At 38.4% G+C, this 278,923-nt stretch overlaps 20 protein-coding genes, 2 long non-coding RNA genes, 1 other non-coding gene and 3 pseudogenes across 36 annotated transcripts; 13 read left to right on the top strand and 13 right to left on the bottom strand.

Annotated features, from left to right (window-relative positions):
- Positions 1-4,067: 4,067 nt before the first annotated feature.
- LOC143878735 (G-type lectin S-receptor-like serine/threonine-protein kinase At2g19130) lies at positions 4,068-5,506 on the bottom strand (annotated as a pseudogene).
- Positions 5,507-10,541: 5,035 nt separating this feature from the next.
- LOC143878734 (uncharacterized) lies at positions 10,542-12,165 on the bottom strand. Its single transcript, XM_077380979.1, has 4 exons — positions 11,940-12,165; positions 11,703-11,832; positions 11,151-11,514; positions 10,542-11,081 (listed from the first exon to the last, which is right to left on the bottom strand). Exons 1-4 carry the CDS (start codon positions 12,163-12,165, stop codon positions 10,542-10,544), a joined length of 1,260 nt encoding a protein of 419 aa, XP_077237094.1.
- Positions 12,166-13,478: 1,313 nt separating this feature from the next.
- LOC143879704 (rust resistance kinase Lr10 pseudogene) lies at positions 13,479-15,362 on the bottom strand (annotated as a pseudogene). Its single transcript, XR_013251359.1, has 2 exons — positions 15,205-15,362; positions 13,479-14,806 (listed from the first exon to the last, which is right to left on the bottom strand). The product of XR_013251359.1 is annotated as a rust resistance kinase Lr10 pseudogene (transcript).
- A 5,069-nt stretch (positions 15,363-20,431) lies between these two features.
- On the top strand, positions 20,432-29,984 carry LOC143879703 (Zinc finger protein 622). Its single transcript, XM_077382218.1, has 5 exons — positions 20,432-20,670; positions 26,623-27,228; positions 27,318-27,487; positions 28,495-28,713; positions 29,616-29,984. Exons 1-5 carry the CDS (start codon positions 20,566-20,568, stop codon positions 29,773-29,775), a joined length of 1,260 nt encoding a protein of 419 aa, XP_077238333.1. The 5' UTR covers positions 20,432-20,565; the 3' UTR covers positions 29,776-29,984.
- A 4,606-nt stretch (positions 29,985-34,590) lies between these two features.
- Positions 34,591-41,130, top strand: LOC143879702 (replication protein A 32 kDa subunit B-like). 3 transcript variants are annotated; one of them, XM_077382216.1, is made up of 11 exons: positions 34,591-34,949; positions 35,034-35,141; positions 35,235-35,332; positions 35,443-35,484; positions 35,687-35,764; positions 39,363-39,441; positions 39,552-39,650; positions 39,755-39,834; positions 40,655-40,723; positions 40,809-40,917; positions 40,969-41,130. In XM_077382216.1, exons 1-10 carry the CDS (start codon positions 34,848-34,850, stop codon positions 40,891-40,893), a joined length of 840 nt encoding a protein of 279 aa, XP_077238331.1. In that variant the 5' UTR covers positions 34,591-34,847; the 3' UTR covers positions 40,894-40,917; positions 40,969-41,130. The 3 variants fall into 3 exon arrangements, with proteins under 3 accessions (XP_077238331.1, XP_077238329.1, XP_077238332.1); XM_077382214.1 differs by having other exon boundaries at positions 34,592-34,949; positions 40,809-41,130; XM_077382217.1 differs by having other exon boundaries at positions 34,594-34,949; positions 39,558-39,650; positions 40,809-41,130.
- A 2,266-nt stretch (positions 41,131-43,396) lies between these two features.
- LOC143878379 (ribulose bisphosphate carboxylase small subunit, chloroplastic-like) lies at positions 43,397-44,956 on the top strand. Its single transcript, XM_077380671.1, has 3 exons — positions 43,397-43,711; positions 43,926-44,057; positions 44,536-44,956. Exons 1-3 carry the CDS (start codon positions 43,565-43,567, stop codon positions 44,758-44,760), a joined length of 504 nt encoding a protein of 167 aa, XP_077236786.1. The 5' UTR covers positions 43,397-43,564; the 3' UTR covers positions 44,761-44,956.
- Positions 44,957-48,775: 3,819 nt separating this feature from the next.
- On the top strand, positions 48,776-53,894 carry LOC143879701 (uncharacterized). Of its 2 annotated transcripts, XR_013251357.1 has the most exons (6): positions 48,776-49,158; positions 50,460-50,528; positions 51,276-51,427; positions 51,730-51,838; positions 53,248-53,368; positions 53,528-53,894. It is a non-coding gene; the product is annotated as an uncharacterized LOC143879701 (long non-coding RNA). The 2 variants fall into 2 exon arrangements; XR_013251356.1 differs by lacking the exon at positions 53,248-53,368 and having other exon boundaries at positions 48,785-49,158.
- A 4,876-nt stretch (positions 53,895-58,770) lies between these two features.
- Positions 58,771-71,452, bottom strand: LOC143879699 (VIN3-like protein 2). Of its 4 annotated transcripts, none has more exons than XM_077382212.1 (5): positions 71,327-71,452; positions 70,970-71,047; positions 67,434-68,112; positions 60,414-60,730; positions 58,771-60,287 (listed from the first exon to the last, which is right to left on the bottom strand). In XM_077382212.1, the coding sequence occupies exons 2-5, from the start codon at positions 70,986-70,988 to the stop codon at positions 58,993-58,995; spliced, it is 2,310 nt and encodes a 769-aa protein (XP_077238327.1). In that variant the 5' UTR covers positions 70,989-71,047; positions 71,327-71,452; the 3' UTR covers positions 58,771-58,992. The 4 variants fall into 4 exon arrangements, with proteins under 4 accessions (XP_077238327.1, XP_077238325.1, XP_077238326.1 ...); XM_077382210.1 differs by lacking the exon at positions 71,327-71,452 and adding an exon at positions 71,155-71,269; XM_077382211.1 differs by lacking the exon at positions 71,327-71,452 and adding an exon at positions 71,161-71,236.
- Positions 71,453-100,482: 29,030 nt separating this feature from the next.
- LOC143878378 (AP2-like ethylene-responsive transcription factor AIL5) lies at positions 100,483-103,493 on the bottom strand. Its single transcript, XM_077380670.1, has 9 exons — positions 103,307-103,493; positions 102,919-103,207; positions 102,749-102,831; positions 102,414-102,422; positions 102,245-102,333; positions 102,068-102,141; positions 101,911-101,961; positions 101,725-101,801; positions 100,483-101,327 (listed from the first exon to the last, which is right to left on the bottom strand). The coding sequence occupies exons 1-9, from the start codon at positions 103,395-103,397 to the stop codon at positions 100,720-100,722; spliced, it is 1,371 nt and encodes a 456-aa protein (XP_077236785.1). The 5' UTR covers positions 103,398-103,493; the 3' UTR covers positions 100,483-100,719.
- An 11,512-nt stretch (positions 103,494-115,005) lies between these two features.
- On the bottom strand, positions 115,006-115,923 carry LOC143878377 (uncharacterized). The gene has a single exon (XM_077380669.1). It carries the CDS (start codon positions 115,761-115,763, stop codon positions 115,101-115,103), a length of 663 nt encoding a protein of 220 aa, XP_077236784.1. The 5' UTR covers positions 115,764-115,923; the 3' UTR covers positions 115,006-115,100.
- A 1,582-nt stretch (positions 115,924-117,505) lies between these two features.
- Positions 117,506-119,099, top strand: LOC143878376 (uncharacterized). Its single transcript, XM_077380668.1, has 2 exons — positions 117,506-118,196; positions 118,473-119,099. The coding sequence occupies exons 1-2, from the start codon at positions 117,609-117,611 to the stop codon at positions 119,088-119,090; spliced, it is 1,206 nt and encodes a 401-aa protein (XP_077236783.1). The 5' UTR covers positions 117,506-117,608; the 3' UTR covers positions 119,091-119,099.
- Positions 119,100-119,617: 518 nt separating this feature from the next.
- On the bottom strand, positions 119,618-135,977 carry LOC143879698 (uncharacterized). Of its 5 annotated transcripts, none has more exons than XR_013251354.1 (16): positions 135,847-135,974; positions 135,719-135,747; positions 135,524-135,635; positions 135,258-135,355; positions 134,605-134,701; positions 134,421-134,510; positions 134,203-134,265; positions 133,955-134,029; positions 133,801-133,866; positions 133,637-133,714; positions 129,685-129,795; positions 129,471-129,548; positions 129,099-129,235; positions 123,828-123,868; positions 123,686-123,743; positions 119,618-119,899 (listed from the first exon to the last, which is right to left on the bottom strand). XR_013251354.1 is itself a non-coding variant. In XM_077382207.1 (16 exons), exons 1-16 carry the CDS (start codon positions 135,877-135,879, stop codon positions 119,891-119,893), a joined length of 1,158 nt encoding a protein of 385 aa, XP_077238322.1. In that variant the 5' UTR covers positions 135,880-135,974; the 3' UTR covers positions 119,618-119,890. The 5 variants fall into 5 exon arrangements, 3 of the variants coding, with proteins under 3 accessions (XP_077238322.1, XP_077238324.1, XP_077238323.1); XM_077382207.1 differs by having other exon boundaries at positions 129,116-129,235; XM_077382209.1 differs by lacking the exon at positions 135,847-135,974 and having other exon boundaries at positions 129,116-129,235; positions 134,605-134,675; positions 135,719-135,745.
- A 4,081-nt stretch (positions 135,978-140,058) lies between these two features.
- On the top strand, positions 140,059-149,114 carry LOC143879697 (uncharacterized). The gene is made up of 8 exons (XM_077382206.1): positions 140,059-140,554; positions 140,642-140,817; positions 145,680-145,744; positions 145,837-145,938; positions 146,057-146,212; positions 148,246-148,359; positions 148,564-148,693; positions 148,784-149,114. The coding sequence occupies exons 1-8, from the start codon at positions 140,445-140,447 to the stop codon at positions 148,888-148,890; spliced, it is 960 nt and encodes a 319-aa protein (XP_077238321.1). The 5' UTR covers positions 140,059-140,444; the 3' UTR covers positions 148,891-149,114.
- Positions 149,115-154,103: 4,989 nt separating this feature from the next.
- LOC143878375 (uncharacterized) lies at positions 154,104-167,878 on the top strand. Its single transcript, XM_077380667.1, has 4 exons — positions 154,104-154,458; positions 158,520-158,616; positions 161,224-161,283; positions 167,412-167,878. The coding sequence occupies exons 1-4, from the start codon at positions 154,208-154,210 to the stop codon at positions 167,490-167,492; spliced, it is 489 nt and encodes a 162-aa protein (XP_077236782.1). The 5' UTR covers positions 154,104-154,207; the 3' UTR covers positions 167,493-167,878.
- A 1,781-nt stretch (positions 167,879-169,659) lies between these two features.
- On the top strand, positions 169,660-170,613 carry LOC143878374 (uncharacterized). Its single transcript, XR_013250944.1, has 2 exons — positions 169,660-169,872; positions 169,970-170,613. It is a non-coding gene; the product is annotated as an uncharacterized LOC143878374 (long non-coding RNA).
- Positions 170,614-176,699: 6,086 nt separating this feature from the next.
- LOC143878373 (uncharacterized) lies at positions 176,700-177,851 on the top strand. Its single transcript, XM_077380665.1, has 2 exons — positions 176,700-176,833; positions 176,932-177,851. The coding sequence occupies exons 1-2, from the start codon at positions 176,726-176,728 to the stop codon at positions 177,679-177,681; spliced, it is 858 nt and encodes a 285-aa protein (XP_077236780.1). The 5' UTR covers positions 176,700-176,725; the 3' UTR covers positions 177,682-177,851.
- Positions 177,852-180,359: 2,508 nt separating this feature from the next.
- Positions 180,360-181,656, top strand: LOC143878372 (fasciclin-like arabinogalactan protein 14). Its single transcript, XM_077380664.1, has one exon. It carries the CDS (start codon positions 180,474-180,476, stop codon positions 181,371-181,373), a length of 900 nt encoding a protein of 299 aa, XP_077236779.1. The 5' UTR covers positions 180,360-180,473; the 3' UTR covers positions 181,374-181,656.
- A 14,541-nt stretch (positions 181,657-196,197) lies between these two features.
- Positions 196,198-204,441, top strand: LOC143879696 (NADPH--cytochrome P450 reductase-like). The gene is made up of 18 exons (XM_077382205.1): positions 196,198-196,646; positions 197,005-197,064; positions 197,166-197,242; positions 197,327-197,384; positions 197,480-197,563; positions 197,661-197,697; positions 199,363-199,432; positions 199,586-199,780; positions 199,879-199,971; positions 201,438-201,666; positions 201,771-201,854; positions 201,933-202,084; positions 202,168-202,264; positions 203,057-203,206; positions 203,293-203,370; positions 203,487-203,609; positions 203,705-203,818; positions 204,036-204,441. Exons 1-18 carry the CDS (start codon positions 196,335-196,337, stop codon positions 204,114-204,116), a joined length of 2,094 nt encoding a protein of 697 aa, XP_077238320.1. The 5' UTR covers positions 196,198-196,334; the 3' UTR covers positions 204,117-204,441.
- Positions 204,442-209,350: 4,909 nt separating this feature from the next.
- LOC143878370 (flowering-promoting factor 1-like protein 1) lies at positions 209,351-210,124 on the top strand. Its single transcript, XM_077380663.1, has one exon. It carries the CDS (start codon positions 209,602-209,604, stop codon positions 209,938-209,940), a length of 339 nt encoding a protein of 112 aa, XP_077236778.1. The 5' UTR covers positions 209,351-209,601; the 3' UTR covers positions 209,941-210,124.
- A 3,655-nt stretch (positions 210,125-213,779) lies between these two features.
- Positions 213,780-223,225, bottom strand: LOC143879695 (putative small nuclear ribonucleoprotein F). Of its 2 annotated transcripts, XM_077382203.1 has the most exons (6): positions 223,067-223,225; positions 219,105-219,189; positions 218,920-218,957; positions 218,730-218,794; positions 214,001-214,094; positions 213,780-213,889 (listed from the first exon to the last, which is right to left on the bottom strand). In XM_077382203.1, exons 1-5 carry the CDS (start codon positions 223,070-223,072, stop codon positions 214,025-214,027), a joined length of 264 nt encoding a protein of 87 aa, XP_077238318.1. In that variant the 5' UTR covers positions 223,073-223,225; the 3' UTR covers positions 213,780-213,889; positions 214,001-214,024. The 2 variants fall into 2 exon arrangements, with proteins under 2 accessions (XP_077238318.1, XP_077238317.1); XM_077382202.1 differs by having other exon boundaries at positions 213,780-214,094.
- On the bottom strand, positions 217,214-217,315 carry LOC143880514 (U6 spliceosomal RNA). Its single transcript, XR_013251738.1, has one exon. It is a non-coding gene; the product is annotated as a U6 spliceosomal RNA (small nuclear RNA).
- On the bottom strand, positions 217,351-217,461 carry LOC143880508 (U6 spliceosomal RNA; annotated as a pseudogene).
- Positions 223,226-227,323: 4,098 nt separating the features above from the next.
- Positions 227,324-229,155, bottom strand: IAA33 (indole-3-acetic acid inducible 33). Its single transcript, XM_077380662.1, has 2 exons — positions 228,112-229,155; positions 227,324-227,988 (listed from the first exon to the last, which is right to left on the bottom strand). The coding sequence occupies exons 1-2, from the start codon at positions 228,507-228,509 to the stop codon at positions 227,910-227,912; spliced, it is 477 nt and encodes a 158-aa protein (XP_077236777.1). The 5' UTR covers positions 228,510-229,155; the 3' UTR covers positions 227,324-227,909.
- A 6,148-nt stretch (positions 229,156-235,303) lies between these two features.
- Positions 235,304-246,914, bottom strand: GS1 (Haloacid dehalogenase-like hydrolase (HAD) superfamily protein). The gene is made up of 6 exons (XM_077380661.1): positions 246,730-246,914; positions 245,959-246,183; positions 237,774-237,834; positions 237,482-237,629; positions 237,219-237,298; positions 235,304-235,614 (listed from the first exon to the last, which is right to left on the bottom strand). The coding sequence occupies exons 1-6, from the start codon at positions 246,806-246,808 to the stop codon at positions 235,482-235,484; spliced, it is 726 nt and encodes a 241-aa protein (XP_077236776.1). The 5' UTR covers positions 246,809-246,914; the 3' UTR covers positions 235,304-235,481.
- Positions 246,915-250,275: 3,361 nt separating this feature from the next.
- On the bottom strand, positions 250,276-266,482 carry TAFII59 (TATA BOX ASSOCIATED FACTOR II 59). 2 transcript variants are annotated; one of them, XM_077382201.1, is made up of 13 exons: positions 266,367-266,482; positions 262,638-262,817; positions 258,166-258,252; positions 255,010-255,111; positions 254,816-254,924; positions 254,005-254,111; positions 253,725-253,862; positions 253,547-253,642; positions 252,512-252,636; positions 251,929-252,061; positions 251,693-251,818; positions 251,463-251,574; positions 250,276-250,752 (listed from the first exon to the last, which is right to left on the bottom strand). In XM_077382201.1, exons 2-13 carry the CDS (start codon positions 262,761-262,763, stop codon positions 250,397-250,399), a joined length of 1,617 nt encoding a protein of 538 aa, XP_077238316.1. In that variant the 5' UTR covers positions 262,764-262,817; positions 266,367-266,482; the 3' UTR covers positions 250,276-250,396. The 2 variants fall into 2 exon arrangements, with proteins under 2 accessions (XP_077238316.1, XP_077238315.1); XM_077382200.1 differs by lacking the exon at positions 266,367-266,482 and adding an exon at positions 264,707-265,813.
- Positions 266,483-268,770: 2,288 nt separating this feature from the next.
- On the top strand, positions 268,771-269,282 carry LOC143878367 (histone H4). The gene has a single exon (XM_077380660.1). The coding sequence runs from the start codon at positions 268,833-268,835 to the stop codon at positions 269,142-269,144; it is 312 nt and encodes a 103-aa protein (XP_077236775.1). The 5' UTR covers positions 268,771-268,832; the 3' UTR covers positions 269,145-269,282.
- Positions 269,283-278,923: the final 9,641 nt, after the last annotated feature.

Below are 278,923 nucleotides of genomic sequence, written 5' to 3'. Positions count from 1 at the left end.
ACGTGATAAAGCGGAGATTTGTATTCATGCTATCTCACAGTGATCACGATATGTACATGCCTTTCCAAGAGCAAAATGATTTCTTTAAGCGGATATGGCCATAATTGAAGAAAATGTTGAAGAAATCATTTAAAAGAGTGGCAGTTTGTAGCATTTTACGGTGTGTTTGGATTGCCGGAATGAAGAATTGGAATCCTCATCCCACACCATTCGTTTTCCAATTCTGCTGTTAACGTCAAGGTGTCAAACGTGTCGTGCTGCCTCGCACAATTTGCTACAGTGATGGGCCGTGCCTGGGCTAGCCTGGCATGGCACGATGTAACGAGACATGCCGAGCTGGGGTTTTAGGCACTTCGCGCTGTGCCAGCCCGCAGCCCATGATGGGCTTGCATGGCGGCATGGCACGGCCAAAATTAGCCTTTTTTCCATTTTACCAAAAATACCCGCTTAACTGTCAAAATATGGCTAGTTTAGGGTTTTTTTTTTTTTTTTTTTGGTAAATTGAACATTTAAAAAAGACGGCTAGTTTTGGGAGTATTTTCACAATTTGAATATTTTTTAATCAAAATACTCCCAACAACCAAATAACGTCGAGTTTTGGGTGATATTTTGGTAAGTTTACACATTACCGAGTCTTACAAATACCCATTCATCTATTTCTCAATGCCAACACACAAAACTCTCTCTCTCTCTCTCTCTCTCTCCCTCTCTCTCCCTCTCTCTACATTCTATGACTACTAATCACCGATTGGCGATTGAGAATAACCCCTCTACAATCTCTACGTTCTACAACTACTAGTCATCGAATCTACGTTCTACAACTACTGATCATCGATTGACGATTAAGAAGAGGCGCTTCGTGATTGGTAAACAACTTACATAATGGTGTGGCTTCAAGCTTCATTAATTGAGATTACACAAGTTGAGGTACAATTATTATTATTTAGGTTAATCTTTCCCTCTAACTCTCTCTTAATTATTTAGGTTAATCTTTCCCTCTAACTCTCTCTTAATTATTTAGGTTCTAATTTTTTTTAAATATTTTATTTAAAATTAGTATTTTATTTACTTAATATTATTACTTAAAAATATTTTGTTTAAAAATAACATTATTCTAATTTAAAAAAAATAAAAAATATTATTTAATTTTTTATAATGGCCAGTTCAGACGAACATTTCACCTCAACATTGACCATGGTTTTAAATTTCGACCGAAACCGAAATTCACCGAAATTAATTTCGGATTTCGGTGGGGACCGAAACCGAAATTCACCGAAACTCCGAATTTCACCAATTACCAAATTTCGGAATTTAGGGAATTTCAGTCCGAAATTCCTTCCGGAATTTCAAACCCAAATTTCGATGCTTAATATTTCAATTTTCTGTGGGGTCCGAAACGATTACCGAAACCAAAATTTTAAACCATGACCATGACAAGTGTGATCGAGTGTTAATGGAAGCTTGTCCAGAATTTTGAAACAATGGGGATATATATACAACATGGCCCTATATAAGAGCCTACTAGTGGTCTCCTTCTACGTCTAAGCCCCATAGAGGTAGGACTTCAAGTGTATGGGCTTTATATACTCCTAAACAAATGAGAGATGATGAGGGAATTATGGGACAAAGGGCAATATGTAAATTTTGTAAAAAAAAAAAAGAAAAATTAGTTGCAGCGATTTAGGTCAAATTTGCTAGGTGAAAAGGCATGTCGACAAATGTAGGCAAAAGTATAGGTTAACAAACACCTATTTTAGCTCATCAATTAACCAAGTTGGCCACAGGAAAAAAAAAGCTCTGTAGGAAATCCCATTGCTCTGATTAACAAACATCTCATTTATTGGCAACAATCATAAGTGGAAAAAATAAGCAATTTTCTGAGATGTACCTATAGATTAAGCGCGAGTAGAAATAAACATTCGGATACAGCTTCCTCTTAAAAAAATATTCATCTGACTCTGCATCTTTCTCTAATGCAAGATCTACCTGCAACCAATATATGCCCACAAATAAAGGCCCAGCAAACATACTAAATTTCAGATCAGCCCCCACCCAAAAACAAGTTGAATCCCATTAAAACATAGTGATAGTGGGATTGAGCCTCTAGCTGAATGGTCAAGGTTCTGGTCTTTAACTAATAGAAAATCAAGAGGCTTAGTAATCCTGGATAACAATTGAATATAGTATGACCGTATTCTGAACTATCAAACTGGATCCTTCCCCATGAAAACTGACAAGTAGCTTGCAATTTAGTATGCGGAATTTGTATTTGAAGATTGCTCGTTGCAGTCACCCAACAGCCTCCCAAATGAAGAATATCACTGCAATTAGAAATATCAGAAATTACAGAATTGATAACATTTAAGAGAAAGAGAGAGGTAAGTAATCTTTGAAGAACCCAATCAAATACCTTGGAAGCAAGAGTTAGTACTGCAACTTGTCAAGATGATGCATATGCAGAACCCAATTCACACGAAGCAAAGAAATATGTCAACTTCAAAACTCAATTGACTATATAACAAATAAAGGTTCTGTTCGTTTCAGATTGTGGCTACCGATTGTGAGCCTCCCAACCGATTATTGGCTCAAAATTACATTTAATTTTGATCCAATAACAGGATGAGGGGCTCACAATCGGTTGTCACAATCTGAAATGAACAAGGCCAAAATAATAAGATGATGCACATACAGAATGCCCTCCCTGAGACAAGCAAAGCATTTTGCCCATGCATCCCAGTTGCTTTAATCATATTGCAACATCAGTAGGAGGATTTAGTGACAAAGCATGATGAAGAAAATGGATATTTGCAAAATTCTGTGTTGTGTAACTAGATAGTCCATTCTATAAAGACAATTCCATTCTTTAATACAAAATCAAGACCCACAATGTAGGACTCAATTAAATGTGAACTAGCAGCTAGAATTTTCATGGTTATCATGACGGCGAGAGAGTTAGGTGCAGGTTAACATCAGTCCTTTTCAAGGTGGAAATGCACTTTCTGCTTACGAGTTAAACTCACTAATGGCTCTGCTTATGAGACAGATGACCGGTGCAATGGCAGGATATAGTAATGGGGTGCTGCTTATGAGACGGAGCCAATGAAAGAGAGCTTCCCATCAAGGTACTTCATTTGTTACGCTTCTTATCATTCATGATTCTACGAGCATATACAGTGATCAACCAAAGATAGTGAATAAAACATCCAGTACGAGGTATCAATCCACATCTACCTGTAAGCAGTGCCAGATTGTCATGGACTGCATACTATCCAAGATTTCTATAGCTGTAAATTGTGCTAGTGCTTCTTCAAGAGTTCCAATGTTCCCATGTATCTCAAACAATAAGACTCATCATCTGTTCATGTCGCTCAGAGTTATGCAGACAGTGGGTGCACTAGCAGAAGAGACTACTCTCATGCAATAGGTTTTTTAGGGGCTACCTTCATTCTAAGATGAAGTCTTTAATTCCAATTGCCTCATCATTTCCTCCGGTCCTCTGTTTCACGACCTGTCCCAAACCCATCTTGGAAACAAATCTCAGCTCTCGGTCAGATAACATACATGGTCCTTCTCCCTATGATATCCATAACAGTACTCCAAAAGTGTAAGCATCACATATGTGGATGACTGGAAATTAAATGGATTACCCTAGAGTATAGAGTGCCCATGGATGTGATTGTTATGTCTGAATCTAGTGGAATTTACTGTAATAGTGCTTCTAGTAAGTTGATGTTTTACCGGGGAACATTAGTTACTATGAAACAACAAGGACATTGGAACAATAAGGAACCAATTTGGTTCCTTCTCATATATCCAATTCAAAATTGGCTTATGAGAGAATTGGTTTCAGGTTTATCTTGGCCATCTTGCCTATGAGGATTGTCAATTTCCCCAACCGGTTCAATCTTGGTTTGCCTATTAGAAGAAGAAGACGATTTGTTTTACAGCCATAGACAACATATAGAGTACACTCAATTTATTTCAAAAGGCAAAGAGATTACATCACAGTCACACTCAAGAATCTGGTTACCAACCACATGAATTTGATATTGATGAATCAAGTATTCCTAACTAGAAATTGCAGTTACCGAAGCAGTAGAAGTAGATAAACTAGATGAAGCAGCATTGCTATTAAATCTTTGAAGTATGTCTAAATCATTGGACAACATGTGCGGCAACGGGTTCGGGGGACGATTGTACTTCATCTCGCCTTCCAACATCTTGACGACATTGCTCATCGAAGGCCTCATTTCGGGTTGTTGCTGGACACACCACAAAGCAACCATAGCCATTCGTTCTGCCTCCTCCTTATCCTTGTCATCAATCCCAAAACCAAGCAGAGTTTCCCCTAGAGTTCCTTCTTCAAACTTCTTCCAAACCTCGGCAGCCATTCTTGATCCGGCAAGGCATTTGTTTCGTAATGTTTCGTCTTCCGTAGAATCTCAAACAGTAACACACCGAAGCTGTAAACATCGCACTTGGTGGTTAATGGATATGGCAACCACATCTCTGGTGCAGCATAGCCAGGGGTTCCCCTGAAACCCGTCTTGGTAATATGAGAGGCATCCCTGTTACAAAGCTTAGCCAATCCAAAATCAGCAACTTTGGGACATAATTTGGCATCAAGCAAGACATTTCCAGGCTTTATATCATAATGAATTATCTTATCTCGGCAATCTTCATGCAGATAGGCAATACCCTTTGCAGTCCCAACTGCAATACTCTGTTGCTCTTTCCATCCAATTCTATTCCTTTTCTTATCATCAAATAAAAATCCGTCGAGCGATCCATTCTCCATGAACTCAAAAACTAGAGCCTTTAGCCGTTCCTCAAAGCAAAACCCACAAAGCCTTACTAGATTAAAATGGTTTGTTCTCCCAATGGAGTTCACTTCGGCCTTGAATTGTGTCTCGAATAGGCTATCCGAGACGTTCCCATATAGGATCTTGACTGCGACAAGCATCCCGTCTTCAAGTTGTCCTTTATACACTTTTCCAAAACCACCTTCACCCAATTTTACTTTGAAGTTATCAGTTATGTTCTTGAGATATTGTGGCGAATACCTCTTGACGATTTCCTCAATGATATCATCAAAATTAGGGTGCAAGGTGTTAGAAGACTCAGTTCGGTTGGAGCGATGACCAAAAACTTCACGTGGCCTGGCAATGTTGGTCTCTTCATATTCTACAGGATTAGGAACTCCAGCAGGCACTAATTCTCTGCCCAGAGTTCGCGGACCATATAATATCATGGCGATATTTGATTCTCTACGGAGATCATGGATCTCACCTATCATCCGTACTGCTTGTTGACTTTTACGGCTGCAGGGTGATGAATAACAGGAAAAAAGCTTGCAACATGCTTTGTCCTCAATAATTTGATCCTCCAGTACCCTTAGTTCGTCTTCAATTAAATATGCTCTACTTATCCACTGTATCACTGAATTATTGATCACTTCTCCTCGGCTACTGGCTGCACCTACTATGCCTAGGACATCATCTCTCACCAACTTAAAATTTTCATATACTTCCTTAACATTCTCAACGTAATTACTAGAGCAATAAGCATAGCGGAATGTCCGAGTAAGATGTGTCATACCAAACCGAATAGCTAAAACAAAAGGGATGATGGCCGTATCCATATTGTTGGTTGTGTTGAGCAAGTAAAAACAGAAAAGGGATACGGCAACAAGAAGAAGGATGAGAATAATAGGGAAGAGAACCAATATTAATAGAAATAGGAAGGCATGGTGAGGAGAGAATAAAACTGAAATAGGGTTAGCTGCTTGGAGTTCAGATACAGGTGCTGGACTTGAATATGAAGAGATAACCAAAATTAAGAGACATGATAGCTAATACCAACAAGGAGAAAGAGTAAAACTTGATTACCTGAATCTCTCTCCCTCATATAAACCTCCCTCTGGAAAACATGTCCCTGTTTATATGGGACTGGGGACTACACGCTGTTGGATCAAATATCAAGGGCACTACTTCTTTCATACCACCTACGCCCGGACTCCGTGCTAGGGCACTTAAACTAATAACGAGGGGCCCAACAACTGAATACGAAGTTATAAACCTCTCTCTCACTAGTCACAACCTTCTCTCTCTCTCTCTCTGCAATAGGGCCCAACAACTGAATGGTTTGGAACGTAGACTCGCTGTATTTAAAAAGAATAACATCAAATAATGCATATTTAAAAAAAAAAAATCACTTGGGTCCACTTTATTCCAACATCCAAACCGTTCAATTGTAGGGCATTAATAGATATAGGCCTTGCCCCAAAAATATATCCATGAGATGGCCTTAACTCTTCCATATGTAGGCATTTCTATTCGGTGTAGTTTGTATATAAATCGAAGGGTTAGGATAATCCGTTAGAGATGATTTTGGGGCACAACCTATTTACATCAAGGCTAATGGTTGGGTCTACGAACAAGGTTGGTCATATTTAGGGGTGTCAATTTTGGCTCGGGCTCGGAAGCTCGCTCGAGCTCGGCTCGAAAAAAGCTCGGCTCGAATCCTTAACGAGTCGAGCCGAGCCTGAGTTAGGCCAGGCTCGGCTCGGCTCGTTAAGGCTCGTTAAGAATTTAATATATTTAAATATATATATTATATGTTAATATATACACTAAAACGGTTGTCCAGGGAGTGAAAGGGGGAGGCAAAATATGTCACTTTTTTTTGGAACCCCATTTGTTACTTGGACCACCCCCCGTAGTGTAAAAAAAGTAGTCAAATTACACTAGATAGGGCTGTCCAGGGAAGACGAGGGGTGTGAATTATAAGTAGATAAATTTATTTGAAAGAAACTAAAAATAGAGGGTAGAGCCATAAAACAACAGCTAGGCAGGAATGCTGTCACTCTTGCATCTATGCTGTTGACTAGGTTGAGTTTTTCATTATTATTATTATAATGAACGCCACTCATTCAAGACAGCTAGCTGATTTTGCAAGTTGACTAGATTGCCTCCCGGGGGACTGACAAGCTGATTGCAGTTTATTTTGAGCTTTCATCTTTACGTTTGTCAGTTTGTGTCATGCTTCTCATTTTTCTCACACATAAAAATATATTTCTAAACTCCCTCTTTTTGTTATATATATTTGAGTAAAGTACAAACATTCTGTCAACCTACTGTTTAATATACCCAAGCTCGATAAGGCTCGCGAGCGGCTCGCGAGCGGCTCGCGAGCCTGGCCGAGCCTGACCGAGCCGAGCCGAGCCCGAGCCAAGCTTTTGAGCTTAACGAGCCGAGCCGAGCCTAGCCAAGCTCGGCTCGGCTCGGCTCGTTTACACCCCTAGTCATATTGTATTTTTTTTTTAAGTGTGCGCACTTACAGAACTCCTCTTTTGTGACACCACTGTATATGGCATCTGAGCCTAGGTGAGCATATTTCGGATTCTCCTCCCTGGTACCACTTTCTGGCTAACAATCTCATGTGGGTACATTTTTTTTTTGCTAACCATCTCTCTCTCCCTCTCAAGACCGACCGGCCTCCCTCAAAGGAAGAGAAAACGCGGGATGAAACGAGGAATGGGAAATGAATTTCTTGACCCTGATGGGTGCGTTTGGATTGTCGGAATAAAGAATTGGTATCGATATCACATTCCAATTCCATCTGTAAACGGAATAGCAATTCTGATTATAATGTTTGGATAAGCATTGGAATTCCACAAGGGAATCAATTGTGATTCCGATTCCAGCGTTTGGTAGTGTCTAGACCAACATAGGAACGGAAACAAATTTTCAAGAAAATTTTCAAATAATCCTAATAAATAAATCTTATTTTTTGCTTTTTTGCTAACCATGATTGATTCGTTCGGATCCAACCCCGCAATTTGAAATTCACTAAACAAATCCAATGCCTGTTTGAATCAACCACCATGAACAAACCCATAAATCATAGAGCTCCAAAATACAACATTTCTGTGGGGAATTCTACCAAAGTATCTATGCATCATCAATAGCCCCACAAATTGAGTAGAAATGTATTTAAGAACTGTTCCTTCTTCCCACCCACCCTACCCTCTCTCACCACTTCGAGACTAATTTATCATGGAAAAAAATTTTGGTTGCTAAACACGTCGAGATCGAGATCGAGATCGAGATCGAGAGAGAGAGAGAGAGAGACCCTACCCACGCTCACCACTTACAGATACTAATACATGAGAAAAAATTTCGGATTGCCAGACATGGCATAAATCACAACATAGGGAGAGAGGGAGAGAGACCTTGTTCCGTTAGATGCACAAAGATGGAAGTTGCCAAAGTTTGCTAGCAAAGTGAGAGGGATTTTTAGGTCTAGGGCAAAATCAAAGTTCTCTTGAGATGTAGCCCAAAATAGCAGAAGATATATCAAGCTTTTTGTGATTATGGGAGAAAAAAATCGAAAATAGAGCAGGCGGGTCGAAAGTCTGTTTTCTTTTTTTGGAAATATGGTTGTAACGCGAGAAAGCGCGTCGTTTTTGTTGATTCTCGGAATCACAATACCACCAAATTTGTAGGGAAACAATACCCCTCTGTATTCCCGGGATATTTCCGAAAGCATTGTCAAACCAAACATCCGAATTGTCTAGCGAGAATCACACTCCGATTCTTTCTTTCTATTCCCGCAATCCAAACCCGCCGGATATGTTTCAAAGGGCAATGATATATTCACCCCTTTAGTGTAAATGGGTAGTCAAACAATATGGGCCCACTGTATTTAAGCCATCGGTGTAGCTAAGTTAGCTACATGTATGTGTAGCTACACTTTTCTCACACATATATATATATATATATATATATATATATATATATATATATATATATATATGAGAATAGAGTTCCTAAGGTGTCACCTCATATAGCTTATATGAGGTGGCGCTCACAAAACATAAGGGGCCCACATTTTTGGGGTGATCCAAACCACTCATTTGAAAGGTCCTTAGATGGATATGGTGCCTACAAAAAATCAGGTCCATAGGATCATCCTAACCCTTCCATTTATGGAGGTTAAAAATGGGCAGATTTATGGAGGTTTATACCCATCCATTTCAACCTTCACAAATGGAAGGGTTAGGATAATCCTGTGAAGTTAATTTTTTGGGCACACCCTATCTATGTGAGGGCCTATCAAATGAATGCTTTGGATCATCCAAACAAAGTGGGCCCCTTATGTTTTTAAGCGCCACCTCATATAAGCTATATGAGGTGACACCTTAGGAACTCTATTCTCTATATATATATATATATATATATATATATATATATATATATATATATATATATATATATATATATATATGCTAAGTTAGCTACATGTATGTGTAGCTACACTTTTCTCACATATATATATATAGAGGAAACTGTTGGTGCGCTTAAGGTCACCAAACTTTTGGTGCGCTTAAGCGCCCCAATCACATGGGGGCCCACTTTGTTAGGTGATCCAAAGCATTCATTTTAAAGTCCCTTACATGGATAGGGGGTGTACCAAAAATCAGCTCCATAGGATCATCCTAACCCCTCCATTTGTGGAGGACAAAAATGGACAGACACAAATCTGCCCATTTTTGTCCTCCACAAATGAAGGGGTTAGGATGATCCTATGGAGCTGATTTTTGGTACACTCCCTATCTATCATAAGGCCTTTAAAATGAATGCTTTGGATCACCTAACAAAGTGGGCCCCCATGTGATTGGGGAGCTTAAGCGCACCAAACCTATGGTGCGCTTAAGCTCACCAACAGTTTTCTCATATATATATATATATATATATATATATATATATATATATATATATATATATATATATATATATATATATATAGTTTGTGTGCAATTGCACAGATAGCTTATCTGTTCATGGCTGCCACAAACCATGGGGGGGCCACATTTTTGGAGGGATCTAAAGCATTCATTTGGAAGGCCCTTCCATGGATAGGGTGTGTACCAAAAATCAGCCATATAGGATCATCCTAACCCAATCAAAGTTGGAGGGGAAAATGGACATACACTATTTCTGCCCATTTTTTCCCTCCACAAATGGCAGGGTTAGGGTGATCTTATAGGGCTGATTTTTGGTACACACCCTATCCATGGAAGGGCCTTCAAAATGAATGCTTAAGATCCCTCCAAAAATGTGCCGCCCCCCCCCCCCCCCAAATGGTTTGTGGCAGCGCTTATCTGTGCAGCTGCACACAAACCATTTCCTCTCTCTCTCTCTCTCTCTCTCTCTCTCTCTCTCTATATATATATATATATATATATATATATATATATATATAGAGAGAGAGAGAGAGAGAGAGAGAGTTAAGGAGCAGGTTTAGGGTAAAAAGGGGGCAATTATATCACTTCCTGTTAGAAATACTAGCTGCTCTCAGAAAAACAGAGTTTGAGGGAAAGAAGACAAATTTTTTTAATTCCTTATCTCATTACAGAACTAACTCTCTTTTATACACTGTTTTCAGTTAGAACAGCTGGCAGTCTCTTTAACAGAACAAGATTCTTTTTTCTCTATTCCTAAAAGACAACTAATTATGTAAATTCCTCCTCAGCTAGTTCACATGTAATCCTTTAACCCAACAGACTTCTGTTTCACCCTCTGGGCTCTACTGTCCTCGCTCTGATCCTTCGGCATTGCGCGATCTCTATCCTCATTACTTACTTCCAGTTCATTAGCACTTTGTTGTAATTCTGGTTCACTCACTTCGTGGATGCTATCATTGCCCACCCCTTGAAAAGTTACCTTGTCCTCAAGGTTCAAATGAGGATAATCTGATTGAAGGATAGCTAAATTCTTCCAAGATGTATCTTCAGGTAAAAGGCCATGCCATTGCACAAGCACTTGTTGTACAGGTGTGTCATTTTGAAGAACAACTCTAGTCCCCAGAATTGCTAAGGGTGTAACGACAGGTTGGTTGTTAAAGCCCTTGGCAGGTAATGTGCAAATTGACTGGGGAGTTGGCCCATAGAATTGTTTAAGCTGAGAGACATGGAAGACAGGATGGATTCGACTCTCCTCAGGTAAGCGTAATTTATAAGCTACCTGACCCACTTTTGCCAAGATCTCATAAGGGCCATAGTAACGTTTGCTTAATTTCTGAGAAGTTCGATGATCAACAGAATGTTGTCTATACAGTTGGAGTTTAAGAAGAACCTAAGTACCCACATCAAAGTTTTTGTCCACTCGTTTCACATCCACCATATCTTTCATTCGGGCTTTGGCATGAATCAAATTAGCCTTGAGCCGACTCAGAACTTCATCCCGTTGGAGTAACTCAGCATCAACTGCTTCAATGGAATAGGTCCCCGGAATATACATTTGAATTGTAGGAGGAGTTCTGCCATAGACAGCTTCGAAAGGGGTCATCTGAATGGCATTATGAAAAGAAGTGTTGTAAGAGTACTCAGCCCATAACAAATACTTCTGCCAATTCCTGGGATTATCCTGTGAAAAAGCCCTCAAATATTGCTCCACACACCTATTTAATACTTCAGATTGGCCATCTGGCCATCTGATTGGGGATGGTATGCTGAGGAAAAATTCAGAGACGTGCCACTCAATTTAAAGAGCTCTGTCCAAAACTTACTTGTAAAGATGGGGTCTCTGTCAGATACGATTGATTTTGGTAATCCACGTAACTTAATCACCATTTCAGTGAAAAGTTTTGCAACCTTAACTGCATTAAAATGTGTAGGTAAGGTTCCCAAGTGCGCATACTTCGACAATCTATCAATAACAACCATTATAGTTGTAAAACCATATGAAAGCGGCAATTGAGTGATGAAGTCCATCGCAACATCTTCCCAAACCCTTAGTGGTACAGGTAATGGTTGTAATATTAAGTTTGCTGACAAACGATACAATCTTTCACAAATTGTTTAACATCAGTTCGTAACTTGCTCCAAAAAAAATTTGCAGAAACTTTCTTAGTAGTTCTTAAGAATCCCGGATGACCTGATTGAGGTGTGCTATGGAATTCATGAAGGATTTTGTATCTCAGTGGTGAGGTAGAGCCAATAAAGAATCGAGAATTATGAAAAATGAAACCATTTCTGACAGAGAATTCTGGTGAGGCAATCCCTTTAGTCACTTCATCGTGCTTTTTAAGCAATTCAGGGTCGGTGGTATTTTCTAATTGTAGCTGAGCTGATATATCAAATACTGGTGCCGATATAGCCATTGTAGCTGACAGAATTGAGGTGTTGAGAAAGAAGAAGAGAGATGTACCACCCTCGACAAAGCATCAGCAGCCTGATTTTCCTCGCCAGACTTGTAGATAATTGAATAGTCATGACCAAGCAGTTTAGAAAGGTATTGTTGTTGAGCTGGGGTTTGAATGACTTGGGCCAGAAAACCCTCTTACAATACCAAGATTCACCTTTCTTAGCTGGCTGAATCGGAGACCCTCTTACAATGCCGAGATTAACCTTTCTTAGCGAGCCGAATTGGAGACTCTCTTACAATGTATATGAAAAACGAAGATGAACACTCTTAGGCTCTTTAAAGCCTTGATTACAACTTGTAAAGCTCACAAAAACTAAAAATGAGAGGTTCAAGTAATTGAGGTTCCATAATTTGGCAAAAAAATGCAAAACAATAAAGAAACTAAAAATGGAAGCATTCGTTTACAATAGGTTCAGTGTTGGCAGAACAAGAAAAGGAAAAAGTAAAGAATTGGTGGATTTTGGTGAAATGCTGAAAGCAGAGGGAAAAATCAATGAGCAACATTTCAGGATCCATCATCTATATGGAACCATATCAATGTCGGACATGGTAACACCAAGATGATAGGCCAGTTGACACAACCAGAAGACATAGCAAAAATGCAGAAGGTATACTCACTTAAATGTAAGAAGCCCCAAAGTACTAAGAGTAAAACTGCCTAATGGATTAGAAAGAATAAATGAAAAAAAAAAGGGAGAGAAGGACACATGGGGAGTCGATTTATCACTGCCCCCCCCCCCCCCCCCCCAAAAAAAAAAAAAACTGAAAGTAAAATCTCGTTCATGCCCAGGTTAGCGTGCATCAACATGGCTAAAAACATGTGTTGGATCCATATAATAGATCAAAAACATGTGTTGGATCCAAAATCTCGTTCATGCACGAATGTTTTTTATCCATTCGTGCCCTCAAAAACGGTCTCTCACTACTTGAGAAACTAAATTTATCATGAAAAAAAATCATGATTGCTGAACATGGCCTAAGTATCAGACCAAGATGTGATTTGCTAGGGTATTTTGCGGAAAGGCATTTCACCGAAGATGTTTGCATGACAGAACAGCCACCTCAGATGAATTAAATGAATAAGAGAAAATCTCCTGAAAAGTAAGTCTGTGTTGCTGTTCTCTAGTGCAAAAGTCAGCCGGGAAATGCCTTTCCATGAAATTCCCTACCAAATCCCGACCAATATGGCTTTACTAGACTTCATATGTGATAAATCTGATGAGTCGATGTCTTACTGCCAAACACCAGTTAGGATGAAACAGTAAACCGTAAGGCAAATGATTTGTTTTAAAGCCACCACATCTACTTGCACTATTTATTTAAAAAAAAAAGCAAACAGAACACATCACACGGCCATACAAAACTTATGGCGCTCTTAGGAAAACAAATCTACACACCATATATGTTACTGTCCAGCTAACTTTTGTTACTCGCGAGCTCGCTATTATCTTCTGACCAACCATACGCCTTGAATTTTCCATGAAATTGCCATTGATGAATCAAGCCGTCCTGGTAGAAATTTCAGTAGTCAAGCAGTAGAAGTAGGACAACTTGATGAAGCATTGCTGTTAAATCCTCTGAGTATTTTTGAATCATGGGACAAAAACATGCGCGGAAATGGGTTCGGGGGGCGAGTGGGCTTCACATCACCTTCCAACATTTTGACAACACTGCGCATAGAAGGCCTCATTTCAGGATGTTCCTGGACACACCACAAAGCTACCATTGCCATTCGTTCCGCCGCCTCCTTATCCTTCTCATCAATCCCAAAACCAAGCAGAGTTTCCCCTAGAGTTCGTTCTTCAAACTTCTCCCAAACCCATTTCGGCAGCCATTCTTGGCCCTGCAAGGCATTCTTTTCATAATGTTTCCTCTTCGCTAGAATCTCAAACAGTAACACGCCGAAGCTGTAAACATCGCACTTGACAGTTAATGGACCTGGCTGCCACATCTCTGGTGAAGCATAGCCCGGGGTTCCCTTGAAGCCTGTCTTGGTAAATTGAGTGACATCCCTGCTACAAAGCTTACACAGCCCAAAATCAGCAATTTTGGGACATAATTTGGCATCAAGCAAGACATTTGCAGCCTTTATATCATAATGAATTATCTTATCATGGCAATCATGATGCAGATATACAATACCATTTGCAATCCCAATTGCAATACTCTGCTGTTGTTCCCATCCAATTGAATCCCTTTCCTTATCATCAAATAAGAAATTGTCGAGCGATCCATTCTCCATAAACTCATAAACCAGAGCCTTTAGCCCCTCCTCAAAGCAAAACCCACGAAGCCTTACTAGATTAAAATGGTTTGTTTTCCCGATGGAGTTCACTTCGGACTTGAATTGTTGTCTGATTAGGTTATCCGAGATATTCCCATGTAGGATCTTGACTGCAACAAGCATCCCGTCTTTGAGCCTTCCTTTGTACACATTTCCAAAACCACCTTCACCCAATTTTTCTTTGAAGTTATCAGTCATGTTCTTGAGATCTTGAGGCGAAAACATCTTGGCCTTTTCTTCAATGATCTCATTAAAAATAGGGTCCGAGTGGATAGAAGGCTCAATTCTTTCGGAGAGTGTCGTGATTATGAAGCTATTTAAAGGTCCAGCAGGCACCGATTTTATTTCTAGGCCCAATTCAGAAGGCTCCGTCTTACTTATAATGTTTGGTTTTTTACTCGGTGCATAGGGTGATGAGCTAAAACATGGAAAATAATCGCGAAATAAACTACTCCAATCTCTCACTTCTCGACCATTTACCGTGGCGTCAGTCTCATGAATCACGGCGTCTATCACGGATCTCATTCTTACAACGTCCTCAAATAAATCCCCAGTATTCAGAAAACCAAACCAATTAGATGAACCAGGAGAGTCCATTTCCAGGATCAGGTGTTTTTAGCAAATAAAAACAGCAAAGGGATGCGACAAGGATAGGCAAAATCAAGAGATGATAGCTAATAGTAGCAAGGAGAAATTGTGAAGCGTGAATACCTGAATCTTTGAACGATCTCCTCCGTGGGAACCAGTTTTTTCGCGACCAATCTCCCGTCGGTACCTTTTTCCGGATATAATCTCTCTCTCTCTCGTAAAAAAACAGGAATATCTTTTCTACTGTAAAAAGGTCACTGTTTCATTAATCTATGTTTTTTTAAGGGAGATGAATTTTTCGCCCCCTCTACCCAATGACTAATGAAACATTTACCTTTTTTTTGTTCTAGAAGGTTGCTAGCAAAACGGGATCCCGTGCTGGAAAAAAACACGGGATCCTCCCCGGGCCTAATAAAGACAAAAAAAAAAAAGGGGGGGATGCATAACGTTCCACACTCCAAATCTTCAACCAAAATCATCGGAAATGAACCATCGCGGTGATTCAAGCTCCCTCTTTTGGGGCTGTAGGGCCTACAAATGAAGGACCCAGATTATAAACGATATTATATTTGTCTGCATGGATCAGGCATCTCATGCAGAGTCTTACTATAAGCTCTTCTCATCGCATCATTCCCGCGGACTTACTGCCGGTGACATGGGAGGATCTCATTATCAAAGAATGCGCAAAAGAACTTCTCTATCTATGATGATTAGTTTTCGGCTAGTGCTACGGGTGCAACTTGGGTCGGGTTTGTTAATTAAAGTATAAAAGATTAACTCAGCATCAACTGCTTCAATGGAAGAGGTCCCCGGAATATACATTTGAATTGTAGGAGTTGTTCTGCCGTAGACAGCTTCGAAAGGGGTCATCAGAATGGCATTATGAAAAGAAGTACTCAGCCCATAACAAATACTTCTGCCAATTCCTGAGATTATCCTGTGAAAAAGCCCTCAAATATTGCTCCACACACCTATTTAATACTTCAGATTGGCCATCTGGCCATCTGATTGGGGATGGTACGCTGAGGAAAAATTCAGAGACGTGCCACTCAATTTAAAGAGCTCTGTCCAAAACTTACTTGTAAAGATGGGGTCTCTGTCAGATACGATTGATTTTGGTAATCCATGTAACTTAATCACCATTTCAGTGAAAAGTTTTGCAACCTTAACTGCATTAAAATGTGTAGGTAGGGCTCCCAAGTGCGCATACTTCGACAGTCTATCAATAACAACCATTATAGTCGTAAAACCATCTGAAAGCGGCAATTGAGTGATGAAGCCCATGGCAACATCTTCCCAAACCCTTAGTGGTACAGGTAATGGTTGTAATATGTAGTTTGCTGACAAACGATACAATCTTTCACAAATTGTTTAACATCAGTTTGTAACTTGCTCCAAAAAAAAATTGCAGAAACTTTCTTAGTAGTTCTTAAGAATCCCGGATGACCTGATTGAGGTGTGCTATGGAATTCATGAAGGATTTTGTATCTCAGTGGTGAGGTAGAGCCAATAAAGAATCGAGAATTATGAAAAATGAAACCATTTCTGACAGAGAATTCTGGTGAGGCAATCCCTTTAGTCACTTCATCGTGCTTTTTAAGCAATTCAGGGTCGGTGGTATTTTCTAATTGTAGCTGAGCTGATATATCAAATATTGGTGCCGATATAGCCATTGTAGCTGACAGAATTGAGGTGTTGAGAAAGAAGAAGAGAGATGTACCACCCTTGACAAAACATCAGCAGCCTGATTTTCCTTGCCAGACTTGTAGATAATTGAATAGTCATAACCAAGCAATTTAGAAAGGTATTGTTGTTGAGCTGGGGTTTGAATGACTTGGGCCAGAAAACCCTCTTACAATACCAAGATTCACCTTTCTTAGCTGGCCGAATGTCGGACATGGTAACACGAAGATGATAGGCCAGTTGACACACCCATAAGACACAGCAAAAATGCAGAAGGTATACTCACTTAAATGTAAGAAGCCCCAAAGTACTAAGAGTAAAACTGCCTAATGGATTAGAAAGAATAAATGAGAAAAACAGGGCAGATATTTGGGAGTCGAGTTATCACACGGGGAGTCGATTTATCACTCCCCTCAAAAAAAACTGAAAGCAAAATCTCGTTCATGCCCAGGTTAGCGTGCATCAACATGGCTAAAAAACATGTGTTGGATCCATATAATAGATCATCAGCTTTACATCATAAGTGTGAATTTCAAGCTGACACAGGGTAAATTAGAGATGTCCTTCAATCTGGTATTGCATAGGTGAAGCCCAAAGGCAACTTGTAGGATAAAATAATGCCATAGCAGGAAACATATCCTGGTACAAAACTAAATCCACCAATTCTTTTTAGTCTCAAAAGAGGTGGGTTTACAACGAAAAACAGATTGGTAAACTCGGAAATGTGACAGGAAGAGAGTATCAAAATAAATCCATCGTTTCTAAACCATTACATCTATCATTCCTCGTATATATTTTACTTGAGCTGTCATATGCTAAGCCGACCTTGTTCGAAGATCCAAACCATTCATTTGTTGGGCTCAACATAAATAGGCCAAGCCCCAAAAATTATCTCCACACGATGATCCTAACCCTCCAATCGTAGGGGATGCCACATTATCATACTGGTAGGTGATACCACTATCAGATCAGTGGGTTACGATCATCCCATGAGATAATTTTCGGGGCAAGGCCCATTTATGTGGGGGCCTAACAAATGAATGGTTTAGATCTCAAGAAAAGGTGGGTTCTAATTAAGGGTGTCAATTTTGGCTCGGGCTCGGAAGCTCGCTCGAGCTCGGCTCGAATCCTTAACGAGCCGAGCCGAGCCGGCTGGCCAGGCTCGTTTACACCCCTAGTTCTAATTAAGGTATTCTCCACAAAATTTGGCCGGAGTTATGATTTGCCGTTTAGGTTATGGAATTTGATAACGCTAACATAGTAGAAGTGGGTACCAATATGTTTAGGGGAGAAAAACTGTGTCCGTTCGTTTCTTGTCAATTTCAAACGTTTGTGGATGATGGCCAAATGTAGGTGCAACGATTTTTTTTTTCCTGGGGCCCACATGGTTCAATGATCCAAACCATTCATTTGTTGGGCCCTGACTTAGATAGATTGTTCTATAAGATGATCCTAACCCTCCAATCTGTTGAGGACAACACATCATAGAAACCTCAGCAGAGTAGAGGATTAAGATTATCCTATGGAAATTATTTTCAGGCCACTACCTATCTAAGTGGGGGCCCAAAAAATGAACTGTTTGGGCCCTGACTTAGATAGATTGTACACACCCTATCTATGATGGGGTCTTGTAAATGAATGGTTTGGATCACCACAAAAAATGTGGGACCCATGTGTTTGGGCCCTCAAGCTCATATAACTTATATGAGCTTGAGGCCCAAACACATGTGGCCCCACATTGTTAGGATGATCAAAAGCATTCATTTGAAAGGCCCTTACATAGATAGGATGTGTACAAAAAATCAACTCCATAGGATCATCCTAACCCATCCAAAAGTGGAGGGCAAAATGGACAGACACCGTTTGCCACAAATCTGCCCATTTTTGCCCTCCGCTTTTGGAGGGGTTAGGATGATCCAATGGAACTGATTTTTTGTACACACCCTATCTATGATGGGGTCTTGTAAATGAATGGTTTGGATCACCACAAAAAATGTGGGACCCATGTATTTGGGCCCTCAAGCTCATATAACTTATATGAGCTTCAAGCTCATATAACTTATATGAGCTTGAGGCCCAAACACATGTGGCCCCACATTGTTAGGATGATCCAAAGCATTCATTTGAAAGGCCCTTACATAGATAGGATGTGTACAAAAAATCAACTCCATAGGATCATCCTAACCCATCCAAAAGTGGAGGGCAAAATGGACAGACACCGTTTGCCACAAATCTGCCCATTTTTTCCCTCCGCTTTTGGAGGGGTTAGGATGATCCAATGGAACTGATTTTTTGTACACACCCTATCTATGATGGGGTCTTGTAAATGAATGGTTTGGATCACCACAAAAAATGTGGGACCCATGTGTTTGGGCCCTCAAGCTCATATAACTTATATGAGCTTGAGGCCCAAACACATGTGGCCCCACATTGTTAGGATGATCCAAAGCATTCATTTGAAAGGCCCTTACATAGATAGGATGTGTACAAAAAATCAACTCCATAGGATCATCCTAACCCATCCAAAAGTGGAGGGCAAAATGGACAGACACCGTTTGCCACAAATCTGCCCATTTTTGCCCTCCGCTTTTGGAGGGGTTAGGATGATCCAATGGAACTGATTTTTTGTACACACCCTATCTATGATGGGGTCTTGTAAATGAATGGTTTGGATCACCACAAAAAATGTGGGACCCCTGTGTTTGGGCCCTCAAGCTCATATAACTTATATGAGCTTGAGGCCCAAACACATGTGGCCCCACATTGTTAGGATGATCCAAAGCATTCATTTGAAAGGCCCTTACATAGATAGGATGTGTACAAAAAATCAACTCCATAGGATCATCCTAACCCATCCAAAAGTGGAGGGCAAAATGGACAGACACCGTTTGCCACAAATCTGCCCATTTTTGCCCTCCGCTTTTGGAGGGGTTAGGATGATCCAATGGAACTGATTTTTTGTACACACCCTATCTATGATGGGGTCTTGTAAATGAATGGTTTGGATCACCACAAAAAATGTGGGACCCATGTGTTTGGGCCCTCAAGCTCATATAACTTATATGAGCTTGAAGCTCATATAACTTATATGAGCTTGAGGCCCAAACACATGTGGCCCCACATTGTTAGGATGATCCAAAGCATTCATTTGAAAGGCCCTTACATAGATAGGATGTGTACAAAAAATCAACTCCATAGGATCATCCTAACCCATCCAAAAGTGGAGGGCAAAATGGACAGACACCGTTTGCCACAAATCTGCCCATTTTTTCCCTCCGCTTTTGGAGGGGTTAGGATGATCCAATGGAACTGATTTTTTGTACACACCCTATCTATGATGGGGTCTTGTAAATGAATGGTTTGGATCACCACAAAAAATGTGGGACCCATGTGTTTGGGCCCTCAAGCTCATATAAGTTATATGAGCTTCAAGCTCACAATCATATTCCTCTTTTTTAAATGCTTGCACCTATATTCTATTACCATATAAAAACCCCAAATTTGTAGAGTGTAGACATTAGGGCCCACTTAAGGGACAGTTCAGATCACACTAGAAAGATACGAGCTGGAATATCGTTTGAGGCCCAAAGATTTTTATGGGCTTCTGCCCGTAAGAACTATCCAGACTCAAAAGAAGCCCAAATTGGACCCGTAATAAGATTGCCCTAGATCATGCCATATAATAAAATTCCAAATGAGAAAAAGGGCTCCCTCCTCTTCTGAGAAAAGCTTTTATTAGATAGTCGGTCTCTTTTTCTTCGTTTCATTTTGTGGCTGCAGAGAAGAAATAAGAAAGCTAAGATGCCGGTGTTCACCTGCAACGCATGCAATTCGGAGTTCGAGGATGAAGCTCAGCAGAAGATCCATTACAAATCCGAATGGCATCGTTACAATCTCAAGAGAAAGGTCTTATTTTTTCCCCCAAAACAGACTACTCCCTCTCGCTCGATTGCGTGAGCTAGGGTTAGGGTTTTCTTTTGTTTTCATGCGTGGATTTTAGGATATCTATAGGTAGATCTGGATTCTATTCGTTTCTTAGAAGGCTAGGGTTTATATGTCTTTCTGATTTAGAGTTTCTTCTCGTTCCTCTTATTTTCATCAATTTCTTTTTATTTTTCTTTGAATTCGGTGATTCAGGAACCAGATGGTGTTTAGGTACGAGTTTTTTAATTTTATTTTTTTTCAGCAATTTGTATCTAACTGAAAACAATGAAAAAAGTTTAAAAGTTTGACAACTTGAATTTGAATCTCAAGAGAGAATGAATTTGAATATAGTAGGTTATCAAGTTGAAGGTATGAGATATTTTAAGATTGAAATCAGTGGGCTTGAGATTTTTTTTGTTATTTTCATATCCCTGTTCATACATTATAAATTATCTGCATATCTATTGTAAAATTTAAAATTCTGAATCTTGGATGATATTTTATTGTCTAGACTCTAGACTCTAGAGTAGGATCATATTCATTCGTTTTATGGGAACTCACCGTAAATAAAAGTTCTAAAATTTAGGTTATTAAAATTAATTAATTCAACTATCAATATGGTCCAAACCATTAGCTATTTCAAAGTTTGATTTTGATGATCACACCCTCTCTAAGTAACTTCAACTATCAATGTAGTCCGACCCATTAGCTATGGAAAAGTTTGAAGGATCACACCCTCTTTAAGAAACTTGTATTCATCATTTTGCACATCCTGTTGTCCCAGTTGAACCTTGAAATCTGCTCCCCGACTGTACTCTAGTTTCAAATTCAAACTGTCTCAAGTCCACTGATTTCAATCTGAAAATATCTCATACCTTCAACTTGATAATCTACTATATTCAAACTCATTTCTCTTATCCTCAACTGGCACTCTAGATTCAAATTCAATCGTTTAAACCATTTTCCTTGTTTTCACTAAGTTTCTGAAATTTCAAAATCCTTCTTTTTGAAGAGATAGTTTATGGCTTATCGGTCATGGCCTCACAGGATTTGTCTTTTATTGACCGACTATTTGGTTTAGATTGAATATTAGAAGTTTTGAAATTTCTGTTGTTGTTCCAATGAATCGTAAAATAAGGCTTTTGGTTGGTATATTTGCTTTGTTGATGGTGAGTTCTACTCTCTGATAGGAAGTATTCCGTTTTAGATAAAATCAATGAAATAGACATCGAATAAGCCCATGGTTTTCATTTCCAGATTATTGTGTTGTTGATGGCTAATCCCTACGTTATGATTATTTGAAGCGACACTACATCAGAAGGATTTATGTTATTGTTTTCTCTCTCTCTCTTTTGTTCCCCTTTTGAATCGTAATCACTTAGGGTAATTCAATAGAGTACGGAAGTATAGCAAACACAATGTTCGATGGCATAATAAGTTCGGTTGAGTTTCCAAGATACGATAGTCAGAACAGTTTACATGGCATGGTATCATCACAAGTTTAAGAAACGACAAAGATCTAGTTCGAACCAAAGGAAACCAAGTAATTATGTGTTATTGTTTTCTTGTTTTGATGTTAATTTGAAACTTCATGTATCAAGAAAAGAAGAATAAAATGGATCATTTGGGAGATAATTTAATGATTAGATCCCTCGGCTAATGCCATTCAAAAATTAAAAAAAATATAAATCCCTCGGTTAAATTTGGAGTCAGATTGATTGGGAAATGTCGCTTGTTTCTTAGAGACAGTGTTGAGATTTTATATCGATAGATGTATTATACGTTGTAATTCCCTACGTGTTGATGTTAATTCCTTTGTTATGTAGTTGCAAAAAGTGGGAAGTGTAAGGTTTTTATCTTAGGACTGAGGTCTTGGATATGCATATTTCGCTCATTTTGTAGTATTTGGATAACAAAGAGGAGGAAGAATCAGTAGATCACTTGCTGTTTCACTGCAAAGCATCAAGGAATAGGCGTTTGATTGTTTTGGTCCTTATTGGATGCAACAAAGAACAGTTAGTGGAAACATTTGGCCAGCTTGGGGTGTATCATATGGAATATGACCCCCTTGCCTGTACTGCAGGGAATTTGGAACAAGAGGAATGATTGAAAACTTTAAAGACAAGTGAAGTTCATTAAAATCAGTTGCATTTAGGATTAAAATATTGCTTGACAATTAGCTTTATGTCAATGATTTAGTCAACGCTTTTGAATTTACTGCAGACACACATGTCGACACACACCGACACTTGTATACATATTGCTAGTAGTGTCAGGCTTAAATGTGAGTGTGTCGACATATTTTTGTATTGTGTCAAGTGTAAGCTACTGTTTTATTATCGAATGTCGTGTTTACCTCATTTATTAGTAACTCTTATCTAACTAATATTTGTTGTTATTCCTTCCCCTCCCCTAAATGTAAAACCATAAGGGTCATTTTGGTTATACTTAGTTACCTCGTAGAGTAATGGGGAATTAAAACGTAAGTAGTCAACCAGGAGGAGACAAACCAAGTAGTCTTCTCATAGTTACCTCGTAGAGAAGTGGTAAGTAGTGTTTGGTTGTCAACTAAAGTATCCTGGTGCGGAGTGTCATTGCCAAAATAAGGGCGCAGTATGGGATGCCATTACCAATTGAGAGAGAGAGAGAGAGAGAAGCATAAATCCCAAGACTACTAGCGAAAAAAAAAAAAACACACAACCTTTTTGGTGGCTTTTTGCTAGTTAGTATGCCATGTGGGCAAACAAGGAGGAGACAAGCCAAGTAGTCTCTCCTACTAGTTTGAAGCTCTACATGCCACCAAAACACTAGTAGTAGATGATGTGGCACCCCCAAAACCGGTCAAAGCACCTAGTAAACCTGGGATACTGTTCAACCCAATAGACCCCTAAACAAACTCTTCTTCCAGTATTATATTCATTATATCCTAATGGTCTCTTATTCTCATTGCATATTGAAGTATCTCATTATCTCATATTTGTTTTAGACTTGTATTTGCTTAATCCAAGATTTGTTAGTTTGTCAAATGAATATCACATTTATCGGTTGCAAATTATGATTAGTAATCAATAATTTTATATGCAAGTGTACAAGCATGTCTCCGTTTCTGGATTTTTAGTGGTTGTCGTGTCAAACACCTTTGTATCCTTGTTGACACTCAGCACGCGAGTGTGTGTCCACAGATCATAGCATTATGTAGGAAAGACTCTATAGGATACACCCAAGAGACAATGCTAAGGAATTGAAAGGAAGAGATATTACTTGGAAATGGTCCAAAAAAGAATATCAAAGCGTGTTGGAAACCCCCCTACCAAACCTTATTAAGCGTAACTTCGATGGTTGCTCCCTTGGCAACCCCGGGCCCGGACTAGTGGATATAGAGGGAGTCTTTAGAGATGCTGATAGTGGAATACCTCTATCATACTTGGGACCAATCAGATAAGCAGATTCGATGGACGCAGAAGTTAGAGGACTTCTAACAGGTATACAGTTTTTTGGACTGAATTAAGGGGAAGACTTTTGATGGAAAGTGACTCATCTAATGTCATCAGTTGGATGGGAGGAAATGGTGTGGGACCATGGACGCTTGGACAAGATGTAAATGAGATAATTGAAAAAAAAATGAGAGGCATGGTGGAGGAGTGCTGTCACGTTCCTTGAAGTGCAAATTAGATTGCTGTTAAGTTGGCAAAATCTGGAGTGGGAAGTTCGGTGTTGTATTATGGGCAGATGCTGCTCTAAGATATAAATTTGTAATTTTCTGTTTATTTAGTAGAGTTATCCTTTAAAAAAAAGTTATATACATCCATATGGAATTGCTATTATAATTTAGATGTACGATGGATGGTATTATCTTTTTTATTTATTATCACTACTGGAGTTGGTCATTTTGACAAGCTGTTGAAAGTGTATCCAAGGGCATGCTGGTCATTCATTCCCTAAGAGTTGTGGCTGTTTTGGTTTTAGTGGATGGGAATGTGGTTTCATTATCCGTAATTCAAGTAGCTATCTCCTAGACTGACTGTACTCCATACTTCAACCAGAATTCAATCAAGCTGTGTGTACTCGTGAAAGCTAAAGGCACTAAGCCAAAGTGGTCGTTTGGGATGATGCCACAAAAATTAGGATAGTAGTCTGAAATGGAGCTTTTTTTTCCAGTCAAAGATCCTTGAATAGCATTTGGTTTACATAGCATGTTATTTTTCTAAGGGAAGGAAATCCCTTGTCAAGCGCCAGTCAGCCCATGTTGCAGACCCTTTCATCCCTTTTATATTCACCTTATTACGAGTGAAAAAGGGTGGAAACTTCTCAAGTTGCTTTTGGGTTTGCTGTTTCTTCTCGGTTTGCAGCTCCCGCTCATCCAAGTTTTATGGTTTGTCGTTCCTTCAAGACTGCCACTCCTCTAATCTCAAACTGAGATTATCTCGTTTAAGAAAAGGGCGAAATCCTTCAAAGCTCATCCAACCTCATCAATGGAGAGGACCTCTACACCTGGAATCCCACTTCTCTCTCCAGAAATCTTCTAAATCTTCTGAAAACTAAACCAGCGACAGAAATCCTCTCTCCTGAAAATGGCAGCAATAGGAAGATGGGTTTGAGGCTGGAGAGAGAGAGAGAGACAGAGACAGAGAGAGACAGAGAGAGAGAGAGAGGGAGAGGGAGGGAGAGAGAGAGAGAGAGATTATGCCGCTCTAGATGCTATGATTGACAGCTGAAAAACACGGATTGAAGATGACAAAATAGGTACAATGGCAATGCTCCTGAAGATGAAGAATATCGTTGGGGAGATATCGGAAAATTTTCCTCCCTTTCCCTGTCCGGCAAACAGCCCCTAGAATCGGAAAATTTACCTATTCCATGTAACCACAATCGTCGGCCACGCCTTTTTTCCTTTTCCCATTTCTCTCCCAGCATCCAAACGAACCCTAAGGGTATAAATTTTGAAGCACCTCATTAAGATTTTATGATTAAAGTTTTGTCTTGCTTTGAATGGTTCCCATGCATAAATATGAATGACCAAGGCATGTTGAAAAATTAGAACCAAGAAACTTACTGCACATTTGATACCTGTTTTGTTTAACAACAGTAAGCTAACATTAGCCAAGAAACTTGTTGGTGTAGTGCAAACTCAAGTTGAGCTACGTCTAGACATCCTGACCTTCCACTGTACATAATTTGTGCTTACGTTTTCATAAGTATGAATGACAAAGGTATGATGGACAATGCGAACCACGGGATTTGAAATATGATTTACTTATATCTTTTTTTTTTTGAAAGGTCTCCTTTTTTATACCTATAATTATTATTATGACATAATTTTCAGGATTCCTTCACTTAAGACCTCAAAAAGTAGATCTAAAATTAATGATGAGATTAGTAACAGAAAATTGGAAAAATTAAAGTTTTGATTATTTTAGTTTTCAAAATACTGTCTTTAGGGAAGATCAGCTGGTTATTCTGTTTGTAGCAAGGGCTTGGGATTAAATGATAATGAAGGATTGAGATTAATAATGGTTTTTAGGATTGTTTAGAGAGCTATGTGTATGTTTTGAGGTGCCATTCAAAAAATTTAAAGAAAAATGTGTATGTTTTGAGGGATTTTAGCCATTGATTGTTATAGACTTTTAGTTGAAGAATTGAAAGATTTTGCTCCTTTTTTTAGCTGCTGTCTTTCTTGTTTTCTTATGATTTCTTTGCTTGGTCTTGAATATATCCTCCAAAGTTTGAATTTCTTGGTCAGCAACCCAATGACAAACAAGGTTGCCTATATATGTCATTTCCTGAGAATAACCGTCACTCCTCAGGGAGTTGTTCCAATATAAGATCCATGTTATGCACTGTTTCATTTTGCTCAATTGCTGATTCAAGTATTTAACTATATGCTTAATGTTGTGTATATAAATGTTGAATTTCTGAGATATGCCCTTTTCACAGGTTGCAGGAGTTCCAGGGGTTACCGAGGCACTATTTGAAGCCAGACAATCTGCACTTGCTGAAGAACAGAGCAAGTTGAGTGAGTCTCGCATGTTATATGAGTGTGCTCTTTGTGGAAAGGCATATAGAAGTGCTAAGGCTCATGCTCAACATCTTAAGTCACGAACTCATACTATGCGAGTTTCTCAAGAGCAGGGGCTGGGTCCTCAAAGCATAGGGATTACAGTCATTAAGCCACTTGCAAGCCGTGTTGCGAGTACACCAACTTCTACCGGGAAGACTCCGGTCCCAAGAGAAGTGGAGAGCGAAGAAAGTGAAGATGGTGAGGATGAATGGGTGGAAGTTGATGCGGATGATTTGGTTGGTACGGCTACTGAATCTTTAATGGATTTGAAGGTGAATGAAATTCCCTCTGATTCTGTTATGGAACCCAGCGATGATAATGATGATGAAGAGTTGGATACTTCATGTTGCTTTCTTTGTGATTTGAAGCATACATCCATAGAAAGCTGCATGGTTCACATGCACAAGCAGCATGGATTTTTCATCCCTGATGTGGAGTATTTGAAAGATCCAAAGGGCCTCCTTACATATGTGGGTCTTAAGGTAATCGCTGATATTGATTTTGTAGTGCTTCCTCACACATTTTTTTGTGGAATGATGTTGATACTAATCTTTATTTTTTTATTTTTCAGGTCAAAAGAGATTTCACGTGTTTGTACTGCAATGATAGGTGTCATTCTTTTCAGAGCTTGGAAGCAGTGAGAAAGCATATGATAGCAAAAGGTCATTGCAAATTACGTTATGGAGATGGAGGTGATGATGAGGAAGTCGAGTTGGAAGAATTTTATGATTATAGCAGCAGGTTTTTATCTTTCCTAGATTCCTTGGTTCCTTCTAAATCGCATTCATCATTATAGTTCTGTCTCTCTTGTTTCAGTCATAAGTCAGTTGTTTGTTTGACATTTGCTGGTTCTATCAATTCTTAAAATTTGTCTGATTAGAGTTCATGGCTTATCTTGCCTTTGGGGAATTTCACTTGAGATAGACCTAGAAGCCCAGCATGCATCACCTTGCCTTGATATTTATTAAATTAAGCTATACCGAGAAACAATGGTTATCTCAAACCTTTTTCTCCCTTCTCTCAGACCTTGGTATTTTATGTGGCATATCTCTTATGATCATAAGAGCAGAGACGCCTTTCCTCATAAACTTCTAAACGAAGGTTAAGCAGAAATTTTCTCGTAGAGTCGTAGTAACAGTTCACTTTTTCACTTAATATCGTTTGAACTACATTGAGTTGGGATAGGGTCAAAATATCATGTTATTAAGTTTTTCATGAGTTTTTTATTTTTATTTTATTTTTGAATGGAGAGTTTTTTTATGACTTCGGTGCAAACACTGAAGGTTTCTCTTGTGGATTATTATTAGGTTATGGTGTTCTCGTTTGTTATATTTATCATTAAGGGTTCTCATTCATATACTATTTCCACATTGATTCTTCAGAAAAGAAATCTGTTTCTCACAATAAGTCAGCTTGTAGGTTATTTGTATTTACAGACTGAAAGAGAAAAGTAGTATTTGCATTTACATACTGAAAGAGAAAAATACTGTGTCTGCACTGGCAACTTTTTTATGAATTTTTTTTCCCCCTAATTTTCTCAAATACCTTGTTTTTGTGATTGAGTCTCTCTGACCATAACATAGCAGGTGATTTTCACTTGATTAATACATACAGTTTTCTTCTGTTGAAACTTGCTTGACAACTAGTTTTGTGATTTCAACTGGTGCCTTGTAATTATATGGGCATCCATTTTAATTAGATAATCTTTTCTGATTGCTATAGAAGTGAATTTGATTTTTTTTTGGCAGTTATGTTGATGTGGATGGGAAACAGTTGGTGGCTGCAGACGATATGACTAACATGATTGAACTTGGAAGTGGTGGGTCCGAGCTCGTAATAACAAGAAAAACTGATAATGGAGTTTCTATCAGAAGTCTTGGTTCTCGGGAATTTATGCGTTATTATCGTCAGAAACCACGTCCGTCTCGTGACATAGATATTGCCCTAGCAGTCGCATTAGCCTCAAGGTATATACTGCATTTTTTTTGAATGACGTATATGCTGCATTCTTATTCACTTTTATGTTTGTCTGAAAGAAGAAGTGAAATACCATTTAAAGAAATTTACCAAAATTCTCACACAAATTTTTGCAATTGATAAAAACAGTGCATTGACAAAAACTTTGATGAAGCCATTTACACTTTGGAGTATTCATCTGATTAACAACATATAAAACAACTATTTTCATCTTTTTCATGTTTTGCCCCTACTGGGCGGTCGGTATCTCTCCTTTTGTTCTTACGCAACCCGGATTTTAGTTTTCCTCTTTTTCCCTAACCACAGTCAGCAGTCTAACATCTTTTCAATGGTGAACAGAAAGATCTATTTTTTGTTTCTCTATTTCATTCCAATTCCTGAAAGCACATTGTTGCAGCAATGTTTCTTTCCAAAGCAATTTTCCAGCAGTTTCTCTTCAAGTCTGAAACCCATCATGGTTTTAAAGAGAAAGGTCATACTACCTTACTCGTCATTCTAAATCCAAACGTCCCTCTTCAATCCAATAGAACTCATCACGCCACTAATAATAGCCATTTATTTCATGTCATTAGGACCCATAACAATTTTGGAGGAAAAGGATTTATCTATCCAATAATCTTTCCGCAGTTTCATCAAACCCCAACAACAAGCCTATAGTTTTTATGACTATTCAGTTACTCCTGGATTTGAGAAACCCCTTACTATCCCAGTTGCAAGTTTTGTTAGCTTTTCTATTGCTACTTCTCTCTATTTTATGGAATTTAAATCAATTTAGGGAGACAGGTTATGAGTTATTATGGTCCACAGCGAGGGTTCTTAAGGGGTTTCTGATAGTTGTCTCATGAAGGACTTGGAAAATGGAAAGAAACTGACAATGGTTGGAAATTTGTAGGTACCGGAGCCTAGGTCTGGCTACGGTTCAGTCAAAAGAACAGATGGTGAGAATGAAAGTTTTGAAGGAGATGAATAGGTCAGGAGTGCAGGCAATGCGCTCAAAGATGGGAATGAAGAGTAATGTGATTAGAAACCTCCCCAAGAACGTCCCCTATTGATCTGTTGCAGACTATTTTATGTGGCTATTCCTCAGTCATGGAGAAAATATAATATAACCTTCGGTTATGGCTCACATGTAGATGGAATGAGATCAAAGGTAAAACAAATATGTGATTTTAAATTTGTAATGGTATTTGTTTTTTGATATAGACATTGCACTTCATGTTTTATTTTCGACTTCTTTTTATATTAATGCTTAATTTCTAAATCATGTTCCAACTACTCATCAAGAATCATGCTATAGTAAAAAAAAATCTAACATTGTATTTGTGAGAAAAGTTAGACCTTCTTTGCTAGGATGACCAACCATTGGGTCCTACATGGGGACATGTATGTGTAATCGAGACCGTTGATCTTGTTAGACTGTCATCATTGGTCCCTGATCTCATGTAAATGGACATCCCATTCATTAATCCTCTGATGATCAATCGTGTTTCAGGGTTTTGTTAAGAAAAATGAACCTTTGATTTTTGTAGGGATGTCCGTTTGGGAAGGGAGTGGGCTGCCTTGTCCAGAGTCTTGATTTTAGACACATGCCCCTTATGCCCTGTGTGCCCAGAAAACGTCTTTTGCCCTTGATCGTGGAAGGGAGTTTTCGAAGGGACTTTCTGAAAAATGCTGGACTAACGAGCTTACACCATATAAAATCTCTTTTTTGAATGGGAGCAAAAGCTTAAAGTATTATTTTTATTTCTTTATCTTATGCATGCGATGTCTGTTCAGCATGCAAGACATCCCGAGCCCCTTCACAACTTTCTACAAGATCAATGTTCATACGTATGTTTTTCTGTGACTCTGGAACTGACCATCACCATCGATCCCATGTTTCTTTTAATGGTCCACTTCATTGTCCTCTTTTAGGGCATATAAAAGAGCATATTTGGCAACCATGAAGAATTATTTCATTTAATATTCATAGGCCCAATTATAAAATAGGAGCTCAGAGACTTGAGAGGACATTGGGCGGAGAGAGGATGGAGAAAGCATGTTAAAATTCCTAAAAAAACAGTAAAACAAATACTGTACATGAAATCAGGTTTTTTCCTTATTTTCAGGGGCTTTTTTTCATCCTCTCCTCCCTCCTAGCCCAATTCTCACCCTCTCCTCCCATCTGTCACAAGACTCCCAACTGGCCCTACTATTATTTGATGGAATATTTGTTTTCATGGTCGACAAACATGCCTTTAGGCCCTGTTTTGATTGCGAGAAAAAACATTTCTAATGGGAAATTTTTCTTTGAATTTTTTCCGTCAACATTTTAGAGGAAAATAATATATTATGGTTAATTTAGAGGGCTATTATCATGAATTGAAGGTCCTACTAAGTAAAAATTGAATTGGATTGGTAAGTAAAAATTGAATAGCATGTCACAGCAACCATCCATTTTTCAAAATAAATAAATAAAAATAGAGAAATTATATAATGCCCGACCGTGAGATTATAAAGGACGGGTAGAGACGAAACTTGCTGCCTTGGTTTTTGAACCAAGGAAAAGTCAACAAAAGGGCTTTCTCTTGGATTAAAATCCAAGGGAGAGATGGTTTTCTCTCTCTGCCCTTTATAATCTCACGGTTGACCACCATATATGTTCTCATAAAAATAAACCTTCAAAGATGTCAAGGTCCTTTGTTTTAGGCGCCATATTTTGATGCTAAAAGTCGGTCGTCATATTTTGATACTAAACACTCAGTCGTCGTTTTTATTTTTATTTTTATGAAAAAAAATTTAGTTGAAGTTTTTTCCTTGGAAATTATTGAATTTTTTGCTGAAGAAAATATATTTTCTGGCATTTTGCAACCACATTCCATGGAATTTGTTTTTAAAATCAAAATTTTTCTCTATTTCCAAGGAAAATTGTAAACGTAGTAGACCGTAGATTTTTTTTTCTTGACGGAGTATTATATTTTATGGAATTTTTTTTACGCCTCATATTTTGGAGTGAGGCCCACCATTTTACACCCATGCATATGCAGGGGTAGAGCTCATCATTTCGCATCATATTACGCCTCATGTTTATGCATGTGTGGAGCCCATCATTTCGCACCATTTTTTTTTTTTTTTGAAATTGTAGTATATTAAAAGGAATCAAGAAGATCCACAAAAATACAAGGAGGAGAGAAAAAAATACAAAGAGAATAAAAACACCGGAGAAACTAGGGAGGCATAAAATCAAACCACTCCACACTAGATCTAATAGCTCCCGATTTGGCCAGACCGTCTGCTTCACCATTGGCAGATCTTCTTACATGACTAAAAGAGGCGAGCGAACCCGTAAATCTATCTGAGATCTCTTCAATCAAGGAGAGGAATCTCCAAGGAGGTGGAGCAGACCCCGAAATCCATTTCACAAACATTTGATGAATCTCCTTCTATAATCACTTTGTCCAAAATTTCTTCTTGCAGATGCAAGATGCCGGAATAAGCCGCTGCAACTTCCACCTCATTAGAATCACAAAGACCACACGGACCTGAATAAACCCAAATTACTAAACCTTTATCATCTTTAAGAAGACCACCTCGGTCCCCCATTCCAGGGTTCCCAAAACATGCTCCATCAAAATTAAGTTTTAAGAAACCGGGGGGAGGATTAGACCATCGTTGAACGATCTTTGGCTTGGAAGAACCTTCTGAGCAAACGATAAGCCACCCCTCCCACAAATCATAAGCAGAGGTACCAAATAATAGAGAAGAGTTTTTAGCCCACTGAATCGAAATTGCTACAATCCTTTGGAAGGTCCCAAAAGCTGACTTTGCCTTACCGACGAAGACTCAATCATTTCTTTCTTTCCATATCGCCCACCACATAGCCAACAGACAAATCCTCCACAAAGCTTTCCCCTTTTTCTTCCAATGTACATAATCCCAACATTGAAGAATCTGCAGAATAGTATTTGGGATAACCCAAAGAAAACCAAATCTAGACAACAACAGACCCCAAATCACCCTTGCGAACTTACAATGAATGAAAAGATGATCAGTCGATTCCCCATCCTGAAGACATAGGGGGCAATGATTCACCAACATCATTCCTTTCCTTCGCAAAAAATCCATAGTTTGAATTCTCCCGCGGCTAACAGCCCAACCAAAAAAAGCCACCCTTGGAGGGCAGGAAACAGTCCACACCTTTGCAACTAATTCGTCCGGAGCTCCGGCCATCCTACTTGAATAGCAAGATTTTACAGAAAACACTCCAGATTTACTGTGAATCCAGATTCTCTTATCTGATCCTACTCTTTTGATATAAGGTCCTTCAATCAAAGAGAAAAAATTTGAAAGGGAAGATAACTCCCTGTCGAAAAAGTTCCTTCTGAATTTTGGACACCAAATGACCTTGTTTTCCAACCTTTCAAAACAATCCGCAACGAAAACCTCTTTAGAAGCAGCCACCATAAATAAGTCAGGAAAAATGTCTTTTAGGGGCTCTTCGGAACACCATGCGTCCAGCAAGAATCTAATTCTATCCCTCTTATAAACCTTAAAGTGACACCCCTTGCGGAACATATGAGATAATTTAAGAATATTTCTCCAAACTGTTAAACCTTTTGCCGAATAACAATCCGAAGATTCCCACCTGCCCCACTGATGTGCCGTACTTACTACTAACAACTCTAGCCCAAAGGGAGTGCTCTTCTTCTCCGAATCTCCACAACCATTTACTCATCAAAGTAATATTGAAATCTTTTATCCTTTTTATTCCCAAACCTCCGTTTCTTAAAAGTGTACACACCTTTTCCCATTTTACCAAAGGAACTCCAGACTTAGAATTTGTACCCCCCAAAGGAATCTTCGTTGAATTTTCTCCATCCTTGCACTACGTGAGCAAGACAGTGGAAAAGGGATAAGAAGTACACCGGCATATTGGCTAATACAGATTTAATTAGAGTTAATTTACTCCCTTTAGAAACCAAGTTTCGTTTCCACGAGTCTAATCTCTTCTCAAAACGATTAACAACAGGATCCCACATAGCTTTAATAGGTCTACCCACTCCCAAAGGAAGGCCCAGATAAGAAGAGGGAAGGGCATCAAGATTACACCCCAGAATATCCACTAACTTTCGAGCCTCTTCCTCCAAGGTATTAAGGGCAAAAAAGCTCGATTTAAAAAAGTTTGAGCGCTGACCAGAGATTAGCTCATAACACCTTAAGATTGCCTTCATATTCAACAGTTTAGACTCGTCCGGAGCACTGAAAAGCAATGTGTCATATTTTCCCATCATATTTTGATGGGGTGGATCCCACCATCTCCACCCAAACCTTTCATTTGTTGGGCCATGATGTAAATGACCATATCTTGAATAACATCTACAAATTTAAAGGGACGGTACAATATAAATCTCCAATTTTGAAGGGAACCTCTAAGATTGGAGGGTTAGGATCACTCAAGATATTTGGGTGTAATGAGGTACAAACTTAGTTGGATCAAATATCAAGGGCAGCACCCCATTATGTGCCATGCAAAAACATTCGGGGCACAACCTATTTACGCTCGGCCCAATAAATTTAGGCTACTGATATTCATACTACCGTGTTTTGATAGTTGCACTTACTCGTCTTTTCTTTTACTATTTAAACCGCTATAGAGGTCATTACATCTACATTCCCCTGAGCCAATTAAATAAGAAAAGACAAGCTGAGTTGTGCAACTATTAAAACACGGTAGTGCCAATATCAGTTGCCTAAATTTATTAGCCTTGTATTAGACTTTTTGAAATTGACCATTTTAGGCCATGTTTTGATAATCTTGTCTTTTATCATTTAAACACCCGTCAAAGGTTATTACAGTTCCCAAAAAGCTCTTCCAAGGCAATTAAAAGAAAAGACAGGCTGAGATTGTGCATTGCACTTGCTCACCTTCTCTTTCCTTTCTGTTTTCATTATAAAAAAGATTCTTAAAAAAAATAAAAACGGGTAAATGGAAAAGATGAAAAACGAGATGGCGGGAAACCCTCTCACTTTTCTATAAAACCAATCAGTTGGCGCCAGATTTAGCATTTCATTTCTCCTCTTCCATTTCCCCCTTTTTTTTTTGGCGATCTAGGGTTTTTTTATACACCTCGAAGCTTTCTCAGATATGTTTGCGAGCCAGTTCGATGGCGCCTCTCTCTTCTCAGGAGGTGGATTCATGCCTTCTCAGGCAACTCAAAACGGCGATGTTGGTTTTTCTTCAGCCAAAGTAAGAGACCTTTCTCATTTCAGAATCCTTCTTAAATTCTCTTCTTCTTTTTTAGTTTCAAATCTTATCTTCTTTGGATTACAGAGTCGCAGTAATCAGAGCTTGCTTCCTCTCACGGTGAAGCAAATCAGCGAAGCATATCAATCGGGCGAGGAAAAATCATTTGTAATTGATGGGATTGAGGTCAACAATGTACGGTTTCTCAAAACCCTAATCCGATTCTTTGTATTTTTGCTTTATTTTTCACTTTGAAAGTTGTGATTTGGGGATTTTCTTTGTTTTTAGGTTTCGCTACTTGGAATGGTGATGAATAAAATGGAAAAGGTTACGGATGTCTCATTTAATCTCGATGATGGGACCGGATGGATTGAAGTTCATAGATGGTGGGTTTTCCATTTTATTTGGATTTTCTTTTTTTATTGCAATTTATTTTCTTCTCGTATTATTTTGGCCCCAAAATTGAAACTGAATGATGATTTGGATGGATTTTCAGGATGAATGATTCTGCGGAGTCAAATGAAGTGGCTGTTATTCAGTAAGTTTGTGATCTCTATCCCTTTTTCTATTGGTTTGGGTATTTGCGTGTGATTTTCCCTTTGTTATTCGTCAAATTTATGAGTGTTGATCCTTGAAGTACATTTTCGTATTGTGATTATCTACATGATTTGATCAAAATAACATTCCCTTGTACAACATAGGAAGGCTTATGCATTTATTGTTGCCTTGCCTGCTGCCAGGAATGGGATGTATGTTCGAGTCAATGGTCACTTGAAATCTTTTCAAGGCAAAAAGCATGTTGCTGCCTTTTCTGTTCGGTATGTGTTTAAATGTACCTTTTTTTAATGGCATGTATAAATCAGTTTTGTTTCTGTGGGTCACTGATTCCATAAAGTATGTTAAGGTTTTAAGTCTGCATTGTTCTAGTTACATGTTTCTTTTTTTCCTTGTCTGCTTTGAGGTTTTCTATTGCTCCATTTTTTTTTTTCTATATTAGTAATTTTAATGCTTCAATTAAGTTGTGATTATTATTTTATAGCAGTTTTGTCGTTCATAAAATGGAGCATCTTAAGATAAAGACTTGGTATCTTTTATCTTCACTTGATCTGCTTTTGCGGAATGGGTAGAATCTTCTTTACTGTTTGGGTCTCTTATAGATTGTTGAATCTTGTTAACAGCTTGCACTTTCGATAGGCTACCTGGAGAGGGGGTCGTCAGGGAGTCTTCAGATTTATGATTTTCATATAGTTCTGTCTCTCTTTCTTATAGCTTTGTTTCTCTTTGTTATTTGTACTTTCCTTGTAGTGACCATCTCTGTCTTGGGGTCTCCACTGTTTTCTCTTTTATATTGAATTTTTTCACCATAAAAAACAGCTTGCTCTTTTGACTGGTAGGAGGTAATTATTTTTCAGATGAGATTTGGTATAGTTATGTTTTCAAGTGTCATTCAAATAAGACTCGGTTATGTATTTGATGTCTAAAGTTTGCTCTTGAGTTGTGGTGGGGGTTTGATTTTTCATTAGAAATTTCAAATGATACCATGTTCTTGAATATATATCATTGGTACTGAGTGCAGAAAGCACTTTATTCTTATAATTTATCATTGGGTTTTCATTGAAACTATGAATATGGCTGTATCATTTGAATTGCATTTTATTTGGTTGCAAGAATAACTCATTTAACTATAATTTTTTTGAATGGTATTTATCTATAAAATTGTAATGCCGTGAATAATCCAAAAAAGTTTATGTACTGTTTGGTTGGATTATAACATGTAATGTCTTCTCATTGCATCTTCAAAAGTATGTCACCAGAGCACTTTTGATGGGCACTCTTGTCTCCGGGGGTTGGTTGGCCCAATCCTTTAGGAAGTTGCCCCCGTGACATGCTAAGTCCCCTTAGGCCCAGCAGGCTGTGTTGGAACCTTGGTGGCTTGCTGAAGGGCTGCATGAGGACTCGCTTGTGCGTGTGAGGCACAATGGGTAATCAACTTGAGGTTCGTAGGGTGCTCTAAGGAGCTTTGGGTGCACACCGTGAGTTTTCCAAAGGGATACTCCAGTTTCTTTGCGCCAAATATAATCCCTGCTAACTCCTTGTTGAAATGAATCTTCTTTGAATTGAAAGAACCATAGGTGACTAATCTAAAACAGTTCTACATAGATCCAATGTATTCCTGAGCAGTCATTGAGAGAGAAAAAATTGACCAACAGCATTACACGAACAGTCATAAAGCACCAATCTGTAACTTCTTTCTGCATTAAACTCGGTCAAATGAATGAATCTGCTTCTTCTTTAATTATAGCAAGAAAATCATCAGCTTAAGAGTGACTTTGATAAGAATCGGCAGAAACGTGAAGTGATCTGAACTATATGTTGATAAAACACAAATTCGGACTATTGCCAAAGCATTTAACAACCAATGGATATTTAGAAACTCATGGTTGAATCAGTTTCTTGCAACCCTGAACTGACATGGATGAAATTCCATCCATTCACGAACTGCCATTGGAGTAGAGATCAAAGTCTTCTAGCAATCAACACTGATAGCAGATTTCTGCTACTGAGTGATTCTTGAATATGTGTTCTGTCTGATCTTCAGTGAAGAGAATCAGTCACAAAAGAGAAGAGATAACTATGGAAGGCCAAATCTGTCAAAATTTACTATGATTTGCAGATCTGGGCTTCCATGCACGGAGAATTCAAAAGCTGGCAGTTCAACATCTGCTTGGCAATTTTTTTTTCGAACCTAATTTCATTAGCAATCTTCATAGCTTGGAAGAGTAAAAGTGGAAAGAAAGGGGCATAAAGGAAGTGGTTAATAATTCCAACCAAGGGGGAGGTTTATGCACCCAACTGGGGGAGGGGGGAGGTAAAAACAAAAAGGAAAGAGAGAAAAGGAAGAGAGAAAAGAAATGTAACTATAAAGAAAGAGAGAACAAAGTGGGGAATGTGAGAAAATAATGTAGGAAGGGAGGAAGATGGTGAGGTGGGTGGAGATAGGTGAGGAGGAAGGGAAGAAGGGAGAAAGAGGGAAAGATATAGTGATGGGAGGAGAGACGAGAAAGAAGGGGGGAATAGATTAGAGAGAGATGGGAGGAAATGAAGGTTGTTTTTCTTTCACATTTTTTCCAAGATTGAGGTTTTGGTGATGGTTCATGGATATTTATATGAAGGGCTTAGTTGTTTAAGTTGTGGGCCTCTCATGCCTGATCAATAGGTTAAAAGAAAGGGCATTAAAAGAGCTTAAAGTGGATTTTAGGTGTTTTGCCAATAGAAAATAATAAATAATGGGGTCTGGGCTAAAAGGCTATAACAGATGGGTTTAAAAGGATAAGTAGGCCATGGGAAACGTGGTTAGGCGGGACATAGGCTGATGTGGACATCCTCTACATTTAGGTTAAAAAAGTGCTAATAAATCAAATAAAAATAGCACATGTCCGATAATCCCATAAATAAAATAAATGTAATGGCTAAAATGATGGCCTGTTTATGTTTTAAAAAAAAAAATGATGGCTGGATCACATCATTCCTATGGGTTTAAATTGGGTCGATTTGTTTGAACTCCTCTTCTTCCTTCTCGATTGGATTTCCTCTTCTTACGCAGGAGGAAAAGGAGGTATTTCTAATAAAAGCCCTGTTTTTTTATGCAAGACTTAATTAGTATCAATCACATGAATCTTATTATTTACAATCGAATGTGAAATTTAATGAAAAATAATAAGATTGTCTGGGCTAAAAGGCTATAAAAGATGGGTTTAAAAGGATAAGTAGGCCATGGGAAACGCGGTTAGACGGGACATAGGCTGATGTGGACATCCTCTACATTTAGGTTAAAAAAAAGTGCTAATAAATCAAAAAAATTATCTAAAATAGAAACAACACATGTCTGATAATCCCATAAATAAAATAAATCTAATGGCTAAAATGATGGCCGGTTTATGTTCAAAATAAAAATAAAAATAAAAATGATGGCTGGATCACATCATTCCTATGGGTTTAAATTGGGTCGATTTGTTTGAACTCCTCTTCTTCCTTCTCGATTGGATTGCCTCTTCTTACACAGGAGGAAACAGAGGTATTTCTAATAAAAGTCTTATTTTTTTTATGCAAAACTTAATTAGTATCAATTTCATGAATCTTATTATTTACAATCGAATGTGAAATTTAATGAAAAATAATAAGATTCATATAAATTTAACTCTAATAATCCGACTCAAATCAAAATCCACAAGATTTGATTTGAATCGTAAATCATAAGATTTTAAAAACAATAGCTATATCTACCTGTCTTCCTTAAAGATTGCTTTGAACTGCTATTTGCTGTATATTAGGTGTCCGTTCTTTGTGATGCTAGTTTTTATCACAGTTCATAGACGTCAATCCCTCAAAAGCCTATACTAACATCTGATTTTTCAGGCCTGTGACAGATTTCGATGAAATTGCGTACCACTTCATTGAATGCATACATGTACATCTGTACAACAAAAAATTACAGGTATTGTTGCCATTAGTGGTCTCATCTCTGTACTATGCAAATATACATATGCATGTGTGTGCTGTGCATGTTCCTTTTTGGGATGAATTGTGCACTCAAAATGATAAAAGGCGCAGGGTGGAAGCACAGCTCAGCCCCAGATAAATTCTGCAATGACCAGCCCTTATCAGAATGGTTCAACGGGCTTTCAATCTGCTGTTTCCAATCAAGTAAGAGTCAAATTTTGAAATTTATTTTTTCCCAGATGCTTTAATGTTCAATAACATACAAGCAGTTGAATGATGTCTCTTCCTGTTTCTGTTTCTTTTCCTAGTTTGCTACAAATGTGAGCGTGGAGAAGTCAAGTGACTTTGACCAACTGATCTTGGAAACCTTCCTTCAACCTAAAGCCCTGTGAGTTATCCATAACTATTCTGTACCCGATCAATTATGAAGACTGCATCGGTAACCGCTGTTGTTTTCCAATGGGTACGTTGGCTGTTCCCAATGATGCAAGTGATGGGATGTCCCTATGTCAAAATATGGGAAATCCATTATCATTTCCCTGGGTCCCTACTTCTATCAATGGGAGCCCACTTGTTTCAACAGCACTTCACTACTGACCTCCAATCATTTAGATGCTTTTTCTTTGATAAATTGAAAAGAAGCAATGGAATATAAATGCTTAAATTTTCAGCTTTCTTTGAAATAATTAGCTCATGTGAATTGGTATTGGTTAGAGTGACTGACATTGATAGGTCTTATTTGCTTAACTCTATATACTTTTGTTAAATGAATAGAAAACTATACGAACAGAGAGGTTGCATTCAGTCGTCTAATTACATCTTTAAACATAACAAGTGTGGATCATAGCCATTCAAAAAAAAAAAAAAAAAACAAGTATGGAGCATGCCACATTGAGCCACCGGTCATAATGCATCCCTAGAAGTTTTCCACAGTGCACCAGATCAGGGGGAAAAGTTTATTTGTATTTTTTATTTCTCATCTCAACTATTTCTCAGTGGGCACACTTTAGATGCAAAGATGTGAATCAACTTGTGTGCACATGTATAGACTTCTATGTACATATTTGTATAATATATGCATATGTTTTAGATACACCCTCATGCAATAATAATATCAGGATTGTTGTTGTGGCATTCTGAAGAGTTCGTTTAATTGTGTTGGGTTTTGCGACTTGTGAATCTTGTGTTGTGTGTGCTCTCTGTTTCAGTGCTGATGAATGTGGATTACATGTGAATGACGTTGCTCAGCAACTGGGCGTCCCAATAAACAAAGTCATGTAACTCTCTCTCTCTCTCTCTCAAACGACCTATTTTCATTTATGCATTTACTCATGCATAATAATCTGTGGATGAATGTTCCAGGGAGTCAATTAATTACCACATTGACATGGGCAATATCTATTCAACAATTGATGACAATCATTTCAAGTCGGCGCGCAATGGCTGATACGAACTGGTCTTTCTCTTCTTTCTATAGAGATTAGAGATGAACGATATAGAGTACACTGAATTAGTCCCCTTTTTCTGCTTGCCTAGTTAAACATCAGTATCTATGCTTTTTGTAATTTGAAGAATGGGCCCCTTATGCATTCTTATATGTTATATTGAAGACTCAACTTGTTCATGTTTCTTTTAATTCAATCTGAACACGTTTCTTAAGGGGAATAATTGGGTGTTAAGTTCCTATATCGATGTTTTTTTTATGTTTAGAATCCATGGCCCATGGCGGTGGAAGTATGCCCCCCTACCGCACCATTGATCTCACCATCTTAGAAGAGCCAAAGCAATTGGAGCCCATCTTCCATCATTCCATTTTATACTATGGCGGCGTTCACCAAACAGTTGATCATTTCTCATTTCTTAATCTAGTTTTGTGGCTACTTCATTATTTTCATGCAGTTCCACACTCTTGAAAAACAACGGGTTGGATTTTATTTTTATATTTTTTCCATATTCCCAGTAGCTTTCTGCCTCTGATCTTTGTTCTTGATATTATATTAAATGCAACTCCATCCAAGTACCTAATCATAGGCCTCCGATGGAATCTACCTAGAGACTTCTCTCTCCTTTGTAAGGTTTCCATTCTTCTTGTTAGCACAGCCAAAATGCCACTAGAGTTCGATCATCCTATTTATTGATTAAGAAATTCATTTTGGGTAAAGGAATACAATGTGTTGTAGCTACCAAAGTTAAGTTGTTTCAATCAAACGGCTCACACCAAAAGGGAAAGATCATAAGGGCGTCAATACTAAGGCCACTGCACTCTTTTTTTTTTCTTGAGTTTTATGTTCTGTGCTGTCTCTAACACAATTACGAAGTCAATTAAGCTACTCTAACCCCGTTAGTGCATACATATTATTGGCTCTTATGGATAGTATTTAGCTTAAGCTACTGATATTGACACTACCATGTTTTAATAATTACACAAGCTCAGCTTGTCTTTTCTGTTTTAGCTCCTGAGCTTTTTGGGAACTATAATAACCTTTGGCAGCTGTTCTAGTATTAAAACATACCCATCAAAAAAGTATTGAAACATGGTAGTGCCAATTTCATTAGCCTTTGCTTATTATGTGTGTTTGCAGTTGTACTTATGGTCTTAATCTAATGAGCTCGACATCCCCCTACCATCAATTAGAAGGGCATCAAATAATACAAAAGGCGATATTCAGGGTTTACATGTAAAAACCCGTTATTTATTTTTATTTATTTCTACTAGCTTTCTTGGCCCATGCTATGTATGGGTGTAAAATAATGGCTCCACCCCATCAAAACATGAGGTAAAATGGTGGGCCCCCACTAATGCATGGGTTTTGAGTGTAAATGGTCCCCACTCATGTTATGGTGTAAAATGATGGGCCTCACCTGGGCAATGCATGAGGTGTGACAAAAATCCATTGATCCAGTCAAATTTTGCCATGGAAAAAGTTTTTCACTAAAAATTTTCCATGGAAAGAAAACGAATAGCAATGGAAAGAAACACCTTTAGACATCTAAAACAAGTTTTGAACCAAGTAATTTGCCTCCTAAAGCCTAATAGTTCCAGCCCGTGGTCCATTTGCATGGTGCAAAGTGCCAACCTATAACCCATTGGTATTGCTTTGGGTGCCCAATGGCAACCCTGAGTTGTAGGATCCAATTCTAACACAATTAAGAAGATCAATCTAATGTATAAAATATACAGCAAACATTGGTCCATGAACCATCCCTAGCATCCAATGCAATAGTCGTATCCACCTCTTGGATAGCCCAAAAATTTGCACGGATGATGAGGCCTCAAGTACAATCCGATCAATGGTCTTTTTGTTGGATTGTTACCCATAACTTTTGATAAAGCAATTTGAATCTGATTGCTACTATTCTCAATCTTTGGCCAAATGATGAAATGATTCAATGTGCTTGTAAGTTGTAACCACTACTCTCCTATGTTCCAGACATTTTAACCTCAGTGAGATCAGTAACAAAGAACGTAAATCAACGGTTAATATTCAATCATTTATCCTTGCTTGTGCAGTTGTGCTTGTATAGATTCCCATTTTCTATTAAAAAAAAGGGAAATTTTATCAGCACTACTGTATTTTGATGACGGCACTCCTTATTTTATTAAAAGTATGGTATGGCCCGCACCATAGATGATCCAAACTGTCCATTAGATGGGCCATAGCCTAAATAGGCTGGACCCCAAAAATCATTTCCATAGGTTGATCCTAGCCCTCCGATCTGAAAGTTAGAGGGTTGATCCCTCTACAGATCGGAAGGTTAGGATCAACTTATGGAAACGATTTTTGGGGCCCATCTTATTTAGGTCATGGCCCATCTAAAGGACGGTTTGGATCATCCTATGGTGCGGGCCATACCATACTTTTGATAAAGTGAGGAGTGCTCTCATCAAAATACAGTAGTGCTGATAACATTTCCCTTAAAAAAAAAAGGTGGCGATAAAATCAAAGCAAAAACCACCTCGTACCCACCGTCTCTCATCACCCTCAAAACTGAAACCCCCCTTAAAGCCCAACATCACTGCTACCGTCAGCCTTTGTCCCTTTCTCTAACCATTTCTCTCTGTCCTTCAAAACCCATCTCTCTCTCTCTCTCTCCAAAACAAACCCACTAGTAGAATCATGTCTGCCGGAATCCTCCCCACTTCCGTCACCGGATCCGGCTACCTCGGCCTGAAACCCACCTCCTCAAATCTGTTTCCGGCCAAGGAGTCTATTGGGTGGACCCGGAAAACCGTCTCGAATGGCTCCAAAACGCACTGCATGAAGGTATGCATCATTCAAAACCATCATCCAAACCATAGTATAGTGATCCAAACCGTCCATCTAATGGGCCATGATGTAAATAAGTTGTTCCCTAAAAATCATTTCTGTAGGATGATCCCAACCCTACGATCTATGTGTTTCCATAATATGCAGTTTCTCTATATAAAAACTCATAATAACACCCTAACCATTTTTTCTTTCTGTTTGTGCATCATAGACGTGGAATCCCATCAACAATAAGAAGTTTGAGACGCTCTCTTACTTGCCACCTCTCTCTGATGATTCAGTAGCAAAGGCGATCGATTACATGATTTTAAAGGGCTGGATCCCCTGTCTGGAATTCGATGCGGTATGTTTTTGCTCAGTAGAAAATTACCAGAAAATCCATCTCATAAATTACCAGAAAAATCAAGTAATTTTCAATTTGTTTTACGTTTTCCCATATAGAAAATAACGATTGTGGTCTAAGATCCATATCATGAATTACCAGAAAATCAAGTAATTTTCAATTTGATTTTCGTTTTCCCATATAGAGAATAACGATTGCGGTCACACCCAAGAACACCCATGTCATAATTTTCGACAAAATATGAAATTCCCATGGCTACTAATATTAGCACTACCCTGTTTTAATAATTGCACACACTTCTTTTCTTTTTTAATGGCCTGTTAGAGAGTTTTTTGGGAACTCTAATAACATTTGACAGCAATTTAAAATTTTAAATCATAAAAAGACAATATGAGTTTGTGCAATTATCAAAACCTGGTTGAGCCAATATCATTAGTCAATTCCCATTTTTCATCAATTGATTTTTCTTATTTTGAAGATTGGACACGTTTATCGAACCAATAGCCAAATGCCTGGTTACTATGATGGGAGGTATTGGACGCTTTGGAAGCTGCCCATGTTCGGATGCGTAGATTCGAGCCAAGTTCTGAATGAGATGAACGAATGCAAAAAGACTTACCCAAATGCTTACATTCGTTGTTTGGCTTTTGACAACAAACAACAGGTTCAGTGTATGGCTTTCCTCATTCAAAAACCCATCTAGACTCTCTCTCTCTCTCTCTCTCTCGCTTTCTTTACTGCACTTGCTATTTGGTTTTTTGTTTTTTTCTCTTTCAATGGGGCTTTGTAGTGATCAACTCTGGAATAATAACAGTCAATTAGTCATGAGTTCTCTTGGACTATGAGAGACCTTTGAGACTGAGCGTTAACAATAATTCACTTCTGTTACCTTTTTTTTATTCGTTGTGTATGTCTTGTCTGTGGGTGATTCAGTGGATGGTTAGCTTTTACATACACATATATTAATGTTTAAATATGATTATTTGACTTATCAATACATGAGCAGCACATTGTTTTGTAAGCGGGTTATGATAGGAAAATAGATAAAGGGGAATGATCCGGTGCAACTCTATGATGGTGCACTTTTGTTCTATTTGAAACGTGGATGCTACCTATCTTCGCGTTTTGAAATCATGCAGCTCCTAGGTGACTCGGTGTGTCAATCAATTTTATTACAAAAAAACTAAAAACAATAGAAATTTCTGTAATAAGAAGAAAAAACTTGCTTTTCTCAAACTGTCTATGTCAAGCCCCGACTCCACTGTGTAAATATTGTCTGGGTCTCAACTCACCTTATAGAGATGCTAAAAATACGTCTGCATAGGGAGAATGAGGGTTCACATATATAGCCTAAGAACTCTCTTTCTTTCTGATGTGGGATCTCACAATCCACCCCTCTTAGGGCCAGTATCGTCGCCGGCACACTATCTACGGGCATGGTTTAAAATTTTGGTTTCGGTAAGACCCCACCGAAAACCGAAATTTGGTAATTTGGTTTGAAATTTCGGCCGAAATGTAACACTTTTTAAAAAATAATAATAATGGCATTTAATCAAAATTTTGGACTGAAATTACACCGAAATCCAAAATTACCGAAATTTTGGTCTGAAATTCGGTAAATGGAGAAAAATGAAATTTCAGTTTCGATCCCCACCAAAATTTCGGATTTCGGTCGAAATTTAAAACATGACTGCTGGAGGTAAGGCTCTGGTACCATTCTTTCGTGCCTCAACCCCATTGTGGTTTTCCCACCGTCCCTGGTTTTGTTTTCCAGCAGCACTAACTATGCTTGACCCGCCCCGAGGGATGCTGAAGACGCGTCTAACCGGGAATTGCTCGACTCAGCAAAATTCCACTTAATGAAATTGGACGAGTTATGGGTTTGCTAATCCTGGGTTTAACTGCTAGTAAAACATGGTACTGCCACCAACTTACTTTGGGAGAAATTATATGATGAATGCGGGTGTAAGTCGGTATATTCACGGTATGACAGAAGTACTGCCCTTGCAGCAGCATCTTAAAATGTGCTCAGCTGTTGGATCAAATATCAAGGGCCGTACTGCCAATACCGACTTCAGGAGCATCCACCACATAAAATCTCCTTATTTTGGTATGGGATTTTAGTAGGGTATTGTAGGAAAAAAACTAGTAGGAATTTTTCATGCATTCCATTTGTTTGGTTACATGTGAAAAAGACTTGAACCACCACAGTTCAAATTTAAATTACAAGGGCCTTTAATTTATAAGAATGTCTACTGAAAAAGACATATTGCCACCAATTTGTAGGAGAGAATAGTGTCTACTAAAAAAACTTGTAGGAACAGAATGTTTCTCCTAACTTTCAATAGGCCCTACGGGAGTTTGATTTTTATTTTTATTTATTTTTTGATGGGCAACGAGAGTTTGATTTTCATCAAACTTCTATGATCTTTTTCATACGTTAGCAAATATCACTAATAGAATTGATCCCTGCCATCGATTTTGCCAAGGCTGAGATTAATCTTACTAAAAAAACATGCTTTCTAATCTCAGCACTTCACAGAAAAAACTAGAGGTAGATTTTCTGGGCGAAGTTTAAGTTGGAATGAATTTACGGAGCAATGAAAATATTTAACACGGGCCAATCAAAGAAATTCCAATTAAAAGAGGTGATGGGAATAAAAAACACAAGAGGGTAGCAATACCGGCTCCCATTATTATTGAGGACGGCTAGCAGGACACCAGTAGGGAATGGCAACCCAGAATCTCATCCCTTTTTCTTTTTCTTTTTGGACCAATTACCAATGGGGGACAAACATTAGGCAAAATTATCAACAGACCCATGCTTTTCAAAAATTATCAATGGGGGACAAAAGAGGTCTTGTCAGTGAAAGCTGGACGAAAATACCCTCTGGCATTTACAACACGTTTTGACCTTGTTTTCTCCTTCTTCCCTCTTCTTTTACTTTTCCATTATAACCTTTTTGATTTTTTACCCTACTAGTCATCTTCCTCCTTGTTCAGCCACCATTGTTGCTGGAAATCTTGAAAACTTGAATGTTGAGTTCTTACCATCTATCTCTTTGTATTTAGGTTTTGTTTTTGTTTTTCTTTTTTAGGGTTTTGCACTATTTTTCATTCATCTGTTTCTGATTTATCTTGTTTAGGGTTTAAGCGATTTGGTTTTTAGGGTGAGTTCTGGAGATAATGCATGGATGGCTTCACTCACTTTTTTGGAAGACAAGTGGTTGTATAAGAAAAAGTTGATGTAATACATGAATGGATGGCTACACATTTTTTGATTTACTTAAATTTTTTTTTTGTAATACAGAAATTGGGATGTAATACATGAAGCACATTTAATGAAAACAACATCCATTTCTTTTGTTATTTCTATCATGAGCAGAATTATAATGCCATTAGAAGAGTTGCTATAGGCAGAGGGTTTTGTAGCAGAAGGGGTTTATCAGCTCTCTGGAAGGGGGTTAGTAACTCTCAAAAGTAGGGTTACCAATTTTCGAATGGGCTTATCAAGTTCTTGAAAATTGGCCGAGGGTACTGGAGTTTTGGAAGAGGGTTTTCAAGTCTTTAGGATTGGGGTTATCTAGTATAAAAAATGGGGTCACCAATTTCCGAATGGGGTGATCAAGTCCCTAAAAATTGGCCAAGGGTACTAGAGTTTTGGAAGGGGGTTTTCAAGTCTCTGGGATTGGGGTTATCTAGTATAAAAAATGGGGTTACTAATTTCTGAATGGGCTTATCAAGCCTTTGACAATTGGCTGAGGGTACTGGAGTTTTGGAAGGGGGTTTTCAAGTCTCTAGGATTGGGGTTATCAAGTATCAAAATGGGGTTACCAATTTCCGAATGGGCTTATCAAGTCCCTGAAAATTGGCCGAGGGTACTAGAGTTTTGGAAGGGGGTTTTCAACTATTTGGGATTGGGGTTATCTAGTATCAAAATGGGGTTACCAATTTACGAATGGGCTTATCAAGTCCCTTAAAATTGCCCAAGGGTACTGGAGTTTTGGAAGGGGGTTTTCAAGTCTCTGGGGTTGGGGTTATCCAGTATCAAAATGGGGTTACCAAATTCCGAATGGGTTTATCAAGTCCCTTATGAATACGTTTTTATTTCCTGTTTTTTTTCACTCATTCATTTTCACGTTTTTTTTTTATTTCTACCGTACGATTCGTTTTCCTCATCCTCCATTGAAAGAGAGAAGGAGAAATGCAAGACCCTAAAACCAAATGAAAAACAAAACCTAGATATTGAGAGATAGATGGGAATGAACTCATGTTTCAAATTTTCGAGTTTTCCCGCCTCCGATGGTGGCTAAATGATGAAGAAGATGACTGGTAAGGTAAAAAAAAAAAAAGTTGAAAATAAAAAAGTAAAAAAAAAGAGGGAAAGAAGAGAGGAGGGAAAAGTGGAAAAGCAAAACGTGTTGCTTAAGAAAATGGCATTTTCGTCCAGCTTTTAATGACAAGATCTCTTTTGTCCCTCATTGATAATTTCTGAAAAGCATGGGTCCTCTTGATAATTCCACCTAATTTTTGTCCCCCATTGGAAATTGATCCTTTCTTTTTTGAAAATTGAGATATACATTCATAATCCTTTACTACTAAAAGGGAAAATCCCACAAAGTTAGTCTGCTTCTTTTGTGAAAATACCATTCGAATCCCAGTTTGCTTGTCATTAGGTTCCCTCTTGTGTCCTTATTCATTTTGGGATTTCTGTCATTTCCAGTTCTGCCTTACCCCTGAGAATACGCCCAAAAAAAAAAAACCTTCGCAACTTTTCTCTTCATCGGGGACACGTATCATAGCGCAATGCCCGCGTGTGCTTTCTTCTCTCAAACGAAGAGACAAGTTTCGTCTCCACCAAAGCCACATATCCTCTCGATAAGTCTTCGATCTCCTTTCCGATGCTTCGGCTCGCTCTAATCTCCTGCTCTTTCTTTCATTTAGCTTCTTAGGGTTTCTTCCTGGATCCTTTCAGCACCCAAAAATATTAATTGATGAAGACATCTATATCCTGAACAGGGATTTCAACCAAACTTGTGCTATGCGAAATATTAAGCTATCATTCAAGTGTGGAAGAACATCAATTTAAAGAAAAGAAAGGGTATGTTCTTTCTCTGTGAACTTGTTGTATTGTAACTAGATTTCCTTTGTGGTAGATTATGCAATTAGGTAAGAGGAGGTAACCTAGATGGATTAGGAAAGTGGGTTGGATTAGAATTGTTTTCTTTCATAATTATCAAGATTTCATTCTATGTTTATTCCCTAAGTGCTCTATATAAGCAACACACTTTTGGGATTGATTGTGATCAACAAAGATTAGTTGAAATCCCTAATTTTACAGTCCCAACTCGAGGCGAGTTTTTGGGATATTTTGATACCCACGTCATGTTTGCTTAACGGAAAAATATACTCCCTCGAAAAGCCTTTTTAGTGAAAAATTTCCTGAAAAAATAAACAGCTACAACGGGTTGGGTTTTCGAGGTTTTTTTATGAAGAATTTTTAACTGGAAAAACTTTTACCTAAATAAATGGGTTACAAAACCTTGCAGCATTTGATTTTCATGGGAAGAAATTTCTGGAAGGACTTCCAGTGTAGCCAAACATGCCTTGAGTTTTTTATATGGAAACTAAAGTGGAAGATGATAATATGAGAAGATAGAAATAGTTCTTTCTGAATTTTTTGCGTATAAATTTTTTCATGCAACACATTATGACTTATTAAGTCCATGCTTGCATTCAACAGATAATGCCACTTCACGTCTTTGGTCTTATTTCATGTTCCATAGTTTTCTTCCTTCTTGTAGTAATTACAGGTCCAAAGGGGTTCTTTGCTTTTGCCATATGTTGGAAGTTCTCTTCCTACTCTTGTTCAATTCATAAAGTACAGGAATCACCCTCACCTTAAATTCATAAAGTATAGAAAGTACTATCAAATTCAGTGCAGACGTATTTCTATTGCAAACCAGCAACCCATCATGTCCAAAAGTATGGAAATTGGTTTTGAATAACAATTGGGGCAATCCTTTTGCCTTTAATGTTTCTCAAGGGGCTCTGTGGAACCTTAATAATTGTTGGAGTCGATCAAAGGCTGTGCTAGGTTTTCCTGCAAGATAGTATCTCTGTGTTTTTTGAATTTCTTTTTGCGATGCGTCCTTTTCAAAGTATTTTTTATTTAAAATTTGGCCCAAAAAATGACTGAGAGGGGTTGTAGGTGTATGTGGCAGAGGCTTCTCATGTGGGCCTTTATTCTTGTTAGCCTTTAAGTGTTCTTGGTTGGTAGTGCAAGCTCTTGAATGTGCTTATGATAACCAAAATAAAGTGCTATTTTTTTAGTCTCTTTCATGCTCTCATATTTTCAGCAAAATAAGAGCAAGATTTTCTTATATGTGAAGTCTATTTCAGGACGACAGGTACGTAGATCCTGCCCATGCTGCTAAAGTGAAGGTGCTCTATAAAGATCACGATCTCCAGGTTTGAGCTCTGTTCTTTTCACTCCTATTTACGTCAGATAGTGGCATCCTGAAAGTTTAGTTTTATATCACATGTTGACTAAGGAAATCCAAATATTTGGGTTTCAGTAGAGATGGCCTTGATTTCTATTTAATTTGCATCCTTATACAACATGCTTGATCCCAAGAGAATGTAGTTTACAATAAATCTGAATGTTGATTTTACCTCATTATTTTATAATCGTAGTCACAAATATCTCTGACTTCTTCAAAATATTCTGACATTTTGAAAAATGACATAACCCTATTACAATATTTTCATTTTTTATCATTTATAATGACGATGTTTTTTTATTTTTTTACTATTTTTAAATTATATTTTCTTAAATATTTTCTAAGAAGTGGTTTTCTATATTCCCAAGAATGTGCTTACCAGAGTTATGGATATTACAATGATGAACCACCAACCTATTTCTCTTTAGTTATTTTCTTTTTTTATTTAATTTATTCATCAAAGAGGAAGTTTTCTGTTATCACATAAATACACGCTATTGGAAGCAACAAACATATTAGTTGTTGAATGAGCAACTTCTATTATAGCAAGTGGGGATTGGTGGAATTCTGTTGGCTCTTCACCTTTATGTTCTAGGTGATAAACGCATATACCCACTAACTGCTTTTATTCTATCAGTATCAAAATACAGAAAAAGTTAAGTTTGAAAAATGTCAAAGATTGATTGTATTTGGGAATCCATCTCATGTATTGCAGATCATCGGCTCTTTGTAAACAACAATCCATCTTGTCCAAAAGTATGGCAAGTTTTCTTCCTTCTTGAAGAAATTACAGATCCAAGGGGGTTTCCTGTTGCCATCTCTTGGAAGTTCTCTTCCTGCTCTTGTTCAATCCAAAAAGTACAAGAGGTACAATCAAATTCAATGTAGAAGTATTTCTATTGCAAACCAACAACCTATCATGTCCAAAAGTATGGCAATCAGGAATACATTTATTTAGTCTCGCAATAAGACAATTGGCTTTAAGGCCAGGTAGCAATTGATCGTTTTCAAGGTCAATGCAACTTCAAATTTCCAACCTAACCTTCAATTACTCCTTTAATTGGGGTATCATTTCAGCCCTCTCTGTTTTGTTCATTAGAATCAGGATCTCTATTCCTTCCTTATGTAAACTGAATTTCCTTCATTGTTGATATTTCTAATTATCACAGAACTTTGTCATAGACGTTGGACTTCTCTGCTTTTAGTATGAGACCAAGATTCCTCTCTCTAGAAAGGTTTATAATCAGTGCTGGACTTCTACAAATAGGCCCTCCACAGGTTAAAATTACTATAGCTTCCTGTTTTATACTGTGACATAACTGTAAATCATTTCATGATGTATTAGGCCTATAATCGTTACTCTCTTTAAAGGATATATGTTCTGATGGGTCTTTTTCATTATCAACATAGATTCTCTCATTGTTGTCCCTTGGATCATGAAGGTGATGGAGCCCATGTGGTGTATTTTTAATATTTTTATCTTCTGATTTTCTGGAAGACTTTATGGTCCCCTAAGGCCTTGTTTGGATTGCAAGAAAAAAAATCTGATGGAAAATTTTTCTAGGGAAATTTTTTTCTTCCCTTCACTAGAGGGAGTTGATATGATTATGGTTTCTTTAGAGGGATATCATTATAAATTGAATGCGGCACTAAATAAAAATTCAATAGGGTTGCTTCAAGTTATCTTTCGTGTCTAATAAAATTAGGAATTCTTTCTTATAAGCTGACAATATAATAAATAAAAAGTAAATAGCTTTTTTTATGATATTCTAAACATGAAAAATGAGTGCTCAGCTAGAGTAAACCCATGGCATGGCATTTTTACCATGAGGATGAAGTCACATAAGTGTCTCTTATATCATTATTAATCCAATACTTGGAAGTTAATTCAAGGGGGTATGATCTTGTGAATGCATTAGAGTAGACCGGATCTTGGCCATAGATTTTATGGAAAACTTGACCTTTGGATTGGTATGTGGTAAATTAGGCAATTTAGGTAGATTAACAACTAAGCTAGATTTAGTGATTAGAATTTCTATTATTATCACTTTCCATGATTATGCATATCTCTTGCTATGTTTATCTCTTTGAGTGTTCTATATAAACATAGCAAGAAGAAACTTGACCACAATTTGGGTAGGTTAGCCATTAAGCTAGATTTAGTAATTAGGATCTGTTCAACTCATAATGCATTGAATCATAAGTTGAGAAAATTTAATTAATTCATTATTCTTTCCTAAAAAGACAAAAATAAGCCTCAAGTTGTTTAGTTTACCAAAATATGTTCTTTGGATATAGGACTATTGCTCCATTTTCCCTCCATCATGAGAGATACAGAAATTGTCTGGCTGAGAAACACATAAAAGAGAACCTCAAATTCATTGAAAAAATCATGGCTTTGATTTAGTAAAACAATGGAAAGCTGTGAACATAAATTATCTAGCTGAGAAGAGAAGCTAAGAGCACCTCAAATTCATCATGATTTAATTTAGTAAAAGGTAGGAAAACTGTGAACAGAAATTGTCTAGCTGAGAATAGAAAAAACCATGGCTTTGATTTGGTAAAGCCCCTTTATAAGCAATTTTCTTTGTTTTCTTATGTGGGGACTATTGTTGTTCTCATTCCTTTTTTTGGTTCTTGTTCTTGTTGTTTATTTATTTACTGTTGTTATTGTTGTTGTTTTACAGGGATAAAGAGTCTATGTAACTTATATAGTTTAATTGTTCTGTTTATTGTACATGTAATTGTACATTTACATGTACAATCGTACATTGGTAACAGGATTTCATGAAGCCATCTCTTCCATGAGTGAGTTCATGTGTCATATTCTGAACAAATGAAAATAAGATCTTCAGACTCAATTTTTGCTGATAATATGAGCGTTACCCATTACAGAGCTGACTGAGCAACTTCAATTTTTCCTTATTTCTGACCTTCTTCCAACTCTTTTGTTTTCTATTTATGTAGGATTGGCAATAACATTTTCAAGCCTTGCCAATAACAAAGTGTTATAGACCTTTCAGAAGAGCTTTGTTCAAAGTCCAAAACATCTTAGATGATCAATGAGATTAACCAGAACCACGACTCAAATGTCAAATATCCTTGACAATCTATGCCAAAATGTAGGGTTGATTAGTGAACTCACATAAGGAGGGCTCTAGCTCCTTTACAAAGTCGAAGGCAGCTTCTTCCGAGGGGATTCTGCCTGGGCATTGAAAACGCCACTCTCTTTGCTTTATGGAAAAATAACCAGCAATCGGATATAATAATATGTTATAATGTTGTTTCTATGCACAACTTTCTCATCTCATTGAAATAAAGCTTCTTTGTACGATCTTTCTCTTTGATGGTGCTTGAATTAAAGATTAGTTCTACAGGTTTTATTTGCTGTGATTCAATTCTACTTTCTATTGTTAGTCGGTGTTGGGCATTCTCATGATTGAGTACTGGGATTTCTTTTCTTTCCCCTTCTATAGGTTTTGTTTGTTGTAATTCAGTTCTATTGTTATTCAGTGTTGGACATTGAATATTGGGAATCGTCCCCCCCCCCACCCGCCCCGGAAACGTAACTTAATTTTTCGATCAGTAATAAATTTATGGTCTCCCCCATGAAACTAATACTTTTCTCTTCGCCAAAGGATTCTCTCCCTCTTTCTTCTTATTAAGATATACTTTGGTGACTTCAGTTAAGTACTTAAGTCACATGAATTAGTTTATATAGTATGATTTTCAGAAGAAAAAAAAAAGCCTTTCGTATGTATACTAAAACACGTAAAATACCTTAGTTGCACGTGCATTTCTTACTAGTAGCATATATACAAAGATTGGGGGCCAGTAGCCCGACCCCATTACAAAGAACGAAACCCAAACACAAAAACGAAAAAATTCCGCCCCAAAAAATCCCATGATATGCTGCCCCAACCTTACAATCTAAAGTTGGAAACAAGCGGAGAAGATGACCCGATACTCGAAAGACCAATGCCTCTCAAGCACACGCGAAAGACCACCCCATTACAAAGAATCTCATCCTTTTTGGACGTTTTCAAATCATTTTCCATTATTATTTCCTCTACTAAATGGCAAATGCTAACATAAAGGGCCTAAATTCGAGATCTTATGTGATGTCGTATTTCTCAAGAAGTACAGCGGTGGACCAACTTGTCCGTAGATCAAAACCATTCATTTGGATCGCCCAAACATAAATGGTCAGGCCGCAAAAGCTATCTCCAAATGATGATACTAACCCTCCGATCTGTAGAATTTATATGATGTGCCATCATGATACTGATCAGAGGGTTAGGATATTCCTCTGGAGATGAGTTTTGGGGGCCGGGCTGTGTACGTTGGGCCTATCCAAATGAATGGTTTGGAACTTTCTTTACAGCACTTGCCATTTGGTTTCTTTCAATGGGGCTTTGTAGTGATAAACTTTGGACTAATACAGTCAATTAGTGATGAGTTCTCTTGGACTATGCGAGACCTTTGAGACTGGGCATTAATAATAATTCACTTCTGTTAACTTGTTTTTTGAAAGTTGTGTATGTCTGTCTGTGGGCGATTCAGTGGATGGTCGCTTTTAAATACACATATGTTAATGTTTAAAATATGATTATTTGACTTATCAATAGGTGAGCAGCACATGGTTTTGTAAGTGGGTTATGATAGGAAAATAGATAAGGGCAATGATCTGGTGCAACTCGTTTGCACCGTATGATGGTGCACTTTCGTTGTACTTGAAAAACGTGGATGCTACAGATCTTCACGTTTTGAAATCATGCAGCTCCTAGGTGACTCGGTGTGTCAATCAATTTTATTACAAAAAACTAAAAATAATAGAAATTTCTGCAATAAGAAGAAAAAACTTGCTTTTCTCAAACAGTCTGTCACGCCCGACTCCATTGTCTAAATATCGTGTCCGGGCCTCAACCCACCTTGTAGGGATGCTAAAAATGTGGAGAATGAGGGTTCACATATATAGCCCAGGAACTCTCTTCCTTTCCGATGTGGGATCTTACAATCCACCCTCTTAGGGCCCAACGTTGTCGTTGGCACACCATACTGCTTGAGGTAAGGCTCTGATACCATCATGTCACGCCGCGACCCATTGTGATTTTCCAACTCTCTCTGGTTTTGTTTTCCAGCAGCACTAACTGTGCCCGACCCACCCCCAGGGATGCTGAAGGCACGTCTACACAGGGAGAGGGAGAATCCACAGATAGCCTAACAACTTTTCCTCCTTTTTCGATGAGGGATCTCAGAGGTTCGTCGACCCAGAATTGCTCGACTCGGCAAAATTCTACTTAATGAAATTGGGCGAGTTATGAGTTGACCAGCTGGGTTTAATAATCCTGGGCTTAACTACTAGTAAAACATGGTATTGCCATGCACCAACTTATTTTGGGAGAAATTATATTATGAATGCCATGCAAGTCGGTATATTCACGGCCGCGTCCAGCAGCAGCATCTTAAAAAGTGCGCTGCTGTTGGATCAAATATCAAGGTCTGTACTGCCGCTGATACCGACTTACATGCACATCCACCATATAAAATCTCCTTATTTTGGTATGGGATTTTAGTAGGGTATTGTAGGAAAAAGACTAGTAGGAATTATCCATGCATTTTCATTTGATTAGTTACATATGAAAAAGACATGAACCACCACAGTTCAAGTTTTAATTACAAGGGCCTTTAATTTATAAGAATGTCTACTGAAAAAAGACATTGCCACCAACTCGTAGGAGATAATAGTGTCCACTAAAAAAACTTGTAGGAACAGAATATGTCTCCCAACTTTCAATAGGCCCTACGGGAGTTTGATTTTCATCAAACTTCTATTATCTTTTTCATATGTTAGTAAATATCACTAATAGAATTGATCCCTGCAGTCGATTTTTCCAAGGCTGAGATTAATCTTACTAAAAAAACATGCTTTCTAATCTCAGCACTTCACAGAAAAAACTAGAGGTAGATTTTCGGGGCGAAGTTTAAGTTCGAATGAATTTACGGAGAAATGAAAATATTTAACACGGGCCAATCAAAGAAATTCCAATTAAAAGAGGTGATGGGAATAAAAAACACAAGAGCGTAGCAATACCGGCTCCCATTATTACTGAGGACGGGCAGCATATTCATAATAGCATATATACAAAGATTGGGGACCAGTAGTCCCACCCCATTACAAGGAACGAAACCCAAACACAAAAACCAAAAAATTTCGCCCCAAAAAATCCCATGATATGCTGCCCCAACCTTACAATCTAAAGTTGGAAACAAGCGGAGAAGATGACCCGATACTCGAAAGACCAATGTCTCTCACGCACACGAGAAAGACCACCCCATTACGAAGAATCTCATCCTTTTTGGACGTTTTCAAATCATTTTCCATTATTATTTCCTCTACTAAATGGCAAATGCTAACATAAAGGGCCTAAATTCGAGATTTTATATGATGTCGTATTTCTCAAGAAGTACAGCGGTGGACCAACTTGTCCGTAGATCAAAACCATTCATTTGGATCGCCCAAACATAAATGGTCAGGCAGCTAAAGCTATCTCCAAATGATGATCCTAACCCTCCGATCTGTAGAATTTATATGATGTGCCATCATGATACTGATCAGAGGGTTAGGATATTCCTCTGGAGATGAGTTTTGGGGGCCGGGCTGTGTACGCTGGGCCTATCCAAATGAATGGTTTGGAACTTGGAATAAGGTAGGCTCCACTGTACTTGAAAAATACATGTAAGTAGGCACAGACATCATGTCAAAGCTCTCCTAAGGACCATCAGCAAACCAAACTAGTGACTAGATGTAAATATAAGAAGCTTATATCTAATGAACCAGGTTCATATGAAAGTTAAGCTGCGAGCCACAAACCCGGACCTGAACCAAGAAAAGGATTGCTCCAGATTAAAAAGTTAAATAAAATGGTTGATTTAGAAACTAAACTACGATTTGTAAAACAACAATCACTTTCTCGTAAGACTCGTTACTTGCAGTAGACAGAGGCACGGGCGATGCACACAAAGGATGCGTGCATTAGATATATACTGAATAATATACAATGCCGAACAGTCAACATATGCAAGGATGCATGGTTTCTACCACCTTCATATATTCAAAAAGACCCTCTCTAGTGGCTAAGTGGATTAATGGGTATGAAATTTTTTAGAAAGTTCTATATCATCCTAAATAACAATATCCGAGATAACCTAGATTACAATGGAAGCTGGGAAACTCGAGACTTCCTCCAAAGAGAGAGATGGTTATGAGATGCTCTAGAGACTACCTCCTAAGGGATAGCAATAAGACTGGGGCCCTTCCCCCTCACTAAAAAAGGTGATTAAATTCCCTACTAGTTCACTCAAGAGGTGGAAAATCCTTCTAAAGACAGATTTTTCTATAGACACATTTGTTGCATGACACATGCAATTAGCATACCCACACATTACTTGGGTTAATGTCTATATAAAGGAGAGCAGCCCTCATTTGTAACCATCAAGCAAATTGTATAGCTTTGAGAGCAATACAAAGTGCCTTCTTTTAAGCGTTCTCTAGTGTACTTCTGTTTTTTTCTTTTATCTAGCTTGCTTGTCTTGAGAGTGTTGCTATCTAAGAAGGCCGACTTAGTCACTCAAAGGGGCGACACGTGCCTAAGTGCAGCACAGGTGTGCTTGGAAAAATCAAGCCCATGACAACTATGGGTATGCCCTCTGGTAAAAATAAGAGAATTATACAATGTCAACCATTCACAGTATCAAAGAACATCACCATCTATATATGCTCTTCTGTGGCAGTCTATAGCCCACCTTACACATGGTACTTAATGGCGATCTGGTCCATTGCCGTGGGAGACCAATATTCTGGTTTACTGTATGGTATTTCCCCTTCCCTTGAGCCGTATCTGCAAAAAGATGTAGAGGATCTTGTATACACCAAGTTTCTCAAATTTATATAATCTTCCTCGAAAAAAAAGGAAGAGATAAAAAAGAAGTAAACAAAGAAAGTAAGAAATGAGTAGTGATTCAGTGAGAATAAACAAAACCAACTTACTGCAGGAACCACACTTGATCATCATCCAATCAGGATCAAACAGTGCCTGCTGATCGAAGTTGAACTCACTTCAGCATGGTTGGTTGGTTCATTATGTGCAAATTAAAACTCTGCACACCTCAGCAGTATCCAATGGAAGTTTTGTTTTGTACATAATGAAGGCCACAAACATTTTCTAAAGAGAAAATGAAGATATTATATAAATAAAAATACTGTTCTACAAATGGATAGTTTGAATGACAGAGCTACTTGCTCTAACCAAATCAAATTGATTTGGGATGTTAAATGAAGAATGTTCAAATTGCATCCAAAGAATCTAGAGAATCAAATGGGTGGTTCAGAAGAATCTATAAGCCGAAAAATGCGATGTCAATTGGTACCCTTAGTGCCAAAGCTTCATGCAGAACCCGGTATGTACGGGTGGCGCTCTTTTGCTCAATACACAGTCCGAGAAAGTGTCAGTCAGCTGCCCTGCAAGGCTAGCCAGATCATCCTTCAGGGTATCAACAAATACACTCACTATCCTTCTCTCCTGCGAAGTTGCATGCAGGCTATACCAAGTCAGGAACTTCACTCTGAAATTCTTTTCCACATGCCCTTCACGCTCCAACTTTCTAATCATCTTTACACAATTCTCGTAGTCCTCCTCCAGAGACCCACCTCCGTTACACATCTCTTCACACCTTCCTCGGCTTCTTTTCTTTGACGAACTGCCAACCTGTGGTTCCTTCTCCAGCTTTGTTGGACAGTTCTCAAGGTCCCCACTACCCAATTTAGTTCTACCATTGCATCCTAAACCATCTTTGCCCAGTTCCGGCTTGCTGGGAGTAACAGGTAGGGCAGATTCAGGGCGCTCAACTGGCACAACCGCCATTTCATTTCTTACAGGTGCATTCAAGGCAATATCAATGCTCATCTCCTCGGGCAATTGAACCTTGAATTGGTCTTTATTCTCAGTCTTGGGGACATCAGAAGCCTGGTTGTCATCGGACGAATCTGTGGAATCTTTCTGAGACCCTGTCTTAATTGACCCTGTCACAGGTTCCTTGTCCAAGACAGCGACAGAATCTCCCGGAATTTCTTCCAGCTCTGTAGTTTGAGTAGCCTCCGTTCTGTGAAATATGGTGCCAATGTTTGGTCTTTGGGTATGGCTTATTTCTTTCCGGGCACAATCAGATGACTTACCCAAGTCTGGAATCTCGGTTTTCTTGTATCTGGAATAACTGCCCGCCAAATTATTCTGATCCCCATACGCAGTGTTGTTCGATTCATCTCCCTCTGAAGATGGATTTGAAACATCACTGGAGTTTGTTTTCGGACTTCCACAAGGAACTTCCACAGAACCTGCTTTTGCCGAGTTCTTTGTAACATCTACTTTGACGCTGACGGTCATAATCCCAACTTCCCACTTTCCCAATGCTCCTCCGTTACCAAAAGAAACAACTTTGAACATATACTTCGTATCTGGAGTAAGCTCCGATACCAAAAAGCTTCGGTTTGGTCTGATCAAAGTACAGGCTGGTTCTGCAGGATAGTCTGTGGTCTCAGCCTTTCGATACCATAAGGTGTAACCTGCAACACCTTTTGATAATGCATCTTCAAAACTCAAGACCACGGTAAGAGAAATAGGAGACACATCTTCAAATCTGATAATGCTGGGAGATATGAAACTGGCATCTGCAAATGTTAAGCACTCAAAATGATTTTTTAATATAATGCCCATGTTTTGCTTTTTGAGCGAGAAAAAAAATAATACCATGTCTTCAAAGACAATATCTATAGGTATTTCAAAACAATCCATACCTTGCAACTTACAAACTGGGAGTACTTGGAAAACACTAGAAAGCATAGAGTCTAGCATCTCCACTGCGGAAGTGCACAGCTTCTGAACCTCTGCACCAGATGAGAGCCTGTTGACAATGCCACGAGCCATTTTTACGGGTAAACCATCAAGAGAGCCAACTTCTGCCTCAAGTTTCTTTGCGGCTGCATCCACAATCTCATGCAGGTTTTGGTATTTCTTGGTTCCAGTGAGAAGTACACGGCTTAGAGTGATCCGATAACACAGTACGTCCACCCGTCTAGCATCCTTCGCTGTCATCAGCTGTTTCCTCCAGCATCTGCATCAAAACTCAAAAGAGAAAGGAATTTGACTTGAAATCAGAGTCCTGGCTAGCCATTCAACCAGTGTTTGCAAACTCCTACTCAGGCACGAATTTGTCCTAGATAAACCAAAGAAATTTTTTAGAAAGAATCACCATAGATGTTGATTCTCCTCCCCAAACTTCCAAAGTCACTTCCCAAGTAGTGCCTTATTCACCCCTTTCAATCTCATGATACCTAGGCCACTGGCCTTAATGGCCTTACATCCTCTTCCCAACTAACTAGATGCACTTTCTGCTTCTCATCAGAACCCCATAGGAATCTCATGAACTTTTCAATCCAATTGATCACGCTCATAGGGCATTTGAAAACTGATAACTGGAAAATAGGAATGTTTGCTAACAGATGAAAAATATGTAACATATCTAAATAATACAACTATGACCTCCCAAGAAGCAAATAACATGCATCCATAAGAATTACATCACACTATACAAAATGTGTGCCTACAAATTGAGAAAAGAGACCTATGATACCCAAACACGGATACGGGAACATTGGTGAGACTCGACATTTTTTGTAAAACCAAGGACAAGGATACGACTAATAAAATGGTCATAAAAATATATTTTTTAGAGGTAAAGATAGATTACAAAAATTAAAAGCTTCAATATTTACCATTTTTTTGGTTTTTTAATGATAATTGAATTGTAGATAAAAGATAGTGGCACACATTTATCTAATTGATGAAGTGAGTACTTACAGTAACGAGTACAATAGTTCACAATCTAAGTAATGGTGCTCTGTTTGAATGACCAAACTTGTGTGTGTGAGATGATGCATTAAAACTGTGGTTGGCTTCCAGAATCAAGGTATTAACTAAAGCAGAGGAGGGCGGTCTTAACAATCAGGATGAGGTCAAGGAGTTGGGGAGATTGAAAGAAGAACACAAAAGAGCATTGCCTCAAGAGGAAATATCATGGTGTAAAAAATCTAGGGTGAGATGGTTGAAAGAAGGTGATAAAAACACAGCTTATTTTCATGGGATTGCAAGCATTCGAAGGCGGGGTAATCGTATAGAAACATTGAAGGTGAATGGGACTACGAAGGATGATAAGGAGTTGATAACGAAAGAAATTGTGGAATTCTATCAATTATTATATTCGTCGGAAGGAAAGGAGTGGCCAATTCCAGAGGAAAAGGAATTTAATTCCTTGAGGGAGGAAGACCGCCTAAAGTTAGAGAAGCCATTTTGTGAGGAGGAAATTGAACTTGGGGTGTTTTCTTTGGGCAGGGATAGAGCTCCTGGTCCGGATGGCTTTTGCCTGGCTTTCTTTCAGTCTTGTTGGGCGCACGTTAAGGATGATATATTGAGGTTTTTCAAAGAATTCTACAAAGGAATGGAGTTAGATTGTGGTGCGGGTGCGACTTTCATTGCCTTGATCCCAAAGGTGAAGGGTGCATCATCTGTTGCGGATTTCCGTCCAATTAGCCTGGCAGGTTGCTTATACAAAGTCCTTGCAAAGGTGCTAGCCGAACTACTAAAAAGAATCCTCCCTGGAATCATCTCTGGAAGTCAAAGTGCTTTTGTCAATGGAAGACAAATATTGGACTGTTCCCTGATAGCAAATGAGATTGTGGACTACTACATGAGATTGTGGACTACTACTCTAAAGTCGGGATTGGGGGTTTGCTTTGCAAACTTGATACGGAAAAGGCCTATGGCAGGATAGAGTGAAAATGCTTGGATTACTTGCAAAAAAGAATAGGGTTTGGCACAAAGTGGAAGGAGTGCATTAAGAAATGTATATGTTTTGCGTGGTTTTCAGTGGGATGATTGCTGCTGATTGCAAGTGAATGGGGTGACTGCTGCGGATTTGCAAAAAATAAAAGATGGGGTGTGTCATTACCAAGGTTAAATTTCAGTTTCGGAATGCGTTTCGGTCCTCACCGAAACCGAAATTTCGGACGAAATCTATCGAAATCAAATTAACTAATATTTTACCCATTACCAAATTTCGACAAAATCCCCGAAATTTCGGGATAATATTAAATAATAAGTAAAATCCAGATTTTCAAGTGATATTCCTTAAATTTCGACCGAAATTTCAGGGAAAACGAAAATTTGATTTCGATCGAAATTTCGGTCGAAATTTTGTAACGTTTCGACTTTAGGCAATTTCGGTTTCGGTCTCGACCGAAACCCGAAATTTCGGTTTTCGGTCGAAATTTAAAACCTTGGTCATTACAAACCATGGGGTGTAAAATTTGCTACCTTTTTCTCTTTTAACATCACATGGTGTAAGTCTCTGCCAGTAGACAGGTTGCAAGCGATTACACCAACTGAGAAACCCCTTTTTTTATTTGACCTTTCGCTTGGACAGCACAGTTCCCAACTTGAAGCCAACCAAAATTTCAATCCCAAAACGGAATGTGTTATGGTGACAAGGAGATGCAAAGGATCCGTCCGTGATGGATGGTGACGGCGGGATAATGCGAGAGGTTGGCAGCAAGGATTGATGGTGGCCGATTGGACTGTGACACGAAATCTAAGCTTTGGAGAGGAGATCTACCAGAGGGTCAAGAGAAACAAGCGAAAGAGGTGATGAAGGAAGTCGAGTCGCAGAAAGGGGCCGGAATCCATGCGGCAGTGAGGATGGAGATCGTGACGAGCATCGACAGGTTCCAGCGGACTTCTAGATTCGCCGTTCTCCGGAGGACGAGATCGAAGATATTATGCTCAGGGCAAGGTCGGATCGACCCGCTCTGATACCATGTAAAACAATGGAGATTTTATTAATCTTGGTTACAATACAAGGAACTCTAACGAGTGATTATATAGAACACTCAAAGGGCTAAACATAGAAAGAGATAAACAACCAAGGCAAGAGATAAACATAGATATCCTACCTCCTAAGATTAGCCTAATTGCTAATTTAATCTAGCTTCCTAATCGAGCTAGGTTACCCCATTCGACCCACTTTCCTAATCTACTACTAAGATGATCCAACGGTGAGATCTACACCAAATTCAACGGTTGTATCTTACATGTTCTAATTCTATACATGCCTATTCTTGGAAAATGTACATGTGTATATCATGTTATATTTCGTGGCAGTTCCTGGGTGTCCCAATTTGAACCAATAAAAATGATTGTTTTTCCTACACCGGCTCATGTCCGTGGTCTCACCCCAAGTTTATGAGCTGAAAGCAATTTGCCAGTGAGATAGAAGGTTATGATGAAATTTTTTTTGACTAGAATAAATAACACTTGAGTAATAAATAGAAAATATGCATATCTTGAATAAATAATAGAAATGAGGATTTTCAACATTAGCTTTTATTGATCGTATAGCCATAGTTGTTAAAGCTTTCCCTTCCAACCACCAGGAACTAAGAACTAACAAATGGAAGACTTTCATTGATATATGCATGAAAAAAGCAAATAAATATCCAACATAGAACTAGTAGTTGCTACCCAAGAAATGCAAACAAGCATAGTACTTTAATCAGGATAATAAGCCAATCTTCACTCAAGAATACAAGCCGAAACACAGTAATGCGATGACAATAAAATAACATGATGCACAAAGGAATCAATAGGATAAGGGCAGAGTTCTCGAAAATGCATACTTAGGGTGGGAAACATGTTTCCTATGAAATGCATTTCTAAAACGGAAACGAAATACCATTCAAAAAATGGGAAAACTTAAGTGAAACCAGTGTTTAAAAAAAAAAAAAAAAAACAGAGATAAGAAAAGAGCAGACTCAACTCAACTCAACTCAACAAAACCTTTGTCCCAAACTAGTTGGGGTCGACTAAACGAATCCTATAGAAAAAAATCAAGAAGAAGGTAAAAGGAATCTACCCGGCTCTAATCCTAGTTCTAGTTGGGTAGAAGAAAAGAACAAAAATATAAAAAAAACAAAAAAGCAAAAAAACAAGAAAATGCTCGCATACATTCTTCTTCATTTCTATAGGTTGAATTAAAATATAAAAAAATGCGTAACGTTTTTTTATATTATTCCTCTTCTTCTTCTGTAGGTAAAAGCAGAAAAACCAAAAAAAAAAGGAAGAGAAAAAAGGGGGGAAAGGGAGGCATTGTCAGTTTTCGATTTCAATAACTGAGAGGACTGATTTTATGTTCTAGACACCATGTGACGCCAAATTTAGTAAGAGTGACGCTAAATTCATGTTCTCATGCTCATAGTTGTCAACCCGTGACTCGACTCGTGACCCAATTTCTTAATTTTATGACTCATGACTCGACTCGTGACTCGTAAGAGTTTTTGACAAGAACAAAAATGTAATTGGATGAAGCATGTAAAAATATAATCCAATAGCACAAAGATAAAGCACTAAGCCAAATAAATTAATAATTATATGCTTGTAACTTGCAACTGAGTAGGACTAAGACAGAATATATGGAATGCAACTTTAGTAATGTAAGGATGCGGGATGAGGACGTAGTAAATATTACTGGACGGGAGCCTAAGAGGGATATCTTTCGCTATCTTGGTTCAATTCTACATAAGGAATGAGAGATTGAAGAGGATGATAACCATAGAATAAGAACAGGTTGGTTGAAGTGGAAGCTTGCCTCGGGAGTTCAAAGAAGCAGCATGTGCATAAGATGAGTGTAGCGGAGATGCGAATGCTTAGATAGATGTACGGCCACACAAGGTTAGATAGAATTAAAAATGAAGACATTCGTAAAAAGGTGGGGGTGGCACCAATTGAGGAGAAGATGAGAGAGCATCGCTTAAGATGATTTGGACATATCCAATGTAGGCCTTTGGATGCTCCGGTGAGAAGAGGCGACTCGTGCCAAATTGATGGAGTAAAAAGAGGTAGGGGCAGACCGAAAACAACTTGGGTAGAAGCAGTGAGGAAAGACTTGATAGCTAGGAACATAACAGAGAACATGACCTTCGATAGGATAGAATGGAAGAAAATGATCCACGTAGAAGAACCAACTAGAGCCAGGATTAGAGCCGGATAGATTCCTTCTACCTTCTTCATGAAATTTTTCTAAAGGATTCATTTAGCCGACCCCAACTAGTTTGGGACAAAAGCTTTGTTGAGTTGATTTGAGTTGATGGTTGTAACTTGCATGCACAAAAATAATTAAGCTCTAAGTTCCAACTTCCTAGTTTTCAACCATCAAAACAAAAAAGCCCAGGCCCAACGATTCGAATCGACTCGTAAGGATCTTATTTTTTCGAGTCGACTCATTCGAGTCACCAGACGACTCGGACGAGTCTTCAACAGAGGCGAGTCACCCATACGACTCGCCTCGAAAGCCCAGCGACTCGTCTTGAATCGGGAGTTAACTCGTACGACTCGTAAGAGTTTGACAACTATGATCATGTTCATGCCGAATTGTCACGAAGGCGACATCTTCGAGATTTTCTCAGTCAAATCCAATAGATACGCAAGTTATTTATGAGCGGGTGAATTCAGGAAGACTTGGGCCAAACTCATGTTCATGACCATGCCAGATTGTCAAGGAGGCGATATCTCCGAGGTTTTGCCCAGCATCTCGACACTTTTTTTTGGTAGATCAGACAGAGAGAAAGATAAAATCTTCTTAATCGAACTTACTTTTCTAATCACTCTAGGTTACCTCTTCTAATCTACTCTAGGTTACCTCTTCTAGTCTATAGACACCATGTGGCAAGCAATGATCTGATTGGTCCCCATTTCATCACCCCGTAGGTTCGCGTAGCAGGACTCGTTTGCAAAAGCAAATTCCCATCTATGTTGCCCAAGTATTGTGTCGAGCATGACAAAGGGATAAGTTCTTAGGAGCTTCAACCTCTAAAATAAAGGGTACATGGGGCATATTCTATTTGTTAGAACTATTTCTTCGGAAATGTGCTAGATGAGCTTTTTGTAAGGAAATATAACTGGAATTAAGAAGAAACGTACTAAATATGCTTGAAACTTCAAATATGAAATTTTTTATTTTTTGAAAGATTTTGTTTGGTTAAGTACACACATTTTTAGTTATGAACTAAATAAATCCGTGTCAGAAGCATAAAAGTTATAGATTATAAGATACAAATTATTATTTCAAATTGCATATAAAACAACTAAGATTTAATGTACATTCAACTTTGGAGTGACAACAAAATGGATATATTGGACATATGTCCTAGAAGTACCAGCATTCAATTCGAGTAAAGCATGAGTATGGATCCCATTTATAAGTGTCCAAGTAACACAGTTTTCAACTAGAAATGTTCCTTTATAGCGTCAATACTTAAAGACCAATAAATTTGGTATAACTATGAAATACCCAAGAATTATGGAACTAAAAACAGATGCCACAGAGATTAAACACAGGCATCGAGGATTACATGCAAAAACAAATATTATACATTGGAGCAGTCACATTTTACATGTATTACAAACTACAAAGCATAAGAAAAAAACCATCTTGTATCTAGGTAGTTATGAAGAAAAAATCTGCAGAAGTGCAAAAAACCACATCATCAAAATCCACAACTTTAATCTCATATAATATATATGAGATGCCAAGATTCATGTTTTGATGGGGCGCCAAGGATAAATAGTATATGAGATGCCAAGATTCATACATCAAAAAATTACCAGGAAGACGACATGATCTTCAGATGGAAGAAAATCTAAAACAATAACAACAAAGTAAAACTTAATGAAGTAATTAAAAGTAAGAAGAGTGTTGGAAAATTTACCCAAGCAAGTCATTCACTTTCTTGCAGGATACGCAGTAAAAGCCCCCATCCAATCTTATATATTGTCCATTTTCCGAAATTCCAGCTCTTTCGTGCTTAAGAGCACATTCAAGATGACAAGACATGCCACATGAATCACCCTCGTTAGGAGGATCTGAGTTGCAAACCAGCCAAAGACTCGGATCCTTGTTGTCATCGAATTTGTGACAGATACAACACGAACATCTCTTGCAAAATTTATCTTCATGGCGTATAGTCGCCCTACAAGCTAGGTTTTTGCAGTGTATGACATTACCAAGACTTTGATTGCCATTTTCAATTGGAACATTGTTTGTTCCAATGGGCACTCGTGATGGGTGATCGTTCTTCCTCTGTCTTTTGGAAGAACTTTGCGTGTTTCCTGGTAAAGGCTGTGGCCCAGAGTCTGTGACATCATTGTTTTTTCCAGATTTGTTCTCAGATACAATTCTTAGCAGATGCTCTATCATTTTAGACTTTGTTAGGCCAGTATATTTCCTCTCTTTTCCCATCTCTGCACACAGGATCTGCAAAAGCTCCCGGCGGCTCCACGACTGTAGCATTTCAGGGCCACCCTGTGACCATTTTGATACTTCATACACAAGGTCTCTCTTTTCCTCCATACTCAGCTTACTGCATTTGGATGGATCGAGCACTAATCCTGGAGATACATAATCCATCATTAATTGATAAGCAAGGAATAGATTGCAAGATAAAGACTCGACTCAAGATTATTAGCCTTGCATAAAAAGTTATAAAAGGACAGCTTCTACAAGAAGAACGATAGAATCAGAGCAATCACCAATCCTAAGCAAATTCTTAAATGAAAATTAATGTAATGAATGGAAGAGAAAATGAGCGTCTAAGCAATTAAGATAGGGATTACAGTCTCACATGCTTAGACTCGTGATAGAAGCAAATCAAGTGCAGCTTAATATTGCCTTCCTATAAAGGTTATGTTCTCTGATATAGTTTAATGAACTAGTAAATATATTCATTTTATGATGTCTGGCCATCCTCAAATGAAAACTGGATGCTTTGCCCAAGGCTCTGAAACTAGCATTGGTCTCAGCTGTGCAAGAGATGGCAGTCAAACTGAACTGTAAAATGTAAAAGTTTTGACATTTCTAAAAAATAAATTTAAGAAAAAACACTAAAAGTCATTAAAAAACACTAAAAGATGGAAAAAAAAGAAAAGAAAAGATATGTAAACCTACTAGCATTCTGAGCCAATTTTAAGTCAATTCATAGCTTCAGAATCAGGTACCAGAGAACGCAAAACATCTAGAACAATCAAACATGTACAAGATGTAAGTCTATGTTGCATGCAATCATAGCTGCCAGTGCGGGAAGCGAAGGCTCTCGGGTAGGCGGGAAGCGGGAAGCGGGAAGCGGGAAGCAACGGGGAAGCATGAAGGAAGCGACGGGAAAGCATGAAATAATTGAAAAAAATGACAAAATTTAAAAATAATCAAATTCCAGTTTCCAACCAACAAAAGCAATTTGAATCCAACCATCATAAATTACATGCAACATGTGCTTAAAGGAAAATCACTGTCAGCTGAAATGCCTATGTTGACCAGTTCCTGACTAGATGAAAAAAAAAAATTATAGACCAAATTATGAGATTTTTTACTGGACTTTTGGGATTTAATAATGTTTGGACATGATAAAATTTATGAATTTTTAAAATTAGAAAAATGCCTCATCATTTGGGTCTTGAAACTATTTTTAATAAATCCAAATGGGAGGTATTTAGGGGTGCAACTCAGGTCGGGTTGGGTTGGATTGAAGCCAACCCAAAACTCTAAACCGTCAACCCGACCCGACCCGATTCGATTTCCCAATTCGGGCCAGGTTGAGTCGGGTTGGGTTGGGTTGACCTGGTTATGGTGATATCTTTCCCGTTTAGGTTTTTATATTCTAAAAAAAAAGTGTAAAAAAACTTGTTTTAAAAAAATGTCAGGTTTTGATGCGGGTCGGGTCAGCCCGGCACCTCAACCCGAACCCAAGCCCGACCTGGGTTCAACTTCACCAACCCGAACCCAAACCCGACTCGAACAACCCGACCTGTGATTTTTTCAGGTTGAACCTGAACCGAGTTGCAGCCCCAGAGGTATTTCCCTATTTACATATAAATCTTAAGTAAATGGACATTTACTTAAATGACTTTGTATGTAAATACTTCGTTCCTTGTATTCCCCAGTAATTCTGTTTCCCTGAAATTCTATAAATGATATAGAGCAAAGATTGGGAAAACACGTGGGGAAGCGTGCTTCCGAGATTGGGGAAACACACTTCCCCAATTTTTTGGGAAGCGTGGCGTTTCCCTCTTCAAACGGGCTTCCCACCTTCCAGAGGCGTTTCCGTTTCCGGCAACTTTGCGTGTGATTTGCTGCCTACGATTTATTCCAACCTTTAACTCACAAGAACAAGCAAAATTTATAAAACCACTAATTAAACCATGAAATGCAATGTCATTCCACTTTTTAGTGGCATATGATTCTTGTACAATTTTTGTCAAATAGTATTCAAAGAAAATCATGGACTGTTGTCAATATACAATGCATTCTTGGAAAAAGGGTCCAACTTCTTGCTACGACAGCTAAGGAAAACCCTTAAAAAACCCAAGATGGTTCAACATTTCAATCTTCACAAATAATCATCTTTTTCACTTTAAGAATATAAAGAGAAACACCCAATATGTTTGAGGAGAGCAAATACCAAAAATTAAAAAGAATACCTACATTCTCCTTTTTCTATTCCTAGGATAAGATTTACCAATCCACAAATAAATAATTCAACCAAGAATGTAAAAAATCAAAGAAACAAAGAGTTGACTTCATTTTAAAACCAAGCCCAACCACAGCAATAATTCAAGCCCATTTATCAGCAACCAAAAGAAAGAAGCATGACAGCTCAGATAAAACAAAAGAAAGAAATTTATGAACAAAGAAGAGACAGAGAAATTCATGAATCAATACTTAATTTTTTTTACATAATTTTATGAGATGAAATGCACTCAACAAATTCAGCATGTCAAAGGTATAACAGACCAATAGACCCAACTCCAAACCATAAAATAAAAAAAAAGGGAGAGAGTCTGAAAGGAAATCTGTTGAAACCCTTCAATACCAACATAAATCTACAGAAGAAAATCAATCAAGCAAAACAAAAACATTGAAACCCTAAAACAAAAAGGGCCAACCCATATTTTAATTTTATCTCGAAAATGAAGAAATTAAAACCCCCAGAATCTCATTCCCAAACAACCCACAAAGCCCATGATTTCTAAAACAAATAAACCTTCAAAAATGCATCACAAACAACAATACCCAACAAATCAAGAGCCCAAATATTTACCCTGTTAAAAGAAAACAAATCAATATACATTAATCGCCAAATCCCAAATAAAAGAAAAGGAAAAAAAAAATAGAGAGAGAGAGAGAGAGAGAGAGACAGACGTGAAAAGGAAAAAGGAAAAAGGAAAAAGGAAAATACAAGCAAAAGAAACTCACCAGCAAAATTAGAACTCATGGTTGAAAATCCCAGAGGCTGCCCACCACATTACCAGAACGAACAGACCTTTTTTTTTCCTGCAACGTTAAAAGACCAAGAGTAAAAAAAACCGAAAATAAGAAACGCGTGACACACATATATATATACAAAAAATAGAACAGAGAAAAGAAAATAAGAATAGTACAAAGACCAAAAAACGAGGCTCTAATTTCTGCTCCAAAGAACGAATCCATGACTGACTGGGTCCAGGACCCAAGTCGTGAAATGAGATTTGGACCCTTTCAGAGTCCTTAAAAGGAGAGAGAGAGAGAGAGAGAGAGAGAGAGTAAAAGGGAAAAAAATAAAGGGGAACTTACACTAACAAATCAGGGTAAGGGGCAAAAGCGGCTGCATGTCATCTTCTTTCTTTTTTTTCTTCCTTTGCGACGTCGTTATCGATTAGAAAGAGGGGAGAAACGGAAAAGGAGAAGGGGGTTTTTGCATGATTTCTGTGTGGTTGGTGACTATTTCATATATATAGATAGTTTTTATACTGTTCCCCGTGCGTAGCTTTATCGTATATGGGTGTAATTATGTAATACTTATACGGTGGAAATATATAATTAAAATTAAAAAAAATTATTATTAAGAATTTGCTAGGCAAATTTTGCGTAAAGGAATTTCACAGCTCACTTTTGCAAGAGGGAACAGCCACCTCAGATTAAAAAAAAAAGAATAAGATAATATTCGCTAAAAGTGAGCAGGTGTTATTATTATATTTGCTGTATTTGTTTGTTTGTTGTTGTTATTATTATTATTATGAGAAATTATATGATGAAGGCCATATAAAAACACACCCATCATCCCATCATTGATATTTGATCCAACAACAGCTCACTTTTTGATGAGCCGGTGTTCGATCAAATATCAAGGGTGGTACTTATAACGTACTACCTTTACGTGTTTATAAGGCCTTTCATCATATAATTTCTCTTATTATTAATATTATTATGTTGAATCATTTTTGTTATAGGTTATATACGTTGTCATTGTGTATAGATGTATAGACGGGAGCACTGTACATACACAAATCGTATATTATAGACCGGAGTACACTACATGCACGTCGACAAGTTCTCGATTTTCTATTTTTAGCTACGATGTTAATTATTTAGAGCGTTACCGAATCTCGCTCAATAAAACTTTACAGATACGCAAGATTTTTGTGCAGATGAATTCAGGAAGACCTCGGCCAAGTGCATGGACGTCAAGGAGGCGATATCTCCGAGGTCTTCTCAGTCAAATTTACAGATACGCAAATTATTTTTGTGCAGATGAATTTAGTAAGAGTGACGTCAAATTCATGTCCGCGTGTTCATGCCAGTTTATCACTGAGGCGATATCTCCGAGGTTTTGCCCTGCATCTCAAGGTTACCTTTTCTAATCTACTTGCCTAATCTACCACTAAGATGATCCAATGGTGAAATCTCAACCCAATCGTATGGTGAGATCTCACATATTCTAACAGTTGGGATTGAACCTCTGACCTCTTGGTTGAGGAACGAGGCCTTTTACCAATGCATGGTTTTAAATTTCGATTTCGGTACAAATTTCCGAAACTGAAATTTGGTAAAAGAATAAAAAATATATATTTTAATGAAATTTCGGTTTTGATGTAAACCGAAATCCGAAGGTTAAAACCATGTACCAATGTGCTAGATGCTCAACCTCGGCGTGCTGCACTTTGAAATTGCACGATGAGTAGGCACGCTGAACAACCCACACCACTTGTTTTGAAGGTGTGGTTGCTCCTCTTAATCTTATCCTATGACTTTGTACTATGCCCATCTTTAGAATATGACAAGATTGCCTTTCATGAGATGGGATCTTGATTGAAACCAATGATGGGTGTTTAGGTAATTAAGAGGCTTGCATTAACGTTTGAATTTCACAAGGGATTTGCTAAAAAAATAGCAACAACAGTGACTACTGATACAGGCACGACCATGTTTTGATAATGGGACAAACTCACCTTGTTTTACATGTTTTAACCGGTTGTCAAAGCAACTCCCAAAAAGCTCTCAGCAGCCAATCAGAGAACGTAAAACAAAGTTGAGGTTATCCCATTAATTGTGTGGATATCAATAGCCTAATAATATTAAACAATGATAACAACAACGATTAATGAACAGAACTCGGCTCCAGACCAGTCTAGAGGAAGTTCCTCCAGCCCCTCTAATAGCAGGGAGTGTGGAAATATCAAATCCAGTCGAACTTTTTATTTTCAGAACGAATTGATATTTCCACACGCCATGTTTTTACACTATTATCAAAGGGTCTGGAGGGAACTTCCTCCAGACCGGTCTGGAGCCAAGTTTTATTCAACAATAATAATAGTAACAATAACAGGTGTAGAGTCATTTCATCTTTAGCATTATGACTTTTGGATTTAGGAGAGATGGTCATTTTCATTTTCCTTTCCTTCTATCCACTTATTCAAAGTGTTTTCCTTTGACAAATGATATCTACTATCTTTTTGCCTTGGTAAAGATACACCAACTCTTCTATTTAACTCTTCTATACACTATTCCAGCCTTTTGTCGATCTTGCGCCCTTATGGCTATTACACTTTCCAAGGAGTTGCATTGCAACAACTAGTGACTGCCTTCAAAGCAGAGGGTGTAAATATCAGCTCCCCTGTTTCTCTCTGTCATATAATATAATCCTCAAGAGCAATATAATAGTATGAAATGTACATATAAGAAGAGCCACTATCTAGACCCACACGTATAGTCAGTGTGATGATCTAGACCGTTCATTTTGTGGGCCCATCATAGACATGGAAACACCAATGAAGCCTAGACTAGGTAATAATTTCCTTGGAAGGCTTTATGATCAGAGTTTTATCTTTCGGTTAGAAATTTGGAAGCCTCTCTCGTAAAAGACCAAGATCTCTCTCACTTTCACGTGATAGCAATGAAAAGTGCTTACCATGGTAGAAAAAATAATAATATAAAAATTCGACGACAACAACGAATGCCAACCAGCACATAAAAGCTAGCTTGGATAAGAAAGAAAAGTCATCGGCGCCGACATTATATTTATTCAAAAGCATATGATGAATAATGACGATAAAGAAAAATTATCATTTTGCTCGATGATATTTACACCCCCTTTACCAGCATTTCCATTTTCCACCCCTTCTTTTTTGTCTTTTCCTAAACCTCGCCTCATTTCTTCCTCCGCTTCTTTGTCCTTTACTTCATTTGGAGTAAAAGATCCATTATCCAGTTAGTTGATTATGTAACTCATATAGTGAGAATTTATATGGTGGTCGACCGCCAAACAACAGGGGCGGAGAGAGAGAAAACTCTCCGCTTCCCCTTCTTTTACTTTTCCCTTGATAAAAAAAAATAAAGGGGGTTGATATTTTCTCTCTCCGTCCTTTATATGTAAAGGGCCGCCACCATATAATTTCTCATAGTGATAGGTATTGAGCATTAGTTGATTATGTAACTCATATATAGGTATTGAGCATTTTGATTTCCTAGGTTTAGAGGTCCTCTTTCCGGAGTTATGGATCTCCCTTCCTCATGTATTTTGAGTTAGGGATGGCATATCTTTTCTCTCTTTAACAAATAAACCGGTATGGGTCCCTGCCAAACCCCAGCTTACCCATTTTAAAAAAAAAGGAAAATTCTAATAAAAAAATTTAATTGAAAATCTCAAAAAATGGTTGAGTTGGCTAAATTCTCAAAAAAAAAAGGGTGAAACGCATCCCAATGCATGTTTAAAGACAAGAATGCCATTGAGTTGCTTTTCCCTCCACCTTTTTGAGAAACGGATCCCAATGCATTTTACAAACCCTATTCACCTTTTTTAGATTCTTCTTCCCCATGACAAATGTTGAAAGTCTTGCCTTTGGTAAAACTCCATTGTACAGCTCCTTCCAGGATGAATTCAACCCATATTTTTCAAAATAGACTATACAGCCCATACCATAGGATGATCCAAACCGCCCAATTGATGGGCCACAACGTAAATAGGTTGTGCCCCAATAATCATTTCCATAGGATGATTCTAACCATCCGATCTAAAGAGGGACTTAGATTATGGAAACTTCTATAGATTGGACGGTTGTGATCATCTATGGAAATAATTTTTGGGACAGAGCCTATTTATGTTGTGGCCCATGAATTGGGCGGTTTGGATCATCCTATGGTGTGGGCTGTATAGTCCATTTTGAAAAATATGAGGTGAATTTTTCACTGCCCTTCTACAAATTGTGTTCAATTACATAAATACTTTTGGCTTTTGACTTAGTGGTAGGGAAGACCTATATTGTTTCTTCATGAGAAAGAGTTTTTATATGGTGTAAACCCATATACTCCAGCATTTTTCAAAAAAGTATTGTACGGGTCACACCATAGGATGATCCAAACCGCTCATTAGATAAGCCACAATGCAAATAGGTTGTGCCTAAAAAATCATTTCCCCAAGGTGATCTAATGAAATACAATGCAAATAGTATTGTACGGATCGCACCTGAAGGTCGACCTTTTTACGTTCTTCGCAAACAGGTGCGAATTTGCAATAATAGGTCGACCTTTATAGCATATGTACAAACATGTGGGAATTTGCGTTGATAGGTCGACCATTTCAGCATTTGACCAAACAGGTAGGAAGACCAATTACAAGTCGACCTGCAGGTCGACCTTTCGACCATTCCGTTAGACGGGTGTAAAACATGTGAAAAGGTCGACCTTTCCACCATTCCGTCATACAGGTGTTCATAAATTCATTGCAACATTGACACCCAATGAAGTGCTATTAGATTGTGTGAAGCAATATTTCTACTCTGGAACCACTATTTATACCTTGGAACCACTACATAATGGTAAATAGTGGTTCCTAAGTATCATTAGTGGTTCATAAGTATAATTAGTGGTTCCTCGATATAATGAGTGCTTCTGAGTGTTTAAAACCCTATAAATACAGTCATCCTCACAAGTAGTAGGCAATCTAAATTATGAACCACCATAACATCCGAGTCTTTAGAAAACTATTTAACCCATTGTTCATAAGTTCATTGCAACATTGACACTCAATGAAGTACTATCAAATTGTGTGAAGAAATATTTCTACTCTGGAACCACTATTTATACCATGGAACCACTATTTATAGCTTGGAACCACTACATAATGATAAATAGTGGTTCATAGGTATAATTAGTGGTTCTTAGGTATAATGAGTATTTATGAGTGTTTAAAACCATATAAATACAGTCATTCTCACAAGTATTAGGCAATCTAAACTATGAACCACAATAACATCCGAGTGTTTAGAAAACTATATAACCCATTGTTCATAAATTCATTGCAACATTAACACCCAATGAAGCACTATTAGATTGTGTGAAGCAATATATCTACTCTGGAACTACTATTTATACCTTGGAACCACTATTTATACCTTGGAACCACTATATACCATTATGTAGTGGTTCTTAAGTAGAATTAGTGGTTCCTAGGTATAATGAGTGTTTTTTAGTGTTTAAAACCCTATAAATATAGTCATTCTCACAAGTATTAATAGGCAATCTAAACTATGAACCACCATAACATCCGAGTGTTTAGAAAACTATTTAACCCATTGTTCATAAATTCATTGCAACATTGACAGCCAATAAAGTACTATTAGATTGTGTGAAGCAATATTTCTACTTTGGAACCACTATTTATACCTTGGAACCACTACATAATAGTAAATAGTGGCTCATAGGTATAATTAGTGGTTCCTAAGTATAATTAGTGGTTCCTATGTATAATTAGTGCTTCTGAGTGTTTAAAACACTATAAATACAGTCATTCTCACAAGTATTAGGCCATCTAAACTATGAACCACCATAACATCCGAGTGACAATACATCATACATCCAAGTATTAGGCCATCTAAATAATACACCATAGCATTGTAAAGATGATGATGACAATAACAAATGCCTAACAAAGCCTTAACAAATTCCTAACAAATAAACAAGATGATGACAATACACTATAGCATTGTAAGGAACACGTTAAACCCATGCAAATGTATCACAATGGACCTACTTAAGAAGCTTAGGTTTGATAGCCAAAGAAAAATAAAAGATCCAATAAAATCTACATTTTAGGAGAGGGGAGTTTCACCTCTCTGCAATGGAATTTCGTTTGAGTTTTTTACAAAGACAATGGAGTTTGATTTTGGCATGGGGAAGAAGAAAGTAAAAAGGTCAAAATGTTAGGTGAAATGCATTACTTTTTTGGAGGGAAAACCAACACAAGAGCATTTTTGTCCAAAAACACTCCTTGGGATGCGTTTTACCCATTTTTGAGAAATTAGCCAACTTAACCCTTTTTTGAGAATTTAAGATAAAAATCATATTTTTTGATAATTTTTCCAAAAAAAAATACCAATGGTGGTGGATAGGCTCGAAAATGAGGTGAACACATCATTGATAGTGGACACACTTGTTAGGATGATCCAAACCGTTCATTTGATGGGGCCACAATGTAAATACTAGGTAAACCATCTCCATAGGATGATCCTCACCCTGTAATCTTAAAAGGTACTGCACATCATGGAGAACTCTTCAGATCGGAGGATTAGAATCACCCAGTAGAGATGATTTACGGGGTATGGCCTATTTATGTATTGGCCCATCAAATTAACGGCTTGGATCATCCTAACAAGTGGGTCCACTGTAATTTCTGAAAAATACTGGATTTCAGGCGCTAACGGCTCACACCATATAAAACCTCCATTTTTTATATGGCAGAGGAGCAGCCTCCAGAATATGGTTTAACCGAATGAGAGAAGAATTATTTCCACTACGAAAAGCCAAAGTTTTTCATCTTTGTTATGGAAAGATGCCGAAGTTTTCTTGTTTTCTTTTCAAGGCACATTGGATGAATCCTTTTGGAGTTAGGCCATCTTCTTACCTACCTAATGGAGGTGGTGTATGGTCATGGAGAAAGGTTTGAAATGAGGGTAAAGTCATAAATAATCGTAAAGTCATCGAGATTTGTTAAGGGATTTAATTGAATAATCCATGAATGAGAAGGTTCCTAGGTGAATGAACAAATCGTATGGGTATAACACAAGGAGGAAATACACTAAAGCTATTTATGGTGTTGTGATTTTAAAGCAAAAAATCACCCGCACACAATGGTCAATTAAATGAAAAACATTAAGAACATATGGAATGCAAAAATAACAAGAATATCGAAAATTCGGGCTGGGCCTGTAGCTCAATGGTCTTTGTTTCTCAACCTTGAGGTCTCAGGCTCGAACCTAGCCTATCAACCAAAACAATATATATATCAAAAATTCATGTGCGTCAACAACAAAGCTTCTTGGTGAGAAATTGTGATGGCGGCTAGAGATGAAGAATGACATACTTCAAGTTGTGTTACAATTTTCATTTTTCTTAAGTCAATATCCATGTCCACCAATCATCGAAATGGTGTGCACCGGATCTCCACGAATTTGCCTCTAAGATACAATGAAGTCAAGTCATTATGTTGATATCCGTTCACATTTTGCACAAGATTGGCAGGAACACCCTTAGATTTTTCAAGCCTGATGGAAGACTACATTTGTTTTTGTAGAAAATTGAGGAAAACATCACAAAAAGAATAAGTCAAAAAGGCCTCTGGAAGCTCTAGAAATCATAATTGTAATGTTTTGAGTTTGTTGTCTCTTTGCAACGGTGGGTTATCAGTCTTTTCATAGATTTATTGGTGGCTTTTCACTCATGTTCATGTCTGATCAAGGGCGATGGCACTTGAAAGGGAAGGGAGACAATTGCCCTCCTTATTTTTTTGGGGAAAAAAATATACCTTTATTTTTTAATATTTTTTTATACTTACCCTCTTTTTTTTAAAATATGCCCCCTTTCTGATCATCCCTAAGATAGAAAAAAATTACTATAATTTTTGTCTCCCTTGTGCAAAATTTCTGGCATCGACCCTGTGTCTGATAGTGGTGGTTAAAATCTGACTGTTAGATCGTGCCCGATTGTGACTCGACGATCCAAAACGACTCTAAATTGTGACCTTTAGCTAGTGTAAAACTCCGGTCGCCCGAACTGGTCTTTGTTTGACCTTTTTTTTTCTTTGAACAAGGTCTTTATTTGACCGCAAAGATCACTAACCTATGCTTCTAATTACTTTCGATTTCGTTTGAGTCCAGGCTATTGACATATATCTTAGTGTGATCGTATGGTCCAGAACATAACCATTTATAATTGATCTCATCTTATCACCAAACGATCACGTATGATTAGACCTGGCAAACGGGCGGGCCGGGCCGGATTTGACCCGGCCCGTACGGGTCCGGGTCAAACGGGCCGGGTCAAAGTGACCCGGAAAATTCTACGGGTCATTGACATTGGACCCGCACCCGGTACGGGCCGGGTCGACCCGCGGGTCACCCGGATTTTTGACGTATTTTTTAAGAGTTTTTTTTTATTTAGGGATTTGCTAGCCACCTTCTCCTGGGCTATTTTTCGGCTTGTAGCCCCTCCTTTGCTGCAAAGATTGGGTGAAGTACGGTCTGGGGCAAAGGTTGCTAGCAACAAAGAGAATTAAGAGAAGTAATCATTACGGATTTTTGAAATATTCTCAGAATTTCTAAGTTTGAAATGAAAAATTACCGTAAAAAGGTCAAAAGTAAAAAAATTACATATAAAATATGACAATTACCGAGAAAACTACGGAAAAAAGTAAAAAAACAGTCTTTTGCACTTTTTTACGGGCACCCGCGGGTCCACCCGACCCGGCCCACTTTTGACGGGCCGGGTGGACCCGCGGGTCAATTTCTAACGGGTCACCAACAGGTGACCCGGACCCGTAAATTTACGTGCGGGCCGGGTGGACCCGCGGGTCCGGGTCACTTTTTGCCAGGTCTACGTATGATCACACTAACCGATGAGGATCAACTCTAATGATGCTTGTGAGGTGCAAATGACACCAAAAAAGACCAATAAGAGCCTCTAGCGCCCCACAGCCCACAAACCCTTGTTCCACGCGCATGTGGACACCTCAACCCACCGTGAAAAAAGCACGTTCTTTAAATGCCAATGTCTTGTGTGGAGGGATACTTATTAATCTATCTCCACTCTTCTCACTTTTTTGCGAGAGGCTAAAGTTTTGGACTCCTCACAATCCTTCTGCAACATTTCTTTTAAATCCTTTTTATCATAATACCTTTCTATTTTAAAAACTATTCTTCAAATTTCTTTTATTTTAATATTTTATTTCCAACATAGAGTATGTGTTCACAGGGTGTAATTCGATCTTTCAGCACAAAAACAAAAGAGTAAGAAGAAAAAAATTAAGATTACAAGAGATTGCAAATTCCTAACCTTGTAACCCCTTTACATCTATCAGTCGCAATAAAAGGAATTGATCCTACCCTCCTCTCTCTTCCTGCCTAACCTGATCCATAAGACCAATTAAGCCTCTGGGTCAGTTGGCCAAGGCTCTGTTTTTCAACCTTGAGATTGGAGGTTCATTCCCATCTTACGTACCAAAAAAAAATTAATAATAAAAAACAAAAATCCCTGTGAGACTTCTTTTCTTGTATGATGTTTCTTTCATCTAGTAATTATCGAAAAAGGAACTAACATCCAAATTGCATTCCTAGTTTAACGAGGCTTCATCTACCAAATCAAACATAGATGGTTTCTCCTTCACCTAGTCAAACTAGGAGATCGTGTGGGATTAAGCTATGGACGGCGAAACAAGACAAATCCCAACATTTGGTTAACCGTATAAGGTCGCTCCCTTGCAAGGCTACCCATATAACTCTATTCTTATTAGGTTTCTCCTCGGGTTTTCAAACTAATATAACGTCTCTCATTGGGTTTCCAAACCAAAACCAGCTATCATAGATATACCCATCTTCATTGGATTTCACCCACAACAGCTATGGGAGATATCCTTTCTCCTTGTTTTTATGGGATTTTATTCGCCACTTTGGCAACTGTGATTTTTTTTTCCATGGAAAATTAGTTTGTCAAGTGGTGTGAGAGAGGGTGGGAAGGTTTGGAGAAGGCGAGACTTGAGACTGCATGAATGAGGAGAGGATGAGAAGCGATTAAAAATCAGGTGAAAAATAAATCATATTTTGAGTGCAGTTTTTTTTTTTTTTTTTTTGGCATATTTTTCAGCCTTTTCTTAACCCTCTCCTGATTCCGTCCCTCTTTCATAGAAAAATAATTAATGGTTGTCAATGATGGTTTAATTTAGGGAATTGATAAATGCGCCCCTTTTCATTACTTCGGACACCCAGGTGTGTACGTGGCAATCAGGCCCCTTGAATCCTTTCCATGTGAAGTACATCAGCCCCTCTGCAGTCATAGATACACTGCAGCTGGGTGTCCCAAGTAATGAAAAGGGGCTTATTTAACACTTCCCTTAATGTATCACATAACTTCTAACTTGTACAAATAAGGAAAACGCCGTTAAGATACATGGTGGTTTTCCTGTCACTTTATAGGTACAAGACTGAAACAACCAATTACTCCAGAAGCTTAAGCCGTTGGAGATGGGGTTATTTATTGTTTTATACTTTAACACTCCCCCCTCACATGTGGCCCTTCTCTTTTAGGGTTGGCCTACACGTGGCACATGTGGTCCCTCTTTTGGGGTTGGCCATTACATGTGGATTTTTAATATCAAGGAGTTTTGAACTCGGTACCTCTGCTCTGGTACCATGTGAAACAACCAATTACTTCAAAAGCTTAAGCCGTCGGAGATGGCGTTATTTAATCTTTTATACTTGCACAGGCTAGTCAACAACATTTGCAAATTCTTTCATTTTTGCAATTGTGTTCCTAAAATTTGAATTCCATCCAGTTAGTTCTTTTTGTTTTACACCAAATAAAATCAATTGTATTGATGCATGGTGATCGAGAAGTCGTATATATAATGTTCATATTTTTCTACATTGATCATTTCTCGGATTTAGGGAGGGGCCGGGACAGCCAATATCCTATTGGTACCATGCATGGGTCTTGCTCCATTTTTAGCAAGGTTATAGACAATATCATTAACTTCACAGGAAGTAGTGAAGCTATATATCCAATGATCAAATCGCACCAAGGCCCTGTTCGTTTTGTATTTTGAGAACTGATTTTGGGTCAAAAACTGATCATTAGACTCAAAATTAAACACAATTTTGAGTACAATAATTAGTTTTGGACCCAAAATGGATTCTCGAAATCCAGAACGAACAGGGCCAAGTGTATGGCAGTCTTCTCTCATGTTTTCCGTTTATCACCTTGTGTGAGAGCTCTTTACTATGCCCACAAAAAAATTGGAGAAATCTACATTAATTGATTCATAATGTTGGGGCATGGGTAGCACTCACCCTTAAAAGGTAGCCTCTCAGGGGGAGGGTGCCCAAGTACCTATAAAGCCTTTCCACATCTATTCACTTTTCCAATGTGAGATCTTTGCATTCCCGTGGAACTCCAACACATAGATTGATCATCTGCATGGACTGAACCATTTGTAACCCGTAAAGAAGAGTAAAATGTGTAGCTATGTGGTAAATAATCCTTGTGAGGAAAATATTGTACGACGCAAGAATCTCCCGTCATGAGTTCAAAAATACAGCCAATTGTGGCACTCCACTCTTGTTTCGTACCTTTTGAATTGGTCCTATAAAGCTGTTGTTGCAAAAGATGCTCTCAACAACCGAAAAAATGTTGGTTGATAAAGTGTGGAGTGGCATTATCAAAATAAAGGACTATGAACACATCGACTTTCTTTTTGAGTATTTTGGGTGCATGAATTTCAATTCACCACATGGTAACACAGCGTAGAAAATGTTTCCAGCTTACCCACCAAAAAGACTTGTGATGAAAAAGATATAGTCAATGTAACCACAAATGTGCTACACCAATAAGCAGCTTTGAAGTGTATTATCAAGTGACAGTGAAATTTCTATTGAATAGTATATGGTGGGCCGATTTCCATTGGTACTAGGATAGGGTTACCATTTGGCCTGATAAAGCCAAAGTTGAGGCCATGTGGTGTGGGGCCACTTCAACTAACATTACCAAACTTACTAAAAGAAGAAAGCAAGAGTAGAGATACACGTTATATAAACTCTCTTCTTCATATCTACTCTTAAAATTGTATTATCCTTCTAATTGCACTTAATGTGGTTAACTTATGTAAACCACCAGTTGAAATTAGCCACGAAATGCGTCGGCTAGCCAATTCTTTCAGCTTACCACTTCTCGGTAACATGTCGACTCGAGCTGACGTAGACCAAACACAGTAAATGTAATGAGGCTACCTTGTTCTTTGGGATAATCGTTACCAATTAGGATCGCACACGTGGAAACCATGAAAAAAGTTGGTCAGTATGGCCTGCCTTTTATTAATAATCTATAATATATAATTAGGAAAGGGAGCAACCCCAAAATATATAATACCATATTGAAATCAAATAAATAGGGAAACCTTGGTTGTCATGCATGTGTGCACTTCTCTATCTATACTATATACTGTGTGGGAAAATTTTGGGTCCACTGCAAAGTTATTTAAAATCTTCTTTTAGCTATATTAAGTATCTTATAATAAGTATAAATTTAGTTAAAGCTATTAAGTATCTTACAAATGAAATTTCCATATTGCCAATAAATATATTATGCATTCCTCTCTCTCTCTCTCTCTCTCTCTCTCTCTCTCTCTCTCTCTCTCTCTCTCTATATATATATATATATATATATATAGAGGAAAGTGTTTCTACTCGGTCCCCTAGATAAGCTTATCTACTCCTCCCTTTAAAAAAATACAGTGGGCCCACGCTGTTTGGATGATCCAAAGCATTCATTTGATAGGTCTTAACATAGATAGGGTGTGCCCAAAAAATCAGCACCAAAGGGTCATCCTAGCCCTTCGTTTTGTTGGGCATACCGTGTCCATTCTGGGCACCACAAGGCACTACAAAACGAAGGGCTAGGATGACCCTTTTGTGCTGATTTTTTGGGCACACCCTATCTATGTTAAGACCTATCAAATGAATGTTTTGGATCATCCAAACAGCGTGGGCCCACTGTATTTTTTTAAAGGGAGAGAGAGAGAGCTGTTGGTGCGCTTAAGCTCACCATTTTTTTGGTGCGCTTAAGTTGTTATAACGCCTCCAATTCGTTTAAATGTTTGGGTCCTGCTGGGTCCCGCTTAAGTGCACCAATGGGAGGTGTTATAACAACTTAAGCGCAACAAAAAAATGGTGCGTCTTTCGCTCACCAACAGCTTTCTCATATATATATATATATATATATATATATGAGAAAACAGTTCCTACACATATGTGTAGATAAGTTATCTACACACTAGCTTAAAATACAGTGGGGGCCACATTATTTGGGTGATCCAAACCATTCATTTTTAAGGCCCTCATATAGATAAGGTGTCCACAAAAAATCAGATCCATAGGATCATCCTAACCATTCGAACTGTGGAGGCAAAATATGGACTAATTTGTGAAGGTTTAAAGACATCCATTTTACCTCCACAAATCGTAGGGTTGGGATGATCCTATGGATCTGATTTTTTGTAGACACCCTATCTATGTGAGGGCCTTTAAAATGGATGGCTTGGATCACCCAAACAATGTGGGTCCCCACTGTATTTTAAGCTAGTGTGTAGAGAACTCTCTACACATATGTGTAGGAACCATTTTCTCTCTCTCTCTCTCTCTCTCTCTCTCTCTCTATATATATATATATATATATATATATATATATATATATATATATATATATATATATATACACACACTAGGAAAAAAACCCCATGCGATGCACGGGAAGAATTGTACATACCACATCATAGGTTGATCTAAACTGTCCATGTGATGGAACACAACATAAATAGGTTGTGCCCGTAAAATAATTTCCATCGGCTGATCCTAGACCTCAAATCTATAGAGGTTTTCATAATTGTTGTTCCTCTTAAGCTGCCCAGAATTCGTCAATATTTTTACAGGTGTCCTGCATTCGTAATATCAAACTTTCCGTAATTTGACCTGCACATAGTAAATAAGGAAAAGTAGTTTTTTCATCATCATTAGGGGTGCAACTTGGGTCTCAACCTGACCCAACCCGAGGAACCCATATTTTCCAACCCGACTGGGTTCAACCCGACACAACCCGATTTGCAATTTCCTCAACCCAACCCAACCCGATTTCCAATTTGGGTCGGGTTGACCCGATTTGATATGGTACCAATTGTTGACCACCTTAACTCATGCCAGTTGTTTTAGATTTTGAGAACCAATAGTGAGTCACCAATAATCAGTTTTTAACTCACAATCGGTTCTCAAAATCCAAACCAAACACGGACTAACAATTAACAAAGGGAAATGTCATCCGCACTACTATATTTTGATGATCACATTCCTCACTTTATTAAAGTACGGTATGGCCTGCACCATAGGATTATCCAAATCGTCCATTGTGGACTGTGAAGACTATTTCAATGTTGAAAAAGAAAAACACATATACAGAACTTCTTCAGATGGAACCCAAATTCGGGTTTCGGGTTGGGTTGGGTTGGGCTGTCTGGTCGGGTTGCCCGACAGCCCAACCCGACCCGATTTCCAATTCGGGTTGATTTTTCCCATCCCAACCCAACCCGATTTGCGAAAAAGCTTAACCTGACCTGCGTGGGAACATCAAACTAACAACAATGGTTTCAAATTATATATAGTGCTAATGTCCTCACTCCCATATTTTGTAATGGCACTACTCACCGTATTTTGATGATCGCACTCCTCACTTTATTAAAATGTACGGTATGGCCCATACCATAGGATGATCCAAACCATCCATTAGATGGGCCACTGCCTACATATGTTAAGCCCGAAAAATAATTTTCATAGGTTTATCCGAACCCTCCGATCTATAGAGTGTTATAGGTTGATCCAAGCCATCCATGTGATGGAACACAACATCAATCGGTTATGCCCGTAAAATCATTTTCATAGGTTGATCCTAGCCCTCCAACCGATAAAGGTTTCTATAATTGTTGTTCTTCAGGTGCCCGGAATCCGTCAATATTTTGCAAGTGTCCTGCATGAGGAATCTTTACCTCTTCTTGGTAGTTTTTTTCCTTAATTGTCATAGACATGTACCTGTGTCGATACTTTTCGTACGTAGATTACGATTTTACCCTTAAATAATTTGTCATAGAGATAGATGTTAAATATCAGCAAATGGGTTAATGGTAAAAGAGTAATGCTGACGTGTAAATCCCAGATAAAAAGAAAAGAAATTTCTTTTTCCTCCCGCTATATTGTAGTACTAGTAAAAAAACCCGTGCGATGCACGGGCCGACAAAGAACTGTACGGACCACATCATAGGTTTGATCCAAACCGTCCATGTGATGGAACACAACATCAATAGATTGTGCCCGTAAAATCATTTCCATAGGCTGATCCTAGCCCTCCAATCTATAGAGGTTTCCATAATCTGTTGTTCCTCTGAAGGTGCCCGGAATTTGTAAATATTTTTAAAGGTGTGCGGAATTCATAATATCCTAAAAAAATTAAGAAGGCAAAGTAGTTTTTTCGTAATTGTCATATTTTGATACCTTTTCTTTGTAGTTTTTTCCGCAATTGTCATATCCAGGTACCCGCTGTCCGTAATTTCGCTCCCAAACTTTACTACGTAATGATTATTATTGTTAGCTTCTTTCTTTACGTATTATTCCTAGCAACCTTTCAAGAAATAGTATTTCGGTGCAGTTTTTCATCACATCTAATAAGATAAATATCTGAATACATACAATTGCAAAGGATGGGTGAGACGTAGCGTTTGGAGAAGGTGGCTAGCAAATCAAGATTCAAAATTACCAGGGACTGTTAATGCCACATCATAGGTTTGATCCAAACCGTCCATGTGATGGAGCACAACATCAATAGGTTGTGCCCGTAAAATCATTTTCATAGGCTGATCCTAGCCCTCCAATCTATAGAGCTTTCCATAATCTGTTGTTTGTATGAAGATGCTCGGAATTTGTAAATATTTTTACAGGTGTGTGGAATTCGTAATATCCTCAAAAAATTAATAAGGAAAAGTAGTTTTTCGTAATTGTCAGATTTTGATACCTCTTCTTTGTAGTTTTTTCCGCAATTGTCATGTCCAGGTACCAGTGGTCCGTAATTTCCCTCCCAAACTTTACTACGTAATGATTATCATTGCTAGCTTCTTTCTTTACGTATTATTAGTAGCAACATTTCAAGAAATAGTATTTCCGTGCAGTTTTTCATCACATCTAATAAGACAAATCTCTGAATACATACAATTGCAAAGGATGGGCGAGACATAGCGTCTGGAGAAGGTGGCTAGCGAACATTCGTACCTTTTTTACCCTCACATAGATAGTATGTATAGATATGTGGGGAGGGCAAAAAACGGACAAAATTCTCTCCTTTTCTCTTCTGCTATATATATATATATATATATATATATATATATATATATATATATATATATATATATAGGTAGGTATATGTGTGTGCATATATATTAGAAAACCTGCATGTACTTTTAGTTACTAAGTAGCATGTAAATTTAAATTTCTGTATGGTTATTACGTCTTACAAATGTAAATTTCTTTATAGCTGTCAAATATCTTATAATATATATAATTTTTTAAGGGTAATAATATTTTCACGCCTGCATTACTTGCACACTCCCCTTATAATGTGATTTGACATAAAGTTGCCCACTTTTCACGTCAAATCAGGTTATACGTGGGGTGTGCACGTAATGCAGGGGGAGTGAAAATATCATTTCCCTTTTTTTAATCTTTACATTATTATGCGTATGCTACATTATAATGAAAAGTCAACCTGAGTGGTTGTTCTCACATGCAGAAGCCAGCTGCGAAATGACTTTGACCGAAATTGGCTAGCAAATCCGAAAGCAAAGAAAACTTAGCTATATATATAAAAAGAATACTGCATATTTTAACTGAGAAAAGCATTCCTGCGCTGCAGCGCAGGGAGCTTATCTGCGCCTTAGTGGTTTATAAAGCATCCCATTGGTTCTTTTCTTGTGAACCGCTATACGTTTCAATGGGGGACCCGCTATACGAACCAATGGGATACTTTATAAACCACTAAAGCACAGATAAGCTCCTTGCGCTGCAGCAGCGCAGGAACGCTTTCTCATTTTAACCACCCCATAGTCTCAATCCATGTGGATTTTTCGCAATACTAAAACTTTTTGCTTGGTCAAAGTAACTCGGGTCAATTTTTGTGAATTTTTTTGAGCTTTGGGTTCGGTTAGATTCCACTTCAATTTTTAGCAAAAGCTCAACTCAACCCCACCCAAGTTGATGTGATGCAAGAGATAACACCACATAGATGGTGTCAAATAGTCGAATGCTGGGACCCCGTGTTTAATGGAACGAGGTTTAAAATTGTTTTGACTCCTATTTTGTACACACATACACACTTAAAAAAGGAAAAACAAAAGAGAGAAAACAAAAGAGAGAAAAAAGAAAGAAAGAAAGAAAGAACGATTGCTTTAAGCCTATGCATCTGATCACGGTCTATTGAACTTGTTGGCAACAACAGCTCTAGCCCATTACAACAGGCCCACTATAATTGGATGATAGTAGAACCCTGACCTAATAAGGCATCTTTGGAGCCTGTAGAAAGAAACTAAACTATTATTTTTTGAAATCACGATAACCTTACAGATGGGACGTGCATGTGGCATGTGACTAGGATCATGTAGGCATTCTCATGGACCCGCCAAATCTATAGTCTTGATCATTCATGTATGCAATGTGGGACACAATGTTGATCATTATTATCACATATTATACTCATGATGGCTGCTCTGCTAATGAGATAAATTTAAGCTTTCAACTACCACCATCTCTTTTTTAACCTTATAAAGACTTAAACATAAATCACGTTTTATACACAAATCAACCTCGTGCATACAACATGCTATTTTCTTATTTAGTTAATTAGTCATTGACTATGATTAGCCGGCGAGAAGACTTTTCTAATCTTATGTTTATCCAAATTTTATAACTAAGCATGTTCTAATCAACTGAAGATATAGCACGTTCCTTTAGTAGAAGTTGAGACTTGTCAATTTTCTTAGGAGGCTAGGTGTAAAACAAGATCTCTTATGGTATAAGACATAAAAGGCAAGTCTTGCTTGATGATTAGTTTGGTTTGGGCCAGATGATAGGAAATTACTAAGAAGATCAATACTGTGCCCTGTTTGTTTGGATTTAGAGAACTGATTATGACTACAAAACTGATTATCTGACTTAAGGTTAAGGCCCTGTTCGATTAAGGTTATCTCAACCGATTGTGAGCCCAAAAATTTAATTTTGAGTCCAATAAGTTATTTTGGGCTCACAATCGGTTGTCATAGTGTTAAACGAACATGGCTTTAATTTTGAGTCAAATAATCAGTTTTGGAGTCACAACTGGTTCTCAGAATAAAAAACAAACAGGACCCAAATTAGCTCTACAATGAGGTGGTAAGGGGCTGTTTGGCTGCACTGAAATCGAATTCGGGGAGATATCAAATTAAGGAAAAATCAAGTTCAATGGGCATCAATTTTACTCTGTTTGGATGGGTGAAAGTAATCCCAAGAGAGAGACCATTGAGCATACGGTGGAAAATCTAGCAATGAATCCCGAACACAGACCAACTGGAGTGGAAACCAACTGAAATATACCTCAAACGAATTTACACAAGGGTATTTGTGTCGATTACGTTCTAAGAGCACCCTATACTTGTTAGTTGGAACAGGTGATGATATGGTTGATTAGCCTTGCGTGCCCGTGTGGGTGAGGCATGGACATAAGTCGCTGTCACGAACCCTGGCTTCAGGACGTGACCCCAACTGAAGAGGAAAGTAAGGGGTCTTGGTGACCCAATAGAGATTGTGTAAGAAATGAAAGTTGATTTTCTCAAAAATAAATGTCAGCCATTTCCATCTGATTTATATTTCCGTGTGTTTTCGTGAAACACTTATAAGGTGAAATACATTTGCCCAAAATCAAATGATCCTCACAACACAAGATCTGATTTCCGCGGAAATCTACTCCCTCCAAAATAATTTTACCGGCATACAATCACCTGCCAAGGTCCTATTTGTTTTGGAATTTTGACATGTTAGTGGAAGCCATGGGACCATGAGGCCCATCACCAACACAACAGCAGACAATGCATGAACGGGTTTATAATGTCATCAAGAGATAGAAAACAAGATCAGTTCAGCTCTTCCGCGGTAAGCGAATACCCATTTTTATCACATTGTGTCACGCTTAAGAAATGACAAGAACTAGGCACTTCCACGCATAGAGAATACAGAAGTTAAGCCACTTCCAAGAGTATTTAGAGTGTGCAAAAGGGAGAAACAATCTTTTCTTTTTTGAATGGTTGGGAGAAACAAATTATTGGGTTTCACTGATGCAGATTGCTTATCTAACCAATTGACTCGAACATCAACCATCCATTAGTTTATACTTATATATGTAGCTGGGGAGTAGGGTTGTTTTCTTCAATCTTATTTGATTCAAATCTTATTTGATTCATGATTTTTCGCAATAAATTACACATGCATTAGATAAAACACCTTTGAGTCATCTTAGATAATTGTGCTTCGAAATTTGTGAGCTCCAGATCATGCTTAATTTAACGTAATGGGCCTGACTCGGCAATTTTTATTTTATTTTTTAAATTTCAGATCGGGTAGCACTACCCCAATCCTGGAGCCTAGGGTTGAGGAGGATTAACTCTAACCCAACTCACCTCTAAATCTCTCAATCCAAACCCAACATGTCTAGCCCAATTTTCCAAAATAGAGCCAGGTTAAGTTTGGCTTGGCCCAAGGAAAAACAGAAAAAAACATGCAAAAAAAAAATATTGGGTTTGGGGTTGGGTCGGGTCACAATTAAATTACAATAGAATTAAGAAGAAGGGGGTTGGGTTGGATTGCCCAAGGCCTCAACCCTAAGTCCCTAACCCAACCCAAAATTAAATTGGGCTGGACTTTTCGAACCTTAACACATCTCAAGCCAAAATTGGGCTAAACATGTTGGGTTCGGTTGAGGCCACCCAGGTTGCATCACCCCTACGTACGACGAAGACAATGTTGCAAACAAGAGCTGGGAAGACAACCCTGTGTCAAGGAGCTTCCTAACTGCCCTCCCTATCATGGTTTTAAATTTCGACCGAAATCAGAAGGAAAGAAACCAATGTCACCGAAACCAAATTTCGTCAAAACTTATAATAAAATAATACTTTTTTATTGCGTTTAAAGAATTCGAAACCAAAATTTCGGTAATTTCGATCGCAATTTTGTGCTAAAAAACAGGATTTGGTTTCGGATATGTCCGAAAATTCAGCCGAAACCGAAATTCAAAACCATGCCTATGATGCCTCTTATCTCCAATATCTTAATGGCAATTATTAAATGAAAACAATGGCCCTATATCCGTGATATATTTAGGGGTGGTTATTCAGTTACAACCGAACCGAAATAACCGAAATTTGATAACCGAAATAATTTCAGTTATCAAATTTTGGTAACCGAAACCGAACCGAAATTTTGAAAAACCGAACCGATTAAAAATTCGGTTATTCGGTTATAACCGAATAGTGGGAGAAAGAGAGGGAAAAAAACAAAATCTTGGTTTCGATCGGAGGGCTAGGATCATCCAATCGAAATGATTTTTTGAGCACAACCTAATTAAGTTGTGATCAATCAAATGGACGGTTTTGATCATCCTACAGAGTGCCCATATAGCACTTTTTTTTGAAAAAATAATGGTTTTTATCATAATTTCGGTTAACAGATTTTTTTGTTTTTTGAGATAACTGAAACTGAAACCGAATAACATAATTTCCAAAAGGAAAAAACCGAAACCGAACCGAAAAGGAAAAAAACTGAACCGAACCAACCGAACCAATTCGGTTCGGTTCGATTATTCGGTTTTAACCGAATAATGAACACCCCAAGATATATTGATGAGACAGCCCTGACATAGTGGCATAAATGTCTTCAAATTGTTTTTCACGTTGACAACACTTGTAGAAATAACACTAGCGTTCTTGATGGGCCCCACTCCCTTCAAAACATGAGGGGGGAAATGGTGGGCCCCACCTTATGCATGGCTTGGTGGAGGCCGTGAGACCTAGACCTAGCAAAAAGTGACCCGGACCCACGGGTCGACCCGGCCCGCCTGTAATTTAACGGGTCCGGGTCAATAGTTGGTGACCCGTTTGATATTTGACCCGGCCCGTACGGGTCACGTCAAAACTGGGCCGGGCTGGGTGGACCTGAGGGTGGCCATAAAAAACCAGATGATTTAGATTTTATATAGTGTAAGCCCTTATAATCCCGTATTTTTAAGATTGTATTGTATGGACCACATCTTAGGATGATCTAAACCGTTCATGTGAAGGAACACAACTTAAATAGGTTGTGTCTCAAAAATCATTTCCTCAGGATGATCCTAGCCCTCCGATCTATAGAGGTTTCCATACATAATAATATTCGATTCCTACATAGATCAGAGGACTAGGATCATCCTATGGAAATGACTTTGGGCTCAACCTATTTACGTTATTGACCATCACATGGACGGTTTGGATCATCCTATTATAGTGTGGGAAAAAACAACAAAGAAAAAAGAAAAAAAAAAGGGTGACCCGCGGGTCGACCCGCCCGTACGGGTGGTGTCCGGGTCCAAGTGACCCGTAAATTTTACGGGTCATTTTTTACCCGGACCGTTTGACCCGGACCCGTGGGTCGGGTCAAACCCGGCCCAGCCCACCAGTTTGCCAGGTCTAGGAACAAAACATGAGGTAAAATGGTGGGGTCCAACTTGTCAAAACACGGTGTAAAATGGTGGGCCTCATCCTATGGATTTGGGTGGAGAATGTGTGCCCACTCATAGAGAAATGGTGGGCCCCACAATATGCATGGGTTTGGGTAGAGATGGTGGACAACCGATGCTATTTATGAGTGTAAAATGATGGGCTCCACCATATGCATGAGTTTAAAATAGTGAGCCCGACCTCATCAAAACATGAGGTGAAAAATGGTGGGCCCACCTTATGCATGGGCTTGGGTGGAGAACCGTGGGACGCACCTCATCAAAACATAATGAAAAGTAGTAGGCCCCGCCTGATGCATTGGTTTAGAGTGGAGTTGTTGGGACCCACCCTATAAAAATATAGTGTGAAAAGATTTGCCCCACCCTACGAATGGATTTGGGTGGAGATGGTTGGTCCCACCATATGCATGTTTTGGTGGGCCTCACCTAATGCTATGCATGGGTGCTAAATGATGGACTTGATCTTATCAAAACAAAGAGATGGGCCCCACCTATATTATGCATGAGATGTAAAAACATCCATGACGAAAAAAATTTTACTAAAAAGTTCTAATAAAAATCCATCATGGATTGAATCGGATTCGCTAATGGCGGTTAAAATTGTGAAAGGAGACTATGAATGTCCATTGCATGCTAAACCAACTCCAGCAAAGATCACAAACATCCTATCATCGTTCAAAAACTGGAGGATGTCTCACTTATGGACAGAAGCAAATGTAGCTGCGGATTACCTGTCTAAGGCTAACTGCCCCTGTAGAGGCCAAGACATCAATCCATTGTTGGTCCCCACTCAGCTTGATGAGATTGTATTGAAGGACTCCAATGGAAACTCATATATTTACGATTTTCATTTAAAGTCTGGTAGTGGTCTTTGCCTAACCCAAGCTAGCCCATCAAAAAAAAGAGAGAGCGGCCCAGTGCACGAGGCTCCCGCCATTACAGGGTTTGGGAAAGGCTAGATAAATGTACACAGCTTTATCCCTGCTTTGCAGAGAAGCTATTTCTGTTACTCGAACCCGTGAGCACCAGGTCACAATGGAGCAACCTTACCGTTGCGCCAAGGCTCGCCTTCCAGCCCATCAAAGGAAGAAAAAAATTCCATCATAAATGGATTGCTGTCCAAAGTCTAAACTCGCCTTAAGATAAGACAAATTGGACAGCTGTGATAGTGGATGCAAATAGTAATTTGAGCTACCTATTGATTCGCAGTAGTTAAAACTCAGTTGAAGTAGAAATTAAGATACAAAAAGGACAGCCTGTAAGCGACTCTTTTGTTTTCCAATAGCTAAAGTTGAATTGCAGTAGAAAGATACAAAAAACACCAGTGTTGAGCTACCCTATTTTTTTACAATAGCTAAAGCTCAATTGCAGTAGAAAAATACAAAAAGAACCACCGCTTCATGTTTTCGAGGCATCTTGCATATGGGCTACTTGTGAGAAGAAATATATATTTGGGAGCTAGAGGTCGAAGCTAGCGTGAATTTCAAGAGTCCGAGCTGTAATTCTTGTTTGGACACAGGAATGTTCAAGATGCTCACTATCAGTCAATCAACTTTTGGGGGAATCCTTGCTGTTGACAGTGGGCTATTGCTGATCCGACAATTACCAAAGTTTGATTATTGTGATGTTAGGCTTATGATCCAAACTAAGAGGTAGGCCAGATTGATTGAAGATTGTGCCTAATTGGGTGCTAAAGAATGCTGATGCTTTTAGTTTTAGGGAGGGGAAGTGATATTTACACCCCCTTTGATCACCAGGGACACCCAGCGCTAGTCCGCTAGTGATCCCATTTATCCCCCCCCCCCTCCCCCCGCGCGCGGCAACGTGAATTGTGGGCAGACTTTAAAGGCTTTTTGACGTCAAATCACATTAACATGGGGGGCACATAATCCTACAGGGCCCAAAAAAAATCATCACCCTAGTTTAATTGTAGTGTTGGTAATTTCTGTAGAGTTGTAGGGCCTCTTTGGATGCCACCAAAATTGGTCTCGATATTTGGAAGCAAGATTATTTTGATTTAACATTATATATTGGGAAATGGGAAGTCATTATCAAAATCATTTCTATAACTATTATAATCATTGCTCGCAAATAGTCATATTTAAATTCAAGAGGATTTTCTTGTAGCAAAATGATACAGGGACGCCCTCATAAGGACGACGAAGTAGGATAGGACAGTTAATAAAAAGCCGGAATTGAGCTGGGTCCACTTAAGTGAAGGCCAGGAGTCATGGTGTCAACAAATCTACTTCCAATCATAACCACCTATGTCTTGGTCTCAATCCGCTCGGATCCATTTTCGACCTGACCCTTTTAGAGTGCTTTTTGGATCCTACTTTGTGAATCTAGGTTGTGATCCATTTCGAATCGGACCGTCTATCGGAGTGCCCTAGCTTTTACTTACATTGTGCATATATAGTCACGGCTTACACTCGGAGAGAGAAGAGGGAAGAAACTAGTGAGAGACAGGAGAAATGTCATCGGAATGAAAAACATGATAATGCAAAAATACCCATCATAAATAGACATAAATGAACTAAATATAAGAGCTTTTATATGGTGCCCGACCGTCACATATAGTCAAAACGGTACCACCCTTGATATTTCATCCAACAGTAGAGCACTTTTTAAGATGCTGCTGTTGGATCAAATATCAAGCGTGGTACGTTTGACGTACCACCTTGACAGGACTTCACGGTCGGCCACCATATAATTTCTCCTAAATATAAAATAGTAATTTTGTACGTTTTCACTCTCCATTCGGATCCAGGACCATCAAATTTCTTGGCTACATATGGGTCACGACCCTAAATACTTTAGAACCTTGGCAAACTATGGCGATGACCGAGGGAGACATAGCCCTGAAGTACCTGCCCATGGATGAGACGCACAAATTGAGAAATGGTCTAAATTTTTAGGGATTGAGACTCTAGCTCAATCGTCAAGCCTTTTTTCTTTGACCTAGAGTTTAGGGTTCAATCCCAGCTTACCCACACAAAAAAAGATGATAGATGTGGTGCAAGGTCAGCCTTCACTCGCTCAGGTCCTGGCTAGTAGGAATGAAAATGGGCGTGGGTGGGCGATAGGGAGAGATAATTAAACATGAGATGTGGCTAATCATGAAGTCCAGAGTTATGTGGATAATCTGGCCAGATAGGGGGGACCTACAACCTGGAAGTGTCAGTGGACATGTCCAACAAAAAATAAAGCATGGAAGGTTAAAAAAAAGCTACAATAAATCAAATGTCTGTTGAACATTGAAACCGCTCGTGTTGTCATCGATATGGTCTAGGCCTGAATGGCTGATAGACGTGCTCTAATACCATGAAAGAATTTAAAGAATGATGATAAAATGAGATTACTCAATACCTGTTTGATTACAATGAACACTTTAAGACTTAAGGGGTAAAAATTAAAAAGTGATAAAAGATAATTAAACAAGAAAAGTGATAACTATAGAAAATTTTGATGACCCCCAGGAGGGATGCAGCCCCCTTTTAACATGATTTGACATCAAAGTTACCCACAATTCAGTAATTCACGTTAAAGGCGGGGCATCCCTCCTGGGGGGTGAGAAAACTATCTCCCTAGAAATGTTAATCTAGGCTAGTTGCCTTATCCAACCTAGTTACCTCATCTAGCACCAAATCAATCTAATATCATTTATACCGTGTGATCCCATATGTTATGTTATGTTTTGTCGTGTTTATGAAGAAGTACGATGGCTTTGAAACCATATTGGGTGGAAATGAGAAATGAAGTTCGGATTTTAGATTAAAATAAAAACTCAGGATGGAAATAAGGGAAACAATACTAATGTATTTTCTCTCTTGAGAAAATCTTTCAGTTAATATCTTGTGGTTTCCTTTTGTAGTGTAAAGGGGTTTTTCTTTCTATAAGGAAATTAAGGGGTTTGAGAGAGAAGAATGTCTCCATGGAAGAGCAACATGGGCTTATGGGATTGTGTTAATTCCGCTTTTGTAATCTTGTAATCTTTTCTCTAATAGTAGAAGAAGTGATCTCACCTGTGGATGTAGGCTATTGTGTAGAACCACGTAAATTTGTGTGTTCTATGTGTGTTGCTCTCTTTTGATTATTGTGGCTGCTTTTCATTTTGCCTTTTATTGTGTTACTTGATCGGATTTCATTAGCTGACTGGATTTTTCTGCAAGGTATATACTCTTAACAAAATCCACCCTGAAACTATTAAGTAAATATACAACAGAAATGATACCGCCAACCCATTTTCCAGGATAAAGAAAAAAAATTGGAATTGAAATACAAACACATTAATATGAGGATGGTCCGAGGAAGAAGGTGAGGAAGCGATTGGAGAGTACTATTGTTGCCAAATTACCAATACAAGAAAAACGGTTTACACGTATCCGCATGATAATTATTCATGTGAAAATACGTACTTTTAGGAACATTTTTTGAGTTTATTACTGCAATATATTTAGGGAAATGATATCAACGCTCACATGTTTTAATAAGAGGCGCTCAAGTCTCCTGTCATTTAGTATTTTAAGAGCTGTCAGAAGTATATTACAGTTTTCAAAAAGCCCTTTCAAGCCCTTTAAATACTAAACGACAAGAGACTTGAGAGCCTCTTTATTAAAACATGTGAGTGTTGATATCATTTCCCTATATTTAATAGATATAGAAAGATTGCATTTATTCGTCATTTAATAGATATAAAGAAACATAAAAGTATAAGATATTTAATAGCTATAATGATTAAAGGAAACTTTATATTCATAAGGTTTAAGATAACCTCAAAGACCCCCGAGTTTTCCAACATTTGTATGCTGTATAGATATAGTTCAACGTTATCAGCACTCTCTTTAAAATTTAGTTATTTGACCCGTGTAGACGTAGTAATATGAACAATTTTAAGCCCGTACATGGTGCACGGAAGGTGCTAGATAAATACTTAATCGAAAACTTTATATTTATAAGGTTTTAAATAAATTATGGGCCACCCAAGATTTTATATGCTAGTGTAGATAGATATAGTTTATGCATAGTTGGCTATTCATCTAATCCAAATCAGCTCCATAGGGCAAACTAGACAGAATGTACTGTTTCGGAGGTGGTTTTCTGGCATCAAAGCGTCGAGGAAGATGGTTTAGACTGTCAATCTGGACCCCTTCTGCAAAATTTATCATAACAAAATCCATCCGGCTAGACATCGGATGGCTAAAATGGGCGGTTAAAACAAGAAAGGGCCTTTCATCGCACATCTGTGGGACAATTTTCAGATGACATCCATGGTGTGGGTCCCATTTAATAGATGGCCAAGATGAATCATTCAACTGTTCATGTGTCTATATTGCCATCATTCAAAGCCCATCAAAAGAAAGGGGTATGACATCCAGACTTCCTTGGTCTGGTAATGGCAAGATTATCCTCAACACTAATGATCCTTTTGTGATAACCAAAGTGTTGTCTTTATGACTACTAATCTGATTTTCCACACAATCTTCTCCAACAACCTAGCCAACCCAGCCAAAACTAATGAGGTCTTGTATTTTAAATTTGAGTTGTTTTTCTGTTATTCCATTGTAACAACTCATCCCTAATCACACAACTAGCTGCATTTGGATTACCTGAATCAGTAATCGGAATAGGTTTCTCCCATAATAGTAAGGAAAAAATTAAAATTAAAAATTCCAATTCAATAAAAATTTCTTCCTGACGGGCAGAAAACAAATTCCAGCATTTTTTTTCTCTTTAAATCCTTCCCGGCTTCATTTCAACCTCCCTCATTCCAGCCATTTTCTTAAACCAACACTGGATTTGGGCTGAATCGCAATAGGATGCCGATTCCGATGTCTGATTCCAGCAATAAAAAATGCCCACTGTGAAGGAATGAAATACCCTCGCGGACGTGTCATCTAAGACTTGAATGACCATCAGTCACCAGTGTGTAAGCTCTGTTAATGCCTCACCAAACATGCCGGGTACAATTATCACAATCGAGTCTATCAATTGGATGGTCCAGATCAACTGCGCACTGGATGGATCATAGATATAGTTGTATACGGTGTTTCAATGTGTAATCTACACTTCAACACACATAATCCGGCTTTTAAAAGGTTCCTTCGATTCTTTGTTGTTATTGTAATATCAACTAGTTTCTGAATGTTGATTGACCTGCACTCAAAGGTGTCACAGAGAAACCCTATTGGAATAGCACGTTGGGAAGAAAACCTCCCAAGATAAAAAGATAGTCAAGAACACCCCTCAAATCTCCTTGATTCATGATTTCTTGTTCACTTAGTAGAGGACAAACCCTAATCTTTACTTAAATAAACAAAATAAACAAGGGATTGATGGTCAAATATTAGTATCTAATAACCGTCTTGGAGAAGATAATGTCAGTCAATCTCTGTTAACAACATATCAAGATAAATACATATAATGGAGGGCAGGTGGTGTGGCCGACATAAACTTGTACATCAAGAACAAAAGCGAAACATCTAAAGACCCTCACCTCAAACCAAGGGAAGGGTAAAAGGTCCCCACAATTACAACAAAAGGATTAAAAAGAGAAAAAAGGTGAAGCATTCTACAGGTCTCTCATTTGACTACTATTTTCTTATGGCATTGAAACATTGCCTTTGCAGGAAATAGCATGTGATTTACAGTCATTTATGTGATGGGTATGTTAAAAGAAGCTTTAATTTAGTAGGCCATGTTTTGGATTGCAAGAAAAACATTTCTGTCAAAAATAAATTTGTTCTTGGGATTATTTTTTTCTTTCCATGATTTAGAGGGAAATGATATGGCTATGGTTAATTTAGAGAGATATTATTCTATCATATATTGAAGGTCCCTCTTAAGTAAAAATTGATTATGGTTAGTGGGTAATAAAGGTAATAAATTTTAGAAATATTTTCCTTCCCAAACTGGGCCTGGGAAGATATAACTTAATTCCAGTCAAACTTGGGTCAAAACTTGAGAAGGGTGGTGGGGATGTTGTATTCTTGTGAGCGCCGAAAGGTACGAGACAGCCATCATTCAAAGCCGAATCCAGCTTGAGACAAGAGAGGGCCGGATTTGAATTGAATCTCAGAAAAAGACACCCAAAAAGTTCAGAAATACAGCAAGATGGCGTTTGCTTCATTGCTTGTGTTGTATGATTTAATAATTGTGCCTCTGCAACATAGAAACAAAAGTATGTGACATTGGCTTTTGTTTTACTCAGCTTCTAAGCGTACGTGCATCACCCATGTTTTTACCTTGTTTTCGTGAAGTAAATTTCGGAAGTATAACAGAGAAGAAAAACAAACACACAGCCCAAAAAAACCCAACTTATTGAATCTGAACATCAAGTAAAGAAGGGATTGAAAACCCGCTGTTAAAGCTGACAGTTGAAGTAAAGTAAAACAAGAGTAACATGGGTTTCTCAATATTATTATCGCATTACCCATTGCAACAGTGCAACCCACCTTAATGGCTAATTTGGGCTTTTCTCTTTATTATCCTAATTTACCAATGATCTAGATAAAAACGAAGTCAAACATGTAAACAAAATGATGCTACAATGAACATAAACCCGCATGGACTTGGAATCTGATATGGAGACTCTTAATATATATTGATAGCAGAAAAGATACATAAGGATTTCTTTTCCATTATACTGATATATATCATGTCAGTAGAAGAAAAAAGAACATGTCCCCAACTTAGTTTTCTGTTAGTTTGTCAGTCCTGCTCCTGAGGGAAGTCAGTTCATATCATCTGTTCATGTAAGTTACCAAAGTTCAGTGTTATCAAACATGTCCTCCTTGCTCATCCCCAGATACTCTCCCTTCAGATCATTCCACGCCAAAAATGGGTGTCTGAAAAACACCTAGATTGGGTTTTGCTGCTTCAAAAGCATGGATTGGAGGTGCAACCCAGCTTCCATAGTTGGAATTACCATAACTACTTGCCACAGATATGGGAGTAGCAAAAGGAATGATTGGGTTCTGTTGTTGAATGATCCCACCACCCAAAACTCCATTGCTTTGACTTATTGGAGTAGCTGAAGAAAAATCCATATCCTGGGTTGTGAGACTATGAAAAGGGTAACAGTTTGGTGAGGGCTGGAAAAGTGTGGAGGTGTTCTTTGCATTGTTGTGAGACTGGTTTTGGAGAGCTAGAAGAGACCAGTAGTCATGGTGGTCTGGTTTGATGGGCAATGCGAAGCTGAGCGCCGACGAGTGAGACGCATATGAATCATCTATTTGACTTGTTTCTATGTTCACATTTTCTGATGAAGATTCAGAAGCTTTGGTTTTGCTTGTTATTCCTCCGACGGGAAGATTGCTGTTTGCAATGCTTTTCACGTCGTATCTGCTCATGTCAAAGTTGGTCACTGCATTCAAACCACGGAATTTAATGGCGGCGATATCATATGCTTCTGCCGCTTCTTCTTGAGTGCCTTTATAAATCAACAACCAAAAAGAAATACAACATTAATAACATAGGCAGAGAAAAAAAAATAAAGAAATAAGTAGGCTAAGTAGGAAGAAGTCTTGTTGCGCTATGATACTTAAAGTGCCATCCATTTGGCGAAGAATCAAATACATAATGGCAGGACAAAACACATACACGTGAGATATCAGAAGATAAGATCAACCTACAGATAATACATGCACATGACAATGTGGCCTATAGGTTGACAAAGTTACATACGACCAACCAGCGAGTATAGTGAGTATTTGATTACTCATTATTACATAAGGATGTACCATTATGCACTATCTTGATATGATTCAGTAAGATATAAGATGGATAATCCTAGTACAACAAAGAAGATGGTTCTTTTAAGAACTTACTAAAGGTTCCCAAGTAAAGATCTTTGTTGCCAGCTACTCTTCCGATTCTAGCCTGCCATCTACCATGTTGATGGTGTCTGTAGGAAAAAAAATAATTTCATAACCCACATTTGAGAACTAAATATTTACTAACATAGAATATTATATCAACATCCAAACCCTAGATTTCCATGTCTTGTAGCCAACCTGGTCACTCCTCTATATATCGAGGCCCCTCGAGAGAAGCCGCTACTTTTCCTATAAAATAAATTCGGGAAAAATCAGCAAAACCCATTTGAAAAATAGATATGAAAAATGCATCTAAGGATCTAAGGAAAAAATAATAATTAATCGCTTCCCTTACCTTCTAAGAGATGCGACAAATTCCTGCCTAGTCATGTTCTTCATCTCCTCCAGCTCCTTCTCGTAGTTGGAAACCTTCACAAAACTTGCACCATGAATCTTACATTTACTGTTTTATTTGTTTCTTTCAAATTAAAGTAGTAAGATTCAAAAATTAAAGCTGTAAGATTAAAATTACAGAAAAGTTGGTCGTGGTGGAAGGACCCCAGTACTTGAGAGCGGCAAGATCATAAGCTCTTGCTGCTTTTTCTTCCTTATCATACCCACCTAAAAATAAATAAATAAGATTCTAAACCTTGCAAATGAGTCTCCAATGATGAAAAAATCAAATAAAAACAAAATCTCACCTAAATATACTGGAAAATTTTCAATCCGAAGCAGACATCACACGTCAAGTACATGCCATAAATAACAGTAAAAAAAAAATGTCAGTAAGAGCATATCTCAAAGATGTGCACGTTAGTCAAATACGTAAACGAAAACTATAATACGCTCTAGCAGATAGAGCGTGAGTGTAGCCTGTCTGTCTAATTATAAACCCCTGAAAGGTCAGAACGCTCGTCTTTCTCGGGAACCGAAACGCATCCCGAATGTCATTTAAAGAGAAAGATAACAAAAAAAAGGGTTCCGTTTAAGTCCCCACGCTCCACATGCGTACGTTAGCAAAAATCAGTAAACTTACCTTGTCTTCCTTTCCGACTCTGCCCTTCTCTTCTACAACTATTATCCCACAAATGAGCTTCATATCTCCCAGTCCACCTATGCCTGAAAATTACAAAAAAAAAAAAAAACCCTTCATTTTATCAAACCCTTACAACAACAAAAAAACCATTCTTGTTTTTCGTTATTTACCTGGTAACTCCCCTGTAGATTGAAGTTCTCTGACCAAAGGTCTCAACCCCCTTCTTCGAAACGGAGCCGGTCAAAACAACGGCCTTTTCCAAATCAGTTTGCTCAGTTGTAAACCCTCGGAGAAAACCCGCGGCAATCGTCTTCAGATCGGAATCGTAGATTCCGATATCGGAATCCGTTCCCGGACTCTCGCCGGAGAACCCACTAAGTGTAGGGCCTCCGATGCCGAGAAAGTCCTCGAGCTTTGGACCCACATCGGTGAACTTGTCTTCAACTGACTCGATGGTACCTGAGATTTTTTTTTTTTTTAAAAAAACCCTAAAATGAAGAGAAGAATACGAAATGGAGAGATTAGAAGTGATTAGTTTAAGGGTTTTGATTAACAAACCGTGATTAGTAGGGTTGAAGGCTTCGAGGAGGGAATGAGAGGGTTGGTTTGAGAGAGAGAAGGTAAGCCAGTTTTGGGAATGGGAATCCATGTTGTTTGTTTGAGAGAAGAGATAGGTATTTGCCTATTTGGGAGTGCGAGGAATGAGGGGGGAGGAGGACACAGATATAGAGGTGCGGGGAGGGGTGGGAGAAGGTAAAAGTGGGGTGTGTGTGCACGAGAATCGAGGTTAATATAAATGGGATTTGGGAGAGAGATGCAAGTGGAAGCTTTTCATGGGGCGAGAATGCGGTCTTGACCGTGAGAGAAAACAGGGGGTGTATTTATTAAATAAAGGGGGGGTGGAAGTGTTTGAGGTGGGGAAACAGGAAGGGGATGAAGGAGGCACGTGGACCCAGTTTTCAAATCGTTTCTAGGCCGCTCCTACGTACGAGAAGGTGACCGACACGTGGCATTTGTTTGTCGACGACTGGGGTGCACATGAAGGGCCCAGATGGAGCCCAGGCTGTAGCTATGTGCCACGTATCTCGTCGCTGTTTACGTGGCATGATGATACTGGTACTACGCGCCAGGGTCCGAAATTTTTGTTGGCAACATCTACACCGTTTATTTGGCCATGTATGATGATCAAAGTCGTTGATGTGCTACTCCGCGCAAACAATACAAATAGTGCAAAGTGACTCTATGCACTTGATGAATCGTTGCAACTTGCAAAAATTATGAATAGTGGGACTACGGGAGTACTTATGTTTTTCAAAGTTACTAAAGCTAAAGTCAATGGTCAAATGTACTTCTAAAAACACAAATATTCGGTGGGGCCCAGCAGGGTATCCCAATCACTTCTCCAATTAGAGAGACAAGGTGAGGGCCACTAGGGTATCCCAATCACTTCTCAAATTAGAGAGACCAGGCCTTGCAACGTATCATTGCTAAAGAAAAGCTTTTGCTAAGGTCAATCGCTCCAATATCAATTATTTGGCTCGCGAGCGATATTTACTGGTGCCCTGCATGTAGTGGAGATTAGGGTTATGGATCTTGTGGCTACCTGCAAGAACATGATGATGGTCCCACGTTGATTTAAATGCTAGGATCATCTATATATCCTCTAGGATTGACAAGTGTTATGCCATGTAATGGTATTCTACCACATGACTGCACTCTTTATGGCACTCCTAGTATAAACTTGAGTCCCTCGGAGCTCCGGACTCGGACAACTGATCCATAAGATCATCGACACTCCTACGAACATGTACAAAAGTAAAGAACTTGTCGTTAATCATTCCATTTATCTAATCAAAGTTTTTTGCAAATCTCCATGCACCATTTTTTGCGAATCTCCATGCACCAATGCTCGTGTCCTTAACCCATAAAATAACATTAGAGGAATCACCTTCAACATCCAGCTTACCTTCCATTTGATCCAAAAAAATCATGTCAGAGTTAGTCCATCCAGTCCCAATCAAAGCAAGAGGATAGTGAAGAAGAGAATCCATAATTAGAGGAACCAAATGAATCATGGAAGGAAGTTCACAAGAAAAATTGGCCAAGACACTCACAAAGAGCTCAACATAACGCTACAAAATTAGCTGATTATATAACTCACAAGTATTGAGCATTTAGATTTCTTCGGCTTAGTGTTTATCGCTCAAATGTGTTGCACCTTGGCCCTTCCCCTCTCACATGTTCTGAGTTAGGGTTGCTTTTAAACCTTTATTGTATCATCTTTCTCTTTATCAAATAATCCGGTAAGGGTCCCAGCCAAACCCTAGCTTACCCATTAAAAAAAGGCCATGCCAAAGTGAAGAGGGAGGTCCTCCACTTCAGCAGAATTTATTGTAGCAGGAAGATTGGATAATACATGGATAATAGTGTCTGTTAACAAAACAAATGGCTCCAAATTAAAGCTTAAGTTGTTAGAGTTGGTGTTTTGTAATCATTCATACTTCAACACTCCCTGGATGACTCCTCTTTTGGGCTGGCTATACACATGAATTTTTAATATCAAATATTTGTTGGGTTTTGAAACCAGAACCTTCCCTTAAGCTTCAAGGATTACATAATATTCTCATATAAGCAAGCAAAGAAAGATAAAGATAAAAATAAAAAGTGATTATCCTAATCTAGCTCAGTTTCCTTAGTCTAGCCTTCGTACCCAATATACCACACAATCAAATCAATAAGATCTGATGAGATCTCACATGGACAGTGTCATACTGTCATTGTTATCTCTAAACACACATCTCATTCCTTCTTTGTCGTTTAACCAACCACGTTGAGCTTGAAAACATTAGGTGAGGGAGATCTCGAACCCCCCAAATCTTTTTCTTTTTAAGGCATAAACACCACGTGGCAATTTAATATTTGATGATTTACCAAAAACTCTATAGCATCACGTGCTGGGCTCTGTCCTAAATGGGGGGCAACAAGCGGGTAACCCACAAAACCCGGACAACGTAAAAGCTTTAACATTGAGGAAGAGTAAAAACAGATGCCTTTGTATTAGTTTATTAGTTTATTTGCTTTAGGTGTAAACCAAGGTGGGGAAAGAGATAGGAGAAATCGGCGGTGAGTATTACAGTCTTTGGATGCGTTTCTTAATTCAAGCGCTCTTGTCTGTGGTCAAAGGCAAAAAATAAAAATATATGTCCCCCATCAAGCACACGGCCACTCACGAATTATTCCTCACGTTCCTCTAACCTTATTATATTCTCATCAAACCTTATATTATATTGTTAATATTATTGTGTGATCCATCTTCCCGTCTTAGATATTGTATACACATGAGATACTGTGTACATCTTCTCCTCTTCTAAGGAATTACATGGTGTTCAGTCATTTTTTTTATTCAAAAACACATGGGGACACAGTGATTTGATGATCTAAACTATTCAGGGGCAAAAAATTAATGATTCATTGACTGAGTCTTATGTAATTCTAACTCTATAATCTGTTAGACTCGTGCCAAGGTCCATGCCAAAATCTCTCTTAATGCTGCCACTTGTAAATGTTTGTCTTTCTAAAAAAGGAATAGGTTTTTTTGTAGTCTTCAAAAGTCAGTTATTAATGTATCATAAACAAGGGTTGCATTAAGGTGCGTAGTTAGGAATATCGCTGATGCGGCCGCCGTTTGGCCTAGCCCGTTTTTAAGTGATTTCAGCCTGATAAGTATATGTTTTGGCCCGACTCACATAAAGGGACCTTAGGGCTTATTTCCGTGTCTTGTCTTTGAAGAGGGTTGAGAGCTCAAAAGAAAAAGGGGGAAAGGGTGTCCTAGGGTTTCATGGGGTTTGGTGAGAGATATTGGTCTTCTCTGATAATCTCTTGATCTTATAGTGGATTTTCTCATTACCACTGCCGTGGACGTAGGCTTTGACGAACCACGTAAATATTTATGTGTTCGTGTGATTGCTTGTGTTTGTTCTTTTGTTTCGCTTTGCCATTGAAATCGCAGATTGTTGTTAAAGGGGTTTTCATAACAAACGAGATCCCCTTGAGAAAATAAAGACCACAATGAAATTGACTGATGATTTCGTCAATTTTAAAGTAATTTTTGGCTTTTGTCGGGATACATGCCTCCTTCTTTGTCTTATTCCATACGTGTCAGGAGATAGCCTCTCCGCTTTTTTTCCATACAGATTCCCTACGAAAATGGACTCAGTTCTTATCAGAGACATTGGTTCTTCGTCAGAGTGGAGTACCCGGAGTATGCTGACTTTTTAAAGTATGCATTTGTCACGCCCCGAACCGTATTCTTAGGCTGGTGCCCGTAACAGCCACCAACAATATCCGTAGAGTTACCCCCACGAACACGCAAGGCTCAACTTCTAACATTGCACTAATTTACTCTTAGTAGAACCACTTTAAAAAGGTACACCTTTCAGAGCATTTACAAACTATTTCGGAAGCTAAATTTACTTCATTAAAATAATAAAAGATCTCAAATACAAAAGTCATAATAAGTCTTCTAAATACATCAACATCAAATCACCTCACCACGCTAAATACTGAAGTATAAAGTAAAAGACTGAAGTAAAATCTATGAATCAACGGCGTGGCAAATCTCCACTGCTTAGCGGACCTACCAGCGATCCTCAAGATCTGAAAAATGGTAAGCAACAATAATGAGCACAACAGCCCAGCGGATAAACCATAACCGACCAGCTAATACACAGTCACACACACACACACACACACACACACACACACACACACACACATATATATGAAACGATGCAATGTCTGAATCTTGACTTATGCAAATATTATGAATGACATGCTTTTCATGTTTCAAGTCAACAATATTTCAAAGAAAGTTATTTGGAAAGTTACTTGTGAAAGAAAGTACATTATGAAGTTTTTAAATCTATAACTTGTTTGAAATCATTATCTATGGGTTTGCCAGTCTTCTCTGAGGCCAATGTCACACCTCATTGGCAAACAAGTACCCAAACGAATGAGGCCACACCACATTGACGAACATTTACGGGACCGCAATCCCAAGTGCGTGCAAATATATAATCAATCGTCCTCACCCCGAAATCCATCAGTGGTGGCCTGCGAAATCAATTGCCTATGGCAAACACAAGTTACCAAGCGAAATCCATCGTCTTATGGTAAAGGACACTAAAGTACCCCGTGAAATCCATCACCAGGGCCTGAGCAACGTTACGAGCTCCATCTCAACCATGATCTACGTGATCACATCCAGCGAACAGACCCGATGGCATGTAGTTGGTACCAAATTAGCGAAACACAACTCATATTGACAATTCCATACCAAGACTGAGGTAAGTCTCAATTTGAAGATTATAATTAATTTTAGAAAAAATTTAGGTCTCAAAGTACTTAGGGTATCTTTCAACCCATTTTTCCCAATATGTCAAGGGTATCTTCCAAAGTATATGTTAAGGGTAACTTTCAACCCGAATAGTTATAATGACAAGGGTATCTTCCAACGTATATGTTAAGGGTATCTTTCAATCCGATCATGTGATTTACCAAAGTTATACTCAACCCAATCAAATTTAACTTTTCTATCCGTTTCAAATTTGGATATTGTAATCAAGCTAAAGAAGAACATGTATTTTTGTTTCCAATGTGAAATATTCTTTTCAAGATTTCCTATGCAATTTGTGCATATCATACAACATAGTCACTTTTATTCCTTTACAAATCTTTGTTTCAATGCATGTGCAAAACTATGTTTTTTCTCAATTTGAAAATACAATCAATTTCCAACAGTACATGCACTATCATATATGAATCATGTAATTAAATAACATAATATTTACAAAACATGCATAGAGTACATAAATGATCTATTCCGTGTAGTGTTACTAAATTCCTTTTCTTTTCAAAAATTCAAATGCATTCAATGTATTTTATCAAAGGTCTATATCAATTACAACAAGATTTAATGCCTCATTACAAGATTCTACATAATCGTATAGTTTGCATATATCATAACTTAGTGTCATAATGCAACTATAGGAAAAGACATAATACACCGGTAGGGGACGGTCTACCTACCTCAATTTGCACTCCCTCCAAGATGATTCCGACGGCTCTTGGACAATTTCCAAAGTTTTGACTCATTCCCTTCTTCTCCCTTGAATGAACAAGATCCTCCCCCAAAGAACCTTTTATCTCTCTCTCTCTCTCTCTCTCTCTCTCTCTCTCTCTCTCTCTCTCTCTCTCTCTCTCTCTCTCTCTCTCTCTCTCTCTCTCTGTGTGTGTGTGTTCACAACCTCTTCATCTCTTTCTCAACAAAGCAAAGGTAGAGAACATGGGGTAGTCGACTTCTTTAAATAGGGATGGAGAACTAGTTGTGTGACCCTCCATCTCCCCTTAATGCAAGACATAAGTGCTTTGCACAATTGAAGACCCATTCATTTCCCCTTTTTAATGCAAAACAATGTCCTCCTCATAAATCACACGTTTTCTCTACTTAAACATGTACCCTAAGGTCTTCTTCAATATAGGTGAATTTGTCTCATGAAGTAATTCTCAATAAATTAAGAGGTCGGGAGCCACACACACCTATGGTTTTCACAAGACTCTCATAGCAATGAAGAAGGTAAGCATCTATGGTGGTTTTCTATAATTAATGGCTATTTCCGGAAGACCATTCATTTTCCAATATGAAATTTAATTTTCCCTCAAACCTTGCCAAAGTGGCACCAAAGTTTGGACGTTTCTATGCTTTGAGACTCTATTAAAGATGAAAGCCCTCCCTTTAATGGCTAATTAACTTTAGTCTTTCTAAATTCCCCCATCTCTTTCTAGTAGTAATTGGTAGGCCTCTCTTCCTATTTGCTTCAACTCAAGGATTAGATGCCCAACATAGGCTAGAAATCTTGAAATTTTTTATCCAAAATTCAATTTACATATAAGTTTATTTTTTATAACGACACCCGCATACAATAATCTAAAAACGTATGCCCATCTTTTGACACTCCTAAAACTTCCTAACTTGGGGCCAGGTATTACAGCATTGGTAAGGCCTTCTATGCTGGCATGAATGATTGGATCTAGGGTGCAACCTGTGCCGAGCTCAACCCGAACCCGACAAGTTCAACCCAATTTTGACTCGGGTTGGATTGGCATTTCCTCGTGTTGGGTTGAGTTACAGTTGAGGTCTTCGGCAGCCGTCTGTTGGGTTTAAATTGAGCACAAACCAAACAATGACATGTGGCCCTAGACCAGCAAAATACTATCAAGCAAATAAAGCCGTGTGGAGAGACACGTCCCCCCAAGCTATGATATGATCTCCTTTGCCAACACGATTACTCCTCCCAGCACGAAACTCCCATGCCTCATGCGCCGTCTCACTAGCCAATCAAGAGCCATCGGAAAACTCCGGGGACAAAGCGACACCAGCGTCAATCACGACACCCCTTTGCAAAGTCTCATCATCAGTGATAGTCCTGCAAAAGCCAGATAGATCGGGAACACTAGCAAAGGCACCAATGCCAACCCTCACCGTGGCTGCACAAGCAAGCCCCTCCTACAAGGAAGCTCAATCTATGAAAAGGGAAACCCACACTCATTGGAGGAGGGGCCAAGGTACGCAAGGGAAACCCTTGATTTTGTGCTTAGTTCCATCTGTTATCTCAAGAGTTGACTTGCGTGTCAAAGGGTTCCTCTTGAGTTCCCAACTCCGGATGTCCTTAATCCTTTGTTGTTTGCGCAGGTCGACTCCAAATCCCCTGTCAATCATAGTGCAGAAAGGAGGGATCCACTCGCGCTTTCAAATTGGATTTGAATGGCAACACCATCCCATCCCGTACCTGGCCCTATCCTCTAATTTTATCATAATGTTCATAATTTTAGGGTTATATTTTCTTTTTTGTATTTTTTTTCTATTTTTCACCGAGCCTACCCGAAATCAACCTGGCTCAATTTGGAATTAAAAGATGGATTAGACGGGCTGGGTTAGGCTTGAGAGATTAAGAGGAGAGTTCTTTTAGAGTTCCTACTCGACCCAAGGCTTGGGTGGGGTCAGGTTAGGGTTGAGAGAATGCTAGATTGGGTTGGGCTAGCCTTAGCCCCCAAGCTCTCTCTCTCACACACACACACTCAGACACACAGCTGTCTCGGTGTGAATGAAATGCACCTTTGCACCCTTTGGAAAAGGAGGAGAGAAGGCCGCAATGCATGGAAGCACGTGACAGCCGCCCCCTTATTTATGTAAGGGCTTTGTATATATATTTTGACTCTTACACACGTGCCGGTTGAAGTTATTATCTAAAGAGGGGTTGGGTGGTGCCTGGTCAAAAGGCATCCAACGCATGTGGGCTTAAAGGACAGCTGAGAATTTTCAGTTGGTGTCTCGAGAGATATCTGCAAAGGAACTTCAATTTTAAAAACAGGGAACTGAAATGATTTGCACACGGTTTTGTACAAGGGACTGATGGAAAGAGAAAACCTTAGTACCTACCAAAAATAATAAAGAGAGAGAGATAACATTAGTAGGGCCCATTATGGATAGGCCACACATAAAAATCGATGGGCAAGCGATTAATTACAACTAGACGTGGCAAAATGTGACCCGGACCCACGGGTCTACCCGGCCCGCTTGTAATTTACGGGTCTGGATCACTAAATTAGTGACCGGTTGAAATTTGACCCGGCCCGTACTGGTCGCATTAAACCTGGGCCAACTGGGTTTACCTGCGGGTGCCCATGGGTACCCGTAAAAACCCAAATGATCGAGATTTTATATGGAGTAAGCCCTTATAGTCCCGTATTTTTCAGAAAGTACTTTACAGACCACATCATAGGAAGATCTAAACCATCCATGTGATGGAACACAACGTAAATAGGTTGTGCCCCCAAATATTATTTCCATAGGATGATCCTAGCACTCCAATCTATAGAGTTTTTCATAAATAATAATATTCATAGATAAGTGGGCAAGGATCATCCTATGGAAATTATTTTTTGTGCACAACCTATTTACATTATGGCCCATCACATGGACGGTTTAGATCACCCTATAGTGTGGGAGTAAAACGAGCAAAAAAAAAAAAAATGGGAGACCCATGGGTCCACCCGGCCCATATGGGTGGGGTCTAGGTTCACAAACTAGTGACCCGTAAGATTCCGGGTCATTTGTGACCCGGCCCGTCCCAAGCGAACCCGTACGGGTGGGTTGAAACTCGGCCCAGCCCACCCGGTTGCCAGGTCTAATTACAGCCAGGAAAACTGACCTTCCTTAAATGGACAGTCTGTTGTGCCAAGTGCAGTTTTCACGCCTCCAATTGTTCTAGTTCTTGTACCATTGTTTAAGAACACTTAGAGACAGTCATTGACTCACCCTAGTCAACTCGGTGGGGCGCTACTGAGCCATTAAAAAACTCCTATAAGAGTGATATGGGATGATCTTATCTAGAAATAATCAAAATCAACTTGAATCTAGGGGAGCAACTTGGGTCGGGTTGGGGCCAACCCGAACCCGACCCGAGTTACAACCTGATGAGGTTCGACCTGAAATGACATGAGGAGCCCTTTTTCCAACCCGACCCGAATTCAGCCAAACCTAACCTGACTCAACCCGAGTGTTTAAGCTTACTAAAAAATGTCGGTTTTCACTCAAGTCGGGTTGCCCAAGCCCTTAACCTGAACCTGATCTGAACTCAATCCGGGTTGGGAAAACTCAACCCAAACCTCACCTCACCCCGGCCGAAGGATACCCTACTTTTTTTCAGGCTGAACCTGACGGGTTCGAGTTTAACCCGACCTGAGTTGCACACTTGCACCCCTACTTGAATCACACCCAAACCTGTTATACCACTGAAACTTGTCGTAACATAGACTTTGAAGCACGAATGAGGTTCGTCGATGAGTCTGGCTAGGTGGATAGTCATTGTCGAGTCAATCATAATGATCAATGTCCGGGTCCCACAAGCGGACATTTATGCGTAATCAAGAGCTTTGATCTTATGGACCAACATGACGATTCCAAATGAAAATACCATAAACAAGATATAAAGGGCTACAAAATTAATAATTTAGCTTTCTTGGTAGAACCCTAAGCTCGATTAAATGGGGGCATCCGATTTGTTGTCACTAATTGGCTGTTAGCTAGGATCTTTCCTAATAGCCAATTTTTGTGCACCCCCCCCCACCCCCCCACCCCCCTCCACGCCGCACGCATGGGACCTTAAAATGGCTGTTAGTAAATAACCTAACAACGATTCATATTTTACCAGTTTTGTTAAGAATAGTATATAATCATTTACATAAAAGAAAATCATACCCATATCATAAAACTTATAAACAGTGAAATAATGCCCTGAAACCGTATCCATGCTACACGATCACTACATAAATAAAATTTGCCTTTTTCCCTTGGTTTTTAGTAGGGCGCTGTTTGGATTGCAAGAAAATTATTTTTGATGGAAATTTTGTTCTTGAGAAATTTCTTTTCTTTTCTTCCATGAAATAAGAGGGAAATGATATGATTATGCTTAATTAAGAGGAATATTATCATAATTTGAAGATCCCTCAAAGTAAAAATTGAATAGGATTGGTTCAAGTTATAAATTTTTAATATCTAAAAAAGTTGGAACATTTAAAAATATTTTTCCTTTACAAACTTTTCTAAAAAATTCTACAATCCAAACACGATCAGATGAAGAAGGGAGCTATTTACTAAATTATATAATAAAATGGATTGCGACTCTTGCTAAGATAATCTATTGATACAGAGATGATAATGCCCTCCTATCAATACTATATATATAGATGATGGGAAAACTAGGGAAGAAATCAAGGTTATTTAAAATCTTAGCAATGTAAAGTTCCATTAACTATTATTTATGCCTGTCATATATGCCTCGTGTAATCAAATCGCAGCCCTTCTAGGTGTGCCCTTGCGCCTGTTCCTACGTCTCATAACATGCTTGGTCCTTACCTCCACACCTTCCTCCACATTAACTCCACTTTCATAAGAAGTGAAATCCTCAACCTTGGTTTTCTCTGCAACACTCCCTCCTTTTCTTGTTTCGCTATCTTTATCTTCCTTATCCATCTTTCTTGGCCTCCCTCTCTTCTTCTGCTGTTGCACCACGATCGGGTTATCTTCAACCCTCGGTTCCTCCCAAACCGAACATATCTTCATCTCTTCTGCTTCTTCCTCCATCTTCTCTATCAATGACTCGTCCTCGTAAGCCCTCTTGGAGTCATTATAGCCACAAAATGGACGTCCTTAATTTTTCTCTCTAAATTAGCATCAACGGTTGTATGTGGTGGACTGCACGTAGTAGACATTTAATGTCGCCTTGACTCGTTTGCTAATTTTTGATGATGGTGGGTGGAAGTTTTAAGGAATGCTAAGAAATAAGCCGACTTATGAGGCATGCCTTAGTGCTTAGGTAGGGTGTGTGAGTGCCTACTTAAAGTAGAAAAATGGGGTGGAGAGCATTGTAGTGAGCAATTAATTACAAAGAGGACTTCAATCGACATCAGAGACAGCAGTACTTTGGTATAAATGGAGATGGGAAAGAAAGGTGTTTCAAAGCATTTTCTCGAGTAGCTTGGCTGGGATTTATAGTTCATGTCGACTTAAAACTACGCCGATTTGTTTCTTCAAGTTGAAGAGGACTCGGCTGATTTTGTAGTACTTGGTTGAGTTTTCTAATTACTGTTTGAATATCTAGTGTACTTGATAGTGTTTTTTCATACACACGATTGGGTTTTCCTAGTAATTAATCGGGTTCGTGTAGTGTAAAACACCGAGTTACCCCTTTGAATCAGCATGAGTCGTGATGACTACATCTCGTCCAATGCAGTCATTAGTCGTGGTTGGGTATGGTCCTCCATTAAAGACAATTAAAATCATTCTGATCAAAGTCCCCATTGGTTCCCCTTTGACCTTTTGACACGTTGTGAAGCCCACAATGGGACCCACTATTGATAGTTAGGATCAAGGCTAATGGTGATGGTCCATGTAGTCATACGTCAAATTGAGGGAAATGCTCCATGTGAATTGCCATGGAAAAGCTCTCTAGTAATGGATCATTGTATCTTTAACATTGGATGGTGATACTTAACGGGGGCTATTTACCTTTTAGGAAGTGTTAGATCAAGTGGGCCCTCTTTAATTCTAACATCATTAGCTGATAGTAGACCACAACCTTGTTGAAAATGAAATTTACATTGCCACAAATTTTATATAAATACATGTGGACAGTGGATTCAGTATTTTCATTGTTCATCTAGAAATAATAAAGATATTAAACAAAATAATACCCTGTATTTATCTACACAAAATATAAAAAAAACATGCCCTTCAAACCTCCCTAGCCATGCACACCATGGCTCTAGAAAAGTTCAAACGGGTGCACCTCCAAGCCCAATCCAGCCCTTCAATTCTCCGACTCCTGCCAGAAACCTTTGCCGGCATCGCACACTTCTGAGACTTCGGCACCGGAAGCTTTGATGATGGCGAAGAGCTATCAAAAGAAGACAATGACGAAGATGAACTCGAATTTCGAGGGGACGACATCGAATCTGACATGCTATCTCCACCACTCCAGAATCCGAAACTATCAACCGGATCAATAGAAGGGCCATCTTCGGATCCCATCTGACTTTGACTTTGTTGACTTTTCTTCAACTTCTTCCAGAACCACAGGCTCAGACGGTTCGAGACACCCTTGGACCGAGGGCTGCACCGGTGAGCCAGGCGTGAGCTCAGCACCGCCGGCGGAGGGCTAAGTTGCGGAAGTGGCTTGCTTTCCGGTGGATTCTTTGGTTCTCCGGGCCGTGTTTCCCAGTCAAATGGAATTTTTCCGGCAACTTGGTAATATATACGAGAAGATAAGCCCTTGGACATGTCCCTAGAGAGAAGCTTATTGAAGAACAACTCCTCACCTTGAAATAGGGACATGGTGCTACTTTTGTCTGATGGATTTTCTGTATTCATGGAAATGAGATCTTTGATTTCTTTCATTCTCAAATCTGAGGTTGTTTGATGGGTGTTTGAGTGAAAGTGTAAGTTGGTTAGAAGAGAGGGAGACGTGCATATATATAGAGGTTTGGTGCATAGCGGGTTTGGAGGTTGATGGCAGGGGTATTAGGGTGCATGATCCGGTTGAAGAGGAGTTTTGGGTTTTGTTTTATATTTTTTTTGGTGCATTTCAGTTTCTTGGCCACTTTCCTTCGATGAGAATCTTACGTAACCCATTTGGGTGTGTTGGGAGGCTGTTGCATATGCAATTACTAAACTCACAAGACTCTCTTAGCTTTTTGTTCTCTTGCTTTATTATTATTTATCATGCTTCACCCGTCTCTCGTATGAGGAATGGTTCAGTACAGAGCGTATGCAGCAATTGATATGGTGTATATTTGGTGGATTGGATGCTCAACATTGCATCTGAGTCGTTTACTGATCAACGGGTGGTGATGAGCCATGCGGTCTTGATCAGACTATGTTGACGAGTGTCAATATCGTAGTTTTAAATTTAAGCAAACATAAATAAGGGTACCTCCAATGCTCAACCTTCACGTGTCACCGTCCAAAGATTTGAATCGATGTTTGGGTTACACATATCTGGCATATGTGTATTAAGAAGCTAATTGATTAATTACCAAGAGTAATGTCCATCTAGTGGTATTAAAAAAATTTGTGAAATCTTTCTTGATTTTAAACTGAGGATTAAGGATAATCTTGCAATGGGTCTCCCATGCATGGGAGTCTCCAATTATCTTCAAGAAGTGGCATCTGCAGTGCTTCTCAGCGCTAGGATTCAAGGTTAAATAATCAGTCATTAACAAGCTTCTTATCTGAAGTCATTAAAGGTGAGGCCTACTGGGGTGTACCTTTCTGTATCGCACATACTCTAAGCTTTCTCCCTTTTTCTATACTGAGGAAGGTATATGTGTATTAATAGAGTTGAAAACGAAGAAGAAAAAGTGAGTCACCCAGCATTTGGGTCGTCCCTTGCCCAAGTGTTGGTTCAAAGTCTTACCTGCAGATGGTTTTGATGTTTAATACGATTATTCACAAATGATAAATACACTAATTTTATAAATATAATAATTAATGGAGGGGAATTGCTAGCGTCCATCGCAAAAGGCATTTCGCAGCTGGTCTGTCGCACGTCATACCAGCCACCTCGTGCATGGAGACAAAAGCCGTTGTCTTCATTTACAAGGTGGCTGGTCTGACATGCAACAGACCAGCTGCATGTCAGACCTTAGATATAGGACGTGCCCAAGAAATGAGTCATCCTAACCCATCGATTTGTGCAGTTTGCCTGAAACCGTTCCATCCAAAATTGAGGGGCACAAGTCGAATGGTTAGGACTAAGGATCTTCTTTTGGCCCCCATTTTTGGGCAAGGCATGTAGGTTTCAAAAAATGAATGGTTTAGATCATCCATTTGTGTGGGCCCACTATATACATTGGTTACACGTATACAGTAACTGGGGCCAATGATCGAATTGTTAGCCTATAGAAAAAAATCAATCAACCAACCAAAATTGTGTGGGCCTACATTGGCTTCATGTTCGCATCACATTGATTTAATTAATCAACCAACCAAAGTAGACAGCAAACAGAACAAATTTTTCCTTTTTCTATGGGAAATTCAAATTCAAATCCCTTCTATCAAGGGCCGTTAGGAACCTTGGCCTACTTAGAAAACTCAAACTCAAAGTACCGAAAATTCAAACTCAAATTAAGCATCCTATCTTAAACAAACAACCATGAAACTGCTCAAAAGCCCTAAAAATTCATAAGCCACTATTTCAATTAGAAGAAGGAACCCGTTTTCCCTTTCTTCCCTGACATAACAATGTCAAACAGGAAGAAGAAGCAACTCTCTTCACCTTCAATAGTCTCTATCGACTGTGTAAAATTCAAGTCTTTCCTGTCATTTGGTCGTCATATCTCCCATCCCAAAACCTCTCCCTCACCAACCAAACCCAAATCAGGGAAAAACCACTCCTTTTCTGAGAGACCAACTTCTCAACCTCCCTTCATTCCTCTTAATTCTCAAACTAACCTCAGAGATGGAAGAGTAGCTGCCCAGGAGTACTGGAAAAGAACCCAACAACTAGAACTTGAGCTTATGAAGCTCGATGAATGGTTAAACAAGGAGATGAAACTTAGAGATTGTCTCAACAAGAAAAACAACAACAGCAATAGCAAAAACCCATCATTTCTGGGAGATATCGATGAAGGTTGTGGTAAAAAGAAAGGCCCAGGTAGTGTGAATGGCCTTTGTATCCACAGAAATATTGTCCAGACAGAGCTAATACGACTGAGAGATGGAGGCTACCTTCATGGCATGAACAAATTGGGAGGGTTCTGGGGAAGACTAGTCATGCATGTCTCTTCACCAGCCATAGCTCCTGCAGAGACTGGTTCCACAGTTTCACAGGTTCCAGTAAATAATTTTATAAAGATTAATAATACCAGTGTATTTATTATTTAAGGTTTATTTATGTCCAGAAAGCTTTCCAAATGGGTCTTTTTGGATATGCTTTTGAATTGTAGTTGTCAAGGATGAGGCTCCATTGAACTTTTTTTTTGAGTTTCCTTGTGTATGGATGAAACAATCAGTGCATATTTATGCGCTATACAGTAGAATTTAAATCTCAGATGTTTTTGTCAATGAATAGTCTATTTTGATGCTCTTATCACTTCTTTTTTTCAGGTTCTACATAGCATGGCATCGCTGGGAATGAATGGTTTGAAAAATTGCTTGATCAAATCAATGCCAATGGGAAAGCTTACTGGTAATATGATGGAGATTACGGGGAGACACGTCAAGCTTGGTTCTGAGGAAGGCTTCATGGAGGCAATTGTCTTGGATGCAATGGAGCAAATGGAAGAATTGGTTTGGCAAGGTCTGAAAATTCAAATGGGCAACAAAGAAAAGGTCAGGAAGGTTTGGGAGCAGAAAGAAAAGAAAATAAATGAAGAATGTATTGTTCTTGTGATGCTGATTCAGTTAAGAGACCAGAAGGAAGAGTGTCAGGCCGTTGGAGAGACTATGATTGGATTGGTGGAGGCATGTGATGCACAGGTTGAGAGGGGGTTTACAATCAAGGGTATTCATGTTGCAGGGATGAAATGCGTCACGGGTGGTTTTAACTGGTTTTGTGAAAAGCAACATGGTTTGGATGAGGGGCAATCCTTCAGGAGGGAAAAGAAAAGCAGGGTGACAGGTCAAGGAGATTTCCTTTGGAGCGTCTCTGTCAGGGGATATGAAGGGAGAGGGAATTGCTGTTGTCTGCAACATGTGAGAAACCCAGACATTGTATTTGCTTGAGATATTTAACAGCAAGGAAATGATAGTTTTAAACATTTCGTAGTAATGATGTTTCTTGATTACATTTCATAGTAAAGATTTTTTCTTGATTACATTACATAGTACAGAATAGGACCCAACAACGTAAAATCATCATTCAGTAAGGAGCCATTTGGATATCGATGTATTAAAATCTTGAATTTCCTCAAAATCCTGGATAGGAGATGAGAGAAGGGGACAGTCCCTTGTTTTCTGATTTCTATCCCCTCTTTTCGTCGAGCAAAAGAATAGGAGATCGTCCCGTGTTTCCAGGTTTTAGAAATCTCAGGTTGGAGGAGAGATTTCTAAAACCTGGATTTCTTACTTAAAATCCAGGATAATATATATAAAATCCAGAATTTTACACCACTTTCAAATAAAAACCCGGATTCTAAAATCCACGTATGTTTTATTTCATTTTCATTCAGAGTTATCAAGTTACCACGGTGGAGAAAAAGAGTAATGTAAAAGACAGGATGGAATATGCACATGTTAGATATAAATAGCTATTTTCAATTAAAGAAGTTTGACATTGACTTTCAATTAAGGCAGTTTAGCATTGATTGTAGAATAATATGTAAGTCTACATTCTCAGATTGTTGGGCCTTCCAAACCACCCTAACAAATCAATCACCCCGCGGCCACTATATTATACTTACAAAAGTTGCATCCCGCCTCCTGCTGCTCTTGTTGAGCTCAGCAAAGCCGACTTTGGTTTAAGATGTGTTGAGCTAAACACAGTTAGAAGTGCTACTGTGGAAATTGGAACTGTATCTGAGGTTTTATACTGCCTAAATACACCACATAACAGATGGGGTCAGTACAAAACCATTGATAAGAAGAATTGTTAGTACTGGCATAAAACATTAGAGAAGTATTTCATCAGGATATCACTCCATAAACAGCCGCATGCTCTGCCAGAGCAAATAAATAGTATAAGAAATAGAAATTCTAAACATGTAACCAATCAAAAGAAAACTATAAAAATAAAGGGTTAGTAACTAGCCATCCAAGAGACTGGGTAACTGAGGAATAACTGTAAAACCTAAGTGAATACAAGCTAAAGGTCAGATATTTACAAAGAGCATGCTTTTATTTCTGCTTGTGATGTTTTAAACTAATCTATGTTTTGGGAGTTTGGTTGATAGTTTGATTTATTTTGAGATCAGAACATCATTTTTGTAAGATAGTAGAATATATAATAATAGAGAGAAACAAAGACTATTTTAAGGTGAATTTGATATTCGAAATTGGCAACCGAAATTGATGATACAACCTTGATCCATTTTGAATACAGTAGTTAAATCATACGTCAGCAAGCGCCTAAAAGTTTCAAGTACCAACAGTCAAATTACGGAGGTCACACATGCACAAACAATACAACCAAATCAGTAAGCACAAGAAAACACTTCCATATGATTTATTTCTCTACTAGTTTACCTTTTCTCATCCACTTTCATATGATCCATTTCTCTACTAGTTTACCTTTTCTCATCTTTCCCTTTCTGTTTGGATGCACCAAAAAGTGGTCAAATCAAAGTGGGACACATTTTCCATTTTCTAGCTTTGTTTGGCTGCCATTTACTATTCATGTGGCAGTCCTTGTCAGCTATAAATTTTCCAAATGCAAGTTGCTTTGACTTTCCTTTTCCTCCCGAATCAGGAGAAAAGAGAAACTAAATATATGTGAATCTATATTGCTTCCCTTCTATATTATGTGCATCCAAACAGAACCTAATATACTCCTTACTAGAACCTAATCAGGGGAAAAGAGAACCAAACAGAACCTAAATCAGGAGAAAAGAGAAACCTATGGAGCATTTGGTCCTAATATACTCCTTACTAGAACCTAAAAGTTCCATGGAATTGTTTGGAACTAGGAAAAAAGTTAGTTAGAAAATAGTTTCGGGGTCTATTAGGTTACCAATTTTCCTTGAAAAAAGGAAAAAATTATGTTCGAAAAAAAAATCCATGGAAAATAAGTTTACCAAATGCTGGAAAATTAATTTGCAGTGGAAATATTTCTCGGAAAAAAAGTTCCATAATGTTATCTTTTATTCAGTACCTCTTCATTTCTCATCCTCTCACGAACATGGCCTTGGGACTCTAATGTATCCAATTTCTTATACTCATTTTTTTCTAGTAAGGAGTATAAATGAACAGATCTAAGCAGGGTATTAAGAGAGAACTAGACAAATAATAGGGTGAGTGCACCTAAATGATAATGAGTCATGCCTTTTAATTTGTGTCAACGATGATCTTCATCGTTGGTGTCTCTCTACCAGTATATCTGTTCACTTTGCCATATAAAAGACCAGAGTTAGTATCCAACAGGTAATTGCTCTGGTGAATTACTACTACTACTACTACTACTACTACTAGCAATAGTTCACAAAAAGAATCTGATCAAGAAGAGGCACACCAATAAAGAAAATTGAGCTTCCATTTGCTTAGGTAATTAGAACCCAAAGGCATACCTATGTTATAATGTTACGCCACCATAGTCCGGTTCACTATGTACATGAATCTTATGCTCCTAAATTTTTACATGAATCTAATGCTCCTAAAGACATAGATGATTGCATTAGATGCCTGCCTGCACGCATATGTTGTAGACTTTTCTTTGATTTTTCTGAAGGAAAAGTCATTGAGAATTCAAAATTACTCTTATATCTTACATTTTGTCCTCTTGTGGTGTACAACCACAAAACCTTGAAAATTTGAATTTCCCTCCAATGTATTTCTTTTGTAGGGTGATCACTTGTCCCGCATTGGAAAATGAGAGGGGAAGGGGTTTATAGATAGGAGTTGGATCTCTAATGGTTGGGGATTTCTATAGAAAACTATGGAATTTGTGGGAAAAATCTTTACCACACACGCGCCTAGCCGAGTCCAGCCGTGTTGTGTCGGGTCGAATCGGGATGTGGACGCGGCGTGTATTTAAAGTTTTCCTTTGATTTATTATTATTATGATTTATGTCTTTATTCGTTATCTACCATCCATAAGCTTAAGTTTTTCGTGGTTAATAGTTTATTGTTCTTAGACTCGTGCTTTCCACGGTTTTCCATTTCAAAAAAAAGATCTTATGTTTACCGTGGTAAAGTGTGTTTTTAATTTACCGCTCTAAACCTTATGTCTTCCGCGATAATGTGAGTTTTTTTATTTACCGCTCTAATCCTTGTGTTGCCCGCGGTAAATCGTTTCCGATTTCCGTTTTGACTTTTGGCTTTGTTCACTTGCGTTCCCAGGAAAGCAAATCCCTGGAAAACAGCTTATTTTTTCCCTGACAAGACCTTGATAAGACAGAATTCTGGTGTTCACTTGCTTTCCAGGGAAAATAGAATTACACATGTGGAATATTTGCAAAAAAACAAAAAATGACATGGAAAAACCCATTTTCCCACCCTTTAGGGATTTCATTTCCGAATAAAAACACACGGATTTCGTTTTCCTGGAAAACTAGTGCAAAAAGAAGGGCAAGCAGTTTCCCTGGAAACCTTTTCCAACGCAAGTGAACAGTCTAGGGAAACTTTTTCCAGCGCAGTCCCTGGATTTCTTTTCCTAATGCCACGTCAGATTCCCGGGAAACATTTTCTTTTCCTTTCCCGGGAAAACAAGTGAACAGAGCCTTTGACACGTTCCACCGCAGTTTTAATAATCGTGCAACTGCAGATTTCTATTTGTTATTGTTGGGAAACATTCTAAAATGTTTCGTTATTGTGCCCCTTCTTTAATGAGTCTCTTAAGCTTTCTTAAACAGACGACATGGAATACGGAATGGGCATTCGAACGGAGATTGAGTTTTCCTCCATTGTTTTTGTTCTTCCCTGAGCTTCAACCACATTCGGTTCATTCTCTCTTTAATCAAGGCCGCACAAGTCGTGTTTGCAAGGCATCCGGGCTGCGTGATTGCACACCCCTGGAGCAGAGACTGGAGACATATGCCAGAGTTACCATTTGTCCCACAAGTCGTGGGGGCAATACTTTTCTTAAGGACAGCGAATTCAGATTCATGACTCGACTCAATCAATAAGTCACTCTTTATCATTTGATTTTTAGTTTTATTTCCCAAAGATCTATTCCTGCAATTTCATCAATTTTATTACTATAATCCGAAATCACACTATTTCCTGCAACATATACACATAGATTCACAAATGTATGCATGTTTATACACCCATACATGCAGGATCCTGTATGTATGAATGGGTATATGTAAAAATTAGATGCACGCAAGTAGGCATACTTATACAAAGCCATACCAAAGGGAGAAGTTATACAATATTAAAACATGAATATAGAAAAAAAAAATCCAATCCACGTCTCTTAAGCACATTTCACCAAACAGTAGGGTGAGTTATATTATAAATGCAAAATGTCAAACTCAGTAACTTAACCATGATGGACTTCAACTATGGTCAATATTTAGGTGAATCAAGAAATGTATTATGTGAGTCTTAAGGCTATCCTCATTTATGAGTCAAGTCATGTCAAGAGGTCCAAATTACAACAAGACTTTCTTTCAAGATCAATTTCAAGTAGCAAAACAGATTTCAATGAACTGAGCAAGAAATACCTCAGCTGACCCTGAAAGGACCGAGTCCCTGTCAGCATCCAGATGGCCATTCAGTCTCCTACAAAGATATGATTCTTAAGATGAGGATTCTTTATCAATGTAAACAACTGAAAATCCAAACAAAACAAGGACAAGAGTGTACCTTGGCTTCTCAGACTTGAGATGTTTGGACATTATAGAGGCCTGTGTTTAAATTCGCTGTCAGTGTTCCTCTATGAAGTTCACAATAATTACACTAATAAATAGAAATCATAGACCAAGGTGACCTAACAAGAGTATGTACATTCATCATTGATATCACAGAAAGGACACTAATAAATAGATGAAGACACAAGGATGCATACACCCACAGAACAAACCCACATGGAAATTCACATACGTGTGCTTACACATAAACATGTATGCAAATTTTAACATGGAACTATTAATAACTGAACTAGCATTCAGGGTACTCACCTAAGAGAAAATAACAAGAAACCTTTCATATGATCAATTGATCTTGACAACCATGCATAAAAATGAGAAAAAATAATCACTCGGCAAAAACAGACTATAATAACCACAGAAAAAATTGTCACAATCAATTGTGCTAAGCGTAAGCTGCATTGTCTAGAAATTTTAGGAAACCCAAAGGCCACTTAGCTCACATAAAGACAAGACTTTGGCTAATTCATGTACTCTGATTTGATAGGATAATAGTTCATTAATTTCCATCCTTCTACAAAAGACAAACTGTTTAAAGGTTCACTTGGGAGAGAGGGAGAGAGCTGGAAACATGGGCCTTTTTTACACCAACACCAAAAACGGATAAAGCTACAAAACAGGTAAGATGTTCATCAATGTCTAAAATTTGGACTTTTGACTTATTTCCTACTTGGGCATGTCAACCGAGATGAATCAAATGAATTTTTTGTGCTAGGCTTTTAGAGTTCTGAGTCACTTAGTAGGGCCAAGAGGGCCAAGACTATGTTGAGTCGCCTAACTCAATGGTTAACAAGCCAAGCTTTTAAATGGCATTGTTAATGTTTTTTTTTTGAGACTGTAAAATGAGAATATATTAAAAGACGGACTGAGATGGTTCAAGCAAAGTACAGAAAGAGAGAAAAAGAAAATACAAAATCAAGGTGGGAGATGTTCAAACCACTCCAAACTAGACCTAAAAACACCACCCCTTGCTAGGGAGTCTGCATCTGAATTAGCAGATCTCCTCACATGCTTAAACATTATAGACGAGTCAAGAACTGTATCATCAATTTCCTCGAAGAAAGACAGAAAACGCCACGGAGGAGAAGCCGCACCCAGAAGCCAGCGGACAATATTAGAGGAGTCCCCTTCCACTATCACCTTATCTAACAAAGAATTATCCAAAAACTTGATCCCACAATGGACTGCTCTCACTTCCGCTTCATTAGAATCTGCCACTCCAATGGGGCCCAAGAAAGCCCAGAGAAGATCCCCCTTGGAATCTCTGCATAAACCCCCAATCCCTGCATCACCAGGATTGCCAAGAGACAATCCATCGAAATTCAGTTTTAACATCCCATCTGAAGGAGGGAGCCAGGATTGGTTAATTTTGACTTTGCTAACCCCCTCTTTACAAATAATCTGTCAACCTTCCCATAGATCATACGCTGAGACGAAATGAAACAGAGGAAGGCTTCTAGCCCAAGAAATGACCGTTGCAATGATCTTGATAAATATCCAATAAGACAATTTTGCCATCAAATACTCGGGAATTTCTTTCCTTCCAAATGAACCACCATGAAGCCAACAGACACATCTTCCACAGCATCTTACCCTTTCTTTTCCAGGGGCACCAATCCCAACTTCTAATAAAATCTGATAAGGTGATAAGGAGAACCCATAATACCCCAAAGCGAGATAGAATAAGGCCCCATAAATCTCTACAAACTTACAGTGAATGAACAGATGATCAATGGATTCGCCATCCAAAAAACATTAAGGGCAATGGTTTACCAAAATCATCCCTCTCTTCCTCAAAAATTCAATTGTATGGATACAACCACAACATACTGCCCATGCAAAAAAAGAGACCCTCGGTGGGCAAGAAATCTTCCAGATCGAAGCAGATAGAGGCTCTACTTCGCTACACACCAAATGTTGATAAAAAGATTTAACAGAGAAAAACCCGGATGTGCACCAAAACCACACACGGGAATCAACCCCTCTCCTCTTAATATAACACCCTTCAATCAAAGACATCAACTCTAGAACTAAATTCAACTCTCTATCAAAAAAGTTTCTTCTGAACTTCGGCTTCCAAACCACTTTCGAGTTAACCCTCTCAAAGCAATCCGTCACCCAAGCCACCTTCTAAGAAGACACCAGAAACAGATCAGGGAATAATACCCTAAGAGGAACTACCGAGCACCACGGATCTGACCAGAAACAGATTCTATCCCCAACATAAACCTTAAAGCGAATACCTTTGCTAAATAAAACCTCAACCTTCAAAATATCCCGCCAAACAGTTAGACCTTTGAACTTAAAATTATCCGCAGTACACCAATTCCCCTCCCTCAACCCATATTTGCTCCCTATCACTTTAATCCATAAGGCAGAGGGTTCCGAGTTCCGACCCAAACCTCCAAAGCCACTTTCCCAACAGAGCCGTGTTAAAACCTTTTATTCTCCTTATTCCCAAACCTCCATTTTTCAATGGAAGACACACATAACTCCATTTAACCAAGGGAATTCCTCCAGAAGAATGAGAATCTCCCCACAAAAACCTCCTTTGAATTTGTTCAATTCTAAGCACTACACTCACAGGGCATTTGAACAAAGAAAGAAAATAAATCGGAATGTTTGATAAAACTGCTTTAATGAGAACCAACCAACCTCCTTTAGAGACCAAATTGCGTTTCCAGGAATCTAACCTCCTCTCAACTCTGTGGATGATTGAATTCCAAAAGTGTTTATTCGGTCTTCCCACCCCCAAAGGAAGACCAAGGTAAGAAGCAGGCAGAGAATTCAATGTACACCCCAAAATCCTTGCAAAAACAGAAGCTTCAGAAGAAGGAACATTTATAACATGTAACCCTGACTTCAAAAAATTAGATCTTTGACCGAAAACCATCTCGTAACAACATGTTTAAGATTCAACATCTGGGAAACCACAGGGGCACAGAATAGCAAAGTATAATCTGCGAATTGAAGGAGCGAGACCTCCACTTTATTACTCCCAATTAAGAACCCTTCAAAAAGACCCAACTCACTTCATTTTCTCATAAGCTGGGTAAGAGACTCCGCAACAATCACAAAGAGAAAGGGGGACAGAGGATCCCCTTGCCTCAACCCCCTAGAAGATTTGAAAAAACCTTTAGAAGAGCCATTAATGAAGCTGAAGATACACAATTCCTAATCTATCCTCTCCACCGAGAACCAAAACCCATTTTTCCAAGACTATAGTCCAGAGAATCCCACTCCACCCGATCGTAAGCCTTTTCCATATCAAGTTTACACAAAACCCCTCCTTCGCCGCTTCTCCTATAGGCATCAATAGCTTCATTTGCGATGAGAGAGCAATCCAGAATTTGTCTTTTATTAACAAAGGCGCTTTGACTATCTGATATTATTGAAGGAAGAACTAATTTGAGACGATCCGCCAAAACTTTTGCCAATACTTTATATAGGCAACCAACTAAACTTATCGGACGAAATTCTGACACCTTTGAAGCCCCCTCTACCTTTGGGATTAGGGTGATGAAGGTTGCACCAGTACCTTTATCAAGAGCCAACCCATCAAAAAATTATTGGAAGAATCTCATCAGCTCAAATTTAACAACTTTCCAACATCCTTGGAAAAAAGCCAGACAAAAGCCATCCGGACCAGGTGCTTTATCTTTAGCCAAAGAGAATAGACCTTCCATGATTTCCTCCTCAGTAAAAGGGACTTCCAAGTTTGCAGCCTCCCCCAAACTTAAGCTATCAAACAGAACCTCTTGCGGGATAGGGCGAAGAATATCATCAGAAGAATACAATGCCTTGAAAAAACTAAGAATTTCCGATGTAATCACCTCCTTGTTCGTAACTCTTTCCCCTTCCATTACCAGATATTCAATTATGTTCCTTCTCCTATGAGCACTGGCCATAGCATGAAAGTAGGCTGTGTTTTTATCGCCCTCTACAAGCCACTTGACTCTAGATTTTGTACGCCAAGTTATTTCTTCATTAAGCAGCAGACCCTTATGTTCTTGGCTTACCCTTCCCAACTCCTCCCAATCCTCTTTCGAGGACGAACCACACTCCCCCAAAGCATTGAATTCTAACATACGATTCTCCAACCAACGCTTTCTACCATGGTCAAGCATCTTTTTCTCCTTTACCCAAGCTTTCAGGTTTGCCTTAACATATCTCAGTTTATTACCAATGACTATGTCAGCTGGGCCTTCCAGTTGACAAGAAGACCACCAACCCCCTAATCTCTCCTCCATCTAGGGAGACTCCAACCAAGCAATCTCAAATCTAAAAGGAGAAGGACCCCACGATTCCATTCTAGGATCTAATAAAATGGGACAGTGATCAGACATCGAATGGCGTTGTTAATGTTGGTAACATCTTCAGCTTTATCGTCACGAGATGGAGGTTCTTTAATAATAAGACACTAGTCAGCCACAATGAATTTGAAGGACCATGGTATAAAGTACAAACTTTGTGCATAAAATAAGTGAGGGATCAAAAGAAGGATTAGGTATTTTTCACTCATACATGTTTGAGGATGGTATTGCTAAAACAAAAGGCATTGATGTTAACTAGACCTTCAGTTGTACATCGAAGTGACTGACATCAGCCATCCTGACACAATTTTATATCTTTTCATCTTTTTTAAAGCAAGAATTGATGATCCAGAAAAAGAAAGAAACAAAGGGCATCCACCAAAAGGTAATCAATCTGTGTAATGTGGAACAATTTCAAATGTTCTAATGCTTTAATTCAAAGATGGACTTGCCCAAATTATTCCCAAGCTGACTCAACCAAGTCAATGATTAACTAGGCTGAGTCCAATGAGCCATTAAAGCCTTCAAGTGCAAGGGGTATGGAGTTGTGTTCTAGACAGTACAAAACACGGTTAATCTTCAAGTGTTTGCAGAATTCAAGCCAAGACGGAGATTGTTTTGCATGTATTGTATTTTGCCAGTAATTCATCACCCTAGCCGACTCAAGTGAAGCATGCAGACGTCATCATATCAATAAAATTTAAGGTGTGGGCCTGGGTTCCAAGATAAATTCCGGGTTAAAAAAAGGTTTCACCACCTACTATAGAGGAGATTTGCCCTCTGAACGTATTTTTTTCATCATGAGTTTTTTCATGCATGCAGACCCATAAAATAGTTTCACTTGATCTAAAGAAAATAAAGTGAAGCGTGATTTCAAAAACTAACACCATAATTACATAAGGGGATATGAAACCTGCTCCTGAATGATGCTCCTGGCTTCAACGAGTTGTGCTTCAAGTTCAAGCTCCCTCTCACTTGCTTCAGAAGTGACCTCTGCTCCTTTTTGTGCATCTTGAAGTTGAACCATCCGCTCCTTTGGGAGGAAAAATGATTAAACATTATGGAAACAAAAGCTCGTCAAAAGGATTGACAATTGATTGTAGTTATAAAGAAAAGTCCAATTTAAGCATTTTGCCTCCTAAAACTTTTGAGTTTTGCCTAATGTGCACCTCTATTAATAAAATATACCTTCATTTGATAAAAAAACGAAAATGATAAATGGGAAACCTACCCAGCATGCGCACCACGCAATTGAAAAATGAACTCACTTTTATAGAGGTCATCTTTGTCCGCAGACTCTCCTCTATCTGATCCCTAGCCATGTGGAAAGGTAGATCAAAGACATCCTACAAGTAAGCACATTAATAATTCAACATAAGGATCATTTGGATAATTAACATAACATCAAAGCCATATGACAACAATCCATTACAGAGCTACTAATTTTTCAATCTCAAGGACATGAACAAAATATGGCCGTACCGTCCTGCCACCTAATGGTGACTGAGGGGGCTCCACATCATGCCTTTCATTTGCGCCCAGAGTTTGCTTGGATAGCCCATTTGGAGCATTTAGGAAATCACGCATATCCATCTGAAACAAAAATATCCTCAATGCCGATTCTCATCAGGTGTTTGAATTAGATAAACCTCTTGTAAGCATGATTAAAAGTGAGATTCAATATATAATGATAAATGAAATGTGTAGAAAGGATGCAGTAATGAATGGCGAATGGAGATATGTGGGAAAGCAGTGATAACTGCATTTGGGCCAAGATACAGCTAAACACACAGGCCCAATTCCAATATACAAATTGAGGTTAAATATAATAAATTAATAATATAGATTTTAAAATATTGAATCTGTATGTCACAGATATTAGTAACCACCTAGCAATAATAAATATTTTAAAGAACTAATGATAAAATGAAATATGCATTTTCAACAAGAAAAATCTGTGACAATATTCCAAAGAAAAGGGGCATTTCTTTTAATGGCCGATTTCATTTAAGCAAAAGACCAAGGTGGTCACCAAATACATACCGAATACATAGCAGAAAGCAAAAGAAGCAAAACAATAGCCCTATCGTGGGAAAGTGCAGAGAAAGCACATGGAAAAAGAAAGAACTATGGGGGAGAAAATCAAATAACTCCAAGTGCTGCCTATTGACTCCCATCTGAGCCAATCTGTTGCCTTCACTATTGGAGAACCTCTAAAAATGGCAGAAGCGCACCCTTTGGCCCTCGATGCAGTCCTGAATTTCTTCGATGGCTTCAACGGATCTCCATGGATAAGTGGTTTTGCAGTTCTTCCGTTTGATGACATTGAGAGAGCCTACTTCAAGGGAGGACCTGGCAAGGGTGTTCTTTATGCTAGGAGAGGTCATATGCTAGTGGAATGTTATGCAGAAGCAGATTGGGCAGGCTCATATACGAATCACAGATCTACTAGTGGATATTGCACATTTGTTGAGGGTAACTTGGCCATCTAGAAGAACAAGAAACAGTCAAAGTTTTAAATTTTGGTCTCGGTTTTGGTTTCGATTTCGGTCGCTACGAAAACAGAAACGTTTCGGCTTCAGTTGGAAATTTCAGTTAAAATCCTATAAAATCACGGACACATATGGAAACAATAAACACAAATACAAATGATAGAATAAATACAAATACACACTTAGAAACCATCAAATAAGCAAGAAAATCATTCATAATGGTTTAATAACATCGAAAACCTAGTGACATAAGCTACCGCGCATGTCTGGAAATTTAGTGCATACCACATTTAACAAGTAATTCATATAAATATGTATATGCATAGTACATACACCATATTTCACATGTAATTCATGTATTTATAATTGAGAAGCATTGTTGGACTAGATGATATGATTAGAATTTGATTTAGAAGCATTGTTGGTTCAACATAACCCCATTAGTTTGTCTGAAACATAGTTCATTTCAGAGCAAAAGTTGAGCACACCATGAAGAGACCATGATGGGGACCATCTTAGGGCCTATGATATTTAAGTATCCTTTAAGTGTCTTTTAAGTCTCTTAGGTTATAGGTGGAGTACCACGGTCTTTTCCCACAAATATCACTTGGTTTCTTTATGTTGTAGGTGTTTAAAATGGGACCCACAAGTGTATTACGAAAATCATAGGTGACAGGAGCATTTAATCCATTTGTAATTAATCACTTAAGTTAGTAAGTGACCTCAATGGTGAACCTTGCAACTTAAAAGAAGTCCGAGTAGACAACTTGTTGTAGGAAAGGTCCATATAATGAGTCTTTAAGTCATTAGGAGTTTGAGTTGGATTATGAGTCTTTTCATTTCAATTTTAGTATGGCTTGTTGGCCCTGAAAAGTGAAAACAGTTGAATATGGATAAAAATTGTTGTTTTCTTATGCTGATAAGATGTGATGCTTCATTTGAAGTCAGTTTTCTATCCCCTAAACTCCTTTTTCATTTTCTCTCTTTTCTCTTCTCTTCTCTCTTTATTTTAGTCCATTTTTCCTTTTCTCTTCTCTTTCCCATTTCCTTCTTCACCCTTCCTTGTTGGATTCATAACTACCGCCCTTTCCAACTTCTATCTCTCCTCTACTTGATCTTGATCTGCTCCGATATTTCTCCCTCTCGATCTCGATTTCTTTCTTGGTCTTAATCTTTCTTGTTCGTGTTCTTGAATGTCTATTCTTTATCTTTCTCTTGGCTGTCATGGATTAACATCAGACCATCTTTAACACAGCTGATTCTCGAAGGGAGATTCATGTTGAAGACATAATAGTGGATCTTCTAGTAACCAATGTTTTAAATTTCGGATGTGGTTTCGGTTTCGGTTTCAGCTTCCACAGAAACATATATATTTCGGTTTTGGGTGGAAATTTCAATAGAAATCCTATAAAATAATCGAAACGTATGAAAACATATGCAAATGATAGAATTTTAAGATAAAACTTCATGAGATGCTACAATAATCACACAAATACACAATTACAAACTATCACATAAGCAAGTCAACCGTCTATAATGGTTTAATAACAACAAACACCCAGTGGCATGCATCGTCACGCATGTCTGATAATTCACTAATACCATGTTTCACATGTAATACTTATAAATATTTACACATAATACATACACCACCTTTCACATGCAAATTATATAAATACAATTACATAACACATACTGATATAGTATACTACTAATAGATTAACGATTTTGGCCTCAACATGCATTCTGATTTCTATATCGTTTGGTGGGGATGAAAATGGAAACATTTCAGTTGTTCTTTGTCAGTTTTGGTGGAAATTTAAAACCGGTCTAGTAACAGTAAGGGTTGGGAGAGGGGTGAGGTCATTGAGGGCACGAATATCTAATAATCATATTCACGTCCCAATCCTTTCAAGAACTTAATTTGAAGCAAACACAGGGTTTTGAACCACAAAAACTTGATCATCTAGGAGCATCTATAGATCAATATACTTGGCAATGGTGAATGTACCTTTGCAAAGACATGAGAGTCAAACAAAAGTGGAATAGCTATCACTAAATTGAAGCATTAAAGAGAGCTCTTCCAGACTGGGCCTACAGTAGGAAGGCCAATTATATGAGGCTAAATGCACAACGAAACAGTGTCAGTTAATAGAGTTTAACCGCACTGAAAGCTAGGAAATAAAAGATGATAACTCAAAGAAAGATTATGGATCACAACAAACAAAAGAATTCTATTCATACCGGTTTGAGAAAGAATAAAGAGGAAGCCAGAAAAAAGATAGAATTTAACAGTCAAAGCTTAGAGGCAAACAGAGCAATACTATGAATGGGAAAAGTAGGAATATGTTAGGCATTTGGCTGGCAATAAGATAAAGGAAAAGGGAAAGCGTTAGGAGAAAATGGTTTCCGTAACCAAAAGGGTACAAAGATTAGACTCATGGGAATGTTGAGGGAGTAGAACAATAGGTTAGAGGTCTTGAGGAGACAAGAGCAATAATTATGAATTTGGTTTACAGGTTTACTTTTCCTTTAAATGAAATGATATATGGAGGGAAGATGTTGGGTTATGAGGTTTTGGGACAAAGAAAGAAAAATAAGGGAGAAGGTTTTGTAAAGAACTAAAGATATTAAAAATAGGAAGCTCAGGGATTCTTCATCTTGTGAAGTGGCAAAACTGCACAAGGAACTTGAAAAACTTGAAATCTATAAGTCCCAAGAAATTAGCCCTACTCCAATACCTTTTAAAGCCTGAAGAATAGAAAGAAGAACAATGGATAACCTCACAGTAAGTTTCATAGGTCACAAAATTCATTCAGCAAATATATAAAGGTCTAACAATTGTAGAGATTTGCACTAATTGACTTTGGTACACTAAAAGATGGTAATGTTATTGAAGTGTAGAGATAACTTTTATTTGTATGTATAGATGTGTTAATTACCTGCATCGAACGCAATGATGACCGTAAATCAGCATTCTCAGCCATCAGCTCTTGCTTCTTCAACTCATAGGCATCCACCTGATAGTCACATAGACATTCTAAAACCAAGTACACATAGTATAAATTTATCAAAACACACAAAAAATAATAATAATCCTTCTTACAGTCATTTTATAAAAATCGCTGTCAGCCTTCTTTCCATTCCATGTCCCACGTTGTCTTCCTTCTTTCTGTTTATAAGTACAATAATGACGTTCTATGGATGCAGATAAGATATATCCCTACTAAAATAGCCATATTCAACTGACCAATAAGTACCTGAAGTAAATTCATTATCTCCATGCCTGACCTAGATTCCTTCTTTTTTTCCATCAAAACTTGGTTTAACCTCTCCTGAAGAAGAAAAAATTGGCGGTATCTATTATTAAACTTTGGTATGTCATGCTTCCCATTGTGAGTGTCAACATATCTATATGACTGTTATCAAATTGCCTTATCCTTATATCAGAGCATTAAACAATTCACAAAATTCCAAAGGTTGACAATAGAAGCAGATATGATCCTACCTGCAATTTTATATATTCCTTCTCTTTTTTCTTCATTTCATGTATTTGTTGAGTGCGTACTTGCTTTCAAAATAAAACAATGAATTAAAATTAATGGTTGTCAGGATGTCATAAATTTTAAAGCTACAACATGCATAAAAAACATAACAACAAAAGGCTTCAGCAAATTTTATTAAAACTCCTTAGCGAAAAAAAATGTACAAAAAGCAAACCCACACCTGATTACCAATAACCATTCTCTGAAATTCATCTCGTTCCTGCTGTAGCTTTTCAATCTGGGCCTTGAAGGCAGCTGTAGCTTTAGCTTCCTGATCATCTGAAACTTTAGAACAGTATGTATAATAGTTTACCTGACTATCACAACTAAAAAATAAGCCCATAAAGATTAAATTTTCATCGAACCATGCGACTTAGTGTGGCCAACTCCCGATCTTTGGCAGCTAAATGAGCCTCAAGCCTCTCAACCTTGGCTTCTAATCTCGATACATCAGATAAAAACCTAAGATGAGGACCATAAGGTAAACAATAATGTAAGCAGCGAAAATGAATGAAAATTCGCTTGCGATGGCATATCCAAGGCGATAAACTTAGACCAAATCAAAATAATTTAAACAGCAGTTCCTTCAGCAAAGATGCTTCTCAAGAACTCTGAGAACTGGGATCCATTAGATGACTTTGAAACGAAATCGACAGAAGATTACAGAGTTCCAATCTTTTATTTGTGGCAGCCGAAAGTTCTTTAAATAAAGTCCGTAAAATCAACATTACTATTCAGATTTAATCTTCCTAATTAGCAGAATAATTGTTCATAGATTTTTCAGCCATATACATATATGATTTCACAGAAACCAGACGTCTATAGGGGAAAAACCTGTTACATTAGAAGATAAAACACCTATAGAAAACAATCAATGAATTTAAGAGGGAGTAACTTTTCAAACATTAAGCAAACTTGAGTGATTGTGTCAAAGAAAATTTACAGATTTCCAAGACTTAAATACATTGACCAACATCATTAATTTGAAAGGATTAGGGAACAGTAAAATTGGGTTCACCTCTGTCTCTGCTCGTTCGAGGTTTCCCTGAATTCAATATCGCGTTGCCTCTGTTGGAGGAGAGAATATATGCAATTGCACGTCCGCGCAATCGAAACCTGCAAAATGAAAAAAAAAATAAAAAAATTATATATATATATATATATATATATATATATATATATATATATATAAATGGAAAAAAAAAAAAAAACACACAATGTAGAATGTTTCTAGCCAGCAAAAAAGAAGTACAAATCCCAAAACGAAACGGATCAAGGGCGCACCGGGTCATTTGCGAAGAGATCAAGAGACGCAGGGAATCCAAAGGTGACCAATGACTGGTTCAGATATTTGGTGCAGTGATCTAGATTTTCAGCATTGGCAAATGCATACTCCCTGCAAAAAGAAATCAAATAAACTAGAAACCTAGATAGGCTTTCATCTTAAAAACCGAAACGAAATTAAATAGATTTTCTCACCCAATTCCAAATCCTGATTGAGTAGATGCCTGAAACATATTCGAGCTGATTATTAAAACAGAAAAAGGAGAACCAAAGACAAATAGAAAGGATTCATAAACACATGGTTAGGGATTTGGGAAGAATACCCTTAGATCGAAATCGAGATCGGGTGGAGACATTTTGTGAGCTTTTTTGGGTAGAAATGGCGGAATAACGAGAAAGGGTTTCCTGATCTAACAACTGGTCGGAAAATTTGAAATCTGTGTGAAATATAAATAGGGGTATCTGTTAACATGCGCCCGGGTTGGGACAATAGATACGGTCATACGGGTGTCTGTTAACATGCATTCGGTGCACGTTAGCCCAAGGCGTGAAAGCTATGTTGAAAAAGTACGAAATCTCAGGTTGTGGAATGCTAGGCTCACTTTTGCGAGTGATTAAATTTCATGTAGAGGAATGCTATGCTCACTCCCGCGAGTTCTTTCGGAATTTTCCTCTTCTTTGGGTTGCTCCTAATGCTGTGTTCTTTTGATAGCAAAAACACCGGTTTTCCGCGGAAACACTGGTTTTTTTCTGTGGAAACCTTTCTTGTGTGTTCTATTTGTTTCAGTACTATCCACTTGTTTTTAGATGGACGATAGGAGACTTATAACTGAGGATGGCCGCCCCACAAAGAGGGCAAAGTTAATTGTGAGTGCTGTTGCGACAATAGTGAGTGCAGCAGCCACTGCACTCGTATTCTTCCAACAGTATTACGACGAATACCTACGAAGAGCTCCATACGAAAGCAACTACTTCACAAATCGGGAATTTATTAGGCGTGCCGTGAAGTCAGACGAACACTGCAAGCACTTACTTAGGATGAACACCAGGTGCTCCGAACGATTTGTTCGACTGCTTAGAAGCACTGGCGAACTTCAAGATACAATACATTGCAACATTGACGAGCAGGTTGCAATGTTCTTATATATTGTATCTCACAATCAATGGAACCGGTCAATTAGAGCCTTCACACAACGATCAGGTTCCACGGTTTCTCATTATTTCAACAAGGTCTTGAAAACTATTCTTAGGTTGAAATCCAAATTTATAAGACCTCCGACGAGTGAGATACCAGAAGTCATTCGCACTAATCCAAGATTCCGGCCTTATTTCAAGGTAACCTCAAATACCTATATATGTCATGCGAAACAACTATGTTGAAGCCCTTGAATGATATATTTTAACCCTTCTATGTCATAGGATTGCATTGGTGCAATTGATAGAACTCATATTCCTGCTAAAGTGAGAGCCAAATATAAATCTCGGTTTATTAATCGAAAAGGTTATCCTTCTCAAAATGTGTTGGCAGTTTGTGACTTCAATTTAAAGTTCAATTACATTTTGGCTGGGTGGGAAGGATAGGCATCCGACTCAAGGATATTAGGATATGCAACATCACGACCTAATGGACTTCCTTGCCTTCCAGGTATCCTTTACCTTTCCTTCTACTTATTATGTCAGTTATGAATAGACAATGGCGATACTGAGACAACACTTTATTCGTTGTAGGGAAGTTTTATCTCGGCGATGGTGGCTATCCTTTACTTCGTAGTTTTATAACACTGCACCGAGGCATAGCGTATCATTTAAATGAAATCGGGGGTCGAAGACCACGAATGCCAGAGTAACTCTTTAATCACAGACATTCATCGCTCCGGAATGTAGTGGAACGTGCATTCGGTGTCCTAAAAAAGCGCTTTAGAATTTTAAATGAGGAACCGATGTACCCATACGAAAAACATATTGATATTGTTCTAGCTTGTTGTTATGTCCACAATTTCATTTGGAGGGAGATGGCAGATGATGATCTTCTTGATGACGTAGATCTAGAGTTACGAGTAGTGGTCCCGCCTAAGGAAGAAGAACTTGTCCCATATGTTCCACTTAGTAGGGCCGATGATGCACGAGAGGGGACTAGGATTAGAAATGAATTGACCCCGAATATGTGGAATGACTTTCAACGTTGATTTACGTTTAAGGTGTTTGGTTTCGTTGGTTGTTTATGGCTTGATCTCATATGTATTGCCTTTTTTTAATGTTTATGGCTTGTTTGTAGCTTGTTTTTAAAAGACAATAAACTCGTATTGTATGGTCTCATATTATGTATGGTCTCATGAGTTTATCGTTATTGTATGGTCTCATATTTTTAAATAATTGTATCTCATGTGTTTCAATTCATATAGGATGGCTGCAAGTCGCATGTCTAGGAACCATTACTGGAATAGTGAGATGGATAAGGTGTTGGTGGATGCGTTATTGGAACAAGTATCGGAAGGGCACAAGAAACCTTATGGCTTTAAAGATGTCGCATACACGGCAGCAAGCAAAGCAATGAATAGTTGATATGGGAAGGATATGACGAAAGAGCATATAAAAAATCGAGTCAAGACCGTAAAAAAGAAATTCGTGGCCGTCAACACTATAATAAACACAAGCGGATTTGGCTGGGATGACGTCAATAAGAAGATCAAAGTGACGAAAGATGTCTACAATGCTTGGGTCGCTATGAGTACAAAGTGACATCTTTGTTTCATTTGTTAATTACTCTGGCTCGTAATATTTATAACTATTTTTTTCGAATTTGTTATAGGTTCACCCTGAACATAAGAAATATTTTGCAGAGAAACATGTGTTGATAGATGATTTTCGTCACATTTTTGGCGAAGACTATGCCACGGGTGGGTGGAGTAGGGATGACGTTGCCCCTAATCAGGAGGTGCAGAGTTCAGCTCCGCATATAGATGACTTGGGGATTGATGATACCTCTGAGACTGAAACAATCCCGGAGTCTCCTATGGTGGGTGAAAGCAGTAGGGGACCTGGGCCTAGAACGTCATCTCCGGTTAGAGATTTTACAAGAAACGATGAAGGTCAGAGGGGGACGAAGCGTAGTGCAGCAAAATACATGAATTTGATGGAAGGGTTTACTTCAATTTTGGAGAAGGTTGCAGATGTAATTAAGGATCTATCGAAGGAACCTTTTGACAATGACGAGCTTCATGACATCGTGTTTGGGTTACAAGGATTCGAGGAGGAAATCTTGGAGAGGGCTTATGAGTACCTCAACCGTAACCCTACGGAGGTTCGTGCTTTTGTGAAGTACACCGTAGAAAGGAGGGAACGCTACATGTGGAGGAAGATGGAAAACCTTGAATTATGAGTGATTGTGGATGTGGATGTGGACGTACATAAACATGTGGTTGTTGGATGGTTCTGGACTTATAGATGTAAGGACTTGGCTTGGTCTTTTTGTTATGAGATATTATGGTCTGTTTCTTCTTGGCAACTCTATATTTGTGACAATTTTTTGTCAAGTCTACGTTGGTTGCCTGATTTATATCTTGACACCTCTATATTTGTGACAATTTGATTGGCATTGTTATTGTTCAACTTCTGTTTGTCATGGTTTTCTTATTTTGATTGACTTCAGAGGGCTGGACCCACTTATTTTAGACTAGATTCTATATTGGCATCATTCTGCATATTAGTTTGTCACAGTTTCTATTTAACAGGTTTCTATTGAGTTTTCCTGCAACGAAACGCATATTTTTGTAGTTTCTGTTAGTTTCTGTGCAACGAAAAGCTCATCTGACAGGTTTCTGTCAGGTTTCTTTTCCTTCACTTTCCTTTCTGCCACATCAGTTTCCTTCCCTTCACTTCCCTTTCCTTTCCTTTCCCGACGAGAGAACAGAGCATAAAGGATCAAGATGTCAACTGGAATACGTACGTATAATGTACCTGAGATTTTATATGCCCCCGGTATATTTCAAAAAGTACACTGGCCCACTTCATAGGATGATCCAAACCGTTCTTTTGTTGGGCCAGAATGTAAATACGTTAAACCCGGAAAATAATTTCCTAACTATTATCCTAAACTCCTAACTATCCTATCCATAGAGGGGCTGCACGTGATGGTTACGATCTGTCTCATGGAATACCTCTTTTGCATATCCTTTGTAATCCTCTCTGTTTTTTTTATATTACCCCCTATGAATTCACCTCGTATTTTTCAAAATGAAATGAACGGCCCACACCATAGGATGATCCAATCCAACCCGCCCATTTGATGGGCCACAATGTAAATAGGTTGTGCCCAAAACTCATTTCCATTGGATGTTCCTAGTCCTCCGATCTATAGAGGTTTAATTCTCTATAGATCAGAGGGCTAGAATCATCCTATAGAAATGATCTTTTAGGGCACAACCTATTAACATTGTGGCCCATCAAATAGACGGTTGGATCATCCTATGGTGTGGGCTGTACAGGCCATTTTGAAAATTGGGGGTGAATTCTAGAATGGGGTGAATTTGTGTCATAGTTGACTGCTCTACCCGGCAAAAGTGAGCAGCGATATGGCTATCCGCGAAATGGCCCCTTTCCTTTCCTTTGCCTTGGTTTTGCCATCATATCATATGTTTGCTAAGATCGGGGTTAGGGCATCAAACCGGTCCTATGTCCATTAAATTAGACAATTCAACAGAAAATTCAGGTGTAATTTTGCTCGAAGAACATTGTTCGTTGAACTTCCAGCGAGAGGCGTTTTTGTCAAGACCCGTGCCCTAACCTTAGACCTCCATCTCCCCTAACCCCGCTCCATATTCTATCCCTTGTCCTGTCAATCCCTTGTGAAATTGGGGGAATCCTCATTCTTGCATGTTGCCAGGAAAATGTTGTGAAACACATTCCAAGCTCGAAAACCCACATGCTTTCATCTCTCCGTATAAGAAATTTCTCGATGCAGACGGATTTATTTGCAAGGAGTTTGTTCGGTTCCTCATCTCCTTTGGTTACTGTACCACTTCCATCTCCAAGGTTAAAGTCTCACAAATATATATGTGTGTGTAATTACTGTTTTACTTTTTATTTTTAAAATTGATCTGTAACTTATTTGATTGGCAGGGAGACCCATTTTTGGTATATGATACCTGATGAGGTGCAGAGTGGATCATTGCTAGATCAATATGTAGAGATTATATCACCATATGAAAGAGATAATGTTTTCCGCATGAAATGTGATGCACTTAGAAAAAGAGCCCTCCTAGCTCGTGTTTTGGTGCGCACTACCCTTGCAAGATGTATGTTTCTGATGTCTGTCTGTTTTAATGTTGTCCTGTCTAGCTTTGGTTGATAATGCACATATGCTTTTCATAGCCTCATCACTGGTAGTTAGCTTATCATATGTTTTCAAGCTGTAGAATAGTAAGATAGCATCATTTTGGTGTGTATATGAATGTATAGCCAAATTTTATGTTGGGTATATGGTCAATGCACTCTTAATAGGTGGTGACCTATCAAGCTGAGAAAAACTAGCAATGCCCGAGCAATTACATTGTGGAGCTATCTCAGATCCATTTGCGTGCTGCAATTTTTCTTGAACTTCGTTTTATCTAACTCAAGGGTTGCAGTTTGGGGGAAGTAGGTTGGTGCGTTTAATGGTCTTATATATCTGTTGCAAAGTATGTTGCTATATTACCTGAAAGATATATTTTATCTTGTCCGGTACTGAAAATTAAAGATTTATGTATAGAGTTTGACCGATTTATGGCTGCAAAAGGATTGATAACCTTTCAGAGAGGGAATACGAGGACAAGCTCTTTAGTCTTTAGGTTTGAACATTCATGGTTCTACTTGGATCCTCTGAATCAATTGAAATTACGGCCCGTTTGGATACGTCATGCATTTGTATTTTGATTTGGATTTGAGTTTTGGATACAAAACACATCAATCATCTTCATGATCATGTTTTAAAGAGAGAAAGTGAGAGAGAGGGAGGGATGTCTCGCTGTTGCCGGAGCAACGTCGAGGGGCAGCGATGGTGACGGAAGTTGACACAAATATTGATTTCCAAATAATGTCTCGTAGAAAAGATTTGAAAATCGGAATTTTTTGCACTGTTGTAGCTGATTTGGAAATCTAAGGATCTGATCCAGTTAAAAATATCAACTAAATCTAAATCTTGCTGGTATCCAAACGTGGCCTTAGCTAATTTTATCCTGATGAGTTTAGGGTTTATCATGCTGGTAAACTTTCAGAAAAACAGAAACAAAAGTCCACGGTATCTACAAAACTAAAATCTGAATTCAGAGCCAATAGCAAGTATCATAGTATATGTTAATACATCTAGGATCACTTTTCTTAGCCATTACATTAATGAACAAAAATGCTACACAATTTAGTAATCAATTACTTTGGTCTTTAGCTAATCAACAAGAAGTCAAGAACCTAAAAGCCATTTGAATGTATGTCTTACTTCTCAAATTTAAAGTCTGTACTTTTGTTTATCTATCCGGTTTTTTATCTACTGGCATGGGTTTATAATTTTAGTTCATTGATCAAGTAAATGAAATGTTTGACGATTCTGACTCTAGATGGCATACGATTGATGAGGGATGTGGACTTTGAATTACATCTCCCCAGTACTTCTTGGGCACATGCATACTCAATATGAGGGCACGTGAAAACCAAATACACACATCAACATTAGTGATTGTACCGATCATAGGCGTAGTAGTATATGACTTTGTGCAATTACTATGCTTTATAATATACTTTTCTCAGTTTTTCATTGCAAAAAGAATCTCTCTCGTAGGGATGGAGCCCACATCACTCTATGGCCTGTTTTTTTCCCGAGGTAAAGTGATAGAAAACCTCCAAACACTTGAGGATTGCTTCTTTCTACTCGTCTACCATTTGGTATGGGAAGAAATATTTTTTTACAGATTTTCATCACCATATATTATGGTGAGAAGTTCAATTGGGAATTAAGTCAGTTTATGCGCCATGACCAGCAGTGGCATCATCTTGTATGAAGCTTCTTTGTCAGTGTTTGGGAGTTTACTGGTGTCGAAAGCATAAATTCAGTGATGTCCTCCTGCAGTAAGCTTTACTCTTTGGATTTGGGCAAGGGATTTTCCTCAAGTTATTTAGAGGATTTGGGTAGCCCCCCAGGACTTTCTCATATTTGAGTATTGATCGGCAGTTGCTTTACAGTGAAATGAGGTCACCACCCTATTCTGGAAGATGGTAAGTGCTTGGAAAAATGAAAGTCTATCCACTTCTTTTAGCATGATGGATTAAACAGAATTTTGAATGATGTAGTACAGGAACCACGGCTGGCCAGCCTCAGAGGAGTGTTTAGAGAGGCCAATGGACCGTTAGTATAATATCATGCAATACTTTTTGTGGATAACCTTCTCTCTCTTTTTTCTAGAAGGATCCACTTCATTGAGTATAGCGGGTTCACAAACTCTATCTAGATCATCTTGGACTGTAGGTGATGTGATAAGCGTAACAATGTTGAAAACTAAGTTAAATCTCCCTTAGATGCAAGTAGACCTGGCAAAAAGTGACCCGGACCCGCGGGTCCACCCGGCCCGCACGTAAATTTACGGGTCCGGGTCACCTGTTGGTGACCCGTTAGAAATTGATCCGCGGGTCCACCCGGCCCGTCAAAAGTGGGCCGGGTCGGGTGGGCCCACGGGTGCCCGTAAAAAAGTGCAAAAGACGGTTTTTTTACTTTTTTCCGTAGTTTTCTCGGTAATTGTCATATTTTATATGTAATTTTTTTACTTTTGACCTTTTTACGGTAATTTTCATTTCAAACTTAGAAATTCTGAGAATATTTCAAAAATCCGTAATGATTACTTCTCTTTATTCTCTTTGTTGCTAGCAACCTTTGCCAACCTTTGCCCTAGACCGTACTTCACCCAATCTTTGCAGCAAAGGAGGGGCTACAAGCCGAAAAATAGCCCAGGAGAAGGTGGCTAGCAAATCCCTAAATAAAAAAAAAAACTCTTAAAAAATACGTCAAAAATCCGGGTGACCCACGGGTCGACCCGGCCCGTACGGGCCGGGTGCGGGTCCAATGTCAATGACCCGTAGAATTTTCCGGGTCACTTTGACCCGGCCCGTTTGACCCGGACCCGTACGGGCTGGGTCAAATCCGGCCCGGCCCGCCCGTTTGCCAGGTCTAGATGCAAGCTCAATGATTTAAGCGAGCTGGCTCTTTGCGTAGCGGGCCATGGTTTGTCAACAGCGACCTGCCAGAAGAGATTTACTATGTCCCAAGAGTTGAAGTTTCCATCAAGACTGGATGATCCGCTTGAGGAGATATATCATATTTGCAATCTATTGGAGATTTATTTTTCAGCACACTGAGAGAAGCCAAAGACATGGTAGCCTCACTAGCCACGGAGGGGGTTTGGCATGATCTTGGTACGGGACAACATATCCACTCTAGCTCAATGTTACTTGGAACGCGGTTCGTTCCGGTACGTGGTACGGGAACGGGTACGGGGTATGATGGTAGCCTGGTATGCGGTACGATGAAGGCATATATATATATATATATAAGAATGTCATTCCATAGTACACACTACATACATTTAATACACAAAATATAATAACCTCATGTATGTCATACATATTTTTTCAAAAAGAAGTTCCCGTTGGAATATACGAATATCCTTCCATAGTCCATACTACATCCATTTAATAAAAAAAATAAAAAAACCTCATCTATGCCCTACATATTTTTTTCAAAAATAAAGCTCCAGTTCCAATTCAACCCAAAAAAATATAAAATTTGTAGCCCTCTCTCCATCTCTCTCGTAGTCTATATGCATCTCTCTCTTTCTCTCCCGAAGGTCGCCGCGGTTCATCATTTTTGGCGATCCGGGTTCTTAGCGAACCACGTTTGGGATCGTGAGACCCCAAATCGCGGATCGGAGGGTGGATGGCATATCCGGTAACTATGCTCTAGCTATCTTTGTATTTCTATCTTTACCACTTTACCGGCCTTTGTTGATTTGGTTTCAGTGTCATGACCCTGTTGTCTATTTCCTTGGATTTTTTTTTGGCTTTAATAAATTTCTCATTACGTTCAGGAAAAAATAAATAAAAGAAAACATATCCTTCTTATTAATGGACCGTTTCCCTTTATAATCCCGGTTCCTTTAGATTCTAATACTGCTTGTTAAATTATAAAAGATTAAAAAAAACCTTCTCCAACGGCTTAAGCTTTTGGAGTAAGTAATTGGTTGTTTCACATGTTATCAGAGCAAAGGTCCTGGATTCAAACCTCCTCGATTTTAAAAATCCACATCGAATGGCCAACCCAAAACGAGGGGCCACATGTGCCACGTTTAGGCCAGCCCTAAAAAGAGGGGCCATACCTGAGGGAGAGTGTTACAGTATAAAAGATTTAAAAAAACCCTCTCCAATGGCTAAGCTTTTGGAGTATTTGGTTGTTTTACAATACTATTCTTCTGTTAATAAAACACCATCATAACAGAAACTGATCAAATATTATCAAATTACTAGTGGAATACTTGAGGTTTTTTTCTTGTAGCAAGGTTTCATGTTAGATGAGACTTTCAGCATTTTGTTTCACTGACATGGTGCTTTTACAAACAATCGATGAGGTCTTATCCTTTTCGTTATCAGTTCAACCATTAATATGTGCAGCATTATGGATTTGGTTTTGCCTGGAAGTTGGAGCTAAATTTGAAAAGGAGAAGCATATTTTCATCTCAAAACCAAGACCTCGAGCCTCCTCAAGTTCAATATTTTCTTCTTCCTTCCATTGTTGTGAAATGTTGACATGATTTGGGTTTTCACGTTAATTTTGTAGGATTCATGAACCTCGTGGTATCCGAGAAGACTAATTCAAATACGTGGTTGTAGCTGTATGCTGGTTCAATTATCTATTGACTCCCAAAAATAGTCATTTTTAATATTGCATCTTTCATTCTATAGTGAACCAAACTTGTATATTTTCTTTTATATATTGGGAACAGTGTACATTGGAAATGATCATGCATCATAAATATATTCGATGTGTTTAAAGAAACTGAAGTAATGAAGGCTATTTAAATTAGTTATACATTTGTTCTGATTTTTTATAACTGATAAATAGTCTTGTTTGGTATTAGTTCAGATTCAAATTTTCATGCCGGTCCAAGATCGTTAAAGTTCAGGAAGAACGTCTTTGGGAAGCCAGAGGTAGTTTATCAGCCTTAATTTATGGGACTGATGGAGAACTTTCCATTCAGTAGGGATTTACCTTTAACTTTATATGTTCCATATGTGAATAGGTAGTGTGGCAACATGATGACAATTGGGACCCCCCACCCTTGCATTTCAACATCTCACATACATCTTCCTTGATCGCCTGCGGCGTGACAGTGGACATGCCAGTAGTATTCTGATCGCTCTCGTTAGCTGCCCAACCCTATGGTTTATTTCATAGTTGCACTTGTTGAAACTTTGTGGTTTGTAAAATTCTCTGAGAGGATTTGCATTTTCTAATCACAGATTGGTATTGATGTGGAAGAAAAGCAACGGAAAATAAGGAACAGCATCTCATCATTTGCTCGGCGTTACTTCTCTCCCCGTGAAGTGGAATTCTTGGATGCTTTCTCAGATCCTGAGATTCAGAGGCAAGAATTCATTAAGTTATGGACCCTCAAGGTGAGTGAACTTTCTGGAGGTCTATGTTATTAGGTTATTGCTTTTATTTTTGGATCCCTGTATTGTCTTTATTCAGTCCTTCAAAAAGGTTTCTTCATTTTTGTTGTTTGTATATGCTTTCTTTGAAGTGGCTTATGTTTGTGACGAAATGTGCATCTCTTGCCATTTTCTACTAAGAATTGTCTGTTAAAGTTGTTCCATTATAATGGGGTTGTTTGGATTACATGGACTTCTCCAGACCAGCTGTCCAACCCATTCAAATTTCAGGCTAGTTAAAGATTTGTTCGTCTATTTCTTTAGATGACTGTCACTGGGACTAGCTGTTCAGAAATAGAAGCCCTGCAGAAAATATTGTCAATGTTACTTGGATATTACAAGAGGTTACAAGGTTAGATAGAATTAAAAATGAAGACATTCGTAAAAAGGTGGGGGTGGCATCAATTGAAGAGAAGATGAGAGAGCACCGCTTAAGATGGTTTGGATGTATCTAACGTAGGCCTTTGGATGCTCTAGTGAGAAGAGGCGACTCGTGCCAAGTTGATGGTCTAAAAAGACGTAGAGGCAGACCGAAAACAACTTGGGTAGAAACAGTGAGGAAAGACTTGATGGTTAGGAACATAACAGAGAACATGACCTTGGATAGGAGAGAATGGAAGAAAATGGTCCATGTAGATGAACCCAACTAGTGTCGGGATTAGACTTAGTTAATTTGAGCCGGGGAGATTCCTTCACCTTCATCATGAAAATTTTCTAAAGAATTCATTAGCCGACCCCAACTGGTTTGGGACAAAGGCTTAGTTGAGTTGAGTTACTTGGATATTACACGGGGCTCGTGTGTTCGATTACTGAAAAATATGAATGTTTTTATTTTCCCTAAACTTCTATGTTATTTTCAGAGTACTCATATGGCACCTTGCTATCTTTCATTGTCTCAGTCGGTTTTTATATTACTGCACCAGCCATTAAACTGTTTAGGTAGTTGCTTCAGATGTGCACAGCCAGTTCCAATTGAACTGGACAATTGTCTGAAGTGAGAAAACCTTGTGCAAAATCTAGGAAATTGAAGAGAAAACTAGTAAAGGATTGAAAACCATAAAACCGGGTAAAATGTCCTTTTCTGGATTAAGTAATTACTGATGGTTGGATCAATTTATTACAACAACCAATAACTTAATCAGGTGGAGTTTATGCTTTTCAGAGACAAGTGTTGCATATGAAAATGCTAGTTATTGTATTAACATGGTGGCCTATCTGTTACTATATATAATTTGAAAACTTGGGGGTAGTCCCTGAAGTTATTTAAAACCTTATAAATGTAAAGTTTCATTTGACTATTAATTAACTTATAAATTTTAATTTCTTCATCGCTATTAAAAGTCTTATATGTGTAAATTTCTCTACAGCTATTAAATACCTTCTAGTTCAAATTTCTTTATAGCTTTTAATACTTACTTTTTTAAGCTCTGGCTTCGTTTTTATCTCGTACAAATTTATTCATAGAAGCACACATTTTTCGCACGAATAACATTCAAGCATAGTGCATGCCATTTTCTTTTAATTATATTAGTTGTTCAAGTAATTAAGATTTAACACATGGAAGTATTTCTGTGATTGACCTTTCTCTTGTCCTCTATAAATATTATTAGTTCAATGACAATCAATGAGAATCATTTTTACTTTTTTGATGATTTAGATGATTTAGTAAGCTTTATGTGCAACTCCAGCCTATAAAGTACAAGCCGAAGCATAGTCTCGATATTATTCCTGACAGAATAATTTGTTCACAAACAGCGAGACCACTATTTGCTAGGGTCCATTGCAAAAGTCATTTCGCGGCTGGTCTGTCGCATGTCAGACCAACCACCTCGTGAATGAAGACATCAGCTTTTGTCTCCATTCACGAGGTCGCTGGTCTGACATGCAACAGACCAGCCGCGAAATGCCTTTTGCGATGGATGCTAGCAATCCCTTGTTTTAAAGATCAACCAATAACTCAACCCGCACTCAGATTATAAATTTCTTTCAACTTCCAGGAGGCATATGTCAAAGCGCTTGGAAGGGGATTCTCAGCTGCACCTTTCAGGACTTTTACAATCCAACTGATGGCCGGTAAACACATGCAAAATCGTGGGGAATTCAATTCTGATGTATGTCACAAGCCCTTTCTCAAAGCAGATGTTTGCATATTTCAAGTTTCATGTTTTTGAGTTCTCCATTATCTTTGGATACTCTTAGCTTTGATATCTTTTGGCCTCTTCTATACCAATTATTTTTTTGATTTGTTGAAAGACTAATGCAAATAGTTATCTCTACTTGTAATTTTTCTCTTCCTCTCTGTTTCATCATTTCAGGCAATTGAAATTGTAGTAGAAGCCATTGGTAATCCTGAAAACCTCACTACGAATTGGCAATTTGCACTGTTTGAACTTGCTAATTCTCATTATGCTTCCATTTGCATGGAAAAAGATGGCAATATTAATGGTAAGATATATGTCTTCAGTTAATCAAATAGCTCAAACAAGTTTAGAATCTCAAATTACTTCTGTTTGCTTTAATCTTGTACGCTTGCAGGCAAAGGAAGTAGCTCACTGAGATTGAAAGTGTGGAAGACCCTTCCATTTGTAGAAGATGAGTGTGTATCTGGAACAGATGCTGTTGCAACTATCAGCGGGGTTTAATGAGTTTTTGAATCCCCAGATTTGGCTGTTACAGGAACAATGTTCGCAACAAATTTCACATTCATGAAAAAGATAAATTTAACCATGGTGGCTGCATCATGATGATCTACCAATGCATCGGTCTTGATCACACTTACCTGTCTGTTAATAGATGCTTACTCTGTGTATTTGTGATCAGACCTATTGATCCAATTGGATACCATAAACTATTTAGATTTCCTTCATCAGATTACCATAAACTATTTAAATTTTATAGAAAATTTTCATTTTTCAATTAATTAAAATAAGGTGATCGAGATAGAGGGGTGCCAATATCCAATAAGGTGATTTTAATACAAGCTTTCTATAATTTTTTGGAGTCACTACTATTATGCCAAAAAAACAAAATTAAAATCCTGCTGCTCTCTACCAATATAAAACAAGATTAGCAGACCATATATTGGTACCATAGATCCCAATATTCATGAAACTTCTGATTATATGGGAAATGATATGTTGCATTCTTATATTTTGATAATGACACTCCTTAGCTCTTATTATTAATTAAACTATTTTTTTAAGCCGGAATTTATCTCGGAACCTTTAATTTTATTCATAAGAAAAAATAGTCAGAAGAGGACATAAAACCTTGGCTCTAGTCCAACAAGATACATGAAGAGGGGAAAAGAAAACTTCTTTATCCCTTTGCACATTATTTATGAAACTTGAATAATGAAAGGAAAATGATAAACTGCAGTGCACTCCCATACTATGACGATTACTATACTTTATTTGTACACTTCTCTAATTGAAGTAAGCCTAACAGCTATTAAACTCACCAATCAGATAAGGTTTGATACCATGCAGTCCAAACAGGGCCTTGTGTCATTCATACTTTATTTGTACACTTCTCTAATTGAAGTAAGCCTAACAGCTATTAAACTCACCAATCAGATAAGGTTTGATACCATGCAGTCCAAACAGGGCCTTGTGTCATTCATACTTTAGTTGTACACTTCTCTAATTGAAGTAAGCCTAACAGCTATTAAACTCACCAATCAGATAAGGTTTGATACCATGCAGTCCAAACAGGGCCTTGTGTCATTCGTATTGATTTTCCAATGAAGTTTTAGTACATAGAAAAAATTTCTTTACAAAATACCTTAGTTTTGATAGTTATACAATACTTTTTTCTTTTTTTTTTTTTGATAGGGAGTGTAAGAAATATTTTTTGGTTTGCTAGCTTTGTCACAACATTCTTGTTGGAATATATATGGTGTAAGCCCATGTAGTGAAGTATTTTTCAATAAGCCGGTAGGGGTCCCCGCAAAACCCCAGCTTACCTATCAAAAAAGAAAAGAAAAATTTGTAGCGAATATTTTACGGCCTACACCATAGGATGATCCAAACCGTCCATTTGATCATTCCTATATGATGATTGCATCCATACAATCTATAGAGGAATGGCATATTTTGGAAACCCACTGTGTTGGGATCATGGTTTAAAATTTCGGTTTCGGTAACCGTTTCGGACCACACCGAAAACCAAAATTTTGGATTTGGCGAAATCCGAAATTTGGTAATTTGGTTCAAAATTCAGGACCGAATTTCCGAAATTTCAGTTTCAGTCCCCATCGAAATCCGAAATTTCGGTCGAAATTTAAAACCATGGTTGGGATCATCCTATGGAAATGATTTTTTGCATACAACCTATGGTGTAAGTCCGTACAGTGAAGTATTTTTTAAAAGTATTGTATGCCCTGTACCATAGGATGATCCAAACCGTCCATTTAATGAGCCACAATATAAATTTGTTGTTCCAAAAAAATCATTTTCATATGATGATCCTAGCCCTACAATCTATAGATGAAGGGCATATTTTGGAAACCTCTATAGATCGAAGGGTTGGGATCATCCTGTGGAAATGATGTTTGGGACACAACCTATTTACATTGTGGCCCATCAAATGGACGGTTTGGATCATCCTATGAGGTAAGTCGTAAAGTACATACGTATTTTATATTGATATTAATATTTTATAAAGATAAAGTAGCCTTGCATAGATTTTTTGGGGAGGGAGAATCTTTTCTGACGTGTTTTTAGTAAAGGAAATCAGTGATTTTTGGACGCTTATTATTGAACACAAGTGGCGGTAATAGAAACTAGAGAGGAACACTAGAACGATACCATTCGGGAAAAAATAGGAAGACAAGAAGAAAGAAAAAACTTCAGAGCCATTTCAAAAAAAAAAAAAAAAATAAGAAGAAAAAACTTCAGTTAGCATGGCATGTGATAAGGAACAAGCATCGTTCTTAATTTATTTTTCCTGAACATTGTCTTTACCAATTGAGCTAGAGGCTCAACCCCCGCAAAATTCTTAATGGTTAATAAAGGAATAAATATCTAAAGAGTTCAGAAAGGCTTTGTATAATCCCTAAATTTTTTTTGGTTGCACGCTCGATTTTTGTTCAATTTTATGTTTAATTGAATGCTTAAGATTCCCTTTTCAAATTGAAATATGATATAGGAACCAATTTAATGACTACAATTAGGCTATAGCATATGTACAAGGTAGGAAGTGGGAACCTGCTTACTTTCTGTTCTTTTTAATCAGATGACCACAAGGCCTCTTTGGATACATATATTTTAAAAATTATGTGCCTATGATCTTATATGTAAATATCTCTCTCTCTTATTTTTTTATTTTTTATTTTTTTAAGAGGTCGAGCCTTGCGCAACGGTAAGGTTGCTCCATTGTGACATGGTGGCAGGGTTTTAAATTTCGGTTTCGGAACGCGTTTCGGTCCTCACCGAAACCGAAATTTCTGAAATTTTGGCGAAATCGATCGAAATTAAATAAGTAATATTTTATCCCGTACACGAAATCCCCGAATTTCAGTAATTTCGGCTTAAATTTCGGGATAATATTAAATAATGAATAAAAAGCTGAATTTTTTGAGATATTCCTTAAATTTCGGTCGAAATTTTGTAACTTTTCGACTTTACCCAATTTTGGTTTCGGTCGAAATTTAAAACCTTGGTTGGTGGTTACGGGTTCGAGTAACTGAAACAGCCTCTTTGCAAAGCAGGGGTAAGGCTGCGTACATCTAGCCCTCCTCAGACCCCACGATGGTGGGAGCCTCTTGCACTAGACCGCCCTTTTTTTTTTAATGTTAATCTTATATGCAAATGCTTTTGAAGTTAAAAATCATTATTCATCCTTTGAAGAAGCCTTAATGTCCCATTTGTAAATAGAATTAGAGTAAAATAATCCTATCTGCAAACAAGGATGATTTTTTGTGGAATCCAAAGACGCCCTTTGGTGACCGACAATTCTGTCATTGTTTTTTGCCCTTTTCTTTTTGTGAGGAGAATGAAGGAAAAAAAAATGAAAAATCGGGAAGAATGGATTTGGCAAGCCTGAGCTATGGAGAACCCAAAGAGCCTAGCTCGGCCACCAGAGAAAAGAAATTCTCTTTCAGCTCTCCAAATCTTGCCTTCAGAGCTATTACACATGTTATATCGGGGTGTTTCTCTTTTTTCCCTGCTCCTGCCCACTTCTTAAAAAGAGCCAGAGTGAGAATACCGAACACTTGGGCCATGTCTGGCTACCTTATAAAAAATATTTCAAGGAATGTACTTGAGAAGGTGGGAATGAGCGAGCATGAAAAGCAAAAGACCAATGTAATTCTCCTCTATCATTTCGTAGCTTTTTAATTTTTCTCACACAGTGGACCTGTGAATATTATATGAAATAATTTTTCATGCTGCCAAACATGTTAGTCTTTTCAAAGAGGAAGATTTCGATTGAGGGGGTGTCCTTGGGACTGCGACTCCTTGTTTGCCCTAGATGTGGGTCAGACAAATTGTATGGTCTACATGCAGGGCACGTAGGGCCCTGGATGTGGTTGGGACACTTCCCTCCATCGTGGTGTGGCACGCATGGCATATATGTTTGGTGATCTAGAGCGTTCATCTGATGGATCATCACAGGGCGATGCAGCAAGTTCAGTTCCGGTAGAGACAACAAATAATTAAAACCTAAAAACTGTTACCATGTAGTTTTGAGAGCTGTAATAACCTTTGACAGCTGTTTAAAAATAAAAGACAAGATGAGTTAGCGCATGGTTGTGCCAACATCAAGAGTTAAAATTGTAAATAAACTGAATAGTGCAATTATAAAAAGAGGAATGATAGATACAAGGGAGCCCCTGCATAAAGAGCCAAAAAAGGGCTCTTGATTGGATCCACGTCATCAAATGTAACTGATTTTACTTTTTCAACCGAATTTAAAATGTAACTGAAAATGATGTGGATCCAATGAAGAGCCCTTTTGCAGCTCTTTATGCAAGGGCTCCCTTGTATCTATCATTGCTCTTTTCCTTCATAATAAATTTTGAGAAATGATTTCAGCACTACCATGGTTTGATAAAGTTGGGTGAAGCATCTTGTCTTTTAGTACTAGAGCTTTTTAAAAACCGTAATATTCTCCGAAACAACCCTTTTAATACTAAACGACAGGATTACTTCACGCATCTTTATCAAACCATGGTAGCGCTGAAATCATTTCCGTAAATTTATGTCAATAATTTTTCAACGTGATGAGACTTCATTTGGATCTAGTGTGACCAAATATTCAGGTCAATCATCCAAGCCTAAAATTCCATAATATAAACTTTTGTTGTGGAACATGGAAACGTCAATAACTATATATATTAGGCAAAAGGTTTTGGACCCCTCAAAATGGGAAATGATATATTCTCCCCTTTTTATACTTGGGACATCCCCCTCTTGTCTAAACTGTAATTATTCGTAAATACACTAGAGGGGGTTGTGCAAGTAAAACAGGGGGGCGAATATATCATTTCTCCCCAAATGACATATCCCTAGATGTTAGGATAGGACTTAGGATTGCCTGATTAGTCTGAGTTTTGGGCAATAGGAGATCCAAAGCGTGGTGTTATCAAATGGACGGGTAGGAGCAATCAAAAGTGGGCCCCGCAAAAGTGAGCGCGCCACATTGTATTACAATGAGGACGCGTTCTACTGTAAGGCAAGGTACGAAGTACGAGTACGACCACTTTTACTAGAGATAGGCAGAAATTTCATCCGTCCATCAAGTTTTGACGGCTGAGATTGAATATTCCTTACAGAGTAAAAGCGCGGGAATCTAAAACGGAATTAAGGAGGGGTTTGTATATTAATCGAGAGAAAATCCCATTCTCCGCCTCGCATTTATTAAATCAAGCTCTCGTTAATACTCCCTCTCATCATCTCAACAAGAACCAAGAAAAAGGCGAAGAAGAAGAGTCGGGGCAAAAGAGGAAGCTCCTCCGTCATGGCGCCAAAGAAACGAAAGACAACCGAGACTGCAAATCCTGACGCAGCGCGTCCTTCTCAGAGGGTAACTCGGAGCTCCACTAGGAATACCGGCAACTCCACCGGCGGAGAGGCAGCACCACCGGTTCAGCCGGTAAAACCTCCGACAAAGAAAGCCAAGGCTTCAAAGGAAAAAGAAGAGAGAAAGCCAAGCCAAACCTCTGAGACTGAGCCCCTGGCCGAAGTCAAAACCATTATCGTTGAAGCTTGGTACTCTCTCACTCATCCGATTTCCTTTTTTGCCCCTGCAATTTCACCTGAATTACGAGTAGAAGATGGATGTATCGATTTCTTTTTAAATTTTTTTGCTTTGAATCATTTTATAGCCCTAGAATCATCTTTCTGCCTGTTTAGTTTGTGAAAATCTCCAGGGTTTTGGGAACTCTAACTCGTTCTTAGTTTCTTTGTTTTTGTCTTCGTTCTTTTTAGGGTTTTATCGCCTTCTTTAGCCCTTGTGTTCTTGGTTTCTTGATGTAGGTACTCATTTTTCCCTTTAAGCTCTGAAAATATTCGCGTTCTTGGTTTCTTGATGTTGGTACTTCTTTAACCCATCTTTTTAGGGTTTTGTGGGAGACCACACGCTTTCTGGCCTTGAAACCCTGAAAAGATTATTTCTTCTTTCTATTTCTGATGTCTTGTATAGTTCTTTCTTGAACACAAAGACATTTTTTTTTGTTTTCTGTGGAAAAGTGGAATAAATGCAATGAAAAGAAGACATACATGGTGATGCAGAACGTGTAGCAATTTTTTTGAGCATTTTGGCATCTTTAAAAAGGTTTTTCAATTACCTATCTAACGAGCCCAAGATTACGTGATTTGGATGTGATCTGAGGAAGTTATGACCAATTTACGGTTAAATACGGGATTTCTATTTTAGGGATATTTAGTAATGTTTCTAAGTTTTATTGTGTTGCTTAAGGTAGAATTAATTGGTTAGGTCTTAAGTTAGTATTTAGGGTTGCTATTTTGGGGTTTTGGCTATCTATGTAATGTAACGGCATGAGGAAAGAAAGAAATAGATTGAATAAAGTTTATTTTTGGGATATCACTTGTGAAGAGAGCATTGGCTCTTTCACGTGGGTGAAGGAGCATGGCTTCTTTCACGTGTTATATCGGACTTTTTCTCCGGCATGGGTTTTCAAACTCCCACGAGTTATTTTAGTTGCTTCTTGTGTTGTTCGTTATCTTTGTGTTGCCGCTCGATTGCTCCCTGCATCACATGGTCAATGATTAAAAAAAAAAAAAAAGGAACCTGTTTTTAATTTCTTTTGGAGAAATATCTGCAAATCCTTAATTCGTCCTAGTTGATTTAAGAAATTTCTGCTGAGCTTGATATGTTATTGGTTCTCTGGTTTCATTCTTTAAAGCCACTAAACTTTGGTTTTGGGAGAAATATCCTGATGTTTGCTACTTTATGAAAGTCAAGGTCAATTATTATAGAAGTGATCTGTATTGTGATGTGTACTGAAATGTTCCAACTGCATAGTATGTGTTAAAACAGGCCTATAATACGGTCTGCCTTTAAGCCATGTCTAAGTTTGTTATCGATGTGCAATGCTTTTGTTGGAATTTGATGAATCATTTCAAGTTGTTTGGGTTTTAACCGTTCAATTTTCCAGTACAAAAAAAAGTTGTTTGGGTTTTTTGGTAGGTTGCAAGAATCTATTGCAAATTTCACTCAGGAAACAGGAAATGTGTGCCATAGTGCACCGACGTTTTGAACTTTCAATCTCTGTAATGTTTCTGTGTATATATTTTAGTTATACTTTGCTGTTTTTGAATTTTCTTAGTTTAACTTTTCCTAGACTATTTTCTTTTCCTTAAAGTGCTAGCAAGTCGAGGAATTTCTTGTGCATTACAGGTTACATGGTAAGCCCAGTTTCAAATCTATCCATTATTAGAAACTCAAAAAAACGAAAGAAAAGAGCCACACATACGTATATAAGTTACCAAGTGTAGTTTTCTTTGTCCAAATAAATAGTACCATTTTTTAGTTGTTCAAGTGATCATTTAGCGACTACAGCAGCCAACATCAAATAAAATATCAAGCTTGCTCCTTTTGTTATTGCACTTTCAGTCAGTAATATTTTTGTTGCAGTGTTAAGCTGATTTAACTAGAAAATTAGCAATGAAATGTTATTCCTTTCCACTTCTTTTTTTCATCTCAAAGTCTTTCCCAGGTAGAAGTCTCTATCTTTTTTCTGCTCCTTCCGTTTTATTCATCTTTTTTCCTTTTTGAGGTTTTCACGTGAATCCCATAAACTCTCATTCTGATCATCAGCCAAATTTAAAGAAGCTTTGAGCATGTGGCCCACACTTTTTTGAAAGGGTTTTCTAGGATTGCTTTTACCTTCAATTTTCCAATTATAGGAAGCCTTACAACAACATTGGTTGGACACTTGCTAGGTGCCCATGCTGGCCTTTTTCCTTTGTTCTTCTTCTTGTAGAGTTATGAGCCCTTTTGAGTATATTCCTAAGCCAAAATTCTAGTTGTGTAAATGATTCACACCAGTAAAAAATTGATATGAATTACTGTCCATGAAAAGGTCAAAAAATTATATGAGTTTCTATTTTTCTTGCACAGTTGCACGGCTTAAGAGGGTGAATGAAGAAATCCTTTCTACGTGTAGGGGCATACATCCTTTCTACGTGTAGGGGCATACATGAACTCCTATTTTTTTTGTGGGATATGCAATCCAAGAGGGAACCTTACTTGGGGATAATATATGACTTGCCATGGGTACAATGCGTATACTACATGGATATTGATCCTGTATGCCAAGCTAAAGGGAGCTTGGCTGCTAGATCCACTTGTTCGGCAAGCATGGAAGTTGGCCTTCGTATTTGATCTGATCCGCCCAATTGGAAATGTTGTTACTCAAGGGATAGTGTGCCTGTCCTTATTTATTCTCTTTGTTAATTAATCAAATCCATATTTGTGCTTGTGCCGTTTGTTATAAGTTGTAACACATTGCGATCATTCAGTGAGAACGATAACCATCTTTCAGCTAACCTGTCCTCCTCCATCCATTGGGATCAACAAGGGGCAGTACAAGAATATTTATTTGTTGTCCATCAAATATGCCTTTTGGCCCGATCTTAGGCTTTGACAAACTCTCCATGTGGAAGAACCTGTATGTTTTCGAGGCATTGCATTCTCACCAATGTTTGAATTACTCAAGCATGTTACCATCATGCCATTAGTTGATGGAATGACTTATTGAAGTAGTGATGGTAATTTCATGAAATACATGTGTACACTCTTGTCAACACAATCTGGGAAGCGGGAAAAGTTGCCCTTGGTATCTCACCTGATCTAGCCAAGTGGAAAGGCTGTTACTCAAGGGATAACATGTCTGTCCATTTTTCTGCTCTTCATTAACAAACTAAAGTCATGTCGGTGCTTTTGTCGTTTGTTGAAACACATTGCCATCATGCCATGAGTTGATGGTATAAATGCGTAAGAGCATTTTCTCAGTTTTTATGGGTTATTGAAGTAGTGTTGGTAATTTCACAAACACATATACACTCCTACTACTACCTGAAATCTAGGTAGCATGAAAACAAACTTGTTTTTTCGTATAGCTGCATAGGATCCTCACCTAAATATTGATTCCCATTGTTAGCATCAATATCTAGGTGAGACGTTGTTTGAGATCACCTTGTTTTATTCTGAAGATAAGATTTTTTAGTGTTTTTGGCCGAATATTCAAGGATAACATATTCACTGTGGCACATTTCAGTGTGTTCATTATTTATATTTTTAGTACTGCAGTGACATTGCCTTTACTTCCTGATATCCATCCTGGGTATTGCTCTCACAACAATGACGGTTTTAATATCTTTATCTGATTTTTTGTCTTGGAAAAAAAAAACCTTTATCTGATTTCTTTGTTCTTCCGTCACATTTTATGTTATTAATTTATTATTTTTTTAGTAGGTAAGTTGGGATTGGACCTATGACTTCAAGGTAGAGTTACAAATCCTCAACCAGTTGTGGTACAGGCCCGATCACTTTTTAAGGTTATGCATCTCAAAGTTACTGTTTGCTTCCGTGAATAGTGAGATCTGCTGTTGATTGTTGGCCTGATTTCCATACGCTTGACATTTTTTATTTTTCATTTATGGTATGAAAAACTCTCAAGTTTTTGTGGCATTCCGTTATTTTAAATATTTCTGGTTGAGCATCTGGGTTACTCTTGTTTCATTATATAATGTCTTATGCTGCTTATTTCTGCTACTTATTTTCTGTATTTTTTGTTTTGCCTTAGTAAACAGTGTCACTCGTTCAAAGTGAGGGCCTTGAAAGTGAAAGATGATTTGGAAAAAGCTGTCCCTGGGATCGTTGTGGAAGTTAACCCAGAAAGGGTATGCTTTTTAAGTGATTATAATTTTTATTCTCAAGGATTTTTTTTTTTTTTCAAAATGAGTTTTAGTTTGTTTGCTTTTTGTGGTATTCTTGCAACTGTCCATACTAGCTCATTTTTCTCATGCATGACGGATGGCTCATGCTGAATGGTAAATATCATTTTTGGCTCATTGCTTTTCAGTTTAATAAGTGCAAGCTTTGAATTGGTGCCATTTTATCATATGTTATCTCTTTATTGTAGTAGTTCTCACACTTTGCTGAGTATAAAGCATAAGACTTTCAATAATTTAGCCTATCATCAATTGGAGTGGAATTTTATGATATTGTGCAAGTGTCTAATGTACTAGATTTACTTGTTATTCCTTATTTATCAATTCTGTTATGTTTAGTCTGGACTCTGGAGCGGACAAAATGTACTGCCACATTTAGGAAAACAATACAAAATGTAAGGGTGGAACATTCTGGTCAGTATTCCGGTCTGTTCTGTCCTTTCTCCAGCCAGAACCAATCAAGTTTGTTCTGTCCTTTTCCAGGCAGAACCAATCCAGAATTCCAGAAAAATTCTAGAAATGTCCCTATAATGGCTCATTTTTGTATTTTTACAACTTTATCTTTGTTTTTGTCTGTTTATAGGTATTTGGATCTGGATGGCATTTTGTCTTTTTACCCTACGCCTTCCCAAACAAATGAGAGCTATAAAAACACATCAAATGGTTTATTTTCATTACTTCATAACTCTTTTTGTTAAAAAAATTCAAAAATCTTTTCGTTTAATTTCTTCTAAACTTTCATCTGCCTCAAATCTGTCCAAAAGCTTCTAGAGAACGTCTGTTTTTTTTGGGTTAAAATTTGAATGCTTCTGCTTCCAAAGCATTGTACATTAAGGGAATGAGTTTTTTGACTTTTTTCTGTCATCAAAGTGTTGTATTCGAAAGAGGTACCCCATATGCCACATCTTAGGTTTTATGTGCCATGTTTAGGGTTTTTTTTGTTGTATTTTTATTTTCCTTTCTATCAAGATGAGTTTGAGACCTTCTAGAGGAGCATCATTTGTTGCTTTTGCTCCCGCTGGATCCAATGACCCAGTGTAAGCATTATCCATTTGTAGTTAACGTTTGGTATGATGAATCGTTAGTTTAATTGATGTTTTACACTAAATTTCATATTAATTAGGTCCATGAAGAGCCAATTTCATGTCTCTGACATGTTTTAATAGTAAAATATGTTTTTTAATTTGTTAAATTTAGTTGATATATACCCCATATGGGTGTGGCTCTTTGGCTTAAAATAATGGGTTTGCTCCCCATTGACACGAGTTCGAATCCCCCCGGGCTTAATCAATGCTTGTGGTTGACGGGTGATTGCGCGCATCAGTAGGGAATAGTTCCACCCTAAAAATTGGGGTGGGGATATCCTATGCCATAAAAAAAACCAGTTGATATAAAGACTTCTTATGGTTTTTTGAAATCTGAATATTTCCTTTTTTTTTAACTGTTATAAAAACCCCGCTTAATACCAAGGACAAGCTTCTCTTAAAACCCCAACTATCCCTCTCTAGAATCCAAGAAAGTTTATGAGAATTAGAGAAAAAAATGGCAAGCTCCTCAGGTTTTAATGCAATTCTGACAAGGTGTGGAGCAACTTGCTGATATTTGCATTTGTCATGCTGACATTATCAACTCTTCTCTTAACTCAAAACTTTGGCCTCTTTCTTCCTTAATGCATAGGTCTTGATCATCATCTTTGATGAATTTATGGTTTTTTTTTTTTAATTGCGAATTTATGGGGTTTATTTTTGAATGGCAAACAAATTTTATTGAAAGAGAAACAGAGACCGAGGGGTCCCTGACATTACAATGCAAAGCAAATAAAGGAAAACATCGGCTAGAAAATAACAAGCAACTAACTAGGGAGGGAGGAAATCAAAGACCTCTAGACCGTCTTTTGACACCCCTTCTCTAGCTAATCTATCCGCCTCACCATTTGCTGATCAACTAGGGAGGGAGGCATTTATGGCTTTGTTATTGCCATCGAATGCCTATTCTGCTTAAAAAGGCCAATTTAGTGAGTTTCAGCAAGATGCTACCATTTCTAGTGTTATATGTACATTGATCCATGGAGTGCATGGCAAGGTTGAGAAAGCGGGAAGTGGGAAGTGAAGGCTCCCGGGATGGTGGGAAGTGGTAAGGGAAGTGACGGGGAAGTGTGTTTCCTTTATTTGTGATTCCCATAAAATTATAACGATGGGAAGCAACGGGGAAGCTCGATTCCCATTGTTGGGAAAGCGTGTTTTCCCATTTTTGGGAAACGTGTTTCCCTCTACTCATAAACACTATTCCCACTTTTTGGGGGAAGCGTCACGATTTACGTTTCGGAATCACATTTTGGGGAAGAGGAATTCCCCCTTTTGCTATGCGATTCATGCTTCCTTGGTGCATAGTGCTGTCTTTTTGTTTCCTATTTATAAGTTAGTGTCATGAAATGGCATGTTCACGTGAGTATGTGACAATGGAATCTGTGAATTGCATGATTTTATCTAACTTTGTTGTCTTTCGTTATATTATCTCATTCCCTTTCTAACATTGATATTTGCATTCAACTTTCAGCCAAGAAAAGGATGCTTTGAGATACGCGATGGAAGTGGCAAAATTTTTATCTCTCTTCTGGTAAGCTTCTGCCAATGTCTGGTTGTTATTCTTTTGTTACATAGATATTACTACCATTTTGATTGGAAATAATTGTTTTTTCTTGGAGTTGTTCTTTCCATTGTTTTGAAAATCTTATGATTTACGATTCAAATCAAATCATTTGGATTTCGTTTTGAATCCCATGATTGAATATGAATCTTGCTATTTTCGATTGAATCTTACAATTAGCTTATAAATTTTATGATTAATAAGATTCATGCAATTCATCCTAATTAAGTTATTAATAAAATAAAATAAATTTTTTTTTCTCGAAATGCTTCTTTTCTCTTCTGCATTAGAATAAGCCTTTAAAAAACCCCTTGAGATAAGGAAGAAGATAGAGAAGGAAAAGTTCGAAACGAATCAGACAAGTTCTCTTCTGCATAACACATGTACTTAAGGGCATTAATTACATCGAGTAGGGAGAAGACTATACTGTGGACAAGATTGACGAATTAACAATTTTTTATAATTGATATTTGTCGTTACATGTTTGAGACTTTGAATTGATATGATCTTGTGTCTTTTATTATTTTTAAGATTATTGTCCAATATGCATGCGGTTGGATGAGAAATTGATGATTAGTGAGTGACAAGTTCATTAGCAAACAATTTGTATTATGATGTTGTATAACTAAGCATGATAGTGGGTGCACTGGGTTTTGCGTCGGAGGCGGAGGAAGTGGTGTTGTATAGCTAAGCATGGTGATTTGTGCCTTTGCTGGTCTTATAGGAGAAGTGGATGTGTCGGAGGCAGAGATACGCCCATGCCATCAAGTATTAAAATTATTGTCAATGGATCGAGTGGTCAATGTGATAGTGGAAGGGGACTAGTTCAATGTAATTAGGTGGCTTCAAGGGGCGCATTCCCATCCTTGGAGATTTGATAGATTTTTTGACGAGATGTTCGATTGGGCGGGCTCTTTTTAATGGGTATACAATCATATGAGGTGCAGGGCTAATGAGGTGACGGATCGTGTAGCTAGAATTGGGTTGTCCAAAGAAGCGTTATCTATGTTTGACTTTCTTCCTCCTTGAGCTATTATGTTTGGTTGCTTTCTAGATGTATTTCTTAGCTTTTGTTTCTTATGTACTTTTGACCATCTCGGTCCCCCTTTTTTTGAAATAAAATTGGCGATCTTTCAAAAAAAAAAAAACTAATCATGGTAGTTTCTATTTAAATTAATAGATTTGGATATTAATAAATAATTGGTATTTTATTATTCTTTAATTTGTTTATGATATATATATATATATATATATATATATATATATATATATATATATATATATATATATATAGAGAGAGAGAGAGAGAGAGAGAGAGAGAGAGAGAGAGAGAGAGGGTTTTGCTAACGAGTGCCCTAAGGGCACTTGTTATGCATCATTTAATTGCCTTTGGGATCTTGAATTTACACATACTTTGAGGAAAAAAATCTCAAAACATGTTTAAAAGTCTCTAAGTATGTGTAAATTCAACTCCCCAAGGGCAATTAAATGATGCTTAACAAGTGCCCTTAGGGCACTCGTTAGGAAAACCCATAGAGGAAGTGTTCCTACACGATCGTGTAGATAAGTTATCTACTCCGTCGGCTTAAAACACAGTGGGCCCACATTGTTTGGATGATTCAAACTATTCATTTGATGGGTCCTCACATAGATAGGGTGTGCCCAAAAAATCAGCTCCATAGGATCATCCCAACCCTTCGAACTATGGAGGGCAAAAATGGACAGATTTGTGAAGGTTTATACCCTTCCATTTTAACCTCCACAGATCGAAGGGTTGGGATGATCCTATGGAGCTGATTTTTTGGTCACACCATATCTATGTGAGGGCCCATCAAATGAGTGGTTTGCATCACCCAAACAATGTGGGCCCCATTGTAATTTAAGCCGACGGAGTAGATAACTTATCCACTCGATCGTGTAGGAACACAACACTTCACACACACACACACACGTTATTGAGTTGGTTTTAGTGTTAAGAAAATTGTTAGGATTGGTAGTTTAGCTAATTGGGTGGTTTGTTTCTCTATAAAACCATATAAGCGATTCACGTTACACATTTCCATAAACATTCTATTGTCTTCATTGGATTTTATTTTATTTTATATAGCAGCAGGTGAGATTTGTTTCTTGTTTCTCTTCTCGTGAGATTTCTTCCCAGCGGATAGATTTTCGCACAGCCGCGGTCGGCCAGGGTTAGGTCGGTCGACCACCTTTAAGACACCGGAACTTTTTATTTTTGTGGTCCAATGAATTGCGGTCGACCGACCCTTCGCGGTCGGCTGGAATCACCCTTCTAGAAACTGAATAAATTTCTAGTAACTAATCCGCGGTCGACCGGGCCTGATTGTTTTTTATTTCCTTTTTTCTTTAAAAAATTACTTTGATAATTTCCTTTTCAATTATTGTATTTTACCCAAAAATATGTTGAAAATCTCTAACAAATTCGCCCCCTTTTAACATGATCTAACGTAAAAAGTGTTAGAGTCTTCATGTAAAAACGGGGGCGCATTACCCTACAGGGGGCGAAAAAATCATCTCCCTAAAATTGAATATCCTTGCTTATTTAGGGCTGATTTTTGGCACACACCCTATCCATGGAAGAGCCTTCCAAATGAATGCTTTGGATCCCCCAAAAAATGTGGCGCCCCATGGTTTGTGAGCCATGCACATATAGCTTATCTGTGCAGCTGCACATACTTTATTTCCTCATATATATATATATATATATATATATATATATGCTTTCATATAAAAAAAAGGTGAAACACATTTAAAGGGAAAATATATAGGATTCGCATTTTAAAAGCGACAACGATGATTCGGATTCGCCCAAAAAAACAGGATTCATGCGGAAAAGAGACAACAATGAATCGGATTTGCCCGAAAAAAACAGGATTCGTGCGGGACACGGCTACGACAAGAATCCGGGTGTGTCCTACGTGAATCCATGTCGGATTCGCATGTGGAGACGTGTCGACACGGATTCGGCATAGGGGGGCAAAGAAACCAACCAACATAGAGCGTAGGTATGTAGGGGTGAATACAGCCTTTTCCTTGACAACCGAGCTCGGCGTAGAATAGAATAAAGTCTAGGATTGAGATCGGAGCAGAAGTTTTCCCAAATGAGTGGCTATGTTTTAGGGTGATTATTGGTTGCTTGGTCGAGCAGCTGCTGTTTGCAGTCGTGCAGATGCTCAGGTGTCGTATGCTTGGCTGGTCAAAGAACCAGGAAGTAGGTTCTTCTACCATTCTGTCCAATGAGCTAAAATACTCCCCCGTAGACCTATTCCCTTGCTTACATGCTGCTATGACTTTGTGGTACAGTGGAAGCACGAGAAAAGGTGGTAACAACGTTTCACCTGAGAAAAAGGAAGGAAAACTTTGAATCCACAAGGTAAAAACATAAAATGTAAATCAATTTTATTCAATGAATGATCTGCCCTAACTGCATATCCACGTCCAATATTTACAATTTTTTTTTCCTAACTTCTAATGCAACTCAGACTCTAGTTCTCATCCCATCCAATCTCTATTCAAATCCTTCAAACTGTAACAAATAGCAAGACTCTCCTAATACACATAAGATAACCTTACCAGGATTTCTAACTAGAATCAAACTCTTCCTACATCACTTGGGTGAGCTGATAAACACAGTTATCATATGTTTACCATGGGCAAAGGTCGCAACCAGCTTGTTCCATTGCTTGAAAGCCGTCAATGAATATGTACACAAGCAATAGATGGATCCATAGAGCTGAAGAGCAAACTAAGAATAATAGAATTATCAGCTCCCACTTTTCTACATCCAGAGTGCCCACCTTGGGACGAGGTGTAGTCACTGTAAGAAGCCCCATCTTTTTACAACCTTGCATGTGTAGGTGTGATAGCATGGGACAATTGCAAGTAATTGGAAGAGGTAATGATGCTAGTGATGATGGTGTGATTATTTTCAGTTCCTATTGATTTAAAATTTAAAATTCATTTAACTATCAATAGGATTATTCTCTATGATCAATCTAAAAAAAAAGAGATTATTCTCCATGATGGTAGTCCCCACAAGGAATACTTGAAAATCAAAATTGACTTATAAAATGATTGGTAACGGCCGAGAATAATCACAAGAAAAAAAAGAGGCTGATGATGGGCAGAAAATGCGAACACAACCGTTCAAGTGTCAAAGCCAAGGTTGACTGATAGCCGCCATAAAAAAATGAGTTATAATTCACGAAAAGGCCCAAATGGACAGAACAAATGATTGATAACAGTCAAGACATGTCAAAGAAGATTGAAAACATACAAACAAAGCCATCACGAAACAAATTAACCACAAGCATGAGCTAAAAAAAACGAACAACAAGCCCTAACCAAAAGGGAAAAAATAACTTATTTTTAGGTGGTAAGATGTCATAATTTTTTATGCTGCCTAGATGCTCAAACCATAGTTTCGAAACTTCCCCTGGTCATCGTGGACTCCCTCGGGTTGACTCCCTTTTAGCTTGGCAACGTTCTTGTCCGAGCCCACGTTTTATCCTACAAAGCCAATCAAAACTCCTTTTGACTCTCCCAAGTTTTGACCGCACCAACTGAGAGTACTATACCATGTTGTGCCGAGTCGACTAGGATTTGCTTTGGCCATGTTTTGACCCGCATCCGCATTTTTAAACACTGGCTCAAACAAAATGTACCGGTAGCTTTGTGGATTAAAAAATTGGCCCAAAAGGAGGAAACCCTCTGCAAACTCCCTTGAAGCAAAAGATCAAACACCAAGTAGGAAAAACCCAAAATGCTTACCACTGTTTGCGGAGGCTTTGTAATGGAGAAAAAAAAGGTTAGATCTTCACTCCACTTGAAAAAACGACCCTAATAATTGTAACTGCCTTCCATTTCGCCTTGAAAATGAGGTTGCTATATTGTCCTTCCATCAAACACCGAACAACAATATTGTCTTCCACTCCTCACCTTGGCTGCCCTGGCAAACGATGGGATGAAGACAAAAAGAAATAAAAAGTTTAGCCCAGGAGAGGCTTTTGATAGCATGAAGGAGAAGTGAGAAAGATTTGTGTGAAAAAGCACAAGGAATAGACTAGTGCCCCCCTGCCTTATGTTAACCCATATAAGCTGTATTGTTCCCAATAAGTAAAATACCCTTAACGAGGGACAAAGTATAAAATGACGTGGATAACACTTTCATACACCCAGCAGCAATGTGATTATTTATGAAAATTAGACCATTAATTGTTTTAGTTTCTGATTTCAATTTTATGTCTCTAGGAAACGATTATTAGGTTTTGAGTTTGGTTTAGATTAGGATTTATCATTGTATTCAAGTTGGATTCAATTCCATTTCTAGAGAGTTCGAGCAGTAGTTTGATTTATGCAACTGATTTTTGTGATAACAAGTTGTGTTCTAGTGAAAACAACTTTTAAGTCTAATTCATACTTGATGGGACTCTATATACATGATGTTACTGGGATGAATTTTAGAATGATCATTGGATTTAATTTCAGTCCCTTTTACCTTTTGATGCGGAAACACTCTTGTTTAAGTATTATTCAATCTATGTATTCTTCCTTTCTCCTATTTATTTTCTGCTTTGTGCATTTTCTTCCATCTATGACTGCATGCCATGTTCTGCTGATGTTACCTATAGATCACCAAAACGGTACTTCCTTCCACAAATTTGCTATTTTTTCCATCTTTATTTGTTCTTTGCAACTAGTTACACTTTTTGGGGTTTATACTTTTCTTAAACTCTGGCATGGGTGTGAACATGTTATGCATCTTTTCATTATGTTTGTTGCCTTCTGTTTTTGTTTTGGAAATGCATTGACCAAAGGGGAATGTATGGGCATGTTAAGTATTGGATATGAGAAAGACTAAACCTAGTTCCAGTCACAAATGATCCGTCACAGGGGGTCATGCTCAGTTTGAAATGGCCGCATCACCTAAAATACAGGCAACCTGTTTGTATACCCTATCACATGGGCATTTTGAACTGTGCATACACTGCGACTGGCCGAGCTTCTATTGCCCATATCATTTGTCAGAAAACACGGGGTCTTGAAACTCACTCCTTGCTTGTGTGTATTATTTTCAGGACATGCCACGACCTTTCAAGAAAATGAAGGATCTCGACATGGATCAAGTCATTTCTGACATCATTGAGAAAATCAAGTGAGGGCACGGACACCTTGCTCTATACACATTGCTGTACATTTTGCCTCATGAACTTTTTTGGATATGTAAGTAACTGGCCTTCAAGAATGTTAATTGGGTCTAGTATCTATGTATTATCTGGTTTAATTGGAACTGTGACCAACCTCTTTTCTCCAAATTCATTTTGCTTGTCTTTCTATGACAATCTGTCATTGGGAAAACTGGATGATGCTGATACTGTCATATTTTCAATCGATTTAAGCGAGATTGGTTCCTGTTGATTGCTTTTTAACATTTTTCCTTGTATTAACTTTGGTTGTAGTTCTATGACAATCTGTCTATTGGTAAAACTGGATGATGCTAATATTTCATATTTCAATCAATATAATCGACACTGGTTCCTGTTGATTGCTTTTTAACGTTTTTCCTTGTATTAAAAATTCTTGTCAATTTGAAATGTTACCCAGTAAATAGCCTTATGGTCATTATCAATAAAAAAAAGCCTTATGGTCATGTCATTCATATGCTATATGCAACATGTTGTATTGCTGTATCATTATTATTGTTTTATTTGTCTGTACTTCCCTAGTAAAGAGAAGAGTAGGGATTTGCTAGGCAATTTTGCAAAAACCAATTTAGCTGCTCGCTTTTGCAAGAGAGATCAGCCACCTCAGATGAATGAAATGAATAAGACAAAATCTGAATAAGCCACACAGGGTCACTTTTAGCAGATTTTGTCCTGTTGAGTTAGGTCATTTGAGGTGGCTGTTCTCTCCTGCATAAGTGAGCTGCCGAATGACTTCCTTCGGAATTGCCTATGAAAAATCTAGGGGTGCAACTCGGGTTGATTTTTGGGAATTCGGGTTACCTTTAAAATTAGGTTGGGTTCGGGTTGGAAAAGCTCAACCTGATCCGACCCAAGTTGCGCCCCTAGAAAAGTCACAAGAGAACATATCTATCTATCTATTTCTATAAAGTTGAATGTGGTAAGCTGGGGTGTCGCCACGTGGTACCTCTAAATTTAAAAACGCTTGCATCCACTTACGTAAAAAATGGCTTTTTTAAGGATAATACCGGGAGGAATTCCAAAAGTTACTCTTTCCAAATTGCATGGCAGGTTTCCTAATGCCTTAATCAATAAGCCCGTAAGGAATTTCAAAAGTTACTCTTTCCAAATTACATGGCAGGTTTCCTAATGTCTTAATTAATAAATTTTTGATATTTACATTGTTGATAATTTATCTTTGACTGATTTGGTTAGACCACCCAGCTTATTTTTCTCTAGTAACGTCTCAAACACGTTTCATATTCCTAAGCAAGAGTCAAAACCCAAACGGCACTTCATCTCAACAGATATGCCCCGTGCATCGCACGAGACCGCAACTAGTGTGATAGTGAGATACAAGTGGGAAGCTTCAAAGTTTTAGGAAGTGGTACTAGTAGGCGTGGTGGTCTATAGAAGTGTTTGGTGAGGTAAATGAATTGTTAAAGTGATAGATGAATACGAAGGAAAATAAAAACTCAAAAAGAAGGAAATCATGGAACATGATATCCCCCCAAGGATAAAATCCCCTCAAACGCTTTCTGTGAGAATGGTTCTTTAACGCTCTCTGTGAGAATGGTACAGTGCTTGAGGATAAATTCACCCCCTGAAGTTGTTCTTTGCCGTTAAAACTTAACGAATCATCAGATACTTAGTCCTCGTTCATTTAAGACCATGGTTTGAAATTTTGGTTTCGGCATATATTTCGGACCTAGCCGAAACCGAAATTTCTGTCAAAATTTGGACGCTCGAAATGTTGCCAAAATTTTGTACGTTTCGGATATTTTGGATTTCGGTCGTTTCGGTGTCGGTGTTTGAAATTTCAAACTATGTTTGTGAAAAATTCTAATGTTCCACTAATCTCTGATGTTCTTCATTAAAGGGTAAATGATGCTTAAATAAGCATTTACAGATAAAGATAGAGATAAACATAGAGGAGGTTGAGGATAAGATTTGGGCCCATTTACGTAATCTATACTTTTGAGAGGCCGCTTCATCTCCCTTCTGCATGGGTACTTGAAGGGTCCCGTTGACCATCACATCAAAGGTCCCAATCATCAAATACTTAGGGTTGTAAGTGCCAAACGTATGATCTTAAATGTAGCATGATGTATCGTGAATAGTCCCTCCTCAGTCATCACAAAACTGTTTTTGTTGCTTCTTCCTCTTGTCCTATCCTATTTAAAGAACGGAAAAAACATCTCTCTCTCTCTCTCTCTCTCTCTCTCTCTCTCTCTCGTGCGCGCCAAAAATGAAATCCACAAACAGCCAAAAAACTGCAAATCGTCGGCCGAAGGTGGCTTTCTCGAAGTGGTTGGATTCGAACCCCAGCTTGGAGGAGAGAAGAAGAGAGATTCTGGTAATGTTCTAAACCCTAACTTTCCGTAATCGCCATTACTGCCGTCGAAACTAACTTTCCAGTTTTCAAGTCTCACATTCCTCTGCTCTGATTGCAGAACATACTCGCAGGATCAGATTCAAATGATCCCGGCGAGATAACCGACGGAAATCAAGAATCCGGCGAAATAATCCTTGGAAGTCAGAAATCTGGAGAGAAAATCGACGGAAATCAAGAACCCGGCGAGAAAATCAGGGAAATTCAAGAATCCGGCGGATCTGACGAGAGAAAAATGGTGAATGTGGAGGTTGAGGTCGTCGTGGATTTCCTTCGCCGTGTTTGTTTTCAGGTCGTGAGTTCTTCCGATCTTGACATCCGATCAAAGAAGCTTCTAGAAGCACTCATCAAGAATCTCATTTTGGAGCTCAAACCCTTGGGAAAAGATCGATCTGGATCAAACGAACTCCTCTGGTTGAAAATGCGTATCGGATTGCTCTGTTTTTTCCTTGGGTTCATTATTTTGGTTTCGGTCCTTTTGCTCCTGGATTCCGGCGACGGGAACTCATTCCCAGGCTCGATTTCTCCGACTTGAAGTTGATGATCTACGATCCAGATTAATGAGGTAGTGGATCGTCTAGCCAGAATTGGGGTGTCTGACGAAGCGTTGTCTATGTTTGACTTTCTTCCTCCTTGCACTATTTTGTTTGGTTGCTTTCTTTTGTTAGTTTATTTGGCATAAACCATGGCCAATTAGTAGTCCTATTTACTTTGTTTTGTTAGTTAATTTGTCACAAGTTAGTATGTTTCCATTAGGGTCCGTTTGGATACCTCAGATTTTGTATTTGGATTTGGAATTGAGTTTTCCGTACAAAATGAATATATCTGGCAGCTCATGTTGAGGGAGACAGGGAGGAAAGGGGGTAATTCCTGCAGCAGGGAGAGGCTGAGGAGCAAAAGGGTGAAGGAAACTCCCGGATCTGTGGATTTCTAATTTCTTATTTCCACAGCTTATTTGTAAATCTGATTTTTATTCACCGTCAGTCGCTGAATTGGAAATTCAAGGATTTGATCGGGATCCTTAAATGTGAGAATTCCAAATCGAAATCTTCTCGGCATCCAAACGGGCCATTAGTTTATTTGTTTTTCAATTGGTTGGTTGTTAAGTTAGGAAGTGAGTTACTTTAGAAGAAATATCACGGGAAAGAAAGAACGATCTGTGAATCACGGGCCACACCGTCAGTGAAGAAATATCTCTTCCTCGGGCTGATCAAGCGTAGGTATGGAGGGGTGGATGGGCCTTTTCCATGACAACCGAGCTCGGCATAGAATAGAAAAAGTCTAGGATTGAGATCTGAGCAGGAGTTTTACCTAGTGAGTGGCTATGTTTTAGGGTGATTATTGGTTGCTTGGTTGAGCAGCTGCCGTTTGCAGTCGTGCAGATGCTCAGGTGTCGTAGGCTGGCTGGTCAAAGAACCGGGAAGTAGGTTCCTCTAGCATTCTGTCGAATGAGTTATAATACTCTCCCGTAGACCTATCCCCGTGCTTACATGCTGCTGTGACTGGTGGTACAGTGGAAGCACAAGAAAAGGTGGTAACAGCGTTTCACAGGAGAAAAAGGAAGGAAAACTTTCCACAAGGTAAAAACATAAAATGTAAATCAATTTTATTCAATGAATGATCTGCCCTAACTGCATATTCACGTCCAATATTTATAGATTGTTTTCCTAACTTCCAATGCAACTGAGACTCTAGTTTTCATCCCATCCAAACTCTATTCAAATCCTTCAAACTCTAACAAATAGCAAGACTCTTCTAATACACATAAGAAAACCTTACCAGGATTTCTAACTAGAATCAAACTCTTCCTACATCACTTGGGTGAGCTGATAAACACAGTTATCATGTTCACCATGGGCAAAGTTCGCAACCAGCTTGTTCCATTGCTTGAAAGCCGTCAATGAATATGTACACAAGCAATAGATGGATCCATAGAGCTGAAGAGCAAACTAAGAATAATAGAATTATCAGCATCCCACTTTTCTACATCCAGAGTGCCCACCTTGGGACGAGGTGTAGTCACTGTAAGAAGCCCCATCTTTTTACAACCTTGCATGTGTACGTAGGGTGATAGCATGGGACAACTGCAAGTAATTGGAAGAGGTAATGATCGTAGTGATGATGGTGTGATTATTTTCAGTTCCTCAACTCAACTCAACTCAACAAAGCCTTTGTCCCAAACTAGTTGGGGTCGACTGATTATTTTCAGTTCCTATTGATTTAAAATTTTAAACTTATTTAACTATCAATAGAATTATTCTCCATGATCAATCTCAAAAGAAGAAGAAGATTATTCTCCATGATGGCAGTCCATCTACAAGGGAGACTTGAAAATCAAAATTGACTTATAAAATGATTGGTAACAGCCGAGAATATTCACAAGGTAAACATGGCTGATGAAGGGCAGGGAATGCGAAAACAACCGTTCAAGTGTCAAAGCCAAGGTTGACTGATAACCGCCATAAAAAAATGAGTTATAATTCACGAAAAGGCCCAAATGGACAGAACAAATGCTTGATAACAGTCAAGACATGTCAAAGAATATTGAAAACATACAAACAAAGATTGATGATAATCTTTTCCATCACGAAACAAATTAACGACAAGCACGAGCTCAAAAGATTATTAGGTTTTGAGTTTGGGTTAGATTAGGGTTTATCATTGTATTCAAGTTGGATCCAATTCCATTTCTAGAGAGTTCGAGCAGTAGTTTGATTTATGCAACTGATTTTTGTGATAACATGTTGTGTTCTAGTTGAAAACAACTTTAAGTCTAACTCATACAGTCATACTTGATGGGACTCTATATAATGATGTTACTGGGATGAATTTTAGAATGATCATTGGATTTAATTTCAGTCCCTTTTACCTTTTGATGCGCAAACACTCCTGTTTAAGTATTGTTCAATCTATGTATTCTTCCTTACTCCTATTTATTTTCTGCTATGTGCATTTTCTTCCATCTCTGACTGCATGCCTTATTCTGCTGATGTTACTTATAGAGCACTTCCTTCCACAAATTTGCTATTTTTTTCCAGGCACAAATGATCCGTCACAGGGGGTCATGCTCAGTTTGAAATGGCCACATCACCTAAAATACAGGCAACCTGTTTGTATACCCTATCACATGGGCATTTTGAACTGTGCATACACTGCGGCTGGCCGAGCTTCTATTGCCCATATCATTTGTCAGAAAACATGGGGTCCTGAAACTCACTCCTTGCTTGTGTGTATTATTTTCAGGACATGCCACGACCTTTCAAGAAAATGAAGGATCTCGACATGGATCAAGTAATTTCTGACGTCATTGAGAAAAATCAAGTGAGGGCACGTACTCCTTGCTCTATACACATTGCTGTACATTTTGCCTCGTGAACTTTTTTGGATATGTAAGTAACTGGCCTTCAAGAATGTTAATTGGGTCTAGTATCTACGTATTATCTGGTTTAATTGGAACTGTGACCAACCTCCTTTCTCCATTTTCATTTTGCTTGTATTTCTATGACAATCTGCCATTGGGAAAACTGGATGATTCTGGTCATTATCAATAAAAGAAAAAGCGTTATGTTCATGTCATTCATATGTTATATGCATCATGTTGTATTGCTTTGTCATTATTATTGTTTTATTTGGCTCTACGTCCCTAGTAAAGAGAAGAATAGGGATTTGCTAGGCAATTTTGCAAAAACCCATTTAGCGGCTCACTTTTGCAAGAGAGATCAGCCAGCTCCGATGAATGAAATTAATAAGACAAAATCTGAATAAGCCACACAGGTTCACTTTTTAGCTGATTTTGTCCTGTTGAGTTGAGTCATTTGAGGTGGCTGTTCTCTCCTGCATAAGTGAGCTGCCAAATGGCTCACTGTGGAATTGCCAATGAAAAATCTAGAGGGGTGCAACTCGGGTCGGTTTTTGGGAATTCGGGTTGAGCTTTTACCTTTAAAATTGGGTCGGGTTCGGGTTGGTTCCAATTCATTTTTTCGCAAAAGCTCGACGCGACCCGACCCAAATTGCACCCCTAGAAAAATCCCAAGAGAACATATATGATAGTGAGATACAAGTGGGAAACTTCCAAGTTTTAGGAAGTGGAACTAGTAGGCGCGGTGGTCTATAGAAGTGTTTGGTGAGGTAAATGTAGATGAATGAGAAGGAAAATAATAAAAGCTTAGAAAGAAGGAAATCATGGGAAATGATATCCCCCCTAAACGGATAAAATCCCCTGCTTTAACGGTATATGTGAGAATGGTTCAGTGCTTGAGGATATATTCACCCTATGCTTTAACGGTATTTGTGAGAATGGTTCAGTGCTTGAGGATATATTCACCCCATTACGTTTTTCTTTGCCTTTAAAACTTAACGAATCATCAAACACTTAGGCCTTGTTCATTTATGACCTACCGTCGAAGGGGGGAAGGGGGGGGGGGTTTTATTTTATCCGTCATTTCACAAAATGATTCTCAATTGAAAACTCTAAGAGGCCGCGTCACCTCCATCCCCACGCACGAGGAATACGCTTCATTTCCTGCGTAAGTGAGCTGCCAAATGGCTTAATGTGAAAATGCCTATCAAATCCCAAAAGAACATATGTGATTGTGAGATACAAGTGGGATACTTCCACGTTTTAGGAAGTGGAACTAGTTGGTGTGGATGGTCTATAGAAGTGTCTGTTGAGCTAAATGAATTGTTATAGTGATGATAGATGAATGGGTAGGAAATAAAAAGAAAAGGAAATCATGGGAAACGGTACCTGCCCCCCACACCAAAAAAAAAAAAAAAAAAAAACAAACAAAAAGGGATAAAATCCCCTCATTTTAGGCTTTCTGTGAGAATGGTTCAGTGCTTGAGGATAAATTCACCCCTTACGTTTTTCTTTTATCCGTCAGAGGGGGAAAATATATCATTTCCCGAAATCATTTTCAATTGAAAACTTTAAGGCTCTGTTCACTTGCGTTCCCGATAAAGCAAATCCCTGAAAAACAACCTTTTTTTTCCTTGACAAGACAGAATTCTGGTGTTCACTTGCTTTCCAGGGAAAATAGAATTACACATGTGGAATTTCTACAATAAGTCAAAAAATGACATGGAAAAGCCCATTCCCCCCCAGAATCCATAATTGCTCGAAACTATTATGCCCATTACGTACTTTTCTCTATCGTGAATAGTCCTCCCGTGTCCTCACCTTGTTTTGAGAAATTACGGATTTTGAGGTACTTTTAAAACAAGCATCAAACACGGTGATTCTTAAAAAATTGGTGGTAAAAAGACCCCAATACCCTTCTGACATCAACAGAAACGTCCTTCAGCTTCCTTTTTCATTACTGCCCATTAAATTGGCGCATTTCACAAGGCTTCTTTTGGTTCGTTTGAATGTGTATTTGAACCGACATCCCTTGGGTTCATTAGTGCCCATTAAATTGGTGCGGTTCACAAGGCTTCTTTTTGTTCGTCTGAATGTGTGTTTGAATCGACATACCTTGGGTTTGTTTCTATCTTGGCTGTCAGAAATAACCAAAGATGGATGGATGCTTTACACATGTTAAATTATTTTTGGAATGTTGGCACCTCTATACACAGAGCTGGTTTGGTTTGAAGTTGAAATTTTACTTTGAACCCAGAGTCCCTTGGGTTCGTTTAAATCTTGGCTGTTGCCAATATGCATAGACGATCAGATCTACGACACATGGACATCAATATCGAACGGTGACGTCTTCTAACAATATTGCCATCTCTCTGTAAGAGATTCCACCAGCGTACCCATTATTTTCGCCGGCGTACCCCTGAATTCCGCCGGCGTACACCATATTTCCGCTCGCATACTTTAGAATCCCCTGAATTCCGCGGACATACACCATATTTCCGCCGGCCTACTATAGAATCCGGCGGCGTACTCGATATATTTGGAACACATGTTTGAACCCAGAAAATCCGGTAGCGTACTTGATATTCCGGCGATGTACTCTAGAATCCGGCGGCGTACTTAATATATTTGAACGGTGGGTTTCATTGAATCCGGTGGTGTACTTAAAATATCGGCGTACTCTTAATTCCGGCAGCGTTCTTAGCCAAAATAGACGTGAGAAATAATAAAATATTAATAACGTCGTCATTCTAAGCCAAAAGAGACGTGAGTAATAATAAATTATTTAATAACGTAGCCGTTTTCAATCAAAAGAGATGTGTAAAACAAAATCCTAGAGGACGTGGGTGCGCCACGTGGCACCCAAAACTCTCTCTATAAGGTGATATATTTGGATTGTAGAAAAAATCTCACCATATCCCACGTTTTTAGCAAAATTGTTTCTATTACTCAATATCCCACGTATATTAGCAAAGTTGTTTCTATTTATTGGAGAAAAAATCTCCACTATGTCCCATGATTTTAGTAAAATTGTTTCTCTCTCAATATCATACGTATATTAGCAAAATTTTGGCGAATTAGTTATTTTTGCCCCGTGCATCGCACAGGTTGTCCACTAGTATTGAATAACATAGCCGTTTTCACCCAGAAGATAAGTGAGCAATAATAAAATATTAATTTAAAGATAATGATTGATGTTGGGTTGTGAATTTGTCAGGAAGTGCAACATACGAGGACTATGTTACGGTCAGAAGGGCACTGGGATCTTTTTACCACTCGATTTTGAAGAATCACCCGTGTTTGATGCTTGTTTTAAAAAGTACTAGAAATCCGTATTTTCTCGAAACTTTTATACTCATTCAGTACTTTTGTCTTCTTTTAAGTAGCCCTCTTATCGTATTTAAAGAGGGAATAAAAAAATCCAAAACGTCAGCTCTCTCTCTCGCGCGCGCGCCAAAAATGAAATCCTCAAGCACCAAAATATCTTCAAATCGTCGGCCGAAGGAGGCTTCGTGGAAGCGGTTGGATTACAACCGCAGCTCCGAGGAGAGAAAAAAAGAGATTCCGGTAATGTTCTAAACCCTAATTTTCCATAATCGCCAATATTGCCGTCAAAACAAACTATCTAGTTTTCAATTCTCACATTCCTCTGCTCTGATTTGCAGAACGTGCTCGAAGGTTCAGATTCAGATGCTTCAAATGGAACAAGCAATCCATCTGTTCTCTCACTCGATCCAGACATCGCCGTCACAAAACAAGAATCCGGCAAAATAATCGACGGAAATCAAGAATCCGGCGACATAAACCGCCGAAGCCAGAAATCCGGCGAAATAATCCGCGGAAGTCAGAAATCCGGCAAGATAATCCACCGAAATCAGGAATCCGGCGATAAAATCAGCGAAAGTCAGGAATCCGTCGAAATAATCCGCGGAAGTCAGGAATCCGGCAAGATAATCGACGGAAATCAAGAATCCGGCGACAAAATCCGCGGAAGTCAGGGATCCGGCGAAATAATCTGTGGAAGTCAGAAATCCGGCGAGATAATTGAAGAAAATCAGGAATCCGGCGAGAAAATCCGCGAAAGTCAGGAATCCAGCGGATCTGAAGACGGAAAAATGGAGAATGTGGAGGTTGAGGTCGTCGTGGATTTCCTTCGCCGTGCTTGTTTTCAGGCCGTGAGTTCTTCCGATCTTGATATCCGATCAAAGAAGCTTCTAGATGCACTCATCAAGAATCTGATTTTGGAGCTCAAACCCTTGGGAAAAGAACGATCTGGATCAAACGAACTCCTCTGGTTGAAAATGCGTATCGGATTGCTCTGTTTTTTCCTTGGAATCATTATTTTGGTTTCGGCTCTTTTGCTCTTGGATTTCGGCGACGGGAACTCCTTTCCTGGCTCGATTACTCCGACTTGAAGTTGATGATCTACGATCCAGCTTAAGTTTTCTGCTCACACGGTACTGAGGTAATGTTGCAAACGTTTTTCTTTACAGTCCTCAACTGATTTTCTCCTTTGAAGATTTCTTTTCTATACCTAAAATTCAACATGGAAATTGAAGAATAGAGAGAGATGATATACGCATTATGCTATTTTCGAATTAAATGTGGATTTCTCAAATTGAATGCAAATTTGGAAAGCAATTCTGATTAGGCTACTGGTGTTGCACTTGGCACTAACATATCTGATAGTTGCACTAATTCATCTACTCTTTTATTATTTAAACACCTGTCAATGGTTATTACTGTTCCCAGAAGCTCTCCAAGCTAATTAAAAAAAGAAAACAAGGGCCAAATCTGTTGCATTATTAAAACATGGTGTTGTTGTGAAAATAAAATAAAAGACGTAGGTACGTTGAAGTGGCAACTCAATGAACTAACAACCTAGTTTGAGAGACTGATATTCAGATTTGGTCAAGTACTTCCAGCTAGGGGTGGCAAAATCATCCGAACCGAAAATTCGGTTTCGGTTTGGTCAAGTACTTCCAACTAAGGATTTAAATTTCGGTTTTGGACCCCTTGAAAAACGGGCGAAACAAGAAAAAGAGTATTTTATTCAATATAAATTTCGGTAAAATATTAAAATAATAAAAAAAAAACAGGTTTTTTGGGTGAAATTTCGGGAAAAAACAAAATTTCAACCGAAATTACCCTTTCTGGTAATAGCGATTTCGGTGTCGGTCTCCATCGAAATCCGAAATTTCGGATAATTTCGGATTTCGGTCGAAATTTAAAACCATGCTTCCAACTAGGGTGGCAAAATCATCCGAACGGAAACCGAACTGAAAATTTGGTTTGGTTAAACCAAACTGATTCAAATTTCGGTTCGGTAGAACCAAACCAATGATTAGTTCGGTTTCAGTTTGGCTTGGTTTGGTTGGTTCGGTTTCGGTTCGGTTTTGGTTTGGAGTTAAGCATGTTCGATTTCAGTTGGGTTTCTGTTTGGAGGTAAGCATGTTCAGTTCGGTCAAAACCGAACCGAAACCGAACTGTTGCCACCTCTACTTCCAACCTACTCTCTATCTCTACACATAGACAAATATTTTCTTTCGGCACCCTTACAAGGGAAGTATGATATTAGGACACTCCACATTGGATGCATCTCATAAGGAATTGGAATGGATCGTTTCCACTGGATTCGATCTGAAGTGAGTCCATTGATACGTACCCTAGGGTTAAATCCTATAGTCGTGGGCCCACATGAGGGTCTAATGTTGGAAGCATTATTATTAGGGAAATGATATATTCGCCCTTTTTTTAGTTGGGACAGCCCCCTCTAGTGTAAAAGAGTAGTCATAAATACACTAGAGGGGACTCTCCCAAGTAAAAAAAAGGAAGCAAATATATCACTTGTGATAATTGTCATTCTATGGATGTTATATTCGCCCTTTTTTTAGTTGGGACAGCCCCCTCTAGTGTAAAAGAGTAGTCATAAATACACTAGAGGGGACTCTCCCAAGTAAAAAAAAGGAAGCAAATATATCACTTGTGATAATTGTCATTCTATGGATGTGTCCCTGTCCAGTGGGTAGCTGGGCCCAGTCACGAACATCCAAAGCCATGACTATAGGAAACGAAAGGCTATGTCTCATCCATGGTTTTAAATTTTGGCTGAAATAATTTCGGGTTTCGGTCGGGACCGAAACCGAAACCGAATATGGGGAAATTTACCATGGAAATCTGATAAAATATTAATTTTTTTATTTCCTCATAGAATTTCGGTCGAAATTACTGAAGTTTCGGCCCAAAAAACCGACATTTCGAGCGTTTCTACCAAATTTTGGCCAATATTTCGGGATTTCGTTTGAAAATTCAGTTTCGGTGAGGACTGAAATTATACCTGAAACTGAAATTTAAAACCTTGGCCCCATCCAAGGTAAGGGAAATGATATATTCTCTCCCTTTTCTTCATCCATCCACATCTTGCAGCCTAAAAAAATAGTCATAAATAAACTTGGAGCAATGATAGATGCAAGGGCGCTGCTGCATAAATAGCCATAGAGGGGCTCGTGATTTGAACCACTTCATCAAATGTAACTGATTTTACTTTCTCAACTGATTTTAAAATGTAACTGAGAATGACGTGGATCCAATTAAGGTCCCTTTGCAGCTCTTTATGCAGGGACGCCCTCATATCTATATTTGGCTCATAAACTTCAGGGGTGGCCTGGGTGGAAAAAGGGGCGAATAAATCACTTTCTCTAAATTGGATGCGGGGCACAGACATGTAGTGGAATAAGTAGTCAACAGGGTGGAGACAAGCATTCGATTTGTCTGGAATTACGTCGGGAGAGTTTAGATAATTGAATAAGTTATACAAACTGGCTTTAATTGGAAAATTCCTCGGCTAAAAAACCAATAATAGATAGGAGAAAAAAACAACAAAAAAAGCGAGAAAGTAGGGGGAAAAACTTTGACGAGAGTCATAGAAGAAAAGGTCTTGTTTGTTTCTATTGGCTCTCTTTTGTTTCCATCCCAACTAACCAACTTAACCTCCACCTTACCATATTTGGCGGGAGAGAAGTCTCTCCCCCGCCAAATCAACTAAATTTAGTTCATCTCCTCTTCTTATAACTCATCCCCTCCCTGCCCTTGTTTTATCAGGCCTCCCTCTGGAAGACCTCTCCCACCCTTCCCTTACATACAATAAACCCAAGAAAGAAAACAGATCAACCACAGAGTAAAAAAAGAAAAACCAAAAAGAAAAAAAATGACTTCCTCCATCTCACCCTCCTTGTTCTTCTTCCTCCTCCTCTCATTCCTTTTCTCCTCAGCCACCTCCTTCAACATCACAAAAATGCTGGAACAACACTCTGATTTCTCCACCTTCAACAGCTATCTAACACAGACCCAGGTTGCCTCCCAGATCAACAGCCGCAACACCATCACCATCCTTGCTGTTGACAACAGCGCAATCTCGGCCGTCGCCGGAAAACCCAATGACGTTCTCAAGATGATCATGAGCGTCCATGTCGTCCTAGACTACTACGACATGGATAAGCTCCAAAAACTCTCAAATAAGACCGCCCTTCTCACCACCCTATTCCAAAGCAGCGGTTTAGCCACCGACCAACAAGGGTTCATCAACGCCACCGTTACCAAGGGCCAGGTGGCTCTCGGCTCGGCCGTTCCTGGCGCTGGACTCAATGCCAATCTCATGAATTCTGTTGGTTCCCAACCCTATAACATCTCTGTCTTACAAATAAGCAGTGCTATTATTCCCCCTGGAATTGACAATGTGAATTCCAGCAAGGCACAATCCCCACCCCCTCCCCCGGCTGCCACGCCCAAAAAGGCTCCCACGCCAGCATCATCTCCGGCGAAAACTCCTGCATCGGCACCCAAAGCTGCAACTCCGGCTTCTCCAGTGGCCCCTGCGACTGCACCGGCATCTGATGCTCCGGCGTCTGATGGTCCCACATCTGATAACTCTATTGCTCCCTCTCCATCAGATAGTAATTTGTCTCCATTTGCGTCACCTCCTAAGCCTGTAGATGATGGCACCACCGCCGACGCTGCACCTGCTCCGGCAGTGGATGCGTCTTCTTCTTCCCGCGTAGGTGCTTCCCTAGCTGTTATCATGGGCGTCATTTTCATGGCTGCTCTCTAATTTGATGCTTTCCAAATGAAGGAAGCAGAAGGATTTGGAGGCGATCGAAAAGGGTTGTGAGATTAATATCTATTGTTTTTGTGTGTTTGCTTGGGTTGTGAAAGGTTCTTTTCAATTGCATAGATGGTTGCCAAGAACAAGGATTTCTTTCCAATTTTCATGGTGTCTAAGATGTAGTTGCATGGATGTCTAAGGTATCTGTTTTTAAATCCTTTCCGGTATATATTTAAATAAAAAAAAAAAAAGGTACTTTGTGTTAAAGTATAAAAGATTAGATACCCTATATCCATGGCTTAAGCTTTTGGAGTAATTGGTTGTTTTACATAGTAAAAAGAGGGGCCACACGTGAGGGGGGAGTGTTAAAATATAAAAGATTAAATAACGCCATCTCCAACAGCTTGAGCTTTTGGAGCAATTGGTTGTTTGACACTTTGATTCTTTTGTAAAGTAATCTTAATGGGCCTAGATGATTGGGACACTCCAAATAGCGATAGGGGTGTCAACTGATCCATTTTGGATCGGGCCCACCTATGGCTTGGCCACTATTCATTAAAATCCTCCATGAGACAGAAACTTTTGGAGTGTCCATTTGAAATCAAAGCATCCATGGGAGTATCCTAGGTCCTACTTACGTTGTACACAGTTAGTGCTTAAGATTAAGGCGTGGAAGAGTAAATGATTGGCCTACCCAACGACGCATAGAGGTGTCAGCAGATCCACTTTGGATTGGGTCTACCTATGGCTTGGTAACGATCCATTAATAGCCTTTCTGAATTTTTTCAGAGAGCCATTTGAATTTAGGTCACTGTCCATTTTGAATCATATTAACCATCCATCGGAGTATGCTAGGTCCTACTTACGTTGCACACAGTTAGGCCTTAGGGTTAAGCCGAGGAACAGGGAAGAAACTCAAGAAAGAGAGAGGGTAATCCTCATTAAATTGTGGAGTAAAAAAATACATATTATTTATTGTTTTGATAAGGGTTTTAAATGTACAAAATTACTCCTCATGATCAGACATGAATGAAGAAAAAATGCAGAGTATGTTTTGTTCATTACCACCCTCCAATAGGATGTAGGATTCTTCATTGAATTCTGTAGCTACATGTGGGTCACAATCCAAAATGATTTCGGACTTTATGGCACCTTCGGATCCAATGCGATGCCTAAATCCTAGGTAAGACTGCTACAGTGGTTGTAGAGCAACATCATAGGCTGTATATTGTAGATAGTGGATTTGCTAGCGTCCATTGTAGAATGCATTTCGTGGATGGTCTGTTGCATCTGCCACAGAGGCTCACTTTTCAGCAGATTTTGTCTTCATTCACGAGGTGGCTGCTGTCAGGGGCGATGCAAGACCATCCACGAAATGCCTTCTGCGATGGACGCTAGCAGATTGTTGTATGGTAATAAAGTCCATTGAAGTTAATTTCTCTATTTATGAAGTGAGTGTATTACAGTTGCAAGGTGTAGATAGATAAGGCCACTCGTTAAGAGTCATTGGAAATGATGTTTTACACATGTTTTGATAACTAAGTCTCAGAATAAGTGTATTTTTATCAAAGCATGTGTAAAATGATTGAAAAATATCATTTATAATGCACCTCAACTGAGGGAGGCACTCGTTAGCCATACTAATAGTTACAACATGTAACAAGATGTCCCTTGGTGTTTGTTGGGTTGGACTTTGGGAAACTCCGCAAGAATAGCGTGTTAATCCGCACAACTTTTATTACCTTCTACTATGAAAATCCGAGTTAGTTGCCAGGTCCGGGATCTAGCCCAATGACTCCACCAAAATCCCATTCTTTTGGTTTTTTTTTTTGAAATGGTAATATTATAAATGATGGAAAAACAAGAGACCGAGATGGAACTCCCATATTTACAATAGAATACAAGAAGACATAAGAACCGAAAGATACAATCAACGGCACACCATGCTCGATCCTCAAGGGGGAAGATGGTCAAACCACAGACCACCAGATACACCGCGCTTGGCAAGTGCATCTGCCGATCTTCTGACATGATGATAGCCGATAGCAGACCCCGAAGTTATATCACCAATCTCATCAAAAATGGAAAGAAATCTCCACGAGGATCGGCACCACCTTTCAGCCAACGAGTCACATTTAACGAATCCCCTTCAACAATGGTCTGATCCATCAAACTTCTATCAATCAATATGCAAAATGCCAAAATGTGCAGCCCTCACTTCAGCTTCTGAGGCATCACAAACACCTATAGAGCCATAGTATGCCCACACTACTCCCTCCTCTTTGTTTTGACACACCCCTCCCACCCCAGCTGGACCCAGATTGCCAAAGCTCGCTCCGTCAAAATTAACCTTGAGCATATTTTGTGGAGACGACTCCCACCTTTGCGAAGCAAGAGCTCTCCGATCAACACTAAAGCAAACCTCCCTCCATTCTTCCCAAAGATCAAAAGCCGATACAAACCGGAAGGAAGGAAGGCATCTCATCCAAGATATAACCAAAGTAATAATCTTCTATTAGATCCAATGAGGGTTCTTAGCTTTACCCTCAAAGATCCTACTCCTCCCATCTTCTTTTGTTAAAATGCTCATCCGAGAATCCTTCTCAAATGGGTAGAACCGTAATGTTTTAGTCCTCAGCTCTTTCCCCTCTCCTGAAAAAATGACCAATATGCCCTTATCTAATGGATTGTACAAAAGTTCACTTATCTCATGGATTTTACAAAAGTTGGTGGTTTAGAAACGGAAGCGTAACAAAATTAAAAAGCAACGAGAGGAATGCACGGTTGTTTAGAGGGAGGGTGAAATCCCCTTATTTTCTCAATATTAAGGTCATTGCTCTTAGGCAAGGGCTTTGCCAAGTTTATGTTTTGTTTCAACTCATGAATTATGCCAAGGTTGGAAAGTGGTTTGTAATAGTCGAGAGACCAGCGATTTCCTAAGTTTGGGAGCCTCCTAGGAGCAGGTTCTTAAAGTTGAATTTTGACGGATCAAGTTTGGGCAATCTTGGACTGGCCAGAATTGGCGGAAACCTTAGAGATGAAGATGTGAATACTCTATGGGCTTTTTCACGCCCTATTGGGGTCGCTAATTCAAATAAGGTGGAGATGCGGGCGGTGCACAATGGAATATTGATGTTGAAGCAACGTCGGTTAAAAAATGTTAAAGTCGAGGGTAATTCTTTAAATGCGATTAAGTGGTTAGAGGGTTCATCATCTCCTCCTTGGAGGTTTGCTTAGTGGATGGATGAAATATCCAAACCGTGTGGTGGGCCTTGCTATATCATTTCGTCATGTTAGGAGTTCAACTAACTCTGAGGCCAACAAGTTAGCAAGGGATGGGATGCTCTAAGCCGGAGTTGGAGGTATTTGATTTCCTCCCCCCTTGAGTTGTATCCTTGTGATGGTTTGATCTTGTTTTGTTGTCCTTTGCTCATCTCTAATGGTGGGGTTTCCCCCTTTCTTTAGTTTCATCAATATAATTTTTTGCCATTAAAAAAACAAAACAAAACAAAAGAAAAGAAACGGAAGCGTAAGAAGAATATGGATAGTTGTCGCCCTAATTGAACTTAGTTGTTTTCCTTGTTAAAGAAACAGTATTGACTCGAGAATTGAAGTCTAATAGGAAATGATATGTTCACTCCCTTATCTTCTCCAGGCCACCCACTTGTAGTTGAAAAAGAGTAGTTAGAAAAACGTGATGCAGCAGTAGGGCTGCAACTCGAGCCGGGTTTTACCCGACCCGCATCGACCCGACCCGAAAATGGCCTGGGTTGGGTTCAGGTTTCATGGGTTTCAGGTCGAGCCGGGTTGAGCATTCAAAAGCCCGCATGAATCTCGGGTCGAGCCGGGTTTGAAGGGGCCCGACCCGACCCGATCCGAGTTACATAAGTTATAGTATGTACATTTTTTTCTATTGTTAGTTAAAAGTTAAAAGTGAAAACCCACGCACCCACTGTTATTGCGTGTGAGTGTAATTTCTGCTTCTATGAGTTGATTTGATTCAAGTGTTTGATTCAGCATTGTTTGATTGTAATTACAACATTGTTTGATTACGGCATTGTCTGATTCAAGTTTAATGTGAGTGTAATTACATCATTGTTTGATTCAAGTGTAATGTGAGTGTAATTTCTGCTTCTATGAGTTGAGTTGCCTTGCCAAACAAGAATTTTCCTTAAAAAATTGCGTCAACGTGAAAAAACCCGACCCGACCCGACCCGACCTGAGATTTATCATGGGTAGGGCCGGGTTTGGGAATCGTGGGTTTTCCGAAAAAAACCCCGACCCGACCCGACCCGAGATATTTCTCGGGTAGGGTTGGGTTCTCCAAAACCCGACCCGCCCGACCCGAGTTGCAGCCCTATGCAGCAGCAACAACACCTAAAAATTTCGAGTTTAATATGTTATTGATTAAAAAACATAATAAAAAGTGTTCAAATAAATGAAAACACTAAAAAGCACATTTAATACTATAAAAAATTTGCCATTTACAAAATACAGTCAGGTAAAATTGGAAAGTTAGCAAAAAAATATGTTTAATAGACTTAGAGGGATCCTATCAGGACGGAAATACGTTTTTTTACAAATAGATGAAGCCCTGTGTTGTGACTTGTGACACTTGCACAAGAACGGAAGAAAGTGAGCTCCAATCCCCAATAAATGCATCAATCAGGGTGGAAATGATCAAATCGTTGGTCAATTTCACTTTCGTCTTTATTTTCTAAACGAAATCCAATTTTGGAAGTGTTTTCTATACGTTTAAAATGAGTTTTTAATGTTTTCCTAAAAAATGGAGTGTTTTTGTTGTAAGAGTTTTAAAGTGCATTAAATGGCAAACCTTTTAATGTTTTTGTTTCCCAGTTGCTTGTGGGTTGGGTTTGCTCTTGCTCAATCTTTGTAATCTCCTTTTTTATCAATATATCTGGTAGGAGTTTGCCTAACCCCAGCTTACCAGTCCAAAAATAAATAAAATAAAATAAAATTTTAGGGCCTCCAATTGGTGGCATGTACGGTAGAAAATAAGAAAATTAAGGACTGCCTTCATTGGGAGAGCATCCACAAATCAAAAGATTTAGGTCATGATTGGCGGCCGGGAATTTTTTCCCTCGATAAATTAGCATCTCCAAGTGATCCACTTGAGAGTGGTTTGGCATTTCCTCAGGATGGGTTGGGAAAGGCAACCCGATTTAATTTCAGGTTGGTTTAGGGTTGAGGCCTTGGCAACCTCACCCGACTCGAACCTGAGCTCCGTCCTCTAATTTTATCTTGATTTTCTTTGGGTTATATTTTTTCTTGTATTTTTCTATTTGGCCCTAGGTGACCCTGAGAACCCAACCCGACCCAGTTTCGGGTTAGATGGGTTGGTTTAACGTCGAAAGATTTAGAGGCAGGTTGGGTTAGGGTTGACCATCCTCAACTCGAGGATCGGATTGGGCTGGGTTAGAGTTTAGGGAATGCTATCTTGAGTTGGGCTTGGGTTGGCCTCAACCTGTACCGAGTTATACCTCTAGAGATTTGAGAGGGCATGACTGAGATTAGGGTGAGAAGTGGCTAAAAATAAGGAAAAAGTCGATATTATTTTGAGTAGAGTTTTTTGTTTCTTGTTTCTTGTTTTTTAGCCACTTCTCATATCATCTCTGTCGTGCCATATTCTCAAGTCTCTCTCCTTCTCCCACCCGCGCTACCCCTCTCTCACCACCCACTCGGAGACTTATTTATCCTGAAAAAATAATTCTTGGGACATGCCCTCAGACTGTTGCATGAAAAATATTTTCTGGGTAAGAACCATCCCTACCAATTCCTAGGGCATGAGTTTAGTTGAGGGCTACTAGAAAGAAGGTAATCAGTTTTTCTTAAAGCAATCCGCTTAATGCAGAGGACCCGGTAACAGGAAGACAAGTAAGACACGAAAGTTTCTATCCGAATCTGGTTTTATGAAAATGACCAAAATACCCTTACTATTGTGGTAAGTATTTGCCATTACTTTTGCTCTCCAAATGTGGCTTCGAAGGAGAATTTTGGATCGGGCCACCCTTATCCAGGACGGACTTTACTCTGGTGACGTCCCTCTCATAACGTCGGTCTTCATACGGTCGTTAGTGAGACCTTTCCTAATGATGTCATTTGTTTGAAAATTTAATCATTTTTATTTCCAAAGCTTGTTTTTTATTCCATTTCAAGTTTTTTCAAACATAGTGCGTCGTTGAAAGTCTTTTCCAATATGAGGGCTGCTAGCCAAATGGGAATCCGTTTTGTTAAAAAAACAAGACTAAAATCCTCTATTGTGACACATGCACAAGTAGACGAGGAAGTGAGACAAAATGCAATAGTTTTTTTTTTTTTTGGGTTCATGTATAAGATAACAACTCGTTAATGCGGGTTCTTATACAATGGACGCACATTTTGTTTTCTCTGAGAGGCTAAAACTACAGGCCACCTACTCAAATCATCCGAATCATTTATTTCCCACCCCTTGCTTCCTGCGGTCAATCGTCCAAACCATTTATTTCCTATGACTTACTAAGAATGCACTCTTGGGTTTTGTCTTATTTCTAACTCCATGTGGTCTTCTCCTCATAATAGTTAGTGTAACTACGAATGGTTTTGTTACTAAAGAGTTAGTCTAGGTTAGAGGTGCACCACTATTCGGGTTCAACCCGAAAAAAGTCTCGTCAGGTTGGGTATCCTTCGGGTCGGGTTCGGGTTGAGGGTTGGGCAACCTGATCCGATCCGACCCGAGTGAAACCCAACATTTTTTTATCATTTCTTTTAGTAAGCTTAAAAACTCGGATTGGGTCGGATTGAACTAAGGTCGGGTGCCTCAACTCAACCCGAGTTGCACCCCTAGTCGGAGTCTCCTAGTTAGACTAGAACCATGTTTTTGGCTAAATATTGAAATTCTATATGCTTGGGGGGGTGGGGCAAAAAATGTTAGATCAAGCAAGGTTGCTTGAAGCATTACACCCTATTTATCTAGTTTGGAATACCTAGTTTGTTGCCTCCAGCCCCTATATATATATATAGAGATACACTAGGGTTATTGACTGGTTAATGGACTCTAGTTCATGTAGGCTCACTACACCGGTCCATTATCTTATTGGGCTTATATTAGAACATACATAGGTTATATTATATACCCAACAAAAAAGAGCATGAATGTGTGAGAATAGGAAGGAGTTTTACTTAGACCCTGTTTGTTTTGGCTTTGGAGAACCGATTGTGAGTCCAAAACTGCTTATTATATTTGAAATTAAAGGTAAATCTGTGTTCAATATTGATTTATGGACTCGCAATCTGTTCTGAAAATACCAAATAAACAGGGCCTTAGACATCAAGTGCATTTTTGGATTTAATCTTGCTGAGCAGTGAGTATGGAGGGGTGAGGATTGAGTTAAGGGTTTAATATCTTTCTAATCTCTTATGTTTATTGCTTATATTGGAAAATTAATTCTCTTATATTTTATGCAAGAAATAGACCTTCTTATGACTTCGATGGCCATCAGAGCAATAGGCAATTGAGGCATAAATGCGAGAAATAGACATTCTTTCGTTCGTGTCTTACGCTCTTACTGTCTTGGTGAGATGAGAAATGAGAATTACTAAATTACCCATATCAATGTTATTATTTATAACTTATAATATTAAAAAAGGAAAAAAATGCGGGTTTTCGGGCGGGCCGGGTTTTCCACCTTTAAAACCGGCCCAACCTGAGAATCACTCGGGCTTTGGATATGTAAACCCGGCCCAACAACTTACCCGGCCACTTTGAACCCGACCCATGCTTTTTTGGGCCGGGTAAAACCCGACCCAAGTTGCAACCCTACTCCTTGCCCCTCTCTCACCACTTGATAAATTAATATTCTATGAAAAAGAGTTTCATATTGGCTGCCAAACGTGGCCTAAATGAAGTGGACAAAATTTGTTTTACATCTATTTTATGTTAAAGAAACGGAGCCTTTGGGGACAATTTTCCATGAAAAACAAGTTTTCCAAATGCTGAAAAATGAGTTTACCAAATGCTTAAAAAACAATTTTTTAGAGAGATTAATCTCAACCCTTCATAAGAAAGTGAAAGGCTGACTTATGAGACAGACTTCGCGACGAAGGTGGAACAAGTACAACCTCCTAAAGGGCCACCAAGGTTGATAGATTGTCTCTAACTAAGTTGATTGGATCTAGTGGGGCCCATTGTGGATGACCCACTCTAGAAACATGACATCGATCAGACAATCTTAACCATCCGATCCATTGCTATGGATGTGTATCATCATCTATTCATTTTAAATTTTAACTGTCTATTTGTTGGAATTAATCGGCTGGTTAGGATAATGAGATGGGTGGCGTTGGCTAAAATCGAACTGGCCAATTACTACTATTTTATCGCGATAACTTGAATTTGTACACGAGATCGAATTGGTACAAAATCTCTTCTCTCATTGTAGCATCCAAGATGTGTCACTATTCATTGTTCTAGAAATTGAGGACCCTAAAACTAAAAGTCGAAACCACCCTCTTAAAAATATCAGAAATATCAAGACATATAGTTATAAGTTGAAGGGTGTTTGAGATATTTCATCAAAACCTGGCAATATTTAGCAGAGGCCGATATCTAGAAAGACGAGGAAATGCGTGAGAGCGGAAGATTCCTTTGTTTTCTTTCTCCTCCTTTTCCTTCATTGTATATGAAGAATTATAGGTGGGGCCCACATGCTGTCAGTAGACGATAGGGAAGTCGGGGGTTGTTGTACATTTCAATAAGAGCACGTGTAGCAAGAGTGTACATACTAAAACTATCTCTAAATTTCCGGACTTGACGGGAGGCCCCCAGATTTTTGATATCTCAACCCCCTTAATTTTTTTACAAAATTTAGGATCTTTCATTGGCCATGTAAAAATTTAGGATTTTTGATAGGCGAGTGATAAATCGACTCCCCATGTGTCTTTCTCTCTTCTCTAGGTTAGAGAGAGAGGAGAGAGATAGACACATGGGGAGTCGATTTATCCATTTGGGGAGTCAATTTATCACTGCCCTTTTTGATATCATAAATTGAAGGTCTCTCCATGTAAAAATTGAATATGGCTAGTTGAACACTCTAACTTATCTCTTCTCATGTGTTAAAAATAAGGGATTTGCTAGTGTCTATCGCAGTAGGCATTTCTCGGATGGGCTGTTGCTCTTAGAGCAGCCACATCATGAATGAAGACAAAATCTGCTGAAAAGTGAGCAGGTGTGGCTGCTGTCAGATGCAACAGCCCATCCGCGAAATGCCTTCTGAGATGGACGCTAGCAAATGCCTAAAAATAAATAGGAAATTTTAGAGATATTTACTCTCGTTTACAGCTGTTGCAAAATTTACCAACAATCGTGACAAGTGCCATTGTAGAAATAGGGGAGTGTGGATATCATTTCCCTAAAGTTACAAGTCTCTCCTTATCTTTTTTTCGCATTTGATGGCCAAGACTTCTTGATTGTGCAATCAAGTGGCCGTTTTTTTATTGATTAAAGCCCAATATAAAAGTAACAAACGAATGATATGATGGAAAGAAAACACTTCCAGAACAAGAAAATAGAGGCTAAAAGTGAAAATGACTTTGATCATTTCCACCGTTTTTTTTTAGCGTTTGGTGAGGATTCTCGCTCATTTCTTTATCTTCTTTTGCATGTGTCACGACTCACGACGAAGGATCCCTTCGTTTTTTTATCAACACAGATTTCTGTTTCCCTAGCAGTCCCTGGTGAATGATATTGGACATGCACAGAGTAAATTTAAGGCTATGGGTGCCCCACCCAACAAGTTAATTAGTCGTTAACTGCTAGTAAAGATGGTTTACACATGCACTGTTATATAAGTTAGGGGTGGGCGAGGGAGGTTAATGTATGTAAAATCAAGGCCGTTGATCTACAGAACTTCATGGTGACCCACATGGCCTTGTTCCTGTCATGATTGGACATCTCATGTGCTAGAAAAAAAAAAATCATTGGTGTAGCTTTTCTTGATGAAATCATAGATGAGGCTTGTTGGATCAAGGGCTTAGGATAGTCTAATCAAAGTCTTCTCAATGGCATTTGTCCCGACTTACGGTTTCCAATCATATACGTATCAACTGATCTGATCGCATAAACAAGGTAGAAGTTGAGCTCAATAAGTGGGAAATGATATTTACGCCTCCTTTTGATCACCAGGGAGACCCCCCCCCCCCCCCCCCCCCCCGAGTGTACGTTGCAATCAAATACACTGGATTTTTCTGACATCAAGTACATTAGCCCCCCTTTTGTCATTGATACACCGAAACCGAGTGTCCCTGGTGATGAAAAGGGGCGTAAATATCAACTTTTTAAGATTTACCAATTTACACATGGATGAATGATAGAATGAAGGGCTCCACAAGGGCACCCCTATTAGTTAATTTTTGTGAAGTCAACATGGTTTCCACATTTTTAGTCGGCATCCACTTTTTCGGAGCAACCATAATTGCACTTTGCAGGAATTAAACAATGGGGCTGCCCTTGAAGCTGATTTTTGCAAGGGCGCCCTTCATTCTATCATTCCTCACATGCATCACAATCTTGAGATCGCAAGTAGGGGTGTAAACGAGCCGAGCCGAGGCTCGTTAAGCTCAAAAGCTCGGCTCGGGCTCGAACCAGGCTCGGGCTCGGCTCGGCTCGGTCAAGCTCGCGAGCCTTACCGAGCTCGGGTTATATTATGTTCACACCCCTCATCTTCCCTGCACAACCCTATTAGTGTAATTTGACTACTTTTTTTACACTATGGGGCGTGGTCCTAGTAACAAATGGGGTTCCAAAAATGAAGTGACATATTTTGCGCCCCCCCTTTCACTCCCTGGACAACCCTTTTAATGCATAAATTAATATATAATATATATATTTAAATATATTAAATTCTTAACGAGCCTTAACGAACCGAGCCGAGCCTGGCCTAAATTGGGCTCGGCTCGTTAAGGATTCGAGCCGAGCTCGAGCGAGCCTCCGAACCCGAGCCAAAATTGACACCCTTAATCGCAAGAGATTCTTCACAAACTCCAAAAAGAGAATAAATAAGTGCTGATTTTGCCATACGCATCGTGCATGATATTTATTCAATACTTAATTATTTAGGTGCATGCATAGACCAACTTGCATATTGTTATATAGTGGGAACTTTGGTGTATACCAAAGAGATGGGCTACTCATGGATACACGATTTCAGACTTACACATCATAACAGTCATAAATCAGGTAATGTCAATACATGTGTTCTTGGCTTTATTTTGAGTAATATTGTTAGAATAAATGTACGCGTGACATTCACGGGGTTAGAGTCACATTTGTTTGTTTGTTTATGTTTTTTTTTGACAAAAGATACTTGGGTTTAGACAATGGGATTTTTAGGCTTTTTAATCTTCTTTATCTATGGCTGCTCAAAGGGTTAATCACTCGCCACAAGCAATGACCCTTCAATGGTCCGATAAGTTAAAACTGATCATTATCTCGAGAAACCACTCGAACTGATCAAAAGATGATTGATTGGCATACATCATTCCTCTCAGGCATGGTTTTAAATTTCGACCGAAACCCGACACCGAAACTACAGAAAACCGAAATGGTCATTTATTTGGCCGAAATTTGACAAAAAAAATCTATTTTTTAAATATTAATTTAATATTTCACTGAAATTTCGACCAAAATTTTGGTAATTTCGGCCGAAATTTAATAATGATTAAAATATTGTTTTTTTTGTACCAGATTTCAACCGAAAATTTGAAATTTCAAGGTCCGAAACCGGTACCGAAACCGAAATTTTAAACCTTGCTCTCAGACAATTCAATACACGAAAAGTTTCCAGAGCAAAAGTACTGATAGAAAAAGAAAAATGATATGATCCATTGATCCAACGACATGGGACGTACAAAAGCCTAATGTGTATAAAGTTTTGAATACCCCCGCTCTCAGGAGATAGGAAAGCTAGGGGCAGAAAGAAAGAGCAAAAAGGATTTGTAAAGTTAGAAATAAGATATTTGATCTCAAAAAATATATAAATTGGTCATCCATTTCATATCAATCTCCCCCCATTATATTTAGCTCTGTTCTCTTCTCATAAGTGCCATAATAGAAGGAATATATTCACAATATATTAGCTTAGAAACATTAGGCACGGTCGGTGGGATCCAATGGCATTTCTTGTGTTACCTCATGAATCCTTGTGATGTATGGACACCCACGCCCTCAACAAACAAAACTTCAAAAGGCAATAAGATTGATCCTAAAATCCTAGCACACCTCACTCGAATAAGCCACAGCGATTTGCTAGGCAATTTCTCGGAAAGCCATTTGTGGCTGTTGGGATTGACTATGGGTGCAATGGTGGGGCTTTTTGGGTTTGGGTTGTTGGCTTTGGTTGCCGAAGCAATAGGGGGCCATCAGAAGTATGCAAATTAATAATGGGTTCCACCACGAAGTATTTCATTAGAGATTTTTTCTTTTCTTTTCCAGGTAGCTTAGGTGGTACCTTCCTATTGGAAAGAATCCATATCTTAAGAAGCCCAAATATGATTCTTAAGACTGTTGAATAAAATAGACAGATCATATTTCTACAGATCTTATAAACAAATAATGAAAGAATGATATATGGCTTAGTTGAACCCAAAACACATTACTTGAAACGAAAACATGTTACTCGACCTCAAAACAGTGCAAGTCGAAGCCAAAAATCCATGTATTGTAAATTAAACCATAATTGAAATAAAACATGGAAAACATATTGCACTTTTCTCTTTTGATGGAAAAAGGTTTGGACAAAACCAGATTCGAAGAGAGAAGGCTGAGTCGTGCCACTGGTCACTCTCCTTAAGAATCGTATCCGCCCCCTACCGGTGCAACCGGGATCCGCGAATCGACGCTCCAAGATAAAACAGCAAAATATGGCTCCAGTCCACGTACACTCGCTGACTGGTCCACCCAGAACCACCTTAGAACTGTGCTCAAACACGGAAGGAAATGAAGCAAAACCAGAAAACATAAACCTTTTTCTGTGTAAACCTCTTTCTTTTTTCTGTTGGCAAAAGCCACCCCAAACGTAGACCCCAAAAACTCTTAGCCTTACCCAAACCGTATTCTCCTCTCCTTTTTATACCACAAAGTGTTTGTTGAAAAGAGCCACCAATAATGGGTATTAATGTTGAGAAAAGCCACCATTAAAAGCCTTGAACGTTTCTCTTCCAACATTCATATCTGTGACCGTTGGAGATAAAACGGTTTTGCAACTTTAATATGTGTTATTATCATAACCGTTTGGGGTGCCATTAAAAAAAACATTTAGCAATTAATGGGGTAAAATGGAAACCGTTTTGGGCATTAAAAAATCTTTTTTTTTCATTTAAACCCAAAAAAGCACTCAAAAGTCACTGATTTTTGAAATAAAAGGGAAATCAAATTTTGAATCTTTCCCTCTAAATTTTAAAGATAAGGCAAAAGCACTTTTGATTTTTCAAATTCTTTAAAATTTCCAACACTTCCGCTGATGAACAACACATGGCACTCCTTATTGTTAGAAACCATAAGAGGAAAGATCACAACAGATCTTTCTCTATTCTTTCAATTTAATAATGTCTCACAAAGGGAAATTACCCCAAGAATGAATTTCTTAGAGAAGTGGAAACTTTCCCTTCTATACGGATCCCCATTAAAAGAAACCTACTTGTTCAGGAAAATATGATATCTATCAAGAATAGATATAAGCTTATCTCTCGGGGAAGTCGACCAATTAGGCAAGACTCCTAAAACAGTATGTTTCCTACAACATTGTGGACTTCCCTCTATAAAAAGAGACCCTCACACTCATAGCAGGGCATACAGACTCATTGGTAACGCTTCTAAGCTTCACATCTCTTTCCTTTCACTTTTCATGTGATACCGATTTCTGACTTGAGTGTCGAAGTGGCTGCTCGGAGCCACAACTCCGGGCCCGCTGACACATTCTTTGTTAGTGCAGTGTTTTTACAAGACCATCTCTATCACCGCTAGATCGTACGAGCCAATTTCGGCATCATCAGTATCTTATGTACATAAATGTCAATTTTTTCAATGGCATGTGTGCATTTTAGACGGTGGGGGTATTTAGCAAGCGGACGACTTCCCCATCCAAAGCCTAGAACCAAGATCCCGTTGGCTACTGTTGCTCTAGCAAGTATAGGAGTAGCGGAGTCACCCTCCCAAGTAGGTCTTGAGGGGTAAACAAAGAGGAGAGAAGTGGATAGATCCCAATTAAAAAATGACTCAGAAGATGAATTATTGACCAACCACATCGATTCCATAGTTGAACCGTAAAGGAAGGTTACAATACCCCGACATTCCAAAGATCCCAACATGCACTCATAAAGCTAGCCGATTATGTAACTCAACAGTCATCCACGGAGTATTGAGCTAAACCCACAAAATATATTGAATCATTGGGCCCGCCGTTCCCCTAGCTCCTCTCTAGGGTTAGTTGGAAGAAGTTGGGATCGCCCTAGATCTTCTGTCCCTCCTTTTTCCTTTGTTGTGATCTCTTAGAATGTAATATCTGTCTCTCTTTTTTATATATAATAATACACTAGTAGAGCCCTGCCTAGCCCCAGCTCACTTCCCTTTAAAAAATAATAGAGATGAATGAGGAACATCTCGAGAAATTTTTAACCCAAGTTGGGACGAGAAAACGCGGGTAAATATAATATAATGTTCAACTGTGCTCAACCAGATAACTAACCATAGTTAACTGATGTAGTTTAGTTTGACCAGTCGGGCTTGGTGGGCGTTGGTTCGCTTGGATCCTCCAATAAAACCCCACTCCTCCACCTCGCTCCCTCAGGCTCTCTCTCTGTTTTTCGGACCATTCCAACCATTCCGATTCCACAGAGAGTCCTCTCCTCCTCAATCAGGAACTAGAATCAAGACCTTCAATTTCATCCAAATTTTCTGCAGAGGATTCCAACATCATGCAATCCGATTCAATGAAAATCTCTCCTTTCGAACTCATGTCGGCTTTTCTGAAAGGAAAATCTGATCCCTCCGCTATTGATTCCGCTTTATTCTTTGAAAATCGTGGATTTTTTATGATCTTGACGACCTCAATCGCAGTCTTCATAGGCTGTGCATTCGTGTTCTTCTGGCGCCAGAAATCGAGCAAAGTCATTGAAGCTCCGAAGCCGTTGATTGTCAAGGAGCCTGAGCTAGATTTGCATAGTGGAAAGAAGAAGATCACGATCTTCTTTGGCACACAGACCGGTACTGCTGAAGGATATGCCAAGGTCTGATGTTTGACCAATTTTCGAGTCTCAGTTTAAGAATCTGATGTTTGACCTTATTAAAATAAGAGATTCTACTAATCTCTCAGTTAATTTTCATTAACACTAAAATTTGCTTAAATAAGCACTTGCAGATAAACATAAGAAGAAGATATAAGTTCAAGAGAATCCTAATCTCAATCATTTGCCTAATCTATCTTTAAGTCTTAACTACCTCTCCTGTCATCTAATAGTTGGTGATCCAACGGTCTGATCTAATAGATATTATGTACTTTATAACTCTTAACACTATTTTCGGTTCTCTGCTTAAGAATCTGATGTTTGACCTATTTTCGGTTTTGTTTTGTTTTGTTTGATTTAGACGTTTGCGGAGGAAGGGAGAGCTCGCTATGAAAAGGCGATCTTTAAAGTCCTTGATCTGGTAATTGCATTTTTTTTCCTTTTTTGTAAATCTGAGGAGAATTCATAACTGTTTAGTTGAGTTCTAGACATTTAATCTGATTGAATTTGAATTATCCATAGGATGATTACGGTGTGGATGACGAAGAATATGAAGCTAAATTGAAGAAAGAATCTTTTACAATTTTCTTTATAGCCTCGTAAGTTAGCGTCCTTAGAGTGTTCTTTTTGAGTTTTTCCTTTTCCTTTTTCTTATTATTTCTTTAATTTTGTTTGTCTGATAGATATGGAGATGGTGAAGCGACTGACAATGCGGTGAGGTTTTATAAGTGGTTTTCAGAGGTACAGTTTTGTAAGAATTCCAGTTCTTGAAGTGTCCTTTTGGTTTCTTTTGTGTTCAACTTTCAGGGTGATTTCTCATTGTCTGCTGTTTCCAGGGACAAGATAGGGGAGTCTGGCTTAAGAACCTCCATTACGGTGTGTTCGGTCTGGGTAACAGGCAGTACGAGTTTTTCAATAAGGTCTGAGCAAAAAAGAAAGCTTTAATTTCAAGTTTTTTAGTTTTGATAATCTATTGGGGAGTTGCTGATTGATTTATGGGATTCATTTCAAAAACAGGCGGCAAAGGTGGTCGATGAGATCCTCGCCAATCAGGGTATGCTTTTGGGATGATTTGACTGCTTTTGTTTACTTTAGTAACCTGTTTCGTTTCATTGAATCTGAAACAGTGATTCTTCACAAGTTGGCATTTCATGTTATTGTTATTCTTTGTTTGTGGACGCTGTGCTGTATTAAATACCTACAGATTGCTATGCCTTACTAATTCTACTACCCGAAATACTCGTCATCCTAATAATGCCTTTTGTTTCTTCGAATTACTGCTAGAAATATTCAAAATTTATTCAAATCTACAACATCTTACTTGTTGTTGTGGGAATTTTGCCATTATTCCTGACTTTTAATGTGTGGTAGTGCATGTTTAAATTCTTAACTCCCCAACATGCTTATAGATTCAAGCTTCAGTTATACGATTTATGGATAGCTTGCTTGAATCAGGCATCTTGCTATCGTACTTCAAAATAAAGTGCTTATCTATATGATCAGCTCAGTGTGCTGTTACTAAATGAGCACCGAGTGTGATGTATTGGTCATGGTCCTTGTCGTTTCATAATACGAGCACCTGTTGTCATAAGGGAGGATCTGTGCCCCTCAATTTAACTTGACATTGAACATGAACTTTTCAATTTATCATATTTATTTTCACCACAAGTGTCGAATTACAAGACTGATTTTTACAACTTTCAAATATTTGGAAAAGCTTCTTAAGTTTAAACCGTGCTCTTGCAACTGCATCTCGTTTTTTATTTGTTCAAGATTTTTATTTTTATCTTAACTGGGTTGACTTTCCAATAGATTTTCTTGTTTGGGAGTTCCTCTTACAGCTTGAGATTCTGTATCTTCTCATATTTGTAGTGGATTGTTTTCTGCAAACACTATACTGTTTTTTCATATTCTCTGGTGAACTTGAATTGATGTAGTTATTTGTTCTCTAGCTTTTTTATGCATGGTGTATGTCAAGAGGATCAGATTGGTGAAGACTGTAGTGGGATATCTGTTTGACAGTTTTATTGTTCCAAGCTTCAGATTCTAGACTTAGTGTCATGACTCTTGTTCTGGAGTAGGCTGGGATTTGGATCCTGCTGGTGTGTACCAGTGTGCAGACCAAATGACGTATCTCCAATTCGGTTCATTTGATATATCCATGTCCGTGTTAATTTCTATCTTTATATACTTGAATTTCTCCTTTTAAGTCTCTTTGCCAGTTTTTCCTGGCCCTCAATTAAATAGTGGAGTTGCCTGAGGCATGAAGCTGCTTGAATAGACTGCTTTCTGGACCAATATGAATCATCTTCAATTTAGTTAGGCACTGTGATTTTAATTTCTATCTATGCACATGACCTTTTCCTTTGTAATACATTTGCCTTTTTCATTGATCCTCAAAACAGTGGATTTTTTTTACTGTGTACTACAGGAAATTATTAACTGTAGTGATTGATTTGTTGGACACATAATGGGCAAGTTATCAGATCATAGGGAATCAAAATTTTTGGACAGTAGAGAATCTTGCTATGCTATTCTGTTCATTGCATCTGATGGTTCATTCCTCCAATACAGAAGTTTCCCTGCAACATAGGAGTTGGAGTGTTACTGTTTGCTTGATTTTTCTGATTTCAGTAGGGTGGTGGTTATTTTGTTTCCCATTTCCTTCTCTTAAATCTTCTTGCTATATTAGCTTATCTCTCTCTTTTTGGTTTTATAGGTGGAAAACGTCTTGTTCCGGTGGGACTCGGAGATGATGATCAATGCATCGAGGATGACTTTAATGCATGGTGTGCACTGTGCAGAACTCTCAATGTTTTGATTATCTTGTCAAAGAATTTTTTAACAGGCTAATTCTCTGGCATTTAATAATGCTAGATGAACCCATTCATGTATTTTTTTTTCAGAATGTTTTGACTTATTTTACTGTTTTGGTATTCTAGGCGAGAATCGGTATGGCCTGAGTTGGATCAGTTGCTTCTGGATGAAGATGGTGCAACTGGCGCTTCCACCCCTTATGCTGCTATTGTCCCAGAATATAGAGTTGTATTTCTTGACCCTAAAGAGTCATCTTATCAGGACGAGAGCTGGAACATTGCAAATGGCCATACTGTTCATGACATTCAACATCCATGCAGGTATTAAATGAATCTCCACTCCGCCATTCAATATGAATCTTGTTACCTGTTTATTTCTAATATATGATTATGACTCTTGCTGTATTCTCTGTATAAAGAGCTAATGTGGCCGTACGGAAAGAGCTTCACACCCCGGCTTCTGATCGTTCTTGCATTCATTTTGAATTTGACATTTCTGGCACAGGACTTTCGTAAGTTAATTATATTGCTTCTCCTTCTAATGTAGCTTTAAATTCATACAGTTATAATTGCAGCTTTTCTGTTGACATCTGATATTTCACATTGTTCTTTATGATGAAGGGTGTTCTAATTCAGTCAATTATGTTTTACATTCTTCTAATTTTCTGACACAAGTGACCCTATTGATTATTTCAAACACTCATTGGATATTTTCTTATCTGTAATTTACAAAAATCAGATATTTATTTTTCAGTCAAACCATGATAGCTTTCATGTCCAATTCCATACATTGGAACTCCAATCTTCTGTTATTTTGAATTAGTTTCTTAAGTGCATTATATTTTGTCTTTTTAGCCTTGAAGGAGTAGCATCTCTGCCAAAACTTATTACTATCTAAGAGAAGATATGTTGGATTTTTTAACAGTAAGTTGTTGATACTCATCAGTTCTGTTTAGAGTCAGATTAGGAAGTTTATCTACACAACCATACAATTGTTTTTATGAATTCCTTTCACTGTCTTGAATTCTTAGTCACCGCTAAGATCATGTTTCTTCTCACATAGACAGTCATTTTGTTATAACTTTTATTATTCCGCCAATTTCTTAGAAAGTTTTGAGATATGCTCCTCTTGAAGTGTTAAGGAACTGAAGTTTGATCCTTTAATGTAGGAACTGTTGTTGATTTGGTAAATTGCTGGTAGTGGTTGCCATTATTCTTTTCTTGGAATTGGCTGATTGATCAATTTTGATATGTTTGAAGGACTGAAGGAGATGTAATCGTTTATAGAAAGCTAAATTAGTTTTTAAGAAGTAAATTACATATATGATCCTTTGAGAAAACTATTCATAATGCATTCCTGAAGGCTTTTCCATAATATCTATTCCATGTTATATATTGACATTGATGTTATACAGTGCATGTAAGAACATTTTTATTGGTTCTATGCTAAAGAATATTTATTTGGTTAATCAGTGTGGACATTCGATAAGCTGTAAAATGTAATGTCACTCATTCTAGCTTGTTATTCATTCTCTAGCCTTTATCATATTGACTGTGTCTTTAAACGGGCCGTGTGCTTCGTGTCAGACATGGACACAAGGTGTTTGAAAGGCGGCATCTGCAAATCGTACCTGCCAACAAAAACATATCATTAGACCTCTGTGAGGAAAGAAAACACATCCATAGAATTAAACAATAATGCTAAAAGTATTTAATTGAATGAGTTTTAACTAGATATTGAAACATACTTTAATCTTAGAAATGTATTAAAATTATATAATATTATGTGAAGTTTTCTGAAAAACAAGAAAATGATTTGCATTAGGGCTCTCTTCAATATACTTGTTGACTTGTGTGTCTGACATGCCAATTTGTAGAGAAGTGGATTTCTTGTCACATAGTATAAAACAGCTAGCTTGTTGGATAACTTCCCCCTTGCCACCTTACTCATAAATTGTGCTTCCTTTCTTTTCATCAGGTATGAAACCGGAGACCATGTTGGTGTCTATGCGGAAAATTCTACTGAAACTGTGGAGAAGGCAGAAAGGTTACTAGGTTATTCATCAGATACTTTCTTCTCCATCCATTCTGACAAAGAGGATGGCACCCCCATTAGTGGAAACTCCTCACCACCTCCTTTCCCATCTCCTTGCACTTTGAGGGCTGCACTTGCCCGATACGCAGATCTTCTGAATTTCCCCAAAAAGGTGATTCTAAAGTCTCTATTCTTAACTTCCTTTTTCCTACTTCATGATGGTTATATACTCCCTGCGCCCATTTTTTTTTAATGTATACGTTTGCATCTTTTCAGGCTTCACTGATGGCATTAGCTGCTCATGCTTCTGACGAGAGCGAAGCCGATCGCCTAAAATTCCTTGCGTCCCCTGCTGGAAAGGTTGGAAATTCTTCTGTGCTCTGATTTCATACTATTGTAAATGTTCTCCTTTTAATCTGTACTTTCTCTTTGGTGCAGGATGAATATTCACAATGGATAGTTGCAAGTCAGAGAAGCCTCCTAGAAGTCATGGAGGAGTTTCCCTCCGCCAAACCGCCTCTTGGAGTTTTCTTTGCAGCGATTGCCCCACGCTTGCAGCCTAGATACTATTCTATATCTTCCTCTCCAAAGTGAGTAGTAAGACAAATTTAACTATTCTATTTGCTGTTATAATGTTTCATCTTAGTTACTGTTTCAATTTCGCTTTTTTCAGGATAGCACTGTCTAGAATACATGTCACATGTGCGTTGGTAAATGAAACAACTCCAGCAGGAAGGATTCACAGAGGCGTGTGTTCCACTTGGATGAAGGTATTGTGACTATTCTATATGCTAATATCATTGTGAGAAACGTGTCACTACCAAAAAAAATTATTTCTGAGACTTGATTGATGTTATTTAACCACCATTTTTCCTTTTTGATGAAAGATCACTGGATATAATAGCATTATTAAATTTTTTGGAAGTAATTCCAAATTCACAGATGGTGAATATGTTGTCTTGTACAAATGATCACAACAAACTAAATCTTATTTGCTGAACAAAAGATATGTTTTTGAACTCATTGAAATTCTGATCTTTTACAAAGTTGGCTTCTGATGTCCCAAAAATGCTTGGAAGTGATGACATTTTAGTATAAATAATATTGTAGTATTTATCAATTATTTTTTGGAGGTAATATTTAAGTGTTTTTTAATAAGTTTTTATTGTTTAACCATTAACGATATCTATACTATCCCTTTTTGGTTTGTAGCTGTACAATTGATCCCATTGTTTAGAAGCAGACTGTAATTTCATAGTCTTTTTCCCTGTTTATATTGTACTTGGTGATTTATTATGAGTCACGGGCATCTATATTTTTTATATAATCGAATTGACATATACATATTATGTGATGGAGAGTTAGCATGAACTTCTCCTCAAGTTTGTTAGTCAATTCTTCCTGCCAGTTTTTTGTAAATCTTTTGGGTCAATTCGATTATTTTCCATGAACATTGGTTAATTATGTTTATACTTTTCTCTTGTCCTTTTCTCAATCCACTATTCTAAAGTGCTTATGACTTTTCCTCCCCATCTCATCTGTCTGTTATTAATGTTTTGCAGAATTCAGTGCCTTTGGAGGAAAGCCGTGACTGCAGCTGGGCACCTATTTTTGTGAGGACGTCAAATTTTAAACTCCCAGCAGATCCTGCCGTGCCAATTATCATGATTGGCCCTGGAACTGGATTGGCACCATTTAGGGGGTTCTTGCAGGTCTGCCACTGACTGTATTTCTGCACTCTCTCTTTTATTCATACTGGTGACATGTCTTTAAGGAATCTCTGTATTTGTCATTTCAGGAAAGATTGGGCCTGAAAGAAGCTGGAGCAAAACTTGGCCCTGCTATCTTCTTCTTTGGATGCAGGAATCGCAAAACGGTAATTCTACTTCAAATCTCACTGTTAAACAGATCAAATTTTCCAATCAGTACTTTGGCATTCCCCAAAGATGTTTCTTTGAGTTCAGGATTTGATCAGATGCACATTACCTGCAGGATTTCATCTACGAAGATGAGTTGAATGGCTTCCTCGAAGCGGGTGTGCTTTCTGAACTGGTAGTTGCTTTCTCACGCGAGGGTCCAACCAAGGAATATGTGCAGCACAAGATGGCGGAGAAGGTTGGTTAAATAAGTGTGCCATATTTTTGTTGTAATGGAATGGCAGTTTCCTGTTTATCGTTCATTCTAAAGTGTGCCATTTTACTTGTTGGCAGGCCTCGGATATCTGGAATTTCATCTCTCAGGGCAGTTACATTTATGTCTGTGGTGATGGTAAAGGCATGGCCAAGGACGTTCATCGGGCTCTCCACACCATAGTCCAAGAACAGGTAAAAATCTACGACTTTCAAAATGGCTTGGGCAAAAATGGTGTAGAAATGTTACACACACTCCTCGAAAATTTCTCTCAGCTAACAAATCATCGGATTCGATTCTTTTCTTTATCTGTTTCAAATCGTCTAGTTTGTTTTAAAATAGAACACACAAACTGGGTATGATGATTAAATAAAATAGGCCCTAAACCAGTGCTGCAAAAATTTGTTTCAGGGATGTCTGCAGGGCTCCAAGGTTGAGAGCATGGTGAAGAGTCTGCAAATGGAAGGGAGGTATCTGCGCGACATATGGTGATTTCCTATTCGTCTGTTTTTATGGAAGATGCTTTAATTAGTGGCAGGGCCTACCATTACAAAACCATACAGGGCTCCCTGTATCTCATAACCACCATGGCTGTGGTAGATGGTCAGTCCAATGGCCCTCCCTCAGCTTTCACCGCCATAAAAACAGTTGGTTCGTTGTTCGTCATCGTCGATCTCGTGATTCTCTTTCTCTAACGGGGATTTCGTTTTTGTATTTGTAATATTTATATGAAGAATTACTGAAGTGTTAAGTTATTTCCGTATGTAGTTTTGTGGATTTGAGCCAACAAAGCTCGGACTGTAGCCAGTTTATGTGACTTGTGTCTGGGCAATGACTGTTATTTCCATGCATTCGCTTTTTAAGAAAACAAAAAATTACAGGCACCTGAAACATCAGCTTGAAAGAATGGGCTTTTCGTACTGGATTTTACCAGGGAATGGGTGCAGCTCGGTAAAATTTTGTTCCAGCCTAGCCCGATTCAGTCACTGATCATTTGTTGAATCATTGCTAAATAGAAAACCAAGCTTCTCTCAGCCTTTCTTTTGGGGCGTCTTGCAGCCCGATTCTAGGAGATCTCTTTTAAACAATTCTTCCAGTCAAAAAATTAATTTACGGACGTTTGTGATCCAAATATTGAAAGATAGGAAAGTAAAAACCATCACCACAGAATAAATGGATATTCTAATCCTTGAGGACATGTCAATTCGATACTAAGACTACCATATCTCAATTCATATTGTGATCTCACCATCATTCTCTACTGAGGGCATATATGTTATTGGTATGATCTAGATTGTATAATACCAGATTTTATTAGATGACTACTTCAATCAAATAGATTGAGATCACGTCATTGAAAAGCCAATCATTTCCAAAGAAGAAAGGGAAATGATATCTGCGCCAAGTGTTTCGATAAACATGCGCTCCCCTTGTTTGTCGTGTATCCTCTGAAATCCCTTTAAATACTACACGACAAACAAGTGGAGCGCTTGTTTATCGAAACACCTTGGCACAAATATCATTTCCCAGAAGAAAACATGCTCTTATAGGTCGTAGAACAATCGTGTATCAGAAGCAACCAGAACGTGAATGGCTGCCTTATGTGCGACTTGTTGGTGCAAAAATCTTACACTAATTATATAGGAGAGAAAATATCCTTTGATCGATGGTTTTCGAATGTCTTTCCAAATTCCAATAAAAATGTTTCTCAAATTCGAGTAATGAGCGAAACGTGATCAAATGATTGTTGGTTCAAATGACTTGAGAACAAGTACTTGACAATTCGTTTAGTGTCAAGAGAAAGGAATTCATCCAAGAACATGACTAGAGAATTCCTTTTTTTGAGGCAATATCCATTGAAGTTTTGAACGTATACAGTCGAATTTTTGTAAGAAAAAATAGAAGGAAGAAGAGATTTACGTTAGAAACTACCCCTGGATAAAAGAAAAGATACAAGTTTGTATGTAGATGTGCGTAGATCCTCTCTTCTTGATGCAGCCATCTCTTTATACAACTTCTCCCACAAACTATTTATGACAGTTATTTCCAGCAATAACTTCATCCTTTGAATTTTGAATAAAACCAGTCACAAGTACTTGCAACTAAGGGTGTCAATTTTGGCTCGGGCTCGGAAGCTCGCTCGAGCTCGGCTCGCCAGGCTCGCTAAGCTCGTTAAGCTTAACGATATATTTAAATATATATATTATATATTAATATATACACTAAAAGGGTTGTCCATGGAGTGAAAGGGGGAGGCAAAATATGTCACTTCATTTTTGGAACCCCATTTGTTACTTGGACCACCCCCCATAGTGTAAAAAAAGTAGTCAAATTACACTAGATAGGGCTGTCCAGGGAAGATGAGGGGTGTGAACTTAATATAACCCGAGCTCGGAAAGGCTCGCGAGCCTGGCCGAGCCTGACCGAGCCGAGCCGAGCCTGGTTCGAGCCCGAGCCGAGCTTTTGAGCTTAATGAGCCGAGCCGAGCCTAGCCTGGCCAAGCTCGGCCCGGCTCGTTTACACCCCTACTTGCAACTCCTTTGAATTTTGAATAAAATTTGTCACAACTACTTGCAACTTCTCCTTTGAACTTTGAATAATAAAACCCGTCAAAACTACCTGCAACTTCCACTGACTTTGAATTTCAAAAGGTCACCATGTCTGAAAATAACCACTACCATTCATCTGTTTGCTGCTTAGTAAATTTGGTGAAACCTTAAGAAAACATTTATTCGGCTACATAAAGCTTTCCTAACTGAATAAATTTCATAACGGGTGTAAACACCTACACCACAGATGCCCTTTTTCAAAGAAAGTGCTCAATTTAGTATTTCTTATATAATAGTATTCAGAACTTCCCAAAGCCAACATAAACACTAAGAAGTAAGAACTGTGTATATTACCCGAAGGTCATGTTTGGCAGCCATGAATTTTTTTTCCATGGAACATTAGTTTATCCAGTGGTGGTAGAGGGACAAGAGGATGAGAGAGGGAGGATATTCCGAGGGAATGATGAGAGGGTGAGAAGTGTCTTAAAACAGGGAAAAGAAAAACTCTACTAAAAGTAGAGTTTTAACTTTCTGATTTTTCAGTCACTTAGCACCATCTCCTCGCTCCTGCCCTCTCAAATTCCCTCCTCAAACTCTTTCTAACCATTCTCGCCAGTTGGCAAATTAATATTCCCTGAAAAAAAAAAATCATGGTTGCCAGACATGACCTAACCTTACACTACGGTGGAAAACTTGAAACATCCCTTCACAGTTTCTGAGAAGATTTCAAGATTCCATTTTGTTAAATATCATTTAAACTATATCGATACCTATCCAAAGATCACCATGTAGCTAAATTATTCATAATTATCTTTTTGTTATGGCATAGGGTATCCCTATCCCATTTAAGACAGGACTAATCCTTACCACTGCACTCAATCACCCGTAAATCACGTGCATCGGGTGAGCCTGGGGGATTCCAACTCGTGTCTATGGGGAGCAAACTCACGACGCCAGCCGATGTGCCAACCTCATACGGGTTAATTATTCATAATTATCATCATCAAATCATGATTAAATATTCATCACCCCACCATTATCATCTTCATCTTCCTCATTACATTTTTTTCATTTTTATATATGGTATCAAGTCATGCCAAAGCAACTGCAAGGAAAGAGACCAAGAAAACTAACTACTGTTTATTTTATTGTTGGGATCCTTCCTTTCCATAACACCTCACACACAATTAGGGAAAATTCCTTTGTTCTCTTCTAATTGCTTATTAATAAATTGATTAACATATAATTGATATATAGATGGAATAGAACAATCTTCTATTCTTGCTTTTGCTTTGATTACATTCTCTTAACGAGAAGTGGACTATTTTTAGGGGTTGAGGCCCTATTCAAATGCCTTGTTTAATTAAAAGAAAAAACATTAACTTAACTTTAGATTATGAAATTTAAGTTATTTTGAGAGAATTGATCCACATCAAAAGTGGTAGGGCCGTTATTCTTCTTGTATGGGAAATCTGCTTCACTAAAATTCATAACTTCAATATTAAAAGTTAACAACCTCCTCTCTCCTCCCTCTTTTACTTTAATCATATTCTGTTATAGCTGTAGCTTGCATGACTACCTTAAGGACTACAGTTAAATACTTAAATGGTACTTCCTCATTTTCCCAATCTTTCCATACTCAACTACTGCTCTCTCTCTCTCTCTCTCTCTCTCTCTCTCTCTCCCGTCATATTTTTTGCACCAAAGTAACTAAGTGTTAGAGAGAATAGATTCAACTTTAATGGAGAAACCATTGTAAATCTAAGCATCATTCAATGATTAACATTGTTTATTGATTGGGGAAAGAAGTTGAGTATCTTATTGTACAAAATATAGGACTTGAATTTTGTCATTTCTTAGGTGATGGTTATATACTTATATGGGTTTTCTTTTGAAGGAATGATTGGATCAGAATTCAAGTGGAGCCTACCTTTCTCTCTTGATTCCCAATTTAATTGGCATAACAGATAGCATTTTGTAAAAGCTGTTGTTTTGATAAGGGAATAGAATCCCCACCAGGATTCATTCTGTAACTTTATAATATCCAATAAAGCTCGAACATAAAGGCAAGATGATGGGGGCATGTCGTGGAGACGAGTATTTGATGTAGGAATCTGAGGAGGGTCATGAAATTTGATGCCAGCTACTAGATGAGGAATGGCACCTCAGGCGAGTTTTTGATCGGGCAGATCGAATCATTGGCATCTTATTTGGACATGAAATCGGTCGTGGGCCAAGCAATTTGATGTTAGCTTTGCGCCGTCATTGTCAACATGGAATCTTTTCATAGATAAAATTAATTTTTATGCAATTCTAGTATTAGTTCTAATGCCATAGAGAATAGGAATTAATCAACTTTTCATAATCTAGAAGCACACAATATTAGTACCAATGTGATATCAGTAGTAGTAAAATGGTAGCTAGTGATGTTAGACTAGTAATGTAGTTCATAGTAATAAAATATGGGAGTAATGGATAGTGTTAAAACATAGTAGTTGTAGCTGAAATAAAATCAATAATGAAAGTCGTACTCCTGTGAAAACTGCATGATTTAGAGTTTGATGGAAACACGAACAAATAGAAAAATTAGATAACAAAAATAATCATAGAAAACAAGATTTACATGGTTAGTCATGTTATATGATTACAACAAAGGGCGGGCGAAGCCAATCCCAAAGCTCCCATTTGCATATAAGATTATATCGTTGTCCTATGTCAATGTCACTAGGAACTCATGGCATGGATAAAAAGGAGCCAAAGAGCAGGGAAAGCCCACCTTGATCGGGTGCACAGTGGCACAAAAATGTGTCAACTTTCTTTAGCACCTGCAACTTTAGAGAAATATGAGGACCACCTCCAACTTTTTGGGTCTACCACAAGATTTTGAGTGCTGCATTTCTGTTGATCCTTATCCGTATTTATTGTCTCACTATTTTCAAACAGAAAAGAGCCGTTGATCAATCACAAATACATCAGAATTAAAAGCCAATCAGCTTCTTCCTGATTGGTGCATCATCATAAATCTATGTTTGATGAAAAAACTTAGCTTTGAACTGTGGGTTATGTTACACTTCATGGCCATGAGAGAGAGAGAGAGAGAGAGAGAGAGAGAGAGAGAGAGAGTCACAAAAAACCATAGACCAGATTCTCTTCACTCCAGCCCCAAATGATGGTACGTGTGCCCTAAACCTGACCCCAAGGGTATCCATCTACCCTCGTCATACTCACCTACAAGGACTCCAGCCACACCAAAAGGCAAACACTCCCACAAATGTGCTTTCTCAACCCCACTCCAGAAAGATCTCAGTCCCCTCTTAATCTAAGGTTCACAACTATATAAACACCTTCAACCCTTCCCCCTCCATCACATCCAAATACACCACTATAACTCTCCCTACTCTTAAGAGCAAAACCAAAGTAAGAACAAAATGTCTGGAGTTTGGATGTTTAAGGAAAATGGTGTGATTCACCTCGTCGAGAATCCGGCAGCCGAGTCCGCCAACGGAAGACAATCTAACAATGCCCGACGCAAGGTCCTGGTCCACACCCCAACCGACGAAGTCGTCACCTCTTATGCCTCGCTCGAGGGCAAGCTCGCCGGACTCGGGTGGGAGAGGTACTATGATGACCCCCAACTCCTTCAATTCCACAAGCAATCATCAGTTCACCTCATATCTCTTCCTAAGGACTTTGCCAAGTTCAATTCTGTCCACATGTATGACATTGTGGTGAAAAATCGCAACGAATTTCGAGTTAAAGACATGTAGTTTGATGCCAGTTTGGCATCAAACTACATGGGTCATCTCTGATTTCTGCTCTTGTTTGTGTGATTTATGTTCGATCTCATGGTTTCATCTGTTTTTGGTCTTGTTAGGATTGTGTTATTTATTGCCTCTTTTATGTAATCTCACTACTTTGAGCAGTGTCTGATATTGGGTCTTTGGTTGGCAATGTAATCTCACTACTTTGAGCAGTGACTTATATTGGGTTTCTTGGTTGGCTTCTTAGCTGAAATGCCACGTCTTGAGGGTTTGATGACATGGGGTGAAGAAAACCCGAGCTGGCAGCAACACATCATCGAATAATTGAACTTGTTAATTTGCATTAGGATTTCTTTTCTTTAAAACAAGAATTCTTTTCAATACAAATTACAAGTTCTGTTTGAAATCAAAACTACATCAAAATGGATTTGAAAATCAAAATTATATCACACTTTCATTTATTTATCGAGATATATAGAGAGAGGTGTTTTCATATGGTGTAAGCCCGAATAGTCCAGTATTTTTCAAAAAGTACTGTGCGGCCCACACTAAAGGATGATGATGGTGTGTGTGCGCGTGTGCGAGAGAGAGAGAGAGAGAGAGAGAGAGAGAGAGAGAGAGAGAGAGAGTGCTTTGTAGCGTACTTTTCCATAAACTTAGGAGGCGTTTGGATCTAGGCAGAAGAAACTCATGGAAAATAAAATTCCCTATGGAAACAAATATTCCATGGAAAATAAAATTCCATGCTCTAGTAGGTTTGCAATTTTCTTTTAAAATAAGAAAATTTTCAATTTTCGTAAAAAAAAATCCATTAAAAATGAGTTGATGAAACACTGGAAAAATCAATTTTCATGGAAATTTTTTTTTCCTATCAAAATGTTTTAGTGCAATTCTCAAAACATGGTGTCGCCAACATCAGTACCCAATTTATATTGAGGTTGTTTGCCATACGATGTTATTATGTCAACCCTCTTCACCATCTAAATTAAAAACTTATGAAGGAAACGGAAACTAATTCCAATAAATCCAATACGTAGGAGCAAGGTTTATAATTTCGGTTTTGGTACCGGTTTCGGCCCCTGGAATTTCAAAATTTCGACCGAAATTTCGGTCGAAATCTGGTACATAACCTGAAACGAATATTTTATTCCATATTAAATTTCGGTCGAAATTACCGAAATTTAGGTAATTTCGGTCGAAATTTCGGTGAAATATTAGATTAATATTAAAAAAACAGATTTGTTGGGCCAAATTTCGGAAAAACCAAAATTTTGACCGAAATTCCGAAATTCCGGCTTAAATAAATGACTCTTTCGGTTTTAATGCATTTCGGTGCCGGTCTCCACCGGATTTCGGTCGAAATTTAAAACCATGGGTAGGAGGAATGATATTGTGGAGAGGAGTTAGGTCTGTAGCTCAACAGTTGAGGATGTATTTCAACCTTGAGGTCGCAGGTTCAAATCCCAGCTTACCTACCCACAAAAATGATATTGTGGAGCCATAGTTACAATATTTTCGGAATAATTCAAACTATTTTGATAAAATCTCGAAATTTAATGCCTTGATATAAATTTTAAAATACCAAATAATTAAAAAAAATTCCATCAAATTGTTTTCAAATTTAAAGATGAATTTTCCTACTTCTGAGAAATTCAAACGTTTGAAAAAGACATACCGGCAAAAAAATTGACCTCATATCCTAACTTTGCAACAAACACTTGCACTTAACTATCCTTCTATACTCTTCTTTTTTTCGCATCTTATTTAGAAAAATAACTATACGTTGTAAATACTAAATAGAGAAATATTCTTTTTGCCGCGTCTCATTTAGAAAAATAAGTATATATGTTGTAATTACTAAATAGAGAAACATGTAGTTTTCCCAAAAAAAAAAAAAAAAAAAAAAAATATATATATATATATATATATATATATATATATATATATATATATATATATATATATATATATAGAGAGAGAGAGAGAGAGAGAGAGAGAGAACATTCCCTACACACTTGTGTAGGTAAGTTACCTACACACTAGCTTAAAATACAATGGGGCCCACATTGTTTGGGTGATCCAAACAATTCATTTGAATGGTCCTCACATAGATAGGGTGTCCACAAAAAATCAGATCCATAGGATCATCCCAACCCTACGATTTATATATATATATATATATATATATCCCAATTATTCCTCGAGTTTTTTCGAACATTTCCCGATCATGCGCTTGGTTGTTGAGACCCATATACTACGTACAAAACGTTTGAAATCAGGCATTTCTGGTAATTTAAAAAGTGGAAAATGCTAAAATGATAGTGCCGAAATGTTCGCGATCAGACCGCTGACCGCATGTCTGGCCAAATGTGGTGGAAAACACCTTTATCCGATGATCCGATGCCCTTGATCCATCAGGCTCACTCAGGGTTATGTCAAGAAAATCTAAAATGTTGATTTTTGTAATCCTTCATCCTAGGCATGGGATTTTCGTTTGGCATGGGAACAAGACCACCTTGGTAGGCTCATGTTGGATAACGGCCTCAATGAAACATAAGTCTCGGACCCAAAAGTTGCCATTCAGCATTGATCCCAAGAGTAACTGCCCGCATAGTAGTTCTCTGAGGCCTTGTTTATTTTGGATTTTGAGAATTGATTTTGAGTCCAAAACTGATTATTGAACTCAAATTTACACTTGGGCCTGTTTGTTTTGGTTTTTGAGAATCAATTTTGATACCAGAGGTGTAATGAAATGGAAGTACCAATAGAGTAGGATTGAAATGGAGATGGATTTTCTATATGAGAAAGAATGAAGAAAAAAATATTGGTGCGGGAAGTTTTCAAGTTCTATTCACTCCCATTGTCCTGCTATGAGGTAATTAACATGGGAAATGACATTTCTACCCCATTTTTCTTCTTCCCACGTCCTTCTACATTGTTTTCTGTGCAGTAGATGCAGGTTCCACCAGTGTTAATCCATCGTCAGATTGTTCTGATCCTCCATTTCACTTTGTTTTTTTGGATTCGAATGCATAGGCATTTTGTGTGTTGGCTTTTTCATTTCCACGTTTGGTTCTCTTTTGAATCTCTTGTTTAATATAGATTGTGGTGTATGTAATGGGTTACCCTTTTTTTTTCTTGGTTTGCTTAGATTTTTTTAAAATCTATCCATTTGAACGCATGTTCAAGTAGAAGGAAAGTAGTAAATGACATCTTTTCTAAGGCCAAACGTCCCTTGGAAAGGGAAAATGAGGTTTTTGCTTTCCTTTCCCAAGAAAACAATGGGTGGCAGAAGGCATTTTGCAGATGGGCTGTTGCACGTAAGAGCATCCACCTCAGATGAATTAAATGAATAAGACAAAATCTAAGCCTTTGTGGATGCTCTCACATGCAACAGCCCATACACCAAATGCCTTCTGCGATGGTCCCTATCAAACCCACAATAACAAACCTCTATATTACAACACATGTTCAATGCCACATTAATAACCACTTTTTCATCACAAAAACACCCCATTCTTTTACTAAAATGATAAGGGTATCTTTAGTAGGACTTAGTCCCTTTTCGTTTCAGATTGTGAGAACCGATGGTGAGGGCCCCAACCAATTATTAGCCCAAGATTAACATAATTTGGGCCCTCGCCGTCAGTTCTCACAATCTGAAACGAACAGGGCCTTAGCAATGTCACAGCGGCTGGGCGGTACAATCCTAAAACATGTATGTAGACAAGAATTCTCGGGTCTTGGGTTGAGTTTCCTTGGTTTTCAACACAGATCGCGCTTATGCTTTAGTAGTATAGAGTGCTTCCATGAATAATTTCCCCACAAATTTCTAAGCAGAAGAGTACAAAATTTAGTCCTTGTAATACTAACGTACCTTAAAACATGTGTTTACCAAATGGGCTATCCAATATGAGTTTCTGAAGCAACACACCTCTTCAACAGAACTGATTATCTGAGCTTTGGCAGAAAAAAGAGGCAAAAAATACTTAACAATATTTGAATTACATACTCGAGTAGGTCAAAGCTAAATTAATGTTGAAGTTATGAGGAATCTGAAACGTACAACCACTTTTCCAGATCTCTACTTCTAATCTCTTTCAGCATCTTCAATTTCTTCATCTTCTGGTACACCTCTAAGGTAGAGAACATTGTTACATCTGCAAACGCAATATAATGAGAGATGGCAGCAGCCTAGTTGACTGTTGTAAACTAGTTGCAAACTTATATTTTTATTTGCATCACATAATATTAGTAGAATTGATACTTTATTGAAGGAAAACATGCATGATGCATGATTTGCATACAAACTAATTGTTTAGTGAAGACACAATAGGAGTTGTACTAGTTTGCTTTTGAAAAAAAATAACAGATTTTCACAAACGTCAATCAATTGCAATGACGGATCTCCTTGTGCTGGGTGATTATGAGATTTTCAATGTTTCTTTGCGACAACCACAAAAGAGGTTATGGGACAAATTGAAGAACATCTATGAAGGGAAATAGTTGCTGAATAAAATATTCCTGGGGATGACAACTCTATAATTTGAAGATGAAAGATGGAATGTCTTGGCAAGAGCATCTAAACGTATTGAAAATGTTAAAATCGATGAAGTGGACAGTTTAGTGCATTGTTTCATATGACATTAAAATCTTATATCCAAAACGAGTGGTGTTGAGGAACCAAAATTGGGTTCCACTAATCGACTCCAAAGGGAATTTGGAAAAAGGTAACATACTAACCCTTTTGAAAATGATAGCATACGGTTCGTGTTGAGGTTGAACATGTTGAACCACAAGATTCTTGACTCAAGCGCACCGTATCATATGACATCTCGTAGGGAGTGGTTCCACAATTACCATTCATGTGAGGGGGGTGTCATCCACATGGTGGGAATTTAAGATGTGAGGATCAAGATATTCGATGGATGTGTGCACACCATATTTTAGACATGCCCAGGTCTTTGGAAGAACCTTCTGTTAATAGAAAAATTTGATGAGCATGGCCTACAATACTCCAGCAGTGGCGGTCAATTGAAAGTGATCAAAGGCATATTGATGATAATGAAAGGGGAACTACAGGCAATCTGTATAGGCCGATTGAAGAGACATTAGTGAGAGAAGTTGTTATTGCACATGCCAAGATGGGGTCTCCTGTGGTGTTACACAAGTGTTTCGGTCCCATGAGCTAGTGCAGGCTTCAGGTACTTCTTGAACGAAATCTAATTTATAGTTTAAAGTTATCTTAAGCTTTTGTGGGAATTGCTTATTTGGTAAATAACATAAATTATATATTCCTTTGTTCAATATAATTAAAAAATCCCTTGAGTAGATTCATGTCGATATATGGGACGCATTGTCAAATCATTGGGAGGTTGTTCATACTTTCTCTTTCGGTGTAGTTTCCATGCTAAAAAAATCATATGCTTTTGACAAATTTAGGAAATTTAAAGCCTCGGTGAGCGTTAAAGGACTGATAACGGACACAGATTTTGTTCAAATGAGTTTAAAGAGCATTGTATTGACTATGGTATTAATACTGCAACAAATGGTATGGTTGGAAGGGTGGATCGTACTCTTATGGAGTGTACTGAGAGCATGGTTCTAAATTTCGTCGGAAATCCAAACTTTAGGATTTCAGTTGGGGCCGAAACCGAAATTTGGCAAATTTTTCAAATTTCATGAAATCCCAAATTTCCGAAATTTCTCCAATTTCGGCTGAAATTTTGAAATTTTGACTTTTAAAAAAAAATATTATTCCAAAAGAAATTTGGGAATAAATAAAATAATACTTTTGTTATTACTGGATTTTGGCTGAAATTCAAGGGCGAAACTGAAACTGAAACCGAAATTCAAATCCATGACTGAGAGTAGGTTGAGCACTGCTAAGCTAGAGAAATATTTTGGGAGGAAGTTGTAAACACGACTTGTTGTTTAGTTAAAAGATCTCTCACAGTTTCTCTAGACTACAGAACTCTAGAAGTTTGGTACCATTCAAAAAAAAATTCTAAAAGTTTGGACAGGTAAGCTAACAGAGTATTTCTTCATGTTTTTTGTTGTGATGATTAATTATTATTGGGTCCTAAAGTGAAAAGAGCCAAGCTGGATAAATTCAAAAACATGTATTTTTCTTGGCTATAATATTAGAACAAAGGAGACCAAAATTCAAAAACATGTATTTTTCTTGGCTATAATATTAGAACAAAGGGGTACCAGCTTGTGAGGGTCATACTGCCCACAAGCTTGTTATTCGACGAGATTAATGAAGATTATGCAAGGTGGGACAGAGAAAAGAATAGTTGAGTTTTGAAATGTTGCGCACAGAGACCAAGGTGGGACTGGTGCTTTTCAAATTCAACAAGAGATTGATCAAGATCAAGAAGCTTATAGTGAGCATGGAAAACAAAGAAAAATTTATGCATCAAGATGAGCCTCCAATTGTTGAGATTCAAACCAATTCAAGTAGGCCCAAAAGGATTATCAGGCCTTCAGCTAAATTGAAAGACCGCCATGTCTATCAAGTCTCAAGTTAATAGGGTTAGTGCTTATGCATGCCTATTATAAGAATCCGAGCCAAATTCTTACTAAAAATATTGTGAGAAGGTTGATGCTAGTTAATGTGGAAGCTCCATGAAGGAGGAGATGGACTCCTTGGATAAAAATAAAACACTGAATTTGGTAGAGTTACCAAAGCAGTGTAAGGCAATCGATTGTAGACAGATGGTACAAGTTGAAGGACTCAGAGAGTAATGTTGAAAACTTGAAATATGAAAGATTGGTTAGTGTGCGTTTGCTCAAAAGGCAGTTATTGACTTCAATGAAATTGCCTATCCTGTTGTTCGTTTCACTATTGTTAGAATTATCTTGGCTAATTGTAGTTGTTATTGATTTGGAATTAAAACAGTTGAAAATGGAAAAACATCATTGTCATGACCAGCTGAAGGAAGAAATTTATAGTCCGAGTCAAACAGATCATTTTATGGTTGAAGCAAGTGCCTCAATGTTGTTATAAACGATTTGATTGTCATTGTTTGGATTTCAACTAGTTTGGGAAAAAAGTCTTAGTTGAGTTGAGTTGAGTTGAGTTGAGTTGAGTTGAGTTGTGAGTTTGGATTTTCAGAGAGGTAAAGCTGACCATTGTGCTTAATGGTGTGATTACTGTGATGGTTGTCTTAGTATCCTTCTTTTCTGGTATGTAAGTTGGGATTGAACCTCTGACCTAAAAGTTGAAGAACAAAGCCTTAACCAATTGAGCTATAGTCTTGATTCTTCAACCCCAAAAAACTTGGATGATTTCTCAATTTGAGTGTCACTCTTGCACAGGGGCCATGTTAATCTTCTACGTATTTTCCAATTTTATCAGAAGCTTCCGAAGAGATGTTGTCTAACTAGCAACTCATTATAAGTTGATGACCCAGAAATTTGGAACATTTCTCAATTTGAACGAGTCATCCTTGCACAAGGGCCATGCTAATCTTCTCCGTATTGTTCCAATTTTGTAAGAGATTTGTCTTATTAGCTTCTTATTATATGTTGATGATATAATCTCAGAAGAGTTATGCGAAAAGAGATTTTGTGATGATCCAATACGCGGAATGCTGAACCATTGAGTATTTTATTTCCCACTCATTCGTCTTTATAACAATCACTTAATACTGAAATAGAAGTGATAGACATGTCTCGAGTATCATATTTATATGTTGCAATGATCCTTATATTCTCCATAGTGTGCAGAAAATTGTGCATTGCTCAAGTAGTGGGAATTGGGAGTTGTTAGCAAGTACATGAAGGATCTTGGTCGTGATCAGTAGACTGTTGTGAAGTGGATCCTTTGATATCTACGGGATACTTCTTATGTTGCTATCAATTATAGTGGCATGAATCATTATAGTAACGTTTTCTAATGCAAGTTTTGTTGGTGGCAGGAAGAGAAGTTCTACCCCGAGATGTGTTTTCTCCATAGTAAGTAGTGTGGTTAATTGGGTTGTGACATTTTCTTCTCCGTATTGTTCCAATTTTGTAAGAGATGTTGCAGTCGGTTGTGGCATTTTCTACAACATAAGCTAAATATATGGAAAAATATATGGCAACTACACATGCTTGCAAAGAAGCTATCCTGCTTGCGGCTACTTAGAGAGCTCAGAGCAAAGAAGAAGGTGATGAAGATCTATTGAGATGGTCAAAGTGCATTGCATTTAGCAAGAAACCATGTATTTCAATCTCGGACAAACACATATATGTTTGATATCACTTTGTTACGTAGTAGTAGATGTACGAATTTTATTGCAAAAGAATAAAAACTGTGCAAATTCAGTAGACAGTGCAAATCCGGTTGATACATTAACAAATCATGTTAATTGAGAGAAGTTTATGGGGCGTAAAGTTTCAAATCGGGCTTGATGGTAAGCAACATGTGGGTGTTACCCGTTTGGCATTCTTTCGAGTGAATGTTCAACATATATTCAAGTGGGAGACTGTTTCGTAGTGAAGACATGATACGAGACTTCCCACTACATGTTTTTTTTTTTTTTTTTTTTGAATGGCTTTCTTTCTTTTCTTTTCTTTTTATTTTTTGGCACCTGCTACATGTTGGAAGTCTCCCCTTGGCTTTTCATGTTGTTAGGACCTAATAGGATTTATTAAGGTTTTGTACCACTACCATAGGGTGTCTTTTCCTGTGTGTAAAAAGCATTTCTTATCACTTTTGTGGGTTGGCTGTTTGTGGGGTTGCTCCATGAGAAGTTGTATTTGTCACTTGTGAATATGAAAAGTACTTCTGCAGTCAGACATTTTACCTTATGAGAATCTCTCCAAGATTTCCCTGGTGTTGTCCTTCGATATACTCTTCAGTGTTGGCCAGCTGCAAAAAAAAAAGGATCTAACCAGTAAAATGCTTGCTAATTTAAAGTTCTTATATATGATAAAGTGCACATACAACAATTTGGATGAGTTCTCTCAATGCACGAAAGAAAAACAGAATAGTACCTGCAAGTTCATGTACGAATCAACTGAAACAAGATAACCTGAAGAGAACAATGGGAGGTGACATCAATGAAGGATACATCTATAGTTTCCCAAGAAAAGTAACAGCGGTCGATATACCAACACAGATATTATCTCCAAAAATATGAATTATACTAAAGATAGTTTTCAAAAGTGAAAGCACGTACCTTTGTATTCCATTCCCCACTTAAGCTTCACAATGACAGGTTTCCCAGTGAGGTTGTTTAAGAAAGGTTTTGGGTTAACAGGTGTCTGTAATATCAAATGACTATCATCAAAAACTCCAAAGAGCCATAAGGTATTAAAGTTGCAATCTAATAATATATCAGAGTGGAAAACAAGGAGCTATGCACTTTGTGATGCAGATTGTGCCCATTAGGACTTTTAAATATTTATTTCTATGTTATTTTAGTTTCTAGGATTTTTATTTCCATGTTTCAATTTTTAGGGCTTTTATTTTCCATGGAATTTATTTGCCTATAAATAGGCCTCATGTATTAGGGATTTGAACTTTTTGGATGATTAATTGAATTGAGAGCTTCTCCCCCAGAATTCTTTCCTCCTATATTCTTCTCTCCTCTTCTTCTATTCTTCCCTCTCTTCTCTTCTTCTACTCTATTCTTCTTTCTTTTCCCTCTTCTTCTATATCTCTTCCCGGTCCTGCATCAAATTTGGTATCAGAGCCAAAGATCCAAGAGTTTTCGGCTATATCTTCCGGCTAAAGTCTGAGTTTTCAATGAAAATCTGAGAAAACCATCTGTGATTGAGATCAGCCCCTGGATCAGTCCTTGAAGTCGCTTCGTTCACCTGAAAGTCCTCTCTCTACGCTAAAATGCTAAATCAGTTGAAAGAGAGAATTTTGGTGCCTAGCTAATCACAGTTCTAATCAGACGATGATTTTCAGGGCAGGTAGCTGCCCTGAAAATCAGCTTTCCAACTTGAGATTTCATCCCAAACAGTGAGCAGCCACTTTTCCCTTGTGTTACAGTCCCTATACCCTCCCTCTTCAATCACCATCCATTAGCAAGCTTTTCTTCAATTCCTTACCCAAAACCCTAATTAAACCCATCTTATCTTTGCAGCCCCTATTTTTCCCAGAATCAGTCCCATATAAATCCTAGAAAATAAAATAACATGAAAATAAATATTTAAAAGTCCTAATGGGCAAAGATACCTCTTATTGGGCCTACAATCTGCATCACTTTGTGCATTTGTGTTTTATATAACACATACACACATGAAAGTTGCACAGTTGTCATGAATAAATAGATGCATAATAGCAATTAAAGAAAAAGCACATGTGAAGCAAATATCTAGATGCATGTGTGCATTCCTTTCAGTGCTCACGCAATAGGAATGCTCTTACTATAGGCTAGATCCTTTTTCTTACCCTCTACCAGAAAAAATTCCAGAAGGCCAGCATCATTTTTTTTTGAATGACAAACATTTCATTAAATAAAGGGCAAACCCAAAGGGAACCGGTACAAGCCAAAGAAAAAAGAAAATAAGCAAAGAGCACACTAAAATATACAAACAGCCAAAATCAAAGAGGAAGAAAATCAAATAGCTTCAATCCCATCCTGGAATTACCGGATGAGGCTAAATGGTTAGCCTCATTATTCATAGATCTCCACACTTGCTGGAAAGTAACCGAACGACCATCAACAGCACATGTCCAGGGGTGTGAAGCTCCTAACTCATCCATCTAATCACGTTAAGTGACCCTCAACTATAAGACGGTCTAGGTTGCAAATCTCGACTAATCGAATTACATCTAGAAAAGCCTGAACATCAGGATTTATTACATCTAGAAAAGCCTGAACATCAGGATTTATTACATCCGCATGGGCTAAAGGACTGGAATATGTCCATCCAGTGACTCCATCCAACTTCCGTAGTTTATGTCCATTCAGTGACTCCATCATAAATAAACAGTCTCAAAATAACAACCACCATGCAAATCAGCACAATTATAAAGGTAAATCTACAAAGTCATAAACCCATGTTCTGTGCTTAAGCATTTCCAATGCTCTTTTTTTCTAGAATCCTTTATTTCCACTACAAGGAAAACTCCAGAAGGCCAGCATCTCATCTCTTTTTAAAGAACAGACAGGATGGCTATATTAGTTATTTTCCTGTCAGGAGAAACTACATTTAGCTTTCTGTTTTGTCATTTGCGTTCCACATGTGACTCAGGCACCATAATAACATCTTCACCATACTTAACTAAATCATCACAGACAGAAGAACAGTCCCATGACCATAAGATTAATCGCACACTCATCAACTGCAATGCAGCCATTCAAAAAAAAAAATCAACTGAAATGCAAGCAAATTCTAACTCCAATAAAGAGTAAAGACAAAGACTCATCTATCACAGGACACTAGGTCTAACTTGCAATGATAGTTTTTTTTTTTTTTTAAATGGCAACTTGCAATGATAGTTTCACTTGATTAAAATGCTCTAATAATGCTGAGATGAAATATCCTGGCAGCATAATAAAATGAAACAAGAGCACAAAAGCAACTGTTACATGAGGTTACGGAGGACAACATGACATGACAAGAAAGGAGCGTCATATCCAAATAAGCACTTAGTTTAAGTTACCCTGCAGCGAAAAATTATTGGAATAAGACCATAATTGTATTAACAGTGTGCCACCCTAGTTAACCTTTTCACTTTACTTAACTGATGGTCAAATAGGCATGTGATAGAAATGATGCACATGCAGGTGCCTAGCATCTCATGTGCCAACCTACGCAGAAAGGCAGATAGCAATATTGTTGCAGATACGTACAAGGGAGAAGTGATACAACTCAGCATTCTCTTAGGATTAATCAGCTATAATCTATTCTAGAGAATTACTTGTTACTATCATAATTTACAACAATATAAATATGCATTCATTTCACAAACTAATAAATTCTGGAATTAATCAATTATAATAAAAAACAATGTTGAGATAATCAAATAATAAAGCATTCATCAATTTAACATATTCTCTCCAGTCCCCAATATGCAGCGAGAAAGGTAGACCAATAGGATACAATGAACATATAACTGTAATAAGAGTTTGTTTAGAGTTTTAGGTTTCGGGGATGGGATATAATAGCAAATATTAGTTAAAGAAGAGATAAAAGAAGAGTTTATAATAAAAGAAGTAAACACAATATTCAATGATAAAACATAATACCACACTCGACACGGTACAAAAAATGTGTCGACATGCTCACATTAAGTCTTGACACCTCTAGCAGTACATTTAAAAGTGTAGAAAGGAGTGTGGACGCGTGTGGACACACGTGTCGTGTCAGCAATAAATTCAAAGTGTCGGCTAAATTATAGATTTATTAATGAGTTGGTTTGATTGTGCATGCATTAGGAAAATAGAGATGGACAGCTTCCAAAAGTTGCAAAGTGGTGCTTTCAATCATTTGGCTTATTTAGTAGTACGACATTTATATTATCTTCTATGTCTTCCTTTATGTGGTGTTTTTCTTATACTCATTACATGTTTTTTTATACAAGTTTTCTGGAATCTGTTGTTTAGAAACTTAGTGGCATTTAATAACATCTTGACAGTGGGGTAAGATAACCACTCGATGGATTGGAGAGGTAAGAGAAAAAAGCATCCGGGTTTGACGACTATCAAGCTAAACTCATGGTAGATCATTACAAGTCCTAGCAGCTTTCATAAATTTATACAAGTGTTTCAGAACCCATCATTAGTCTCAAATTATAAGCATTAAAGATCTTCCATCTTGACACCTTGATAAAATAAGTAAAGCTAGATTCCGAACTTTTTGTATTAGGGTTGGGGTGAGCCATTTGGGGAAAGAGAAACAAGAAAATACAGAAAAATCCTGAAGTGAAGACTTTTCCACACAAAAACTTTAAAACCGAATAAGCACGCGTTCCAAGTTCATCCCCGTCTAGATCTGCAGTGAGATCATTCAGACATTGGGAATTTCATAAACCCTAGCTCACGGAATCTCAAAACCATTTTCTAAACCACTGATAGGGAAATCCCTAAAAACCGAAACTACAACAATGTCCGAATTTCTGAGTCTAGTTACCAAGCAGCAAACTGAAAATCAATGAAAATATTAAGGAATAAAGAAAACTCACCGTCATCGGATCGAAAAACAACCCCGCCTCTCTCCAGCTGCAAGTCCAACAAGCTTTGCCCTCTTTCTACGCTTTCGTTTTCTATGAGGCTGATTTTAGGTTTAGCAAAACCAATGGCAACGGTCAATTTTTGGGTCCCGCACGAGGACATCTATGTGCAATCAAGACTGTTGATCTTGTTAAAGATCATGGCATCTATGTGCAATCGAACCGTTGATCTTATAGAAGATAACTTGCAGAAGATACATGCGATGCCTGGGAAGAAATCGTTTACAAAAATCAACGACTCGAATATTAGCCCCCTCTTCTACCCGGGTCCACTTCCTCTAGTGAACCTTTTTTTTTTTTTTGGTTGGTAAGCTGGGAGCCTGGGATTGAGCCCACTACCTCGAGGTTGTAGAAATTCGTCTATACCATCGAAGAATAGATGGTTCCCTTTTAAAATTGATATTCTACAACAGCCTGAATTGCACGTATATGTACCTTGTAGGATCTTCGAATTGATCCTGGACTAATGGTAGGACCCAATTATCCAACGGTCCAAACAAAAGGACTCCATCCCTTAAAAATCATCTCCGAAGGATGATCCTAACCCTCCAATCTGATGAGGGACATCTGCTAATAAAAATCCATCTTAAACCATGATCCAATCCGATCATCTGGTGGGCTCCCATGTCTTGCCCCTTAATCAAATCTCCCCAACTCCAGCACTCAGCAGCATATTTCTTTCGTTGAATCCAAACTGTTGCTCTATTTTCTATCCCTTGTGTTGGCTAATGATCCGATGGTTCAGATCATCCGAATGGGGTATTCGTTGATGTTGGGAACTTGGGACCCACCTCCCAAATCAAACTGACTAGCGCAGCATGAACGTATGAATTTTGGTGGGACCCACGTCTACCTGGATTGCCGACAAAAGGCAAAGTCGTCTCCAAGTTTTGAAGCAACCTGCACGTGCGATGGACGGATGAGATGGAAGGAAACAGCAACACGCATCATCCGAAGGCCGCAATAAATGAAAAAATTTATTAATTATTAGGGTGATTTGAAGGTTCCTTTTTTTTGTTTTTTTGGGCTGATTTGAAGGTTTGACATGACCTATCCGGTAACAACGCTGTCAGTCGTGGACACCTTTACCATATTCTCCATTTACGTCTAAACTATTTACCCAATGCCACTGACCATTGAAATGACCAACCTCATCGTATCAAAAGGAAAGAAAAGCCCTCTTGATAGGTCCCACACACATGAAATCACTTAATTTGTGGACCCCATCATAGATTTTGATTAAGGGCGATGATATTTTCACCACCTGCATTACACACGCGCCCCTCTTTTAACGTGATTTGACGTCAGAAAGAGTTAAAGTTGCCTACTTTTCACGTCAAATCATAAGGAGAGCGCATGGAGGAGTGAAAACATCATCTCCCCTTGATTAAACATGACATTAAACGCCATTTCATAAACAGCTGTTATGTATATGCCATCTGCGATGGTCCCTACCAAATAACATGAAAATATATATGCTTATTGACCAACCCTATCTTAGTACAAGTTCCGCTCTAAACTATGATGCTTCATTTAGCAAGGCACACCGCCCCTTTAAGTGGGTCATACTCAAAATTGCACAAATTAAAGAATCCTAGAGGCCTTGGCAAACGGAATTTTCCAAGTGGAATTATCAGTTTCAATGGTGAAAATAGCATTAATGTTCCTTCTCGACAAATCACCAGGGATCTTGTTCATAAAAATAAAATAAAATAAGTTTTACAAAGAAAAGAAAATAAAAATTGTTCTTTCTACTCGTCCATGGCTTGGGTTTCCTCCCAAATGAAAAGGAAATGCTACGTTTGGTTGCTTGGAGTGGCTCGGAGAGTAGTGGATAGGAAGTCAAAGAGAGGAGACAAGCATTTTGATTTTCCTAGAATTACCTTGGAAAATTATGTAGTAGTGTTTGGTTATGCGGCAAATACTCGGAGAGTAGGACAAAAAGTATGAGGTGTCACTACCAATATAGGGAAAGAGAAGAGAGAGATACAGAGCATCATTCCCTAGAAAATTCAACCATAATTATTTTGCTTTTGAAAGAAGGGGACAAGAAAGAGACGAGCAATTATGAGAGAAATCCAAGGGAATCAATGGGAGTCCAATGCATTTTGGCAACCAAACGTGGAATGGCATGCCAAATCCAAACCAAATTCCGACGGCTACCGAGCTTTTGTGGAACCAAACGAAGCATTTTAAACATTGTTTTTTCTTCAACTTTGTTTTTACTTGTAAAATGACATAATTCTACTCTTCTCCTACTCACACTTAACCGACATATAAAAAGGACCCTATTCAAGGTGGCAAACGTGCCGTGCCGTGCCGGGCTGGCGCGGCCCGACCAAATGAGGCTCGAATAGCCGTTTTTTTTTTTTTTTTTGAAAATATATGTTTTGGACGAAAATACCCCCAAACTAGCCGTTTGAAACAACTTTTGGAGGGTATTTTTGGGTTTTTCAAAAAAATACATGTTATAAAGGGGGGAACCGGGCTCGCGTGGCTGGCCGGGCCGCCCAACCAAGTCCGGCATGGCACGCGTCATTGTAGCTATCCGTACCTTGCCGGGCCGCGGGCCGGCACGGCCCGTTTGCCACCTTGAGACCCTATAGGTAAAAAAACAAAGTAGTGTAAAAAATATGTTAATTCCCTTTCCTTATTCTCTTGATTTAAGAGGAAACTCAAAAAAAAAAAAAAAAAATTACTATTTAGAGAATTCCTTGTAGAAAAGGAAAATAGATTTAGCAGTGCATGACAACCAAGCGTCTCCAGAATAGAAAAAATGACATATATTCTCCCCCAAGTTTCCCTAGAAATAACTGTTTAAGGAAACCTTTGAAAAAGGTGGAAAATGATATCCACAATTAGGAGGAAAGGGAAAGTTAAGTAGATATTTACTTTTACTCTACTTAGAAAATGAGTAACTTCTAGTTCTATTTTTACTCTAGAAATTAGTCCTTCCAAATGGACCCGAGGAAAAACATGAAGGATCCCACCTTTGTATTTTGTCAATATCGCTTTAATTAGCTACAAGTTCATCCAAGACGATCCTGTTAGGAGTCCTAACTTGTTTCATACTTCATCATTTTGAAAAGTTAGGCTCTTATGTATGAAGAAACTACATTGACTTCAAAGAAGTGTAGTAAGATGGACTATTTAAATCATTTTTCTGTGAAGGTTTCTGGATATCAAATTTTCTTATTTCATTTTACAATAACAAATGTGTAAACTTATGAAATTAAGAGATAAATTTCTTATTTCATTTTACCATAACAAATGCGTGCAATTAAGATTGAAATAGCCTAAATTGACAAATGGGGTTTTACTAGGGCTGCAACTCGAGCCGGGTTTTACCCTATCCGCATCGACCCGACCCGAAAATAGCCTGGGTTGGGTTCAGGTTTCATGGGTTTCGTCGAGCATTCAAAAGCCCGCATGAATCTCGGGTCGAGCCGGGTTTTACCCTACCCGCATCGACCCGACCCGAAAATAGCTCGGGTTGGGTTCAGGTTTCATGGGTTTCGGGTCGAGCCGGGTCGAGCATTCAAAAGCCCGCATGAATCTCGGGTCGAGCCGGGTTTGAAGGGGCCTGACCCGAGTTACATAAGTTATAGTATGTACATTTTTTTCTATTGTTAGTTAAAAGTTAAAAGTGAAAACCCACGCACCCACTGTTATTGCGTGTGAGTGTAATTTCTGCTTCTATGAGTTGAGTTGATTCAAGTGTTTGATTCAGCATTGTTTGATTGTAATTACAACATTGTTTGATTCAAGTGTAATGTGAGTGTAATTACATCATTGTTTGATTCAAGTGTATTGTGAGTGTAATTTCTGCTTCTATGAGTTGAGTTGCCTTGCCAAACAAGAATTTTCCTTAAAAAATTGCGTCAACATGAAAAAACCCGACCCGACCCGAGATTTATCATGGGTAGGGCCGGGTTTGGGAATCGTGGGTTTTCCGGAAAAAAAACCCGACCCGACCCGCCCGACCCGAGTTGCAGCCCTAGGTTTTACAACGAACTTTGGTAACACTAATCATGCTGGGCTAATAAATTCAAACATGGGAATTTCATTGGCTTCTGTAGAGATTGATGTATTATCAAAGTTTGTTGAATAATTTTAAGCTGTCTTAAATGTCAACACTTCAAATGGTAAACACATTATAGAGTATACGTTGAACACAAAAGAAACAGAAAGCTTTGTATTAAAGGGGTCTCTAGTGTTGTTACTAAAATCTTTGTAGGAAATTGATGCATTAGACTGAATCAACTTATAATACAAAACTGGGAAAAACTTGAAGAGACGTAACAAGAGAATATTACCAACTAGAAACATTTAGTTTTAGAAAATTGACAGCGAATCCTCTTCTACAAGGATTTATCATGGTAAGATCCAACAAATGAGGGGATCAGACTTCAGAGACAGATGAAATTGCTGAGAGTAGAACCCATATAGTCAATTTGGTTGAATTTCAGCTTCTTGTTACTTACCACGTCATTGATTTTGTAATGTCTGATAAAATGTCGTCACTTTCTCGTGACCACCCATCAGTTTCAATTTAATGAACCTACCTCCCCACCAGAAAATGCAAAACTAAAAAAAAAAAAAAAAAGGTACTAATATCTCAGTTTTAACTATTATAAGGTAAGACTTGTAGAGGAGAAACAACAATACTTAGACCCTGTACTTTTGATTATTCATGATAAAGCCAGGATTAATCCCTAATCAACACTTCCCAATATTTGAAGATTGTTCAACTTTTTTCTTTTCTTTCCTCTCCTCCTTGAATTCAGTCTACCTTTTACAGCCTCCTGCCAACTACCCGCTGATTCGCCTTCGCCGGGAGTATTCGTATTCTCTTCACTACACGTACAAAATCTCTGCCAATATATAGAAAACAAAATTATAGTTAATTAAACCAATAAGAGAAAAAAAAAGAAACAATATAACTCGAGTCCATAAAATACATAAATTAGGAATTTTCGCATGTTTATATGACTTACTTCCAATTGAGATCTCCGGCTAGGAGGAGATCATCTTCCATGTCTTCATAAGCGACCAAGTGGCCTGGGACTGCATTAGAAAGATCGAGTTCTGTGTCCGACGGGAATTCCACGTCATCATTTATATCAACAAACATCTGACGCAAAGCCCTAGCTAGGCTCTGGTAACTGGAGTGCTTGTGAAGAGAGATCCGGTGGCAGATTGATCGGCCTTCGAGAACCACCGTCACCGGCGGGAGTACGGCAGACGCCAACTCATCATCGATTCCGGCAAAATTAAGAAGGTTCCGGTGACGGAATGAAGAGGGGGATGGAATTGCACTGAGCATCCGTGAGTGGAATGTGGTCTTGAGATCGTTCATGGTGTTTCTTTCTTGGTAGCTCTTGAAATCATTCATGGTTTTTGCTTTCTTCTTAGTAAAACCCGGTAGTTGTTGTTTCTTTTTGGCTTTCTTTTGTGGTTATAAATAACCAAGCACAAATGTCGGGAAGGTCAGGTTCTTGTCTGCTACAGTCCTCACCTTGTGCTTACCTCTTTCAACGACATTAATGGCATTGATTACCGTTGCATCAGAGATGAAATATGCATCTCAGTAGTGGAAAGAAAATAAATGAGAGAGAGAGAGAAAGGCAGAGACAGAGAGAATTGATTTTGGATGTACCCAGCACAAACTGACAGAGCAGAACGATCAAAACAAACAGTAGCCAGGAATAGACAGAGAAACTGACTATGCAGCAAAAAACTGAGAGAGATGAAGAAGGGTTGTGTAGCTAGAAATAAGGAGCATGGATGTTTGGTTGAAAGTGGAAAGGGGGATGAATTTATCCTTGGTAGTGTGTATTTGTAGTATTTGGTTTTTTCTAGGGGAGGGAGATGAAACGCGTGAAGAAAAAGTTAGGGTTTCTTGTAATCCGTGGCGGTGTGTGTATGGAGACGACAGCGCTGCGGTCGCCGAACGGCTCGGATATTTGACTCGGTGGGTTCACGACCCCACCCTCATTTGTTTTTCTTTTGTCTTTTCCACTTCTTTTCTTGAATTAGTAGGTAACATGATCTTTTTACGTAATTAAGCGTCCTTCAAAGCTTTTATTATGCTTGTTCAGTTCTTGCACGTAATCAAAATTAGCCCCATAAAGAATAACTTTAATTTACACCTCTTCCAACTTTTTAGTGTAAGCTTTGAAGCAAGTCTATAATAAATTGGGATATGTTAGCGGGTGTCCCAAGGAGGAAAAGTGGACGAATATCTTATTACCCTAAAATCTTGACGAAATTTTATATAGCTTCCTGTTTTATGGTGAGTGGGCACACTCGAATGTGCATCACAGTGTGTCCTTTTAGCTTTACAAAAAGGCTATTGGGTAATTGGGTTCGTAAGAATGACGTAAGTTTTTTGTATTAGAAATATAATATCAACCCTCATGAACTTGAAACATGTGACTGGGTGCACATGATTCTAACTTTTAACATGGACCATAGCCCAAAAATCACTAATTTGACATTACTAATCATTATATTTGGAATTGGGTGACGATAAATGCATTATCAAAAGAATGAGTAAGGCTCTAAGTACATAAAATGAGCAAACTTACTTCAATTGGATTGATTAGAAGTACTTTCGTTGGGTTAACCAGAATATCAAATCAATGTAATTTTGGTCTATGCGACCTTTATGCAGTTAGGTCCATCATATGAAAATTTTAATATTGAGGGAGCCGACAGACGAAAAGAGAGAGAAAAAAAAAAAGATGCTTGATGTGTACTAAATGCTTTGTGATTTATCGTGTAATACTGATTGGATTTTGTGTGGATGGGTATCTAGGGATAAGTAAAGAGGGTGAGAGATGAATTGCGGGAGTTGTGAAGATTATGATTTGTGAGGGAAATAGTGTCTTGGAGATAAGATCAGAACCGTTCTATCCAAATCTTATTGAGATCATATCACTCCGAAAAAGAAACCTTGAAAGTTTATTTTATATAGATTTTTGGGTGCGGACCTGTCATTAGGGAAAGTGCCTCCTTAACTAACTCTTTCATACAAACTTCATTATTTGTATTATGACAGATGCATAAGCATATATCAATCTATAATAGAAATACCCATCAACTCTAAGCCATTGTATCACCTCTTTCAATTCAACTCGATTGATAATCTCAAAGAACACTTATTTTCCCGATGTGCCTTTCGCACTCCTATTTATATGCCCATTCTCTTTCATTTCATTGTCAATATATACATCCAAAATTTTATTATCGTCTTCCTCCTACCGCACCAACCTTTTTGTTGGTTAGATCATATGTCAATTTGTGTCCACATGTGCAGGCATGATGGCACTTAGGTTAGTCACCAATTGACAGAACCAAAGTTGAACATGTAATCATTAAAATCAAATAATTGGTGGTGCAAGTCAAATTGCACTGTTGAATGTATATAGGAGAATCAAGGATGTAGATGATTGCAAACTATAAGAGACGTATACGAAAATAAATGCGTGCCTTTTTGTCCAATTCAATCAAAATTTCTTACTAATTTGTTCTTACCAAGTATCTCAAAGCCGATTTGATATGGTTAGTCTCCTACTTGACCAAGTTTGATGATCGTCTCCTTGCATCGATATCCACCATTTGGTGAAGAATTAAAGACTTTAATTGGTGGGACAATTTTGGTTTGATATAGAGTCAATTTACGGAGATACGAACGATCAAACTAGTAAACAGATGCTGAATATGGAATGAAATATAGAAGTAGGAACTGACCGTCAAATCGGTTCAATTTCTCGAACTCAACAGTAGAAAGCATCGTATCCCTTGTTGCCATCGGAATTGGAAATTCTACTGTATTAAAATTGTTGGAGAAATAGGCTAAAGCAGTGAATGGATGTAAAAATGATAGAGAATAAGATGAATAAAATTCAATAATAATAAATTTAAAGGGCAAGGCGCACCACTTAAGGTATTGTCTCTATGATAATAGATTCCTCCACAATTGGATGATATACGAAAAACATATGCAAGTGGCTCTTGGAATCTCTGTCCCTATGATACAATGCTCGACACACGGTTGTTAATCACAGCTACAATCCGTCAAAATCAAAATGAATCAAGTTGCCAAAAACAAGTAAAAAATAATAATACAGATATGGGATAAAGTCAACAAGAGCACCTAAAAATAATAAAAGAGAGAGAATTGGAGAAAACCCACAATTAGAATCAGAACATTGTTGGAGAATGAATACTTTTTTTTTAAAGTATTTTTGTCTTCTTTTTTAATAATTTACACTGCTATGTTTATAGAGATAGAATAGTTCTCCCACCAATTTCTACATATCTCATTTTCCAAAGGATATTTTTGTCATCCAATAAGTGTGCCATTTAATCAAGGTTTTAAATTTCGGACCGAAATCCGAAATTTCGCATTTTGGTTGAGAGCGAAACCGAAATTACCTAAAGTCGAAACGTTACAAAATTTCTACCGAAATTCCGATCGAAATTTCATTTTCCCTAAAAGGAATATTACTAAAAAATCTAAATTTGATTTAATATTTAATATTCGTCGAAATTTGGTACGGGATAAAATATTACTCGAGTTGATTTCGTCGGAAATTTCGTTTTGGTGAGGATGGAAACGCTTTCCGAAACCGAAATTTAAAACCTTGCTTTTAATACACTCCTTCATACAATAGATATGTCTTTTAAGACAAATCTATCTCTTCTTTTTTTCCATCCAATCGATGAGTCTCTCTCTCTCTCTCTCTCTCTCTCTCTCTCTCAATCACCACCACCAGCCACTTACCTTTGAATTTGAAATTTTGTGATCTAATCTCTTCTTTTCAAATTTTTATTTAAATGATGAGAGGTAGTTATTAGTTATTTGTAGTTAATGTTTTGGAAGACTCATTCTCCATCATTGGTTGAGTCTTCTCATCAATGGTAGAGATCAACCCACAAGAGAGGACACTTATCTCGTGAATCTTTTGGGAGCACCTTTCTCAACCATCGGATGTGATGTATCAACAATGGTTGAGATGAGACAAATAACATAAAAGACAATGCTGACCTTTAATATAGAAAACCAACATACTTACTAATCTACACTAACATTTTTTTTTTCTTGAAAAATCGAGAAATACTATTATTTTTTGTATTTTTGAAAATACCCTAACATGAAGGGGCCTACAGAAGCTCGATCAGAAGATAGGGAGGATATAGCAGAAGCAAGAAATTCTGATTGGGATTGGCTATCGAGCTTGAATGAGCTTATCATGACATTATTCCGTTGTTCTAAAATTTTGTAATTGTAATTGGGTCGGCCTCAATCGATGATAAAAAGTCTATCCAATGATAAAAGATAAACACCATGGAGATCAGCCCTAATATGAACACATTCTCGAGTTTGAAATAGTCCACAATTTACAACAGGCAGACCACCATGCCAAAGCCCATGTTAAAATGCCCCTTAAGATAGTAATAATAAACTATTCTTATCTAGAGGTGAAAGTGAAAGCATTAGAAACCCTAATATTGAGATTCAATAGACATTACGGAATAATATTTGCAAATATTCCAACATAAGATATCCATGTTCCTTGGCAGCCAATATGTTTCACGCAGTGTTGGTGCAACTCACATACGAAGCACGCTCCCATGTTCTCTCCCTCGTAATTTTCATACTACCCCATGTGTTTGAAAGTCAGCCATGCCCCCTGTTGTTTTTCCGGAACCCAACATTCATCCATTTTCCTCTCACACGTAAAACCTAATTAATTAGAAAATTAAAATAAGCTATTTTAGAAGGCTCTCGAATCTCGAGTGCCGGACTACTTGGGCAAGCCACACGTGAGACTCTTTCACATCACCCTCACGCTATCCTTCTTCTTTAATTTCTTTATGTTTTTTGGCCAAACCTTTTCTATTGGGATTTGTAATTTTCTTACCTTACTGAAAGACCCATCGAAATGGCTTAAAATGACCTGAATGACACTATAGCCTGCAACCAGCAACCTTCTCGTAAATCGTAATACAAATGTCGGGAAATTAAACTAGTAAACTACCCTACAGGCCTACATGGCTACATGCTACATACTTAAAATGATTGAGACCACTCTTCTAGTGGGCCCATTTTGGATCTGCCTTACTACTCAATTACTCATCGGTTTGATCAATTATTGGGTCCCACACTCCCACATACACGAGTATACGTGTATGATCTTGGACTCATGGTGAACAAATCTTTAACGATAAGGGCCCAAAAGTAGCTAAAGCACTGTTTTCTTACCATTTTCTTCTTCTTATAGGCCATTGCCCTTTCTTTTAACCTGTATTTTTTTGTCGCTATGTGTTTTTTTTTTTTTGGTAGACAAGCTAATTCCTACCGGTCTCCCACTGAATCCTTCAACAAATTTAATATTTGATGATAAATACATGAGCATATAAGTCTCTCTACTCTCGAATCCCGCCCCCAACTTACCTGATACACATGGTGAGTGGGTCGTTGCGTGTATCCGTAGGGACTAGTCCTATTCGCGAAGGGAGTGGGGACATCCTACGTCATAAAATAAAAATATAAAAAAATCTCCCTACTCTATCATACTTGAACGTCTGGGATCATCTATTATATCCAAATGAACGATGAGATTGGTTGCTGAATAGTATCTTTGGTCGAGGTGAAGCTTGAAAAAGAAATGTATTGTAATAGATAAGAAGGTATTTTGGTCATTTGAAGAAAAAATGGTTAGTTTGACGTCATGCCTTGAAGAAAATGTGACTTTGTTATTTATTTTTTATTTTTTTCTTACCAAACACAGCCCTCCATAAGAAACGGCTGTCACTGTCGCACCCTAACACTACACGTTACATTATTTTAGGAAATGATATTCCCACTTCTCATTTCACTAAACAGATTGACTGTTGGTAGAAAAACAGCTGGAAAAAGGGGTGAAAATATCATGTCATGTTGGTAGCTTTTTGGGTAATTTGTAATAGGCTTTACTAACGAACTAAGAAACAGAGTGCACAGAACCTACAAGTAAATTCACCTTTGGGCTTTGGTTGGTTGCTTGATGTAGACTATCAGTAAACCTATTTTGGATCTTCAAACACAACACCAATCTGATATTCTTAATATTCAATGAATTGTATGCTCAGCTGTTGAATGTGGGTAGCCAACTAACCATCCTAGCAGGCGTTCTTCTTTGTATTTCACTGTGAGCATAAAATAAATAGAGGAGCGCCATTATCAAAACAAGCAAGTGGGATATCATTTCTTATGGAATACTCTTTAGTATCATATAATATTTATTCCCATCACAGAGATTAGTTATTAGAGAGCTTAGTATAAGCATATTATATTCCATTTCCAAATAAAAATTATTAGGAGAATTAGGAAAGTCAAAAAACCATGACCGTGTTATTGTACACGTTGGTGTACAGTTCGAGTACTAGAATTATCGAAATATTAGGCTGTAATTAATTAATTAGTTAAGATTCGATGCTTTGGGTGCCTTTACGGTCTTGTTCGTTTGAGATTGTTACGACCGATTGTGAGCCCCAAACGGATTATTGGACTCAAAATTATGTTTCCTTTTGGGGCTTACAATCGGTTATTACAATCTCAAACGAACGGGGGCCTAATTCTAAACGGATATCTCATCCACGAGATCAAGGTTTGCAAAATAAAAATAAAAAAATCAACTGTCTCCTGCCCAATAAATGGTATTCTGATTCCATCGGAATTGGAATGGACATGCAGATTCCAATTCCTGATTCTTGCAATCAAACCCACACTCAATAATGAAAATTTTCAAATGAAATAATATTCACACTCCTTTGTTTTGATAATGGTACTGGTTAAAGACTTGTAGAATTGGCTGATGATAGGCTTCCGGGGAATTATAATAGCCTAATATCTAATTAAATGTAAAATGAAGAAAAGAGCATTATTATTAAGGGATTGAGCCTCTAGCTCAATGGTTATGAAAAGCCACAATCTTAAGTGCCAAAAATATAAGCTCCCTTCTCCCTTTCTTCAAGAAAGACTAAGAAACCTCTAACCACAAAACTCAACAGAATCTTGTAAAACAAATGAATTGCTGAAACAGAATCCTAAGAAACCTCAATTTCAGTTACACACTGAATCTTTTGGCTGATTAAGCGAACTAAATAAAAACTTTCTACTGAAGCACAACGAAATACTGAAACTAGTCAAAGAAATTTCTTCTCTTGAGATCAAAAGTGTGAGAATAATGTGAATAGCCCAGATTAGAATTAAATAAACTGTCATTTCGGTGAATCCAAATCAAGGGGAGGATTTTTTTACTGGGACTTACCCTGTCAAAGAACACATCCATTTAGTTACTGTAGAAACAACTGTTTAGATCCCAGCATCTTGGAATGGGGGCAAACTCCACAAGCTGGGATTGAAATCCAACAGGGAACTCAAAACTTGGTCAGCAGCTACATGATGCGAGCTATCCAACCTAGGATCTGGGACCATAACCACTGACCTGGATAAAAGAGAAGGAGAAGATTATCAAATAATTCTTGGAGAAGAACGGAAAACAAATAAAAATTAGGAGTGTTGAAAAAAATCACAGAATGCCAAGCTGTTCTGCATTCTGGCCATTCTAAAAATGAAGAGCAATTCCGTAATTTCCTTCCCATAAAGAAGAAAGAGAAGGGCGCCATAGTCAATTCCAAGACAATGCGTGATTCAATCAAAACCAGGATGTGATCAATAGGAAGCACATGCAGCATGCAATGATGTGCTCAGAAATAAGGGCACTCCCCGATCCACGATGCAGTGATGGTTTGGTTCTGATGGCATTCTTGCATTTGAGTCACTTTACAACAGGGTTTTAAGTATTTTATATATGCACAAACCATTGATTTGGCAAAAATACAGAGTGTTATATACCCATTCCTCAATATTCAACTTTAAAAAGTTCGGGCTGCATTATTCACCAGAAAAAAAAATGAAAAGGCTACTAACCCTACTCTGATTTCATATTGAAGCCAATATGGCCATAGGATTCTATGGAGATCAATGAATTTAAGATCCAAACCAGATACCCAAGTTATATGGAAATTCAAGAACAATTCTGAAGTTACCCGAGTTTCAGTAAGAAAAGCTACAGTTTTTAACTCATACAGATGTTAATGAGTCCTACAAGCTATTAACAAGTTATTACTTACAAGTTTGGGATTAACGTATGCTTTGATATTCTCCCATCAAGCCTATCTTGCCAAAAACACAAAACAAGAGGACCTTCGAGTTTTCATTTGTCTGTCGAATCTTCAAGGAGCAGCTGGTGGTCTTCACACTCCCTCTGGACATTATCTTTAGTCTTCTTGAAGATGCTTAAAAACATCTGTTCTTTTCTAATATGGTGGACACATTGTTGCAATCTTTTCGACTATTTTTGGTCATAGAGATTCAATGTAGGAAAAAGCAAAACTGCAATTCTCAAAGTATTTCCTATGATGCAGTTTAAAACCTTGATAATGACACCATAGCCTAGAGGGTGTTCTAAATCGATTTGAATCTAAGAAAGATAAGGGTAATTTTGGAAAAATTACAAAGAATGGACTAGGTTGAGAAAAGTAAGAAAGTGAAGGGCATTTTTGGGCTTTCATCTTGAAAATTCAAACCAAAAGGGGTGCCCTTCCTCAAATTTTTTTTTTTTTTAAATGGTGGGTGCCCTCCCTCTTTTTCTTCACTATTGTGGTTTCCCATGACTCCATCTAGGATTTTTATAAGTTAGCCTAAATGTATTTTGAAATGTGTTTTTTTATGTTTTCCCATATTTAGTTTTACACTTTTATGATTTCCCATACTAAGGAAAGGAATTATTTCTTTTTCTCTTTTCCTATGTAAATTTCATCTATATACATACATACATATGTGTGTGTGTGAGCGAGCTAAGGGGTGTGGAGTTTAATCTTGGATAATGTGTGAATTGCAAGGGGAAAGCATTTTCTGGAAAAAAAAACATTTCCTCTAAAAAAAAGCAAATGACAGCGGAAAGAAACATGCTTAGTATATATTTTTTTTAATGGTAACATGCTTTAGTATGTATTATAGAAATATTGTTTGATAGAAGCTACTTACATTCCAGCATTCTTAGCTGCAGCAACTCCTGCTGGCGCATCTTCAAAAACTAGAATCCTACCAGGATCAATAATGTTGTCCTAAACCAATCACAATTTGTGAGAAGTAGTTAGATGCAAGATTAATGTCAAAGCCAAATAGTTAAAACAATAAAGAAACAATTACTTAAATACTTGTTATAGATGAGCTAATAACCGCCAATGAACCCAAAAAAAAATGCAAGAACCAAATTTTTTCTTTGTAACAATCAAGGAAATCGATACCTCAAATCTTTTAGAGGCCGCAAGAAATATATCAGGAGATGGCTTGCCATGTTTGACTTCTGGATCATCACCAAGGACCACATGATGCATCATTGAAAAAATATCCCCATGTTTTTTAGTTTTCAATTCAAAATGTCGTCTGTGAGAACTGCCAAATAAATCTTCAGGTCAGTGAAATTCTTGTGACATTTAGATGTTTTATATAGTCCAAGTGTGCATCCACACATATTAGAAGCACAAAATACACACACTCAAATGCAAACTCAAAATGAAAGAAAACCTTTATCATTACCCTGTTGCCACACACATGGGTATTCCATTGGCATGAAGATGATTGATCAAACGGCTGGCTCCTATAAGAAAACAAAGTTCCACTAAATTATGAAAATGCATTTGCATTCAAATTCCAATCTCAAGAAAGTGATGAAAACTCAAAAGGAAACTTAATACTACAAGAAATGATAAACCATGCAGCTATGCAAAATGAAATGGCCAACAGTCACTTCCAGTTTGTGGCCATTTGTTTCATCAGCACAAAACACTTCCAGATTTCAGTCCAACACACCACAAATAAATTCAAATCAAGAAAAATGAATAGTAAGACCCATCCAATGAAAAGGAAAGTGATGGGAAGAAGAATGCAAGTATAGTTTCTTACAAAAATTCAAGGGCACATAAAGTGATTGAGAAGCATTTTATGCTTCACATCCAAGCCCATACACATACAAGTCCATGACCAACAATCACAATGCTCTTCCATTAGACAATTGTTACAGTATAGTTTTTGAAATACATAACATATTAAACACAAATCCTATAGGATATTGTAGTCACATTCATGTACGAGTATGTTTGGCCGTCATCATTTATCCAAGATGGTTTGGTTTTTAATAATATTTTAAGGCTGGTATTATAATTGTATATGAACAGGGATTAAGAAGAAAGGACACTGAATCTGGATGTTTTTATTGCCCTTTTCCGTATGATAACAGCAATTAAATGAAAATAAATATCCACCGTACGAGAACAACCTAAATTTCCATACTAATGGGAATTGTAAATACTAGAGGTAAGGAACAAGTAGAAATCTATTACTACTTGAAACTCCCCTCAGTCAATTGTCCGACTATGAAAGGAAGTCACTTGGCCTCTTATGCATCACTTTGTTATAACTTAATAGGAGGAAACTCACCTCAATGGGAATGATAATTTCACTGCTTAAAGAATTCTAGGGTCACACATCGACTTGCCCGAGTTTTCTTTTACCTTGGTTGAGTTCTCATCCCAAATTGTTTGAATCGACAGAGTTTAATCTGTTAGGTATGCTTGTTTTACCTCATATTGGTCAGTCCTACTTTATTCCATTTGTTGATAATTTTTCCTAGTGAACATGACCTACCTAATGAAACATAATTTTGAGGTTTTTGCTATACATTCCATTTTTTTCAATGTGACTAAAAAATCTGAAATAAAACAATAAAAATAGAAAATGCCATTTGATAAAGAAGAAGAATTTACATCTGAACTTCTATTCTAGATAATGGAGGTCTACATTTTTTTTGAAAGATGACAATTTCATTGATACTATGAAAAATTACATTGGGGACTAGGGGTCCCAACTTGCATTACATAGAATCAATTAAGGGTGGCTAGGAGCATACTCCTAGGCCAGTAACAAGCCAAGCAAAACTTCAGGGTCAACCAATACAGTGAGGTCAAGACTTCCATACGCTGCCACCCTATCGAATAACTATTTCACTTCCCTATCAAATTCTTCATCTACTACCCTTTATTTCTTGAGGTCCAGTTCTCATCTTTTCAAAAACTGGGGAGACAAAAGGCATTCATCAAAACAGACTTGTCATCACCATCTATATAGTCATTTAGTTTGTGCTTTTGAGCAAGTCATCAAACCCAAAAAAACTTCCTCCATATAATGCTGGATCTGGGACTCCGGCAGGAAAAAAGAAAACCCTCCGGAATCTTGTCCAGGAGTCCCAGAGATCTTCTGCTCATAAGCTTTTCTTCCACCAGCCGGATACCCACCGCCTAGTCACATCCCATTTTTGCCTCATCACAACCCTTTTTTCGACCCCAAGTAGCTTAAAGAAAGAGAGCCTGTACAACAGTGAATGGGTGTCTTTAAACAAGATAATCTCACAAAGTCTATATCCAGTGAAAGGCCCGACTTGAGCCTCAAGCCTGAATGTATTCCAGACCGTGTAAAAAATGAATAGCTGTCTTCCAGAGCAAGAAGAGGATTCTCCTGGATCATCAGGACATGCCATTCCTCCTTCGTTGAAGGTAGCCTGGAAGATGAAGTCTTTCTTGAGGCTTCAGAGTCTCTTCAAAATATGAGGTTGAGGGTGCCTTTTAATACCAAACTCAAGGCTTTGAAATATCCGCTCCTAGGAGGGAGCGCTAGAACAAAGAGGACCGAAAATACGTGAGATGAAAGACCAGCTTCCCAACTACCGAGAAGAGATAAGTTTAATTGATGCACCCACATACGTTGTAATCACTGTAACCTCCCTCATCCCCAAAAACCAAAACCCTACAACCATCCAGGGTCCAAAACTACTGAATTAGCTATAGATGGGACCTATCCTACCAGATTTGGAATAAGATTTTAGGAGCTTCAACAATCTGCTGTTTATCTTCCTTGATCCTGATCTTGAGGCCAAGGTATTCTCCAATAAATTTATAAAGATATTTTCTTGTGATTTTAGCCCCCTGGCCAGGGGATTTGAACCATCATAGAAACCGCCAAGGGCTCGATAGTCAAAGCTTTTCCTGGCTCTTAGGTGTAGGCCAGCTGTCTTGGTATTCGTGAAGGTTGCATCCAACCAAGCAATTTTCCGCCTAGAGGTAGGGTATTTAGGTTTAGGTATCTCGGGACTTACCAACAGAAGACCTGAATGATCTAGATTCCTTTCCTCAGGTCCCACCACACCTTTTTCGAGGCGAGCCATAGGGACTTTCTTGGGTAGCCCAACCTGAAAATTTGATTTGATAGATTTAAAATTTGAATTCCCTACGGGGCTCAATGGCTCACTAGGCAAACACCTCTTACTTGCCGGAGATCGTTCCGCCGACGAACGAAAACCCGATCCAGGGATAGCTGGATCGAGGTTTTCCTTCGAAAGCTCAACCCCAATGGTATAGGTCTGGTCTAAAATTTTGAGCTTAACGCAGGAACTAAGGAAGTGCCAGCGGGGAGCTAGAATTTTGGCCAAGACAAATTCTGGTGGTTGGCTTCCATCTTGGTTTCTACAACCTTACTAAAAAGGCCCCCTAGCGCCTCCACTGTTGAAACAGCCCAGGCGTGCAATGAGATGCCAGAAAAGTGAACCCAATGAGCATCATCTCCCTGCATAAATTCCTTTTTCCATGATGAGAGGGAGAGCAAATGATTGTCCAAGGCCTCAGATCCCTTAGCAAAGATTTGTAATGCTTGTACTCTATTTCAAACATAAAAAGAACTTCATTCTTCGCCAACATAGAGGGACAATGTAAGGATGGGATTTCCCAGGACACTTGTGCCCATTTCCAGAGCTCCTGCAAGGTCTCATTATGATTTTTCTTTTTCCCTATCAGGCAAACTCGTATGCTATGTTTGGTTGCTTGGAGTGGCTCGGAGAGTTGTGGAATAGGAAGTCAATGGGAGGAGACCAGCATTTTGATTTGCCTAGAATTATCTCGAAAATTATGTAGTAGTGTTTGGTTGCCTAGAATTATCTTGGAGAGTAGGAGAAAAAGTAGGAGGTGTCATTACCAATATAGGGAGAGGAGAGAAAGGGAAGAGAGAGGGAACATCATTCCTTAGAAAATTCAACCATAATTCTTTACTTTTGGAAGAAGGGGACAAGAAAGAGACAAGCAATTAGTACATGAGAGAAATCCAAGGGAATCAAAGGGAGTCCAATGCATTTTGGCAACCAAACGTGGAATGGCATGCCAAATCCGCACCAAATTCCGACGGCTACCGAGCTTTTGTGCAACCAAACGAAGCATTAGGGAGCCCATTCGCATATCCACTTCCCTACCCGAGAAAGAAAAAGATGGAACCCCTGAACTTTGTGACGGAAAATTTTGCCCGAATCAAGCCAAAGATCATCCTCACCACCATTGGGTTCTACCCTAGAGGATGAACTAGCACGAGGAACCCACTTTAGGGGAATTCTGGCCCGATGACACCAACGACATTTATTCCGCCATCTGAAGTAAAGATATTGGCAGGGAGAGCAAAATCATACTCTTGATCTATTATCTTGATCATGCTTGAATCTCCCTGTGGGTGCCCCCCCCCCCCCCCCCCCCCTCGAGATGTACTTGGTGAGGGGGTCAGATTTGACCTAGATTGCGCACCAGTGACATTTATCCCGCCATCTGAAGTAAAGATATTGGCAGAGAGAGCAAAACCATACTCCTTATCTATTATCTTGATCATGCTTGAATCTCCCTGTGGGTCCCCCCCCCCCCCCTCCTCCTCCTCGAGATATACTTGGTGAGGGGGTCAGATTCGACCTGGATTGCGGACACCTTCTGCATCTATTCCGCCATCCAAAATTATGGTAGCGACAATGTGGCCATTGCCAATCTTCCGCCATCCGTCATAATAGAGTTCTACATCAATACTAATATATTCTTACCCTATTAAAGCATAGTGGCTAAAAGAAGGTAGAAAGTACATTTTGCTTAAGGTTACAGGAAGGCATTGTCTTAATTGTTTATTCTTTATCAAGCAAACAGCAGCAGCTCATGCAATCAATATTTTCATGACGTTATTCAAGGTAGTGTTCCTTCATATAATGACCTTATAGTGTTCAATTGTTTATGCTTTGTAAACCAACCTGATTTTGCAAAAGGCAAGTTGTGTCCTACCTTTGTTGGTAGCAAGTTTGTGAACTAACTTGCTTCTGAAAAGAGATGAAAACAATTATACCCAACAATAAATAAGCACGTGTTTCGAGGCTTGCAACCTTTTAAGCATTTATTTTTTACTGATTAGAAGAAGACTAAATCCTGGTTCAATTATGGATTGGTATATGCGCTCTTGACTTCTGCTATTGCTCCTAAATTCTTATCTCGACGAGAGATGAACATGTCTCTTACATTGAGCAAACCAGAAGGGATCAACTCCAAGTGACATCTAATTTCTTAATATCCGAAGAACTATACCTTGTTGCATTAGTAAAAAGAGCACCCTTCCCCGCCAAGTTCGAGAATTAAAGATGAGTAATCCTTTTTTACCTCAAAGAGTTAATCCAATTCAATCTTTTGCATCACAAGGTTCTTTTTCTAAATCTTACAAGTAACATTCCTCGGATCCTACTTTTAGTGTCTGGGTCACAATCCATTTTGAAACGACCGTCCTAAATCCCAATACAAAAAGCTCATACTGAAACAATGTACTTTATCAGACGGCGACAATGATACTCAAGACCAAGTTTTGAATTTTTATGAGGAAGAAGTGAGAGAGCTGATGCAGGAGTAAACTTATGAAGAGATTTTTTAACTCATTTTTGTACAAAAATATTCTTCGTAATTTAGTCATGTACACAAAATACAGAGGGTTATTTGTGTGTATGTATGCATATGTATATTTGTATATATCTACGTATGCACTATCTATATGTGTATATCATAATTGGAAATGGTACAGTTGAGCAGAGTATACAAAGTATGGGTCTCGATCCGATGTGATTTTAGACCATGCGATTCGAATCTGATTCGGATCCAACAGATCTCATTGCATCTATCATGTTGGACCATCTAGGGTCCATTGACAGGCCTAGTCAAAAGGGTCTAAATGGATCTCTACCTCACATGAAGCCGAATAGAATTTGGGAAGACACAGAGCGTGTCTAGTTGAAAGGGAGAGATTAAACAGTTGAATTGATTTTGTTCTTGTTTCTAAAATGAAAACCATCAGAGGTATCTATTATGCAGCTTTCGTAATGTTCCAACCTGAAGTCATGGATGTCTTCCTTCACAGGGATCATGTAAAAGTATACATACAGCTTTCCTATTGGGCTCTTCATCCCAAAGGTCGTGGACTTATAGGCTAAAAAAATACATCTACACGCATGATTCGTCAAGTTCCAAGCAGCAATATGTCAAGTCCACGCTGAGAAATCTACTAGAGAGTGGCATCCAATTCATCAAGATTTCCTATAAGGACACTTCTCTCCTATTTGTTCAGGTTGATGAGATTCCTTGATGAGAGATGATAACACCTAAATACTTGAACTCTAGAAGAAAATAAGAGTAGAGGCTATATCAATGAAATAAAGATTGGGTGAAGTCTTTCATGGCTGATCACCCAGACTCATGCCATCTTATGTCCGATCACCTATTCTTACCTTGGATGCCAAGACACTATTTCACACCTTTCTATAATTCAGAACCACCTCCTCAGATTCAGGCAAATATTTCTCATGCACTCACATTAACAACAATATCCTTTTCGATGGCTTTAATGATGGGTGTTCCTTAGAAAACTCGTTGCGTACATCAGATTACCTTAAACTCTAATTTTTCCTGCAAATGCCAGTGACCATTAAGCATGACTGGACATTCATCCATTCTTCCCAGTGATTGTTGTATATTTGCGTTTTTTCTAAGAGAGAAAGAAGCAAGGTACTCCACAAAGAGGTTGAAACGAGAGTATGGCATCCATAACCAAGAGTGTTGCTTGGATGAAGGATATTCTAGGTAATATGCATGTCCCTAGGAGCTTAGTGGCAGTTGCATCCATCAGTGACTGATGTGCACTAAATCTCATGGGATTGAGTTCATAAAGATGTAAAGCGTATTAAGTTTCGACACAACCAATCATACCAATCAAAAGAAAGAAAACAATATTGTGCTGCATCAATGGTTGGTATTGTAATAATGGAAATGAAAAATGAAGTCTTTCATGTGTCCAAAAAACATAAGATGACTACCACTTCGTGGAGAACATTGTACACAATGCAATGCGAAACAAAATTCCATCAAGTCACATATCCATTATGTGCTTTCTTCACTGAGACTATGGATAGATAACCTATCTTGGAGAACATAATCTAAATAGCATGAGTCTGGGTGGGGTTGTGAAAGCATTTTGTAAGTTCGTGTGCATACCTTTGGAGTTGATAATATTTGTTATTATATCAGCTGACCTTTAAGGGTAAAAGATGACATAAAACCTTAAAAGTCAAACCCAAACAAACATCTAGCATCTGTGCTTGTGTAACACCAATGACCTCAGGGGTACTGATTTCTATCCCTAGAGATTTATGAAAATATGGACCACTTGGAATAGAGTATTCCATAATAGTTAGCCCTGCTTGCAATATCCATAGCCAGCACTTTCTTAATTGAAGCAATTATGTCCCAATTACAACAAATAAATATTATGGACTCATAAACGTGTCCATTGTCAATATTTAACCCAAAAAAAAAAAAAGAACATACTATTGTGCAAGGTTTTAAATGTTGGTTTTGGTTTCGGTTGGAAATTTCAGTAGAAATCCTATAAATTTGTGGAAACTGTATGGAAACATATGCAAATGATAGAATTTTAGGATGAAACTTTAGGAAATACTAGAATAATCACAAACACATACTTAGAAGCCATCACATAAGCAAGAAAACCATCCATAATGGTTTGACAACATAGAACACCTAGCTACGTTCATTGTCGTGCATGTTTGATAATTCAGTATATATCACATTTCGCATGTAATTCATATAAATATTTATACGGAATAATAAACCACATTTTACAAGCAATTAACATAATTATAATTATGTAAAACTAGGGGTGCAACTCAGGTCGGATTGGGCCGGGTTGAGGCCAACCCGACCCGACCCAAGGACCCATTTTTCCAACCAGAACCTGACCCGATTTCCAACCTGAACCCAACCTGACCAGAGTTTTAAGCTTAAAAAGTAAAAGATCATAAAAAAAAATGTCGGGTTTCACTCGGGTCGGGTTGTCAAACCCTCAACCCAAACCCGAACCCGACCCGAACTCAACCAACCCAACCCGACCGTTTTTCGGGTTGAACCCAACCCGAGTTGCACCCCTATGTAAAACATATTGTTATGGTATACCACTAATAAACTTACAGTTATGGTTCCGTTATGCATTTTGGTTTCGGAGTGTATTTTAGTGGGGATGGGACCAGAAACATTTTGGTAGTTAACATCTCGGTTTTGGTGGCAATTCAAACCATGTTTTAGTGAAGAATTCCTTATTTAAACATTTATGTTCCAATTACATCATATGCATGTAGTGCAAACTCATGATCTTCCTATCAGAGCTATACTTGAACAAAGTTGCCCACTTTTTGCAATTCCATCATCTTCCAGCAGTAGATAGACACACATCAAACACAAACAGAGCTTCTAAATGACTTACATGTAGAGGGTGTTCAGTAAAGAAGAAAAACATGGAAATACATATCCTTTGCTATCACAAGGAATACCTGGCATGAGCTCACTAGTTGGAAATAAGCTCTGTAGCATTTCCTCTCTATCTTCGAGAAACTCAGCGGGCGTAAGAATGCCATTAAGTCCTGATTCATCGACGAACACCTTAGCAGATTCAATTGCTTTCTTCCCCATCATTTTTGCCTTCAGAGACCAATCAAATTTTTTGCCATATCTAGCAAGGATAGTTTCTTGGACCTGAGTATAGAACTCCTCTGTGTCTGCAGAAAAAGCAACCCAACAAGAGAGTAACAATTCTATTGAATGAATATATGGTACAAGTCCAAGAACATAATAAGAACTACTATCACTTGAATTAGCAAATGAGATACAAAAAGAAAAAAGAATATAAACCAAAGAAACATAGCGGTTAATTAAGTGTAAAGTGTCATTACCAAAGCAAAGAAATTCAAGAGATCATTTTCCTATAGGAGAACATATTACTATATAAATATCAGTTCATAATAGTATACACTAAAATGTGCTACAATAATATAAATAAATTTGAACTGTATGACTAGACTCCTTCCAAGAAACAAATAAATTAATAAATTAAGGTTTTATTTTTCTCAGAAACCCATGTCAACAATGAATCCAAGTGCCTAAATAAATTACAGGATACATTTATTTAGGCCGGAAATGGAAGGAATACAAACACATATCACACAAAGAGAGATCAAGTTGAACAAAAATCCAATAAGAATGGAACACTAGGTAAAAAAGAAAGGAAATGTATGAAGGTATGAAGAAGTGATGTGAGAAGATACCAAGCAAGAGACCGTCCATGTCAAATATGATGTGTGTAATAGTGCCTCTGCTCGAGATCTGGTCTGAGGGTTTCGCCATTTCGATTCGATTGGGGTCGATCCCAGCTAATGAGAGGACTCTTCAGGGAAATAAATGTCAACCCCAAATGGGTATGTGATGGTTCCACACTTCCCACCCCTCCATTTTTTTTCTTTTTTTCTTGGCCCATCCACCTCATTTATATCAAATCTTAGGCGTGCAACTTGGGTCGGGTTGAGGCCAACCCAACCCGAGGAGCTTAACCTCCAATCCTAACCCAACCCAACCCAACTTTCAACCCGGGATGGCTAACCCAACCCAACCCAAATTCCCAAGTTGGGTCGGGTATAGACATTTCAGATGAGATATTTAGTAAGGGAAATGGCACCCAAGTTTAAAACCAAAGGAAAAATAATAATAAAACACTACTAGAACACATGCACATATTAAATAACTGCAAATGATACGAGGAAAACATGACAATCACAATCACAAGGATATGCGGGTGTTTAGTCTAGAAAAAAGAAGGTTGAGATCATCCAATCAATCGATTTTTGCATGCTTCAATCTTGCGGTTGAGATCTCTTCTAAGTTAGGGTTTTTACTTTAGTGACTTTAGCCCTTTACTTTTTGTTTTTGATAAGTATCTATTATTATATTTGCAAGGATAGAAAGGAACAACAAAACGTCAGAAGCTACAAAAGTACAAAAAGTAAAAAACGTGTATTACTCTTTGTCGGGTTACAGGATGGGTTGGGTTGCCTGATACCCAACCCAACTCGAATTTTGGTCGGGTTGCCAAATCCCAACCCGGACCCGAACCCAACCTGAATTTGGTCAACCCAACCCGCCCAAAAATCGGGTTCGGGTTCGGGTTCAACCCGACCTAAGTTGCACCCCTATCAAATCTAGGATCCTAAAATTTTCGGATTGGGTATGGGCACGCCACAGATGCCCATTGGATAGTCACGGTCTAAAATGATTTTCGAAAATACCCTCCAAATTTTGTTAATGCTAACAGTTCTATGAAGGGTATTTTGGTCAAAACCTCTCTTATCACTTAATGAATTGGATGGGAATGCGATTTCACTCATTTCAGTCGTTTTATTTCATACTTTTACGAAGGAAGAGAGAGAGGGGTTATGTTCTTTATTCATCATATTCTTTGATAATAGTTATATATTATATTTGTGTATGTAATTTTGATTAGTTTTATTGTTTATAAGCATTATTATACACATAGATTAAAAATAGATAAATTTTTAATTTAGTTGAAGAAAATGCATAGAGACACACAAATAGTGGACTGCCATTCTAACTCTTTTTTTTTAAAAATAATTGTTTACTTAGCCTAGTGGGACATAATAGGATACTCCGATGGACGGTCCAACTTAAAATGGATCGTGATCATGACGTGGAAAGTAGGATCCAAAGAACAATCCAACTCTGACCCGACCAATAAAGAATTTGAATGGATCGTGACTGTGACATAGGTGGATCCGAGCCGAAGTGGATCCGTTGACACCCCTACATTTATATTTCTTGATTAAAATATTATGAAAAAATTATTAAATTAACCTTTTTCTGTTAATCGCTTGGAAGAATGGAGAGATGGGGTGTCAATGGACGTCCGATGGACCATCCGAATCTGAAACTCAACATCCGTGGACACATTTAGTGACCCAATAGTAGGATCCGATTATTACTGATTTATTATTCAATTTTACCAAAATATTCTCTAATTTTTATAACTTTAAGTATTATTTTAGGGGTTTTTCAGTAAAAATAAGTCATGAATTTTTTCCAACAATTCACATTTTTAGTATTTTTTTTTTAATCATCTCTCTCAGATCTCGAGTCACTCTCTCTGTGATCATCCTTCTCTAACCTTTCACCCCAAGTCCCTAACTCACTGCATTACAGCAGCCTGGGGCTGAGGCTCACCCTCGCAACTACTAATCAAGTTTGCATTCGCCCTCTTTTGAGAATTTTAACCATGTGAAATGTAAATATGACCTACTAGGACACTCCAATGGACGGTCCAATTTGAAATGGATTATGACGGAGACTTGTGATGTAGGATCCGACGAACACTCCGAATCCAATCCGGTCAATAAGAGATTTGAATGAATCGTGACTAAGAGACATAGGTGGAATAACATAATAAGGTCCGCTTTCAGAATCAGACACTGGAATTGGGATTTGATTTTAATTCTGCCTGATTCTGACATTTGGTTCAAAAAAAAGAAGATAATCAAGGAGTGTGGAATTGACACCGGAGTGGGTGGGGGTGGGGGTGGGGGTGGGGGTGGGGGGTGTTAGGAATCAATTACCCGCCCCGGTCAGAATGGAATTTTTATTTTTATTTTTTTCATTCCATTTAAGGGAGAATCGGAATATGATGCGTTTCCTGATTGCAAATGTTAGTATCGTTCGCAGTAATCCGTTTCTTTAATTCTTTTTTGAGTGTCATTGGTGAATGGTGAAAGCACGGGCATTGTTCTTCAATGTCTTTTGGAAAGAATAACATACGTTACTCTCTTTGTATTACGTGTGATGCGAGCATCACTTGCCAATTAAGAAATCTCATCTGATACTAGGATTTTACTACGCTCAAGTTCTAGTTTGGTTTATAACAACACTCCTCTCAAGTTCACAAAAAACCAGATGTTGTAAAAATTCCCTAGGAAAAATATGACATGGGTAGGAATGTGGCTTAGCAGTAAAAAAAAGGGTCTGATATTCCTCTTCCCTTCCCAACTTTGTTCTTCTATGTGTAAAAACTCAACCCGGATTCCCAAAATTGACCCGAGTTGCACCAATGCCAAATCCCTTCCCAACTTTGTTCTTCTATGTGTAAAAACTCAACCCGGATTCCCAAAATTGACCCGAGTTGCACCAATGCCAACTGCCCGTCAAGGGGCTCTGTCTGTGTAGACTACTATCAGTGCAATCCCAGTTGCACCACTTACTTTGATATTTGCACAAGCCCAGTTGTCTTTTCTTCGCTTTTTAGGAAATGTAATAACCTTTTGGCAGCTCTTTGAACACTAAAACTTCGAAAATATCAAAATAAGGTTGTGCTGATATCATTTCCCTATTTTTATTTCCAAAGACTCCACCTCTTTGGACATAAAAATGGATGTAAAATTTGTTTTACGTTCATTTTTACAACATAGAACAACTTTTACGTCCATTTTTATGTCGAAAGAAACAGAGCCAGCATAAATCTGCGTTTTGGAAGTATTTTCCTCATTATTACTCATATCTTGTTATTTTTCAGAAGGCTAACAATAAAATATTGAAGCATTGGCATGAAATTATGATCGAGGCCCGCAAAAATCAACCCTTTAGAAACCTAAAATGAGGAATTTTAGATCACGAAACCAAGACATCCAATCCAGATGGTGCACAGCATCGGCAAGGCTTGTGTCAAACAGACCGTCCAATGGGTGCAATCTTGAGCCAATGACATGCCCAAGGTGGAGCTTAAAAAACATCTGAGAAACACTGATGTTGCACATTGATTAGATCCAATCTTAACTAAATTCTCTTCAATATGTTTCTCAGATAATGTACAGGCTTGACTTTCCTCTTCACACTATTTTTTACTCTCACAACTGATCTCACTAACAAAACAACCTTCATTTACAAGAAGAAAGACATAGGGGTTGATGGTATGAAGGAAAATATAGCTTCACCAAACAATTCAAACAGTGCCGCCAACAGATGCCCGGCATCCATGTCTTCCTTCCAAGCTTGAGAGAGCAAATTCGACGTTGGTGCAGGACCACCACCCTTGTCTCTTCTGGAAATGCTCTCGCTGGATGCCTGGCCGGATGATGAGGATGGGCCCATGTTGGACTCCCCAGAGATGGCCTGAAACACATCTCCCACACCTTGCAGGTCAGCCGGCATGGAAATGGTGCCCAGCATGCCATCGGATGCTATCTTCTTGAGAGGGGGCTGTTGTTTGGAGAGATCATTGGTCGACTTGCGTTTACCTTCATTATTTGGAGAAACAAGGGTAAGAATTTAAAACCTCCATTGAGTATGACTCTTGCCATGCTTGACCAAAATTTTCTGATTTGGTACATAACGACAAAGTAAAGATGAAGGATATTTATTACATAGAGACTGAATAGTTTGGTTAATTTCCAAATTTATCTGTTTTGTTTATGAAAATGCCGTTCAAGCCGCTTGTAAGCAAAAGAAGAATAAGTCCAGAAGCTGTATATGATCACACTTTTATCTCAAAGGTGAGCCCAACCTTTGATCAATCACGACCACTCCACTTGCTGGGCAAGACTTCTTATGGTCCATGGTCCAGATTCCAGAATCAAAATCTGCAACGGTTGGATGATCCTAACCATCAGATCAAAAGTGTTGAAGTGGATACCATGTTAGGGCCCACACTATGTGGACAGACAGGATCAATCAAAGGAGGACCCATATATTGGAGTGCAGGTGAACCTCATCATACTATAATGAGGATGCCCCACTTTGGGTCATGGCTCTTTGGAAAATATAGGGGGCACAGTTCTTTAAGATTTCAAGAGCTTATGGAATTAATCCTAATAAATTGGCTGGAACTGGGATGACAGAGGTGGTAATAACTCTAGGAGGATAATCTGATAACCAGACCACAAAAGCCCAAAAAAAGATGGGTAACAAACATTGTTGAAGAAATAAGGGAACTCCAACACGGTCTTACCAGGCATAGTAGTCACAACTCTTTCATTGGTCCTCCAAACAGCACGTGTTGGCGGGGATAACAATCCGGGAAACAACTTGATCCGATCATACAAGCACCGTCCTGCAGCACGCTGGAAAATATTTTCCAGTGTCAACCATTACACCATCCGAGTAAATGGCTACCCAACATTTCAACATATAACACGTCAACAATAATACAAGAGCAGATTGAAAGGGAAAGAGGCGAACCAGTAAGGCGCCATAAACAAGCCAAGCTTCATGCCTTTTCATCTCATTCTTTTGCTTTTCAAGTAACATCTCTGGTTCTATAAGTTGCAGATATGCCTCCAGATTAGGCAGTATTAGTAGATGCACCTATCAATCAAAGGATAAATCATTCGAAAACAATATAGGCAGATGGAATACAAAGGTGACAGCTGACAATAAATTTCAGAAAATGTTCAACATGAAAAAAAAAAGGATACCACTTTAGTTCCCAAAGCAGCAAGCCCTTGAATAGCACCATAATGCTGGGTCAATGCTTTCGTAGGGTTCAAAAAACAATGAAGAAGAGTTCTAGTCACGCGAGGCTGGAGATTCGCATATGCATGCCCAAATCTGCAAAATATCACATACTTCAATCCCTCTAGGCAATGATTGCTAATAAAATTTAGATAAAACAAGTGCACCTTATATATGGAAAAAGAATAGAAAAGCCAATAATTATACATTATTCTGCTTCTGCACAGGATTACCATGCAATAAAATGCCATATTATGAAGTACTGCCATTCAAAATATGTGTGTGTGATGTATAACAGTCACAAATATAAAATGGTTTATACCGCGAAGTAGTGAACAATTTAATATGTGTCATCTGTGATATCGAAAATATTTTACCCTTTTCAGTGTGATCAGATTTGTTTAACCATTTGTGTGATTCAGTACTGAAAATGTAAATCATGTATCATATTTATGCTCGATTATCAAGTTATCTTTGAAGTATGAAGGTGTCATCGGAAAAAGTGAGCAAAGGAAAGACAGGAAACATAGTACCAGAGGATCTCACCTTTTGCATATTGAAGCCACAAGGTTTGCAGTGAAGTCTCTAAGCTCCCAGTGGTTGTCCACAAGGCTATTCCCCAACCTTTTGGAAACAAGGCAAGTAACTACAGATGGCATCAATTGGTGCAACTGAAGGAAAAAAAAAACAACTCATTAGATAAACAAAAAGAAAATATTAAACATGGGAATACCTCATGAAAACATCGGCATCATTAAACAAACAAAAACATGAAACAATTTGCAACAAAATCAAACAAACAAATGCAGCACTAATGAAAAGTAAACATAAAAACTGCAACGAAAGAAGCTCACTCTGCTATTTCCAACCAAGGCAAAGATTTAATCCCCTGATTAATGGGTTTAGAGAAGGGGAAGGTGCTCACTCTGCTATTTCCAACCAAGGCAAAGATGTAAGCCCCTGATTGAAGGGTTTAGCATGGATCCCCATAGCTATGGGATTTAGGCCAGCCAAAAATGCTCTGATTTGTGGACACTTTAGTGGCCTGAAACCTTTGCTTCATTCAGAATTGTGGCAAGCCTATCAGGGCCCGTTTTCATATGATCCCAGACAACCCAAAACACCCTTATTATTTGGGATTTGGGCAATCCAAACTCCCTGAATTATGGTCCAAAATCCTGTTATGGGGGTTTTGACCAGCCAAAAGCCCCAGCTACATTTGCAGAACCAAAACCTTCGTATTCCAAGCCATGGGATTCTTTTGTCTTGTGCACATTTTTGTAAGGTAACAGGTAACAAAACTAAAACGTCTTAAGGTTGTTTTGAGTTGTCAAGCAGAAGTTAGCATGACTTTTGCTCATTGCATATGTTTAAGAGAATATTTAGTAGTCTTCTCTATATTTGTCGTGAAATAAAAAAAGGAAATAATAGATGACGGTCATATAAAATTAACAAAACATAGACCATCTCTTGAACTTGAAAAGAAAAAGGTGAACTGTTGAGAAAATTAATTAATTATGAGATACTAAAATATTTAAGATACGGCAAAGATAATCTCCTGTTCAACAATAAACAACTTACATATGGCTCGATGTGTATGTGCGGATTCCGGAGAAGGCTGCGGACAACGCGCATCAGAGCAAACAGGAGGAGGAAATCATTCAAACTCCGAGTAACCTGAATTGATAAAAAACAACTCAAAATGAGCAAAATAGAGATATTTTTTAACCTCAAATACATGCCACAAACATATACATACCTCATCTGCAACGAAGTATGTGAAATAAGGAACTAAAGGATGAAGCCCGGAATCAGTAGCCAAACTCACTAATGCTTCTTTAAATAGAACTGAGTCAGACCTACTTACGGTAAGCTCAGTGATTTTATCAAAATACAACTGCAAAGTCAATCATAAAAACCATATTTATCAAAGAGAAAATAAAAATAAAAATAAGTTGTTCAATTGCAACAAGGTCAGAGAATGAAATATTAATAGGGTAGACAGTTTTAGAACATCAGACAGAACATATGATATTTACCTGGAGTTCTCTAGATAGTACATGCTTAACGGGTAGTTTAATATCAACAGGAAGTCCATCCTCTTTGCTGTGTTCAGACTTTTTGTTCTCTGAAGGGGCGACAAGTGCTAATAACGAAAAGGAAAATGATTTTAAGGTTAATGCCAGGCAAGGAATATTGACTTGAAACTTCAACAGTGAATTAAATAAACAGGTCCTAAGGATAAGAGTAATATAAGGCATTAAAAGAAAACAAAAATGGGGGGAAAACACTGTAGCATTTGCTCCATACATGCCACACAAAGTTCCAAGACTTAGGAACCAGAAATTTCAGAAGACACTAATTGAAATAGAACAAATAGTTAAAGGTAAGAATTCTCTTAAACTGATCCAAACTGTTCAAATTTTGCCAACAAAAACCTAAATGCTGGGAAGGAGGAATGTAGAAAGGTATGAGTCAACATCGATCGCATACCACAAGGGATGGGACAAGATACACTAAATCTGCAATGACTTGTAGATGAATACGAACAAATACAGTGTTTAAATAATACTATAATTACTTTGATGCCCTAAACGGGGATGGTTGCAAAGGTTTGGCAGTCACATACACCACAGAGGGACGGGACAAGATACACTAAATCTGCAATCACTTGTAGATGAATACGAACAAATACAGCGTTTAAATAATATTATAATTACTTTGATGCCCTAAACAGGATGGTTGCAACAGTAGGTTTGGCAGTCATAGTTTTTAATAAACTATGACTGCGAAAGATAAATTATGATTTATGGAATTAAGAAAATAAGCTACATTTTAAATGTATTGGACCTTCTACTGGAGCATTTTCTGGAATGGCAGGCTGTACTCCTTCGATAGCTAGCCAGTGAACTACAACTGAAGTATCAAGTGGTGCTTTTGGTAGAGGTGCTTCAATCACCTGCAAAGCACAAGTAGAGGTAAATGTATGGAGTTTAGATAATAAATTGAAGAAAACAAGTGAAAGTATAATGAGTAAATCTTACATCTTTAAAATCGACTTCTTTGTCATCAACATAGAATAAATCTTTATGGCCGACCGCCCTTTTGAAACGCAAAGGATCTCCAGAGGCAAACCCATAAATTGGCTGAAGCAAAACCATTAGAATTCATAAGCAAATGAAAATCCTGCAGTGAAATTCTTTCAGAAAAAATCAATAAAAAACCACCAAATATAAAAGGAATCAAAGCAAAACTCCGTAAATACAGGGGTATGCGGTACATGTTCTCACAAAACCTTGCCAAAGAAGAAAATTTTTGTGTGTGATCAACATGTGCAAGTATTCAAATAATAAAGTGCAAGTTCTAAGCAAAACCTAAAGTCTAATAGTTATCCCGTGTTAATTAAACAATATCGTGCCATAACATAAGAACACTCGAAACAGAAGGCATTTTCAAGAAGTTTCAAAAGATCGAAAACAACCACAATCTTAGCAAGGGAATAAAAAATTCTCACCATCAAAGGAAAAACTCCAAATTTCTTGAACAAGAAGAAATTTATCTCTATCAAATCAATTTTGCATAGTTCAGCTGTACTTAATGAGCCACCTGTTTAATAACGGGAATTGAAGGCCGCAATAATATCAAGGTAAAATATGTATCCAACAAGTAAAAGGCAGAAATGGCGTGTCAATGAAAAATGAATACGAAAATGACACAGCAAATAAAAGAGAAAAATATAGGGATCAAATGAAGAGGTTGGGCAGACACTGCTACGAGCTACAATAGACAACACTATCGTGAATGAGAGAAGCCAAACCAAGAGACCTGAACAGTACTTTAGTATCCCCGTACACATATTTATTATAAGGTTATTGTTGACATTTTCTAATATTATTAGTTTTAATTGTTCTACAGTTTCAAATGGAAATGATGCCCAAACAAGAATAAAAAACATATGTTCCAAAAACTGACCAAGCTAGAGTATCCTATCAAACATGTGAATATTTGAAGAAATTATAGAGCATTAAAGTGTGATTGTTGGATTTTCACTATAGCATGTTAAAAGTGGAGACATCAGATCAAATCCACTGGTGCATGTATGTAACTACTCGTGCATATGCATGGATAATGTGGTGTCATGGAAGCATCTGGGAATCAGAAAATCAATTTCTAATAGAGCCTTCATTTATGCATAAGAAACTACCACGCTTCCTTTTGGAAAAGAAACCACCCGATCTCCAACTCCCCGCATGGTTCACATATGTTCCCTAAAGAATAGGAAGAAATTTAAAATGGTACCAACATGAGAAGTATCCATAATTTCAGATCTGTGGTAAAATAAACATCCAAGTCATCTAATATTCAGCGCACTACTCTCATCACCATGAATTGCTTATATTTCCTTTGTTTCTTGCTCTTTTGAGAAGCTAAGACAATACATACATATATATAGAGAGAGAGGAAATGGTTTGTGAGCGAGGTGGGGGGGGGGGGGTTTTGCGGGGATCCAAAGCATTCATTTGGAAGGCCCTTCCATGGATAGGGTGTGTACCAAAAATCAGCCCTATAGGATCATCCTAACCCTGCCATTTGTGGAGGGGACAAGAGGGCAGAAACATGGACACACAGTGTCTGCCCATTTTCCCCTCCACCTTTGATTGGGTTAGGATGATCCTATAGGGCTGATTTTTGGAACACACCCTATCCATGGAAGGGCCTTCCAAATGAATGCTTTGGATCCCCCAAAAATGTGGTCCTCCCTATGGTTTGTGAGCTCTGCTCAGATAAGCTTATCTGAGTAGCTGCTCACAAACCATTTCCTCATATCACAAACCATATATAGGGGATTTCCTAGGCAATTTTGCGTGAAGCCATTTCGCAGCTTAATTACAAAATAGAGTTGGTTTCTTGCAACTCTCCCTTCCAGACGACTGACCTATTAGAGAACTGCATTCCTTGCAACTCTTCTCAGGATGATCTCATTCCACGATTCTTCCTTCTCAAATGAGAATAATATAAATACATCTATACTTGACTCCTTCTCAATCCCAGATAAGAAACTCAATGATTACCTTACTTATCAGCCACAAAATTACTTTCCAATTAATATGTACAGAGAAAGGATCCCATCTACCAAGATGTTGAAAATTACTTCAAAAATGCTTCCTAGCACCCAAAAGGAGTTGCTTAGTTTCATCAGTTGAATGATACTCTGAGTCACCTACAACCTAAAAATCACAGACCAAAAGGATACAAGTATTTGCAAATTCGTAGTTTGCAAACCCTGTGTCAAAGCTTTAATTATATTTTAGTAACATCACCGGCCCTATTGGACATATGTACCTCAAAAGCTCCAAAACATCATGTTAATATCTTGTCTTCTGGGAGTGCTTTTACAGCTGCCATTGAATTCCAAGAGGGAAGGTTCCATGTAACAAGATACAAAATATCACTCTTGAAAAAGAAATCACAAGGACAAAGAGCACCCTTCACCAGATCTATCACAATTCGCAACACCGAGAAGGCAAGAACAACCAATCCTGCCTCAAACTTCCCTCCAAGATTCTGCTTGTCTTTAAGACCAAAACACTAAATGGCTGCAAAAAATATTTCAATTCACAACAATCTGGATTGGACATTCCCACGACAATATCCACAACAGCCTAACTCAAAGCACAGAAAATGTGCAGCCGTATTTGAGGCCATGTTTGGATTGCAAGAAAAACATTTCTAACAAAAACAAATCTTGGGAAAATAACAATCATTTACTCTCACAACACTTTGTTCATCTGAGCAAGCAATTTAAAATATCTCAGCAACCAATTTAAATATTAAAATACCTTGACTACTTCAGAACAATCAAGCTGTAGTAAACTAGATTTTACAAAAATGAATTATAACCTGAGGCAAAAGTACTTCTCTATATGAGGAACTGAATTATAGAGAATCTACCATGGAAGAAGAAAAATGATGAGCCAAAGGAAAACTTATTAGCTATTTCAAAAGAAAAATATAACACAATGCCAAATCAACCAAAAGTGAACAAAAGTATATAAGCTGTAAGATCGTCTAAGGAAGAAAGAAAAAGGGAGTAATCACTCAACCCCAGGACAAGAAAGTGAACAGACAAGAAATAATAAATCACATCAGCCCAAAATCAAATAGTCTTTAACTGTTAATACATCAGTAGTAAAAGGTACCTCCACATTTCTTAAGTTAAGTGCACTATCTACATCATCTGCAGTCAAAATAGTTCGCTTTGAGTGGCGCATACACTTGATAGCTTCCTGCAGTTTCAGAATGGGTCAGCATGTCCATTAGGGACCTCAGAGGAAAAATATGGTTTCTTAATACATAATTAAATGCCGGTCTAAGTTTAATTTGAATATAACAGCACAAACACCAATATACGAGTTTGTGCTTGTAATCTACGAATATGATAACAAGTTACAAATTGCGATAAATTTTTCTACCAAATTGAATGGAGCTTCATCTCATACTACGACATCATCTAATCAGCTGATAGAGCGCCTTGACAGTAAAAAATTAACAAGATACAAATTGCGATAAATTTTTCGACCAAATTGCATGGAGCTTCATCTCATACTACGACATCATCTAATCAGCTGATTGAGCACCTTGACAGTAAAAAATTGTCAAGGTAACCATGCCACAGTGAAATAAATAAAAAGTAGAATCCAAGAACCATGTTTCTTTAGAGCACTTTTTTGCAACTTATGATGCACACCCATAACTTAAACAACAATGTACATTCGTTGAAGACAACTAAAGCATTAATAATGCAATTATGCAGTCACAAAAGATACATAGAGCCAGACATTTAGGGGCCCGTTTGGATATGCGGATTTTAGAATCTTGGATTTCCTCAAAATCCTGGATTGGAGATGAGAGAAGGAGACCGTCCGTCGTTTTCTAATTTCTCGCCCTTCTTTCCGTCGAGCGAGAGAGTAGGAGATCGTCCCGTGTTTCCGGGTTTTAGAAATCTCAAGATGGGGGAGAGATTTCTAAAACCTCAATTTCTTACTTTAAATCCAGGATAATGGATTGTCAAATCCAGAATACTACACCGCTTTCAAACTAAAACCTGCATTCTAAAATCCACGTATCCAAACAGCCCCTTAGTAAAGATGCAATACCAATTCCTGTGTGCAATGCTGGCCCAGACATTCACAGGGGCATACCATTTTCTAAAAGACGGGCTAAGTTACCACTTAACACAAGCAGCTAGAAGTAGTATGAGGGGGCATATGAATGCCATCCAGAAATAAAACGAAGGGCTAAAAAGCATAAAATTCTGGAGGAATACTATGCATCCACAAGGACCATCAATATTATTGTGAACCATTAAAATTACTAGTTTTGCAAACAAAAACAACCATACAGACATTGGCACTACAACATTGATGTATCGGATGTAGCCCTTCATGATACTACTTGGATGTTAACATCTAGCCATCTACTTCTCTAGTTCAAGTTTGCCAACAGCTTTTACTTTCTATTATTTTTCTCTCTTTATTTTTAAAAAAAAAAGATCTCTACATTCCAAAGAAATTGATACTGCCAACACAATGGTAAACTTCATATTGCAGTTTAGCTACCATTTGGCTTATTGCCCATAATCAAATCAGATCATAAAATCAGTAAAAGAGGGGAATAGCTTAAATAAAAGGAAAGAGTTGTGCTAGGGAAACTGGTTTTATGACCAGGCAGGAAGCCGAGCAAATCAGTTATTGCCACAACATCACGAGAGACTGACAAACCACTTCCCTCAGTCCAACTTAATCGGGAACTTGCCAAAAGGATATTTTTTGGTACATGTGGCACACTTTAGCTGTTGGGTACGGAACTGATTACCATATAAATTTTCAAAGGGAAATAATGCAAACAAATTTGATCTACAGTAACACATAAAAAAAACCCTATTTCGTACATTGATTGGCAGTGCATACATATAGATCTCACACTACATCAACTTCCTCTCACACCCCACCCTGAAACAAACTTCAAATCTAACCCTAATGAATCTCCTTGCATCCACTTGGACTGCAACTACTAAAGATAAACTCCTAACATGAAATTAACAAAAAACATTAAGGGGCCGTCTGGATACGCAGATTTTAGAATCTTAAGTTTCCTCAAAATCATAGTTGGGAGATGAGAGAAGAAGGAGAGTGATTGCTTCACTTCTCTTTAGAATCTTGGATTTTAAATAAGAAATCTAGGTTTTAGAAATCTCTCACACATCCTGATATTTCTAAAACCTGGAAACATGGGATGATCTCCTGCTTTCTTGCTAACGAAAAGAAGGGCTAGAAAACAGAAAACGACGGATGGTCTCCTCTTCTCTCGTCTCCCAACTACGATTTGGAGGAAATCCAAGATTCTAAAATCCGCGTATCCAAACCAAAGTTACCGGGATCGCCCTCCCACCCTCCAACCCACGATCCGGGGACGCTGACCCGAAACGTGGGTCGTTTGCGACCCGGATCACCAAAAATGGCGACCCCGGAGAAAGGGAGCAATGCATAGAGAGAGAACACTTAGGTGGACTAAGAAAACAGAGTTACACAATAGTTTATTAGTTTGTTCATATTTTTATGTTCTTATTTCATAACCAGGCAGTTATTTTCTGCTTGCTTTCAGTTAAGATTGAGAATGCAATATATGTTGGTATTTAATTTAGTGATATTTAGAGATCTTCAAATTTTATATATTATGGATTGGATTGGAACTGGAATTTTCATTTTGAATATATATGAATGGCATACATGAGGTTTTTGGTTTTGTTTATTAAATGTATGTAGTATGGACTATAAAATGATATTCTTGTAAAAAATATATGAAATTATATATATAGAGTACAAGAGCGACCCAGAGTTGTGCTCCAAATCGACCCGCGAGCTAAAATAGCCAACCGACTTAGCCTACTTTCATCGTACCACGTACCAGGCTACCATCGTACCCCGTACTCGTTCCCGTACTGCATACCGGAACGAACCGCGTTCCAGGTAACCTTGATCCAAACGGCCCCTAAATTCATGTGGTAACCCTGATTTCTACTCATAACTAGAAAGCAACCCCTTAACACTCCTATTTAATCTCCAAACTCCTAACCTTGCTCGGATTTCTCCTCAACCATGTCGATCCAGCCTGGAAATCAGGCCTTCTATTGAATTTCCCTCCCAAATCCTGATCAGATTCAATTCCTTGGGATTGCAAGTTGTAAGGATAGTTATACTAAGAGCTTCTCTAACCTAACTTAAAAACCTCAACAAATCTAGGAAAAAAAATCATAATCGTTTTTTTTATGATGACATCAACGTTCTCCCTCCCAATAGCACCAATATTTGCTTCTTCCTTCTCCTTCATCCAGTACGTGTCAATGATCCACTGTGTTAGTTTGGCTTGAGAATTTGTATCAGAATCATATGCAGCAACTAAAACAATCAAAGATATAAAAAGCCAACTCTATTCAAGCAACCTTCTGCACCAAAATATATAAAAAGCCAAAAAAAGAAGAAACTACAGTCAGCAGCAGCATCTGGTCTTCCACAATGAGAACTGCAGAATTTGACCAGACATATTATACATTTGCTTCTTGTTTTTTAATCGGTTCAGTTTCAAATAAGAAGATACGCATCCCAACTTACAAGAAACAAAGATAATCCCAAACAGTCACATCGCATCTATGAGAGAGATTGCTGGATGCCCTTCTCGATTCACGGAATGTGATCTGGGACAAGATGGAAGTTTGTGTGCCTTGGTGGGCAAAAAATCACCAGAGTATAGCACAAGAATGGCTTTTCTTGTTGTCAAGGGGTCAACCTGTGAACAAGGTAAACCCAATGGGATGGGAACCTAAAAACGGGAGGGTACCACATTGGGCAGAAGACGATCCAAAAAGCAAAGGCTCACCCTTCCAAGTGCCGGGTGAGATAGGCAACAGGTATCCAAGCCCTCTAGCCTGGATTTCAATACTTTCAAAGGCCCAATGACCTAGCATCCTTCCCAAATGAAATAGGGGTATGTATTGCTCGCAAATAAAATAGGTAGTAATTTTTAATAAAGATGGCCAAAACAAAAGATTCTTGTCAGTTTTTTTTTTGTTTCATCAGAAACGCCAACGAGGCAGACCAACACCGGCATTTGAAGGTATAGTCTCCGGTCATTATGGTACATGCAAGCCGTTATACGTATCCATTTAGTATGAAATAGCATTCAATTGATAATCACACAAAGTGGCAGTGGCAGCTATAGCAGATTTAGAGTGGGGCACGTAAGTAGCTGTGCCAGAAAAAAAGTAGAGGAAGATCAAGAAGTGGAAGGCTGCAGAACATATAAGCAATGTGGTAAGTTGATATTCCACACTAGATTTTTTTATATGGGAAGTGCATTATGGTCAATAGTTACAGGAACTATTACAACTGGACTTACCAAAATGAATGGTACTAAAATGTGACTAAAGCTGTTAATGAACAAATATGTATGGACGAATAAACACTACAATAGTGAACAGGAAACATGAAACAAAACTGCATTCTAAAATCCTTACCAGGAAGAAGCGTGAAAAATAGCGACTACAAATTCCAGTATATTGCAGATTACTCAAGGATCAAAATTTACTATGATGATATTACGGAAATCCGATTACCTGCATGATCTCTCGAATGCGATACTCCACATCAGGAGCAAGAGCAAGTGCAACATCTGGGGATAAGTTGTTAATGCCAATGCTCTGTGCAATGACCTCAATCGTCTCCTTGGGCACAATGCTCATTTTCCTTCACTGATCTTTCACGAATATTGCACCAAGGAGACTGACCTTGGGTTTCTGTGACACAATGCAGTGAATCATCTTAGATTTGCCATCAATGTAAGACGAAAAAAACCATTTTAGTGGCTAATTACCGAGAAAAATTATTATCTCTATCTGAGTCAACTTTATCTTATCAATAAACATGCTTTAGGGGTTAAAAATATGATTTTGTTTTTTTCTATGTATCTTTTTTTCCCTTTTTCTAGAACCTCCTATTGAGCATAAACAATTCTTCAGGAGTTCCTATTTGAAGAAATCAAATGGGTTTCATTTCAATTTACAATTGATTTCCAAACATACTATAGCAACTCATCATACATACTAAACACACTCAATCTCCATCTGGGTGAACTTCGTTTTATCCAGTCACTATTTTGGGATTAAAAATATGTTTTCTTATATTTTGTTTTCATCTCTTTGATGAGTACTGGCCGAATATAAAACAATCTCTCGACGTTTAAGGAGTTCCCAAGGCAAGAAAATCAAAATAGTTTCCTTCTAATACAAAAGTGGTTTTGGAGAAACAACGGAGAAGTCACAAAGTTTCTACAACAGATTTGGACCCAGTTTCTGTGTAGAAGGGTACCAGATAAGCAAGACCTTCATGGATCTTCAATCATTCGAAGAAAAATGACAAAGGGTCATGACATATATTCGAAGAAACCTAAATCAGTTACAAAATTAAAAATACAAATAAATCTTAGTAAGAGATTGATTACAAAAGGGACTTCAACAAAAGGGAACCGCAAATCTTCGCAGTCGAGACTGAATTTCGAGTGAGGGATAAGACATAAAACAATCAGTTACACATAGCACTTTTGGAATTTTGAAGAGCCTTTTTATCTGTGTAGTTTTCAAAGAGGATGCTCTCCTAGGAGTCTGAAACCCCATCAGGGGGCTCCCCCCATTAGCTCCTATATCGCCGTTAGAACCTTTGTTGATGAGCATTAAAGGTAGTGTGACAAACCGTCCCCAAGCTCCCTGATGAAGTTGTGACACCAATGCTGAACCGTCTGAAGAAATGCCCGGAGATATTTTCTTCATGTTCCAGTGGAAATCTGACGAAGATAAGCGAATAGTCCTTGGAGATTTGGAAGGGAACTTCTAACTATATAGACATGGGATGAGAGATTAAGGAATTAGAAATCAACATATGACAATCGAAGTCCCCAAAAGTATCCACGAAAGAGGCACCCAAAGAAATTAGAAATCAAAATTAGGAGCCTCCCTAGAAATCAATCTCTCTGAAATACTAGACACAACGAAAGCCAAACGATTTCACATTCTGAAATACTACCCTGTTTCAATAATCACCTCAAACCTGCTTCTTATTATTACATAATGAAAGGAAACGCAAACCAGAAATGAGATGCTAACTAAAGGAGCCAATTAAAACAAATCAAGGATGAGATAATACTAAAAAAATGCAGACTCATAACCGCGAAGTAGAGAGTGATGATTGAGAGGGCAGATGTTCAGTAGGCCTAAGTCCTCATATGACAGCAATGAACCATGAGATGCAGAACATTGTGCTGAAATCTATGAACTCCAAGGTTCGAATAAGATAGGAATTCGAGAAAGGCATGAATGTCGCAGGCCATGTCTTCTTTAAAAAACATTCTTCAAATAATTCAAATGCCCTACTGTAATGGAGAGTTAACAATGACTTTGTCTTGAATTCTGTTTAAGCTGGATTAAAGTTCTTATGAGAGCAAAACTTTGAAACAAATTTCAAGTAAAGATAATTTCAACTGGGAAACAAATTAATTTGATGCTCTCATGGGAAGTAGGCAATGCTTATATTCAAATGGCAAATCGATTAAACAAGCAAGCTGAGTTTATGCCATTTAACCAAAACTCAAAAGATTTTAACAAGGAAATTAAAGGGCAAAGAAAGAGATTACCAAGTAGGGGTGACCCCGGATCGCCTTTGCCGGCAATGGAGCTCGGAATTGGCAACTCCTCCTTATCAGAGATGTGAATTGTGGGTACCCGACGGCCGATGGTGGAGATGGAGATAGGGGTACTAGGTATGTTGGGATCGGATTTTGGTTGTAAAGGGAAGAGAAATGAAGTGGGTTCGTGGTGATGGCAAAGGTAAAAGAAGGTGGAGGTAAAGGCTGACGTAGAGATAGTGGCGGGGTCGAAGAAGAGGGTCGGATTCAGTGGCCTATGGTAGGGTTTAATGAAGAGGGTTTCACAAATTTGTGTGAAGATGATGATGGTGATGACGATGGTTTGCCGAGGATGGGAGCTGGGAGGTGGGGTGAAAATGGAAGAAGGAGATGATGACGGTGGCCCATCCTTCCCAACTCTTTCTCTGTATTTTCCTCTCCTCTGTAGCTTTTCCAACGAAAATGGGTGTCCCAAAACCCTCATCCATGGGCATTTTTATCATGGAAATGATATACCCGGTCCCCTCTTTGATTCGGGACACCCCCTATTTAGTGTATTGTGACTACTCTTGTTGGCTACGAGGGGGTACCTGGCTAAGAAGATGGGGAGGCATTTGCCTCTTGCTGTTGCTGCACCCAAGATTGGTATTGGCACACCTTGTCTCAATAAATCCTTTTCCTTGTTTCACTAATGCTCTGTTCTCTCGTCGGGAAAGGAAAGGAAAGGAAAGGAAAGGAAAGGGAATGGAAGGGAAGGGAAGGAAACTGATGTGGCAGAAAGGAAAGGGAAGGAAAAGAAACCTCACAGAAAACCTGTCAGATGAGCGTTTCGTTGCACAAAAACCTGACAGAAAGCTCCCAGAAACTTCACAAAAACTACAGAAATATGTGTGTCGTTGCACAGAAACTCAATAGAAACCTGTTAAACAGAAACTGTGACAAACTAACATGTAGAATTCTGAGTAACTAATACATTAAACCCAAATTCTGTGTTAAAAAAATCAGAAATGTGAATCTCATTACCATAAACCACTAAACCCTAATCCTAACCCTTAAACCCTATTTCCCATCACAAGAGAATAAATACCAAGCAAAATAAATATTCAGCACAAGAGAATAAATACCAAACAAAACATGTTGATTTGCAAAAAAAAAAATACGAACAGGTACGAACAAATACCCAAAATATTGTACCAAATACAAAGAAATGAGGAACGAATACCAACCCTAGATCTACCCAAAATATGAAAAAATGAGGAACAAATACCAAAAATATTGTAACAAAACTTGTTGATTTGCAAAAAAAATACAACAAAATATTTGTAACAGAAGTACCCAAATACCCAAATACAAAAAAATACCGTAACAGAAGATCTATAAACCTTATTTCTGGAACCCTAAATCCATATAAATCATAAACCCTAACCCAAATCTGTACACCCTAAACTAAATGCATAAAATCATAAACCCTAAATCCAAACTCGGAAACCCTAAATACCAAAATATAATGGAAAAAAAAAAGATAAAAAACGAAACCTTAACTAGTGAATCCGAATCCCTACCCTCAAACCCCTTATCCGAAACCCTATATCCAGCAAAAAAATTCAGAGAAAGATAGAGATAGAGACAGAGAGAGAGGGGTGGGGAGAAAGAGAGAGAGGAGACTTACCGGACGAAGGTCTTGAGAGAGAGAGACGTCGACAGTAGTCTTGCGCGCGAGAGAGAGAGAGTCTGGGTAAAGAGAGAGAGACGTCGACAGTAGTCTAGCGCGCGAGAGAGAGAGAGAGAGTGCGTGTGTGTGGGTAAAGTCGGGGAAATATAGAGGTTTCCGATGTATGAGGTGCGGAAAGGGCTTTCCGTGAAATCGCGGAAAGAAAGTCCTTTCCCACGTAATTTTTTATAAATTTCCACGTAAGTTATAAAAGTTTCCGCGGAAACTAAAGAAACACAGTTTTTGGAGTTTTCCACGGGAAAAAAGGGAACTTTATGCGGAAAAGTGGGAAAAGGAAACTAAAAGAACACATCGTAAGGAAAATATATTAGAACAACCAAGTTTTCATAAATACACTCCCCTAACTTGTTTTTTCTTCATTTTTATGATTTTTGCAAGGCATTTAGGGAATGGTACTGACCATTGATGGCTCTTTAAACACCGAGGCAAGATTGGTTGGTGAAAAAAGTCATTTGGAGCTTAGCGATACAAATGGAAGAGTGCTAATACCAAAAACTCAGGGGTATTTTGTGATCTTTGCAAATTTCAGAGACATGGGTATGGGGATCAGGGCTCGCGATTCCAGGGTACAAATGAGATCATGGGAGTTTTCCTGAGTTGCGAAAAACGTTCTATAGGCTTCTTAACAGGATATTTTTGAATTTTTCGAGTTCTTTTATACTCAGGGCTCAGCTTCACGGTTCAAAAATTGATTTAAGGACTCATGTGCTCAAGAAGTTTATTCGATTCTTATTCGAGTTTGAGAGTTTGGGGTCTGGTCAAAATGGGGTGTCTACACCCATCTTTGGGTCATTCTAGCTCAATGACGGCCCTCCATTGGTGGTCCAATTTTTACCCCAACTTATTGACCCCCACTTTGCACCACTCCAGCTCACCTTCACTAGGTTGGCTTGTGTGGGCTGTCCCTCATGCCGGCTCATTGACCTTGGTCGAGGCCTCCCTCTACTATGGGTTTGGTTAATCTGAAGCAGACCTCTGAAGTTCGCCGCTAGGATTCCCTGTTTGGACCGGCTTGAGCTTGCTCACCTCGTCTATATCTGATCAGACTGTGGTGTTCATTTGGTCAATTTGAGTGCGGCATCAGGCTGACTTCCCTTGAAATCAATTCGAAGCTCTCTTCCAGGCTTAACTGCTCGGGAGGGTTGGACCTTCTCCAGAGAGTTCGGTATTAGTTTTTTCTCGGCTAGCAGTTTTACTTGGCTGGTCATTGTCTCGATCATGAACCGAAGAGACGAGTGTCTTTGGAGTCCTTCCAAGTTAGATGCTCTAGCTCAGTCTTCATTGCATTCGAGCTATTGGCATTTGGCTTGATCTATCCTATCTGAGCCATCCTCGGATTTCACATGAGTGCGTCTTTGAAATATGAAGTGTCATGTTGGTAGTGCGTCATTTAAACTTTTGAGGCATTCGTAGGGTCATACCATGTGTCACCCAGTGGCTCGGGAGTTGAAGAGTCGTGATGTCTGGTCCATCGACTAGTACTGTGTACGTTTATAAAATGAGGGGAGCTCACGCTTTTTCCCTCATTTCATCAAGCAATCGCGTCCAGAGAGCTCAAGAGCTTCGGATCTGTATGCGAGAGTTTGAAGTCATCTATTCTATTCGGGGGTGTTCTCTCAGCTCAGCGCCCTGCTTTCTCTCCTCGACCCACCCTTGATAACCCTCTCGTCATCCTACATTCCCCCTTCGCGGGCAGGACTCTAAGCAGCTCGGTCTCACCATAAATTTTGTACCAGTTTGTCAGTATGCCATTGGAGGGAAGGTGAGTAGGTGACCTTACTATGATTAGGTCCGAATATCATATTGAGGCAAGGCGACCTCGCTAGGATTAGGGCTGAATATCATATTCCTGAGTGAGTGGCCTTCAATTACCTCGCAAAATAAATGAACATTTTAGTATATTTTAATTTTGTTCCCATTTCGTTCAAGGGGAATAATAAAAGAATGTAAAGTTTGACCCATTGGATTGTTAAGATTATTTGTAACTCATGGACTGCCTCGATCCATCAAAGGTAGACCTACTACATGGACGGTCCACGATCATACGAATCATACAGTACAGCCATCAGATTCAAACCGTTGATCTAGGTGGACCCTACTTTAAGGAACAATTGCGGCCTCGCTTTCCAGGTTCCGGCATTGTGCGTAAAACTAAAATGTGTCTTCCCGAGCGAGAGGAGCCCCGCCCAAGCCTCAAAGTCTATCACTAACCAATCAAACTCCGGATTTTATGATCGAACGGTCACGAACTCACTTTAAGGCACCGCACGGATCGACCTCCAATCCACGGCCTAAACCGATTCTCACGAAAACCCCGAGAAGCTATAAATAAAGCACAGAGCGGCCATTGCATACCAAAAGCCAGGGAAGTTGTGAGGAAAAAGTAAAAAAGAGAGTAAAAAAATGTCGGGGAGAGGGAAAGGAGGAAAGGGTTTGGGAAAGGGAGGAGCGAAGCGTCACAGGAAGGTGCTTCGAGATAACATTCAGGGCATAACAAAGCCTGCAATTCGTCGTCTAGCTCGTCGTGGTGGTGTGAAGCGAATCAGTGGTCTCATCTATGAAGAGACGAGAGGGGTTTTGAAGATCTTCTTGGAGAACGTTATTCGTGATGCTGTTACCTACACTGAGCATGCTCGTCGCAAGACTGTCACTGCTATGGATGTTGTTTATGCGCTTAAGCGCCAGGGCAGGACTCTCTATGGATTTGGGGGTTAGGGTTTTATGTTTTATCCCCTGTTTGTGTTCTGTTTTTTAGGGGTTTTCTTTTAAGGCTGTAATAGCATTTAGGTTAGTTTGCTTTCTGTTATCGTTTCTCTCTGTTTAGTGTTAATATGAATTACTCTTTTCTGGGCTCATTTTCTCTTTGACTGATTCTGATTTTCCAATGGATGGTTGAGAAATTTCATTTCCCCCCTTTACCACGCCATACGGAAGTAAAAACAGCCTTTCTTCTTGCTGCATTTTTGTTGATGCTGCTAACCTTGTATTAGTTGCTATGGTTTCAATTAACAGAGAACTTAAATTGCAAAATAATTTTTTCATGAATCTTGGAGGCTCACATTAATCATATTCAGTGCTTATATAAAGCATATAAATATAAAAAAAAGGAGAGTGATAGAGATAAGTTAAGAGATAAAGATAGGGGTTATCTTAACTACCTAATCAACTCTAATTGCCTATTCTGATAGCTGAACCAATTAATTGTCAGATCCATGTCTGATATGCCCTAACATGCCTCCTCAAAAAGGTTTGTGGATTGAAAATTGACATGCCATTGATTATAATTATTGTCCAAATAAGAGTTATTTCATTTCAATTTGTTTCTTGTTAGAATATGTGAGATCTCATAAGATCTCATTGGTGGATTGTGTGGAGATCTTACAGTTGGATCATCTTATTATACTAGGCAAGTTGGCTAGTAGAGGTAACCTAGATAGATTAGGAAATTGGATTTTATTAGTAATTAGGTTAGAATATTCTACACATATCTCATTCCATAGTTATCTTAATTTATTTTTATGTTTATCATCATGTAAGTGCTCTTTATAAGCACACCTTCAGATTATTGTAGTATATCCAAGGATTATAGAAATCTCTTATTTTTTGTCATTTCTACTGGCAATTGGGGTCAAAATATGTTCTTTTCTGGGTTATGGTTATTTTGGGATTATAGGTGGATATATATTTTCTATTTGTGATGTATGTCATCATCATGGTTGTTTCCATTTTAGCTGTCTCGATGGGTTTCTTGGTAATGGCACCTAGCATGTAGTGTCTGTAGTTTCATTTGGTGCATATTATTTTGTGGCATTGCATGTTTTTCCATTTTCATGTTGGTGGAGAATTTTCCTGTGCTCGATACAATATGTTGGCTTTTGCTACTCCAATATGTCTAGGAATAGAATGACAGTGTTCCAAGAACTCAGCTATTAGATTAAGTTGCTGGTAGCAGGGTTTCAAATTTAATACCCATATGCTAAAATCTAACAGTTATAATCATGTGATCTTTGCTCTATTAGTGCTGTCTTTCTTGAATCTTGACGGCATTCATGAATGTTACTATTACTACCTACGATTAACATTTTTTTTTTTGAAACTGAACTTATGGCACATTCTATTCACTCCTTGCATCAGCATACTATCTGTTATTCTTTGAGGTGAATGTTTATAGGTGCTCTGTGACTCGCTTAGTTTGCGTTATTTAATAGCCTTGAAATAAGTCTGCTGGCTGTGATAAATTGAGGGCTAGATGTGCGTATCTTGCTCATTAAATCATGTCATTTGTGACTTTTGTTTAAGCGGACATATTCTTTCCTTACTTTTCAATATGAGATGTTCTTCCCTCTGTGTTTTTGTTGTATCATTTTGGCCTCTAGTTACATCTTTTATCTTCTTTTCTCCAAACTGATCTGGTTTTGTTTCTCATTGAACTGCATCTTGTTGAAAATTTTGCTTTTGGGAGCTGCACTTTGTTTTAAGTACATTTGGTTCTGAGATTGAGTACGTGGAAGCTCTAAAATATACTCCTATCTCTTGACTCTGTTCAAGGACCTTGATTGTTCACCCAGAGAAGCCATCACAAATTTCTATGAATACCAATGACCCTGTTTTTTTTTTTTTTTTTGGATTTTTAGAACCGAATCAACCAATCAGGAGTCCAAAATGTTATTGTTGGTTCATCCGTGGGATTGGGACAATTCAAACAAGTAAAACCCACCCTTAGATTGCTGAAATCAGGAATCGAGATATTCATCACATTCCATTCGTATTCTTATTCCCCCTTGTAAAGGTAATCTCTATTTGAATTATGATGTTTCGGTAAGCATTTCTTGTATTCGTGGATGGGTTTGCGTGACGAGATTGATGGAATGGATCACAGAGGGGCAGTGAAAACCAGCAAGGGAAGAACTCATTGAAATTGAAATTGAAAAGGGGAACATGGGAAGACCCAAGATGAACCCACACTAAGACTTCGAAATTGACTTCTTCCATGTCTTGATAAGAATGGAGCAGGAAATAAGACTTCCCCTACTCCATTCTCTCCTCCATCATTCTCTCTGATGATTTTGAGTATCGATGATGATTTTGAGTATTGATGTCCGTCCTCAAAGGCAAGTCACCGAGTGAAATGGGTCTGGGGAAATTTAAAGCTTTCGAGCTCCACCTGAGTAAATTGATTATGGATCCATTGATTTGAAACGAGGATGCTCCCATCGCCACCACCTGCCCTGCCCCCCCCGCGGTCTCTCTCTCTCTCTTCTGTTGTATTATTGTAATTTTAAAAAAAAAAGCTGGAGAGAGAGAGATAGAGAGTACGGATGAAAGCATGCTGGATAGATTAGTAGTTGAAGGAGATTCCATTGACACTATTAGATGGATGGTAGCAGGTTATGTCCGTGGAGATTTTTGGATTGGATCGATGAAATCTGTGACCAGGTGGAAGGTCACTCATTTCGTTTTCTGTATGTCTGTTATTCAGCTAATAGTGAGGCGGACTGTCTGTTTAGCCAGGGATGGGTGAACTGGGAATCTTCGTAAATCTTTGACTTTCTTCTTCTATGCTAGGATTCTTGCTTTTTCTCCCTTTTTGTATCCTTTAGTCTCTTGTTCTTGTGACCTTCTTGGTCTTGGGGCACGCCCCTTCTCTTAGCATAAATTTGGTCATTTCAGGGGGAAAAAAATACTGCCCTATTTGAGATTAAACATATTATGCCTTTTTTCCACCTTGTATAATCAGACGCCAACTCTAGTTTCCAATTCTTGCAATCTTAAAGAATCCTTAGGATGATAGTACTTTACCGTGTGTCTTGTGGAGTTATCTTGCACTCCAATTACATACTTTCAACCCATGGCTAACCAAACCAATGCTCCACGACAAGGACAAGGTTGAGGCCAACCTTTAGGGGCTTGACAACAATGCACTTAGGCTAGGTTAGATCAATACTTGGATATATTAGATTAGATTATAGTTTGTTTTGAATTAGCAACCATATCGGGTTTGAGACTTACAAGGGTGTTGGTCCTTTTGAGTTAGTTAAGATAATCAATTATCCAAATCCTAGAGCTAGATCCTTCCATTGAGTCAGCCTACATTTAAAAATGGACAGTTAAAAAATACAGTCAGTCTACATTTTTTGGTTAGGCAAGTTGGGTTATGGTTGGCCCTTATCTGATTTATTAATAAATAGAGATAATTACATCCTGAAAAACTCACTACCACTACAATCCCCCCGAATCAGCACACGGGGATTGTGCAGAGTTGTTGAGAAGGGTGTATCCATCCCTTTAGAATAAGAATTTTGAGAGAAAATCAGCTGCTTATTTTGCTTCTCTTCAAGTGTGGGAGACTCCATATGGCACAGTCCAAGAGCTTTGAGATGAGGGCAAGGATAGGCTTGGCTTTCCACGATGAGAAGATTTGCCATTCATGAAGGAGATGGCAAGCTTAGAATCAGAGTCAACCTTGACCTTGGATGTTTCTGAGTTGGGCACATTGGAGATCCATTTCAGAAAGGAAGATTTCTTCTATAGGAAGGATTTGAGGGGAAGCTAGCAATAAACTTGCCCTTAGGCTGTGTTTGGAGTGTGCGAATTAGGAATTGGAATGGGCATCCTATTCCAATTCTACTGTAATCTGAATGAAAATATTAAAATAAAAAATTTAATTTAAAAGATTTCTTTCCGACTGGGGTGGAATCAGAATACTACTTCCTGGGTGGGAAACAGATTCCTGCATTTTCCCCTTTAACTCCACGCCTGCGTTATCTCTCCTGTCCATTTTTTTGAACTAAATTTCTGAATCAGTTGGAATCGGAATAACCTCCAATGTATATGATAGGCAGAACACCTTCTTTCATGTGCAGGAAATTTGAGGATTTTTGCTTTAGAAGTCAGGCTGACGTTTGAGAAGAAGACTTTGACATTTTGTGAGGCTCTTTGGCTTAAAGTCATCGTATGCTCCCCAGTGATGCAAGTTTGAATCCCCCGGGTACCGATGCATGTGGTTTACGGGTGATTGTGCGCATCCGTAGGGAATAGTCCTGCCATAAAAATTGGGGTGGGGATACCCTGTGTCATCCCAAAAAAAAAAAAAAAACAGAACAGATGTTGAAAGATTGATGGTTTTTTAAATTTTGCAACTCTAGAATCCTTGGCATTTATACCTCCATCGAAGACATTGAGCAGCTAGTAGGATTGCTTGGGTGCTATGTGGATAAGTTTGCGACAACGTGCCCTTGAAAATGGTGTAGGATTCCATTATAGAAAGAGTGGAGAGAATATTGGATTCTTGGAAGTGGAATCTTGTTTTGCTAGTATGGTATAATAACCTTTATTAAGACGATGATGGCCAGTACTCTGATTTACACTTGTTTGTGTTCAAATATCCCATGAGCTTATTAAACGTATTGAGCATAAACACAGGCGGTACATATGAGGGGAGGGGTCTGATGTAAAGTGAAAAGGTGAAGGTGTGCAAACTCATGTGTTGGGAGGAGGGGTGCAAACTTGTTAGAAGTTGGCAGTCTCGGCATTATGAGATTCTTGGGGCCAACAAAGCCTTTTTAGGAAGGGGTGGGTAGGCGGTTTGGGGAGGAGATTCATCAGCTATGGGCTAGAGTCCTTTTTTCTTTTTTTATTGGCAAGCTGGGGTTAGGCAGGACCCCGACCAGATGTATTAACTAAAAAAGAGATAGGATACAAGGGGGCCACAAGGGCCACACAAGCACAAGGCCAGACAAACATAAGCAAAGGGACAAAACTGGCCACAGAGGGAAAATACTACATTCTACAGTAGCAGACTCCCAGGGCATCATTTTTAACAAGGTTCATCAGAATTTCAGAGACCTCTGCTGTGGTGGGAAGAATTTTGATTCCTTTCAAAGGGCAGTCATGTTTAGAGAGATAGTCCGCCGGTTGGTTTTCTTCTCTCCATTGGTGCGACACTTTCCACATTTCAAATGAAGTGGAAGATCTTGCAGTAACTCTAGAGTGACTTTCTTCCTCCAAGGACAATTGCATTTTCCTGTGATGATTTGAAGAGCATTCATTGAGTCTATTTCAATCCATAACTTTTTGATATCCATAGACCTTGCTAGCTTCACTCCTTCCAGGATGGCTTCAAGTTCGAGCTCTGAAATAGTTTCTGGGGCCTTATTCCAAGAAAACATTACCAGAATATTACTAGTACTGCTTCGGATAAGGCCACCAATACTACCCTGGTCATTGGCTAAAGAGGCATCAGAGTTTAGTTTAGCCATGTCCTCTGGAGGAGGATCCCATATGCAATGTCTTGACGATTTTTCTTTGCTAAAACAGGGGAGACCAAGGATATTTGAGATCCTTATGTTCTTTTCCGATGGGATATCTTGAAGCTTCAAGTACAGAGTTATGAATTTGATGATATCCAAAATATCTTTGAGAGTTTGCTGCTTATGGGTGGATTTTTCCTCAAATACTCGTTTGTTTCTCTTTCCACAGGTGATACACAGTAGCACTAAAAGCAATTCTGATGGCTCTGGCAATCTGGCCCTTGCCTTTGAAGGTGTTTCTCAGCCACTCTTCTTCTTTTTGGAGGCCACTATTAGGTTTTCTTCTATACCCAAACCTCGAGAGAATGAATCTCCAAACCCAGCTGGAATAGGAACAAGCAAAGAAAAGATGCTGGTGAGTTTCTGGTTCAGATCTGCACAGGGAACATGTTGAGTCTCTTTGGGAACCCAAGAAGAAAAGTCTGTCTTTTGTACTCAGTCTGGATTGAATAGCTTGCCACACTACGGAGCAATGACGAGGAAGATGGCCAGGAAACCAAAGAGAAGAGTACCAAGGGACGAGCGGATTGCGGTTTCTGATTACGTCCCAGGCACTTTTGAAAGAAAAATTGCCATCAGTTGTGGGCTTCCAGATGGGATAACTTTGGAGCTCCTTTGTGAAGAGATCAGAATGAACAAGCTGAGTGAGCTCTCCATATGGACCAGAGTTCAAGACTTCTTTCCAGTCGGGATCACTACGGATATCATGAACAGATACATTCCTTGGAATGTTTGATTGCTTGGTGCCTATAGATGTTTGGGCCCATCAGGGTGCCATGGATCCTTCCAGAAATTCAGGTCCCTTCCTTCACCCACCAGATAACATATTCGGACCTTGAATTCATCTCTGTTCTTAAAAATGCTTCTTGCACCCCAGGAAAGGGTATGGGGCATTGGAATTTGCCAAAAGTTTCTTCCTCTTAGGTATTTGGATCGGAACCATATAGACCAGGGGTTGTTAGACTTCTCTAGAATGTGCCAAATATGCCTCCATTGAGCAGCTCTATTAATGTCAGACGCCGTTCTGATTCCCATACGTCCTTTTTTAGGGTAACAAAGAGTTTCCCAAGATATTGGGTGAAAACTCGTGATCAGAACCAGTCCAGATAAAGTCCCTGATAATCTTATCAATTGAGTGGATAATTGAAACAGGGAGGTTAAAAGCCGAACACCAATAGGTTTGGAAGGAAGATAGCACAGATTTTGCTAGCTCAATTCTTCCAGCTTTAGATAAGAATTTATTAGACCAACAAGCAATTCTTTTCTTCAATTTATCGAGAAGAGGAAGGCAATCCTGTCTTTCAAGTCTGGAAGAGATCAAAGGAAGACCAAGGTATCTTATTGGGAGCGTTCCAGTTCTGAAGTTGAAGATGGAGGTAATTCTGTTTATTGTGCCCATATTCGAACAAGAGAAAAAGATTTCACTTTTGGACTGATTTGCTTCTAGACCAGAACATATTCTGAATCTTTCCATGCATCTGAGGATCCCACTAGCAGCTTCAGGAGTAGGAGAATTGAAAAGCATCACATCATCTGCAAAAAATAGATGAGAAATTGTGATATTTCCCCTTCGAAAAGGAGAGGAAATTTTTGTTGCATTTTGAATGTTTTCCTCTAGAATACAAGATAGCATTTCCATCGAGATGCAGAAGAGGAGAGGGGAGAGCGGATCTCCCTGCCGGAGCCCATTTGGGTTTCTGAAATATCCCCTGAGAACACCATTTAATAAGATAGAAAAGGAGGGAGTGGTGATACATTTTTTAATCCAATTACACCATGTCTGGTTGAATCCCATTTTCGCCAGAAATCGCAGAAGAGAGGAGTGCCTTACATTGTCGAAAGCCTTCCTCAAATCCATTTTAATGCACATAGCTGGTTTGTGACTTTGTCTGTGGAAATTGTGGCACAGGTCCTGGGTCAAGAGGATGTTGTCTTGAATTGAACGGCCTCGAATAAAAGCAGTTTGCAAGGGATTAATTAGCTTGTTCATGAACTCCTTTAGTCTCCCTGCTAAAATTTTGGAAATGATTTTGTATAAAAAATTACAGAGGGAAAGACCGAAATTGATCTGGAGTCGAGGCTTTGAGGCTTTTTGGAATAAGGGAAATGAAGGTAGCGTTAACTTCAGATAGAAGGGTTTCTTTTTCGAAGAAATTTGCAATTGCCGCCAGAATATCTCCTTTGATAAGATACCAAAAGGCATGGAAGAAGTCACCTGTGAACCCATCAGGACCAGGAGCTTTATTACCATCTTGGGACCATATTGTCTTCTCCACTTCTTCAATTGAGATGAGTCTAGACAGCCAATCAGCTTCCGAGGGAGAGATCTTTCGAGTAGGATTTGGAATCAAATCTTCATTGCAGACAATATCATTTTGGTTAAGAACTGATTTGAAGTGAGATACCATGATGACTTCAATCTCACCAGGGTCCAGAGTTAGATCACCTCTTAGATTTTCAATAGCCATTATAGCATTTTGATTTCGACGAGAGTTGATAGCAGCATGGAAAAAAGAAGAATTTGAGTCACCCTGATTAAGCCATTGAATCCTGGATTTTTGTCTGGCCATTGATTCTTCCTGTCGAGCTGTCTTGAAAAATTCCTCTCTGAGGAAGGATTCCTCAGTCTTCAAGAGAGGGTTAGTGGGATCTTTGGCCAGATCGCTCTGAACTTCCTCCAATTTAGTTCGAACAATTGGGAGCTTTACATCAATTCTGCCAAAGACTTGCATATTCCATTCCTTAAGATCTTTCTTTACTTCTTTAAGTTTCTGGACAACTTTGAACATGGGATTGCCCTTGAATTTCTTGGACCAAGCTCTTTCAACTACAACATAAAGGGAAGAGTCTTCGAGCCACATTGACATGAATCTAAACGGTTTTCCGACTCTACTCTGATACGGCAAGAGGTGAATAATAATGGGAGTATGGTCAGAGATACCTGGATATTTGTATTCAGCAAAGGAAGTAGGGTGTTGGAATAGCCATTCTTCGTTCACAAGGGTCCTGTCAAGTCTTCTCAGCTTGATATTTCCAGTTTTGGATCGATTATTCCAGGAAAGGGTTTGCCTAGTTGCTCTGAGATCTGAGAGGGAACAAGAATCAATGATCATGTTGAGATCTTCCATATCTCTAATGACTGGGTCACAACCTCCGATACTTTCATCTTTATATCTGGTACAGTTAAAATCTCCGAGGAGAATCCAAGGAAGGGAGGAATTAGCTGAGATATTATGGAGGTCTTCCCACAAGATTCTCCTATCCACAGCTTTGTTCATGGCATAGATAGCAGAGAAATTGAAGTGGAATTTTGTGACTAGAAATTCAGCTTCCCCATGAATCATTTGGGAGGATTCAAAAAGAATATTTACTCTTATCAGATCAGGATTCCACACGATCCAGCTTTTTCGCAATGGAAGAGATTGGTGTGGAAGTTCCAGGAATCACATATATCTAACATATAGTCTTGGATGTTAGACGGATGGGCTTTGGTTTCAAGCAAACAGAAGAGAGGAAATTTTTCTTTAGTAATCAGCCGGCTGACTTCTTCTCTCTTAGTAAGGGAGCAGAGACCCCTAACATTCCATACTCCTATTGATACCATCAGAACTATGGTTATACTTAGGTTGGGCCGAATCCAATGATCCGACAGAGGTGGGGCCTGTGGAAAGAGAGGGAGTACCTTCCATTTCAACTTGGGGGACAAGAGGAGGTTCCATGTCTGTAAGAGCCAAATCATCACCAATAGGGGAAAACATTTGCTCTCCTTCCGATGGAATTTGATCGTGGGCATTATTTGAGGAAACTGATATCTCCAAAGAGATGGGTTCAGATAAGGATCTCTCGATTTCAGCAGGGATGACTTGAGGTGGATTGGACGACTCCATTGGATCAGAGTTTTCTTCCAAAACTGAGAAACTATTGTGGATTGCCACTGAATTTGAGGAGTTGCACTCTCCTTGATTTGATGGTTCAGTCATTTCTGGGTTAACAAATTCATTTATACCATGGATCACAGAGCATAGGTCCTTCAATATTCCTCAGGGTTTCTACTTGGGTTGACATCAACTTCTGGCTCTGGGAGGGATCTTCTTGATGTGTCTTTGGTTTTGTTACCTCCCTCCAAACTTGTTGGATTTGTGGGTTCTGGGGAATGGCCACATTTTTAGGACAGGCTTCAGAAGA

This window comes from Tasmannia lanceolata, unplaced genomic scaffold, assembly GCF_043159265.1.
Source record: "Tasmannia lanceolata isolate RefF3 unplaced genomic scaffold, GAP_Taslan_0.1 ptg000006l, whole genome shotgun sequence".
In the NCBI taxonomy this organism is placed as follows: Eukaryota; Viridiplantae; Streptophyta; class Magnoliopsida; order Canellales; family Winteraceae; genus Tasmannia; species Tasmannia lanceolata.
This window is presented reverse-complemented; position numbering and strand designations above follow the sequence as displayed.

What these genes read in the sequence shown, in the direction of transcription:
- LOC143878734 (XM_077380979.1), bottom strand. Translation starts at nt 12,165, where the DNA reads ATGGCTATATCGGCACCAGTATTTGATATATCAGCTCAGCTACAATTA. An exon ending in CCATAGCACACCTCAATCAG is followed by an intron (nt 11,833 to 11,939) that starts GTCATCCGGGAT and finishes ATCGTTTGTCAG; the next exon opens with CAAACTTAATATTACAACCA. An exon ending in GTTATTGATAGATTGTCGAA is followed by an intron (nt 11,515 to 11,702) that starts GTATGCGCACTT and finishes ATTTTTCCTCAG; the next exon opens with CATACCATCCCCAATCAGAT.
- GS1 (XM_077380661.1), bottom strand. Translation starts at nt 246,808, where the DNA reads ATGGCGAAACCCTCAGACCAGATCTCGAGCAGAGGCACTATTACACAC. An exon ending in CATGGACGGTCTCTTGCTTG is followed by an intron (nt 246,184 to 246,729) that starts GTATCTTCTCAC and finishes CTTTTTCTGCAG; the next exon opens with ACACAGAGGAGTTCTATACT. An exon ending in GCAGCTAAGAATGCTGGAAT is followed by an intron (nt 235,615 to 237,218) that starts GTAAGTAGCTTC and finishes TCTTTTATCCAG; the next exon opens with GTCAGTGGTTATGGTCCCAG.
- LOC143878373 (XM_077380665.1), top strand. Translation starts at nt 176,726, where the DNA reads ATGAAATCCTCAAGCACCAAAATATCTTCAAATCGTCGGCCGAAGGAG. An exon ending in AGAGAAAAAAAGAGATTCCG is followed by an intron (nt 176,834 to 176,931) that starts GTAATGTTCTAA and finishes TCTGATTTGCAG; the next exon opens with AACGTGCTCGAAGGTTCAGA.
- LOC143878370 (XM_077380663.1), top strand. Translation starts at nt 209,602, where the DNA reads ATGTCTGGAGTTTGGATGTTTAAGGAAAATGGTGTGATTCACCTCGTC.
- LOC143879697 (XM_077382206.1), top strand. Translation starts at nt 140,445, where the DNA reads ATGCTTTCATCTCTCCGTATAAGAAATTTCTCGATGCAGACGGATTTA. An exon ending in GCGTGACAGTGGACATGCCA is followed by an intron (nt 145,939 to 146,056) that starts GTAGTATTCTGA and finishes TTCTAATCACAG; the next exon opens with ATTGGTATTGATGTGGAAGA. An exon ending in AAAAGATGGCAATATTAATG is followed by an intron (nt 148,694 to 148,783) that starts GTAAGATATATG and finishes GTACGCTTGCAG; the next exon opens with GCAAAGGAAGTAGCTCACTG.
- LOC143879698 (XM_077382207.1), bottom strand. Translation starts at nt 135,879, where the DNA reads ATGTCTCCACCCGATCTCGATTTCGATCTAAGG. An exon ending in ATCTCTTCGCAAATGACCCG is followed by an intron (nt 135,356 to 135,523) that starts GTGCGCCCTTGA and finishes TTCATTTTGCAG; the next exon opens with GTTTCGATTGCGCGGACGTG. An exon ending in CTCAAGTCTGAGAAGCCAAG is followed by an intron (nt 123,744 to 123,827) that starts GTACACTCTTGT and finishes ATATCTTTGTAG; the next exon opens with GAGACTGAATGGCCATCTGG.
- LOC143879699 (XM_077382212.1), bottom strand. An exon ending in AAAGTGAATGACTTGCTTGG is followed by an intron (nt 60,731 to 67,433) that starts GTAAATTTTCCA and finishes GTTTTGATGCAG; the next exon opens with ATGCTGGAGGAAACAGCTGA. An exon ending in CCCAGTTTGTAAGTTGCAAG is followed by an intron (nt 60,288 to 60,413) that starts GTATGGATTGTT and finishes TAACATTTGCAG; the next exon opens with ATGCCAGTTTCATATCTCCC.
- LOC143878378 (XM_077380670.1), bottom strand. Translation starts at nt 103,397, where the DNA reads ATGGATTCCCATTCCCAAAACTGGCTTACCTTCTCTCTCTCAAACCAA. An exon ending in TTTGTCGCATCTCTTAGAAG is followed by an intron (nt 101,962 to 102,067) that starts GTAAGGGAAGCG and finishes TTTATTTTATAG; the next exon opens with GAAAAGTAGCGGCTTCTCTC. An exon ending in ATATATAGAGGAGTGACCAG is followed by an intron (nt 101,802 to 101,910) that starts GTTGGCTACAAG and finishes TTTTTCCTACAG; the next exon opens with ACACCATCAACATGGTAGAT.
- LOC143879702 (XM_077382216.1), top strand. Translation starts at nt 34,848, where the DNA reads ATGTTTGCGAGCCAGTTCGATGGCGCCTCTCTCTTCTCAGGAGGTGGA. An exon ending in TGGATTGAAGTTCATAGATG is followed by an intron (nt 35,333 to 35,442) that starts GTGGGTTTTCCA and finishes ATGGATTTTCAG; the next exon opens with GATGAATGATTCTGCGGAGT. An exon ending in TGTACAACAAAAAATTACAG is followed by an intron (nt 39,442 to 39,551) that starts GTATTGTTGCCA and finishes AAATGATAAAAG; the next exon opens with GCGCAGGGTGGAAGCACAGC.
- LOC143879695 (XM_077382202.1), bottom strand. An exon ending in GTGGGGAATGGAATACAAAG is followed by an intron (nt 218,958 to 219,104) that starts GTACGTGCTTTC and finishes TGTTCTCTTCAG; the next exon opens with GTTATCTTGTTTCAGTTGAT. An exon ending in ATTCGTACATGAACTTGCAG is followed by an intron (nt 218,795 to 218,919) that starts GTACTATTCTGT and finishes TTTTTTTTGCAG; the next exon opens with CTGGCCAACACTGAAGAGTA.
- LOC143878377 (XM_077380669.1), bottom strand. Translation starts at nt 115,763, where the DNA reads ATGAAAGAAATCAAAGATCTCATTTCCATGAATACAGAAAATCCATCA.
- TAFII59 (XM_077382201.1), bottom strand. Translation starts at nt 262,763, where the DNA reads ATGAGCATTGTGCCCAAGGAGACGATTGAGGTCATTGCACAGAGCATT. An exon ending in AAGAAGTCGATTTTAAAGAT is followed by an intron (nt 254,925 to 255,009) that starts GTAAGATTTACT and finishes TGTGCTTTGCAG; the next exon opens with GTGATTGAAGCACCTCTACC. An exon ending in TACTATCTAGAGAACTCCAG is followed by an intron (nt 253,863 to 254,004) that starts GTAAATATCATA and finishes TTGACTTTGCAG; the next exon opens with TTGTATTTTGATAAAATCAC.
- LOC143878376 (XM_077380668.1), top strand. Translation starts at nt 117,609, where the DNA reads ATGTCAAACAGGAAGAAGAAGCAACTCTCTTCACCTTCAATAGTCTCT. An exon ending in CTGGTTCCACAGTTTCACAG is followed by an intron (nt 118,197 to 118,472) that starts GTTCCAGTAAAT and finishes TCTTTTTTTCAG; the next exon opens with GTTCTACATAGCATGGCATC.
- LOC143879696 (XM_077382205.1), top strand. Translation starts at nt 196,335, where the DNA reads ATGCAATCCGATTCAATGAAAATCTCTCCTTTCGAACTCATGTCGGCT. An exon ending in GAGGATGACTTTAATGCATG is followed by an intron (nt 199,433 to 199,585) that starts GTGTGCACTGTG and finishes TTGGTATTCTAG; the next exon opens with GCGAGAATCGGTATGGCCTG. An exon ending in ACACCATAGTCCAAGAACAG is followed by an intron (nt 203,819 to 204,035) that starts GTAAAAATCTAC and finishes AATTTGTTTCAG; the next exon opens with GGATGTCTGCAGGGCTCCAA.
- LOC143879703 (XM_077382218.1), top strand. Translation starts at nt 20,566, where the DNA reads ATGCCGGTGTTCACCTGCAACGCATGCAATTCGGAGTTCGAGGATGAA. An exon ending in GTTACAATCTCAAGAGAAAG is followed by an intron (nt 20,671 to 26,622) that starts GTCTTATTTTTT and finishes CCCTTTTCACAG; the next exon opens with GTTGCAGGAGTTCCAGGGGT. An exon ending in GCAGTCGCATTAGCCTCAAG is followed by an intron (nt 28,714 to 29,615) that starts GTATATACTGCA and finishes GGAAATTTGTAG; the next exon opens with GTACCGGAGCCTAGGTCTGG.
- LOC143878379 (XM_077380671.1), top strand. Translation starts at nt 43,565, where the DNA reads ATGTCTGCCGGAATCCTCCCCACTTCCGTCACCGGATCCGGCTACCTC. An exon ending in CCAAAACGCACTGCATGAAG is followed by an intron (nt 43,712 to 43,925) that starts GTATGCATCATT and finishes TGTGCATCATAG; the next exon opens with ACGTGGAATCCCATCAACAA. An exon ending in CCTGTCTGGAATTCGATGCG is followed by an intron (nt 44,058 to 44,535) that starts GTATGTTTTTGC and finishes CTTATTTTGAAG; the next exon opens with ATTGGACACGTTTATCGAAC.
- IAA33 (XM_077380662.1), bottom strand. Translation starts at nt 228,509, where the DNA reads ATGAATGATTTCAAGAGCTACCAAGAAAGAAACACCATGAACGATCTC. An exon ending in GCCGGAGATCTCAATTGGAA is followed by an intron (nt 227,989 to 228,111) that starts GTAAGTCATATA and finishes ATATATTGGCAG; the next exon opens with AGATTTTGTACGTGTAGTGA.
- LOC143878367 (XM_077380660.1), top strand. Translation starts at nt 268,833, where the DNA reads ATGTCGGGGAGAGGGAAAGGAGGAAAGGGTTTGGGAAAGGGAGGAGCG.
- LOC143878375 (XM_077380667.1), top strand. Translation starts at nt 154,208, where the DNA reads ATGGCGCCAAAGAAACGAAAGACAACCGAGACTGCAAATCCTGACGCA. An exon ending in ACCATTATCGTTGAAGCTTG is followed by an intron (nt 154,459 to 158,519) that starts GTACTCTCTCAC and finishes GTTTTGCCTTAG; the next exon opens with TAAACAGTGTCACTCGTTCA. An exon ending in AAATTTTTATCTCTCTTCTG is followed by an intron (nt 161,284 to 167,411) that starts GTAAGCTTCTGC and finishes TATTATTTTCAG; the next exon opens with GACATGCCACGACCTTTCAA.
- LOC143878372 (XM_077380664.1), top strand. Translation starts at nt 180,474, where the DNA reads ATGACTTCCTCCATCTCACCCTCCTTGTTCTTCTTCCTCCTCCTCTCA.